General features: G+C 38.3%; 1 protein-coding gene and 2 pseudogenes across 3 annotated transcripts; 2 read left to right on the top strand and 1 right to left on the bottom strand.

Moving 5' to 3' along the window:
• Positions 1 to 125,808: 125,808 nt before the first annotated feature.
• Positions 125,809 to 287,532, top strand: RNF217 (ring finger protein 217). 3 transcript variants are annotated; one of them, XM_037843188.1, is made up of 7 exons: positions 125,809 to 126,822; positions 224,710 to 224,943; positions 241,106 to 241,270; positions 270,654 to 270,855; positions 276,734 to 276,805; positions 278,251 to 278,310; positions 284,199 to 287,532. In XM_037843188.1, the coding sequence occupies exons 1-7, from the start codon at positions 125,950 to 125,952 to the stop codon at positions 284,228 to 284,230; spliced, it is 1,638 nt and encodes a 545-aa protein (XP_037699116.1). In that variant the 5' UTR covers positions 125,809 to 125,949; the 3' UTR covers positions 284,231 to 287,532. The 3 variants fall into 3 exon arrangements, with proteins under 3 accessions (XP_037699116.1, XP_037699117.1, XP_037699119.1); XM_037843189.1 differs by lacking the exon at positions 284,199 to 287,532 and having other exon boundaries at positions 278,251 to 283,971; XM_037843191.1 differs by lacking the exons at positions 276,734 to 276,805; positions 278,251 to 278,310.
• LOC119539534 lies at positions 231,960 to 234,008 on the top strand (annotated as a pseudogene).
• Positions 256,957 to 258,562, bottom strand: LOC119539536 (annotated as a pseudogene).
• Positions 287,533 to 288,358: the final 826 nt, after the last annotated feature.

Here is a 288,358-nt window from a genome sequence, read left to right as displayed (position 1 = left end):
ATAATATTTTGGTGTTATAATGTATAGACTAATATATAATACTTTATTAATGTGATGTCTTGAACATAAGACTTTTCTGGTTCACTTTTCTGCAAATTTTTTTATTAGGTCATCAAAAATGTAGACTTTTAGCCACTTCATTTTTTTTCCCAAAAGTTTTTTTTTTAATTAAGATTTATTCACATACTATACAATCATCCAAAGTGTATAATCCATTGATCACATTACCATCATATAGTTGTTCATTCATCACCCCGATCTATTTTTTTAACGTTTTCCTTGTACCGGAAAAAGTGAAAGTAAGAATAAAAATTTAGGAGTAAAAACAGAACACCCAAATTGTCCCCCCCACCCTATTTTTCCTTTAGTTTTTGTTTTGTTTTGTTTTGTTTTGTTTTGCTCCCGTTTTTCTACTCATCCGTCCATACACTGGATAAAGGGGAGTGTGATCCACATGGCTTTCACAATCACACTGTCACCCCTTGTAAGTTCCATTGTTATTTGTCTTCGAGATTCAAGACTACTGGGTTATAGTTTGATAGTTTCAGGTACTTACTACTAGCTATTCCAATTCATTAAAACCTAAAAAGAGTTATCTATATTGTGCGTAAGAGTGCCCACCAGAGTGACCTCTCGGCTCCTTTTGGAATCTCTCAGCCACTGAAACTTTATTTCATTTCATTTCACATCCCCTTTTTGGTCAAGATGTTCTCCATCCCACGATTCTGGGTCTAGATTCCTCCCCAGTAGTCATATTCCATGTTGCCAGGGAGATTTACATAGTCACTTCATGTTTGATCAATATAATTGAAAGCCACGTAAGTCACTCTTGGCAAATGCATCACAATTAAATTTGTATAATATTTCATTTTGAGAAGAAAATCTTTCTGTTGATTCTACTGTTATTGGAGCATTTATGAGCACTGTATAGGCTGTGACAACATTGAGATATATTTCAGATAAATTATTTTGAAATATAAATTTTAGTATACCTAGAGCTGATGGTTCTGGCAAAACAATTTTTCTAAAAATATTTAACTCTTTTGAAAAATCAGTTTTGTGTAAGTCCCAATTTAACTTTAAATGAAAACTTATACAGTGGCATTTTAATGTCTTCTCTGACATTTCCTGTAACTTGCATAGGTTGTATAAGAAGCTGAAAGTGGCTTCATAATTTGTATATAATTAAAACCTGTTTATGTATTCTATTGCTGTGACTTCAATTACAAGGGGAAATGATTTTTAAATTGTCTTCCTCTGATAATTTGTTAATCTGATGCTTCATATGAAAATAGAGCTCTTCTCTGTCTAATGTTATTGCTGCACTCTTTTTTTATTGTGAACTTTAACATATTTACATAACATGGATAACTTTCAAAGTACAATTTCATAGTTAGGAAGCAAATTTTTAAAAATGTCATGTGTCACAGTTCCACAACTTCTATTACTGCACTCTAAGTTTTATTTCTATTTCTAAGCCTGCAGATATTTGTTTTGCAATGTTGCAGCAGCTTTCAAAAGCAGATTGTAAAGTTTTGAAGAATTTTAATAACTCTCTGATATGCTTTACTGAAATGTCCATGGGCATGCTTTTATTTTGTAATAATTTACTGACAAAGTTTGCCCCCTGAGTGCCAGCAGTTCCTGTCCCAATGCTCGGTCCTCACCCCACAGGGTGAATATTTGTACAGACAATGCAGAGATTAGGCTTTCTCCCAACAGGGTAGCTGGCTTCCCACGGACCCCAGCATTGCCCGAAAGACCCTCTCAAGTCCCCCGGGGTGCAGCCGCCACTGCAGCTACTTCTGCTACTGCTGCTGTCAAGGCCATCACCAATGTGGGCCCAGATCCTGCTCTTGCCGCCCACTTGGGCCTGCATCTCCCCAGACTGCCCTGAAGAGTTCTTGTGAGCCGTGCCCAGAGTCCTGTGCCTGTGTCAGCGGGCTCTGCTGCTGGACCACGACCGTGCATGTGCTGTCAACTTGATGCGCCTCCTTTGCCAACCACAAGTTTGTGCCCGTGCTGCTGCCAGGCACATCTCCTTTGCTCAGTGCATGCTCAAAGATAAAGTTATTAAGAATTTCATGAGGTGACAGCAGAGTATTAAAGCAAGGACCTCACTCTTCCAAGCACAGGTCTCATCTTTGCCAGGCACCTGCTCCAGTAGCCTCCCAAAGTTGTCGTCTTCTGATAACCACAAGACCCTTCCTCAGGATATATCTTCCAAAAAATCTTTACTGAAGGTCTGTAGATGATGTGAGGCAAATACAAAGGAGAGAATAGCTTAAGATGACTGCACAGAAACTTGGGGAAACTTGAATATGGGATGGATACTAGATGATTTTATGGAATGATTGTTCATTTTCTTAGGAGCTTTGATGGTATTATGGTTACATAGGAGGCTGGAAGTGGGTGGAGGTATAAAACTTACAAAAGACTTTTGGAGAAAAATAAGGTAAAATTCAGAAAAATGTTAATTATTGAATCTAAATAGAGATTATATATTAATTTATATACTACTCTTTCAGTTTTTCTGTATGATTGAATTTTTGTAATTAAAAGTTGGGAATTTCTATTCTCCCATTCATCCATAAAGAAAAAAAACTTACCAGTTATCAGATGACCCTGCTTGCTAAATAAACCAAGGGTAAAATATTCTTTCTACCTCTATCCCCATGTTACCCTTAGCCCCCTTTTGTTCCTGGAAATGGATGAAATTAGGACATATTGGAATTGTTAGTAATAAAAAATAGTCCTGGAATTGTTTTTTCTAAGAATGACAGAACAGTTTTGTTTCAAAAAATATAACTTCCTCTATGAACACCAAGGTTGGTGGGAGGTTTCAGACCTTCCAACAAACTGTATCAAATATCTGATTACATGTATAGTTAGATTTTTATTACAGTGCTACTAAGAGAGAGATTTTGTTTGGATAACTGAAATCCATTATAATGGGCACCAACCTTATATGGCTATAATTCAACTAAGCAACCTGGTAAAGCGAGTTCAAGAATAAAGTTCAAGAATAAGAGCAAGATTTATTTCTCATCTTCTCCAACTAAAATGCAGCTTCTACAGGAATTAAGGTTAGCAATAGACACTCAATGCATATAAAATAAGATGGATTTCTTGTTAAAATGAATTTAGAAACCGAAAATATACCTAGATACAGTGTATCGTGATCAAGACACTCTCTCTGTGTTCAAAGATTAATTTAGACTAATAATGACTATTTTACATAATTGAAGGATATTATATTTTCTTCCTTCATATTTCCCTTTGTGGGTATTTATTGGAATCACTAGTTTAGCAAAGTCCCTTTTACTCTTTCTTTTTTTTTCAATATTCTGCAACACAAGAAAATAGCTAACATTTATTAAGGAAATATCAAGTGCCATGCAATATTCTACTTGTCACAGCATCTAAGTGGAAAATCAAATTTCAAACCCACAGTCCTGAGATCTAATAAACAAAGGCTCTGGAGAGTAGTATGCAGATGTGACTAGCTATGTTTCCCTTTGACATCAAAGAAGACCTATCTTTCTGATTATAGGCAATTCTTATTCTCAGAGTCACAGAATGTATAGCTCTCACCCTATTCAAGATGCTTTCTTCCTTACACTCCTCTCCCACAACACATTCCATTCAGACATGGAGTGTTGTTTTTTGATATTGAAGGCTATTAAGCAGAAAGTAGATTTCAAGGGAAGACTGAGGAATTCTCCCTCCCTAAAGTCATCTCCTCTCTTAATTTGCCAGAGCTGCCATGGCAAATACCACACAATGTGTTGCTTTAAGCAACTAGCATTTATTGTCTCATGGTTTTGAAAGATAGAAGTCCAACATCAAGCTGTCTACAAACCATGCTTTCTTCCATACGTCTGTGGCATTCTGGCACTGGCTTGCCACAGTTCTTGGGGTTCCTTGGCTTGAATCTCTGTCTTTTTCACATTATTTCCTCCTGTAGCTTTCTCTGACTTCTGGTTTCTATGCCTTCTGGCTTCTCTTTATAAGGCCTCTAGTGATATGTATTAAGACCCACCTGATTTAGCTGGACCACACCTTTACTAATAATAACATCTTTAAAAGGCCCCATTTACAAATGGGTTCACACCTACAGGAACACAAATGGAGAATACGTCTTTTGTTGGGGCACATGATTCAATCTATCACACTTCCTCTGCCTGAAGCGGCTTAAATGTGGCACTATCATGAGCCTAGGACCTAATTCACCAACACTCTAGAAAAAGAAGCTGTAGGTAGAGCCAACTATCTCATCCCTAAACAGCAAGGCTCTGTGTTATTCTCCTTTCCACAAGGAAAATCTAATAGAAGGTATCCATGATTTTACCATCAGATAGCAATTTGCTATCTCATGTATTTTTCTGACATGGCAAGCTTAACTCCACCCTGGGATATAAACTGTGAAGACCTTATCAAGCCTTTCAAGCTCAAAAAGAAAGAGAGATCATGGTTTTAAAGGCTTCTGGAAAGTGAAAAATAAGATAAACATGTTATTATATGCTGCACAATATTCTACATCATCACAGCATCTAATTTCAAGTCCAGTCAGTCTACAAACAGTGAATGAAATGAGTAGTAAATGGCAGTCAATATTTACTGAGCTCTGACCTACTTAGCCAAGTCCTGTGATAAATCTGTAAACTAGTTACCACTGCTCAACTCTGTGAAGAAGGTTTTAGTATTATCATGCCCATGTTATAGTATGAAAATTGAGGGCTAGAGAAGTTAGAAAATTTGTCCAAGGTCACATAACCTGAAAATGATACCCTAGTCATCTATACCCAGAAACTATACCGACTATTCACTCACCCTTGGTGGATCCAAATGTCACTTCTCCGTGCAAGGGAAAATAAAAGCACAGTAAATCTTGGGCCCTTCTGAATGAAAACAATTCACTTGTAATATACTGTGCTTATAAATTCCTTTTTTCATAAGTCCCACTTGGGTTGTACTTGACATTTAAAATTGAATCTAACGAAGAAGTACTGAGCTGGAGTAGAAAGGAACCCGGAAGGGCAGTGAGCCCGGTGTGGTTAAGTGTTGCTGCCAGTGTCCTTCATTTTTCCAGGCAGGATTGAATATCATCTCAGAAAGTAAAAGTCTTCTGTTTACATTGGAAGGCCAGCAAAAACCTGAAACATTTCCTTAAGGTTTTCCACCCTTTGTGCCAAATGTAATAGTGCTTCATCATTCCTACCCTCATCAGATATCTATTGTCATTTTCTCTTTCTTAAATAATGTACATTGACAATTAAAAGACAGGCATCTGAGCAAAAGAAAGGCAATTTAATTTCCTCCAAAAATTTATCTGATGATTTTTCTTGCCTTATGTTCTGTCCATAAAAGTCATGTGTATTTTATATGTAGTATTAAATACTAGTTTTGTGATCACAAAGTTTCTTCAGTCCTGCTTTGGTGGACAATCTCTGTTCTTACTGAAGCAAATGGAGACACATAGAGCAGTTTGTATGACCCTTAAATTTTAATTCTAGATATAAATCTCTGTATTGGTTTCCTATTGCTGCTTTAACACAAATTTAGTGGTTAAAAAAAAATGAAAGGTTATTATTTTACAGCACTGGGGATCAGAAGTCCAAAATTGGTTTCATTGACTAAAATCAAGATATCATCAGGATTGAGCTCCTTCTGGAGGCTCTAGGGGAGCATCTCTTTCCCTGCCTTTTCCAGCTTCTGGAGGACTCATGGATTCTTTGACTTGTGACCCCTTGCTTCATCTTCAGGGCCAGCAGTGTAGCATCTTCAAGTCTTGCTCTGACTCTCTGACCTCTGCTTCCATCATCACATCTCCTCCAATTCTGACCCTCCAGCCTCCCCTTTTATAAAGACCCTTCTGATGACATTGAACATACCCAGATAATCCAGGATAATCTTCCCATCTCAAGATCCTTAAATTAATAACCCCCAAGTCCCTTTTGCACTGTAAGTGTAACACATTGACATCTTTGTGGAGGGCATTAGTGTCTCTTCCACAGGCACCTATGTCTCTACCTACATTACCAACTCATGCCCTGGGGTCAGACATTTATGCTGTGTCAACATTCCTAAAAGCTGATATATGATATCACGTAGGACATTAAAAATCTTAAAAGAGATCATAGAGTGACTTAAATTAGCATCAAATCCTCTGCTTTCAAGCAGTAAGATTTAGAATCCTAGAATTGTTGTGTGAGACAGATTCTTGAGGAAAAAAAAAGGAATTTATTTAGTGACATTCATATAACATAAAATTAACCATTTTATAGTAAAAAATTAAATGGGATTCATACATTCACAATGCTGTGCAAACACCACCTCTAATTCCAAACATCTCCATTACTTCAAAACAAAAACAAAAACGCTTACCCATTAAGCATTTTCTCCCCCTTCTTTCCTACATTCTCTTCCGCCCAGCAACCACCAACCTGCATTCTTGTCTCTATGGATTTACCTATTCTGATGTGTCATATAAATGGAATCATATGGTGTGACCTTCTGTGTCTGACTTCTTTCACTCAGCATAATGTCCTCAAGGTTCATCCATGTTGTAGCATGTATCAGAACTTCATTCCTTTTTACCAGTGAATATATTACATAGTATGGATAGACCACAATTTGTTTCTCTACTCATTCACTAAAAGACACTTAAGCTGTTTCCACCTTTTAGCCATTGTGAATCGTGCTTCTGTGAACATGAATGTACAAACATGTTTGAGTTCCTATTTTTAATTCTTTTGGGCATATACCTAAGAGTGGAATTGTGGGATCATGTAGTAATTCTATGTTTAACTTTTCAGGAGCCATCATTCTTTTAGCACAGGAGGGGGCTAGTCTTAGGCTGAAGGGCCTCAAGTAGACGAGCCACAGTGAGATGCTCAGGCCACTGCTGTTTCTACTGTGTCATGTTATTGATAATAATTTGTCAAATCCAAACTGTTTTTCATAAATCACCTGTGTAGACTAGATGTGACTAACAAATGAGAGAGAGAGAGAGAGAGAGAGAGAGAGAGAGAGAGAGAGAGAAAGAGAAAGAAACTCTATAGAATGGATTGGCTGCTATCTGTTTATGAAAGTTTTACAAGGGTTTTCTTTAATATGAATTGACCTATCCATTTGGATTCACATCAGCTTGGGAAGATATGGAATTGGCCATTTTTCACAGAAGTATAACATAAATTGACTAAGTGTTTATTAAATAAAAACAGTGCATGTACATATTAAAACACAAATACTACAGAGATTTCTAAAATGACAAAAATCCTCCCCATACATTCATTCTATTTCTTCTCAAATGTAATCACTATTAATCCTTTCTTGTGTGCTCTTCCAGAAAAGAACATTGATATATACAATAGCATATATACTTGATGTTCTTTGTGTGCTCTTTAAAACTGTGCAGAAAGGAAATATTGTGCATACTAAATGTTGCTTTTGTTCTCTTACTAATTTTTCTATGTCTATTTCATTATTTTAATAGATGCTAAGTACATTCCATTATGTACCATAATGGATTTAACTACTTCCCTATTGGTGAACATTAGGTCGATTTCAGGGTTGTTGGTTTTTTTTTTAATAAGTTTTTTTTTTAATTTATTATTTTAATTAATATTTAAAAAGGTAATATATGCACATGGTTTGAAATCAAAAGGATTGCTCTAACACCTAATTTCTCTTCTCAAATGGTTGAGAAAAGGCAACCATACTTTCACATCCCATGTGTATATTTCCTCAGCTGTCTGCATTTACAGAAGTTTGCAACCTTTTTTCATGCCTATATTATACCAATGTTCTGCACCTTATTTTTTATACTTAACAAAATATTTTGAAGATCTTTCCATAGCAGTCCTCAGAGTCTTCAATCAAATCTGTTCCAGCAAACCAATCCTAAACCAAGTAGAAGAAAAGAAATAACAAGGATTAAAGCAGAAATAAATGACATAGAGAATAAAAAAACAATAAAGAGGATAAATAACACCAAAACTTGGTTCTTTGAGAAGATCAACAAGATTAACATGCTCCTAGCTAGACTGACAAAATCAGAAAGAGAGAAGACCTATATAAACAAAATAATGAATGAGAAAGTTGACATTACTGCAGATCCCAAAGAAATCAAAAAAATTGTAAGAGGATACTATGAACAACTGTATGGCAACAAACTGGATAATGTAGAGGAAATGGACAATTTCCTGGAAATATATGAACAACCTAGACTGACCAGAGAAGAAACAGAAGACCTCAACCAACCAATCACAAGCAAAGAGATCCAATCAGTCATCAATAACTTCCCACAAATAAATGCCCAGGGCCAGATGGCTTCACAGGGGAATTCTACCAAACTTTCCAAAAACAACTGACACCAATCTTACTTAAACTCTTTCAAAACATTGAAGAAAATGGAATACTACCTAACTCATTTTATGAAGCTAACATCAATCTGATACCAAAACCAGACAAAGATGCTACAAAAAAGGAAAACTACAGGCCTATCTCCCTAATGAATATAGATGCAAAAATTCTCAACAAAATACCTGCAAATCAAATCCAAAGACACATTAAAAAATCATACACCATGACCAAGTGGGGTTCATTCCAGGCATGCAAGGATGGTTCAACATAAGAAAATCAATCAATGTATTACAACACATTAACAAATCAAAACAGAAAAATCAAATAATAATCTCAATAGATGCTGAAAAAGCATTCGACAATATCCAACATCCCTTTTTGATAAAAACACTTCAAAAGGTAGGAACTGAAGGAAATTTCCTCAATATGATAAACAGCATATATGAAAAACCCACAGCCAGCATAGTACTCAATGGTGAGAGACTGAAAGCCTTCCCTCTAAGATCAGGAACAAGACAAGGATGCCTGCTGTCATCACTGTTATTCAACATTGTGCTGGAAGTGCTAGCCAGGGCAATCCGGCAAGACAAAGAAATAAAAGGCATCCAAATTGGAAAGGAAGAAATAAAATTGTCATTGTTTGCAGATGATATGATCCTATATCTGGAAAATCCTGAGCAATCGATGATACAGCTACTAGAGCTAATAAAAAAATTTAGCAAAGTAGCGGGACACAAGATTAATGCACATAAGTCAGTAATGTTTCTATATGCTAGAAATGAACAAGCTGAAGAGACACAAGAAAAAGATACCATTTTCAATAGCAACTAAAAAAATCAAGTACCTAGGAATAAACTTAACCAAAGATATAAAAGACCCATACAAAGAAAACTACACAACTCTATTAAAAGAAATAGAAGGGGACCTTAAAAGATGGAAAAATATTCTATGTTCATGGATAGGAAGGCTAAATGTCATTAAGATCTCAATTCTACCCAAACTCCTCCACAGATTCAATGCAATCCCAATCAGAATTCCAACAACCTACTTTGCAGACTTGGAAAAGCTAGTAATCAAATTTATTTGGAAAGGGAAGATGCTTTGAATTGCTAAAGACACTCTAAAAAAGAAAAACAAAGTGGGAGGACTTACACTCCCTGACTTTGAAGTTTATTATAAAGCAACAGTTGTCAAAACAGCATGGTACTGGTACAAAGATAGACATATTGATCAATGGAATCAAATTGAGAATTCGGAGATAGACCCCCAGATCTATGGCCAACTGATCTTTGATAAGGCCCCCAAAGCCACTGAACTGGGACGTAACAGTCTTTTCAACAAGTGGGGCTGGGAGAGTTGGATATCCATATCCAAAAGAATGAATGAGAATCCCTACCTCACACCCTATACAAAAATTAACTCAAAGTGGATCAAAGATCTCAATATAAAAGACAGTACCATAAAACTCCTAGAAGATAATGTAGGAAAACATCTTCAAGACCTTGTATTAGGCAGCCACTTCCTAGATTTTACACCCAAAGCCACAAGCAACAAAAGAAAAAATAGATAAATGGGAACTCCTCACGCTTAGAAGTTTCTGTACCTCAAAGGAATCTGTCAAAAAGGTAAAGAGGCAGCCAACTCAATGGGAAAAAAATTTTTGGAAACCATGTATCTGACAAAAGACTGATATACTGCATATATAAAGAAATCCTACAACTCAATGACAATAGTACAGACAGCCCAATTATAAAATGGGCAAAAGATATGAAAAGACAGTTCTCTGAAGAGCAAATACAAATGGCCAAGAAACACATGAAAAAATGTTCAGCTTCACTAGCTATTAGAGAGAGGCAAACTAAGGCCACAATGAGATACAATCTCACACCAATTAGAATGGCTGCCATTAAACAAACAGGAAACTACAAATGCTGGAGAGGATGTGGAGAAATTGGAACTCTTATTCATTGTTGGTGGGACTGTATAATGGTTCAGCCACTCTGGAAGTCAATCTGGCAGTTTCTTAGAAAACTAGATATAGAGTTACCCTTCGATCCAGTGATTACACTTCTTGGTATATACCCGGAAGATCTGAAAGCAATGACACAAACAGATATCTGCACTCCAATGTTCATAGCAGCATTATTCACAATTTCCAAGAGATGGAAACAACCCAAATGTCCTTCAACAGATGAGTGGATAAATAAAATGTGGTATATACACACGATGGAATATTACGTGCAATAAGAAGGAACGATGTCATGAAACATATGACAACATGGATGAACCTTGAAGACATAATGCTGAGTGAAATAAGTCAGGCACAAAAAGAGAAATGTTATATGCTACCACTAATGTGAACATTGAAAAATGTAAAACACGTGGTTTATAATGTAGAATGTAAGGGAACCAGGGATAAAGAGCAATTAAGGAAGGAGGAATGATAACTCAGCAAGAAAAGATAAGCTATCGTGGGTAAATTTAACATTCTGGGAATGCCCAGGAAAGACTACAGTCTATTAATTTCTGATGAGTATAGTAGGAACAAGTTCACAGAAATGTTGCTATATTAGGTTACTTTCTTGGGATAGAGTAGGAACATGTTGGAAGCAAAGTAGTTATCTTAGGTTAGTTGTTTTTTTCTTACTCCCTTGTTATGGTTTGTTTGAAATTTTTTTTATTGTATGTTTTTTTAAGTTTTCTTTTTTTTATATATAGTTGATTAAAAAAAAGTTAATTAGAAAAAAAAAAAACAATGAAAAAAGTATGCAGAGCCCCCTTGAGGAGCTAGTGGAGAATGCAGGGGTACTGGGCTTCCCCACCTCGATAGTTGCTGATGTGCTCACAGACATAGGGGACAGGTGGTTTGATGGGTCGAGCCCTCTACCACAAGACTTGCCCCTGGGAAGACTGTTGCTGCAAAGAAGAGGCTAGGCCTCCCTATAATTGTGCCTAAGAGCCTCCTCCTGAATGCCTCTTTGTTGCTCAGATGTGGCTCTCTCTCTCTAACTAAGCCAACTTGGCAGGTGAAATCACTGCCCTCCCCCCTACATGGGATCAGACACCCAGGGGAGTGAACCTCCCTGGCAACATAGACTATGACTCCCGGGGAGAAATGTAGACTTGGCATCGTGGGATGGAAAACATCTTCTTGACCAAAAGGGGGATGTGAAAGGAAATGAAATAAGCTACAGTGGCAGAGAGATTCCAAAAGGAGCCAAGAGGTCACACTGGTGGGCACTCTTACGTACAATATAGAGACAACCCTTTTTAGGTTCTAGTGAATTGGAGTAGCTAGGAGTAAATACCTGAAACTATCAAACTACAACCCAGAACCCATGAATCTTGAAGATGATTGTATAAAAAAATTTAGCTTATGAGGGGTGACAATGTAATTGGGAAAGCCATATGGAGCCACAGTCCCCTTTGTCTAGTTTATGGATGGATGAGTAGAAAAATGGGGGAAGGAAAACAAACAAACAAAGGCCCCCAGTGTTCTTTTTTACTTTAATTGCTCTTTTTCACTTTAATTATTATTCTTGTTATTTTTGTGTGTGTGGTAATGAAGTTGTCAGGGATTGATTTTGGTGATGAATGCACAATTATGTAATGGTACTCTGAACAATCAAATATATGCTTTGTTTTGTATGACTGCATGGTATGTGAATATATCTCAATAAAATGAATTTAGAAAAAGAAAAAAAGAAGAAAAAAAATCTGTTCCACTTCCTTTGATTATTACCAGCTCTGGGAAAAACTGAGGCCTTCTTAAGAAGGATATTTTATTGGGAACTTGGGATTTTTATTTCCAAATTATGAGAAATGTACATTTTCCTATGATAGCTCAGATCTTATTAAAAAGAAGCCAAGATTTATTAATAAGAAAAGTCTATTCTGAACCTGTTTACCACCTGTCACCCATCAAGGGCCTAACAACTTTCACTGTTGAAGAACTCCTCCTGTATCTATGCTAAGTGTATTTTGCATCAATTTAAGCTTACTGATGATTACTTTGCATTCAGTGAAGATGGAGAATGATTGGTTATCAATTTTAAAATGTTAAACATTTTCTTAAAAATCTCTGCCATATGAGTTGTCACTAGTTTCTTAATATTTGAAAATTATCCTTAATTTTTAACATAACATGTCAGAGAGGAAAACATTTACAATCAGAAACAAGGCAGAGAAAACCATTTTGTTGGTTATTTCCAGAAAGGGTCACAGAGAGAAGGAATAAAATATTATTGACAGAGGCAGTATAAGTATACATTGTGATCAATGAAAGACAAAACTGTTCCTTCTTCATCAGTAACAGGAACTTGATAACCATAAGTCTCTGGAGGATACATACACATGCAAATTGCAATAAAGATTGCAGTTAAATACTGTGTTTGATTCCAAAAAGGATTTATGATATACTTTTTTTTCTAACTTTGGAAAAGGTTTAAGAGTGCAAATCTTATAAAGGCAAGCTTAAACATATGTAATTACTCATTTGTAAATTTATCTTTGTAAATAAATGCCCACTTAACAGAAGTAATTTTTGCTGGAATATTCTCCTATTATCCAGCAGGCATATCACTTAAAAATGCTCGTAAACCCATCCGTGTGCAATGGAAGAGATCTCAAGTCTTCCATCTGGGGATTATCAATGAATTTGAAACTATCTTACTGTTCACAGCAGTATAAATCTACTGGTATATGGATCGAGCATCTACTCTGTACTAAAAACTCTAACGGAATACAAAGTAGTCTTAGGACTATGACTTCTGCCTTCATGAACGTAAATAATTAATGATGCATGGTAAGTGTGCAGTGAATGCTACAGATATGAGTGCTGACCGAAAGCACTTATAACTAAAAACAAATGGTCTAAATTTTAATGATTCATTTTACATGACTGTTACTATGACTGTTTCTTGGTAAGGAAAATTAAAGTAATATTGATGATGATATGTAATTATAATATGAGAAAAAGTACAAATTATTCATATTCTCTTGATTGTTAAGTAGTAGAAAGAACAAAGCAGTCAAGGACAGAAAACATAAAACCCTTTTTGCCTTTCTATCCCATCTTGTTTCTCTCTCCTAAGCGCACTACACACACATAAGCACACACACACACAGAACGGCACAGACCAAAATAATTTTTTGGACAGGTGGGAATTGGCAATTGGACAGGTTTCCTATCTCAATTTATTGTCTTACTTTAAAAATAGTTGAAGAAGACAGAAATTCATGTTTTGGTTCTATACAAATCATGGCAGGAGGGTTGACCCAGACCTGAATGAACTAACTAGTCTTGGGTAATCAACCAAAGGGGGCTCAAAATTGAAAATAGAAAGAAATGTTCCCTATTTCAACTAAAAGGAAAAAATGTATTAGTTTTCATATTAGACATGCTTGAAAGATGAAATTCTGAGAAATCAAACTGCATGTTTTTCCTCAGGTAGTATAAGCCATAATTTCAATTTGGTGCTATTGCAATTATACTTGTATGGGAGCTAAGAGATCTACAGTTATAAATGGATCTTGATGAAAGTGTTTTTCACAGCCAAGTACAGTTTTATTCTCATTTGAATTACTTCAAACACCTCATCTCTAGCAGTTGTTACTGAACTATTTCCAAAGTAGCTCAGTCCAGAAGTCCAAGCCTCCCAGTCTAGATGACAAACATCATGATGTTCTGCCCATCACCTAACCCAATCCCAAATCCCATTCCCCCTCCACTTTCTTAAGCCTGTCCACTATGTTCTTTGGAATTCTGAAGTCTGGCATAAGCAAACTTTCCTACATTCTTAAACTCTTCTCTAAGTTACATCATGGCTATGAAATATTAGTGTGCATAAGAATCACACTTGTTATGCTTGTTAAATAGTGTCCTGGGCTCTATGAGCAGAGATTCTCATTCAATTTCCATATTTGTAAATAAGGAGTGAGTAACACAAAAAACATGGAGCCCATGAATTTTCATAGATGATGCTAATGCTACTTATCCAAGGTCCACATTTAAGAACCACTCCTCTATAAAAATCTCTGAAGGCTCATTTTCCCTGAAGACTTCTCATATGAAAGCTGTTTTTCAACCATACCTCACGTGCTTAGGACATACTGGTAGGTGGATCCTTTTTTCTCACAATTAACACTTCCATACCCTCCTTCATCCTTCTTCTTTCAAAAACCCTCACTCCTCTGAAGTGCACATCAAGTAGACCTTACCATCCACCACCCCTCCTTCTTGTTGCATCTGTGTATCTCCTAGTCTCTCCCTCATTTAATGTTAACTTCAGCATCTCTCTCCATTTCTACTCCATCCTCATTCTCGAAGATTTCAACATCCCTGTAGATGATCCATCCATCACCCCAGGTCTTCCAGGTTCCAGAGGCACCCAGGTTCTCTACTCTCACTGTCAAACTCATGCTCCAGCTGATTGCCTTGCAGAATCAACCAAGGTCTTTGTTTCAGATCCATTACAGTTCAACTTGTCCCTCTGCCCAATCCTGCTTGCTTCATTTCCCCACAGTGTTAATTCCCAGAGCTCTCTCCAGTGAACTTCCTGCCCTCAAATCTCTATCTCAGACTCTGCTTCCCAGGAAAACCATCCTGTGATGGTATCAGTAATTAAAACTATTGCTTCTCTGAAGTGCCATTTTGGTCAGTCCCCTCTCTGACTACAGCACTTTTCCTTCGGCTCTCTCACTCAGGTGTCCCCCCATACTTGTTTGCTCACTATATAAATCACCACTTTCTGACTCTTCCACCTCTTTATTGCCCTTCATTCTCTCCCTGTCTTCACTGCCTTTCTTAACCAGGTAAAACTCCTCTGAGGTGCAGAATTCCAACTTTTCTCTTGCAAATTGGTTTTGGCTTGCTTATTCTCTCATTCCCCATGGAAGCTGTTCCAGATGTATTGCACATGTCTCACATCTCCTACCTCACTACACCCTTCTCATTTACAGCAGATGATCTCATTTTTCTTCTTTTTCATTGAGGTATAGCTTATATAGTAAACTAAACAAACCTGAAGTTTACGGTTCAAAAGGTTTTTCCACTTGAATACACCTGTATCAGCCACCCAAATCAAGATGCACATTTCCAGGACCACAGCAAGTTCCAGGTTCCCCTATCTAGTTATCATGCTCCATCCTCATCCCCCCAAATAAACCACAACTCTGACCTCAATCACCATAAATTACTTTTGCCTGCTCCCAGCTTCAGCTATCCCCACTGGGGTTGGTTGAGGCCCTTGTGGACAGTACATCACAGCCCAACATTCCCCCCTGTCTAATTCTGCTTTCTTCCCTTCCCTTCTTTAGATGTCAATCACAAGAGCACTCATTACTCTCCAGCACTAATCTCAGTCTCAAAATCTGCTTCCCAGATTTTCCAAACTCAACATCGGAATTATCACAGTTGCCTTCTAACAGGTCTTCCTCCTTCTACCCTTTTCCCTTTTCCCCCTGGTACTCAACATATAGCCAAAGCAATTCTATTAAAACCTAAGCTTGGTCATGTCCCTTCTCTGGACAAAACTCTCCAGCGAATCCCCATCTCATTCAGAGGATAGCCAGAGTCTTAAGAACTCTGACCCTAAGACACTATGAGATTTGATCCTCAGGTGCTTCTCTGACCTCATCCTTTAATCCTCTGTTTTGTTCACTCTGTTCCAGCTGCACTGGCCTTTTGCTATTCCTTGAAATTTTGGGCATCTTTTCTCTGATTCTTGTTTTTTCTTCTGTCTTGAATGCTCTTCTCTTATATACCCACATAACTCACTCCCGAAATTTTTTGTGTCTTTACTCAAAACTCATCATCAAAATAAAAAGTTAAAAAAATAAGCTTTCCAGTGGCTTTTTCTCTAGCCGCCTTCAACGTTTCATATCCCCTAACTCTCTTGATATGTCTCATTAGCACCTATCATTAACATTCTATGATTCTACTTCTTTATCTTGTTTATCACTTATTCCCCAAATTAACTCCATTTGGGAGTCTTTGTCTGTCTTTTTTATTACTATTATCCCCAGAGCCTAGAAAAGTGCCTGGCATATCATTGGTGTGTGATTAAATATTTGTTAAATGAATGAGTACACCTTCTATCACATTAAATTATTCCTCTTGATTTAATTATGAAAGATATTAATCAAGAAAAATCATTTTGATGATGCATGTTCTAAAATCTTTATAGACCCTCAAGGAATAAGTAAGTGAATTTAATATAAAGTAATTTTTAAAATGGGCTGGATAGATACCAAATCAGAGAAACTGGTTAAAAATACAGTTTTGTGCACGTGAGAGGTAATAAGATATGGACCAAGATGTTGGCAATGATATTGGAACAGAAGGGGAAAATTGATTCACTGTGGGAGAGGATGATCCTGCTATGGAAGGAAGGCAGAGAACACTGTGCTTTCAAGTTTCAGTTACTAAGAAAATGACAGAATTAGAGTGCTCTTGAGTGGAACACAAGTTGTGTTTGTACATCACTGCAGGCATTCAAAAATGTAGAGCTGAAGCTAAGGGAAGACATATGGAAGAGATGAAAAGTAGAGTGTTGTTTACATAGGGGTTCAAGCTGAAATTGTGAAAAAAAAAAGGAGCACTCCCAAGAATCAGAAAAAAGATTTAGAAAAACATAAGAGCAGCCCTAGACCTTGTGATATACTCATACTTTTAGGAGGAAAGGAAAGGAGAAACGGCATAAAAACCACCCAAAAAGATGGTTGGAGGTGACAACACTGCAGTGTAAAAAAAAAAAAAAAGCTAAGAAATGTTTTAAGAAGATAGAGATGGTCAACAGAGATAAAAGCTTTAGATTAATAAAATAAAAAAGATGGTTGGATTTTTCAACTTGATGTTCCAAAGTCAATTCTGAAAGTATTAAATTGAGGTATATAAGAGGAAATAGTTCCTTTGACATATGTATTTTAATTTGGTGTCAACTTTCTTTGCATTGCATGTACAAGTAGACACTAATTAACACTGTAAAGGAAATGGCTTCATTATGCTATTGCTCCAATGGCTTTGCTATTAATACATGATCTGTTTTAGGGGAGATGATACATCTTTATTACTGGAATTTTGCAATAAGTCTAAGTAAAATCCATTGAATTATTTCATAGTTTACATCTTGATTCCATTACGAGAAATTAACCTTTATTCCAAACCAAACATGAGGAAAGAGAAACAAAAATGCTAACGTATCAGACCTCCTTCTCTTTCTTCTTTCTCTAGAGTAGTTACTGCTGTCCAATGAGTGGTATACGCTCCAAGAGAATGCTAACCTCTCAAACTCTTTGAAAAAGTGATAGCTCCAAAACAGGACCTTGAGTGGCTCTCTTATTCACTACTCACTCTTCATAAGAAAACTTTTTGGACTGTCCTTTCCACTCATCTGACCACCTGGCTACCAACAAGAGTTAGACCAGCATTAGCAATTTTTTTTAGTAACAGGCCGGAGAGTAAAGATTTTATATCAGCTACAGTGCCTCTTTTACAACAACTGGAGTCTGCCATTGTAGCATGAAAGCAGCCACAGACACTACGTAGATGCATGGGTGTGGCTGGGTTCCAATAATATTTTATTTACAAAAACAGGCAGCTGGCTGGATTTAGCCTCTAGGCTGTAGTATGCCATGTAAAACAAAAATATGCTGGAAGAGGGAACTAAGATCTTGTGATACTGACCATATATAGATAGAACTATGATTTCTGTCAAACACAGGAGAAAATACGAGAGGATGTAAATAAAGTGTCTATTTCTTTTGTGACACATATCCACATATACCTTGCATCATATATATGCAATAAATATGTGTATGTGCTATTTCCCCTCCTATTGGGCTCTTAACTTCCTGGTGAAATGGTCTCCCTTATTTTCTCCAAGAGTCTCTGCTTGTTGTGTATTTTATTTTAAATACAAGCATAAACTTAAGTCCAATATATATTGAGAGTTCCAATAAACAGGTAGAGAAAAGCAAATGCTGTGACCCTCAGATCAAACAATGTTCATGCATTCATGAATTTATTTCATACATATTTATGGATTGCCTATGATGTATAAGGAATTATGCTAGTTATTATAGGAATGCAAACATGTGCAAGATTTAGACCTTTTCATCCTGCCAGAGAAGTTAAGAACCCAACAGGGGAAATAACACATATACATAATATATATATTTTTATATAAAGCACATACACATAAATATATATATATATATATATATGATACAAAGTATACATAAAATATGTCACAGAATAAATAGATGCATTTTTCTTGATGAAGGGGAAATTACTTTTGGTTGGCTTGAGGAAGTGTGGAGGTTTAGGAGAGTCATCGTGCCCTTTCCATGAGGGAACACGTGAACCATGTTTTGTAGACCTGGACAATTGGAAATTAGAAAAGCAAAACAAAGGCAAAGGGCATAAAAAAAACAAAGAGAACATCACAAACAAAAGCACAGAAGTCAAAAAACATAGGCTTCATGTAATAAAAATGAATAATTACTTTTTATGAGAATGCAAGATGAAGAGATGAATATACATAAGGCCAGAGAGCTAAGTGGAAGCCAGACATTAGTGGGGCTTACAGGGGGTTGGAGCAGAGTGGATCCATATTTGTGGGGTCTAAAGCTTAGACAGTTTTTTGAGCTTATATAAGTAAAAGTATACAAAATTACAAATGCAAAATTACAAATAAAAAGAAATATGTATTTGGAACAATAAGTCACAATAAGGCCCAAATTTTTAAAAGCAGACGAATGTTACAAATATCATAAGATGGTAATGTTTGGGTTAAGTAACTCACCCACCTCTCCCCATTGACTGGATCGTATCTCCATATGACAAGGGAGATAACTCCTGATGAATAGCAGAATTTATCATGATATATTTCTTCTAGTAATACAGCTGATCAAAAATATATTTATTACCATGGATAATATATAAAAGTTTCTTTCTGCTTCACAAAACATTATTGACGATGTCAAGTAAACTTTTAAGATTACTGTCAAATATAGGAAATCCTTTAAACTGTGAGATTTCTGGGCATTTTAAATTATCCTGTACCTACTCCTTGGATTGATGACAAATCTGTCACTGATGTCCTCATGTATTACATAAGTTGTGTGTTACCTTTGTTGAAGGCTGTGTTTCCTGTCAAGAATTTAAATATTTTCTCAATGCATTCATATGGTTTATTACTCCTCATGAATCAGATTATCTAACAGTTAAATAACCTGTACATTAATTCTGTTTGCAATGAGGGGAGCAATCTCATATGATGAAGAAGTCTGAGGTATGGCAATACCTGTGGGCCAGGGGAATAATGCTTTCAATAATTCTAACTACAAATTATGTATTTTTTACAGTTCTGTGGTCTTCTTACCCCATATCAACATTGAACTCCACTACTAGCACTTACTTAATTTGTTTTAAATGTTTAAAAAGTATTAAAAAGAATGTTCCATCTTATAAGGTCATACAATTATTAGTATTTTCTCCTGATGAATAGCAGAATTTATCATGATATATTTTAGTGCCATCTAGTGTTTAAAAACAAGGAGATGTGAATTTCTCAATTAAGAGCTTCATAGAGAAAATAGAAAAGCAAACAATTTAGTTTTAATTATTGTTAACATATATTCTTTGGCTCTACATCCCAGTGACCCCGGCTAAAACTCTGTATTAAAAATTGATAACAAAATAATTGATTATAAGGCATATGAGTCTCTAGAAATTAAAATTCTTATGCAATAAGAGTAATTAAAGCATTCTCTCATTATTCTCACAGCAGACATCAATCTGAACCATTATCAGAAATGAGTTTTGAATAAAATACTCAATTAGGTAGAATTTTCCCCGTAGATTCTTAAGCCTAGAAGACACTGATTCAAATCAAGTTGAATTAAAGAGTATATGTTTATAAATAATGACTTTTATGATTAATTCTGTACCTCTGTTGAAGAGCAAAAAGTTTTATGTAACAAGATTTATTAGCATCACCATCAAAACCAGATGTTTAAGTTACACTTAATTTTAATAACATAGCCTGCTTGGTTTTAATATTTTTATCTGATGACAAACCATACTAGGTTAACAAAACAGGGGTTTATTTAAACTATTCTATATTGATGTGTGAAACATACCTCCAAAAAAATGAAATTCAATATGAGAAATAACAATGGGTAGACAACAGACCCGGTCTTTATCCTCCTTTTACTATCAGTTCATTGGCCATTTAAAAAAAAAGAGCTGTTTACAAGTTAAAAACTCATATTGCTCTTGTATTCAGAGGATTTAGACTGAAAAAAATGAAAACAAGCTACAAATTTTAAAACGCAGATTCATGATACAAATATCACAAGACACATAATATTATCATGTGTTTTTAGTGTTGGCTAATTTTTTTAAAACTCAGAGTAGCAAACTGTGTCCCCTTTGGCTCACCCAGGCATTTGTAAAGGATACACAATGACCCCAGGAGTGACTCCCGCTGCACATCAATGCTTCTGAGCACAACTGGATGCTCTCCTTCAGGTCTTAGAAGGCTCATCCACACAGCCATCTGCCACTCAGTTTGCTTCTCCTTGCAGGGACAGCCACCCCAGACAGGCCAGGCCAGGAGCCACAATACAGATATCAGAGGAGTAAATCTTATGGGAGCCATGGAACTACTGGGCATGTTCTTCAAGAAGCTAGGAGGCCAGGCTACAATATGCATGAACTTGAAGACATCATGTTAAGCAAAAAAAGCCAGGCACTAAAGGACAGATATTGCATGATTTCACTTAAATGGAACACCTAGAAGAAGCAAATTCACAGAGGCAGAAAGTAACTTACATGTTACTAGGGGCCAGAGGGAGGTTGTAAATGGGGAGTTTTTACTTAATGGGCACAGAGCTTCTGTTTGGATAAAGAAAAAGTTTTAGTCACAAATGGTGGTGGTGGAACAATATTAGGAATGTAACTGATATCAATGAATTGTACACGGATAGGTGGCTAAATGGGACATTTTGTGTTGTACATATGTTACCACAATAAAAATTAAGAAAAAGAAATGAACTGTCAGTCACCAGTCAACAGCTCAGCAGCACTGACCACCGGCATTCTCAGGGGAGGAGAGCAGGGGCACTGGCTGGAATTCCCTTGATTAAAATGAATGTTGTATAGCAACAGGAGGAGGAGGTGTTTGGTGGTGTATCTGTGTATGTTATGTGACAAGCAACACAGATTATCCTCTCTGACTAATGCACCAGTAGAGCACATTTTGCTGTGAATCCATCTCTGAACCACAAGCATCTATCTTATCTCTCACGCAGCTGTACCCTCTAAGTTCTCAATACGTACTCTGTGAGTGATTTCTCCCTGTAAAAAGAGCTAGTGCAAAAGAAGAAACATTTTCTATATCTAGAGAGGAAGCAATTTTTACCTCATTAGTTTCTGATTAATCCAGGTGCTGTAAAATTCCACCTGCTGATTAGAATTGCAGTTATAAAAACTCCCTAGAAATAATACTTGAATATTCATCTTTAACCCTAAAATTTATTCTGGTTCCAATAGTGAATGGTTGAATTTGAGCTGACAGCTTTTCCTCATAATCAGTTAGAATACTCGTCTTCAAGCTGAACATAGACACAGCACACAAACAAAAAAAAAAAGAATCATAAATCTGACCTGCTATTGTGTTTAGCTTGTAATTTTATCCTTTATACACTCCATTTAAAATTGCTTCAAATGTGATATAATTCTATTACATAACAAAAAAGGTTTATTGTTAGAACATGTTATAATTGCTTACTATATGCACATTTTTATTTTTTGAAAAGTAAATTCATAGGAAATTCACATATCAATCATATCTTTTATTTGTAAAAAAGAAAATTTATTTATTCTCTCCTCTTTCCCATATAGAAGCACAATAAAATTGTCTTCAACAGATGAAAATAAGTTATTTTAAAGAATCATCTAAGACGTCCCGATTGCAACTGCTTTCATTAATCCTTTTCAATGTTTCACAGTATTCTCTGTACAGAAATTCTTTCTAATAAATACTTATTCTGAATCTCCCATGGTACAGTGCCAGCCTATTTCCTGAAGTCCTGTGTTCATAGAAGATCAATATTAGTGCATCATTCCTTTTCATAACATGAAAAACAGTCTTTAAATTGCCTTTCTAGGGTAAATAATCATTGTTTCTTTCTTCCTAAGCCATCATTGCAAAATCTCTAAGGTAAAACAGTTTATTCATTCGTTTGTTCATTCATTTAGTATTGAAATCCTCTCTTAAATCCAAAGAAACATAAGACATTTTACAGATTTAAATGACAATTTTTCAAAATAAAGCCAAAAGGAAAGCAAAGATAGGCAAAATATTTCAATTTGATGTAAAAGAGTCATTATACAAGGAGGAGGAAGTGCCTTTAGATATGAGACAGTTAATCTATTATTGTGCAACTCAGGATAAGCCAAGTTTAATTTTTTATAGTTCTAAGATTCCCACAATGGTTCAAATCATCAACTGATCCAACAGAACTTAAAGTTAACCATACCCCCAGATTTTCAACAGTCTCTTGCCCTCACTACCTCGGCGGACCTCCAGAGAGCAGGTGATCACCGGGCAGGGCCACTGACACAGCCCATCTGGTAGTTAGTGCCTGGAGAGCACGAGGCCGCGGCGTCCAGCAGGGCCTTTTTGCTTAAGAGACCAAGAAGCATCGTGGGAAAAACTAACTCTGGAGAAACAGAGTGCAGGCCCACATGCTGCGGCCAAGCTCTGTGGGTCAGAGTCAGAAGGGCAGGAAGCAGTTCTCCCCACTTCAGTGAGGCACCGGGCACTGTGACATCAGATGGCATTTCCTGGACCGACTAAGCAACCACAGGGGATGAGCACAGCGGCCTGGGAGGTGAGTTAGCCCTGCCCATTTGTGGGGGTGAGCATGGAGGGGGAGAGGGGAGACAGCCGTGTCACGTGACGGCACCTCCCCCAAACTGTACCCCAAATCTGACCTTCCTCGGCACCTCTGCCTCCACCACCCTGGTCCAAGCCACTGTTTTCTCTTTCCTGGATCACCGTAGTAACCACCTAACTGGCTTCCCCGCTCCCTCACATGGTTCCTTCCAGAAAATTCCCCACAGAGCAGCTGAAGAGTTCAAGCTAAAGCATAAATTGGATCATGTCACTCCTCTGTCTAAAACTTTTCACTAGCTTCTTGTTACACCTAGGATAAAATCCATCTTCCTTCACTAGGGTGGCTGTTATTTTAAAACTAGAAAAACAAGGTGTGGAAGGAATATAGAGAATTTGAAACGCTCATGCGTTGCTGCTGGGAATGCGAAATGGTGGGTCACTATGTGTGATGGTTGGGTTCATGTGTCAACTTGGCTAGATGGCCCAGCTGTCTGGTCAAGCAGGCACTGGCCTGACGATTGCTATGAGGATATTTGAGGCTGGTTAATAAACCAATGGGCTGGTTCGTTGGATCATCAGTCAATTGCCTGCAGCTGACCGATGACTCATCAAGGGGCGTGCTTCCAAAATGAGAGAATGCAGTTGGCTGGATTTGGTCCGGGCGATCAGTTGGAGGCTTATAAGCCGGACGGTTAGAGACCTTCACTTCTTCTTCGGCTGCTCAGTGAAGCATTTCCTGGGGAGCTCGTGGAAGTTGCCTGTTCGTTTCCTGAGGAGTTCATCAAAGTTGTCGGTTTGTTTCCCAAGGAGTTCGTCGGACGTCTTCCTTGGAGTTGACAGTTTGTTGACGGCTCTGCCGAATTTGGACTCGTGTGTGCCCGCAGTTGCATGAGTCACTTTTACAATTTGATAATCAGAAACATCTCTCATTGATTCTGTTTCCAAGGAGAACCCTAACTAATACAACTTGGCACCGGAAGTGGTTCTTGAGAATCTTAAAATGGGCTTTTACAATTTGTTTTCTACTCCGATTAGATTCAGAGGCACTAATGACTATTTCCAATAATCAAGAGGGCACTGACAGTCCATGGCAGGAGTTGGCAAAGGAAATACACAAAATAGCACCATTTGATTCTCCTAATTGTACTCTAGTACGAAGTGAGGCTCTGGGTGACAGTGTTTTCGACACTTTCACGGAGTTTTGCAGTATTAAGAAGTATAATGATGTTGGCTGGCTGCTCTTAGATACTTTGGATACAGTTGTAAGAGAAAGGGATGAGCTAAAGGCTTCAAATTCAAAACTTGAACACCGTATGACAGATGTAAAGGGTTCCATCTGTGCCCTGAAAGAAAATCTTATTTCCTGCGCCCACAGACTGGAAGTTTCTGAAAATCAGACGCAGTCCCTCATTGTGTGAGTAGCACATTTACAACGTAAACTAAAATCTCAACCTCTCAGGGTGTCTGCTGTTAAAGTAAAGGCGTTGATTAGAAAAGAATGGGATCTGGAAACTTGGGATGAGGACATATGGATTGATAATAATGACAGTGAGGACATTGGAACCCTGGATTCTGCTGGGTCATTGTTAGATTTACCTGTAGAGGGCTGTCCTGGGGAAAGAGCTTCTCTGCCTAGTCTGCCCTGAGGAAGCAGCCCTCACTCCTTTGTCTGGAGAGATTAATCCTGTTTTAAGAGATGAAAATGCAACAGAATGTCCTGAGGTGAATGACTTGAGAGATAATTCTAACTCTTTTCATGACCCACCCCCACCACCAGTTTTTGCTTCAAGACCTATGAACTAGGCTCGAGTCCCAACAAGCCCCAAGGGTGAGGTACAAAGTGTGACCCATGAGGAGGTACACTATACTCCAAAATAACTGTATGAGTTTTCCAATTTATACAGACAGAAACCAGGGGAATATGTGTTGGAATGGATATTGAGAGTGTGGGATAATGGTGGAAGGAATATAAGGTTGGATCAGGCTGAATTTACTGATATGGGCCCACTAAGCAGAGATTCTGCATTCAATGTTGTAGCTCGGGTTAGAAAGGGTGTTAACAGTTTGTTTGGGTGGCTGGCTGAAACATGGATCAAAAGGTGGCCGGCATTACCAGAGGTTGAAATGCCAGAACTGCCCTGGTACAATGTGGAGGAGGGGATTCAAAGGCTTAGAGAGATTGGAATGTTAGAGTGGATTTATCACGGAAGACCTGCTCACACAGCCCTGGAATGTCCAGAGGACACACCTTTTATCAGGACTGTAAGGAATAAATTTGTGAGACTAGCTCCAACATCCCTGAAGAGCTCTGTAGTCGCCCTTCTCTGTAGGTCCGATATTACTGTAGGAACTGCTGTCACTGAACTGGAATCCTTAAACACAATGGGGATAATCAGGTCCCGAGTCAGCAGAAGCCAAGTGGCTGCAGTTAATCGCCACAGACAAGGTGGGCATGGCTACCATAACAGAAAACAGGCTCAAAGCAGCAATCAAAATAATATGGCTCGTAGAGACTTATGGCATTGGCTAGTGGATCATGGAGTACCAAGTAGAAAAATAGATGGGCAATCAACTAAATTCTTGTTTGAACTATATAAGCAGAAGAATTCTAGGTCACGTGAACAAAAGTCTCCCTTGAATTACAAAAACAGAGAGTCACGGCCCCTTAATCAATTTCCAGACTTGAGACAGTTTACAGATCCAGAGCCCCTTGAAGGCCAGGTACCCTTGGAGAAGGACCCTATTACACTGCCAAAAATTTATACTGTTAATCTTCCTCCCAGCCTTCCCCAGGGGGACCTACGGCCTTTTACCAGGGTGACTGTGCATTGGGGAAAAGGAAATGATCAGATATTTCATGGATTATTAGACACTGGGTCAGAAGTGACATTAATTCCCGGAGACCCAAAATGTCACTCTGGTCCACCAGTCAGAGTTGGGGCTTATGGAGGTCAGGTAATTGATGGAGTTTTAGCCCAGGTCCATCTCACAGTGGATCCAGTGGGTCTCCGGACCCATTCTGTGGTTATTTCCCCAGTGCCAGAATGCATAATTGGAATAGACATACTCAGAAACTGGCAGAATCCTCACATTGGTTCCCTGACTCCTGGAGTGAGGGCTATTATGATGGGAAAGGCCAAGTGGAAGCCACTAGAACTGCCCCTGCCTAGCAAAATAGTGAACCAAAAGCAATACCAGATTCCTGGAGGGATTGCAGAGATTAATGCCACTCTTAAGGACTTGAAGGATGTAGGGGTGGTGATTCCCACCACATCCCCATTCAACTCTCCTATTTGGCCTGTGCAGAAAACAGATGTGTCTTGGAGGATGACTGTGGATTATCGTAAGCTTAACCAGGTGGTGACTCCAATTGCAGCTGCTGTTCCACATGTGGTATCATTGCTTGAGCAAATCAACACATCCCCTGGCACCTGGTATGCAGCTATTGATCTGGCAAATGCTTTTTTTCTCAATTGCTGTCAGCAAGGACCACCAGAAACAGTTTGCATTCAGCTGGCAAGGCCAGCAGTTTACATTCACTGTGCTACCTCAGGGTTATATCAACTCTCCAGCCCTATGTCATAATATTGTCTGCAGGGATCTTGATCATTTCTCCCTCCCACAAGACATCACACTGGTCCATTATATTGATGATATCATGTTGATTGGACCTAGTGAGCAAGAAGTAGCAACTACTCTATATTTGTTGGTGAGGTATTTGCATGGCAGAGGATGGGAGATAAATCCAACAAAAATACAGGGGCCTTCCACCTCAGTAAAATTTCTAGGTGTCCAGTGGTGTGGGACCTGTAGAGATATTCCTTCCAAGGTGAAGGATAAGCTGCTGCATCTGGCCCCTCCTACAACCAAAAAAGAGGCACAACGCTTAGTTGGCCTCTCTTTGGGTTTTGGAGACAACCTATTCCTCATTTAGGTGTGCTACTCCGGCCCATTTACTGAGTGACTAGAAAAGCTTCTAGCTTTGAGTGGGGACTGGAGCAAGATGAGGCTCTGTGACAGGTCCAGGCTGCTGTGCAAGCTGCTCTGCCGCTTGGACCATATGATCCACCTGACTCAATGGTGCTGGAAGTGTCAGTGGCAAATAGAGATGCTGTTTGGAGCCTTTGGCAGGCTCCTATAGGAGAATCACAATGCAGGCCCTTAGGATTTTGGAGTAAAGCTTTACCATCTTCTGCAGATAATTACTCTCCATTTGAGAAACAGCTGTTGGCCTTTGGCCTGCTACTGGGCCTTAGTAGAGACAGAACGCTTAACCATGGGCCACCAAGTTACCATGAGACCTGAGTTACCTATCATGAGCTGGGTGTTATCTGACCCACCAAGCCATAAAATTGGGCGTGCACAGCAGCACTCCATCAGAAAATGGAAATGGTATATACGAGATAGAGCTCAAGCAGGTCCTGAAGGTACAAGTAAGTTACATGAGGAAGTGGCCCAAATGCCCATGGCCCCCACTCCTTCCACCTTACCTTCTCTTGCCCAGCCCACAGCTATGGCATCTTGGGGAGTTCCTTACAGTCAGTTGACTGAGGAAGAGAAGACTCGGGCCTGGTTTACAGATGGTTCTGCACGATATGCAGGCACCACCCGAAAGTGGTCAGCTGCAGCACTGCAGCCCCTTTCTGGGATATCCCTGAAGGACAGTGGTGAGGGGAAATCCTCCCAGTGGGCAGAACTTCAAGCAGTGCACCTGGTTGTTCACTTTGCTTGGAAGGAGAACTGGCCAGAGGTGCATCTGTATACTGATTCCTGGGCTGTTGCTAATGGTTTGGCTGGATGATCAGGGACTTGGAAGGAACATGATTGGAAGATTGGTGACAAAGAAGTCTGGGGAAGGGGTATGTGGATAGACCTTTCTGAGTGGGCAAACAACATGAAGATATTTTTGTCCCATGTGAATGCTCACCAGAGGGTGACTTCAGCAGAAGAAGGTTTTAATAACCAAGTGGTTATTAAAATGACCCGTTTGGTGGATACCAATCAGCCTCCTTCCCCAGCAACTCCTGTCATTGCCCAATGGGCTCATGAACAAAGTGGTCATGGTGGTAGGGATGGAGGTTATGCATGGGCTCAGCAACATGGACTTCCACTCACCAAGGCTGACCTGGCCACAGCCACTGCTGAGTGTCCAATCTGCCAGCAGCAGAGACCCACACTCAGTCCCCGATATGGCACCATTCCTCAGGGTGATCAGCCTGCTACCTGGTGGCAGGTTGATTACATCGGACCACTTCCATCATGGAAAGGGCAGCAATTTGTTCTTACTGGAATAGACACATACTCCAGATATGGGCTTGCCTTCCCTGCACGACATGCCTCTGCCAAAACTACGATACGTGGACTTACAGAATGCCTCATCCACCGTCATGGTATTCCACACAGCATTGCTTCGGACCAAGGAACCCACCTCACAGCAAATGATGTGAGGGGATGAGCACACGGTCATGGAATTCTGTGGTCTTACCATGTTCCCCATCATCCAGAAGCAGCTGGGTTGATAGAACGGTGGAATGGCCTATTGAAGACTCAATTACGGCGCCAACTAGGTGGCAATACCTTGCAGGGTTGGGGCAGTGTTCTCCAGGAGGCTGTGTATGCTCTGAATCAGCGTCCACTCTATGGTGCTGTTTCTCCCATAGCCAAGATTCATGGGTCCAGGAATCAAGGGGTGGAAACAGGAGTAGCACCACTCACTATCACTCCTAGTGATCCACTAGGGAAATTTTTGCTTCCTGTCCCTGCAAGTTTAAGCTCTGCTGGTCTACAGGTCTTGGTTCCAAAAGGAGGAGTGCTTCCACCAGGAAACACAACAATAATCCCATTGAACTGGAAGTTAAGACTGACACCTGGCCACTTTGGGCTTCTTATGCCTCTGAATCAACAGGCAAGGAAGGGGATTACTGTACTGGCTGGGGTGATTGATCCTGACTATCAAGGGGAAATAGCACTACAACTACACAATGGAAGTAAAGAAGAGTTTTCCTGGAATACAGGAGATCCCCTAGGGCGTCTCTTAATACTACCATGCCCCGTGATTCAAGTCAATGGAAAACTGCAACAACCCAATCCAGGCATGACTACCAATGGCCAAGAAACTTCAGGAATGAAGGTTTGGGTCACCCCACCAAGCAAAGAATCACGGCCAGCTGAAGTGCTTGCTGAGGGTAAAGGGAACATGGAATGGGTAGTGGAAGAAGGTCGTGATAAATATGAACTACGGCCACGTGACCAGTTACAGAAATGAGGACTACGATGACATGAATATTTCCTCCTCGTTTTGTTATGATTATGTTTGTATTTGTCTGTAAAGCAAATATTTTTGCTTTCTTCTTTATCTTATCCCCTTATCATATGGCATAAGCTGTAATGTTCATTTTGAAGGTATGGTTTTAGGTGATGTGTACAACTGCCAAGTTGACAAGGGGTGGACTGTGATGGTTGGGTACATGCATCAACTTGGCTAGATGGCCCAGCTGTCTGGTCAAGTGGGCACTGGCCTGACGATTGCTGTGAGGATATTTGAGGCTGGTTAATAAACCAATGGGCTGGTTCGTTAGATCATCAGTCAATTGACTGCAGCTGACTGATGACTCATCAAGGGGTGTGCTTCCACAATGAGAAAATGCAATTGGCTGGATTTGGTCCGGGTGATCAGTTGGAGGCTTATAAGCCGGACAGTTAGAGAACCTTCACTTCTTCTTCAGCTGCTCAGTGAAGCATTTCCTGGGGAGCTCGTCGAAGTTGCTGGTTTGTTTCCTGAGGAGTTCGTCAAAGTTGTCGGTTCGTTTCCCGAGGAGTTCGTCGGATGTCTTCCTTGGAGTTGACAGTTTGTTGACGGCTCTGCAGAATTTGGACTCGTGCGTGCCCGCAGTTGTGTGAGTCACTTTTACAATTTGATAATCAGAGACACCTCTCATTGATTCTGTTTCCAAGGAGAACCCTAACTAATACACTATGGAAAACAGTTTGTTTCTCAAAAATGCAAACAGAATTACCATGTGACCCAGCAATTCTGCTTCTGGGTATATACGCAAAATAATTGAGAACAGGGACTTGATGAGATCTTACTACACCAATGTTCCTAGCAGCATTATTCACAATAACCAGAAGATGGAAACAACCCAAGTGTCCATTGACAAATAAATCGATAAACAAAATATGGTATATACATACAATGGAATATCATTCAGCTGTAAAAAGGAGTGATGTTCCGATACATGCTACAACATGAATGAAACTTGAAGATATTATGCTGAGTGAAATAAGCCAGATACAAAAGGTCAAATATTGCATGACCCCACATATATGAAATACCTAGAATAATTAAATTCATAGAGACAAAAGTAAATTAGAGGTTACTGGGGCCTGGGGGTAGAGGGAAAGGGGAGCAATTGCTTATTGTATATAGTTTCTGTTTGGGGTGATGAAAAAGTTTTGGAAATAGTGATGATGGTTGCATAGCATTGTGAATGTATTTAGTACCACTGAACTGTACACTTAAAATGGTTAAAATGGGAAATATTATGTTATAGATATTTACCACAAAACTTTTTAAAAACTAATCTTCCTGACCATACTTTAAAAGGCCCCTGGATACACTTCCCACCTCATTTCCATCCATTTTCTCTCCAGTCATGCTGACTCCCATGATCTTTCTCAAATATGTCAAGAACATTACCACCTCAGGCTTTTACAGTTGAGGTGCCCTTTTCCTTAAATATTCTTCCTCCAGATATTTGCTTGCTGGCACCCACACTTCAATCAAATCTCCTGATTAAACATTACCTTCTCAAAGATGTCTGCCCTGACTACGCTGCAGAATGACTGTACTCACCACTGGCATGTAAGTTCCATGGGGACAGGGACTTCAGTATCCCCCATGCTTAGAATAATGCCTGGCACATAATGGTGCCCATTATATATATTTATTGGATAAAGGAATGATTGAATGGGGCGTTCCTCAAATGACAGAGAAACATTTGAAGACTGAGATTTCCAGTCCCTAAGTGGGGACTAAACTCTAGAAAAACTATTCAATAGGGTCTGGAGAAAGATATTGTGTTCCTAGCATTGCAAATTGACATTCGCAGTTGAATGTTTAAAAAGCACCTCAAATCCAAATCCACATTTCATCTCTCCCCCCAAAACCTGTGTTTCCTAGCTCAGCAAATGGTATCTCTTCTGTCTCCAAGTGGTCAAGCCAGAAACCTTGGAGTCATTCCTAAATGCTCCTTCTTACCTACTCCACAAAGCAAACCAATCACCAGTTCCTGATACTTTTATCTTCTGACCATTCTCAATTCTATTTATCTCCATCTCTCTCAAGACTTCCCAGGTCAAAGTTCCGAATATACCTGTCACCCTCACCTGTTAACATGTCATCCATCCATATCCACCTCTACACTCCTCTTTAACCAAAGTGATATCTTAAAATGAAAATGAGATGAATAATATTATCCCTGCCATACATACTCACTTCCACTTCAAATGCTTCAAGACTTCCCATTTCCTTTCTAATGAAGGCAAAATCCTTACATGTTCTACAAGGTCCTACATGTCCTGGCACTACCCACCTCACAATCCACTATCTTACCTCCCAGGCTGGTTTTCTGGGTTCAGCCTGTACAGCCTCTCACTTCCCTCACAGAAGGTGGATGGCCTGCTCTTTCCTTAGAATGTTCTTCTTCTTCATCCCAACACACTCCTTTCTGGCCTAGTTAATTGCTACTCAGTCTTCAGATAGATTGTCTTTTACAAAATTGGCCACAATATTTCCTGTCCTCTGTGAGCTTCTCCACAAACTTGCCTCTCTTTGACAAGGAAGTAGAGTCTGTTTTCTCTTCTCTTGAAGCTGGGCAGGTCTTTGTGACTGCTTAAATGCCTTTTCTTCCCTCCCAGTTTCTCCCTTTTGGCATGGAAATGTCTGTCCTTTGCCTGTCCCACCATTGCATTTTTGAAGCAGACAACTCATTTTCTAGGTTTCAGGTCCACAGATGGAGAGGAATTTTGCACCAGAATGGATCATATCCAGAATCTCATCCATACCTGAGTTAAATGATTTAGATGATGAGATTTGGGAATTTTTGAACTGATATTTAGATAAGAATTTGGACTTAGAATTGATCCTAGAATGGTTTAAGTCTTTGGGGGTGATGGGATGGGGTGAATGTATTTTTCATGTGGGATAGATATGGATTTGGGGGGCTAGCGGGTGGACTGTAGTAGGTTGAATGATGTCCCCAAAAGAGATGCATCCAAGTCCTAATTCCTAGTACCTGTGAATGCAACCAAAGGCCTGTGTCTTTGCAGATGTAATTAAATTAAGGATCTCAAGATGAAATCATCCTGGATTTAGGGTGGGCCCTAAATCCAAAGACTGTTTTCCTTATAAGAGAAAGGAGAAGGACATCTGAGACATGCAGCCACAGAGGAGAGACATGAAAGGAAAAGTCATGTGATGAAGGGGACAGAGATTGAAGTTCTGCTGCCACAAACCAAGGAACACCAAGGATGCAGAAGCCACCAGTAGCTCAAGAGAAACATGGGAAGGATTTGCCCTTGTTCAAGAGAAACATGGAAGGAACCAACCATTAGAGAACCTTTATTTCAGACTTCTGGTCTCCAAAATTGTGAGAAAATAAATGTCTTTTGTATTAAGTCACCAAATTAGTGGTAATTAGCATCCCTAGGAAACTAAAACAGCACCCGCTGATGTAGCTTCCACCTGTCTCTCTCTGTCAGGGTGGTCACTGTGCTATGTTGTGAGGATTACCGGGCTTCACAGAGAGGCCACATGTGGGTGCTCTGGCCAAGAGCCCCAGCTAAGGTCCCAGCCAACAGGCAAGTGGGGGGCTGAGTGCTTGGATGATTCCAGCTCCCAGCCACAAAATCACCCCCCAGGTCTTCAAATCATCCAGCTGAGGCCCCAGACATTGTGGAGCAGAAACAAAACATCCCTGCTATATAATGGCCCGCAGAATTCATGAGCGTAATAAATGGTTGTTTATGCCATAAAATCAGACCAATTTGTTACCCAGTAGTGGGTGACTGAACAAGAATTCACCCACAGTCCCATGCTGTGGGACGCTTCCTGTGGCTGGGACAGACCCTCTTACAGAGCTCTCCATACCTCTCCCTCAGAGAACAATTTTATGTTTACTTAGGTAAATATTCAGCATTAAATTCCTGAGTGTGGTTGTCTTTTTGCTCACTGATTTTCATGTATTCTTTAAATCAGACAAAATTAGAAATCAAAAAGTTGAGTTTTTATTATTTTAATGTGAGAGGCAATTTCACATTTTATTATTATTTTAATACCCAAGTCCTATGACTCTCCTTTGAGTGACTAGCTACCATTCATTTACTAATTTCCATAAGTTATCGAATTTGTAATATTCTCTTATCACACTGAGTGACTCTGAGTAAAATTTTTTAAATATAATTTAATATATTAATATATTTTAAACTTTTACTAACATATTTTATTGATATTTTAAATAAATTCAAGTATCTGCTAAAGGTTAAATGAAATCTTTAATGAGCTCTCCTTTCTTACTCATTGCCAAAATTTTGTTTCTATAATTGCTTTGATTGTGTTGGAAAATATCAGGTCTGATTATATTATTTCAGGCATCATGATCATTCATTTTGGCATTTCCTTATAACCTTTTTTAAGATATAATAGTAAAAAAATATGGACACAGAGTCAGAAATTCCTAGATTTAAGTCCTGTCTCAGCCACTCAACAGGCAAGGGATACAGAGAAAGAAAATTACCTTTTCAGAGGCACAGTACCTTCATAAGGAAAAAGTCTAGAAGTCATACGTGGAAGGACGAAGAGATACTCGGATGAATCCTTGAAATTGTAAACATAATTCTCCCTGCTCCCATTAAGCAATATTGACACTATTTCCTCATGATAATCGAGGTGGATTGCCCTTGTAATAGCACTCTTTTCTTTGTCTGCCAGACTCTTGGCATGAGAATTCCTAAATGATCAAGTGGCAGATTCAATGGAGCAGTTACTATATCCCTTATAGAAAGCACTGCCAACCCTCCAGTCCCCAGGAACCACGACCTCCAACTTAGTCAAGCCTGCAAGAATGGGAAGCTTGAGTCTGCAAGTGAGTCACACTAGGAGTGCTAGGGAGTGCATGTAAAATGAGGAATCCAGAAACAAACAGTACTTGGTTGATCTTGACACGTAAGAGTCCTAGAATTTTGTCTTGTCTTGAAAGGACCATATACAAGTCCCCTCCAAGGACCCTTATGGGGGCAATTAAGAACCTGGAAGGAAACAGTAGTCACTTTGAAGTTAGAAAAACTTAAGTGTGACTCTCATCTCCACCACTTCTTAGGGAGTGACCTTGGCAAGTGCTATAACTGTTTGAGACTTGGTTTCTATTTATTTGTAACATGGAAACAATGAAACCCACTTCACAGGGTTCTTATAAGAATAAAATGAGTTTGTGTATGTAAATATTTTTGCATAAACTATAAAGCTCTGTAAATTTTCAAAATATTTTCAGTATCATAAATAACAATAAATCCAGTTAAAGGAAATTCTTGACTTTCTCATAAGCTAACTTTCTCATAACATTCTAATATTATGTCTTGATCTTCCATAAATCATCTCTCATATGCCAAGTATGGACTTGATCATTTTCAGCTTCTTTTCTCATTATGTCCAACCTAGATTTCATGGTCCATAATTATACCTTCTAAGTAGCAAATGCCCTCTGCTCCCAGCATCTCTCCCTTACATTCCCATCTGGAACAATGTCTTTTTGCCTGATCCTAAGTGACTGAATGTACTGCAGAGAACACACAACTGAGGCTGATTGATTTCTAGGGACCCTAATACAGAGATCTCCTTAGGTCATTCAAGATGTGGCTCTGCCTAACTCTTCAAACCCATGTCATGTCCCTCTCTCCCTCACTCACTTTGGGGAAAAACTGATATTTTATGTCTTTCTTCATTAAACAAACACAGCACAGTGTCCTTTTATCATCAGCTGTCATTATCTGGCAGATGCATTTGACTTGGGAGGATGTTATCTTCTCTATGGTATTGTAGTTCAGCTGAGCACTTCACATGTATGTCAACCTATCACATGAGAAAACACTGCTGGTAAATATAGACTCTCAGCCCTAATGACTAACCATGATGAGGACATTCACAGATCGTTATCTTTGTCCCAAATGCAATTGCTATCTTCTCAATCACCTTCACAATGTTTTACAAAAACAAGCAGACACTACATTTAAAATTAAGCCTATTTCTAAGAAGTTTTCACCTTTTTCTCTCTTCATTTTTATTTTAAGGATAACTCTCTAAGTTTAGCTTTAACCTAAGGGCAGGGAATAAGGAATTTGGGGCAGGGGGGAAACAAGTGGAGTATTTCTTTCCCCATATCCCAAATAGACTTGGTCACACCCCCAGCTGCTGCAACCTATCAGTCCTTTTGAACCTGCTGGGGAAGAGGATGAACAAGGCAAAGGAAGAGGAAGAAAGAGTGGGGGAGAAAGAAATGCTCAGAGAGGGACAGAATAAGACTCCCCCCAAAAGAGTAGGGTTTCTCTTTCTGTCATTCCCTCTGATTTCAAGTGTGGCCCAAGAGTGGAAGTTATTTAAAAATAAATAAATAATGATAAGGAAGGAAGAGGGCAACAATGAAACAGTGACTCAGGGGCAGGAAGAGAGGAGGAGAAGGAAAGAGGTTGTTGGTCATTCCTTTGTGTCTGTATTAGTTTTCTACTGCTGCTGTAACAAATTACCACAAATTCATCTGCTAAAAACAACATGAGTTTATTTTCCCACAGTTCTATAGGTTAGAAGTCCTAAGGCTCAGCTGATTTTTCTGCTTTGGGTCACATAAGGCTGAAATCAAGTCAAGTTATCAGGAGGGCTGTGTTCCTTTCTAGAGGTGCTGGGGATGAACCAATTTCCAAATTCATTCAGATGTTTTATAGAATGCAGTTCAGTTGTAGGACTGAGGAACCCATTCCCTTACTGGCTGTTGGTCAGGGTTTTTCTGACCTTCTAGAGCTTGCCTTCATTCCCTGGCTTTCAGCAACAGTAAGATGAGTCCTTGACATGATTGGAATCTCTTGGACTTTCCCTTCTGCTAGGAAGGGCTCATGTGGTTACAGGACAATCTCCCTATTTTAGGGTCAGCTCGTTAGTAACCTTAATTACTTTCATAGGGTCCCTTCGCAGCAGCACCTGGATTAGTCTTTAGTTAAATAACCAAGGGATGGGAATCTTGCCATGCTGAGCGTTTTATGTACCTTATGGTCTTATCACAAAAATAATAAAACTGGAAGATGGTCACTGTTATCCCTGTAGTAACAACATTCTTTGTCTCCAGACAAGCCAACTATAGCTATGAGGCTATTTTAATAATCTATGATAGCATTTTATTTTTTTAAGTTATGCATAAAAAAAAAAAAACTTTTTAAAGGATATATCTGTTGCATAAACAAAGGACAAGTGTTACTGAGGTTATTTTTGTTCCTTTTAAGGAAAATTTCAACTTTCCTTCCCTCTATGCTCATTTCCATAGTATGGCCAAAAATCTTAGTGCTAAATCAGTGATCATGGCATTTCCATGGCAACACTCCAGGGCGCCTCCAGCATAAGGCTGCCTTCACTTAACTGCAGCATAAACAATTCACCTGATTATGGGCTATTAGGAGCCTAGACACAAGGAAAGGTGGGTAGAAAAAGAAAGGAAGGGTTTGGTTAATGCATATTGGAATACATTTTGGCAATCCCTAAAAAGCCAAGATGAGAAAGAAGACATTGATAAAATGATAAAGAACCCTTCCAATGGGATTTTTGCAAAATTTGGGCAGGTTCTCAGCTAGCTGAGTTTGTAGAAATGCTTCTGCAAGATTTCAGGATGCTTTTTCTCAAAAGAAAGTGCAGATTTTGAAATATTTCTCTCTCCTCTCTCCTTATCCACACACACACACATAAATCCTTTTCTCACCACGTAAGATAGAAAAGTGAGAAAGTTTATGATAGACTTGTGTTATGTATGTGTTATTTTAAGCCAAGGGAGAAAGGGAAGAAAGCGAGCGTGTAATTTGGAGTTTTATGTAAGGAGCAAGGCACAGAGAGAGAACAGCTTTTTAAAATCACCATGGAGCAAGTTGTTACACAGTGTGTCATGGGAACACAGGCTTAGGTCAACAGAAACTTCCAGCAAATGACTGCTTTATTACTTACACAGCACAAAGGGTCCAAAAGAGCAGGGGAAGAGAGCCCATCGTGGCCAGTCCCCTGAGAAAGCCGAACTGCTCAGGTCAGGGTCGGTGCCTGGCAGCTCTGCACGCCTCACTTCATGACAGAAAGGAGAGACCAGTTTGTGTTGCCCATGGGGGATATTTTTCCACTCCAGGGGGAGGAGCCCTGCCATTTGGTTTCTTGCCCTGATAAGCATCTAGGGCTGCTTGCTCCCAGTTTCTAAGTTTCAGGTCTGGCCAGACTGTTTCATTAGCCCTAACATGTCCACTGGGTTGTGGAATGGATAGACTGAACAATCAGGCCACAGTAAAAGAGGCGGCAAGGGGAAGACAAGGGCTGCAGATGGTCCCTGAGCGTGTGTCCGGGCTTCCCCAGCAATTGCCATTTGCAGTGTTTCTTTAAGCCACCACAAGGCCTGTGGCCCTGTCCTGAGGGGACCACGCCAATTGTCAGAGTAGACACACAGCCTTCACGCTGGAATTTGAGACTCTCCAGGCAGACTCCTCACTGAAAGATGTATCCTTGTCTAGGCTGTCAAATGCTGCCTAGATTTCTGTCTACAAGATCGATTTTAAAATTCAAACATTCCTGGGGGAAGAAATGTGTGAAGTCACATTAAAGTTAATGAGTTTCATCAAACATCTAGCTGTTCAGAGCCCACCACTATACTTAAGGAAAAGAGGGTGAAACTGCTTCTTTTATGCATACACCTCCTATATGCCCCCAAGGTGGCCTTTTTATGAGTTCTCTCCCCAAGAATGCTTTTTATGTGCATTTCAAATTTCCTCTTCAACCCCACCCTACTTTCTTTTGCCCAAACCCTCTCCCTTCCCCTCTCCCTCCACAGATGACCTAGTGTACACTTTTATGGGATGAACTGTGCCCCTACCCTCCAATTTTCTGTTGAAATCCTAATTCCTAGTACTGTAGAATGTGACCTGATTTGGAAATAAGGTCATTGTGGATGGAATTGGGTAAATTAAAATGAGGTCATACTGGAGTAGCAGAGGCTCTTAATTCGATGTGTCTGATGTCTTATACGAAGGGGAGAGGAGACGGACAGATCCAGAGGGAAGACGGCCCTGTGAAAGGAGGCAGAGCCTGAGTTATGCCACAAATCAAGGGACGCCAAAGACTGTCAGCCTCCGCCAGAAGCCAGGAGGGAGGCGTGAAACAGATTGCTCCCTGGAGCCTTCAGAGGGAGTGTGGCCCTGCCAACAACACTTTGATTTCAAACTTAGAGCCTCCAGAACTGCAAGACAATAAATTTCTGTTCTTGTAAGCCACCCATATTCTGGTACTTTATTATGGCAGCTATAGGAAATTAAAAGAACACACAGCACATTTCACCTGTGGACAGCTTTCCTGAGGAAGAATTTAAAGGATCATACATTTAATGTTCCCAACATTGAAAGTGTCAATACAGAGGACACTCTCCTCTCTGGCAATGACACCATTTTATGGGGAACTCATTAGTAAAATTATGATTCAACAAGGGTAACACTTTGAACTGACGGAGCATTATAGAAAGGGCAGAATATTAAACAAAGGCAATACAACTTTTCAATATCATCTGAGCCTTTTGATGCAACTTAGTAAAGCACTGTATAGTGATCAATCTGCAAGGCAACAACATGCAGCCATTAAAGAAGCTGTTAGCATTCATGACTAGTTGTATCAATAAGATCCATGTTTCATTTTGAAAATGGAATTTATATTTCATGTGGAATGTTTAATCACAGCTGCAACTTAACCTATAAATTCTGTAAGATAAGCAATAAGTCATTTACCTTAATGGGCAATGGAGAATCAAAAGGCCCTAAAGAAATTTTGAAGTTGTTGCTCACAGACACAACCTTGGCACAGTGAAAAGTGTCCTTTCTTGGCAATTTACAAACTAGTCACTTTGGGCAATTTGCTTAACTTCTCTGAGTCTCGATTTCCACATTACGTAAACATGGATAATTAGGGTGACACATGATATATTGTCCACATGGAGATAGCCTGAAGAGTGAAAGGGGTGCTATCAATATGTACACCTGCATAACAGAAGTAAACCAAGACTGTCCGGGATAAGCCAGAATGTGTGGTCACCCTATCAAGTTAACTAAAAATTAATTCCTGATGCCACACAATTGTTGAGACAATTAATAAAAACAGAAACAAAAAACACATCACAGGTAGCTAGGTAGCACTAGTCAAAGTCTACGTCCTTTTCTTTCTCCCTCCTCTAACCTTGAAAAGAAAAAGATGAGAATGTAATTGGTTAGTACTTAAAACCATGTAATGAAGAGATTATCTGACATCGAACCATATTTATAACTCACTCTATCTGCCCATTAAAATATTACAAATTAGAATCATTTAAATTATTTAAAAATTATATACTCTACAATCCACAAATTTAATCATAGCTTGTCTAGTAACTAGACAAATTAAATTGCAAAAGTGTCAATAATATAGCAGGCTGAATTTCTTCATGACGCTGGGGTGCAGTAAACATCATAATTATTTTTCTGACTCAGATTAAATTTGGCTCAGCCTTCACTCCACAGAGTGGGCGAGAAGTCCAACAGCTGCATTCTTTCGAGCGTCTCCTTTCTCCTTGTGGTTCTATGAGAAGCCAAAGGGAAGGCTCTGTAGTTGCCTTGCTGCCATGGCTACCACACATCCAAAATACCTGGTGGTCACCCAGTGCACTGGAGGACTCTGGTCCATCACTGTGGGCTACCCAAGGGCCTCTAACTTTCAGGCTGTCCACCAAGGCCAGTGAGGTGCATGTCCGGAGCCCACAGACAACATCACCTGCATTGCCACAGCCCCAGCCCTTGTGCCCAGTTCTTTTCTGGTCTATCTACCCAGTCTTCCCCTCCACTTTAGTGGAAGCCCCAATTTAAGTACTCTGGTGCCTTGACCAGTGATTCTCAAATTTTAATGTGCAGATGTATCACCTGGGTGGCCTTTTAAACATGCACATCACAGATTCTTACTCCCATCCTAACCCCCAGTGATTCTGAGAGTTCTGAACTTAGACAAACAGTTGCCTTGGCCCTGGGGCGAAGGTCTAGCTATTTCCCCTTGTGGATAGAAAAGGTGAAATATAGAGCATGATGGGGAAAAAATTATAAAGGCATCAATTAATTCATCAATTACCTATCATATTCCATTGGTTTTGGAATCATTCTTTTTCCCCCCTGAATTCTTATTCATTCATTCAATGAATGTTTTTCGATCATCTGATATGGGTTAGACACTCCTTTGTGTGCAAGGAACACACCAATGAACAAAAAAGGAAAAGCGCCTAAATAGCCAAAACAATTTTGAAAAAGAACAAAATTGGAGGCCTCACACTTTTCAATTTCAAAACTTACTACCAAGATATAGTCATCAAAACTGCGTGGAAGAGAACCTAATATGGCGGCTAGGGAAGACAGGGCAAAAAAAACACCTCCGTGAAAAATACTAGATAAAAACCAGAAAGTGACCCAGAACACCAGTTCCAGCATAGCACCAGCCAGACAAGGTCTGCTAAATCTACAGGGACAGTGCATTTGGTGAAACCAGGAGTCTGCATTCTGAAATGAGTGAGTGAGTCGGCTGAAATTCCCTCGGCCGCACTGCGGCATGGGGAAATGGTGGGTTGGCGTTTGGTGATGGGCTAGTTCTTTAAAAAAAAAAAAAAAAAAAAAGCCCAGGAGCAACTGCAGATACTACGGGGAGAGCCACGCAGTGAAGCACGGTGGGAGCAGGCTGGGCTAATGCCTCGGTGTCTGGAGTGGAGGATACCCCTTCCCACACCCACTGCTGATTGTCTCAGGGCCAGGGGAGCAAAGGGGAGCCAAAAGGAGAAAAAAATGCACCACTTGCAGCCATCTCCCCGGTGGGCTGGGGACACTCCTGTCCAGGGCCGGACCCACAGCCCAGAGCTGCACCAAGAAACCCAGTGTGATGGGGGGTCTTTCCCACAGCACCACGCACATGCCACAATTTTGGCCATGGACAGTGGCCTCTAATACACCCACGGCTGATTGTTCCTGAGCTGGGAGGGCGGAGCTGTGCAAAAAGGGGGAAGTTAACGCGTCCCATTCAACCATCTTAGAAGCGGGCTGGGAATGCCCGTGCATGGCCCAGCATCCCAGGGCTTCCCTGGAGGCCAGCGCACACTTGTGACATGGTGCAGCCTTCCCTCTGCAGAGGTCCTGGAAGAGCACAGCAGGGAAGGGGGACCCGCTCAGAAATCCCAGGGACCCTACACCAATGCCAAGGGCTTGTGGGTCAGCTGCAGAGACAATCTGTGGCAAGACTGAAATGAAGGCTTAGACTCTTGCAACAGCCTTAAATTTCTGGGAACACCTGGGAGGTTTGATTATTAAAGCCGCTCTCCCTCCCTAACTGGTCAGACACATGCCCCTCATTCAGGGCAGACAGCACCAACAACATACCCAAATTTAGTGCACCAATTGAACCCCACAAGAATCAGACCCCCACACACCACAAAGACAAAGCTAGGGAAAACTGACCTCAGGGGAATAGGTGATTCATGGATGCCATCTGCTGGTCTGTTAGAGAAAGTGTAAGCCACCAAGCTGCAGTTCTGTCAAATTAGAGATCAAGTAAAGCAAATGCCAAGAGGCCAAAAACAACAGAAAATCTTAAAGTATATGATAAAACCAGACCATATGGAGAACCCAAACCCAAACATCCAAATCAAAAGATCAGAAGACACACAGTACTTGGCGCAATTAATCAAAGAACTACAGACAGGCAACGGGAGAATGGCACAGGATATAAAGGACATAAAGAAGACCCTAGAAGAGCGTAAAGAAGAAATTGCAAGACTATATAAAAAAATAAATGATCTTATGGAAATTAAAGAAACTGCAGGCCAAATTAAAAAGACTCTGGATACTCATAATACAAGATTAGAGGAAGCTGAACAACAACTCAGCCTCCTCGAGGACCACAGAACAGGAAATGAAAGAACAAGAGAAAGAATCGGGAAAAAATCGAAAAAATCTAAATAGATCTCAGGGATATGACAGATAAAATAAAACGTTCAAATTTAAGACTCATTGGTGCCCCAGAAGAGGAAGAGAAGGGTAAAGGTCTAGAAAGAGTATTCAAAGAAATTGTTGGGGAAAACTTCCCAAACCTTCTACACAATATAAATACACAAAGCATAAATGCCCAGCAAACTCCAAATAGAATAAATCCAAATAAACCTACCCCAAGACAAATTCTGATCAGACTGTCAAATACTGAAGAAAAGGAGCAAGTTCTGAAAGCAGCAAGAGAAAAGCAATTCACCACACACAAAGGAAACAACATAAGACTAAGTAGTGACTACTCAGCGGCCACCATGGAGGCAAAAAGGCAGTGGCATGACATATTTAAAATGCTCAGAGAGAAAAATTTCCAACCAAGAATACTTTATCCAGCAAAACTCTCCTTCAAATTTGAGGGAGAGCTTAAATTTTTCACAGATAAACAAATGCTGAGAGATTTTGCTAATAAAAGACCTGCCCTACTTCAGATACTAAAGGGAGCCCTACCAACAGAGAAACAAAGAAAGGAGAAAGAGATATATAGAGAATTTTAACAGACATATATAGAACATTACATCCCAGGTCACCGGGACACACACTCTTCTCTAGTGATCACGGATCTTTCTCCAGAATGGACCGTATGCTGGGACATGAAAACAAGCCTCAACAAATTAAAAAAAAAAAATTGAATTTGTTCAAAGCACATTCTCTGACCACAGTGGAATACAAATAGAAGTCAATAACCATCAGAGACTTGGAGAATTCACAAACACCTGGAGGGTAAAAATGAGGAGGAGATGAAAACATTCCCGGATAATCAAAAGCTGAGGGACTTCATCACCAGTAGATCAGTCCTATAATAAATGCTAAAGGGAGTTGAGCAGGCTGAAAGGAAGGAACACTAAATAATTGACTGGAACTACATGAAGAAATAAAGATTTCCAGTAAAGATCAGATGATAAATATAAATACCAATACTACTGTATTTTTGATTTATAACTCCACTGTTTACTTCCTACAGGATCTAAAATACATAAACTGTAATGATAAATTAGTGGTTTTGGACTCAATGTAAAATATGTAATTTTTGACAAGAGCTACATAAAGGTGGGGGAATGGAGGAGTATAGGAACATAGTTTATGTGTCATATTGAAGTTAAGTTGGTATCAAAGAAAAACAAGATTGTTATAGATTTAAGATGTTAAATTTAAGCCCCAGGGTAAACACAAAGAAAGTATCAGAGAATATGACCATGGAGATGAAAAGTAGAGTATGGGTTATGAGATGTGGGGGAAGGGGCAATGGGGAGTTAAGAAATGAGTGTAGGGTTTCTGTTTGGGGTTCAGGGAAACTTCTAGAAATGAATGGTGGGAAGGTGATAGCATTGCAACATTCTAAATGTGATTAATCCGACTAATAGAATGCTAGGGAAGGGGTGGAATGGGAAGATTTAGGCTGTATATGTGTTTCCACAATTGAAAAAAAAAAAAAGGACCGTCTAAATAGATGACAATTAAATGCCAAGGATGATCCTGGATGGGATCTGAGGATGGAGGAGAGGAGGCTCAAAGGGACACAGATGGGACATAAGGGAAAAAAAAAAGGAAACACAGAATGTAAGCTTTGTATCAATGTTGAATTTCTTGAACTTCTTAGCTGTGCTTAATGGGATTGCATAAAAGAATGTTCCTGTCCATGGGAAAGGTATATGTGAATTATATTGTTTGTTCAAAGATATGTGCAGCTTGCTCTCATATGTTCAGAGGACAGAGCAATAGATGATGGATGATAGACAGGGAGGGAGGGAGGGAGGGAGAGAGGGAGGGAAAGAAAGAAATGGTGGTGTGACAGGATGTTAAAGGTGGTGGATCGGGGTATCGGGGAAGAGGGGTCAGGGTATGCTGGAGTTCTATGTACGGGGTTTGTACTGTTTTTGCAACTGTTCCTGTAAGTCTGAATTTATTTCAAAATAAAATTTATTAAATAAAAAAAAAAAAAGACCACAATCCAGAGGCTGCTTCAGCTTCTATAAAATGGAGATGATAGTTCCTACTCCATAAGATGGTTGTGGAGATGAAATGGAAAAAAAACCCTGCAAAACACAGTTTCTGCCAAAGGACAAATAGCATATGATTACACTTATATGAAATATTGAGACTAAGTAAATTTATAGCAGCAGAAAGCAGAATAGAGCTTACCAAGAACTGGTGGGGAAGAGGGAGTTACTGCTTAACGGGTACAGCGTTTCTGTTTGGGGTAGTGAAAAGGTTTTTGTATGGATGGTGGCAATGGTAGCACAACATTGTGAATGTAATTAATGCCACTGAACTGTACACTTAAAAGTGGTTAAAATGGGAAATTTTATGTTATGTATATGCTACCACAATAAAATTGAAATAAAAAGAACCACAGCGACTGAAAAAAAAAAAAAAAAAAACTGCATGCATGGCACTGGCATCAAGATAAACAAAGACCAATGGAATAGAATTAAGAGTCCAGAAATAAGCCACACATCTATGAAAAACTGATTTTTGACAAGGGTGCTAACACAATTCAATGGCAAAAAGATACTCTCTTCAATAATTGGTGCTGGGACAACTGAATACCCACATGCAAAAGAATTACATGGACCCCTATCTCACACCACATGTGAACATTAATTCAAAACGGATCAATGACTTAACTATAAGAGCTAAAACAAACTCTGGAAGATAGCATGGGAGAAAATCTTCATGACCTTGGATTCAGCAATGATTCTTAGATATGACATCACAAGCATAAGAAACGAAAGCAAAAATAGATAAATTAGACTTCATCCAAATTAAAAATTTTGTGCATCAAAGATCATTACCAAGTAAGTAAAAGACAGTGTAGAGTATGGGAGAAAATAGTTGCAAATCATGTATTGGATAAGGGTTTAATATACAGAATATACAAAAAACTCAAACAACTGCAAAATCAAAACAACCCAATTTTAAAAAGGTCAAAGAACTTGAATAAATAATTTTCCTAAGAAGATATATAAATGGTCAATAAGCACATGAAAAGATGTTCAACGTCATTAGTCATCAGGCAAATGCAGATCATATCCACAGTGAGATACCATTTCACACCTACCAGGATGGCTATTTAAAAACAGGAAATAAGTGTTGGTGAGTGTTCTAGTTTGCTAATGCTGCAGAATGCAAAACACCAGAGATGGATTGGCTTTTATAAAAAGGGGGTTTATTTGGCTACACAGTTACAGTCTTAAGGCCATAAAGTGTCCAAGGTAACACAACAGTAATCGGATACCTTCACTGGAGGATGGCCGATGGCGTCCGGAAAACCTCTGTTAGCTGGGAAGGCACATGGCTGGCGTCTGCTCCAAAGTTCTCGTTTCAAAACGGCTTTCTCCCAGGACATTCCTCTCTAGCAAGCTTGCTCCTCTTCAAAATGTCACTCATAGCTGCACTGAGTTCCTTCTCTTTGAGTCAGCTCATTTATATGGCTCCACTGATCGAGGCCCACCCTGAATGGGAGTATCTCATCAGAGTCATCACCCACAGCTGGGTGGGGCACATTCCAAGGAAACCCAAATTGGGAAGATGGGCAAAATATAGGGGATTTGATCAGGAGAGAGCCTCCTTCATGCTGGAATAAATTCCTGGAAATGTTCTGTATCTTGATCTGGGTTGTGGTTTCATGGTGTAAATGTACATAAAAATTTGAGCTCTATATTAGGAGCTTTTGCTTTGCCAAATAACTCTTGTTTTTATCTCCCTTTTATATTTGAAGAGCCTACTGCCATGAAGGAGAGGTGAGGGCACAAGTCAGATGTTCCTTAAACACAACTTTCAGCACGTCTCTCCCTTGCACATAAACGTTATACACTTACCCATTTAAATGTCCAAGCCCTATTGCTCTGCCAGCAAACCCCTCCCCTCCCCATTTACACAACCTAATTTCCACTTCCTCACTATCATTTGGCTACACCATCCACATCCCCATATTTTCACCATTGCTCCAATTGCATTTACCCTGTCCTCCATCTGTGTAAGCTCAAGGATGGAAAGCATCTTGTCTTTTTGCCTCCCATATGCCTAATATAAGTCAGAGCACATAAGAGTACTCAGTACATGCTTCCTAACTGAGTAATTGAACAAATGAGTCACAAACTCTTCTCTGTCTTACATCACTCATTACACATGTGTCTGGCATCAGGGTCTTCCTGACTCCAAATCCTGCATTCTGTATAACATGAAAAAAAGTAGAGACCAGTGTTGTGATTTGGGGCAAGTCACTTAACCACTTTACAGTTCAATTTCCTCATTAGTCAACCAGCAATCACTGAACTGATGAGAGGAGCTCTTTGAGGTGATGGCTGGGGAATACCTAGCACTGCCTGTGGCGTATCATAACTGCCTGATAATGTCAGTTTTCTTCCTTCCCTCTTATTCTTCTCTCATGATGCTCCCATTTCGTCTCTGTCAGTCAAGGTTTCCTGGCCCCTAGCCGAGAGAGACTTAGAGGTTCCTGGTACATGCAAATGACGCCTGGTCATCACAGATTGTAATATCAAGTAAACTAGTCACTCACTAACTATCAAAACCAGTGATTTACAGTCACATTTCAGAAATTTAATTACAAAAATACGGAGTTAAAAATTCTGACCCACGTCTCTGAATCCATTAGTAAAATCAGAGTTTCTCATTCCTACCAGTGGACAGAAGAGGGAGCTCTAACATTGGAATACAAACCCCAACCTTCTTAAAGCGAATCAAAGTCTCAAAATAAGCAAATTTCTGAACCAAAAATGCCTACATTATTTAACAAACCCAGAGAGACAACTAACATGCAACAAAAAAATTGGACTCTTCATGGATTTAAATATGGAATACTTTATCTTTTATTTCAAATTCAATGTAGACTTTGATTTTATTAATAGGCAATGCTTTCCTTCAATGCATTTTTATAAAAAAACATATCTACTCATGTATCTAATATATACAGGTATTTAAAAGGTTTCCCACTGGGTAATAATATGTCATTTTTAATGTTTTAAGTGTAGTCGGGATGGGGGAGAGCATTATTTTTCCCTATGTTAGTTTTGTCTCCTAGCCTAATTGCTAAAATTTAGGGGCACATTCCTAAGGCTTTACAAATGCCCAAGTTCTATGATTCTCAGCAGAATTAGTCTTTTACCCATTTACTCGTTTATGGTCAGACTAGACTTTCTCTTATTTTACTTAATGTCTATATTTAGCTATATTCATCCATGTATCTATAATTTCATCAGTTCAGACTTCATAACTTACACATCGGTAATTTGTCAAAGACCAACCAAAAACTATGAAAACCACAATTTCACAATATATTTGTAGTACAGGTACACAACAGAAGGGGCAGAAGAAAATTAGAGTGTTAACTGCTTAAGTCGATTAAAGTAGATCAAGCATCAAAAGTGGAAAAAATCATCTCTATTCAATTAATATTATGGCTTAATAAAGTTTTCTGCAGGAAAATCAATATGGGGTTTTAGAAGTTTGAATCTGGCTCTGATATTATCCATGAGGTTCCTGAAACTTGGAATTTTGCTTATCTCAACTCTGAAATGAGAAGAATAATTGCTATTCTATGAGGCTATCGAGCAGATTAAATGAGACAACATATGTGCAAATTCCTCACACACATACTTGGATCACAGCAGCTCAATAGAAATGGCTTTCTTTTTTTAAATTTTACACGATTTCTATCCTTAAAGTTTAACATCCATTACATGCAGGACCTTTATTAAACAGATATTGCCATATCAAATTATTCTCATACATAGAATTGACAGTTGATTGTATAATCATAGCACCAAGGCTATGTTAATTTCTAAAAAATGTAACACTTTTTTTTAAGCACTTACTACATGTCAGGCATTGTACTTCAGAAGCTGGAGTTAATTCAATTTCCATAATCCTTTGAGATAGGTCCTTTTACCGTCATCCTTTTACCTGTGAAGTTCTGGAGAGGCTACTTCTTTGGTTAAAAACTACACAGCTAGTCATTGACAGAGCAGATGTCTTTGATCACAAAAGCCAGAATTCGGAATCATTGTGCTGTACTCCCCAAGAATCCTCGGAAAGAGATTTGCTTAAACATTGTTTGCAGTAGAGTTTCTCCTCTAAAAATATTTTAACAAATTGGTAGGTAAATTGATTGTATATATGTGCTGTCTCAGTTTGCAGGACTGCTGTACCAGATACCACAGACTGGTTGGATGAAATAACAGGAATTTATTCTTTCATAGTTTTGTAAACTAGAATCAAACATCAAAATGTTGGCAGGTCATACTTTCTCCAAAGTCTATAGGGTTCTGGTGCTGGCTTGCCAGCAATCCAAAACTCAATCTCTGCCTCTGACACATGGCCATCCATTGCCTTCTGTCTCCTTCTCTTCCTCTTCTGTGTCCAAATTTCCTGATTCAGTTTGGCCTCATACTAAAATGAGCTTTGATGATCCTATTTAACAAATAAATTCACATTTTAGGACTGGGGGTTAGGACTTGAACATGTCTTTATAAAGGACGTGATTCAATCTATAACGTGTCAACTCCGCTACTTTGACTAACATAAATCTCTCAATTTCAAACCCTGTTATGTAACTCTTAACATTGGTCTTCATCTACTCCACCCTCAGCTTGAGATAGTTATATGCCAGACAGTCCTTCTGGCTTGAAGATCCAAATTTCTCTCTTCCACTTCAAGAAGCTTTCTGCCACATTTCCCCTACTGTCTTCCAAATTAGAGATCTCATACCCATCAACCTCTTCCCTCTCAATTCACACATCCCTTTCATATTAAAATCCTATAGATTCTACCAGTGTCTTGATTCTATCCTCTGTTTTCCACTCCATAATTTTCAGTCCTAGCATTTCTTACCTGTTCTTTCAGTTCCCATATCTGTATGTTTCTGCACTACATTCTGGCCAATTTTCTCATATCTCTCTTGTCATTACGAATTTTCTCTGAGTTATATCTAATATGCTCTTTCTTCTGCAGTTTTGGGTTTATTTTGCTCTTTTTTCAAGTTTCTTGAGGTAAAAACTTAGATTATGATTTGAGATCTTCCCTCACTTCTTGAATAAGCTTTTTAGTGCTATGAATTTCTCTCTCAGTACTGCTTTAGCTGCCTCCCATGTATTTTAATATGTTGTATTTTAATTTTCATACAATTCTGTGATTTTTTTGATTGTATGTTTCCTCTGAAATTTCATCTTTGACCTATGGATATTTAGAAGTGTGTTGTTTAATTTCTGAGTGTTTGGAGATTTTCCTGTTTTATTTCTGGTTTTGATTTCTAGTTTGATTCCACTATGATCAGAGAATACACTCTCTTTGGTTTCAATTGTTTTAAATTTGTTGAAATTTGTTTTGGGTCCAGGATATAGTCTATATTGTCTATCTTGGCTACTGTTCAATGGATGCTTAAAAATAAAGTTGTATTCTCCTGTCATTGGCAGAGTGCTCTACATATGTCAATTAGATCTGTGGGTTGCTTGTGGTATTCAGATCTTCTGTATCATTGGTGATTTTTTGTCTAGTACATTTATTGGTTGCTGGGTGGGGTGCTGAAATCCTCAACAATATTTGTGGCTTTATCAATTTCTCTTTTCAACTCTACCAATTTTTGCTTCATGATTTTTCTTTCTTCATGTATTTTGTTTGGTAGGTAGCATTTAGGCTTGTAATGTCTTCCTGGTGGATTGGTCCTTTTTATTATGTAATGTCCCTCCTTCTCTCTAGTAATTTTCTTTGTTCTGAAGTCTTTGCTCTGAAGCATATAGTTGGGGTTTGAGGGAACAGTTTTTTATGTTTATTTCATTGGCTTAAAATCTCCACACATTGTTGGTAATATTAATTAGGCTATCATAGGCATTTTGCATGCCTATTTTTGGTGGGTGACAGTTTTTCCACCAACAAAACTGTATAAAATACAAGCTTTCTCAACACATCTCCAGGCCAGTTGACAAAGATTTTATGGCATAGTTTGGGAAGTCTTTATTGCTTCTAGTTTTATACAAATAGTTAAATTTCAGATCTTTATATGCACATGCCTTCAAGTCTGGCTTCCCCTCTTCTTGCTGTTGATGGAGTCCCTGTCTACCACTACCCAGCCTAGATCTGGTTTGGATCTTCCTGTGTGTCTTTATGTATTTTTTCCCTCTCACCAATGGTTTCAAGCTTACTTATGTTTTAAGAAACATTGTTTTATTCAGATTTCTCTATGTTTGACCAGAGAGGGTTCATTCTGCGTTACTAAAATCCACCAGAATGACTGGAAGTCTTAGCCCTGGTCCTCACCTTGTCCATTGAAAAGCCATCCATTTGGATTTTGCCTCCAAACTATCCTCATTTTACTTTATCTGATTATTTAGCCAAAATGCTCATATGTAACACTACTGTGTGCCAAGCACCGTTCTAAACATAGGTTAATTCATTTAAACCTCACAACAATGCTATGAAGTATGCATTTTAAGTGGGGAAACTGAGGCAAAGAACCAAAGTAACTCACCCGAAAGTCATAAAACAGTAAATAACAGAGGCAGGATTTTAATCCAAGCAATTTGTCTCCAGAATCTACACTTTTAGCTACTATGCTACTATTCACACTACCTTCAGAGCTAATTTCTAAAATAGAAATCCAACTACAGAAAACAGAATCCATTTCTTTGGCTTAGCATACAAGTTCCTTTACAATCTATCTTCAACAAAACTTCTCCACTTCACCAACCACCACCCCTCACCACTCCTTGTTGCACCATGATCCAAGGTTCTGGCCAATCTGAACTTCACCATTTCATAAATATGCCATATCATAATTCTTTGCAAATCTATTTCCACTGCCTAAAATGTGTCTTTTGATTTCTTTGCCTGGCAAGCTCCTACTAAAATTCAAGTCTTAAGGCAAAATGCCCATTCTCTGAAAAGTCTTTCTGAACTATCCTTGATACAGTTAATCATTGTGTTCCTAACCACATTTCTCATTTCTTTTTATTGCACAGTTGTATTAAGGTTCATTAACTTAAGTGCTAAGACTGTTGCTGCTTGAGAACAAAACCAATGTGTTGTTTTTTTTTTTTTTGATTTTAGCATCTCTGTCACTTAGCCTATATATCAATACCATGCAATGCTAATAATTGCCAACTTTGACCCTAGCATTTATAAGATACAGGCATTTCAGTGTCTTTATATAGGGTCTCTTGAATACCAACAACTCTCCAAAAGGTAAATATTATCCCCATTTTATAGATAAGAAAACTGAGAGCCAAAAGAAGACACATTACACTCCAGCTGGAGAAGCAAAATAAAAATACACAAGGACTAATATACATATAAAAGGAATTTAGCGATAAAGAAAATTTTGGAATGCTCTAAGCATCCCTATTTAAAAAGAAAAATAATCAAATAACTCTTTTACTAAATGGAAATATTTGTAGCTATTGAAAAAGATGTTTTATGAAGCTTAATAATTTAATTCAACAATACTACTAACAGAGCACCAAGGATGTATAAGGAATTACAGCTGAAAGAAACCCAAAATGAAAAACAGTGATGCATGTTTGATGCATCATGTTTTCTGGATCTTGGGAGCAACATGCCAGAATGCTCACTGGGAAGACTCAAAGCTGAGCTGTCAGAATCAGTTGCTGTTCAGAAATGCCTTATGGACCATATCTGCTTCATTATGTATGAAACCCCTCTAATGCATGCAACATACATTTATGTTATTAAAGGGGAAGAAAATATAAACAACGGTGAATTTTGCTGAGCTTTTCTTACTTTTTCTTCAAAGAATAACAAAGTTCTCTTTTATCTAACGCTCCTCTGAAAGTCTCCAATTTATTCATTTGTTTATTCATTTAGTCACGCTCTCCTTCAATACATATTATATAGTCACGCCAGAGATAAAGCAGAGAACAACACAGACAATATGCTTGCTCATGTAAGATGCCCGTGTCCTCTTTCTAAGAGGTAAAATCCCAGATCTCCTGTAGTAGAAGTCCATACTATTAGGACTTAAGTTTCTCCAGCTTTTGCTTAAAGAAAATCCTTACCTGGCTAATCAAAGGATTCAACCAAATTCCAAAAGCATCAAAAAACATTTAGATTGAGGGCTAAGTCTGAATATGTGCCAAGATGTTTGTTTAATAGAAAAAGGAAGAATTATGGTCTTTAAAACCTTAAAGTCTGTGTTATAATCTTCAGGTGTCATGCTCACACTTCTAAAGTGACAACAACAGCAAACTTGAGGAAACAGCTGTAGAAACAGGGAATTGGATCAGAAGAATGAAAAGCCTGCCATCTATACAATGAAAAGAAAACTTGAATGTGAGTCACACTTGAATACCAATAACCACCATGGAGAAACGTGTATAATATAAAAGGCATGATTTTTCTGTCCCTAAACTACAATAATACTGCTTTGTTACTCCCTACACCTCCCCCCAAAACTGATATAGAGCTATTGATTTAAGCTGCTAATTTTTCATTGCCAGGTGGTAGTAAATGGCCCCCATCCTGCCCAAAGATAGAAAATGTTAAAGGTGGAACCTAAATGGTCAAAAGTTATTGGAGAATAGATGTGCCTCCAGATGACCGTTTATAGAACTGACTCACCGTGCATCTCTAATCATGCTGGGTAGTTTGCCTATTTATAACACGGGATAATAGAACTTGTCAGTAAGAACGTGTGAACCCTGAAGTAAAATTTAGTACATGGCACCTAGAGCTCAAAGAGCCATCATATTATTACCCAAATTGGAATTGACATTGTGACAGATTTCAAATACCAGAGTCCAGCAAAACAAGTGCAACAGTCTCTACATTCCAAGCAAACCTGAAAACACATTCAAAATACCAGTGCATCTGGTTTTCCTTATGGCGGCAGCTGCAGCTGCTCAAGTTGCTGTGGAATCCAAAGAGACAGCCCTCTCCTGGAGGGCAGTGTCACTGTCATTCAAGAAGAGATCACAGAGGCTATATCACTTCTGCCTTTGACATGCAGCTTGCAGACATCAGTGGGAGCCCAGACAGCATGTTGGGCAGGAGATTAGAAACCTGCAAAGCAAGAATGTCTTCTCCTATGCATGGAGGTCTAAACCCTCCCTGTTGGTACTGGACAAACCCCAGGATGAGAAAAAATGCATCAGAAATCTCCAGCCTCTTAGGTTTTAATCAAGAAGAGACAAGCAAATGCAGAAATATAAGCTTGGTTCTGATATATACAGATTAAACAAAAAGTGAGACTGTAATTTAAATGGCTCTGGGATCGGCAGGAGACAGTTAAGAAACCAAAAGCAAACTACGTTTTTTCCCTCCTTTCTCGGTGATTTTTTTTCTACACAGGATTTCCTGGTCATTTCATTAGAAACAGTGTAAATATGTTCCTTTTGACTTAGTGGCAAGAATCATTTCCTGTAGGTTTTTTCAAGGAAGAAGAAAGACCCTCAAACAGCCAAATATAGAGAAGTACGAATCGTCAGATGAAATTTGGTCAGGAATGTTTTTTCGAGAGGGATGAGCATTATTCTGTAATTCGTTCTAACCTCAATGCTTTTCTTTGGTTCAGTTTGGTTTTCTTGTTCTAATACACTAGTTGCAATTGTGAAATGCACTAGTATTTCCAACTGCAATCTTTGCTCAAAATAAATTTCACTTCTCAAAAGGGTTAGGTCTTGTATCAAGTCCAGAGTGATTTATTGTTAAAAACACTTCCTCTTCCTCTCTCGATTCTGATTCCCACCTTGTTTTTGTTTAGTGTGAAAGTAGGAAATCTTCAGTTGACACAGATGTGGGTGTTTAGCTTAAGAAAGGAAAATGTTCTAAACTTTATTTCCCACATCAGTGCAGAAAAAAAATAAACTCATAAAACTAGATAACTTGACTTCCTACTTAGAGGTTTCCCTCCTTCCTCTCTCTAGCTCTGGCTCTTGTTCTCACTCTCACTCTCTGTCTCTAACTTAGAACATTTACTGCTACCTCACTGCTATCCAAGTCCTTTGAGGGGTAGCCTGAAGGTCTCTGCCTTTTCTGCTGACTTCAACTGTTCTTGGCATTTCCCTATCTCCAAAATTCATTATAGTTGTTCATTGCTTCTTTAGCAAGTAGTCCCTCTGTGTGTGTGTGTGTGTGTGTGTGTGTGTGTGTGTGTGTGCGTGCACGCGCGTGTGTGTGTGCGCGCACGCGTGTGTGATTAACTGGAACTTCAGTATCTTAGAAAGCTGTTTTTCCAATTGGTGTACATGTAGATATGAATTGTCAAGGCATTTACTCTGCTGTCTTCCCTGATTTCAGATGAAAGAATAAGGATGAAAACAAGCTGACATTATATGGTGCTTAGAAATTACTAAAAGACAAATTATTTGAAGCATGTTCATTCTTGGCCAGGCTAGCTAAAGCAAGAAGCTAAAGGCTGGATACTCATTGTTTATACATGTTTGCTTGAGACAAAGGTTCCAACTGTATCACATATGGTGCAGTAACAGGGAGCTAAATTCATATAAAGCTCTTATCTTAGTACAGCATTCCCCAAAGCGTGTTTCATCAAACACTATACCCCTAGGCATATTATAACTGAGAGACAGAGTGAGAGAAAAAGAGAGAGATGTTCTGCAGTCAAGAAAATTTTAGAATACTCTGTACCTCTATATTTTTTGAAGATTCGGGATGCTCCAAAAGCATTAAAAATGCCAAGATAGCTAAGCATAGTGAAACCACCTTAATTCATTTTAGTCTGATGTTTTCCAAAAGAAAACATTTTAAAACATAATTCTTAGTAATGTTCTACATAGTCTGCACTCTTTAAGAATCACAAATGTGAATGGACCTAGGTGAATGGACCTTGAGGACAATATGTTGAGTGAAATAAGCCAGAAATGAAAAGACAAACATTATAATGCCTCACTAATATGGACTAACTATAATGTACAAACAGAATTGAATCTGAGAGCATGGGTTATCAGAGAAAGCCTTGTGGTAAAGGTTCCTTGATTGTAAGCTCTTACAGCAGTCACGTCTATTCATGAGTTATAATAGTTATCTCTAAATTCTAAGATTCTGAGCTGGTCGGTCCCTGTAACTTCGGGTGACACCTGAGACTCAGAGCCAGAGTTTGGCAGCTATGGATGTCAGCATTACCCCATACTGCAAATGTTAAAAAAGTTGAAAAAGAGATCAGGCGTCAATTAGACATATGAACAAAATGGACTCGATTAGAACTAAGGTAAACCAGACTAAAGGGAAAAGGATGATATTAACTGTGTTTTCAAGCCTTGGCCTCTGAGCAAGACCAAGGGAAGAGATGTTTATTTGGTGCAAAGTCTATACTTTCTGTTGCATGCTTGTATGGTCAGTTTATTCAAACACGATAATTGCATGGAACCTTGAATGGAGGGTGAGATCTGTTTGGTTTGTGCAGGTTGGTGTGAAGCCCCAGTGCAGCCCAGAGTGATTTGGGCAGAGAATGAAAGGTATTTACGAAGCCTCCTTGAAGGCCTGGGGAAAAACATGGAAACATTAAACTTCAACACCTGGGGAATTCTTGATATTCTTCCCAAGTATTGGAGACTACCATTGTAGTTGGCCAAGTCCTCAATCTTGGGGCTTGACCTTACGAGGCTTGTTACTGCAAAGGAGAGGCTAAGTCTACTTATAATTGTGCCTAGGAGTCTCCCTCAGAGAACCTCTTTTGTTGCTCAGATGTGGCCTCTCTCTTTCTAAGCCCACTTGGTTGGTAAACTCACTGCTCTCCTCCATATGTGAGACATGACTCCCGGAAGTGTAAATCTCCCTGGCAAGGGACATGACTCCTGGGGATCAGCCTGGACCTGGCATCAAGGAACTGAGAAAGGCTTCCTGACCAAAAGGGGGAAGAAAAATTAGACAAATTAAACAAAGTTTCAGTGGCTGAGAGATCTCAAATGGAGTTGAGAGATCATTGTGAAGGTTATTCCAATGCATCATATAGATATCCCTTTTTAGTTTTTAGTGTACTAGAATAACTACAAGGAAATACCTAAAACTGTTGAACTGCAATCCAGTAGCCTTGATTCTTGAAGATGATTGTGCAACTATATAGCCTATACGGTGTGACTCTGTGATTGTGAGGGCCTTGTGGCTCACAGTTCCTTTCTTCAGTATGTGGACAGATGGGTAGAAAAAAGGGGGACAAGGAGTGAATGAATAATGGGGGGAAAATGAGTATGAGATGTTTTGGGTGTTCATTTTACTTTTATTTTTATTTTTAGCCTCATTCTTATTTTTTTGAATAATGAAAATGTTCAAAAAAATTGATTCTGGTGATGAACACACAACTATGTGATGATACTGTGAACAACTGATTGTACACTTTGGATGACTGTATGGTATGTGAATGTATCTCAATAAATTTGCATTTAAAAAAAGAATCACAAATGTAGAACATATCAAAACTGCCGAAATACAATGGGCATTAATTTTCAAGATTATAATTGTGTATATTTTTCCCATTTAGCCCACTGCCAGTAGCTATGGCATATTATGACACTTACCACCATTTTCAATTATGGTTGTAGGTTCAACTCAAGAGACTTTATTGTTTCTCCATACACGTTCTTTCCCTGTAGTAACTAAATGATTCCACTATCACAGTAGGTGTCTTCTTCACCTGGTTAAAGCCTGAGGTCTGTGCCTTATCATATCAGGGGACAGAGATAAATTTCCCTTTCAAGCCAAACTATTAAGTCAACTACATATAGACTATTTTAAACGGAAATACTAGAGAAAACTCCTCAGAGACATCTACATTCTACCTGGGTTACCACTCCTTAAACCAAATCTTTCGTCATAACTTAGCCCCTCTTTAGTTCACGCTATCCCTATCATCCAGCCGTATCTCTTTTAGGTGGGCACCTGGTTTATAAATTGAATGAAGTTTGATATTAAATATTTTGGGGTTGTCAGTCAACCACAAAGGTTATTAAGTTGAGTTGTTATAGCTTTATTCCTATAAGCTCAAAAACTAGCGGTTGAGAAATGCATGAGCAAATAATGACTGAACAGAATAAACATTGTAGTAGAGGTATATAGGAAGTTCCTGGAGAGTATAGTGGAAAGTTCTGGAAGGCTCACTGAGGTGGTGAAATTTGAGGTGGACCTTGAAGCATGAATAAGAGATTACTAGACAAGAAATAGGGGAGACACTTCAGGCAATGGGAATTGCATATTTGCATTCAGAGGCATAAAAAATGACTGGTTTGGGGGCTTTCTGTGTGGTTGAGATGGAGGGTATGTATTAAAATTGGCAGGAAATGAGACGGGAAAGGTAGGTTGGAGGCATCAGACGAGGACCTCCCTTTTCCAAGTTAGGAGATTTAGACATTTCCTGAGGACAGCAGGGACCATGGGAAACTTTTAAGCCTAGAAGTGATGGGATTAGGTGCTGCCCGTCTTCTTTAAACTGTTTGCTACACATAATCAAAAGTTTTCCCTTATTTTCTCTTTCTGGAAGCTTAAATCAGAGTTACTACCTCTGACTCTCTCTTATACTCTCTTGTGCCCACAGCAGTGATAGAAACAAAAAGAACAAATCACTATCCATGTCTCCAATCAGCAAGAACTGCCCTTGATTAAAGCTCTCAGATTGCTGCTCTGTTTTGTTTTTAAGCAAATGGACTTTTCTGAACAGTTATTTTCATGGGAGCTACTAGTAAGGTATAACTTCTTCTACATGTAGTTTCTCTTTATTATTCCTATCTGTTGCTAGCAGCAGGGGCCCGAACTCCTCATCTCCTTCAATGAACAAACAGCCTCAGAACAGAAAGATACAAAATCTACATGAGGTATAAGATGTGTCCAATAGATTTGAGTCAAATTATAAACCAATCTTGAGACACAGAAACACAGGCAGTAAAACACCTTTGAAAATTCTTTTTTTTTTTTGTTTTCCTGTTCTTTCCTGGTCAAGATTTAACTTTTAGGGAATTACATCATCCTAGGGCAGAATTTGACAGTGCACTGAAAAAACCTGACAGGTAGAATCTGGTTACTCTTGTAAGGAAACGTGACACAACCCCTAAATGCAGACTAGGGAATGTGGAAAGACCTAGAAGAGCCACAGAAGACCTAGCTAATAGTCCCCGCTTGTTGTCTGCTGCTTAGAGCAGTACCCAAAGGATCATCATCTTATCTCAGTTTCTTTATTATCTGTGGGTAAAATGAGAGTAGTAGTAGGGCTTCCTATACAGGATGCGTGTTGAGGCTTAAATGAATTAATAAGCTCAAGAAAAGCACTCTGTAAACAATAGAGTACTTTACCCATTTTTAGTTGCTCTTACTGAGTAATTGTAAACATATGCCTCGGCTCTTACAAACACTGGCTTATAGGACTATTCCCCTCTGATGTCACCCCATGAATCAGTGTGCACATCCTCCTTGCAATGTAAAGTCCCGATTCCAGAATTACTGATCAGTTCATCCCGCCTGAGTTGTAAGGCGATTAGTGTCCTCATATTCAAGCAGTATGAGAAAGGTTTTCAGTGATTCAGCTATAGATATAGGTCGTTCATTTTCTATTGATACAGCTATAGATATAGGTCGTTCATTTTCTATTGATATAGCTATGGATATAGGTCTATTCATTTTCTATTCTAGTCTCAAAGTTTTCTCCACCTGCCGTTCTCCGTGTTATTTTTTTGCCATAAGGTCTTACTGGCTTTCAGAACTGTTACTCTTCTGGACTCTTCTGCATGGCTGTCCCTTTCTCTTCCCTTTTCACACTTCTTTTCCTTCCCCTCACTGAGAAAAGTACTCCCAAACAAGAATTACTGGTTATTTTCCACCTTCCTTGAGAAAAACCATCTGTTTCAAGTCTTCAGCCATCGTTGTTGTTTTCTCTTAAGAATGATTTACCCACCAACCTGATGCCTGTCAAGCCCCACATTTCTTCCTGTTTTCTGATGCTGGCTCTGGGCATCTGACAGCCTCTCTAATGAAAAGAATGAGCCTTAAAGTCTCCATTTCCTCCCAAGGTTTCTTCTGTCTCACAAACAAGAGCCTTCTCAATTGCCCTAACTCTGTGTAACTGTCTCTCCACTCTCTTCAGTCTCCTAGAAACTTTTTTGCCTAACACATTTAATTGGCTGCTAGATCTTGCTGTGACTTCCTTTGGAATATCTCCGAGATCTGTGCCTTCCTCTTAAGGCAGCAGACAAATAACCGAATCAGATTTTCATCTTTGACTAAAATGTATCTCATTTTCCTCTCTGCCACTTTCTTCATCTTCAAAGTCTTCATTTAAAAAATACCAATTAAAATCACCTCTTCCATCCATTATTTGTTCACATTTTCACTCTGGACTTGGTTCTATATTAATTGTATTTGGTTTGAAGACCTTCCTTCAAAACATATTCAGATATCTCTCTTTCTTCTTTACACCACTTGCTGTTACAATCTCAATCTCTTTATACCCCATAACAAACTTGATTTGTAGTCTACAAATAGGACCAATGACTGTAATCCCAGATTTAAGATTAGCCTATACCAGACCTGTCCAATAAAACTTCCTGTCATGATGGAAATGTTCTATATCTGTGCTCTCCAATTTAATAGCTACTAAATACATGTGACTATTGGGGCACTTGAAATGTGGCTAGTGCATCTGAGGAACTGAATTTTTCATTTCACTTAATATAAATTTAGATTTAAATAGCCACATGTAGCTGGTGGCTACTTTACTGGACAATACAGTCTTTGCATAAGCCCAAGGCTATCAAATAATGCTATGATAGTTGAACACAGTCGGCACAATAAGATTTCAAGGACCTTAGGAAATATATGAGAACTGAAAAAAATATTATTCTTACAAAGATTTTTTAAAAATCAAAATTAAAATTAATAAATTTTTAAATATAAAGCAATATGTTGAAAAAATTATAAAAGTTATTTCAATAAAAATTCATGAAAATTGCATTGCATTTCTAAATAACTTGTTGGGTATATTTTTCCCCTTCACAAGAAATTTCCAGTGTACGTAATCATTGCCAAAATATCAAAACATTGTCAATTGTAAATTAAATGAGTTCCTCATGGCCAAATACTATCAAAAACAAAACTATAAAAGCCTCTGAAAATTTTTATAGCAAAAAATAATATCTGTTGTGGTATGGTACAGTTTTTACGTTTGATGTGATGTGCGGTAGGACCTCTAAAAGTAAGAGTGTCTGGTCTCTGCTCAAATGTAACCTACTAATCTACCCAACTAAAAGTAGGTTCAGACCATGCACCATTCACTATCATCCTCTAACCAAGGCCCACCATTACTATTTGCAGGCCAGGGCAAGAGACCCCTGCCCTAGCCCCATCTTCCTTCCTATTCCCATCTCATCTTGCAAAAAGAAAGACTTCATGCTCATACATACGGACAGCTCAGAACAGCCCCCTACTCCCAGGAAAGTGCACACCTGTGGCTCAATCTTTCCTCTAGAATCCAAACCCTGAGAGGAAGCTCTGAGAGTAGGCTTGCAGCTATGACAGCAGGGAATTTTGGGAATCCTGATTTGGGGTAAGCCCCGGGGACTCTGCCCTGTAGGCAGGGGTAGGCTGGAGGGCCAGAGTGAGGTATTTAAAGTATTGCCTGGGCTATACTGTCCTTACCTTTCTATATTTTTATCATAAAATTTAGCACAATCTGAAATTCTATTTTGTGTGCTTATCAACTTAAAAAAATTAATTCTACCACTGGACTAAAAGATGAATTTGCCTATTTTGATCCCTAGAATAATATAACAGAAGCTATATAAATATGTACTGAAAGAATAAATATTTTTCACAAGATTTTCCTATGAAATGAATAGCAATCATACTGCAAAGAAGTTAGGCTTTGGAATTGGATAAACTTAAATAGCATTTCCTTCCATCCACTTATTAGCCGTGATCTCAGTTGGTGGGTACAAAATTAAAACCTAGTCCAGTGGCATTTCTTTCATTTGCTCGCAATTTTGCTCTTTTTTTTTCCTACCTTAGTGATTTCTCTGTGTCAAACTCGGGGTTGCCAAAACAATTTAGCGTTGCCATTCTCAAAGTGTGGTCTCTGGACCCCTGGGGGGTCTCCAAAGCATTTTCAGGATATCCATGAGGTCAAAGCTGTGTCCATAATAATACCAAGATGTTATTTGCCTTTCCCACTGTGTTGATATTTGCACTGATGGTGCAAAAGCAATGGTGGGTAACACTGCAAGCTCTCAGCTACAGTCTAGGCACTAGCAGCAAACTGTACTGATAGACCTGATGTTCTTCACTACCATGCACTAACAGTTTTATACATATAAAATTATACGTGTATAAATATTTATATGTAAAATATATAAAAATTATATATATAAATTTCATTTAATAATGACCTGGATAAGATAGTATAAGTATTAATTTTTTTAATAAATCTCAACCTTAAGTTATTTATCTTCTCAATACTCTCTGTGACAAAATAGAAATACTGAAGTAAGATGTCTTGAGGGAAAGTTTTTGTTTAATTGAGTTATGAGCTGAACTAGGTACTTTTTAAATGGAACATCATTTTTCCTTGAGAGAATGCTAACAAATTATATTTATTCAGACAAGGGTGTCTGGCAGACAAGGGTGTTTTCTTGAAGATGAACAAAGTAAGCCTATATCATGGCTTCCCATAATAAAATTCAAGAATTCAAGCAAAATTGGAAATTTAGAAAACTTGTACCCACCAATGTGCGCTTGACAGCTTCCCATTTCTTAATGGCTTTTCTGATGGGATGGGTGGTGATAATAACAAATATGACTTTTTGATATTATATAATCAAGTGTGTAAACATTTGGAAAATCTGTGTAACTCAAGTGAACCTGTATTTTCCAAAAGGCCAATACCTGATGGCATAAAATCATGCATGTGTAAAAGATCTATTCAAAGTGCAAATAAGCCCTATGAATTTTAATAAAAACATACTAAAAGTTCATTGATACAGTTTCAGATTCCAAGCTGCAAGTAACCTTTAAGAAACTGTCACTCATTGAATCTTGGCATAGAATCAAAGAAGAGCCACAATTACCTTCAAAAGCCTATTAAAGTGTTCCTTCCCTTTCTAACTAAGGCCAGGTTTTCTTCATATAGTTCAATTAAAATAACATATCTTAGCAGACTGAATGCAGAAGCAGATATGAGAATCCACTGCCTTATAGTAAGCCACTATACTAGAATTTAGTATACACTAAATTTGTCTCTTTACACTAATTTGTGTGTGTGTTTTAAAGAAATTTTCCATAAAAAGCAAGTTATGTTAACTTGTGATGGGTTTGCTATTGTCATTTCTAGAAGAATTAAAAACCTATTTTTAAAAGTCATCCATTTTAACTTCCAATACGATAAATATCAACAGATAAAACCCACATAAATAAAAACTCTTTTATTTTATACAGAGTATACAGAGTTCCTGAGACCAAAATGTTTGAGAATCACTAATTTAGTGGATTGTGACTAGTTTTAAAAATGAAATCAAACATAAAAGACTGTGGTATTTTCATACTAAAATCATATTTTATAGTAGCTTTATGTTTTTATGTGATCATACATTAAACAGGTAAATATAGTTTCTTGAAACCTTTATTTCAATTATACAGAACAAATATATGTATGTGGGAACTAGGTCACAGAAAAATGTATTTTTTTTACTGTTGCAGTCAAAATTTAGGGAAAAAAAGAACATACTAGGTCATCTGCTCCTAAAGATCAGGGTTTGTGCTTTTTATATTTTTATAGGCCAAGCATCTTAACACAATGCCTGACATGTATACTGACTCAATAAATATAGAGACTCAATAAATATAGAATGAATCATTCCTTTCTTTCAGTTTCCACATCCTGTGCATTGGAAAACCCTGTTGGCTCTACCTTCAACTCATCCAGCATCTGACCACTTACTGCCAGGACTACCTGTATTATTTTAATGGTCTACTACCTGTTCACCCTTGATTCAACCTTTCCCCCATTGGCCATTCTCAAAACAGATGCTAGAATGATTCTGTTACCTACCTGTATTTAAAACTTTACCTATCTCTGATCTCAACTCATTATTCTTCCCCATTGTTCATTCCCCCACCAACTCCTGTCGTCTCTTTCTTGTTTCCTAGAACCCACAAGTCCATCACCAAGATTTAGATCTCATCCTCACAAATTCTCCATATGGATCAAAGAAAATCAATTACTGCTCCCTTCCATACTTGCCGTTTGCTACCTGCTTCCCTATATCACATTTTCCACCAGTAATCCCATATCCTTTCATGAGTTCCTCCATAATTCCCTTGAGTCCCACATGGCTGATTGCTCTCATGTTGTTAGTAGTGAGTAAATAGTAATGTGCATGCTTGTCACTGACCCACCTATATTAAATGCTAATGAGAACTTGGCAGACAGCAGTTGAGAAGGTAGCAGCCTTTGCATCTGGATAATGCCCAGAAATAAGCTCACAATATATACTGAAAGGGAAGCTTAATTGAGGTAACATGAAGTTCAGTTATAACCCAAATAACATTCTCTGCAACAAAAAGGAAATTTCTTCAACTGCACCAGTTTTAAAATAGTACAAAAGTTAGAGAACAGAAATGTAGAATGATAGAGGGAGCTGTGGCTCTGGTATGAAATGGCGCCAAGGAAAACCATGTGATTAGGACCACGAAAGTGCAGACTCCCCATCTTTCCCATCAGATGATCTAATTCTTAAAGCTCTTCTTATTTTAATGGAAACAAATACTTAATATAATTATACTTCCATATTCTCTGAACTTCTATGTATTCTTTGTAAAATGGGGATGGTAATTATTTTCCCTAAAATGAAATATGCCAGAAATTTCATTTCTATGATAATTGGAATCTGGTAAATAAAAAATAAAAGTAGTATTTCTAGAATATTTTTTATATTTTAAATATTTAAGATGAGTGTGATTTAAGATATCATAATATATTAACACCCCTTTTGGAAGAGTAATAAGAAAATCATAGAGAAGACTGATCTAAAATTGTTTCCCAGAAAGTAGCAAACAATTTTTTTTAAATACATGACTAACTAATGGTCCTATTCTAGCTCCAAAGTGATGAAAAATAACATCAGACTTCTGAAATATTTTTTCACATAATAATTTTAGTTTCTGAATATTCTTAGTGGCTTTGAGGAAGGGAAAATAATGCCAGAAGAGTATTTTCTTATTTATGAAAAAGAAAATGACCAATAGGAAAAAGCAAAAGAAAAAGTGAGGGACAGAAGAAAAACAACCCAAAAAACTATAATAATGTTAAGAAAAAAGTGTATGTATTAAGATGGTTAAAGATAAAAAGAAAGCAAGATCAAAAGAGAAATAAAACTGAGTGGCAACTTTTTCATACGAGTCCTCGTAGGAGTAGACTCTGATACCCCCTCAAATCTGGGACGTGGCCTTGCATCACATAAGTTAATTGTTTCAGTTCACTCAGGCTGCCCCCTTCTTCCCTTTTTCCCACCTTCCACCACTGGGGTGGTACAGAGTGTTTACAATCAACAGAGGGCACCGGACTGTGACTAGGATGGATCAATGTGTTCCCATGGCAACAGAGACATTAAGCCCAGGGTATAGGGATACCTGGCATTGTGGTATTATTACAGCAAAGTCCTCCAGCAACCCTTCTCAAGGCCCACACTCAATAAATCAAGTCAATCTGATTCTACAATCGAAATATATCTCTTCTCGACAAATGCAATAAAAAGACTTTCAGCTGGAGGTAAATGCATACATACTTTTCTCTATTCCTCCAATTAAGTGCAACTAAAAACCCTGGACAATATGTATAAAACAAAAATAAGAAGACTCTGAAAGGTGGAGAAAAGAAAGCAGACCAGTTAGGGAACTTGGGACCCAAGGAATGACAAGGTACTGAGATACCTTGGTTTACTTTTTGCTTCATATATCCCAGAATTGGGATTTTAAGAAACCTGTAACCTAGAAATGCCAACTGTGCCAGTTAGATGTATTATGTCCCCTAAAATGCCATTATCTTTGATGCAAACTTGTGTGGGCAGACATATTAGTGTTGATTAGATTTTGGAATCCTTTGGGTGTTTCCATGGAGATGTGATTCAATCAACTGTGGACAAGACCTTTGGTTGGATAATTTCCATGGAGGTGTTGCCCCACCCATTCAGGGTGGGTCTGAATTAAATTACTGGAGCACTATATAAGCTCAGACAGAAGGAGCAAGCTTGCTACAGCCAAGAGGGACACTTTGAAGAATGCACAGAAGCTGAGAGAGTAGCTGCAGATGAGAGACAGTTTGAAGATGGCTCTTGAAAGCACACTCTTCCTCCAGAGAAGCTAAGAGAGGACAAATACCCCAAGAGCAACTAAGAGTGACATTTTTGAGAATCTGCAGCCTAGAAATGAATATCCTTGGAGAAAGCCATTTTGAAACCAGAACTTTGGAGCAGACACCAACCACGTGCCTTCCCAGCTAGCAGAGGTTTTCCGGACACCATTGGCCATCCTCCAGTAAAGGTATACTTTGTTTATGGACACTTTATGGCCTTAAGACTATAACTTTGCAACCAAATAAACCCTCTTTTATAAAGCCAATCCACTTCTGGTGTTTTGCATGCTGGCAGCATTAGGAAACTAGAACACCAACAGACACAGGCAAAAAAAGAAAAAAAAAAATTGCCCCAACAAACTCTTGCTCCCACCAGTCAAAGAAATAGTCTGGAAAGACAGAACATGTAAGATAATCACTGTTCTATTTTAGCCCAACACTTCAGAAAAATGGTGATCCCACCCCCACACAGGCCAGCAAAGGCTGAGTTGGGAACCTAGACTTCAACCCTTTCCAGGTTTTAACCAAAAAACCCTAAGCCCTTTGCTGGGGTAGTGTCAGTGGAAACCTAAGGGAGAGTCAAGATTTTCAGCACAGCCCAGTGGTAATGAGGCCACCCCCATGCCCTTGATATCATTGGAGCAGTAATGAGGCATTCCTACCCCAGTCTGCAAGAGAGGTATTAGTAGAAGCCTATTAGGAGCCAGAACACCAACTCTGCCCAGCAGTGATGAGGAGTACCCACTGTGAGTATCAAGAGGGACTGAATAGGGAACCTGGACTTCTTCCTTGGTAATAGGGCAAGACCCTCTATCCCATCTGCTACCAAAGCAGTGTCAGAAAAAAAACAGCTCAAACATCAGTTTAAATAAGATCCAGAGTCTCATTACATACTACCTAATATGTCCAAAAATCACTCATCAAACCATGAACCAGGAAGATCTCAGATTGATTGAAAAAAAGCAATCAATAGAAGATAAACCTACATGACAGAGATGATGTTAGATTATTTGAAAAAGATGTTAAAGCAGTAACATTAAAAGTGCCCCAATAAGCAATTATCAACTTGCTTGAAACAAATAATTAAATAGAAAATTTCAACAAAGAAATAGAAAATGTAAAGAACCAAGTAGAAATTTTAGAACTGAAAAATAAAAAATATAAAAATAAAAAATTCAATGGATTGGTTCAACAGCAACAGAATGGAAGGACCAAGGAAAGAATCAGTGAACTTGAAGCTAGAACAACATAAATTATCCATTCTGAACAACAGAGAAAAAAAAATCCACTGAATACTATTTTAAGAGACTCAGGGACATGTGCACAATAAGATCTAACATTCACTTTATTTGAACCCCAGAGGAATAAAGAAAGAAAATGAGGCTAATAAAATACTCAAAGGAATATAATGGCTGAAAACTTTCCAAATTTGGCAAAAGACATAAACCTACTGATTCGAGAAATGGAATGACTCCCAGATAGGACAGAAAAAAAAAAAAAAAAAAAAGAAAAGAAAAGAAATCCACACCAAAGCACATCATAATTAAACTTTGAAACTAAAGGCAAATAAAAATTCTTGAAAGCAGTGAGAGACAAATGATACTTTAGTTGAAAAGGAAAAACTGTTTGAATGACAGCAGATTTCTCATCAATTGTAGAGACAAGAAGGAAGTGGCACAACATTTTTCAAGTGCAAAAAGGAAAGAACCATCAACTAAAAATCCTATACCCAGCAAAAATATTCTTCAGGGATGAAGGGGAAATCAAGACAATGGAAATCAATTCAAAAGAATTTTTCACCAGTGAAACTACCCTTTTGAAAATGGATTTTAAAATTCCTAAATAAAAAGGAAACAACAAGATAATGAATCTTGCAACATCATGAAGAAAGAAAGAACATTATAGGCAAAATACATAGGAAAATAGGGAGAGGGCAAGATGGGAACATAAAAAGGAGTGGAACTTAGTTAGTCCCCTGGAACAACTAATAAACAACCAGGAACAACTAGTAATAATCTGGAATAACTGCTGGGAGACAACCATGACTGTCCACACATCTTATACCAACCTGGATTGAGAGGAATGCCCAAGATCACAGCATAAAATCTATAAGTAAAAACTGCAGAACTGTGCTGGAAGCCCCTTCCACCCAGGGCAGGCTGAGCTGCAAAGCCTCACTGTGGTAAAAAGCAGCACTCCCTGAGCAAGCGAATATAGCTCAGTCCAGCTCTAACTGGGGTTTTAATTATTAAAATGTGGCCTGCTGAACCCAAATTACAAAGCACTAACAAGCAGACGGAGGCTTTTAGTGATGACTGACTTTAAAGAGCCAGAAGACTCCTCTGTCCTGGGAGGGGGAGCCCAGAAGACCAGGTGTTACCTTTGGCCAACAGGTGAAGCTGGGGGGCCATAGAGTGGCTCTGGAAGGGGACATTCTGTCCTTTTTTTTCTCTCTCAAACTAAGTGGCTCAGGGGAGAATGCCTTGGCCATTTTCAGTTCACAATGTTCTGACCCAGACAGGGGTGGAGATGGCAGAGTCAGAAAGACAAAGGAGCTATTTAAATGCTGATGATAACTCCCTAGGGGGTGTATCTTCCCTAAGAGGAAGGAGGTGGGGCTCAGCTCTACTACCCATCTTCCCTTCAGAACCAGACCCCAGAGCCTGGGGAAAAACAGCCAAAACAGAAACTAAAGAGGCCACACTTCCTTACACCGGTAGGGAGTGACAGGCTGACAGGTGCCACCTGCTGGGCAGGTTAGGAGACTTCATAGGAAACACTGTCCATGTCTAAGACACACCTGCAGGGAGACTTGAAACAGAATATAACACCACTCTGAGATCTGAACGTGTTCTGGTCTGGGAAAATCTGATTGGGGTAACCAAGGAAACCAGATGCCTAGACAACAGAAAACTAGAATCTACACTAGGTAAAACAAAGATATGTCCCAATCAAAGGAACAAACTTACACCTCAATCAAGATACGGCTGAGATATTGTTTCATTTTAATGAAACAATCTATTAAAGACTTTCAAAGAAATATGCTAAATCAAATTGAAAACCAAATCAATGAGTTCAGGGAAGATATGGCAAAAGAGATGCAGGCTATAAAGAAAACACTGGGCAAAATAAGGTAGATATTGAAAGTTTGAAAAAACAACTGGCAGAATCTATAGAAATGAAAGGCACACATAAGAGATGAAAAACACAACGGAGACATACAACAGCAGATCTCAAGAGGCAGAAGAAAACACATATAACTGGAGAACAAGACACCTGAAATCCTACACACAAAAGAACAGATAGGGAAAAGAATGGAAAAATATGAGCAATGTCTCAGGAAATTGAATGACAACACGAAGCACATGAATGTCCATGTCATGGGTGTCCCAGAAGGAGAAGAGAAAGGAAAAGGGGCAGAAGCAATAAAAGAGGAAATAATCAATGAAAATTTCCCATCTCTTATGAGAGACATAAAATTATAGATCCAAGAAATGCAGTGTACCCCAAACAGAATAGATCTGAATAGACCTATGCCAAGACACTTAGTAATCAAATGATCAAATGTCAAAGTCAAAGAGAGAATCCCGAAAGCAGCAAGGAGAAAAGTGATCCATCACATACGAAGGAAGCTTGATAGGACTATGTGTGGATTTCTCAGTAGAAACCATGGAAGCAAGAAGGAAATGGGGTGATATATTTAAGTTACTGAAAGAGAAAAACCAGCAACCAAGAATCCTATATCCAGCAAAACTGTCCTTCAAATATGAGGGAGAGCTCAAACTATTCTCTGACAAACAGACAATGAGACAGTTTGTGAACAAGATACCTGCTCTACAGGAAAAACTATAGGGAGCACTACAGACAGATAGAAAAAGACAGGAGTGAGAAGTTTGGAACACAATTTTGGGTGATGGTAGCATAGCAATGTAAGTACACTGAACAAAGATGACTGTGAGTATGGTTGAAAGAAGAAGGTTAGGAGCATGTGGGACACCAGAAGAAAAGAGGAAAGATAAAGACTGGGACTGTATAAGTCACTGAAACTTAAGAGTGCTCAAAAATTGTGATAAAATGTACAAATATGTTTTTACATGAGGGAGAACAAATGAATGTCAATCTTTCAAGGTGTTAAAAATAGGGTTGTGTTGGGGAAAAAATACAATCAATGCAAACTAGAGACTATAGTTAACAGAAACATTATATTATGCTTCCTTTAATGTTACAAAGGCAATATACCAAAGCTAAGTGGCTATAAGAGGGAAACATAAGGGAGGGGTATGGGACTCCTGGCATTGGTGATGTTGTCTGAGTCTTATTCTACTTTATTTAATTCTATCTTTCCTTTCATTACTTTTTAGCTGTCATGTTTTTTTTTCTTTCTTTTTATTCTTCTTTTGTCTCTCTACCTCCTTTGACTCTTCCTCCTTCTTTGTGAAAGAAATGGAGATGTCCTTATACAGATAGTGGTGATGGTGGTGAATACATAAATATGTAACTATACAGGGAACCATCGATTGTTTACTTAGGACAGAATGTATGGTGGTGAACAAAATGTCTTAAAAGAAAAAAAAAACAGGTGGATGAAAAAACCTTGAGGGCACTACATTGAGTAAAATAAGTCAGACACATAAGGATACATATTGCATGGTCTCACTGATATGAACTAATTATAATATACAAATTCATAGACATGAAATTATAAGTTACCAGGATGTAGAATGAGGGTAAAGAATTGGGAGCAGTAGCTTATTATGAGTAGAATGTTCAACTAGGTTGAACTTAAGTGTTTGGAAATGGACAGAGGTGATGGTACCACATTGTTGTGAGAATAACTAACAGTGCTGAATGGTGTGTAAATGTGGTGGAAAGGGGAAGCTTGGAGTCACGTATGTCACCAGAAGGAAAGTTGGAGGTTAAAAGATGGGAATGTATAAAACAGTGAATCTTGTGACTGGCAATGTCTGTGATTAACTGTACAAATATTAGAATTCTCTTTCATGAACTAGAACAAATGTATGATGTTATAATCAGAAGTTAATAGTAGAGGGGTATACAGGGAAAAACATATACCTATTGCAAACTATGTACTACAGTTAGTAATATTTTAACATCCTTTCACCAACAGTAACAAATGTACTATACCAAAACTATAAGTCAATAATGGAGGGGAGGGAGGTAGGGGTATGGGAGGATTTGAGTTTTCTTTATTTGTTTTTATTTTTATTTTTTCTGGAGTAATGAAAATGTTCTAAAAATTGAAAAACAAATTAATTGTGGTTATGGATGCACAACTGTATGATGGTACCATGGGCAATTGATTGTACACTTTGGATCTCTGGATAATTGTATGGTATGTGAACAATCTCAGTAAAATTAAATTTAAAAAAATATATAGGAAAATATAGTAGATTTTCCTTGAGTTTTTAAAATTAGTTTTGTTAAATTAAAAATAATAACATCAACTGTAATGGTTCTGAATGTATATAGAGAAATATTTAAGACAATTATATTACAGGTGGGGGAGCACAAAGGGACTTAAAGACATGTAAGTTTTCTATACCTCATTTGAACAGGCAAAATGATACCACCAGTAGATTGTGTTAACTTATGTGTGTATAACCACTAAAGCAACCACTAAAAGAGTTAGACGAGGAGGCCCATTCAAAATATACCATAGTATACCAAAATGAAATTCTAAAAAATATTCAAGTGACCACAGAAAGTCAGGAAAAACAAAACAGAGAAACAAACAAACAAAAAAAAAGCAAAGAAAGGAAACAGAAAACAAAAAATAAAATTACAGATGTAAATGTAAATGATCTAAATACACCAACTAAAATATAGAGATTGGCAAAATGAATTTAAAAACAAGACCCAACTACATGCTGTCTACAAAAATCTCACTTCAAATACAAGCCGGCTGAAAGTAAAAGCTTGGAAAAATATATATCATGCAAACATTAATTAAAAGAAAGCAGGAGTGGCTAAACATCAGATAAAGTAGACTTCAGAGAAGAGAAAACAAAACAAAGGAAACAACACTACTGGAGATTGAATCATGTCCCCCACAAAAGGTACGTTCAGGTCCCAACCCCCTGTCCCATGGGTGTGAACCCGTTACTAAGCAGGACCTTTGAAGATGTTATTAGTTAAGGTGTGCCCAAACAGAATAAGGGTAGCCCTGAATCCAGTATCGCTGAAATTCTTATACAAAAAGGATATTGAACACAGGAAGAGAAGCCACAGGGATCAGCCAGAAGCTAGAATTCAACAGAACCAAGAAGAGAAAGGAAAAGATGCCACCATGTGCATTGTCATATGACAGAAAAAGCAAGGACCAAGGATCACTGGCAGCCAGCCCCAGAATGTCACAGCCTTTGGGGAGAAAGAATCATCTTGATGATACCTAGATATGGGGCTTCTCCTAGCCTCAAAACTGTGAGCCAATAAATTCCCATTGTTTAAGCCAACCCACCGTATGGTATTTGTTTTAGCAACAAGGAAGAATGGCAACATTTGATGCAAGCTTCAGCCTTACAGGAACCAAAATCAATTTAGCTCTCTGTGGTATGCATTGCAATTAAACTCAATTAACAGAAGAGAGAAGTGAGCTGTGAAGTGCCCTTGGCCATAGAGCTACCAGTGATATGAGTATGGGTTGGAACTCAAAGGCTCCAAAGTGTTGGGGACAATTAAGGTAGCATATATAATATTCACCTTCAGCGATACCGGTAACATGCAACATGGCCGCCAGGGCTGATGCAAGAACAGCCTAAGCTATAATTAGCCTTCTTCTAGGAAGTAACAGTAGTTCCCGCCCAAGCAGTAGCTAGTTCGCGCCTAAACAGTAGCCGCCCATTGGCCATCCACCCCAGCAACAGCTACACCAATCCCAGACCCCCAGCAACAGCAACCGCCAATCCCCCTACATCTGCCTTCCACCCTAGCAACAGCAGCAGCCAATCCTAGATCGCCACCCGTCTTTACTAGCCACTCCCTCCACCCTTAGAGTATATATACACTGCCTCTTCAATAAAATTTTGCAGCTTGATCAGAAACCTGTCTTGCTGTCATTCCCCGTGTCTCTTGTCCCATACCATTCCTCCCTCACAGGACTCGGAGCCTCCGTTGAACGTCCCGCGGGCCGGGACACCAAAGCCTTAAAAATCTACTGCTTTAGGGGTTCTTTGAACCCTTTCTGAATCTTATTTTTCTACTGGTTGCTTACTGAATTGTCAGTATCTTGTTTTCCTGCCTAATAAGATTTGCACTACAAGTATCTTCTGTTAAAGTGTGCCAGTGGACCTATAGCGTCAGAGAGCAGCTGTGTTATCTCCTCAAGTCACGAAATCCCCTCTGCCTCATCATCTTGGTCTATAATATTCAGGAATTAGATTTGATTATCTTTGAGCTCAATGGTTCTGTTGTTGCTTTTCCATTGAGGAAAAAATTATAGAGGGTCACAGATGCTTCCAGAGTGTAATTGATTAAATTTCACTGGATCATTATTGTTCAACAACAAGGTCCAGAAAGATGCTAGTTACTGTTAAAATGAAGAGAAATATAGTTTCTTTACTTCTCATCAAATCTACTTTTGGACATTTAGGAAAATAAAGAATATAAGGCTGTAGCACAAAAATTAGTAAATATGGAAGTAAATGTGCTTAAAAGTAAGCATTTTATCATAGGCATACAATAAAATATTTTACTCATGAATGAATGGGAGCTTGTTCTCAAAGAGTTAGTTCTTGGTGTGGGAGATGTGTACAAAATAAGACACAAAGTAAAAGAGCAATAAAAGAAACATAGCTAAGCAGATTTTAAAGTCCTGAGAAATTATTTCCAATGAAGGTTAACAAGGAAGGGTTTCCTGAGGATGTGCAATTTGAACAAGCTTTAAAAATGGCTTTAAAAAGGGTCCATTTGTTGATTAAATGGGTCTTCTACCTTGCTATTATGCGCAATGATTTGATGTTTCTAACCTGCTGTACATTATTTTAAAAGTTGTGGTTATAAAAGTAAATGCAAATAGCTGTTTAGATACTATACTATAATTTATCTCAACATGCACTTTCCCAACTTTGAGGAAGAATTGCACAAATTTTGTCAACATGCTTTCAGAATTTATCATGAAAAAGTCTTGTTTGAATTAAGAATTTACTCTGTTTCAGATATAATAATATTTTACTAAATTGAAACGTTTCTAAAGATGTTGTCCAGATGGTGCCTACGATAAGGAAGAAGGTAGAAATATTGGTAATTGCTGGATTGCTCCTTGTGTTAATGGATTTGTGCTCCACAGTAGATAAACTGATGATGGGGTTCTCTGAAGAAACAATAGGGCTTCCAGGATATTCTGTAGAGTAAACTGGAAGCTTTTTATTTAAATGATATATTTAAAAGCAATATAAGAGGAAGATAGTGATCTAATTCAACCAAATAAATCCCAGGGGATATACACTCAGGTTTAGAAAGACAAATGGGTAGAGCAGTTTTTGCTGTGAAAATTAAAAGATTGTACCTTATACCCAGACAAGATTTCTTTAGTCCAGGAATCCAGAGGACTAGAGGAGAAAACTCAGTCCAGACTGGGGACCAAAAACATATGACCCCAGAGACCTTTGGCTTTTTCTCAACTGTCAGTGAATCGGCTCTTCCCTGTGGCTTCTCACAAAGAATAGCCATGTGACAGGGTGTCGAATGCTCCAGACAAGCATTCTCAATCAAAAGAAGCTAGAGTGATTATTTGGTGCTTTCACATAAGGACAGTGTTCCTGTTTGTTAATGCTGCCATTATGCAAAACACCAGAAATGGATTGGCTTTTACAAAGGGGTTTATTTGGTTACAAAGTTACAGTCTTAAGGCCATAAAGTGTCCAAGGTAAGGCATCAACAATTGGGTACGTTCACTGAAGGATGGTCAATGGCATCTGGAAAACCTCTGTAAGCTGGAGAGGCACATGGCTGGCGTCTTCTTCCTTTGCTCCCAGGTTGTGTTTGAAAATGGTGTTCTCCGAAATGTCAGTGTCAGCTTCCAATGTCCATCTTCAAAATGTGTCTCTTAGCTGCAGCAAGCTCCTTCTTTGTGAGCTCTTATATAGTGCTCCAGTAAACTAATCAAGGCCCACACTGAATGGGTGGGACCGCACCTCCATGGAAATTAATCAGAGTTATCACCTACAGTTGGGTGGGTCACATCTCCATGGAAACAACCTAATCCAAAGTTTCCAACCTAATCAACACTAATACATCTGCTCCTACAAGATTGCATCAAAGAACATGGCTTTTTCTGGGGGACATAATAAAACCAAACTGACACAGACAAGCTGCCTGAGATGTAAGAGGCTATAAGACCCTCATCATACCCCAGCATGGGCCTTCAGAATTTGATCCTTCAGAGTCCTTTCCACAGAAGGAAAGTTTAGCTCTGGAGTTGACTGGCTTTGGGTCATGCTTATATATTGTATTAGTCAGTTTCTCTAGGAAAATAGAACCGATAGGTTATATATGTACAAGAGATTTGTTATGAGGAATTGGGGGCTGGCAAATCTGAATTCTGTAGGGCAGGTCACAAGCAGGAGACTCTGATAAAGGTGATTCTGAAGTCTGTCAAGTGTGTCTTCCCCAGGGGAAGCTGGCTGACTGAAAGTAAGGCAGAAATCCTTTCTGATTCTGAAATCCTCAGCTCTGGCTTTTAATCCCTCCAACTGATTGGATAAGGAGACTCTTCACATTGCTGAAGACAATCTCCTTTGTTGATTATAGATACAATCAGTTGATTATAGATGCAGTTAACTGATTATAGATGCAAATCCAAAATACCCTGACAGTAACAATCAGGCCAGTGCTTGTTAGACCAAACTGGGCACCATAATCCAACCAAGCAGACATATGAAAATAAAAATGTCTTAAAAAAAACTTAACCAGATATTAGTTAAGCTCTACTCTGTGTGATGGTAGGGAAGAAAATAGATATGACAATGAGGCCATTGCCTTTAAGTTTCCTTCAGCCTCCAAAGGGAAATTTACATGACCACTCTCTGCAAAGCAGTTTAATGGGTATTAGAGTGTGATCATTCACTCAGTGATCAATGATAAGCACCTTTCCTGAGCCTTGACAGGTTGTAGGATATGGGTGCTGTAGATGAGTATACACCATCCACGTCCTCAGAGAGCTCGTGTAACTCTGGAGCCCTTGGAAAGAGTGAGATGCAACCAGAGAAGGAAGGAGAGTAAGGGTGTGAATAATAGCCAGCATTCATTGAGCCCTTTCCACTACTGCAGTCATTCTGTTAAATCCTAGGCTCTGTTGACTCGTTTAATCCCCAACAATTTTTTTTGAAGTAGGAATTAATATCCCCATTTTAAAGTTGAGGATGCTAAGGCTTAGAGAAATTAAGTAATTCCCTCACATAGATACATAATATTCAGTAGAAGTAATTCTGCTAAATATAATCCTGTTGTTTTTTTTTTTTTTTTTTTTTTTTTTGGTCAAAAAAATAGCATCTGCATGATAGAAGAAGTAAATGTATAGAAAAAGGCCACTGAGGACATGCTGTATATATGGTTTCTTAGGGACAGTGACTCTGGGAGAGGGAATAAAATGATCAATTTTACTCTATAATTATTATATATGGTTTACCTTTTTTTTTACAACTCAAGAATTATTTTGTAGTAAAAATGTTTTGCGAAAAAAGGAAAACAGTATTTTTTTTTTTTTTTTTTTTTTTTTTTTTGCCAAGGCCAGACCCTGTAATCTCTTACTCCAAATGTCCTACCTTCAAATACCATATCATTTTATGTCCCAACTCCAGTATAAAAGAGGTGGAAGAGAAATTTTCTCACTTCTCCTCTCTCCTTTCTTTTTAATGATTCATAAGAAAGAGTTGTTGAACCCTTGTTTGGCGGATTAAACACTATTTATTGAAAGTGTGAAATTGGAATGGTAAAAAGCTTTACTAATCATCTTGATTTGCTTGAACTCCCATTTTACCCAGGAAACTACAAAGAAGAAACAGGACAATCGAGGCAGGCAGACATGCCAAAAATCCCTTGCAGTGCTGATAGAGACCCCTGACCTTGCTGGAATAAAACGAGTCAAACTGGCACCAGCCTGTCTGCTAATCTTCACCGAATAGCCACAAACTTGCATAAACAATCCTGCTTGTGTGAATTGCTGATTAACAGACTATGATGCAAAGACACCTTGCTCCAGACAATTTATACCCCCCTTGCAGCTCATGTAGACCACCGTTCCCTGCAACTCATGTCTCCTTCACTCCTTTCCATCCCCCCACATTCTCCCTTTGTCATAAATAGCCATATAAGCTGCCTCCAAGAACCCAGTCCTTTTGAGCAGAGAACTTCTTTAGTACTGCTCTGCATGCATGTTCCTTTAGCTCAATAAACTTGGTTTTCAGAGTGTGTTTAATATGTTTTCAGTGTAACAAAAGGAAAGTCAGAAGTTCTCAGCCATGTTCCTTCTGAGCTCTCAGCAGCTGGGAACAGCAATCTCAGGATCTGCCTCATGAGAGACTCAGCGGGGAAATGGTGCTCAAGAGTCCACAGACAGAGTACATGCCTCACGCTTTTGTTCTTTTGGTTTTATTTCTATTCTCTTGACAGTTGGAAGCAAATAATCTATATTATTTTATACCACTTGAGTAGTAAAAAATACCTTGAATAGAAGAAAGCAATGTGGCAAGAATCTTTACATTTGCAGAATTATTTTCTCCATGCAAAAAGAGAGGACTATTTGAAGTACTGTATAACTCTGTAAATTGCAGATAACTGATAGCAATTCAAAATCCTGTCTATAAACAGACATGCATATAATTCCAACTTTCCTCCCCATTGTGCCTGTTTGAATGTATGATGTCCCCCAGAAAAAGACATATTCTTTGCTGCAATCTTGTGGGGCAGACATATTAGTAGAGATTAAGTTGGAACGTTTGGATTAGGTTGTTTCCATGGAAATGCACCCCACCCAACTATGGTTGATAACTCTGATTGGATAATTTCCATGGAGGTGTCGCCCTGCCCATTCAGTATGGGCCTTGATTAGTTTACTGGAGCACTATATAAGCTCAGACAGAAGGAGCAAGTTTGCTACAGCCAAGAGGGACACTTTGAAGAAAGCGTAGGAGCTGCAGATGAGAGACAGTTTAAAGACAGCTGTTGAAAGCAGACTCTTCTGGAGAAGCTAAGAGAGGACAAATGCCCCAAGAGCAACTGAAAATGACATTTGAAGAGGAACTATGGCCTAGAGAGGAACATCCTGGGAGAAAGTCATTTTGAAACCAGAACTTGGAGCAGATGCCAGCCACGTGCCTTCCCCGCTAACAGAGGTTTTCCAGACACCATTGGCCATCCTCCAGTGAAGGTACCCAATTGTTGATGTGTTACCTTGGACACTTTATGGCCTTAAGACTGTAACTGTGTGACCAAATAAGTCCCCTTTATAAAAGCCAATCCATTTCTGGTGTTTTGCATCCTGGCAGCATTAGCAAACTAGAACACCCATCATGAAAAAAAAAAAAGAGAGAGGGCTATTTCCCTTGGCTCATCTAAGCCAGCTTTAAAGTATCTTCCCTGAAAAAAAAAATCAAAAGATTGGGAAATGTGAAACAATTGGCCTGCAGCTGAAAAGAAAAATAAATACATGAATATTGAATTTGGGGAATCCATGCATCTGTTCTAACTATAAGGTCTTTCTTCTTCTGTATTTAGTTGTCAGAACAGGGTTTTTCACAGTTTGTACAAAAATCATATCAATGGAAAAAGCCAACTAAAGATTTCAGGGAATTGGAATGAGACCCCAAAGGAGGAATAATAATAGTTCTGAAATGGTAGAAATGTTAATGCATTAATAAAAGCAGAGCAAGAATGAGTGTCACCTAACTTCCCTTGAGTGTCCTTGCTCTGCTTAAGTAAAAACAAGACCAGATCTGTTTTCCTTTCCCTTGAGGTTGCCTTCCCTAATTAAGGGAGATAGTAATTGCACTTAGATTTCATCTAATTTAGCTTTAGGTAATTATGGTTCATTGTAGCAAGTACTAGTTACATTTATAGTGAGAAGTAAAAGGAAAAACCTTTCAAATGCAATTTATTAGACTTTGAAAACCTGTTACAGAATGGGCAGTCAAGATACATTTACTGGACAATCAAGTACTTTAGTGAGAATGTCAAATTTAACCTAAGAGATTCATGTCCTCAGCTCTCTTTAACCTATAACTCCAAACCCATTGCCTCCAGAATCCTCCTTTCTCTCCAGAATAGCACAGCCATGCTAATACTGCTCAACAATGTATACATATACTGCATGAAAATGATCTACATCGTCTGGAAAAAAAACTGTCCTCAAAACCTTATTTTTTTCCTGTGCTTATCGTCTTTCCATTTATATGTACATTTCATGAGGGCTCAAATCACCATCTCTATTTCTTTTGTTTCTTTTTGCAGTTCCTGTGCAAAGTTCACCTAGTGCTCTCCCTTCTCCTAGCTTCTCACTTGAATTCCCTTAACTGAGAGGACCTCACTGTCATCTCAAAACCCAACTGGGGATTCTTCCTTTGAGAAGTTCTTTCTGACCATTCTAAGGCCAGGTACTCAACTGGACCCTGTAGCATATTGTTTTGTTTTATTATTGATTGTTAATTTCTTATAAAAAAATATATTATCATCTGCTCTGTCATGTGTTATCACACATTGCCCGTGCATTCAAAAAATAATTATTAATTTTTATCCCAATCTTAGACTCTTGCCCCCTCCCTCAGGACTGTTTCCCCAGCACAATCTTATGCAACAGCAAATCTTTAACCATGATCTAAAGGCCATCAACTCCCAATAACTCCAACTTATACCTCTCAAGAGAGACCCAGGCACATATATCTAGCTTACTCAATTTCTCCACTTGAATATTTCATGAACACCTAAAAACTCAATCAGTCCAAATTGAAGTCATCAGTTCCCCTCATCCTAACCATCCACCTTGTTGTTGAAGCTAGAAACTTAAGAGTCAACCTTCATGCTACTTTCTCCCTCACCAACCATATCAAGAGATTGTAATGTCTTTCAGTCATCCATTTCATTCTTCACATCTCCCACTTCTTTTTCCTAGCTCATCAATATCTTTTAGCCAGACTACAATCACAGATTTCTAACAGTTCTCCCACGGAAATCTGTTTTCAGTACAAATAAGGATGAACGTCTTAATACGACTTACAAAACCTCAGATGATCAATTCCTGCCTGTTTCTCCAAACCCTTGTCTCTCTCCCCCTTGCTAACTTGGTCCAGCCACTTGGGACTTGTTTCATTTCCTCTAAAATGCCAAATACTTCCCATCTCAGTGTCTTACACATTAGGTATTTCCATTTCTGAAATGCTCTTCTTTCCCCCAGTCACCACACTGACTCCTTTATCAGTCAGTTTTTAGAGTAACCTTCTCTCAGACCACTGAATGCTTACTACCATTCCACGGCACCAATCACATTTGATATTACTCTGTCTATTTCCGTCCTCCTCACTAGGCAGGAAGCTCCATGGGGACAAGAGTGGCTCTATTGCTCACTACTACACAGGACATGGCAAAGTGTCTACATTGTTGAGTGAATTGTTTCTGGGTTTACCAACTATTTCATGATTTCACACTACCTCCTCTTCTCCATTTTTTTTAGCACATCAGTGTATTTACAAAATGCAACTAATAATAGTACCTGCCTCAGAGGATTGTTCTGATAATTCAATGAGTTAACCTATGTAAAGAGCTCAAACAATACCTGACATCGTAAGCACTATAAGTGTTAGCTAACATTATGCTATTTTTGTTTGTATTTTTAAAAATCACCACATAAAACAATAGCTATCATAAATATATTTGTCTAAACATTTTTATACAGTTAATTTATGCAGCATCCTCAAATTTTCGATCTGTAGACCAAATATTGACAGCATGTAGATTTTTTTACTAAGTTGTCTGTAAGTCCTGCTGTGTTAAATAAATCTTTGAGTCAGGAATGTAAACTCTAGGTGAACCATTAATAATAATAAACATTAATAATAAAAAATTCTTTGAGTGTTTTCTCTGTTATTTTTCAGATGTCTCTTACAATTCATATTACAAACTTTTAAATTTATTTTTAAATTTGATCTATTAAATTTACTCTTTAATATATTTAAATCATTGTGCTACCATGAAAAAGCATAATTTAGTAAATTCTGCTTCTGTTATATTCTGTTTAGCTTCCATTTTTAACATCATGTAACCTTTATAGAACAATGTATTAGGTCCCATCTGTTTGGGAAAAAAAATCTGGCTGTGATGTTGGGAATTGAAAATAAGATAATTATTATCTTTTCCTACCCCCACATGTCTAAAATTCATCAAAATCTTATCTCTTGTGTATAAAGGATCTAGCCACTTTTCAAAGATGTTAAATTAATACTTACAAAGTAGTCTTACCACGGCAGCTGGTTATAGAGCTAAATTATACATTCCCGAATAATAAAATAAAAGAAGAGTCCATAATTATACTGAACTTTAGATCCTTTCTGTGGGATTTCCTTTTACATAAAGTTACTTAAAAAATAGATCAATCTTTTGGCCCCCTAAGTATAAAACTTTGTTCGAAAAGGTGCAACATGGATCAATGTGAGACCAAGATATGCTCTATGGCAGGTAATGTTAACACAACAGCCTAAGGTCCCTTTTTGAAATACAGTGTTGAGTTCATGGCAATCTCCTTGTTGTCATGCCCCTGCTAAGGGAATCTTCCTGGCTAGCAGCCTCTTCTGTTAGAGGAGCCCCAGGCAACTATGTTTTTGCTATGTTTGGCCACCCTCGTCACACACCTTCAAATGACAATGTCCATCCTTATCTATACATTTTCTTTTACATGTTTTGGTCATCTAGACATAGTACAAGCCAATATAACACAAGCCAAATACAAGCCATTTGTCTTTTTGATTGAGTACACCATCCTAGAGACCTAACAAATGAAATGCACCCTCCATATGTATAAGGTTTTCAGCTCATCTTGTATATAAAGCAAGTTAATAGCATAAAGGATTTTATACAGGAACAGGGGAGAATAATTTTCCTTCCAGTTATAGTACAGTTTCCCAATTTCTTCTTGTTTGAGAGGAAAAATTTGTAGCGGTAAATAATATTAGTTTGTCCTTTTAATTTAGGTCTTTTTTTGTTTCATGAAATTAGTGCTTCCAACACTCAGTATTCAGGTTTAAAGATGGTTTCTTTTTGTAATACCAGAGGGAATTACTAACATAGAGCTCCCAAAGACAACATGGATACTTCTTATCACATTAAACTCCAACAATGCAGTATTTGGGGAAATGGTTTGGAATTGCTGTTGTGATGTGACTCCAGTATGACTCACTTGATAAGCAAGTTATGTTAAAGGACAAAATTAAGTGATTTTACTAAATGCAGTATCCTTTAACCTCTTAATTGTTTACAAAATTTAGGTCTTGAAGCAATAAAACTATAACCAAGAATATTTGGCAATTTTTCTCACCCTTCTACATAAAAAAACTACTTTCAAAGAAAAAAAAATAGCTGCATTATACCTACTTGTTTATCAGCTTTCAACCCAGGATCCTTCAGTTTTCTGTTAACAGCCAAGAGAAATGAAGATATTTCTCTGATCCCTATCGTCATACTTACAACAGAACTATTAGGGTCGAAAATCATACCTTAAAGGCCTGACTCACAGTCCTACATGTAGGGTCACTGAATCGGAGAGTCTGACTTGGTCTCGACCATCCCATCCCTTTCCTCATCTCCATCATTCTCTGTGAATTAAGGATCCTAGTGGTGGTCATCAGTTATCTTATCAATTTATATGCACCTGGCTGGACATTGCACACATGCCATGCAGAAAGACACTTCAGTGTCTGTCTTGACATGTTCACATTCTAATTCCCAGTCCAATGAATGTGAACTTAGTATCAAATAGAACCTTTGAAGATGTTATTAGTTAGATGAAGCCAAAGTGGATTAGAGTTGGCCCCAATCCAGTATGATGGGTGTCCTCAAAGGGCAGGAAATTTGGACACAGAGGGAAAAAGAGAGACAGAGAAAGAGATGGCCATGTGACGGAGGGATGGATGGGTAAACCAAACCAAGGAATGCCATGGATTGCCAGCCACACACCAGAAGACCAGGGAGAAACATGGAATGGACTCTCCCCTTCTTGGGAGACATAACCCTGCCAACACCTTGATTTAGGTCTTCTAGCATCCAAAAACAATAAATTTCTGTTATTTAAGCCAACTAGTCTGTGGCTAGATATTATAGCATCTCTGGCAAACTAAGACAGGGCACATCTATGTAACACACCTACATGTGCATTTAAATCCATTGGTTGCATAATTCCATTTAAAAGCAACAGAATTGAGACCTTTTAAACAAAAAAACCCAGCAGTAAATGTTGTAAAAGCAAAATATATAGGTCACACAAATAGTTGTCTGTATTCTACAATGTAGAACATTCCTGGCAGTGCTGAGGTATAGTAAAGTTCACAATAGGGTTTCTTTTGAAAAATGTGTGGGCTGCTTCTTGCTATGCCCTCTTAATACACTGCAGAAGGTCAGAATTTAATTTGCCAGCCTTCCATTTCAGGGTAATTTGAAGCGTGCTTCTTAGAGTTCTCTCCTCCCCCAGTGTGATGAAATGTAGCCCATAGAGCATATTTCCACTGAGAAAGAGACATCTGTGGTTCTGCTATTACACAGGCGTCACCTCAGCATTCCTTTCTACCTACCAAAAGCTTTTTGAAAAAAGGGATTCATTTAATCTCCATCTTAATGCGATCCAATATGTTTTCACAAACGTGTGATTTTCTCAAATGTGGCATTCATAACAGTCTGCATAGGTTGATGTGGCATGGGTAAATCAAACAAGGAACCACACCATTTTGACAGTCTGACTTAACTGGACCATTTTAAAGCACCAGGAGCAGCGAAAGCAAACACAGACAAGCAGACGAAGGAATTTTTGTGCTGGTCCAATTGAACCACAAGTTTATTCATACAGACAAACTCAATCACCTGAAAAATTCACAATTTAATTACATTCCATGCTTTTAGGGATTTCACTATAGCTTTTAAAGACAAGAATTACTCTGTGCCTCACCATAAGAAATATTCGTGGTTAGCAGAGATGTGCCCGCCTGGTCTGGCTGCATTACTCCTACTCTTAATCACTCCATCAACTTCCAAAAACTTCCGAGAGCATGTTTAGGCTTGTACTAGGTATCATTGTTTGGTTAGTTCCATATGAAGCTTGTTTCATGGAAGTTCATTTGAGTCAGTCTAAGCTGTTGGTTTTCTATGTAAGTAAGCATCAAGAGGCAATGAGCAGTTGTGTTTCATGTAGAATAATCAGCTAATCATCTGTGGATTTAAACAGAAATTTGACTTGTAGACACTAGCTTTGATTAGATCTACTCAGTCAAAATGGTTTCACCTTATTTCATGCTGCCATCCTCGTGTTTCCAGGATTTAGTCTTCTGAAGATGTACTCCAGGTTCCTTGAAGATTCCAAAGGGATAACCAAGAAAACACTCACTCCAGATACCAGGTTGCAACTTCCCGCTAATTTAGAGATAAGAGAAATTCTCTTATATCTTACAGCCAGCTGTTAAGCTTCATGGTTCATATAAAGTGAGGAACTGGTTACTGAGAAATGAAAGGGTCTTTTTTTAAAATTCAATTTTATTGAGTTATATTCACATACCATACAATCAACCAAAGTGTACAATCAACTGCTCACAGTACCATCATGTAGTTGTGCATTCATCACCCCAATCTATTTTTTGAACATTTTCCTTATACCAGAAAAAGTGAAATAAGCATAAAAAATAAAAGTAAAGAATACCCAAAACACCCCCCCACCCTATTTTTTCATTTAGTTTTTTATCCCCATTATTCTACTCATCCATCCATACACTGGATAAAGGGAGTGTGATCCATAAGGCTTTCACAATCACACTGTTACCTCTAGTTAGCTACATTGCTATACAATTGTCTTCATAAGTTGAGGCTGCTGAGTTGCAATTTGATAGTTTAAGGTATTTACTTCTAGCTATTCCAATACATTAAAACGTAAAAAGGGTTATCTACAGAGTGCATAAGAATGTCCAATCAGCTAAACAGAATCTAAGTTAGAGTTCTAGAATAAGCTGAAATGAACACCAAAGTTTAGAGAACAAAGCCAAACAACAAGAAAACCCTAGGTAAAAGAGTGAAAACAAGCTCCAGAATAAACCAACCAAGAAAGTCAGATGCCTAGACAGCTTAAGATAATGGGCCATACTAGTAAACAAGAAAATATGGACCAGCCAAAGGAACAAACTAATAGTTCAACTGAGATACAAGAGTTGAAAGCAATTATTGCTATATCAATTCAATGAACTGAAGGAAGAACTAATTGGAGATGCTCAAACAAATCTAAATCAATTCAAAAATCAAGTCAATGAACTGAGGGAAGACACAGCAAAAGAGATGAAGGATATAAGGAGGACACTGGATGACCATTAGGAAGAATTCATAAACTTGAAAAAACAAATGACAGAACTTATGGGAATGAAGGGCATAATGGAGAAGATGAAAAAGGCAATGGAGGGATACAACAGTAGATTTGAACAGGCAGAAGAAAGGATCCGTGAATTGGAAGACCAGACATCTGAATTCACACACATGAAAGAACAGATGCTGAAAAAATGGAAAATACAAGCAGGATCTTAGGGAGCTGAGGATGTCATGAAGTGCACAAATATACATGTTATGGGTGTCCCAGAGGGAGAAGAGAGGGGAAAAGCAGAAAGAATAATTGAAGAAATACTCACTGAAAATTTCCCAACTCTTATGAAAGACAGAAAATTACAGATTCAAGAAGTACAGCATACCCCAAACAGAATAGATCCCAATAGATCTACTGCAAGACACTTACTGATCAGATTGTCCAATGTCAAAGACAAAGAATTCTGAAAGCAGCAAGAGAAAAGCAATCCATCACATACAAGGGAAGCTTGATGAGAATATGCAGATTTCTCCACAGAAACCATGGAGGCAAGAAAACAGTGATATGATATATTTAACGTACTGAAAGAGAAGAACTGCCAACCAAGAATTCTATATCTGGCAAAACTGTCCTTCAAAAATGAGGGAGAGATTAAAAGATTTTCAGACAAACAGATACTGAGAGAGTTTGTGAATAAGAGACTGGAGCTACAAGAAATAATAAAGGGAGTGCTACAGTCTGATAGCAAAAACAGGAGGTTTGGAGACGAGTGTAGAAATGAAGATTATCAGGAAGGGGAAAAGACGAGGGAGGAAAAAATAAGACATGACATATAAAATCCAAAAGACAAAATGGTAGAAGAAAGCACTGCCCTCAGAGTAATAACACTAAATGATAATGGATTAAACTTTCCAATAAAAAGAAACAGACTGGCAGAATGAATTAAAAAACAGGACCCATCTATATACTGTCTACAAGAAACTCACTTTAGACACAAGGACAAAAATAGACTAAAAGTGAAAGGTTGGAAAAAGATATTTCATGCAAACAGCAACCAGAACAAAGTGGGAGACAAAGATCAGACAAATTAACTTCAAAAGTAAAACAATTAAAAGAGACAAAGAAGGACACTACATATTAATAAAAGCATCAATTCATCAAGAAAACATAACAATCATAAATATTTATGCACAAAGCCAGAGTGCCCCAAAATTCATGAGGCAAACTACTGCGAACCCTGAAAGGAGAAGTAGATGACTCTACAATAATAGTTGGAGACCTCAAAACACCACTCTCATCAATAGATAGAACATCTGTGGGAACCCCAGGCACAGGGCATTCACCAAGGGCCTGGAAGATTGCATATAGCAGCTTGCATGACCTGGGTCAGTTATGGTTTGACATATTCTTCTTATAATATCAGATGCTAACTGTAATCTATCCCCGAAACTACCTCCTCCCTGAGACTCCCCGAGATACTGTTATCTCTATAACCCTCCCCTCCTCCCTGTTGATTACAATCAACCCCTCCCTACACTGCATGACCCCACTCCCTGCCTTATGCTCTCATACCCATTGGAATGTCGAGCCCTTATAACCAGCTTATTCACTTCCCCAAAGGGCGGACTATTTCCACGTTGTGCTCTGAACTGGCCGCCATTCAGAGCAGCTCCTGAATCCATTCAGAGAAGCTCCTGATTTTGGGGCAATGTGACTCAATTTTCCCACCCTGTAGGTAAGCCCTATAATAAAAGCTCATGTCTCAGAATGTGTCCAGCTTTCTTTAGTCCTTTGTCTACAAAAGCCCTCTTGGGCCGTGACAACATCTAGACAGAGGTTCAAAAGGAAACGGAGATGTTAATTTGTACAATAAATGAACTAAACTTGACAGACATTTATAGAACACTACACCCCACAAAAGGAGGGTACACATTTTCATCAAGTGCTCATGGAACGTTCTCTAGGATAGATCACACGCTGGGTCACAAAGCAAGCCTCAACAAATTTAAAAATATTGATATAAAAAAATACTTTCTCAGATCACAATGGAATGAAGTTGGAAATAAATAACAGGCAGAAGACTATAAAATTCACAAATACATGGAGACTAAACAACACACTCTTAGAAAACCAGTGTGCGAAGGAAGAAATTACAAAAGAAATTAGTAAATACTTCAAGGCAAATGACAATGAAAGCACAACATATCAAAACTTATGGGATGCAGCAAAGGTGGTGCTGAGAGGGAAATTTATTGCCCTAAATGCCTATATTAAAAGAGAAGAGAGAGCAAAAATTGAGGAATTAACTGTTCAGCTGGCGGAACTAGGGAAAGAACAGCAAACTAATCCCAAAGGAAACAGAAGGAAAGAAATAACAAAGATTAGCACAGAAATAAATGAAATTGAGAATAGGAAAACAATAGAGAGAATCAACAAAACCAGAAGTTGGTTCTTTGAGAAAATCAACAAAATTGATGGACCCCTAGCTAGGCTAACAGAAGAAAAAAAAAAGAGAGAGAGAGTGAGAGCAAGAGAGAGAGAGAGAGAGAGAGAGAGAGAGAGACAGAGCAGATGCTAATGTGCGCAATCAGAAATGGAAAAGGAAACATAACTACTGACACTGCAGAAATAAAGGACATAATGAGAAGATACTATGAGCAATTATATGCTAATAAACTAGACAACTTACACGTAAAGGACAACTTCCTAGAAACGCGTAAACAACCAACATTGACTCAAGAAGAAATAGATGACCGCAACAAACCAATCACAAGTAAAGAGATTGAGTCAGTCATCAGACACCTTCCAAAAAAGAAAAGCCCAGGACCAGATGGCCTCACGTGTGAATTCTACCAAGTATTCAAGAAAGAATTAGTATTAATCCTGCTCAAACTCTCTAAAAAAATTAAAAAAGAGGGAGAGCTACCCAACTCATTCTATGATGCCAACAACACCCTAATACCAAAATCAGACAAAGATAATACAAAAAAGGAAATTATAGACCAATCTCTTTTATGAATATAGACACAAAAATCCTCAACAAAACACTCGCAAATCAAATCCAGCAGCACATTAAAAGAATTATACACCATGACCAGGTGGGGTTTATTCCAGTTATGCAAGGCTGGTTCAACACAAGAAAATCAATAGTGTAATACACCACATCAATAAACCAAAGCAGAAGAACCAAGTGATCATTTTGATTGATGCAGAAAAGGCATTTGACAAAATTCAACATCCTTTCTTGATGAAAACACTTCTAAGGATAGGAATAGAAGGGAATTTTCTCAATATAATAAAGGCAATGTATGAAAAACCATCTAACATCGTACTCAATGGGGAGAGACTGAAAGCTTTCCCTCTAAGATTAGGAAAAAGACAGGGATGCCCACTGTCACCATTGTTATTCAACATTGTGCTGGAAGTTCTAGCTAGAGTAATTAGGTTAGGAAAAATAAATAAAAGGCATCCAAAGTGGAGAGGAAGAAGTAAAACTTTACTCTTTGCAGATGACATGATTCTTTATGTAGAAAATCCAGAAAAATAAATAGCATAGCTATTAGAACTAATCAGTGAATACAGCAAAGTGGCAGTCTACAAGATCAACATGCAAAAAACCTGTAGTGTTCTTATACACAAGTAATGTGCAACAAGAGGAGGAAATCAAGAAAAGAATTCCATTTACAATAGCAACCAAAGAGTCAAATATTTATGAATAAACTTAATTAATGCCACAAAAGACCTCTACAAAGAAAACTACAAGAAATTGCTAAAAGAAATCAAACAGGAGCTAAAAATTTGGAAGAACATACCGTGTTCATGGATTGGAAGACTAAATATAATTAAGATGTCAATTCTACCTAAACTGATTTAGAGATTCAATGCAATACCAATTAAAATCCCAACAACTAACTTTGCAGAAATAGAAAAACCAATAATCAAATTCATTTGGAAAGTCAAGGCACCCTGAATAGCCAAAATATCTTGAGAAAGAGGAACGAAGTGGGAGGTCTTGCACTATCTGATTTTGAAGCATATTACAAACCTACAGAGCTCAAAACAGCATGGTACTGGCGTAAGGATAGATATACTGACTAGTGGAATCAAACTGAGTGGCCAGAAATAGAACCTTTCATCTATGGACAACTGATCTTTGATAAGGCACTCAAACCAAAGCAACTGGGACAGAGCAGCCTCTTCAATAAATGGTGTTTGGAGAACTGGATATCCATTTCCAAAAGAATGAAAGAGGACCCCTATCTCACACCTTATACAAAAATTGACTCAAAATGGATGAAAGACCTAACCATTAGCACCAAGACCATAAGACTGTTAGAAGAAAATGTAGGGCAACTTCTTAAAGATCTTGTGATAGGAGGTGGCTTACTAGACTTTACACCCAAAGCACAAGCAACCAAAGAACAAGTAGACAAATGGGATCTCCTCAAAATTAAACACTTTTGTACATCAAAGGACTTTGCCAGAAAGGTAAAAAGGCAACCTATGCAATGGGAGACAATATTTGGAAACCACATATTAGATAAGAGTTTAATATCTGGAATATATATAAAGCGAACCTGCAACTCAACAACAGAAAGACAAACAACCCAATTAAAAAATGGGCAAAAGACATGGACACATACTTTTCTGAAGAGGAAATATAAACAGCTCAAAAACATATGCAAAAATGCTCAACTTCACTGGCTATTAGGGAAATGCAAATCAAAACCACAATGAGATATCATCTCACACCTACCAGAATGGCCATTATCCAAAAAACAGAAAATTACAAGTGTTGGAGTGAATGTGGAGAAAGAGGCACACTTATTCACTGTTGGTGGGAATGTAGAATGGTACAACCACCCTGGAAGACAGTGTGGCAGTTCCTCAGGAAGCTAAGAATAGATTTGCCATATGACCCAGTTATTCCATTGCCAGGTATATACTCAGAGCAACTGAAATTTAAGACACAAACAGACATTTGTAAACTGATGTTTATCGCGGCATTATTCATGATAGCCAAGAGATGGAAACAGCCCAAATGTCCATCAACAGAAGAGTGGATAAACAAACTGTGGTATATACAAATGATGGAATATTATGCAGCTGTAAGACAGAACAAAGACATGGAACACATAATAATGTGGATGAACCTTGAGGACTTCATGTTGAGTGAGGTTAGCCAGAAATAAAAGGACAAATACTGTATGTTCTCACTAATATGAACTAATATTAATAAGCACACTTTGAGAGTTAAAAGCTGATAGCACAGGCTACCAGGAGATAGATAGAGGGTAGAGATTGGGCGTTTGATGCCGAAGGACTACAGAATGTTCGGCAGGATTGATTGTATAGATCCAGAAATACATAGCATAAAACTGTGTGATGGCAGCACAATATTGTAACTACACTGAACAAAGATGTCCATGAGTAAAGCTGAAAGAGGTGGGCTAGGAGCATGAATGATACCTGAGGCAAAGATAGAAGGTAAAGACTGGGACTGTTTAACTTAGCAAAAATTGGAATGGTCAAGGATTGTGACTAAATGTACAAATATAAAACTGTTCTTGCATGTGGAAAATGTCGAACATGAATGAATATCAGCCATGCAGAGTGTTGGAAAGGGGTTGGTATTGGGGAAAAATATAATCAAAGCAAACTGGAGTCTATGGTCAATGGTAACACTGTAATATGCTTCCATTAAATGTAACAAAGGAAATACATCAAAGCTAAATGTGTATGAGAGGGGCATATAAGGGAGGGATATGGGATTCTTGCTAGTGGTGTTGTCTGACCCTACTAGTATATTGTATCGTATGATATTTTATTTTCTTTTTATTATCTTTTTTATTATTTGTTAAAAAAAAAACTTTTTTCATAGTAATCAATATGTTCAAGTGCTGACTGTGGTGATAAATGCACAACTGTATGATGATTTCATGAACAACTGATGGTACACTGTGGTAAATTATATGGTTTGTGAATATAGCTCTATAAAATTGTATGGAAAAATGTGAACAGGGATAAAAGTGCTGGAGAAAACATGGAGAGAAGGATGTATGCATTTACTGTCAGTTAGGAGGTGGAATGGTATAGCCTTTCTGGAGGACAGTGGGGTGGTTTCACACAAAGCTAAGTATGTGGGTGCCATAAGGTCCTGCAACCTCATTAGGGGGCATTTATTTGAAGGATCTGAGAGCAGGGACATGAATGGACATTTGCACACCGGTGTTTAAGGAGAGAGTATGCATGATTTGCAATGGGTGGAGGTGGCTTAGGAGTACATCAACTGAGGAACAGAATGGTGAACTGTTGTGTGTGCATGCAATGGAATATTGAGCAACTGCGAGAAGGAGTGAAGCTGTGAGACGTGCAACGAGGTGAATGGAACCTGTAAAAAGCATTTTGAGTGAACTATGCCAGAAGCAAAGGCAAACACTATAATGCCTCACCAATATGGACTAACAACAATGTGTAAACTCAGAACTGAATCTTAGAGCACAGCCTAACAGGGGAACGATTATTGTAATGGTCCCTAGATTGTAAGCTCTCACAGCAGTCAAATCTATTCCTGAATTGTAACGGCTATCTCCAGATTCTGAGATGCTGATCCCTTTCTATATAACCTGATTGGTTTCTAGAACATTGGGTATCTGTGTGACACCTGAAACTCAGAGCTAGAGCTCAGCAGATATGAATGTCAGTATTGGAACATATAGCAACTGTTAAAAAAGCTGAAAAAGAGTCCAGACTTCAACTAGAGATACGAATGAAGCGGATGTGGTTAGGACTAGGGCAAATTGGGCCAAAGGGTAAAGAACAATACTAACTGTGTTTTAAAACATCAAATTCCATGTGAGATCAAAGGAAAAGATGGTTAGTTGGCACAAGAGCTATATTTCCTAAACAATTTAACTCGTACAGTTTGTTCAAATACCATAATTACATGGAAATTTTAATAGGAAGTGAGACCCAGTAGGTTTGCATAGGTTAGTGTGAAATAGTGACACATCCCAAAGTAATTTGGGCAGAGAATAAAAATATACATATATGCAGGGCCCTCCTGAGGAGCGGGGGAAAATACAGAGCTGTTGGGCTTCCTCACCTGGATTGTTGACGATGTTCTCACAAACATTGAGGACTGACAGTTTGATGTGCCATATGACAAGCCCTCTCTCTATCATGGAACTTGCTCTTATGACACTCATTACTGCAAAGGAGAGGCTAAACCTGCTTATAATTGTGCCTAAGAGTCTCCCCCTGTGTTCTAGTTTGCTAATGCTGCTGGACTGTAAGACACCAGAAATGGATTGGTTTTTATAAAAGGGGGTTTATTTGGTTACAAAGTTAGTCTGAAGGCCATAAAGTGTCCAAGGTAACACATCAGCAATTGGGTACCTTCACTGGAGGGTGGCCAATGATGTCCGGAAAACCTCTCTTAGCTGGGAAGGCACGTGGCTGGCGTCTGTTCCAAGTTCTGGTTTCAAAATAGCTTTTTCCCAGGACGTTCCTTTCTAGGCTTCAGCTTCTCTCAAAATTGTCACTCTCAGTTGCTCTTGGAGTGTTTGTCCTCTCTTAGCTTCTCCAGAGCAAAACTCTGCTTTCAAAGGCCATCTCCAAAATGTCTCTGTAAGCTGAAGCTCCTCTCTCAGTTTCAGTGCATTCTTCAAAGTGTCCCTCTTGGCTGTAGCTCCTCTTCAAAATGTCACTCTCAGCTGCACTGAGTTCCTTCTGTTTGTCAGCTCATTTATATGGCTCCAATGATCAAGGCCCACCCTGAATGGGTGGGGCAATGCCTCCATGGAAATATCTCATCAGAGTTATCACTTACAGTTGGGTGAGGCGCATTTCCATGCAACCTAATCCAAACGTTCCAACTTAATCCCCACTAATGTCTGCCCCACAAGATTGCATCAAAGAATATGGCTTTTTCTGGGGGACATAATACATTCAAACCAGCGCACTCTGAGTAGCACTTTGTTGCTCAGATGTGGCCTTCTCTCTCTAGCTAAGCCAACTTGGCAGGTGAACTCACTGCCCTCCCCCTACTTGGGATCTGACTCCCAGGTGTGTAAATCTTCCTGGCAACATGGGATATGACTTACGGGGATGCATCTGGACCTGACACCATGGGATTGAGAACATCTTCTTGACCAAAAGGGGGATGCAAAATGAAACGAAACAAATTTCAGTGGTTGAGAGATTCCACATGGAGTCACTCTGGTGGGCACTCTTATGCACTATATAGATAACCCTTTTTAGGTTTTAGTGCAATGAAATAGCTATAAATAAATACCTGAAACTCTCAAACTACAACCCAGTAACCTTGACTCTTGAAGACGATTGTATAGCAATGCAGCTTACAAGGGGTCCTGAAACTCTCAAACTACAACCCAGTAACCTTGACTCTTGAAGACAATTGTATAGCAATGCAGCTTACAAGGGGTGACAGTGTGATTGTGAAAGCCTTGCGGATCGCAGTCCTTTATCCAGTGTATGGATGGATGAGTAGAAAAATGGAGAAAAAAAACTAAATGAAAAATAGGGTGGGGGGGTGATTTGGGTATTCTTTTTCACTTTTATTTTTTATTCTTTTTTTCACTTTTTCTGGTATAAGGAAAATGTTCAAAAAATAAATTCGAGTGATGAATGTACAACTATATGATGGTACTGTGAACAACTGATTGTACACTTTTGATGACTGTATGGTATGTGAATATATCTCAATAAAAATGAATTTAAAAAAAAAAACAAAAAGAGGAAAGGAAGGATTCTCCCTAGAGATTTCAGATTTTTAGCCACCAGCACTGTGTGCCAATAAATTTCTGTTGTTTTAAGCCAAAAACACTATCCACTTCTATTATTACATGATTCTATTATTCAAGCATGATAAATAATAGACTTAATATAGCAATTTTTCCCATAATAATTTTTTGTATCAATTAAGCAAATATTTATTAAGAGCTTACAATGTGCTCAGCTCTGCTTATCTTAGGCAATGCAATACCCGTTTTTAGCACTGTATGTAAAAATTCTGTTTCTACTCCTTGTAGCAGTAGACTATTGCAGTAAGAGTCATGATTCCCACATTAGCTCCACCACTTTGTATATTTGAGTGACACATATAAGAATGTATACATAGGTGTCACTTGCCCAGTTTGAAACCCCACCTCTCATTCCTTTCATTCATCTCAGGGCCTAAAGCCAGAAAGACCCAAGTTTGATTACTGTCCAAGATATTTAATACCTGTATATATTAAGAAAATTTTTTAAATGTCTACAAGCTTCAGTTTCCCCACCTAAAAAAGATGATAATCATAGTGTTTTCAGGTAATGTTATTATGAAGAATAAATGAGACAATGCTTGCAAATACTTACAATGTAGGGATCTCAGTAAATACTCAAGAAATCTTACTATTCTTATATCAGTGAAAGCATATATGTTCTCACAAAGGTATTAGTGTCTGCTCTTATGGAGGCTATATTTTCATGGGAGAGATAGATAATAGATAATGTTATTCTACATAGTGATAAGTGCTGGACAATGATATCAAAGTGATGAAGATTTGTGTTGGAAGGGTGTTTTAGATAGGGAAGCCTTCTCTGTAGGGGTGTGGTGGATTGAAAGGTGTAGTCCAATTTGAATATATTGTTGGTGTTGGTCCCATTCTGGTTGAGGTGGGCCCATTGTAAACAAGATGTCTTCAAGACATTACTTTAATCAAGGTATGGTCCATCTGAATCAGGTTGAGCTTTAATCTGGATTCATAGAGTCCTTTATAAACAGAGTGAAAGGCAAATAGAGAGAGGTGCCATGGGGAGCAGCCAGAAGCTGGAAGTCAATGGAATCTGGAAGAGAAAGGAGAAGATGCCACCATATGCATTGCCATGTGATGATAGGAAAGCAAAGGAATCCTAAAGGTTGCTGGCTAGCCAGAAGACACCAACCTGGGGAAAAAGCAAGCCTTCTAGTCCCTGAAACCATGAGCCAATAATTTCCTGTTGTTAAGCCAACTCATTGTATGGTATTTGTTTAACAGTCAAGAAACTAAAACAAGGGGTGACACCTGCTGAAGTCAGCCATGCTTACGTCTGGCGAAAGGGACAAAAGGCAGCAGGAAGAGGAAGTATAAAGGCCACAAGGAGGAAATGACCTTGAGCATCCATAGTGATACAGGAGGAGAAAGGGGCTGTTTAAGAGGAGACAGGCTTTTAGGCCATGGTAGAGACTTTTTTAAAAAGAACTTAGCTCTGCAAAACCCCTGTCTTGGTTTCCCAGCTGCTAGATACTTGCTAAACAAGCCCTTACAATGGTCTGGCTTAAGCAATGGAAATTCATTGGCTCACAATTTTGACGCTAAAAGAAGTCAAAATCTAGGTATTATTAAGGCGATGCTTTCTCCCCCACAGACTGTGGCATTGTGGGGCTGCCTGCCAGTGATCCTTGGTCCTTGGCTTTTTAGTCACATGGCAATGCACATAGCAATGTCCTGCCTTTTCTGCTCTAGGTTCTGTTGATTTACAGCTTCTTTCCCTGGCTTTCTCTCTCTGTCTGAATTTCATTCTGTTTATAAAGGACTCCAGCAATTGGAACTGAAGCCCAACCTGTTTCATTAGGGGTCACACCTGAACTGAAGTAACATCTTCAAGAAATCCTCTTTACAATAGGTCTACACCCACCTGAATGCAGACTAAGTGCATGTCCAAACTGGGGCAAACAATTCAATCCACCACAGCTATTGAACAACTTTGAGAAAGAGAGGAGCTTGATCTGATTTGTTTTTAATCTACTTGATTACAAAGAATAACTGTATGGTTTTGGTTTCCTTCTATTCTATGTTTCCTTTTCTATGTTTCCTGCACCTTTGTATGCCTTTTCCCAAGGACATATCCTCTTTTTGCGAAGACATCTGTTTGTGTCTCAAAACACCTTCAGAAGAAAATAAACTGATATATCTCACTGGGAAATAGTCTCAGCTTTAATGTCCTGGGGAGAAATGATTTTTTAAATTAGATATGCTACGTTGACATTTTAAAATGAAATTGATGATTTTAGTATGCCAGTAAAGCTTTTTTAAAATGAGCTTTCTCCATTTAATTATCAAAATTTAAAAGTTCACTCAGATGCTCATAAGAAAGTATTCATTGTAATGTTGTTGGAAGCTAATTACTACAATAGTACATGTAAAATTATATTTTTGCCAATCCAAATGCTGAAAATGTATAACAATTTTTAATACTATTGCTTAAAGAATTTATTTTTTTAATATATAATTTTTTAAAATCTGGTTTACTTAGCATTCTATCAGGAAACAAGAACTCAGTTCAACCATGCCTGCCTATGTGAGAGCAAGTGAATCCCTGACCAGCTTGGTTTTCTAATTTACAAAATGAGGGCATTAGATAGGAATGACGGGTATTTTCTATGAATGTTATATCTAAATAAGTTGTAAACATTCAGTTCTTTAGTATGCAGGTAAAATGTCATTTACTCATCTACTCACCTAGTGTTTACACTTAGTTTCTTAGTTTCCCAGCTGCTAAAACAAATACCCTACAATGGGTTGGTTTACATAATGAGAATTTATTGGCTCATTGTTTTAGGGTAAGCCCCAAATCAAGCCCTTAGCAAGGTGGTTTTCTCTCCCTCGGGTCTGTAATATTTGGGGGCTGACTGCTAGTGATTCTTGGTCCTTGGGTTTTCTGGCACAGCACACATGGTTGACGTTGTCTCCTTTCCCTTCAGCTTCTGGCTCTTCTTGTGGCTTTTTCTATTTCTGAATTTCATTCTGCTTATAAAAGTCTCCATTAAGTGGGGTTAAAGCCCAATCTGATTTAGTTAACTAAAAATAACATTTTCAAAATGTGCTGTTTACAATGAGGTCACACGCACAGGAATGGAATTAAGAATATGCACACAAACACACACACACACACACACCCAGGGTACATAATTCACCCTATCACAGACTGACTTTTCAGTGTGTCCCTAAACTTCATTCTTGGGGGTTTGTTGGGGTGTGTGTGTGTGTGTGTGTGTGTGTGTGTGTGTGTGTGTGTGTTTAATAGGGTTCTCATTCTTAGGGAGTACCTCTTAAGAAGTAGCTCCATGTAGAGTGAAAATTAATATTGAAAATTAATATTGAAAATTAATGTTATGTCTCTATTTGTCTTTATTACAGTCCCCTAAAAATAGCCCTTCTTGATTTTCCTTATTTATTGTTTGTAAATTCACAATGGGAATTTACTTCTTACATAAATCCTTGGGAAATGATGTAATGGTAATAATGTTACAGTTGCATAAACAATTTTTGCCTGAACTTAAAAATTTCTTTAAACTGTACTATAACCCAACCAAAGTGTTCCTTATTTCAAAACTCAAAGGGGCTTGTATTCTACAATTAAAACTTATTTTAACCACTCATATTGTAAGCACATATTGCACATTTAAATACTGTCTCTTGAAATCTTGTGCCTGGAAAACACTTACTGCTGAATTTCTCCTCCCGGAAATCTGGCCTTAATTTGCATTGAATTTCAATGACTTCCTTAAGAAAACACCTGGAGGTCCTCCAGTCTAATGGAAATATGGTTCTCCAGACACAATTCTGCAAAATGGTAAGCTCTTTGGCAGTTTTAGAAAGGTTGAAGGTTGGCCAGAGTCCAGACCGAGCTATGCACACTGTTATTCCCAGACAGCCAGCTAGCAAGGTACAATATGCCCTTGCTTGAGGGAAAGGATTAAAGTCCAGATACTTCTGAAAACTGGTATTTGTACCACAGAGAGTAGTTTCATTGTCATTCTGAATCATGCTCTGGACTCTGTAGGTTCCTAAACACTGAAGTTTTGGAGCTCAGCCAAGTCTCCTGGCCCCTAAATGGGCTCTCAACAAAGATACTCAAGCCATCAGGATTCTAGATGATGTGAAGAATGGAAGAGAAGGACCTATTCCAAACGATGCTTGGTTTCTCTGCCCCTGCTGACTTTTCGGAAAAGAAGAGACAACCATTTATCTTAAAGGAACGTAGATCCCACCAGCTCTTAATCTCCCTTTCACCTCTGTGATAAATCAACTACAAAAGCTGGAGTTAGTTTTGTTGTTGTTGTTATGTTGTTCTACAACAGGTGTCATATACGTTCTTCCTTCAACTACTGATGTCAGGTGGGAACCCTAAGAGAACTAGCATTGATTGAAATCTCTTTGAAAACTGGCAAATAATAGGTTCTTTGTCCCTTTCTTTCCCTTTCCAATTTACAGGACACAAAATGAAATATGTGAACACCAACTATTTGACTATATGCAAACAGAAGAGAATGTTGGAGGCCATACGTATGTTTATCAGCTTTTCTCAAGAAAAAATATTCACATTCTAAGGGCTCTTAAAAAAGTAAAAAATTTGCCCTGTTATTACTGATTTTTAGAACACCTCTAAACGTACACAAAATAAGACAAATATTACCTGCAAATTTCAACCATTACATAAGCTCTAAAACCAGTTTTTTATTATTTTATTTTTCAAAGAAAAGCAAATATTGGTAGCAGATTTGGAAAAAGAATTAAAATGTCTAACTCTGTTCAACGTCAACAAAAAGGGAGAAATGAAGCAATGCTTACTACATGTCTGGAAAATGTTAGACGATGCAGAACAATGGAATTTTAGATAGGAAATAAAAGCATACATTAGGAGAAAAGGAAATGGACATATAAGCAGATTAGATTCTTGAGAAGTATTTCTCAACCAAGGCACACTGTGTTCCACAGTGATGCTTAAAATGTCCTGGTAACTGCCAAGTGCTTTGCGGAGTACTGCGAAATTTTTTGTATGGTGAAAAAATCATTTCTATTGGAAATGAAACTATCTAGTGTCACCTAGGTTAGTGGGCTCGTAAGTGGGTTTGATAAAACAAGGTAGAACCCGCTCTGAGGAAAAGATAAAATGTATATTGTAATAGCCAACTGGCATAAAAGAAAAATCATGTATTTACAAGGATAGATAAGAATTTTGCTTTGTGAGTATATGACAGAGCAGTAAAGAATCTTTCTGGAACAAAGACAGTTTGGAAAAGCAATCAAATAAATGATGTGGTGCCTGTAGATGCTTTTCTACAGGCTCTTGTTACATGCAAGGGCTCTTGTTATATGCAAGAATGTTTTTATTGTCAATTTTGCTAATTTGTTTTGAGCCTTTTAATCATTTCAAATTAGTTGGTAACATTTTTATATTCAAACGGGTCCCCCAAATACAAAATTTGAGAACTAATGACTTAGAAGAGTGATTTTAATTTGGGGAGAGGAATGAGAACGTGTTATAATCAGCTAGGGAGGAAGGATTTTCAAACCTTATAAATCTCACCCCAGCCCAGTTTCTGAAACATTCCCCCAGGGGACTCAACCAGGGTCACCTTCCTCAGAATTCACATGAGCTGGAGCCAAAAATTTATTTTTATAAATCTGTTTTAAAAATTATTTCCAACATTGTGATCTATCTCGCTCTGATTACCTATCCGGCTTGCTATGATCTTTATGAACTATTTTAAATGAAATTGAAAGGATCTGTAGATTATGTGTCCTGGAGATCAAGTTATTCATAGGAAATAAGAGTGAGTTCATAAACCAAATTTTTTTCCTTATTATTCAAAGATAATTTAATTTTTTGAATATAACTTATAGCTTATCACTTTAAGGACTAACTTTAAATTTACTGAATTTGGTTAGTAACTCTTATTCACAGATTCATAGTATAATTAACAGAAAACTCCTTAGAATAAACTCCTTTTGGAAGCAGATAGATATTCTATGGGTCATGTGATGGAAGAAGTTTTATTTCAGCAATGCACGTCAGTATAAGGGTTTCTTTATAAATATGAAATTTTACCTGAAGGAAAAGAGAAATCTAATAAATGGCAAATTTGACCTATCCCTGTATCCATACAGATCATTTATATTTAGTTGCTAATTTTTATTATATTTTAGAACACTTTTAAATTATTAATATTGAGAAACTATCAAGTAATCTAAATGAAATTTTGACTAATGTTCAGTGCTTAATAAGGCTTCAACTAAAAAAAAAAACCCGACATATCAAGGGAGATGATAATAAAGATAGCAGCTTTTCTGAGAATTATAACTGATCCATTTTGGAAAATACAGTGACTTAGTCTTAATTTGTTCCGATATTCACTTGTATATTAGAATGAACAGCTGGCTAATTTAATAATTTCTGCTATAATTCATTTAGTTCTTGGTTCTCATTTTCTTCTTCATGTTCTTTGTCATGAAATACGATGGAAATTATTTAAATCTTAAGTTTAATACAACATAAAAAACTATTGCCTAAATGTTTCCTTCTTTATGAGACAAATAATTGTTTCTAGTATGTGATGCTTCCCATTTGATTGTCTCTCAATACATCAGATAATCATTTTATATTTCTCTAAAAATTTTCCAAAGAACACAACACTGGGCAAAGTCACTTAATCAAACTTTAGTATTCTAGCTCTAAAACTATACTCTCATTTTATTTGGCCATTTTAGTGGTGAACATAAAGTTAAGATGCCCCATCTATGAAAGCCAATTCCACTTCTTTGTTTAAGCAGTTACTCATTGACAATAATGGTTATCTCCTTTACTTTTTTTTAGGTCCCTGATGAAATTCTGGAAATTTTAACAAGACTAAATCCTTGCAGAATACAGTCCTGAGTGCTGGAAAACACACACAGAGTAAGTATAATACATCAAGCATGAGGACCATGAGATAAATAGAAACCGTGGCAACCAGATTAAGTGGCTTTACAGTGAAAGCAAACCAGTCAGATTTAGTAATGGAAGACTTTTGAAAACCATATCTTCTTAGAAAGTACCTATAAGGACTTTAGAGGTATTACCTACAGCTCCTGACCTGTAGCCTGGTATCTGATTTGTTGTCATCTAATGAAATCACGGATGCCTATAAGGAACTGTTGTTGAGTAAAATAAAATGTCATTGGTTATCATAACATTGCTCTGCTCATCTACAAGGCAAAATAATATATCTGTACAAGGCAGCAGGTTAATATTTTTAATGTACACAAATCAATATGTAGAAAAAATGGCCAAAGATTATGATTAGGCAATTCCTAGGAGAACTACGAATAACCAGTAAACATATGCTAAGATATTCAATGTCACTAGTAATTAAAGAATTGCAAGCTACTTGGGAGGTGGGGTGTAGTAAATTAAAAAGGCAGGATTTTTTCCTTGGCTTGTAGCACTAGATAGAAGGAAGAAATATTTCCCTATACCAGGTCACTTTACACAAGGAAATTCATTTTTCTCCTATCCTTGCAGGAATCAGAATCCCTTTTGGCTGTTTGTTTGCTTGTTTTAAATTTTATTGTGTAACATACATATAACATAAAATTTATCATTTTAACCATTTTTAAGTGTTCAATTCATGGTATTAATTATATTCACAATGTTGTGCTACATCACCACCATCCATTGCTAAAACTTTTTCATAACCCCAAAAAGAAAGTCCATACCTATTCAGCAATAACTTCCCATCCTCCCTGCTCTAGCCGCTGGTATCCTTTCATCTACTTTCTGCCTCTATAAATTAGTTTTTTCTAATTAGTTTATACCAGTGAGATCATACAATATTTGTCCTTGTGTGTCTGGAGTATTTCATTGAACATGATGTCGTTAAGGTTGTACCCTGTATCAGAACTTCATTCCTATTTATGGCTGAATAATATTCCATTGTATGTACATACCATATTTTTTTATCCATTCATCTGTTGATGGACATTTGGGTTCTTCCACTTTTTAGCTATTGTGAATAATGCTGCTATGAACATTGGAGTACAAGTATCTGTTTGTGTCCCTGTTTTCAATTCTTTTAAGCATATAACTAGAAGTGGAATTGCCAGATCATATGGTATGTTAGTTTGAAGGTGCTATGTGCTGCAGAAAAGGCCATGTTACTCAAATCTATTCCTGTGGGTACAGCTTTATTGTGGGTTGGACCTGTTGATGAGGATATTTCAATTGAGATGTGACCCACCCCACTCAAGGTAGGTCTTAATCCCCACACTGGAGTCCCTTATATGAGGAAAAAGGGACATGTTGAAAGAGCCCAGAGAGAATAGAGAAAATCCCTGGAGAAGGTAAGAGAAGACACAAAAGCTGAGAAGAAAGCCACTGAAGTTAGAAGCTGGAAGCAATGAAACGCAGGAGAGAAGGACCAGCAGACGCTGGCCATGTTTCTTCCCATGTGACAGAGGTGTCCTGGATGCCAGCAGCCTGATTTCAGAGTCCAAGTATCATCCTGTTGATGCCTTTATTTGGGACATTTTCATGTCCTAAGAACGGTAATTTTTAAGTTAGTAAGTCCCCATTGTAAAAGTCAACCCATTTCTGGTATATCGCATTCTGGCAGCTTTAGCAAATTAAAACATATGGTAAGTCTATGTTTAACTTTTTGAGGAACCGCCACCCTGTTTTTCACAGTGGCTCCACCATTTTATACTCCCACCAGCAATGTAAAAGGGTTCCAATTTGTATGCATCCTTGCCAATACTTCTCTGTTTTTAAAAAATAATAACCATTCTCATATGAAGTGCTATGTTATTGTGGTTTTGATTTGCATTTCCCCAATGAATAATGGTGTTGAATATCTTCCATGTGCTTATGGCCATTTGTATTTCTTCTTTGGAGAAAGATCTATTCAACCCCTTTGCTCATTTTTTTAATTAGGCTTTTTAAAATCTTTTTGTTGTTGAGTTGTAGGAGTTCTTTATATATTGTGCTTTTTAAACCTTTATGAGATATATGATTTGTAACCATTTTGTCAATTTCTGTAGACTTTTTGTTTTCTTGGTAATGTCCTGTTGGGGATTGAATCATGTCCCCCAAAAAAGATACTTTCAAATCCTAACCCCCAGCCCTATAGGTGTGAACCTATTTTCAAATAGGACCTTTGACAATGTTATTATTAAAGTGTGGACTAATTTGTGAATAGGAATTTCAAAAATCCTATTTAGATGAGGCCAAATTGAATTAGGTTGGGTCTTAATCCATATGGCTGAAGTACTTAGAAGCAAAGGAAATTGGATGTAGAAGTAGAAGCAAAAAGATAGTAGAATTCAGAAGTAGCAGTAACCAGAGAAGCAGACAGAAAGAGGAAGAGATGGAGTATTGCCAGAACATCATAGACTCCAGGAGAAAGCAAGCCCTGCCTATGCTTTCATGTTGGACTTCTAGCCTCCAAAACTCATGAGCCAATAAATTTCTGTTGTTTAAGCCAACCAATCTGTGGTATTTATCATAGCAGCCCCAGCAAACTAAGATGTGTACTTTGATGCACAAAAGTTTTTAATTTTGATGAAGTCTAACTTTTCTATTTTTTTCTTTTGTTGTTCATGCTTTTGTTATCATATCTGAAACTCCATTGCCATGAAGATTCTCCACTGTGGTTTCTTCAAAGGTTTTTACTGTTTTTGGCTCTTTTTTTTAGGTCCTTATTTCAGTTTGCTAAAGCTGCCAGAATGCAAAATACCAGAAATGGATTGGCTTTTACAATGGGGGTTGATTAGTTTACAAATTTACAGTTCCAAGGCTGTGAAAATGGCCCAATTAAGGCCAATAGGACAATAAATTCTCTGAAGCAAGGCTGATGGCATTTGGGGTTCCTCTGTCACATGGGAAAGCACATGGCCAGAGTCTGCTGGGCCTCTCCTGGGTTTAGCTTCTAGTTTCCGTGGCTTTCTCCAAAATGTCTCTGGGCTTCTGTTTTAGCTTCTTTCTCAGCTCCTGTTGTGTCCTTGCTTGTTTCTCCCAGGGCATTTCTCTCTAAGTGTCTAGGAGTCCTCTCTTAGCTTCTCTGGGGGCAAATTCTGGATTTCATTTCTTAGCTTCTCTCCTGGTTCTGGTTTCAATGGCTGTCTCCAAAATGTCTCTGGGCATTTTCTCTCTAGGCATCTCTGGGTTCTCACTTAGCTTCTCCGGGGCAAACACTGGGCTGCATCTCTTAGCTTAGCCTCTCCAAATGTCTTTCTGTCTGCATCTCCAAGCTTCTGGGTTGTTGGCTCTGATCTCTCTCTCCCTGAGCTCACTTAAGGACTCCGGTAAACTAATTAAGACCCACCTTGAGTAGGTGGGGTCACATCTCCATGGAAATAATCTAATCAGAAGGTCCCACCCATAACTGGGTGGGACAGAACTCCACAGAAACAACCTAATCAAAAGATCCCACCCACAAGGTTGGATTAAAAGAACATAGTTTTTTACAGATTACATAACAGATTCAAACTAGCACAATTGCTGATCCACTTCAAGTTAATTTTTGTATATGATGTGTGATTGGGCTCATCTTCATTTTTTTTGCATGTGTACATCCACAGTTTTCCCAGCACGATTTGTTGAAGAGACTCTTCTTTCCCCATTGAATATACTTGGCATCCTTGTTGAAAATCAATTGGTCATAGATTTCCTTTCTTTTGATTGTAAAATTTTGGTTGATGACAATAAATATAACTTAAGAATTAGTTATACATAACTCCTGATATAGGAGTTAAATATAACTCCTGATATAGGAGTTGGTGGGTGTTTTTTTGACATCTCCCTTTATTTTTGAGGGTTCTAGTTAATGTGTTGTACATTTTATTTATTTGCCAGTAAAGGAAGAAATGAAATGTATCTTAATGAATATAATTTAAAAATTAAGGAATGCTTAAGGAATTTAGAAATGTGAAAACTTCAAGAAAAATGATTGCTCAGTGGACTATAACTCTATCTAAATAAGAAAGTTAACAAGCTGACTCTTCCACTTAGTTAATTATTTTGTCATATTAAAACTTTCTTCTCCAAGGAATCACAGAATGTTAGATCTCAATGAAATATTAGAGATCACCCAGTCCAAGCCGTCATTCCTAAAACATGAGACCTGAAGCCATGTAAGCTAAATGACTTGCCCCAATTATATAACCAGTGCATGACCAATTTAGCACTAGATCGTAATGGTCTTTCTACTAAACCGTGATTGAGTGAATTGACTGATTAATTGCTGTGCCAGTTTGGATGTATTATGTCCCCCCAAACACCATGTTCTTCAATGCAATCTTTGAGGGCAGATGTATTAGTGTTGATTAGGTTAGAATATTTGGATTAAGTTGTTTCCATGAAGATGTGACCCACTCAACTGTAGGTGATAACTCTGATTGAATTATTTCCATGGAGGTGTGGCCCTGCCCACCCAGCATAGGTCTTGATTTAATCACTGGAGCCCTATAAAAGAACTGACAAGCAGAAGGAGCTGAGAGCAGCTGCAGCCAAGAGAGTCATTTTGGAGACGGCAATTCAAAGTAGACTTTTGCTAGTCCAGAGTTTGCCTAGGAGAAACTAAGAGAATACCCCCAGATGCCTAGAGGGAACCGTCCTGGAAGAAAGCAATTTTGAAACCAGAACCCCAGAGCAGACGCCAGCCATGTCCCTTCCCAGCTAACAGAGGTTTTCTAGATGCCAATGGCCTTTCTCCAGTGAAGGCACCCTATTGTTGATGCCTTATCTTGGACACTTTATGGCCTTAAGACTGTAACTTTGAAACCAAATAAACCCCCTTTATAAAAGCCAATCCATTTCTGGTGTTTTGCAAAACGGCAGCATTAGCAAACCACAAAGATTGCCTCTGAAAAGAGACACAATTCTATATATATTTTTTTTTTCACACTCATTCCAAGGGTCTAATGTCCCTGGAAAGCTTTGCTTTCCTCCCAGTCACCTTATCAAGGGTACCCCAAGATGCCTTGGTTAGATTTTCAGTGGACACATTCTTCCTCTCCTTTTCTTAAGGTGAGTGTGGAACTATGTTATCTACTATACCCTTTCTCCTTCTCTGGCGACTTTAAGTGTCCTCTCTAAGATCTCTTCAGCATTTTCCAACAATAGAATGACTTAGAAGGTGGAGCAGTAGAGAATTATAGCAAAAGAGAAGGTAGTAAAAGTACAAGGTTATCAAAAAAGGAAATGAATAAAGCACAGATAAATTCATAACATCCAGATACAATTACACTTGAAACCCATAAATTAAAGGCCATAGAAATACATTTTTGTGGATATTCATTCTGGAAAATCAGAGTAGACAACTATTCCATTAAATCACAATAATGCATTCAATATTTTGCTTGCTGAGGAAAGAAAGGAGGGATTCTTAATGCCAAGTATATAGCTAAACCCTCATGCTCTTCCAGAACATTTTGTAAGCATGTGCTGAGCCTTTCTTTAGTGAAACTCTTTCTTCTAGCCAAATCCTCTGCTATTAATCACTCCTGAAAAATTCTATCCTCCTTTTTATCCTACTTCCCTACTCTACCTTCTCTCCTCCATCAATTAGGGACTCTCATTTTTTAATTCTTACCTTTTCTATTTTACCTCCACAAAGTCCTTGGCCAGGGTTTTCCTCTCTTTTCCCTCCCCACTCAACTGTCCATAAGAGTTTTGCCCCATAACTTCACCCCTATGTAGATGAATCCAAATCTGAATTCCTGTTCCTAACTGTAGAGTAGTTACATATTTCCAGCTGTCTAGAGAGCATCTCTCCTTGCATGGACCACCATCACTCAGCACATTTTCACTACTGAGGAAACAGTAGTGCAGAATTACAAAGAAGACTAAGAAAAGAATCCTAACCTCGAATAAGTTGTGATTAGCAGGAGTTCACAGACAATGGACTAGCTGGGGAGCAGAGAATTAATTGAGTAGGGTGGTAGGTCATAAAATTTGAAAGGTATGTGAGGTTGTAGTCTGCAAACATCCCTAGGATTCCAAACACCTTTATAAACACCAACAGGTGATGGGAAGAAGCAGACTGTCTTCTGTCTTTAGTCATTTGTTAACTAAGTATTCCTGAGACTTACTATGTGTCATATATTTTCTAAACAGTGGAGTTTGTTGTAAAGCATTGAGGAAAGTACACAGGATCCTAGTTCTTATGAATTGTACCATCAAAGGGAAGATTCAATGAATACATAAGTAAATAAATAAAAAAGATAATTTCACTTGGCATTAAGCATTATGATCAAATAATTCTAGGTGTTGTGATACAGAATAACTGTTAAGGTTACATTTGGGCTGAGACCTGAATGTGGAGAAGGAAATAGCTGTCATAGATGGGGATGGGGAGAGTGCGTTCTCAGAAGAGGAAATAGAAAGTGCAAAAGCCCTGAGGTAGGAATAAGCTTGGAGAACTGGGGGAAGAGACTGTCAGTGGGTCTGGGAAGAAGAGAACATTATGAGATGAAGTTGAAGAAGTAGACAGAAGCCAGATCATCTGTCTTTGCCCACATAAGAGGTTGGACTTTTTATTCTAACTGTCCATGATAACAATAAACTGATAGCACTTCAATCAACAACATAAACACATCTACTGAATATGCCAATAGAAATGGGATAATCAGCAAAAGGCATGTATTTAAAAATTCAGTATCTGCCAATGTTTATCCTGTATTGTTTAAGATTCAGAGGCAATGCATCTAGGGAACATGAAATTGGTCACTGGAAAAATGTGTTTTGTAGACAAGGAATGTTTCAAGGAAGGCCAGGTTAAATATCTGCTCAAGCTCACTATTGTCCTTGCTATTATTCTATGGTCACAAAGCCATTTTTTGATTGAAACTTTAGGTAACTTGATCCTAGGAAGGGAGCTTCCCCAGGCAGGGACTTAAGCAGTTTGGTGCTTTAGTTAGGGACTCCTAGAATTTGGTCTCTGGACCAAATTTGTAAATCAATAAATTGGTAATTTGTTTTGCTTTTTTGCAACTCTACATTGAATCTTCTTAGCTATATTTCATCATGTTGAAGGCTGGTAAATCTGAGTGAATTAGAAAAGTTTACTCATTCATTCATCAACAAATATTTTTTGCATTCTTACTACACAACTGACCCTATATTAGGAATTGGTGCTAAAGGACATAGAAGTGATTGCCTTGCCTTCAAGGAGTTTATAGTTTGAGGGGAAGAGAGCTGAGAAAACAAATAATTATAGTACAGTGGAATAACTACTCAATTAGAGGTAAGCAGTGGGTCATCAACGTGAATCTCAATGTACTTTTCTGAACCAGGAGACACTGAACAGGACTTAGGTTGGGGGACTCAAATGTTGAGCTGGATTGGCTAGACTGAACTGAGTTTTTGAACCTGCAAAACAGAGAACCGATTCTTAAATGTGATCCCTAAAGACCCGGCCTACATAGAGCCTATTCTACAGGAAGACATCACCATTAATCAGACTTCCCCTTTAAGAGGTTACAACTTGTGGGGGATCTTTCGACCCAGGCTAAGGCTTTTAGAATTTAACCTTATTCTGACTTTATGATTAAGTCATTTGATTTTGTTAACATTAAAGGAAAAGAATCTAAAGGACAATCTGGTTATCTTTTCACTAAGTTCTCTAAGCTTTGTCCTATTAGCAAATGATCATGTATCACATGATAGTAAATATAATTTATGATCAAACAGCTAGCTTTCTGGTTTTTAATAATCTGGGTAAATGGAAGATCATTGTATCTAGTAATGTGGACCAAATAGGTAAAACGTATAATCAGAGGTCTACAGACTTTAAAGAAACCCAAACTCAGACCCTCTGCTTTTGATGTTCCCCATTAAAATCAATTCATTCACAATAATAATCCTTCAGCCAGTGAAGAGCTGTGATGAACCCTACATACATCAGGAAATTTGGTCTGAATCTCCCCTGTCCAGGACTTAAAAGGGCACTTTCTCGTGAAGAAAACACCTCCCAAGGATGACGTCAAATCAAACCAAGGAGGACATGAAAAATGAGGGGGCTCTTTGCTTAGTTAAATATACAACCATTCCAATGCATGAAACTTTTTTTCCCTGAAACTGAGACCATGGAACTATTGATAAGCAACAAAATGCAATGCAGTACAATTAAAATTTTTATCCAGAAGTATATTTTTGGAGAACGATAATGTATCTAAAATCACTAGCATCATAGTGAATGTTAGGCATTTAAAATATCTCACTGAACATGCTCCATGAGAAGGCTGTCCATCCTGTGATTGCTCAGATATGTGAGACGTATCAGGCCTATACTATCTGTTTAGTAATCATTCGTTGTCTTCCAGCTCAAGGGTCATTGTAAGATGGTTTCATTAGAGCTGGAAAAATTATTTTCAGAGTGGTCTTAAGGGTCTACACAGATGCAATTACAACAACACTTATTTTTTAAAAACACACTATAGTCCATGTTTTCATGTCTAAAATCCTATAGAAAGCCAAATGGAAGATATTTGCTACAGGACAATACTGCCTATCTCTAAATGCTTTTCAGGTGTTGTAAGCTTTCTTTTCCTTAAAAAGTCTATTTGTCCACATTTCTCCCAGAAGCTGCCTTCTCAAATTTTCACTCTGAGTTGAATCCAAACTTCTGTATAAAACAATTAGCCCCAGCTTATATTTTCCTCCCCTCCTTTCATAAGGGATTTGTTTTGTTTTTACCAAGGCATATGCTGATAATTTCAGAACAATGTCATTGGAATTAACTTTAAGATTCTATATATTAACTTGTAATTGATCCCCCTCCCTCAAGCCTATGTAGATGAATGGAGTATAAATAGACTTTCCAAAATGCCTTTAAGTAAGCATTTAAGTAAGAGTTTTAAAATAAGATGAACTTTGGTTATTCCCACAATATAATTCTTGGTTTCAATTTTTTCCAACATTTTATTATGAAAAAATTTCAAATATGCAGAAAAATTGAAGGAATTCTACAATGAACACTCCTGTATCCATCACCCAGATCCTACTGTTAACAATTTTCTATGCTTGTTTTATCACATATCTATTCATTTATCCAACCTTCCATCTATCTATTAATCCATCTCATGCTTTGGATACAATTCAAGATAGATTGCTGACATCTGTACACTTCTCTCAAATACTTGAGCATGTATATTTGTATTTCCATTTTTTACAGTGTTTTTCTTTTATTTCTGAGCTCTGACAAATGCATGTATCAGTGTTACACATACCCCTACCAAGACATAGAACATTATATCCCTTCAGAAAGTTTCCTCATATCCCTTCCCAACCAATCCCTTTACCCACTCCCCAGAGGCAACTATTCTGGTTTTCTTTACTCTATATTAAATTTACTTGTTGTAAACTTCATATAAATGGAATAATACAATAGGTATTCTTTTGTGCTAGGATTTTTTTGCTCAGCATAATATTTCAAAAATTTATCTATGGTGTGCTGGTTTGAATGTATTATATCCCCCCAAATGCCATTATCTTTGATGTAATCTTGTGTGGGCAGACCTATCAGTGTTAATTAGATTGTAATTCTTCTGAGGGTTTCTGTGGAGATGTGCCCTACCCAACTGTCGGTGATGACTCTGATTGGATAATTTCCATGGAGGTGTTGGCCCACCCATTCAGGGTGGGTCTGAATTAAATTACTGGAGCCATATAAATGAGCTGACAAACAGAAGGAACTCAGTGCAGCTGAGAGTGACATTTTGAAAAGGAGCTACAACCAAGAGGGACACTTCGAAGAATGCACAGAAGCTGAGAGAGTAGCTGCAGATGAGAGACAGTTTGAAGATGGCTGTTGAAAACAGACTTTTGCTCCAGAGAAGCTAAAGAGAGAACAAATGCCCCACGAGCAACTGAGAGTGACATTTTGAGGAACTGCCACCTAGAGAGAAACATCCTGGAAGAAAGCCATTTTGAACGCAAAACTTTGGAACTGGTGCCAGCCACGTGCCTTCCCAGCTAACAGAGGTTTTCTGGACACCATTGGCCATCCTCCAGTGAAGGCACCCAATTGCTGATGTGTTACCTTGGACACTTTATGGCCTTAAGACTGTGACTGTGTAACTAAAGAAACCCCTTTTATAAAAGCCAGTGCATCTCTGGTGTTTTGCATTCTGGCAGCATTAGCAAACTAGAACATATGGTAATGTGTGTATCAGTAGTTCATTCTTTTCATTGCTGAGTAGGATCCTACTGTATGAATACACCATAAGTTTTTATATGTTCTCCTATATGAACACCTAGGCTATATCTGGTTTTGGGTCATTATGAATAAATCTCTTATGATCACTTTTGTACTGGTCTTTTTGTTTCTCTTGCATAAAAAACTAGAGTTGGAATTACGGAGTCATAGGGTAGGAATATGTTAAGTTTTATAGGAAATTGTTAGACCTAATTAAAAGTAGTACCATTTTACATCACCAGCAGTCATACAGGAGAGTTCTACTTGTTCCACATTATCACCATTTGGTAATATTAGTCTTTTCAATTCTAGCCATTATGATGTCTGTGTAGTAGTATCCCCTTGAGGTTTAATTTGCATTTCACGGGTGACTAATGATGCATACACTTTTTTTGTGTGCTATAGAATTCTGGGTTGACAGTATTTTTTAAAAACACTTTAGAGATACTGTTCCACTGTCTTCTGGCCTCCATAGTTTGGGATAAGGAGTCAGTGATAATTTGAATCATTTTTCAGATGATTCATATGTAATATGTCATCTTTTCCTGTCCACTTAAACTTTTTCTCATATATTTGGTTTTCAGCAATTTTAACATAATGAACAGAGGTTTGCCTTTCTTGATATTTATCCTGCTTATGGTTTGCTGATATTCTTGATTACTAAATTGAGGGAAATTTTTGAAATTATTTCTTCGAATGAATTTTCACACCATATTCTCTCTCCTTATTTTTTGAAAATGTATTTTCCTTTACTTCAAATTAAATAAGTTTTAATGATTTATCTTGAAGTTTACTGACTCTTTCCTCTGTCATTTCCATTCTGCTATTATGTCCATACAGAGAATTTTTTATCTCAGATATTGTATCCTTAGCTAGAATTTTCATTTGGTTCTGTCTTATAGTTTCTATATTTTTGCATAGGTTTTTCTCTTTCTATTCATTATGAAAACATTTCCCTTTATGTTATGTACCATAATTATAACATCTGCTTTAAAGCCCTCATCAGGTAATTCTAATATTTGGGCTTTCTTATTGTTAGTCTATGTCTATTGTTTTTTCTTCTGAGAATGGTCTTATTTTCCTGGTTGCTCATGTTATTAAGTACTTTCAGATCATGTCCTAGGCATTGTGGTGACATCTTGTTGAGACTTTTGAATCTTCTATACCTCTAAAATTTTTATTCTTGTTTGTTTGTTTTAGAAAGAATTAACTTGGCTGGACTTAAACCACAAATTCTGCATTTTTGGAGCAGCTTACATCTAGTTTAATTATTGTTTCATTAGCTAGGCTTCTTGTAGTCTGCCCCATGCATATGTGTTTCAGGGTCAGTCAAAGATTTTGGTAGAGTTAATACATAGAATTTGTGTCTCTGCTCCCTCTTCATGGATTTCCCCCCCTCCCCTTCCAGCAGCTAAAGTTGCCCTAAACTCTGACCTGTGGTTCTTCAAACCTTTGAGTACTCTGTCAGGGTTTCTGCCACTTTATGGCACAAACCATGGCCTGTCCTCAGGTTAATGCCATATAAATAGGAGAATTATCATGTTCCACTTTCTTCTTTCAAGTATCAACCATCCTCTGTAATCTGCCTACTTTTTTCACTGTCTAGAGCTTTCAGGTACTTGTTTTGTTATTGCATTTGTTTTGTTTATTTTTGTTTTTTTATTCAGAATTTATAGCTGTTATATAAAGGGGGGGGCAGTTCATTAGGAGCTTACATGGCCATAGAAACATAACTTGGTTGTCAGTATTGACCTTTCTAATGAGTGTATTCAGGGACATATTATTTCATGTGATGTTAGGAATCATAGGAGACCTTGAGTAGCTGATATAAAAGACAATATTGGTATACATTGAGAATTAAATTAGATAAGGTATATAAAAATATTCCTAGAGTGCTTGGCACAAAGTAAGTGTCCAGTAAATTCTCATTCTTCATCTCCTTCCTTCTTCTTTTCAACATCCATAATTCTCATCCTTCTTATTATTGATTGCTCATACTCTCAAGCCACATTTAAATTCAGGGAGAGCAAAGGAAAGTAGCATTCACTCCCATTCTTTTCTGGAATTTTAAATTTTATTCCTGCCCTTCTAAAATGATGTAATTCTCTCACACTGTCATCATTTCCTCTCCCCTTGTCTTATTTATCCCTACTATTCAGTTACCTTCTTCCTACACAGCCTCGAAGAGATGGATAAGTAAGCAGGGCCAGCAGGTCTCAGGCATGGTTAGTGAGAAGAGAACAGTGATTTTCATTCCTTTCTAAAGGAAGGAAAGAAATATAGAAAAAAGTAAAAGAAAAAGAAAAAAAGAAGGAAAGAAAGAGAGAGAAAAGATTAAGAGATAGCAAGAGCAAGAGAAAGAAAGAGAGAAAGAAAAAGAAAGAAAGGAAGAAAGGAAGAGAAAATTTCTTGTTTGTTTTTTCCAAATATATTTCAAGTCAAAGCCTGCTAGTTCTCCACCTATATGTAGCTTTGCATCTGATTACACATATTTTAGTTAGGATTATAATACTAATCCAAGGATAGGGAAAATTAATCTGTAAAGTGACAGACAGTAAATTTTTTAGGCTTTGTGGGCAACATACTGTTGCACATTATTTTTTAATTTTTTATCAGCCACTTAAAAATGTAAAATCTATTTTGTACTGTGCTGTACAAAAAACAGGTCTTGAGCTGTAGTTTGCTGACTCCTGTAAACTAGACATTCCTACTGTATAGTGTTGTTGAAGCCTTGGATGAGATATTTCATGAGAAAACACATTGTAAACTGTGTTATAGATACATTCAATATTATTAATGGTAATAGTTACCCATTGTAATTGGAGGGTATGGACATAGGTCCGGTACATTTTGAGTGAGAGAATGATGTAGGAAAATTCTGGGTCTTGCCACTTGCCAGATTAATAAAATCAGAGATACTATTTTCCAAGTACTAGCCCTTGTACATGACGTGCATCTTCCACATACGTTGCTTACTTCACAATATTTTTCTAAGGCAAGCCTTAGCAAAAGAATCTGGTTGCTTTAGAATGAGAGGAAAATGGCATAAAATCAACCGTCTTAATCCAAAAGGCCATAATTTGACTTCTTTTCATAATTTGATGTTAGCATATAATTTTTCAGCAAACAATTGAATTTCTCTGTTAGTTCCTATTTTTAATTTTTATTACATATTCTTTCAAATGGGTATCATGAATTAAAAAAATGATCATATACTATGAGTCTTCACAGCTATATTTTAATAAATGCAAAAGAAGAATTATGACTAGGTTTTAAAATATTTTATTACTCATATTTTCTGGGGGAAACAAAGAAGGTAGTTTTCACAAGAGTCAAATTTTGTTTGGTTCAAGTTCATTGACAATTATTTATCACTGATAACATTAAAAATTAACCCAATTTTATTATGCCATTTTCCTACGAATTCATGATTATTTTTTAAAAATAATAATAGAATACTATTAGCATGCAGGGACAGAGAGGTCTTGCAGATCCATGACTTGCTATGACAATTAGAGGCCAGCAGATCATGTCTGTTTATGCCTGCAGACTTTTATCCACAGATAACATTTTGGAAAGACATACATCATATGGCCCAGCTTCCTGGGTGTAGGAATACCTGTGCTATAGAGCACTGTTGAGTTGTAATTTTTCAGTCTCTGTTATTTATGCCTAAAATGTCAAACAAATAATTACATAAGAATATTATGCGTCACAGAAAGAGCTGGATAATCCTGTTAAAGACAATGACTAATTTTCTAACTAAACTATTTGATGGAAAGAGGGAAGCACTGAGTCAACTGATGAGGCTTAATCAGACCGTTACATGAAGTTAAGGGAAAGAAAAAAAGCCCCAGAACTCTCAACCACAGCCCACAGACAAAACAGTATGAATAGACTCTGTTAATAGAATAACAGAATAAGAATCTGAAGCATAATCTTAACAATGTGTTTATTAGTCATAACCTACTTACATGTCTCACACAAATTGCTAAGATTTCTATGACTGACATGGGACTTTTAAAATGACATGGAAAATGGAAGAAACTACTTTTTAAAATGTAAAATGCAAAAAATAGTCTAAAGTGGGTTAGCAAATCTTCTTGCTTGTTTTGTAAAAGAGGCACAAAAACTGCTTGTATGAAGTCAGATTTACCTTAGAGGGAAAATAAAAAACTCTTTTGGGATCATATTTAATGCCTTCTCTGCCACCCCCGTCACCACATTAAATCTATCACCATAGCCCACAGATTCTATTTCTAATGGTGACTCACATTTAATAAACATTTATTGAGCACCTCCTATGTGCCAGGCACAGCTACATCCACTGGGGACCAAACAGCAAATAAAGAAAAAAAGAAAAATCCTGCTCTTATGAAGCTTAAAATCTAAGAGAGGGACAGGTAACAAATAAGTAAATAAATGTATAGAATATTGCTTGATAAATACTATGAAAAAAAATAAATGGAGAGTATAAATGGATAGAGAAGACTGGGGAAGGGGTGACGGGGTGTGGTGATACTTTTTCTAGGGTGCCTCTCTGACAAGTGGGCATTTTCAGCAGAGACCAGAGTAAGGAGAGGGGGAGCCATGCATATGACAGAGGGCAAGAGCAACCCAGAGACCCTGGGGTGGGAGCATGACTGGGACATTTGAGGAAGAGCAAGGGGTCAGTGAGGCTCTGTGGAGTGAGGAAGAGGGAGACCAGCAGATGCATGGGAAGGAGGAGAAATCATAAAAAGGAAGACTTTGGACATTACTCTGGTGTTTTAGTTTCCTAGACTGCTAATGCAAATACCATGCAATGATGGTTCAGCTTTAAACAATGGGAATTTATTTGCTTACTGTTTTGAGGCTAAGAGAAAGTCCAATTCAAGGCATCATCAAGGCAGTGCTTTCTTCCCGACAACTGGCGTTTTGGGACTGACGGCTGGCATCCTCAGTCCTTAACTTGCCACGTGGTAATATACATGGCATCCTCTTCTGGCCTCCCCTTCTCTTCTGGGTTTTGTTGGTTTCGGCTTCTGGTTGCTTCCTCTGTGACTTTTTCTCTCTGTGTCTGAATTTCAGTCCACTTATAAAGGGCTCCAGTAATAGGATCAAGATCCACCCTGACTGAGGTGGGCCACACCTTAATTGAAGTTTACCTCATCAAAAGGTCCTACTTACAATGGGTTCACACCCACAGGAATGGACCAAATTTAAGAACAAGTTTTTCTGGGAACTGGACATAGGTCCAGTATGTTTTGATGGAGAGAAATACAGCTTCCAACCACCACATTCTGGGATAGAGGAAACTCCTTCTCAGGAAGCATTCGTTACATAATGTAACAAAACGTTACATAAAGTGACAATAGGCTACTACCTCCATCTTCCTTCCTGTGTCTCCTTCCTCTGATGTATATTTTACCTTGCCACAATATCTACTCTTCTTAAACCCAGAATTGATTATTACTCTCTTGTTCAAATATTCCATTATTAAAAAAAAAAAAAAAAAAAAAAAACTGGTCAAATCATTGTCAAAGTAATCAAGTCCATACAGAAAATAGATGGTACAAACTGTTAATTTATGACAGTTTGGAAATGGAGTCAGTTACAAAAGTGTGGACAGAGTTTAGGGCTTGAATAAGAGATAGTGCAGTACCTTGGGATTAGCAAGAGCAGGGAGCCATTACCTCTTCTTGGCTGAATGGGGGAACTCTGAGAATCCAGAGGGTAGCATTTGTGGTTTCCAGCAGAGGTACACAGACACAGACAACATGCAGATGTTTGGCAGGTTGGGAGCTGGGAAAATAAACATCCTAACTCTCTGAGCACCTGATAGTGCCTTCCCTTGGTTGAACTCTATCAGAAGGCAAAGGGCAATGGAGGCCACTGATGCTTGCCCCTATGGGTCAGCCTCCAGGGGCACAGAGGGGAGACAAGAGGATGAAGTGTAACTAGAAGGGCAAATGAAACTATCCAGCACACAGCCCCTAAACAATTTTGGGTCAGCTTATCTTTCCTGCCTCATCTTCTGTCATTTCCCCAGAAGTTGCATCTGATCAGACACCCAGGACCACTAGCTGCCCTTCAAGGCACCATATATGTTCTGCCACCATGTGTCTCCTCATATCTATCCTCTACTAAATTACACTTAATTACCATCTGTAATAATCTAAATCATCTCCCGACCCTCCATGCAACTTTCTATGATATATCCAGGCAGAAATTACCTCTGCATTATGACTCTAAAATCCTGAGTCTATAGTTCTGTGATAGCATCCCCCAAATATGCCTGATATTATAATTAGGGATCCATCTCCTCTACTTAACTGCAAGACTCTTTAGAGCATAATTGGTTAAACTGAAAATGATAAATTTTCAAATCTGCTCATTTTACAGAAGTAGAAAATTAGGCCAAACCAGTGCAGGCAAACAATTAATAGCAAAATAGGACTAGGATACAGATTTATTTACCCCAGAATGGTACTTTTCCCATTATAGAATTATAGAAAAGAGCAGCATTCCCTCAAAACTCAAAAGAACAGCTTTAAAGTCTTATAAAGACAAGAAAACAAAAAAAAATAAATGAGTTAGGAATATGTGAATCAAAAGGTTTTTAAAGATATTTGCATATTGAGACTTTTTCCTAAGTATTTGAGAAAGTATTTAGAGCTTTATTGATGAAACAGTGTTTGAGAAACAGCTTGTGGTATTTATCATCTCCAAGGGCAGCTGTGTTCTCCCATTCCAACTTGGTAGCAGTGTGCTAAGAGATAAATAGATAAAATTATTTGCCATAATTTTAAAAGAAATGCAACTGAATGGCTTAAGCTGTCAGTTTAGAAATTTTCAGAATTGTTTAATCCTCTTGCTAAGTTTTATCAAGCAAAATGTTAAAGCCAATTGCAAAATAGCCAGTTATTTAGCTATATTGTTTAAGGAAATCAGTCTTCTTCTAGATAAGAACAAGATAATGCATTTTGTGTTGTTCTCTTTTTATATTAAACATGTTTTATTCTTTTATTAGTAGGTCTCATACTTTCTCAATGTTATCATTCTGCTTGGGAACACAAGGAAAACAAAAACCCCTAAAAGTTAATGAATTTCCATTTTTGTAGTGAGGTTCTGGAGGTCCCCAAGACCACCCTCAGATTTAATAATTGGATTGAAGGATTTATAGAATGTAGCAAAGCTGTTATACTCATGGTTATCGTTTATTATAGTGAAAGGATATAGATAAAAATCAGCAGTGGGGAAAAGCACATAGGGGAGGGTCCAGGAGAGAACACACATAGAGATTCCAGGTGTCCTCTCCCAGTGGATTTGTCGGACAGTGCTGGCTTATTTCTCCCAGCAACAAGGTATAACAATACACAATGATTATTGCCAACCAGGGAAGCTCACCTGAGCCTTGGCATCCAGAGATCTTCTTTGGAGTCCGTCATATAGACATGGCTGCTCATGTGACTGGCTTTAGTCTCCAGCCCCTCCAGAGATCAAACTGACATCACATAATCCGAGGTCCCCACTGTACATTACATCCTTAGCATAGACTGTCTTGTATGGTCCAAGTCCCTCAGGTAAAGCAAGACACTCTTGTCATTCCGGGCTTATAGGTTACCTCCCAGGAGGCTGGGTCAAGGGCCAAACCTTTTCTTTGGGCAACGTCAATCCTTTACTGCACAGGTATGCCTTATCAATTTGAAATACACATCTCTAGAGTTTAGAGTCTCTATCCTGTTGTTTCTGTCCTATACTTGAGGTTCCCAAACTTTTTTTTTATTCATGGTACCCTTGTGTCTCAGTAATTTCTCATGGTGCCCTTAAGGTCAAAAGAAATTCCCAATGGCAATTAGGTCCAAACAAATTAATGGAAATAGTTTGCATAGTGTCTGACAGGTGATGCTGTGATTCCCTCAAAATTTTAAATATCCCATGGTGTTCTTTGGGGCATCCTGGCACACACTTTGGGAATCACAGTTCCATACAATGCTTAAGTCATTACCAAAAACTATTCTCTCATTGTTTCTTTCTTTTAAAAATGTCTTGTTGAATACTAAATTCGTGCAGAATGATAGGAACTGGGCCTCTGTCTATATAGAAAACCCACTCAGGACAATTTGAAGTATTTCTTAGAGGAACTGTTAAAACTTCTTTGTTGTACAGAAAGTAAAAATGCTGTTACAACCTCGGTGTAACTGGTAGCCACAGGTGGTTAGGAATCACCAGTCACAGCTAGCCATGCTACAGCAAGTCTTACACAAAAACCTAACAACGCTTACAATTTTGTCGGGGTTAGGTCCCCAAGCTTGCTGGTAGATTTCCAAGAGGGACTAAACGGAGGAAGGCGGAATGTCTCAGGAACTATTCTTTGGCTCTTCGGGTGGGTGGGTCTCCTGGGGTTTGTATCACAGCTACCTTTTTTTTTTTTTTTAAACAGCTACCAAATCCAAAGGAGCAGTCCAACCAATACTGAACAGTTAAAGGAAAATTTGGGGAAAAGATTTTCCTCCTTTGAACAAATTAGTAAGCTGAATTTTCCAGAGCTTGACACAGGATATAGTAGGTATTCAGAAAATATTTCTTGAATTGAATTGCAGCAAAAAAGGAGGGCTTGCTTACCTTAATCTCTTAAGAATGCACATGCAAATAATCTCCATTGGCATCAAGCTTATTTCTCTGTTCATTGGGATGAAACTATTTTACTCTAAAAAAAAAAAAAAGTCATTTTCTCTCTTGTCCATTATAAAAGCAGTATAATATTTTAGAAATTTTAGGAAGTAGAAAAGGAAATCATAACCTTGTTACCCTTATACAATAACTCCTATAATTTTTGTCCAAATTTTGTCATATACAAGTCTACAAAGCCCTAAGCATACCGTACATGACATTTTTTCTGTCTTTTTTTTTCACTTAAGATAGTTTTGTAAGCATTTCTACATTATCCTAAACAAATCTTCTTTGGGATATCCTTTACATCTTCTCTAATTTGGAAGAGATTTACTTTTCCATCTTGCTAAGAAAATCTCTGCTTTTTTTCAGAACCGAAGGTGCTGTTTTGTGCAAGCAGGTCTTCAGCTCTGCTACCTTGATGCTCAATTGTTCTTTAGTTTGGAGAAAATGGTTGTTTTTACCATGAATTACCCAGCGACAATGATATCGAGGCTGGGCAAAAAGCGATTTATTTTGCTTTTACTTGCCGAACAAATAGAAAGCTGAGGCATTCCAGTCTCAGGCCAGAGCTGTAAATCTTTCTGACTCCTGCTGTAAATAATGCCTGTTAGGGGGAGACTGTGATTTGACACCTTCTTCTGGAAGGGAAGCTGAAGTACAGAGAAAACGTGCCTCTCTCTTCATGTCACTATGTTCTGGGGTTTTCCAGACTTGAAGCTAGGGCTGACACCTTTCTGGTAAGCCAAAGCCACAGTAGCGGAAACCCTGAGCATGCCTTTAAACTGCAGTGTCTCTGTCTCTCAGACTCTTTTAGTGGGGAGGGAACTTGTTCTCTCGGGCCAGGAGAGATCAGATTTTGCCTCATTAGGGGATGTCTTCTTGTCTTAATTCAAGAGGCTTCCACAGCTGTGCTGAGAGGTGGGATTTTCTTGGCACAGTCTTCTGGGAATTTGTTTGGGACTCTTACGCAAATTCACCTCTATTTTGGAAATGGGGGATTGGTGTATTAGTTAGGGTTCTCTAGGGAAACAATCAACAGGTGATATCTGTAAATATGAGATTTTATAAGTGCCTCACACAACTGTGGGGATGCACAAGTCCAAATCCTTCCAGGCAGGATGCACGAGTGCAAATTCCATAGGACAGGCAGCAACTCTAATGAAGGTCTTCCATGAACGCCCCAGGAGAGGCTGCCTGGCTGAAGAAATGAAGGTTCTCTCTCCTCTCCCTTAAAAGTCTTCAACTGATTGGATTAATCCAGTGATTGAATTCTCTCATTGTGGAAGACACTCCCTTTGTTGATGTACTCAGCCACAGATGCAATCAATTGACTGATGATTTAATAAACCAACCTTCTGGTTTATTAACCAGCCACAAATGTCCTTGCAGTAGTGGTTAGGCCAGTGCTTGCCTGACCGGCACCATCACCTGGCCAAGTTGACACATGAACCTAACCATCACAATTGCCATCATGGATTTAAGAGTATTATTAACCAAGCAAGTTTAGTTCTGGACTTATTAAGGCATTGTTGTCACTGGAAAAGGTAAAGAGGAACTTCAGAAAAGATGAGGAAGGGAAGCTGTCATTACCAAAAACCTCAGGAATAGAGAACCATAACATGTAAAATTAAGTTGTAAAAAATCCAGTGGGGGATCAGCAGTTAACAATATTTGATTTTGCCCTTTTTATTTAATAGAATGTGTCCATTAAGGGAAAAATGGGATGTTAGTATATTTTTAATTTTAAAAATTCTCCTGAGAATGATTAGGGAAGTAGACTATCATACCCTCATTACTGATGGGATTTTAAATTGGTGCTAAGTTTCTGTGAGAATGTCCCAAAGCCTTGAAAGTATATAGACCCTTTGATGCAACAATTAACATAACTATACTTAGTAATATAATTAGGAATGTACACAAAGGTTATGTTTTATCCTTATATAAATATATTAACATATATTAAATAAGTGTTATATATAATAATAAACCATATATGATCAATTCTTAATAAAATAGAATGGGTTAAGTAAAATATGACACATCTATAAGTAAAAATACTATAGAGTCACTAATCATTACGATGTACAGATGCATTAATAGCATGAAAAGATGCTCAGGATATATTATTAAGTGGAAAAAGTAGAAAATCAGAAATGCAAAAGATTACATACCATGTTAGGTATATTTTATACACATGCCTGCAAACACTGGACATCAAATATGCCAATATGTTAAAGTTGTTAAAGTGGTTTTTTGGGTAGTAGGTAATAATCAAAATTCTTTTCTCCTTTCCTCCTTCCCTTCCTCCTTTCCTTCCTTCCCTTTCTTCTTTTTCCCTCCCCCTCCTTCTTTGTGTTTTTTTCTATTTCCCAAGCTTTTGTGCTTTTAATACTTTTATAATTTCAAAAAATACAGAGTTTTATTTTATTTTTAAACTCATCTCATAAAAGTTCGCTATTTGGATTTTCCCAAGGGGATTTAGTTGGAAAAGGAAAGCGAAATACTTGTATTCTTCTCTTTTCCACTTGATGCTCTTTTCCTTCATGATTCCAAGCTCTTTTCTTCTGTGAGAGAAAAGGGAAGAAACTAGGAAAAGGAGGATCACAAGCCCACTGAGCCTTTCGGATGTAGGTGTAGAAAACCATTCCATTCTGTTCACTCCTCTTCAGAATTGAAGTTTGGGGAGAATTAAATGATTTATATCTCTTTTTACTTGTTTTGGTAGTTGAAGAACTAGCTGTTTGGTAGGCAAATACATCAAATCTTTGCATGGTATTTTAATCTTATGGATTTCTTCTCCACAACTGTTAAGAAGAAATTAGCTTTACCTTCAATATGTAAAGTTAAAATGATCAGCAGTTTTCCTGATACCTCATAACATCTTTCTAAAAGATTAATAAATCAAGGCTCTTTAGTTACCTAATTTCTGAATAAAAAAAAAATCTCAAAGGAACCAGTATTAAGTCACATTTAAAGGCCAGGAAAAGAAAGATGGTGATGGAAAAAATAATGTTCAGGAACCACCTGAAAGCAGTTGACTATGTCAATTCTCGAACTGACAAAGTTCCCTGATACTGAAGTCTGGGTTTTAGGGAAGGTGCACAATTCATTGCAGATTAAAAATGTTGAGAGTTGAAGCTGGTCATGGCAGAATATTGGTGATAGTGCTTATGTTGTACTAACATCCTAACAGAGCCTGAGATGGAGCAGATGCTCTGAGTGGTGGGTAGAGAAGTGGAATGTTTGCTCCATTAACTGCATTTGCAATCAATCCTTTTGAAAAAAAAATGTATCCTATCAGTTCAATTATCCTGGGTGCCTCATGCATTTCAGGTGAAAGTGATGGTCTGGCCACCATTTTAACTTTGTATTTTAACTCTCCTATCTATGATTGGTCTGAGATTGAAGGCAAGTGTGCTGGGCCCAGGGAATGCTGGGTCTGTCTGGAGGGTGGGGATGCAGCATGCAGGGCTCTGTTTTGACAAAAGTCAGAGGAAACCCATGGGGGCGTGTGTGTGTGTGTGTGTCACGGCCAGGAGAATGACTGCCATTTAAGCAGCAGAACTCTGGGCAGTATCCAGGAGTCCCAGCAGTGACTACTACTGGTTTAGTGTCAAGGAAAGGCACTGGCAGTGAGCTGGAAACCTGGTGGGATAAGGACCAAACTGGCAGACATTGTGAGTACACAAGTGCTGGGAACACAGGTGAGAAACGTATGTAGGTGTGTGTGTGTTTGTGTGTGTGTGTGTGTGTGTGTGTGTGTGTGTGTGTGGAGAGAGCCTCCATATCATGGGGGGAACTACAGGGACTTGAATTTCCTATAGACTCTGAGGGGATATACTATTTTTGTATCCTTTATTGCTATTCTGGTTTTCCTCTCAGAGTGTTGCCTTTATTTCAGTGTGTTGTCACCTAGAAGACATGGATTACTTTTATGTCCCTTTTAAAAGAGTAGGGGAGTAGACATCAGAAGGTACACACAAAAGGCACACAGACATGTGAACTTCTTCTCCTTGCCTTTAACAATAAACTCGAGGTATCATTTGAAAAAAACTAGCAGTTACCAAGAAATCATCTAACCAAGAGGAAAAAAATCCCTAAATAGCATTTAACCTTCCAAATAAGATTTCTCCATTCTTGGGTCAGATCAATAGAGTGGTATTTAAACTGATGGATTGGATTCAGTCCTTTAGGGTGCAACTGAGAATCGATACATGTGATGGATACGTTCTTTGGTGTTACACTGCTTTCTTAGTATTGCATGGCTAGTCACCTTTCTAGCATTTCCACCTGATTTGGAAAACATTTTAAAACAGCATAACAACTTCAAGATAAAAAAAAATCTGCACACTTCATAGCTCCTTCCTATTACATGAAAGTGTAAATTGAATTCCCTCCCAAGATGAAAAAACAAGGGCTAGCTTCCCAAAAATGTTTTCATTGGCTTTAGGGAACTAAAACACACCAGTGTCTGGGTGACTAATACTTCCTATAAAATAAAGATAGATCAACACATAATTAAGTTCTGGCACAAATATAATTGCTGTCTTGGAGACCGTTTTGAAAATGAATATGATTATATTAATGAAACTCCCTATTATTCCCACCAATGATCCAGTTTATTAACCAGGCCCACACCATCTTACCACCTATGCTATCCGTTTTGGAATATTTAAAGGGTTTTAAAAAGTTCCTTAGAGAACACTGAAGGGATTAATCTTAAATCAGTTCTTTAACAGCACTTGCCAGTTAGTGAAGTAGGTTGAAAGTGCTTTTTTGCATTCTTCACGGGTTTCAAAGGTCCTTCCTACCTACTAGGTAGAAAACGGGATTTGTACAGCATTTTGCACTAATAAGCCCCAGCACTATTTCTCTGAACTTCCATTTGGAAGACTGAAAATGGAATGGACTCCAGAGAAACAAGAGGAACAAAACGCAAGACGTCTCAGTAGCCAGGGTTTTCCAGTACCAGCTCCGAATGTTCCCTACTTTAGTAGGAAGTTCTACTCAGAGTCTAGCCTTGAAAGGGCAGCCCGCCTGTTCTCCAGGGTTTTGTCGATGCCCAGTGTGAACTCCTGGCGCTAGAGCGCTTCTTAGCGCTTAGCTCATCCACGCCGTAGTGCGAGTGTATGTGTGTGTGTGTGTGTTGTGTGCGCGCGCGGGGCCTGCGCGCGTGTGTACGTGTGGGGAGGTGTGCGCCAAGGGGGTGGGGAGCGGGCGGGCGAGGAGAGTCCTAGGTGAAGCGCCAGGGGAGGGAGGAGGCCTGCGCCGACCTCTCCCCCTGGGGCCGCGGCTCGCTCGCGCTCGGGCAGCACCCTGCGCCCCGGCGGCGCCACAGGCCCCTCGATCCTCGGACCACCGCCCTCCGGCCGCCCCTCCCGCGCGGCCCGCCTCCCCGACCAGCGATGGCGCGGGACTGACGGCCGCCGACCCCGGGACCCCTCCGCCCCGCCCGGGGCTCGCGGGGGCCACGGCGCCGCCGGGACTTGCATGCGGGGCGGGAGAACCCGGACCGAGCGGCCCTCGGCGCCCCCGAGGCGGTGCCGGGCCACCCCGGAGGACCAGGAGAAAGAGGCGGCGGCGGAGCGGGCCGGGCCGGACTCCCCGCGCGCCGCGGCCCCGCAGCACGGGCTCCCCAGAGGGAGCTCGGGGCGTCCCGGCCCCGGAGGAGGGACCCGGAAGCAGAAGCGGAGCCGCGAGTCGAGCCGAGCCGCTGCCCCCGCTGCCCGCTGGCGCCGGGTGGGGGTCCCGGCGCCTGGATGGGCAGCGGCGGCGCGGGCCGCGGGCGGCAATGGGCGAGGAGCAGAGCACGGTGAGCGGCGGCGGCGGCGGTGCCCCCCGGGAGACGAGCGGCCCCGCGGGCCACTCCGAACCCCCGCGGCCGTGGAGGGACAGCGCTGGGGCGCCCGGGCCGCGCCTCGCCTCGGCCGAGTCAGGCGGCGGCGGCGGAAGCGCCTTGGGCTGCACGGACACGAGCGCCCCGAAGCCCGCGAGGAACCGGGGGGCCCCGAGCTGGAGGAGGAGTTCAGAGCCGGGGCAGCCCGCGGGACTGGCGCTCATCGGGCCCCTCAATCCCCAGACTTTGCAACAGCAACTGGAGGAGGAGGACGAGGAGGAGGAAGCCGGGAACAGAAGAGAGGGCGGGCGTGAACAGCAAGAGGCGACCCCCGGCGTGGAGCCCGAGCCCGGGAGCCGCGCCGGGCCCAGCGATGGGCCGGTCCTGGACGTGCTGGGCCAGCGGCGCCCGGCCCCTGCCAAGAGACACGTCTTCTGCTCGGTGTACTGCGTGGAGAACGACCAGCCCGAGGTCCCCACGGTCGAGCCGCTGTCGCCGCCGGCTTCGCCCCCTCGGGCTCCGCCGCTGCCGAACCCTCTCGGCCCCCCCGCCTCCTTCCCTAGTCCCCGGCTGCCCCTCCCAGCGGACCCCCTGTCCCCCGATGGCGGCAGCATCGAGCTGGAGTTCTACCTGGCGCCAGAGCCATTCTCCGTGCCCAGCCTACTGGGAGCTCCACCCTACTCCGGCCTGGGCGGGGTAGGGGATCCCTATGCGCCTCTCATGGTGCTGATGTGCCGGGTGTGCCTGGAAGAAAAACCCATCAAGCCCTTGCCCTGCTGCAAGAAGGCCGTGTGCGAGGAGTGCCTCAAAGTCTACTTGAGCTCCCAGGTAATGTCACCCCCTCTGGACCCAGCCTCTGGCGAGGAAACTCGTGTCCGCAGGAAGAGGCGATGAGGCTCCCTTCCTGAGCACTCTACCAGTTTCTCATGTCGCAGTTCTTACTGTTGCTGTTGCAATATTATTATTTGTGTGTTTTGATCTCACTGGTTTACTCGACTGCAATTTAACTTCTGCTCCGAGCTGCAGGCTTTGGTTGGCAGCTGTGGAAGATACAGGTTTCTTTCTTTTACTAGAGTGCAAGCAAGCTCTTGCTCAAAGAGGAGGGCTATGCGTATGCTTCACAGGGACTAACAGTGGGCGCAATATGAATGTTTGTTAAGACAGTGAAGGGAAGGGTTGGAATCAGTATTTCAGGTCCATGGTACTTGAATTTATATATTCCAGCGCAGGGCAGATTGTTTTCTTTTTTAAAAACTTGATTTAATCCTTGGCTTGTGGCCTACTTTTCAGTTTTCTTTTTCCACAGTAAAGTTGAAATCCTTTTCTTCACTGAAGTTGTAAGCTAGCACAGTACTTTATTTCTTTGGGAGGGAAAGAAAACAGAATGAGCAAAACAAAGCAAAGCGAGACTAAGAGGCTTGACAAAACAGGCTCTGGTGCAGCTTTCTTCCTCAGTCCCTTATTTGAAAGTTTTGTTCTGTTTATTCCTTTTCTCTTTTCTTGGAAAGCTTAAGCGTGCAATAGACCAGTCTTCCTTCTCTGATATGAATGCATTCTTCTAGCAGTTTTCAATCTGTTATGTTTCTGCCAGTGTTTTGCACAATCGGTAATGCCCTTTGATCCCTTGTCTGATTGCCCTAAGCCTGTTCATCTTACAAAACCTTGTCTGTTGAGGTGCCAACTCTCAGCAAAGCCTTACCTCACCCTCCAGGCTGCCGCTTAGATACTTTCAAAATACTTCTGTTTATCTTGCATGCACTGAGGTTGCCCCTTACACGCCTGCTTGTCTTGCTGGTCTGGGTTGGACAGTATCTTATGGGCCCTGTGTCTGGAAGTTCATGTGGAGGCCCTTTCACACAGTAGGTGTTTAATACCATTGGCCCAAGTGAACCGAACAGGTGATTCTACGTTTTGTGGCTAATCCCTTCCTGCATCTAGGCTGAAAATGTGTACTGTGCCCAACTGAAAATGCAGAGAAACTTAAGAGTGGAATGTTACACAGACAGTAACGTGGCCAAGATACTTGATGTTATCCAAACGCCTGTAAGAGACTATGATGTCTCTTTCATGCTTTGTCCACAAACAGATCCTTAAAACTGGAGGAATGTCTGCTGCTCATGCTGGCAGGTTCTGTGACCTCACCATCAGACAGATATTTGTTGGTGTCATCCATGTGCAGAGCCCTGTGGTGGGATGCAGATATTAACAGCACATGTGTGCACAGGAACACGGTAGCATATGATGAGACGTATACAGTGTCCAGACGAGGTAGCACCTAGTGTCAAATGCTGGAATCAAGTGAGGTGGGCTTAGACCTTCAGGGCAGATAGCCATTGTGGTTTGGGATACTCTGCTTTACACCCTGCTCTCTTTAAGGCTTAAGGCGGGCTCTTTTCCCAAGGCACATATTTTCCTACTGTAAATTTGTTGAGGAAGTCAGTGTTCTGGCCTCTAGTGGAGAAGAGAAGGCATGGGGTGAGGATAGGTGGTACAATGTGTGACCACTGAAATCTCCTCTGAAGGTACATAGTATTTGAAGCTTGTCTGCAGTATTTATGTGTGTATGTGTGTGTATGTGTTCCTCACCTTCCTCCAAAGCATTTGATGGAACTTTCAGTAAAGCTGAGTCATGCATGCCAGGCGCGCTCTCCCCTTAGGACTTTCGCACGTGCTGTTCCCTCTGCTTGGAATATCGCCCTCACTGTTGCCTTCCTGGACCCCAGCTGCAGGTCTGCATTCATGCATGGTCCATGTGCATTTCCCCATCACCCATTTTAAAGTTGAGTCTTCCCTACCCCTGCTCCCCTCTGTCTCCTTTCCTGCTTCTTATTTTCTGCATAACACTAACATACTCTAACTTTCCTTAAGTAAGTTCCATGAAGACAGGTGTTTTCATGTGATTTGTTTACTGCTGTATCTTTAGCACCTAGCGCATTGTCTGGATGTAGCAGATGCTCAGTTAATATTTATTGACTTTATGCAAAGCCAAGCAACATAGAGAGGACAGGGTTGCCCCAGAAACCCAGGCTAGGAACTGGTGATCTGCTTGGGCACGAAATTCTACTCTGCGATCCTCAGTGTAGAAGACAGAAAACACAGGCTTAAAGCAGACAAACAAGAATACGTGTACTGAGTTTATTAAACTTAGAATTAAAGCAATTTTAGACAAATTTTTAGCTTGTACAATTAGAGTAGTGTAAGAACACTGCTTATTGTGGTAAAATTCTTACTTTTGTGGACAAAGAATCCATAAAAATGAATCCTTTGAAAGCAGGACATTTAATATCCACTTACATTTTCGTAAAGTTAAAAAAGCATTACTCATTTGCTCTATTTTAAGTTTATACACACATATACACATAAACGTGTAGATATATACGTCTTTCTCCCTTTATTAAGATATAGAAAACTTTGAGTTATTAAAAAGATTTATTCACATTGCAAGGGTAATTTTCATTAATAAAACGCATTGTCAGTTGCATAAAAGTAGAGGCTTATGGTTGTAATATTTCTGATCTGTTAATTCTGAGGTCCTTTCTGTGCATACAGTCTGTGTTCTCATGTCACTTACCTCTCTGTACCTCAGTTTGCTCATCAGTAAAACAATTTCGATGATTATCTGTAATAACCCACCATTTCTAAAGCAAAACCAAATTAAACTGCATGGTTGTTTTGCTGCCATATTGAACCAGATCAAAAGGGCACCGTGAGTACTTTCTTTATATTCTTACAAGGTTTCTTAACGTTTGACAGAAGCTAATCTGTCAAGCCTGAGCTTGAAGGACTCTTAAGACTTTCTAAAAAAAAAAATGATGTATTTGAAATAAAGTGTCATTAGTGAATTTTTTTCTTACCATTTTAAAATTTCAGTTTGTGCCAGATACTTGGTGCACTATTTAACATTGTTCAAGAAAATAAATCAGAGTCCCTATTAAACATTTATGAAAACTTTAAAAATACATATTAAATGTGAGCTGGAACATTGCCTGGTTAAACTAACGTTGTTCTAAAAGGAGGTGCTGAGTTCTTTGAAAGAAGATATGAGTGTGGATTTTTAGATAATAAGTCTGCTTCCATTAGTGATAATGTGTGGCAAGGCTAGTGGTTAGGTGTCGTCAGTGTTTCCTTACAGACATAGCAGATGAGGTGGTGAGGTAATATCTCCATACTGTGGTTGAAAATAAGCAGTTGTATTTTGAAAAACAATTCTTCTGTTATCACTGGGGGACCTAATCTTACTGGAATGGTTTTACAGTGTAATTTATACAAACCGTCCAGTTTCCATTTGCCATGGGGAAGGGTTGAAATGATGGGTACGAGTCCTTGGCACCACAGCAGGTGTTGACTCAGAGGCTAGAGAGTACCGGGACAGAGATCCTGGAAGTTACATTGGTTTGTGTAGCCTGGATACATAAATCCTTGGTGTATAAATTTTAGAAGTGCATTTCTCAGTGACCTACGTGTATGTGTATGTGTATGTACGTGGCTGCGACACCCAGTCCCGGGAAGTCCACAGTCCCTGCAGGTTACAGAGCCCTCCTGAGTATTGACATTAGCTGGTTTGGCCTTTGCCACATTTTCCTAGGAAGAAAGATGATCTGTTGCATTGTTTGTTTCACAGAATGATATTATGCTCATTTCAGAAATTCCCCACAGATATTTTCCCTTAAGGATTTTGGTTCTATGCAGAAAAATCTTATAAATATGAAGCATTAATATTCAGTAGTTTAGATAAAGATGGAGAGAATTGGGCATGCCAGAGGGCTTTCTAAAGGTAGCAGCTGTTGTGGCTTTCACCATTCTGCTTAAAAGTGCTCCGATTGGCCGATGCCTATGAGTTGGAATGTCTGCACCTGTCAAATGGGTATTAATAGAGACAAGCAGCACATTTCTTGTCCAGATTGTGAAGAAAACAGTTGCTAGATGGTAATGTCTGAAAATGACTGTCTACTGTAGTCACCCTAGAATCAGTGACCTAGGGGTGAAACCTTATGTGTCCTGTTATTAATCTCTGAGTCATCCAGACCTTCAAGGGTAAACGTGTAACAAATTTTTCCCCATTGAACCAACCTTAAGGCAATCTGACTTTTTAGAAATGATCACGTTCGATATGGAGTTGGAATGCAGTTGTCTTCACACAGGTGAGTTTATAGTTCCTGTCCTGTCAGGTATGCTTTTGGTAGTTTTGAAAATGTGAAGAATAATATGAAACTGAAGTCTGTTTTGAAGACACTCCACAAATTTGAAAAGTGAGAATTAATGCATATGTAGGCTAATTCTTTTATGTACTATATTTATACACACATATATGTAAATCTAGGTATGTCTATATGTGTGTGGGTATAATTTGGGGTGTGTGCGCATTAACATTTGCTTTCACTCCTTACTGACTTCACGCCCTAATTTTCCTCTTTAGTCTCTACTTCCTTTGTCTTTCATAATTTCTTTCTTTTTCTCTCCTTTTTTCTTTTTCTCTTTTCCTGGGCATCTAATTACTACTACCTTGTAGAATGGAAGTGTCATTTTAATTGCAATTTGATTTCTGCTGAGCAGTCGCCTATTGAGAGCTGAGTCCGGGATCAGAAGGACCTGGCCCAGGTGCCGTGTGGGTGTTTCCCTCCCTTTCCTTCCAGCTGTCAGGAGCTGAGGCTGTGGAAAGGAACACTGCGTCACGCCCACTGCCTAGAGGCGCTCCAGTGACATCATGAGTCCTGCTTAACAGATCTTTATAGAGGGGTAACTTTTTCCCCCCAAGAGTACAACTCGACTTTTATTCTTGAAGGATGTTCCTTACTCCTGGTATGGGAGACACAAAAAAGGAGAGCAGAGGCGCTTGGACTCCTAGCTGTTTATCAAGAGTTTTTGATGGGCAGTGTAGACAATGTAGACTACCTGGGTGGTAGTTCATTATAATTATTCATTTATTAGTGTATCATTTGTGTATTTAACAAACTTCTGTATGCCAAGCACTGTGAATGCCCTGGTGATAGCTATGAATGTCCTCATGGAGCTATCGTAGAGCCTTGTTAGTAATATTTCTTTTCCGGCTTTATCTGGTGATGTGAAATATGCTTTTCTTTAAGTTGCCAGATAGCCATAGGTCTCTTCCTCTTTTCTGCTTCCTCTCTGGGAGATGCCTCTGTGACAATAGACCTTTATAAAGCATATTGCAATTCCTCATATTATGTTTAATCCAGAGTAATAAGTCTGTGCATTGCTTCTTTTAAAATAATTTTTTAGTTGGACCTATATACAACACAAAATTTCCCATTTTAACCACTTATATGCGTACAATCCAGGGATATTAATTACAATCACAATATTGTGTTACCATTACCACTATGCATTATCAAAATTCTTTTATCACCCCAAACAGAAACTGTGTACCCTTTAAGCTTTAACTCCCCATTTCTCCTACCCCTCCACCCCTGGTAACCAGTAATCTCCTTTCTGTCTCTTATGAATTTGCTTATTCTAGCTATAATATGTAAGTGAAATCATACAATATTTTCCCTTTTATGTCTGGCTGTTTTACTCAACATGTCTTCAGGGTTTATCCATGTTATAGCATATATCAAAATTTTCATTCCTCTTTTTAGTAGAATAATATTCCATTGTATGTATGTACTATGTTTTGTTTGTTCCATTCATCTGTTGGTCCGTTAGGGTTACTTCCACCTTTTGGCTATTTTGAATCATGCTGCTATGAACATTGGTGAACAAATGTCTGTTTGAGTCCCTGCTTCCAATTCTTTGGGGTATATATCTAGGAGTAGAATTGATGGGTCATATGGTAATTCTATGTTTAAATTTCTGAGGACCTGCCTGATTTATTTTCTGTACCATTTTATATTCCCAGCAGCTGTGCATGAGTGTTTTACTTTTTCCACATCTTTGCCAATATTTATTTTGCATTTTTAAAAATAATAAGTGCCCTAGTGGGTGTGGAGTGGTATGTCATTGTGGTTTTGATTTGCATTTCCCAAATAGGTTGAACGTCTTTTCATGTGCTTATTAGAGACTGTCTATTCAAGTCCCTTGCCCATTTTGAGATTGGGTTTTGTCTTTTTTGTTGTGTTCTGGGGTTTCTTCATATATATATATATGTCTATATATATGATATTAAACCCTTATCAGAGACATTGTTTTTAAATATTTTCTCTGATTCTGTAGGTTGTCTTTTCACTTTCTTGATAATGTCCTTTGATGTTCAAAAGTTTTAAATTTTTTTTAAATTAAATTCAGTTTTATTGAGATATATTCACATATCATACAATCATCTATGGTGTACTATCAGCTGTTCACAGTACCATCATATAGTTAAGCATTCATCGCCCCAATCTATTTTTGAACATTTTCCTTACAACAGAAAGGATCGGAGTAAGAATAAAAGGTAAAAGTAAAAAAGAGCACCCAAATCATTCCCCCCATCCCACCCTATTTTTCATTTAATTTTTGTCCCCATTTTTCTATTCATCTATCCTTACACTGGATAAAGGGAGTGCGATCCACAAGGTTTTCACAATCACACACACATACCTTATAAGCTACATTGTTACACAGTCATCTTCAAGAGTCAAGGTTTGGAGTTTGATGGTTTCAGGTATTTACTTCTAGCTATTCCAATACATTAAAACCTAAAAAGTCTTATCTGTATAGTGTGTAACGATGTCCACCAGAGTGAACTCTTGACTCCATTTGAAATCTCTCAGCCACTGAAGCTTTATTTTGTTTCATTTCTCATCCCCTTTTTGGTCAAGAAGATGTTCTCAATCCCACAATGTCGGGAGTCATGTCCTGCATTGCCAGGGAGATTGACACCCCTGGGAGTCAGGTCCCATGTAGCGGGGAAAAAGTTTTAAATTTTAATGAAGTCCAGTTCATCTATTTTTTTCATTTGTTGCTTGTGCTTGTGGTGTCATTGTGATGTCATATTTAATAATCCATTGCCTAATACAAGGTCCTGAAGATTTTTTTCCCTATGTTTTCTTCTAAAAGTTTTATGATTTGAGCTCTTATATTTAGGTTATTAAGTATTTCTAGTTAATTTTTGTATATGATGTGAGATAGGGGTCCAATTTCATTCTTTTGAATATGGATATCCAGTTTTCCAGCACCATTTGTGTTGCTTATTTCTTAATCCATGTATTTCTTGGAGCTTTTAATTGTGGCAATAGAATATTAATAATAAATGTCTTGTTCTTAAAAAATATTCATTACCTTTACTTAAATGAATGAGTAATGTTTTCTAAGTTTGTTTTGGATTATTTCATGACAATATGGGGAGTCTTTAAGGTTTTAATACATTTAAAAATTCTTTATTTTGTTCAGATTCACCGTCAGAAGGGTTTTGTATTATAAACTGAATGAACCTTTTCAAATTAAGTTCTGCCTAAAAATAAGTCATCAGTGTCTACAGGAAAATAATTCCCAATATATGTCATTCTCTTTCAACTTTACCACTACTATTTACCCATCAATTCTGAGGTAACAATTTTTGAATTATTGTTTCCACAATTAGTAAGAACAATCATTTGTTGAGTATCTACTATGTTCTAAGCATTTTTACACACAGTTGATTATTTAATTTTAATTTATTTAATATTAAATACCTACTACATGTCATGTCCTATTGTAGGTGTTGAAGATTCAGGGAACTAAAATACATAAATCTGGCTGCTGGAGTTCATCTACTAAAAAGCAGAAGGTGGTGGGGGCGGGGAGAGAAGACTGGAGAAAAGGCAAATGATAAATTAAGTAAATTATTTAGTATATTAAGAGAGAACAAGGGCTGTGGAGAAAGAGAAACAAGGGAAGGGTAATAATAAATACTAGGAATGAGGTTTTATTTTTTTGGGGGGTTGTGTTGTCATGGAGGGTTCGTTTTACAAGGTGACTTTTGAACAGAGATCTTTCGTGATAGCAGTGAGGGAACAAACCATGAGGCTATATGGGGGGATTAGCAAGTTTAAAATTTTGGAGGCAGGGACATTGCTTAGGGTGTTCCAGAAAAGGCAAAGAGATCTGTGTGGCGAAAGTTTAGAGAATAAGGTGGGGATGGTAAGTGAATAACAACCAAGTTGGAACAGGAGGAGTGGTAAAAGCTGGTCACCTGGGGCTCTAAGTTCCATAAGGACTTTGAATTGCCTCTGAGTGAGGTGGGAAACAGAGTATAAGAAAGTATTGAACAGAGCAGTAGGAACCAGATATGATTTGACCTTTAGAAGAGATTACTGTGCCTTTTTGTGGTGAAAGTACTATATGAGTAAATAGTGGAAGTAAATAGATCAGTTTGCAGACTATGGCAATTATCCAGATTAGAGACAATATAGTTTAAACTAGAGTGATCAAGGCAAATATGATTTGAAGTGCTTGAATTTTGAATTACTGAAAGATATTGTGAATAATTTGAATATATTGTGAAGATAGAGTGACAGAATTTGCTGATGATTGCATGTGGGATGTGAGATCAAGAGTCAAGCATGACTCAGGTGTTAAGTTCATGTGTTACAAAAATGGTGTTGCTATTTAATATGAGAAATATTGTAGGAGTAGGTTTAGGGAGAATCAGGAGTGCGTGCTTAGTTTGAAATGCTGTTTAGATTTTCATGAAGGGACGTGGAGTAGGCAGTTGTAGTCTGGCATTCGGAAGAGAGATTGAGCAGAATATATAAAATAAGAGATTGTTGGCATATAAATGGTATTTAAAGCCACGAGACTGGATGCAGTCATCTGGGGACTGACAGTAGAGAGAGAAGCGGGGTTGAGAATTGAGTCTGGGTACACCAGTGTTTAGAAATAAGGAATCTGGCAGATAGGAAGGAACCAGAAAGGGTTCTGAAACGGAGTGGGCTAATTAGGGAAGAGTCTCTGCTCTCCTATTTATTTTCTTCTCCCTTCACCCTAGCTCTCTTTTCCAGCCAGTAGCCTTCCCTTGGATAATTTCTCTTATTCTTCAGATCTCAGCCTTCTTAATGCCTCCAGATCAAACAGTCCTGCTGCTCACACTCTCAGGATCTTCTTTACTCTGCAGTCATTGCACTTATTATCCCCTTTGGTAATTATAACTTTATGTGATGATTTGATGTTTGATCAATTATCTGCCTCTCCCCCAGTTCTTTGATCTGTTTTTACTCCTAGCACTAGTACAGAGCCCAGAACAGAGTAGGAACCCAATAGTTATTTGTTGAAAGAGTGACTGAATGATTAAAAATAAGTTAAGCTATGTTTAGTTTGGTAGAAAAAGTAAGGTAAATATATGAATCTGTGATTTTGATATCTTATTCCACAATGTATTTAGATTTTGAATGCAGTAGAATGCCCTGGCCTGAGACTTTATCCTGACATCTGACCTATCACTGGTTTCGTCTTTAATCTGAATACCTGTTCTGGTTACTATGCCTCCTGCTTAACAAATCCCTCCAGTACCTAGTAGCTTAAGACAACCATTTTATTTTGATAATGACATTGTAGGTCAGGAATTTGGAAAAGGTCAGCTGGTCAGCTCACGCTTGGGATTTCTCACGTGATTGTGGTCAGATGTCAGCTCTGACAACTTGGCTGGCGGCTGGTGCAGGCTGGGGGCTGATGGGTTGGGGGAGCTTAGCTGTGGCCGCTGACCTGAGTGCCCACATGTGGCCTTGCCGGCATGGCAGTCTCAGGGTAGTGAGATTTCTTGCGTAGAAGCTGACTTCCCCTAGAGCCAACATCTCATGGGAACCAGGTGGGAGCTTTATGATCTTTTCTTTCCTGGCTTTGGAAGTAGCTCAGCATCACTTCCACTGCATTTTACTGGGCAAAGCAGTCACAAACCTGTTCAGATTTAAGGGGATGGGCATAGACCCTTGCTTTTTTGTGTGTAAGTCATAAAGAATTTGGGCCATGTTTTAAAACTGCCATACTACTTTGGCCCCAAATCAGAAATGTAGTGAATTTCAGCCGTAGAACCTTTGAACCTGAATTTTAATCTGTTTTAAAAAAATATTTCATGTCTGGTCAGTCATTTAATTAAGCATATCTAACCTATGTCATTATACTGATGAATATACTTTGGTATTTTGTTTCTTTTTTGTTTTATCCATGAATAATGTAATAATAAGGATTCACTTAATTTTAAGCAAAGCTTACATGAAAGCTGTTCTCTTTTAAATTAAATATTTTAAATAATTCCATTGTAACTGAAATATCTCAAGGTCAGGGTTAGCTTCTAATCATTCTGATTATTAACACCACTTTAAAATTATTCTCTGTAATATAATCTTTTCATTATACCAGAATTTTAGCTTCACTGGTAGTTAAACGTATTTGAAAAACCTAGGAATATTTTTTCTGAATGAAGAGTTGGTATAACTTAATCTTTTGTAGTGCAGACATATTCTTTAATAAATAGTATTATACCTAATAATACCTCAAAATTAACCACTCTAGCAGGTTTAATTTGTTGACTTTCTGTTAGCTTTCAGTTGTTTACGGTATTCTAGTTTGTTTGGGAGATTTGTTATTTGGTTAGTCTTTTGGAATAGGTAACAATCTAAATTTCCAGGAGCATATGTATATATATATTGTACTCAGAAGTCTCTTCCTGGTTGAGGAGCTGTGTCCCCTGAAGCAGAGGGGATATATTGCCTTTGTGATATGCCTTTTTTTTTTTTTTTTCGTGGCTCAGGTAACTAGAAACTGAGCTTATTCTTTCATGTGAATACCTAATCCCTTTTTAAATCTTTCTAAGCTATTTGGCATAATAATATTCCCTACTTTAGGAGTCTGAGGCTAATTATAGACTACCTAGCAAATTACTTCCCTTTTTGTGGTGTCGATTCTTGCCTTATTTCCTCGCATGATTATTGGCCATGGTCTGTGTTCATGAAGCTCGCTAACACCAGGTTGTATGTGGCAAGTTACATCACCACAGCAAAAGTTGCTTAACAATTTAAAACAGCAGATAAAATAAAATAATTGCTTATAATATTTCACCAGTTTTTTGCTTTCTTTGATGGTTCCATTTTTTCCTAACGTTACGGTTTAATTTATTATCGGGTGGATAAGTAGAGCTGTTGGGTAAAGTCAGAAGTGACTTTGATATGGCCAGATGGTAGTGCACCCTTTTTATAGGAATTTCTAACCTCAGTGGGGAAGTGAATTTTTTTCCACAGTTCTGTAGAGAGTAGGGGGAAAATGGTAGGTGCAATCCCAAAAGTTCTCATTTTTTCCCCTACTTTTAACAGTTTTACCCTGAACTTCAGTGTTGTTTTTTACTCTCATATTTACTAGTTTTCCTTAAGATTGTTCAGGAAAGACACTCTTTGAAAATAACAGACTCAAACATAAAAACGGAATCGTTTTGTGTGACTTTATTAGTCGATGCTGCATAATTAAAATATATTTATATGTGTGTCACAAGAGGGCCTTGGTTTTAAAAAACTGAGTATATTCATTTCCAGTTAAGTTCATGTGTTTCATGTGTCTTTTGAACCAATGAAAAATAGATAACCCTTGAGTTTACCTTTTTTTGTTTGTTTTTAATATGGCACCATTGTGAGTCCTGAATTCACCCTTGTGATGAAGGGAGAGTTTAGAAAAAAATGCTTGGAAGGAAAACTCTGAAAAGGTAGTCATTTTTCTAATACTTTGCTTGTATTTTTGTTCACTTTTCAGGATTTGTGAAAAAGACTTTGCTCAATTGTGCCTTTTTCTTAAAAACTACTAGCTGATCTACAAATTTAAAAACTTGGAAACAAAATTTTCTAACCTGCTTAAAAAAAAATCATCCAAATATAGAGCTTCAGAGAGTTTTTAACCCATTTGTTAAAAAATTTAAAAATTCAGCACCTTCTCATTTGTTGCAATAATAACTGTTTGACATCACGGAAGATGTGAATCTACCAGCTGGATTTGAGCAACAATCTTTGCATAATTGGTGGATGAGACAAAAAATAAGTATTATGATTTAGTATGCAAAGGTAACAATGTACTTTTTCTGTTTGCATCTCTGTCTTCATGAGGCATCTTTTTCAGTTGAGACAGGACAGCATTACAACAAAGTATCAAAATAAATTGAGCCCTAGACCTTAGAAGCCTTTTACCACTAAATACTAAATAAAGACTTTCAAAAATAATGAAGCCAGTTCTAATGCATTGCTTTCACAATTATTAATAATTTTGTTAGTAGCGAATTGTTTAATAGCACTGAGTAGTAAAATAAAGATGCTAAAAAAAATCACTGGGATTTTTGGATTATTCTGTTCTAATTTCCTTTTGGCTTGTTATAAACAAGTTGGATTGGGCAAAACCCAGGGTTGGCTCAGGGTGCTGAGGAGGCCAAGGTCAGGCAGCCAGCCTCCTCACAGCCTGCTTACCAACATGCCCTCCATAAACTACCTTTCACCCTGCACAGTCGTATCATAAAGGGCCTGTCTCTGGTCGTAATACTGTAGCTGAGACAAGTTGGAAGAATTCCTGTTACTAATTTCATCACCACTTCTGGAAAAACAAATTAAAGCACATGTCAATAGATATTTAGTAAATTGCAGAGATTGTTACATAGCAGAATCTTTTCTTCTGCTGGCCAAGGCTTGCTTTCACTGTAGGCAAGCCATAGAAGATCTGTTCTCTAGTATTCTGTTGGTTTTAGGGAATCAAAACGGGGAGGGGTACTGTGATGGTTTGAAGTTGTATGGACTAGAAAACATGTTCTTAAACTTAATCTATTCTTGTGGATGGGAACCATTGTAAGTAGGACCTTTCGATGAGATTATTTCAGGGTGGCCCACCTCAGTCAGGATGGGTCTTAATCCTATTACTGTAGTCCTTTATAAGTGGAATGAAATTCAGACAGACAGAGAGAGAGCCAGAGGGAGTAGCCAGAATCTGAACATCAGCAGAACTGGAAGAGAAGGGAGCGACCTGGAGAGACCTGGAGATACCACCATGTGCCTTGCCATGTGACAAACCAAGGATCAAGGATTGACAGCAGCCAGCTCTAGAACACAGTCTTTGGGGAGAAAGCATTGCCTTGATTTGGACTTTTTCCTAACTTCACAACCATGAGCGAATAAATTTCCATTGTTTAAGCCGACCCCATTGCGTTGGTATTTGTTTGAACAGCCTAGGATACTAAAACAGGGACTCTAAGTGTTCATATTCTATTAAAAATATTTACCGAGCACAAAATATTTGCTTAGCACTATGCTAATCATCTCTGTGAGAAGAAGAGTTACTCTCTGTAACCCTATAGAGCAGTCCATGATCCATCTTCTTAGAAAGTGCAGGAATTCAGTAGATGAGAGGTAAGCTCTCCAGGAAAAGATTAGGTAGTGTCAATGTGTGATTCTGATTCCTGAAATAAGTGTTTCCATGAAGAGAAAGCTCTGTTAATGGGAGGCAGAAAAAGTTAGAACATGGCTATAGTCTCACAAGTGGCCGTTGAGCATGGGGAGGGTAGATGGGAGTTGTCTAGAGTGAGAAGGTGTGCGTACATGCTCAAAGACACATTTTGGGAAATGGAGGGAGACCAGGTGTGCAGGTGGCCAGCACTGGGGAGAAGGGCGCTGATGGGCAGGAGACAGTACAGGAAATTTGGGGGGAAATTTGGGGAGTGGTGCTGGAGGATGACCAAGAGTCAGAGAAGCCAGAGTCTGGGTGCAGAGTGGAGCCCCTGAGGCAGAGGTGCCAGGGGTGCGAAGCCCTGGGCTGGCGCAGGCACAGTGTGCTGGAAGATCTCTAAGGATGCGGGGCGACTGCGGAGGGGAAGAGGGTGCGTGGTCAGAGCCGTGCACCGAGGTGGATGGGGCCGGAACAGGTGGAGCTTGTTACCCCTGTACAGAATTGATACTTTATGCCAACCGTGATAGGAAGCCATTGGCCAGTTTTAATAGAGCTGTAAAATGATAATCACTGTTTTTAGAAGACCACTCTGGCTTATGTATGGAGAATGAACTGTGTTTGGCGAGTGGGGCGGCAAGAACAGATGTGGGGAGATGGAATAGGATGCGATTGCCCTCGTCCAGAGCAGAGGTGAGGGTGGTTTGGACTAGTTTAAAAGCAGCAGAGAAGGTTCTGTCTCAAATCCTATCACTTACTGGGGTTTTGCTTCTAAAAGGTGTTGCTGATGTGCCGCCTCTGGTGCAGCAGAATGTCAATCCGGCCCTCAGATCACTTTTCTGCTGAGAGGCCCAAAGTTGTACAACTCCGTGTACCAGCTGCCCTCCCTCTCTTTCAGGTAACATAGGATTAGCCTGTGTTCAGCTTGATTCCCTTTCTCATCACACCTGGCCGGGATGGGTGTGGGGGTGTGTGTGTGTGTGTGTGTGTGTGTGTGTGTGTGTGTGTGTGTGTGTGTGTGTGTGTGTTTTATTCTTTGGTTCCAGAGATGCCATACAAAAGTCACTTGCCTGAAAACTAGGTAAACATCTTTTAAAAAGGTATCCATATTGACAATGTGATTGGGAAAACCATATGGACCACACTCCCCTTTGTCCAGTGTATGGATGGGTGAGTAGAAAAATGGGGGCAAAAAAAAAAAAAAAGGTACCCAGTGTTCTTTTTCACTTTAATTTTTATTCTTATTACTTTTGTGTGTGTGGTAATGAAAATGTTCAAAAATTAATTTTGGTGATGAATGCACAACTATACAATGGTACTGTGAACAGTTGAATGTACACTTTGTATGACTGCATGGTGTGTGAATATATCTCAATAAAATTGAATGAAAAAAAAAGATATCCATAGTTGTTATTTTTACCAATTGTCAGAATCAGTTTATCAAAGAAGTTGAACTGTCCTCAGCAATTTGCTTTTTTTAGCCTTTCTCCAATTTGATGCTCAACAATTTGCCTTCATTATTGTTTGAAACAAATAGAAACTCCCACTTTCCCCTTCCCACGTACAAATTTCTTATTTACAAGTTTTTGGAAAGTTACTCCAATTTTTGGGTCATTCTACTTAGTTCTCGTCCTTATTTTTTTGAATGGTCTTTGGATAACTGTAATGTGCTTCCCCAGTTAATTCCTATTTAATTGCCCATGTTTGCCTTTTGCGTCTAGCACTTGTTTTTCTAAGTGTTCTCTTCTGGTCTCAGTTCAACTTCCTCTACCTTCAATGGGAAAGTGGGTGGAGGATCATGTCTTAACCATACAATGGCTGTTTTATTTTGATTGTGGTTGTCCTTTTCTTTGTTTTTAGTACAGATTATGGTTATAAGGTAATGCTGTTTAATGCAGGATTAGACCTGAAGTAACTTGTTTAACGAAGATTTGCTTTGTTGATTTTATGCTGAGTAACTCATCCCTCCCCCACTGCATAACACACTTTCATTTGTTTATTTCTTAGAGCCCTGAGTGTTTCCTCCATTATACTCTATTACTGAACATTAAACTACTAATATTTCAGTTGGAGGTAATAAAATGTCAATGTGATTTTTTTTGTAGTTTATGAGAAAACCTTTAAAATAGATCTTTTTGACAAAAACTTTGAACAACCAGCAAAAGCTGGTAGAAACACCTTTCCAAAGCTCAAGAAAATAGTTAAAGTAATAAGGCGAGTATCAAATCAAGAAACAGGCTGCTTAAAAGCAGTAGGATCTGCTGGTGCTTTCACCGCCCCTCCCCCACCCATGGAGCTGCCACGCCTCCAGTGCAGAACCCTGGTCCTGTTTCTGCAAGAAGCAGAGTAATCCCCGTGCACATACTGAGAGTAGGTATGTCTGGCCACGAGGAAACTGTTTTCTACGGTAGAGGAAACATCGGGAACCATGTAACTGGGAGAATTCCTAGGGCCAGAGGTGCACTTGGGCTTGGAGCTATTCTCCAAACTCATTGTGTGGATAAGCCCTGAAGGAGAGAGAGCACTAGCACAGGTCAATGTGCAAAGAGTGAAAAGGGGTTTTCCTTCTTTGTCTTCTTTTTTCTTTTTCTTTTTTTCTTTTTGTTAGTTCTTTGCAATCAAGGAAAGCGCTGTCATAATACTAGCTGGATATAAGCTTAAGGAACAGATGCCTTTGAGTCCAAATTCCAGTGATAACATTAAAATGTGAAAATGCCCAGGTTCAATAAAAGGTTACAAAACATACAGAGAAACAGGAAATGATGGCCCAGATAACAGAGGAGATTGAAGCAGTAGAAACCAACAGTGAGGAGGACTAGACCTAGGACATATCTTTTTAAAAAATGGCCCTAAATTTACTCAAGAGCCAAAGGAAAACATGGACAAAGAACTTAAAGGAAATCAGGAAAATGAAAGATGAATACAAAGAGAATTTCAATAGAGAAATGGAAATTATGAAAAGGAACCAAACAGAACTGAAGACCACAGTAACAGAAATTAAAAATTCACTAGAGGGGTTCAACAGAAATTGGAACAATCAGAAGAAATAATCATTGAACTTGAAAATAAGATTGAAATCATTCGTTTTGAGGAGCAGAAAGAAGAAAAGATGAAGAAAAGTGAACAGAGTCTAAGGAACCTCTGGGTTACAATCAAGCATACCAATATATGCATTGTGGCAGTCCCAGAAAGAGAAGAAAGAGAGAAGGAGGCAGAGAGAATATTCAGAGAAATAATGGCTGAACACTTCCTGAATTTAATGAAAGATGGAATATACACATCTGTGCCGCTTTGGATATATTATATCCCCCCCAGAAGCCATATTCTTTAATGCAATCTTGTGGGGGCAGGCAGATTAGTCTGTTGATCAGGATGGAAATGTTTGATTAAATTTTTCTATGGAGATGTGGACCCCATCCATTCAGGGTGGGTCTTAATTAAATCACTGGAGTTCTGTAAGAAGAGCTCACCATCAGAAGGAGCTCAGAGCAGCTAAGAGGGACAGTTTAGAGAGAAGCTAAGATGCTTGCTGACTCTTGGAGACTCTGGGAGATACAGACAGAAGGACATTGGGAGATGCTAAGCTAAGAAGATAGAGCCATTTTGAAACACAGCCCAAGAGCAAAGGACCAGCAGATGCCAGCCACGTGCCTTTCCAGCTGACAGTGGTGTTCTGGACGCCATTCGCCTTTCTTCAGTGAAGGTATCCTCTTGTCGATGCTTTAGTTTGGACACTTTCATGGCCTTAGGACTGTAAAATTGTAACCAAATAAACCCCCTTTATAAAAGCCAATCCATTTCTGGTATTTTGCATAACGGCAGAATTACCAAACCAGAACAACATCCAAGAGACTTAAACTCAAAACAGGATAAACCCAAATAGATTTACATCACACCATTTTGTAATCAAACCATCAATGCCAAAGATAAAGAGAGAATTCTGAAAGTTGCAAGGGAGAAGTAACTTGTCACGTACATGGGAGTCTAAGTAAAATTAAGTGCCGATTTCTCATGGGAAACCATGGAGGCAAGAAGGCAGTGGGACAACATATTTAAAGCGCTGAAAGCAAAAAATCACTAGCCAAGAATCCTAAATTCTGCAAAACTGTATTTCAGAAATGAGGGAGAGATTAAGATTAACAAGATAAACAAAAGTTGAGGGAGTTGTCACTGCTAGATCGGCCCTACAAGAGATGCTAAAGAGTTCTGCTGATTGGAAGTAAAGGACAAAAGACAAAAGGTCAAAGCCTTATGAAGAAATAAAGAGCTCTAGTAAGGGTAATTACAGGGTAAATATAAATGCCAGTACTATTTTACTTTTGTTTTTAACACCACTTTTTACTTCCTACAAGATCTAAAATGCAATTGCATGAAAAGTAATAAATCACTAGCTTTGGACTCATAATGTATATGCATGTAATCTGTGACAAGAACTACATAAAGGTGGGGGAGTGGGGGGTATAAGAATGTGGTTTATGTATACTATTGAAGTTAAGTTGGTATCAAAGCAAACAAGATTGTTAAAGATTTAGAATGTTAAATTTAATCCCTGTCATTAACTGCAAAGGAAATATCGAAGAATATGCAAGCTCATAGAGACAGAAAATAGAGTATGGGTTGCTAGGCGTGAGGGTGGGGGAATGGGGAGCTAATACACAGTGGGTGTAGGGTTTCTGTTTGGGGAGATGGATGGTGGTGAGGGTACTGCAATATTGTTAATGTGATTAATCTGATTGAAGGATATGCTTGGGTATGGTTAAAATGGGAAAATTTATGTTGTATAAATGTTTGCATGATTGAAAAAAAAAATAAAGCAACTAAAGAGACGATAACAATTAAATGCAATACATGATCCTGAATGGGATCTAACAAGGGAGAAGGCAAGTCTCAAAAGGATATTATTGGGGCATATGAAAAACCTGGAAAATGGACTATAAACTTTTTATCAATGTTAAATTTCTTAATGTTAATAATTGCATTTAAGGTGGTTACATAAGTGATTATCCTTGTTCTTAAGGAATGTGCATGGCAGTATTAAGTGTTAAGAACCATGAAGTGTACAGCCTACACTCAGTTGTTGAGAAAATAGATTGACACATGGATGGATGGATGGATAGAAAAGGAAGGAAGGAAGGGTAATTTCACGGAATGTTTAAATTGGTGGATCTAGGTATCTGGGAGGGAGAAGGAACAGATGTTGGAGTTTTCTGTATGGGGTTTGTATTCTTTTTGTAACTATCCTGTAAGTTTGAACATATCTCAAAATAAAATATTAACAAAAGATACGAACCATGTAAATTTGCTTCATGACAGGTTTTTCATTGTCTCTTCAAGACTAACCACTAGATAAAAGTAATTTAAGACCCATTAGTGTTTACTAAATTTTAATTATTTTCAAATTAGTGTGAGCAGTGTCTGTACACTGGCTAGTGTCTAGGAATATTTTAATGTGTTAAATGTTTATAAAAACGTTTGGAAAAGTTAAAGTAATTTAAAAATTGGACTTTATGTTTAGGACGTTCATTAAATTTGTAATATCTTGTTTTGAGTCTTTGTAAGGAACTTTATGTTTTTTTTATACTAATCTTCATGTTATAAATCAACTCCTTTCACAGTGAATTGAATGTATGTAAAAAAGTTCCTCTCTAACTGTGAATGGTATTTACTTTTTGAATCTTAACAATTTAACTTTTTTCCTCAGAAATACTTGTTTAATTGAAAAACTAAAGATATTTTGTAAGGTAATATAAGGATTTTTTTTTCAGTGTTCTCACATTACAGATACATTGATAATGCCTGTATCAAAAATGTGGTCATAGAAACCTCGTAACACGGGAAAATTTCACAGTCTAAACAGCATCCACAACCACCAAAAAAGTAATAAAAAGAAAGAGATGCATATAATTTAGAAGGGAAGAGAATAAATATCATTATTTTTAGAGGATATGATTAGCTACATAGAATATCCAAGAAATGAGAGAAAACCTATTAGAAATAATAAGAGAATTTTGTAGATTTGCCAAATATAGGAACAGTCCACAGAAGTCTTGGTGTCCTATTCATCAGCCAGAAACAATTTGAAAACGAAGTTACATTCAAACAGGTTCCTAGAAGTAAATATAAAAATGTGCAAGATCTTTAGAGAGAAAATAATCATTGAGGAAGATAAAACAAGACCTGAATTAATGGAGAGATATATACCATGTCCCTGAATGGTAAGATAAAATATCATAGAGATGTCACTGTACCTGAATTAATCTATAAATTAAATACAATCTCAACAGGGTTATTTTTTGTATGTGTTGAATAATAAAGGTCCAAGAGTAACACAGACCATTCTGAAAAATAAGCAAGGAGAGATTTGTCATATTAAATGTCAACATGTTATAAAATAAGTCAATTAAAGTGAAGTATTTTTATAAGTATAGACAAATAGATCAGTGAAATACAGAAAAGAGCTAAGAGTAAGACCCGGTCATCTATAGGGACTTGGGACATAATAGAGATTACACCATAAGTCAATGAGGATAGGATGGACATTTGAATAAATGACACAAGGATGACTGACTTCCCATATAAAAATTAAATCAGGTTCTTCATCTTAACATATATTGAAATAAACTCCAGATCCATTAAAAACCCATATGTGAAAAACAAATTTTAAGTCTAATAGAATGGATTTGCAGATGTTTATATAACCATGGTATCGGAAAAGATTTCTTAGGCAGGACCCGAGAAATAAAACTCTTAAAGAAAATGTTAAATTTTATTTCTTCAAAGTACAAATTTCTGGGGGGAATGATACTATAAAGTAAGACAAAGGACAATCCGTGTCCTTGGAAAATAGCTTTATAATATATCTAGGTTATAAAAGATCAATATCCAGAGTATATCAAGAACTCCCACAAATTAATAAGGAAAAGACAGACAGCCCAATAGAAAAATACAAAATTTAATGACATAGATGGCCAATGATCATATGGGAAAATGCTCATTAGAAAATGGATGAATTAATTCTGGTATATTCATAAAATGGAACATTTATCTGTACTGAAAATTAAATCTATATATTAATATATGCAATATTAAGTAAAAACCAAATTTCAAAGCAATGACTCTAAAGAAGATATAAAGCCACAATATGTTGTTCAGAGATATGTATGTAGTGTAGTTAAAAAAAAAACCAACATAAGCCAAATTTGTAAAAGTGTCTAAATATGGGGAGGAGCCAGGAATTGGACGTTTTATCTGTAATGGTCTCTTTTTTTATATTAAAAAATAGGAAGCAGAATGATAAAATGTTAACATTGGTTAATAATGGGTGTCATGTACATGTGTATTTTGTTACATTAATCTACTTTTGATATTGTTTAATTTTTGGAAAATAAGTATTTTGTTTTTTTAAGTTCATTTAATCACTCTGGGGTGCCTTTGTGAAATCAAGGGTGTTAATGCTACAATCTCCAAAATTTCTTTTAACCCTAATATTGTATAATCATTGTCCTCTTGCATTCCTGGTGGCAGATAATCTAGGTTTATTTCTGAGTGAGTTAGCATTTTTGGCCAGATAGCACAGTTCTGCAGAGTACAACGTAGCAAAGCACAATAGAGGTGGCTGAGTTTTAACTCAGCCTCTCTTGTCTGTTGCCAGTGTAACTAGTGTATTAAAACCTCTTATTTCTGTGAAAGTTATGGATCGTAGTCCATAGTTATTCATCAGTTTTTTTTTTCATTTTTTATTGTGAAATACATATACAGAAAGGTGATAACTTTCAAAGTACGATTTAACAAGCAGTTAGCAAATTTCAAAGAATGTTATGGGTTATAGTTCCACAGTCGCAGTTATTTCCTTCTAGCTATTTTAATACCCTAGAAATTAAAAAAATAAATTTATATAAAGACTCAGTGTTTGTAATCTTTGTTAAATCCTGTCTTTTCTGTTGCTACCCCTCACTCTTGTTTGATCACCTTCTCTTTTTTTCAGGGATATCTGGGCAGTGACCACCCTAACTTGTTCATATTGAAAAGGGGTGTGAACATTATGGGGAAGGGGGATGCATCTGCTTGATGTTCTTGAAGACACTGTTGGCCCTGGGTTTTGCGACTTACTGGTATAGGAACAATGTATAGGATTTAAGTTTCTGATAAATAAACTTAGTGAGTGGAAACTTTATAGACTCTGGGGACCTAGGTATTCTTTAGTATTTTTGGGGACTGGTGTTGATTAGGGCTTTGCTTACTGTGGCCATTTGGAATATCTGACTGCATAAGAGTAGCCTCCTGGATAGCTTCTCGACTCTATTTGAAATCTCTTAGTTTTTAGTGAAGATTGTGTTTGTTACTCTGCTCTGCCTTTGGTTTGTTCATTACCCTTTAAAATGCTTTCTCAATAGGTTACCAAGGTAGAAATGATCATTTCCATCAAAGGAGCATAATTCAAAGTACATTTCTCAGCTTTCTTTTCAAATATGAATGTGCATTTGTCTTCTCCATCAAGTTGGCATTATTCTCGATTCTCAACTATTTCTGTGCAAGGCTTCTTTTCTCCCTCCCCCAACCCACCCTCCATTGTCCTGAGCCTTTGCTTTAGTCTGTTTTGATTATTATATGTCCTATATCCATCCTAGAAATTGTGCCTAATCATTTCAAATAGATATTTTTTAAAGTACAGATTAACCAATTCCTCCATAAAGTACAAATTAAACCAATCCCTGAAACCAGTCTCCAAACCAACCTTCCCTTGCCTGCTCAAGACAATTTTCAAGCATTTATTTCCTCTTTCTCCTATATCAGGAGTTAGTAGGCATTTTCTGAAAAGGGCCAGATATTAAATATTTTAGGTTTTGCAGGGCAACAGGAAAAGATATTATTTAGGTATTTTTATTACCAGAGAGGAAACAAATTTCCTTGTATTGTTCGTGATGAAATTCAAAATGTAATATAATTGAATATTTTTTATTTGTAATACAAATCTATTAAAGAGAAAAAATAGGATTCTTTTTTTTTTGGGGGGGGTGACATTTTGCTTAATTTGACGTTAAAAGTTAGTGTTCCCTGTCATCTATATTGATTGCAAATGTTCGTCTATCAATGCCGATCTATATAGAGAGTTTACATATTTCATCTTTGAAAATGTCTTTTCACAGAGAATATGTATTGCCAGTTAACTATCAGTCCACTAGCACATAAGCATATTCAACATTTGGAAGTCCTTCATAGGATTTTTTATTTGTGTTTTAGAATGTCATCCCATTATAAATTAGTTAACTTCCAATTGAAGGTTAGGTGGAAGCTCCTCAATTGCAGAGTTAAATGGATTTTTAAAAACAGCTTTATTGAAATATAATCCAGATACTAAACAATTCACCTATTTAAAGCATACGATTCAGTGTTATTTAGTATATTCACAGGGTTTTACATAATCACCACTATGTAATTTTAGAATATGTTAATTCCCCCATTCCCATAAGTCACTTCTCATCCCCCTTCCCGCAGCCATAAGCAGCCACTAATCTACTTTCCATCTCTGTAGATTTGGCTATTCTGAACATTTGGTATAAATGGAATCATAAAATATGTGGTTTTTTGTGACTGACTTAATGGATTTGAAATACGGAAATCCAAACAAATGCTGTTGGAGTTGTTGTTTCAGCTCAGAAAATATACCTGCTGCAAATTTTTGTGGGAATAGAGATCTTGCTTCTGTTTCAACTTTTGAATGTATGAGTTTATAAAGAAGGTTGACATTACTTGTGACTGAATATTAGTTGTCAAAATGATTTTACCTCAGTATAACTTTTGTAAGTATGTAGTTTCTTGTGATTTTACGTTGAATCCATTAAAAAAAATTATAAAGTCTACAGCAAAGGCTAATTTTCAAAGCCATTAGTTGGTTGAAGGGGGTTCTGAATAAAAAAAAAATGTAATTTAAGTTTACCACTGCTAAACCCTCAAACTTTGTGTTGCAGAGCAAGTCAGGGTATTCAACTTCTATTTGTGGCAGAATTCACAGAACTAATGATAGTTAAGTCCATGAAAGTGAATGAAGTTTACGGGTGACACTAGTGGTTCAATAACACATGATATATTTGAGTATTTTCCACAAAGGACCTGCTGATGAATAATGCAATCAGTAGCCATAAACTTTGAACACTCTCAGTTTTCACTTGCTTTAAATCTGTTAAAGTTAACCTTTTTCTACTCCACAGATATTTTTATCGCCATCAGTTATAAAACATTTTAGCCGATTCCACTTCAGATTGTACTGAATTTAAGTTTTCTCAAATTCTTTAAAAATATCCTTCTCTGTAGCTATTCCATGAATACTGTTCATAGAGGCTAATTTTTCAGTCACTTCAAACTCAGCATTGACTCCCCAAATAAAGAACAGCAACTGAGCAGTATCTGTGAATCTGTTGACATATAAAGAGCAAAGGAAAATAACTTGAAATTATTTGCCTTGTTTTAAATTGACTACTGATGTTGCTTCCAATTTCTTCAACGCTTTTAAGTTGTTTTCGCCAAAAGGTGAATAGTCTTAAACAAGTTTATTTTCTCTGGATGCATTTCTTTGGCTGCTTCCATAAAAGATAATTTAATTAAGTCACCATCAATAAACAGATTTCTTTGGTTGCCTAGCATATGAGACATTTGAAAACTTACTTTGATTGTAGCCTTATTTTCGTTTTTATATTTTGGGAAGAAATTCTGCTGTAATGGATATTCTGTTCCAAATTTTCTAATTTTTCTGACCATTGCTTTCTGGTGAGTTGGGAATATTTTAATGAGTGCTTGCAGGTAATGTTGGCATATTTGTATTCTTGCATAAAACTATACTGTTATTGCATAATAAACACAATGCTTTGCCATCTAATTCGAGAACATTCCACTGTGCCTTCAAAGTGTGACAAAGCATTTTTCTTCTTTCCTGTTTTAACATAATAGGTATGCGTTGGTAATAAAAGTAAAATGAACTGTGATGGTATGGTGGTGCATGTGGCACTGGACATGCTTTCAAGTTATTACAGCGTCATTGTGATTCATAGTGCACCGGAGCAGCAGTGAGAACTTGAGAATGGCTCGTGTGATCTCTGTCACAGCCCTTGTGGCTTTAAAGTAGCCATAGACCATGTGTAAACAGTGAACATGGCTGTGTTCCAATAAAGATTTATTTGTGGTTACTGAAATTTGTATTTGATATAATTCTCTTGTCATGAAATATTACTCTTCTTTTTAACTATTTGTAAATGTAGAAATCACTCTTAATTCATGTGCTGTGGGCCATAGGTTGCTCATCCCTGTCCTGTATCATTAATTTTTCCCTTAATTGGATCTTTCTCATCAACATATAAACAAGCTGTTATTGCTGCCTTTTTAAAGGCAACAAAATAATGACAAACAAAAACCCTGGTATAGCCCCATTTTCCCTTGCAAGCGTACTGTTTTCTCGGCTCCACTAGAGTCCAGTTCTTTGCACAGGTTGTCTACATTTCCTGTCTCTCAGTTCCTTTCTGTCCACTGTTTCTTGAACCCACGTCAATCAAGCTCTGCCTCTATCTGCTGTAACTGGTTTTGTTAAGGTCACCATTGACTTTCATGTTTCTTAATCCTATGGTCACTTTTTGGTTCTCAAATTATTGGACTTGAGAGCAGCATTTGACACAATTAATCACTCCTTTCTCCTTGAAACGCTTTCTTCGCTAGGGTTCAGGGGCACCATGGTCCCTTGATTTTTCTTTCCTCCATGCTGTCTATTCCTTTTATGCTTCTTTGTTTATTCTTCCCTTCTGAGTTACTTCTTTCTGCCTTTTAACAGTTTGGCTGTCTTCTCTACTGCCCTGGTGATCTCATTCGATTTCTGGTAAATATTCACTGTGTGCCACTGTTTCTCTAATTTATATCTCCATCTCTGGCTGTTTCACTTAATTCCAGACTTGTTTATCCATCTGTATAATCCTTCTCCACTTGGATATGTAATAAAGCATCTCAAATTTACAATGCCCAAAGCTGAACTCTTTATGTTTCCCCCTAAGCCTGCTCCACCCATAGTTTTTTTTTCTCCATCTCAGTTGATGGCAATTCCATTTTTCCAATCGCTTAGAACAAAACCTTGGAATCAAGTTTGAATCTTCTTTCTCCCACACCACATTCCTATATTTTGTGCTCTATGGTTATTTCTGTCTTTAAAATACATCCAGAATCTAGCCACTTCTCACCACCTCCACTACTATCACTGTGAGCCAAGCCACCATGATGTCTCACCCGGAATCCAGCAATTTGATAGCCTGACTGCTCCCCTGCTTTGGCCCTTGCATCTTTATAGATGATCTCAAGAGGGAAGACAGAGCCTCATTTTTAAATGTAATATTTGACATGTCAGTTTTCTACGGTGACTACTCAGAACAAAGGCCAAAGTACTGACTGTGACTTACAAAGCCTGTGATCCTACAGCCCCTGGCTGCTTCCTTTTCTGACCTCTCTGACCCCATCTTCCATCCCTCTTATCGTTGCTTGCTCTGATCCAGCTTCCTGGGACTCTTTTCTGTTCCTCATTTGCATCAGGCCCTTGCTCATGATATAACTTGGCAGTAGCTCTTCCTCTCTCAGGTGCACTCCCCCCACCCCTGATATTTACATGGTTAATTCCCATCTTCAAGTCCTTGCTCAAATGTCAGCTTCTCCAGATGGCCTCGCAGCACCCTGTGTATTATGGTCACCAACTCCTACCCCCAGCACTCTTCATCCCTTCTGACTCTGCCCTATTTTTCCATGGCCTTATTATCTCCTAATAATGGTATATTTTATTTATTATATTTATTTTTATTGTCTTTCCCTGCTAGATTGTAAGCTGTGAGGATAAGGATTTTGGTCTGTCTTGTTCATTGATGAAGCCAAAGTGCTTTACACGTAGTAGGTATTCAGCAGATGTTTGTGTTAAATACAGTCCTGAAGATTAATTTTGTAAACCATTTTCCTATAATTGTAAACTTTTATAGCTGGAAGGGCTTGTATCGTATAAATGTTCCCTAGACCTGCACTAATAGCCGTATGGTGCTACTTTAATAGAAATTAAAATTTATTAAAATTTAAAATTCAGTTTCTCAGTCACACTAGCAACATTTTGAGTGTTTATATGAATAGTGGCTACTGTGTTTAACAGCGCAGATGTAGAACTTTTCCACCATCACAGAAAGTTTTGTTGGACAGCGGCACTGCTCCAGGCCCTCCGAGCCAGGTAGATTCCCCAAGGTCATACAGGTCATTAGTCCAGCATTAGGATTAAACCCAGCAGCCCCAAATGATTTATGGAAATTGTAGAGGACCACTTTTCATGCAAATGCCCGAGGGATCCTGTTAAAAGTGGTTTCCAATTCCGTAGATCTGGGATGGGGCCCAGGTTTCTGCATTTCTAATAAGCTCCAAAGTGATGCCGGTGCTGCTGATTTGCAGATTCACATTTTGAGTAGCAAGACTAGTGCACACTGCAAATGTTTAAGAAATCCTTTTGATAGTATTTAAGTGGGAAATTCTTTCATTAAATTATCACAGAAGCACACTTTTGTAATGAGAATAAAAATGCTTGCTAAATAAAACTTCTCGGTACCTTAAATGCTAGTTTCATGCACAGCTTTGTATATTAAAGCATATTATCTATTCTCAAATGAAAACTTCATACGTAATGTTTTAGCAGGAGAGAACAAGAAACTGAGAGGCTGTAGAAACATTTATTTTTAGAATGGCTTGAGATAGGATGCTTTGAGGTGTTTTACACTTCTGAAGGCATGTAGGTGTAAGGTAATGGCTACTCTGCTAATTCCTAGAGCAAAATTTTAGATTCTGTTAGTATGTTCTGGTTTATATAATGAAAGTTCAGAATATGGGGTCAGGGTGCCTTTCTTGCTGAAATTGCATTTTGTTGCTGTTGTTCAGAATGTGGCTTTGGTTTTGGAAGGTAGGAGATTGACTTTTGAATGATAAAATCACAATGAAGATTTTATTACATATCCTTGTGAAGAATAATCAGACTGGTATTATTCTTTGTTGTAATGTAATTTTAAAGTAATTGAAAATTTAATAGATTTATCCAGAAGCTGAGCCATCTTTTACTTAAAATTATTTCTGTTTCTTGGGTGATTTCATAGATATCAGAAAAAGACATTGGCATGAAGCCTCCTAAACTCTCCAATTTTATACAATAGTTGTCTATTTTATAGATTGAGAAACTAATATCTGGCCATGCTTATGCTAGGATTATTGACAAATTCAGAAAGCTTCATGGAGTAACGAACTTCAAAATGAAAAAGGTACATGATATCATAGGAACTTTTGCTCTGTACTGATCATCCAGTTGTTCCTAAAGCTGACTTAAGACCAGAAATGCTTGGGACACCTATTAAAAATAGATTCCTGGTCCCTATCCCAAGAAATTCTTAGTAATTCTGGGATGTGGCCTAGGAATCTGTATTTTAATAGGTGTTTTGGGTTTTCTGAATAAATGAGTCATAATAAATAGAGTGCTTAGAACAATAAGTAGTGAGCTCTAATAAATGTTAGCTCTTCTCCTTTCTTCCCCCTCCTTCCTATTGTTATTGATATTGTTACCAATAGCCCACCCATTGACCAGCATTTCGTTGGGTTTTCTTTTCCTTGATGAAGCAGTTGAGGAAATGTGAGAGAATAAAAGCATTCACTAATTGCATAAATATTCACTGAGTACTTTCTTGGTGCTGCGTGTGTTCACCTTTGAACCCCCAGGATCCGAACAATGCATGCAGCACCAAGAAAGTACTCAGTGAATATTTATTAGGAATTACAGCCTCTTCAGGTGGACATGGAAGTGAAATCACTTGTCTTGCAGTGCAGGAGGTGCAACATCGGGTGGGTGTGGGTGCTGGGCAGCACAGGGGGAGAGGTAGCTTGTTTGTCAAGAGAGCGCTTCGTAAGGGAACGTGAGGCCCCAGGTGAGACCTGGACTGCATAGGAGTTAGCCAGGAAGAAGGTGTGGAGTAATAGGCTGACCTGAGAGGAGCTCAGGCAGGGAGGTGGATGAGGTGAGCGGGAACCAGTCATGGAACTCCCTGTAGCCCTGGCTAGGAGCTTGGACCCTTATCTTGAAGGCAGTGGGAAGTCATTAAACAAAGTAAATATTTTTGTATTTTAGAAAACAGATCATTCTGGCTGGACTGTGGAGGAGAGATGGGAGACAGGGAGGGAGGGGGTCATGATGGGAGGAGGAGGAAAAAGCAAGGCTAGGTGACGAAGAAAGTTAATTTTGAAGTACTAGCCTATAGAAAAAAATGTATAAGGGGTGTGTGCATGGGTTATGCATGTATCTTTTATTAGAGAATTTCAAACACACACAAAAATGGAAGGAATAGTGCCATCTCCATATACCCGTCACCCAGCTACCACAGTTAGCAACTCATGGCCAATTTTGTTGTATCTCTATCTCCACTCACTCCCCTCACCCATTATTATTTCGAAGCACATTCTTGACCTGATTTTTTCTGCAAATATTTTAGTATATGTATTGAAAGTAAAGACTTTTTAACATAACCATCCCCCCAAAACTAACAGTAATTCCTTACTACCATCATATGTTTAGTCAGTCTTCAAATTTCCAATTGCCTCATAAATGCTGCAATTTAGAAACTAGTAAGCGAATTCGCCCAGGTTGCCCAGAATTTTGACTCCAGGTGTTGGGAGTTTTCTTTCCTGCACACCCAGCTGCCTTTGCTGTTGCATTTGGGAGAGATAGTTGGTTGTTAGCATGACCTTACTCTCGGCAGATAGCAAAAGTTTTTCAACCTACTTTTAAATGTACACTGAGAGGAATGTTTCCTGAGCCGCATGATGTTTTCTTCAATGCTACAGTAGGCAGTTGTAAGGTATTGTATTTCCAGTAGTGCTTTCATCTTTTTAGGAGTAAGAATTATGCTTAGAAAACTGTACACCTGTTACTTGACCCTGAATTTTGCAGCTCTGTGACTGGCTGTTGACAACTTCAGGGATTAGGAGCTCTCTGTCTGAAAGAGATATATAGTACAAGTATTTTTTGGTGATCCAGGAATGCTCAATATCATTTGTAAATCCAGCCTACTAGCATTGTGCAAAAGCTGGATGTTAAGTACTTAAATACATTTAAGAATATTTTATAATTCCATTAAGAAATAATTGAAACAAGATTTTTGATAGTTCTTGACTACTTGTAGCTCCTTAAATAGGAAGTTATCTGTGGTTTGTTGCTGTTTTCTTCCCATTCTTGAGTCATAGTGTTTTAAATGTCAATGTACTTTTATTGCCCTTCTGTAATCATACAAAGGAGTCCATATAAAATATGTTGGAGGTTTAAAAATCAATAATAAAATGAATGATTACATACCTATTACTATGCATAAGAAATAGAACAGTAACTGCCTTTGAAAGCCATGCTGGTGCCCACCGCAAAACACAGTCTGTGCTGTCCACCTCAGAGCTAATCAATACTCTGGATTTTATTGAATCATTTATTCCACCAGTAAGTATACGCATCCTTTAACAGTAGTGTTTGGTCTTGCCAGATTTGGCCTTGATATAAATGAATACATATTTTGTATATTCATGCTTTTTAATTCAAAGTTAAATTTCTGAGGTTCGTCCATATTGATATGTGTGACAGTGGTTTATTCATTTTCATTGTTCTTTTGTAGTTTGCTGTGTGAATGTACCCTGATTTACTTAGCCATTGTACTATTGAAAAACATTTAGATTGTTTCTATTTTGGTTGCTTTTATTGTTGTTTTGCTGTTTCCATTATACGTAACACACATGCACAGGAATTTCTCCAGGGTTTTTACCAGGGAAAGGTGCTGTTAACTCAGAAGAATGTGCATCTTAGCTTGGCTTGGTATTGTAAAATTGTTTTCCAGAGTGATTCTGCCAATTTACACTCCCTCTGGCAGCAATGAAAGTTGTCATTGCTGTATATCCTTAACAGTACTTAGTATATTATTCCTCAAGTGTTTTGTCAGTCTGGTGGATATAACAAGATGTCTCATGGTTTTATATATGCATTTCCTTCATTTATAATGAGGTTGAGTTCTTTTTTATGTTTATGGTTTATGTATTTTTTTTGAAGTGCTTTTTCATGTCTTTAACCCATTTTCCTGTTTGACTTTTTCTTAATGATTCATAGGAGTACTGTTTTTTATAACCAGAATACCAAGCCTTTGCTAGTTATATGAATTCCAAGTATCTTCTCCCAGTTTGTATTTTTCTTCTTCTATTCTTTTAGCTTGTTCTCTTTATGAAGAGTTTTAATTCTGTTTAATCCATTGCGATTTGAGTCCTGCCCCCACCCTTCTACTGATCTTGTTCCTTTGAAGGCAAGATCTGTAATCACAGGTGGATCCACGTTTTGTGGAATCTGCTCCATATACGTTTGTAGGCATGCTCTTCAAGACAAAGGATACTAAGTTATGAATACAAAATTAAATGCACAAGTAAATTGGGAAAAGAAATCACAACAAATTACAAATTTGAAAATCTGACTACTACAAACTTCACAAAATTTTAAAACATGTTTGTATAAACTGCCTTGTACTTAATATTACTTTTATCTAATTTTTAGTGCATATACTTTGATTACCTTTTTGCATGACAAAATTTTGTAATATAAGTTTTTAAACATTTTTTGTTGTGAAATGTAACATATATACAGAAAAGTGATAAATTTCAAAATACGGTTTAACAGGTAGTTATAGAGCAAATTTCATGTATGGGTTACAGTTCCACGAATTCAGGTATTTCCTTCTAGCTGTTCGAATACACTAGAAACTAAAAAGAAACATCTATATAATGAGTCAGTCATAATTATTTGTTAAATCTTAACTTCTCTGTTACATCTCCTCCCTCTCATTTGATCATTTTCTCAATCTTCAGGGATATTTGGACAATAACTTTTCTAACTTCTTCATGTTGAAAAGGGGTGTCAAGATTTTGGGTAGGGCAATGCAACTGCTTGATGTTCTGAGAAAGACTGCTCCCTCTAGGTTTCAGGGCTTATCTGGCATAGGAACAATTTGGAGATTTTAAGTTTCTGGAGAATAAACTTAAGTAAAATTTTATAGAGTCTTAGATAGAGCCTTGGGTTTTTCTTAGGGTTTCAGGAATATTGTTGGTTGGGGCTTGACATGCTGTGGCAGTTTGTAGTATCCAGCTGAAACTTGCATAAAAGTAACCTCCAGAATGACCTCTCGACTATTTGAAATCTCTTAGCCACTGACACCTTATTTTGTTACATTTCTTTTCCCACTTCTGGTCAAAAAGGCATTGTCAATCCCACAGTTCCAGGGCCAGGCTCATCCCTGGGAGTCATATCCCATGTTGCCAGGGAGACTTACATCCCTGAAAGTCATGTCCCTCGTAGGGAGGAGCGTAATGAGTTTATATGCAGCTTTTGTTTTAGAGGGAGAGAAGTCACTTCTGAACAACAAAAGAGGATTTCTTGGGGTGACTCTTAGGTGTGTTTATAAGTAGGCTTAGCTTCACCATTCTAGAAAAATAACACATACACATAGCCACACATACAAGAAAACCCCAAACACCCCCTTATCCTTATCCTACCCAATTATTTACCCCTAGTTCTGGTGTGGTACTAGTAAGGTATAGCTGTTAAATATAGTCCAACACATGCAATAGGTAAATTTTCCCCATATGCCACTCTATTATTAACTCTTTGTACAAGTGTCATACATTTGAAGTTCATGTAAGAACTTATTTATATTTGTAGTATTAATCGGTGAAATATGTGACTTTAGACAACCCCTTTCAATCATATTCCCCTTCAATAGGCACTATTACTTATAATCCCAATAACAAATTACTGTCACCTCTATCTATTCCCAAACATTACGATCAACCTTGTTAACAAATCTGTACATATTAGGAAACCATTCCCCCTTCTCTAGCTTCTGTCTAGCTCTAGGTCCCCTGTATTTTGCATTTTAAGACTTTGAGTTGTATTATAATTTTGAAAGAGGGAACAGAAAGATGACTGAGGTTTTCCTCTAGTAATTAATTGTAATGGGATTCTATTACTGATATTTGGGATGCATAAAACTCTGTACCTCCTCATAGAATAGTTATTTGTAGTACTCCTACAAATTTACATCCTACAAACACAGAAATGCTGATGAGTTCTATTTCAGTCATTTCTCTCAAAAAAGGGGGAAAATTATGATGTGTTTTTAACTGTTAAACTGACAGAAGAGCTCTCCTTTTTTGACTAGGCATAGGTAACAAAATCCTCCTGTTTAAAATGTTATGTGTCTGATGATTGGAAGGATTTTCTACAGATGAGTTTCCGGCTCCACCTTGTTTCTCTTTCACTGCTTGCATATTTCCCACTCTGGGCTCTGTAAGACATGTTCATACTGTGATCCAGTCCTTCTTCCTTAATATCATAACTCCTAGAGGGTCAGTACAGAGGGAGGTAAGATATTCCTGGAAGTCATTCCTACCCTAGGGCCCTAGCAATTATTTAACTATACTTGAAATGACTGTAAATCACAGAAGTATATCCCCAAAACTCAGATTAGGTATATTCCCGACTCAACTTCTCCTTAGGCTTATATGAAAAACGCTCGTTTGAGGCTGTAGTAATGACACCTGTCACAGTGATGGTGGGGAAGACAGTGGAAAGTGGTAGTGGTCTTAACCACCTGCAGTTAAAATACCTCATTTCTGCAAAACTGTGTGACAATGGGAACATTCTCCGTGGGCCATGGACAGAACCTGTGCACGTGAGAGACCCTGAGGCTTCATTTTCCTCGTTTCAGGGAGAAACCTCTCTCTTCCAGGATGCTGTTGCCCTGGCTTGCTTGCTTTCCTTTCTCTTCATATTTAGCTTTAGACCTTTTGTTATCATGAAGGCTTCTCTTGACCTATCTTCTCAATTAATGTATTACTTTGTGAAATGAACTCAGACTTTTATTTTTCCATCCTGTAAGTATCCATGTGACCATGTTGATTGCATTGCTTCAGCTGTCATTTTGTGGGGATGACTAAGAATTTTTATGTTTAGCCCTCATCTGTCTCCTAAACTCCAGAGTCCTTTTTCTGATGGCCAGCTAGGGACATCTCCCAATGGACACTTCTCTTCATGCACCTTAAATTGAGTATATCCAGAGGAAATTTTTTGTATATCCTCCAGAACATTCATCACTTCATCCTTTCTTGTTCTTTCCCAGTTATTGTCATCTCCATCCTCCCAGTCACTTAACTTCAAATCTTGGCCGTCTCTGACCATTCCATCATTTTCCCCAGTGTCACTTTCCCCATTTTCCATCCATTTTCCTAACATGGATTTAACTTTATGTGTCTCTTACATCTGCATTTTTTCCTCAGCTCTCTTTCCCTCATCTCAGACTGTCTAAGGGAGGTACAAATTGGTGAAGACTAGTGAAGAACATTAGTAGAAATTGTTCTTAAATGTGACTGGATTTGGAATAAGCTTACCTAGACCTTTACTTTGCTTCACATCCCCAAATTAAGAATTTCTTTGACTACCATTTTTCCGTACACATTATTTTTATATCAGTTATAGCCCTTATCAATTTAATAATAATAATTTATCAGCATCTCCTACAAAATAATAAGCTTCTAATGGGCAAGGATTCTATATTCCTGTTTTGGTCAACACTAATGCCTTACATATAATAAGTACTGAATAAATGCATGCGGAATTGACCCCTTCAGAAATAGTTTTTGCTGCCACTTTTTGTTTTCAACTGTAAGTGCATCTGTTTATACCTTTGTAATATAGTACAGAACCTGCAGTTGATTTATAGCAGTAGTACTCAACAGCAAACACAGCTTCAAGTCTCAAGGTGACTTAGAGCCTCTGATGAATGTACAAGAAAAACATACTGGGTATTAGGGTAAGGATCAGCATGGCCTGCTGGCTCTTGCTTGCTCCAGTTCTAAATCTCCTGGTTGATCCTGAGAATGGTTGTTCTTGGGATAGTTCTTTTAAATTTCCTCATGTGGGAATGCCAACCATTTTAGGCCACTCATGACCTTGGTGGCTAACCGCAGGTGCACAGGGATGTTGGCACTTGGAGCTGGCAGGGATTCCTTGCTTCCTTGGCTAACTTGCCCAGAGCCCTCTTCCCCACTTTCACGGGATACTTTCTGCCTCGTGGATGCCTGCAAGTGCATGTCTATTTCCATCTCTCCTGCTTCTTTGAGAAAAATGGCCAATAAAAATGGTCTGTATTTATCTTTTAATTTTTTTTTCAAGGTTTAAAATTGTAGTTCACATATTATAGAAAAAGCTGTGTAGCTTAGTTTCATGGACTGAAGTTCTGGCACAACCTAAAATGTACCTGCAGATGGGCCAGGTAACCGAACTGTGCCTCATTTTTCTTGTCTTGAAAATGAGATGAGCTTTACAGGGCTGCTCTCTGGATCAGATGGAATGGTGGAGACTGCTTTGAAAAGTGTGGAGGAGGATTTCTGAAAATTGAGACATATACAGGCTACCTTTAAAGGAAAACAGTTGTCATGGACTCCCTAGTATTTACTTACTGCTATAATATACACAAACATCCAGGTGTACTTTTCACATACTGTTATGCTTATACCTCTTATACAGTTATACAAGCTGTGTAACAAATTTAATAAAACAGATACAAACACATTGACATGACCGATAACTTATCTATAGATTAATAGGGCCAGTTAAATGTATTGAATACTTTTTTCTTTTTTTTTTTTTTTGCTGAGATTAAGTCAGTGCAGATGAGAATGGTATACTGATCATTCTACAATTGGTGAGCCTTAATTCTCTCAAGCCTTTTCTCCATTGATCTATGGAGAAACCTTGGTTTATGCAGTGGAGTCTCATCCTTTAATATTTACTTTCTACGTTTACATCTGTGTTCCTTTCCCTTTAGCCCTTGACAATTAGTAGTCCCAAACCCTGCCATATTGATCTTAAATCAGTTTTAAAAATTTATTTATTTAAGAATATGGAAACTAAAGATGTACTTTATTTAAATGGTGTCAGATATGAATAATCACTTGAAAAGAAGTTTTCTCTTTTAAGCTGGTTTAAAAAAAAAGTCTCTGCAAGTGCAGTAGTGGTTACTGTGTATTGAATCCCACTTTGAGAAACATTGACACAGGGTGGTACAAATGCAACTGGGGGAAGAGGTATCGAAGATGCCAGACTACAGTTATAATCTGTTCATTGTCATTTTTATAAGATTTTAAATGGTGTAAAGAAAACTTATTTTTTGGGAAACACAACTATTTTATCCTTCAATATTATTTTTCATAATTTCCTAAAGAAAATTTTGTCCTTTCGTTAATCAAGTATTCTAGGAAATCATGATGCCCTTCAGATTTGTATGCATATTGAAGAAATGGATGCTCTCGAATATATTTTATCTAAAGGTATTGACTGAGAGGTGAAAGTATCTACAGGCCTTCATTGTTTAAAGGAAACAGAAATAATTTAATAATCCAGTATGCTGGAAGGAAGTTTTCCATAGTCCAACTTGAATCATGATTTATAATCTGGCAGCATGTTTTATTAGTAGAAAAGGATAGTTTTGAATTGTTAAAAAGATTTCTTTAAAAATAGAATAAGCTTAAATCCTTAGGTTCAAAGAGTAGTATACATCTTAAGCTTTTTGGTTCTTACTTTTAACACCATCACATATTTCAAAATATGTATGAGAAATATCTCTCAATTGCACATAATTAAAGCATTCTAAAATGGCCTTGGAAAATAGTGTCTCAGATTTCCAAACATCAACTAAGAGATTACCTTTCACTTATTTATTTGGCATTTTGCAGAATATTAATTTTTAAATTGTCCTTTGATTTCCTTATTGATTAATATTTACCTATTGCTGACTTATGAGATTTTTGTCATAAGGAAAATAAAAGAAGGGAGAAGTATTCTGAGGAATAAAATTATATTAGGGAATGCTTAATTCAGTATTTTAAGTGAAGTTCTTTGTAGATTTCCTGGTAAACATAACTAGTATGCTTTTTCCTTGTATCCGTCTTTCTGTGTGTTTATTCTTCCTCTGCACTCGGCCCCAGCTACCATTTGTGTTTAGAGGCCTTGCTGTTGAGATCAGTGGTAAGTTGAATCTTGCTTTATGGTTTGTTGGCTTTAGTTTGAGCACTATAGGATGAAGGATCTAGTGAAGAGTGGGGCCCAGGGAGTCCCATATTAATGCAACCACTTATCAGTATCTTGTAAGTTGGCAGTTGAAGATGTAATAATATGTTTTGTTCAGACATAATTGAGTAAGATTCTTACTGATGATTCTATGTGTAGATCCTTTCAGTGTTAAAAAATAAAGTTAAAATTTAACTCAGTTGTTAAAATTTAGGGCATTGCTTATTAACCCAGCATTCATGCATTTGTCTTGGTTTTCCCCTTTATGTTTGCAGTTTTGGATGAAGTATAGGCTTTCCTCCTTGTGTGATTTGAATGCATTGTAATGGAATCCCCCATGCATCCCTGCCTGCATTTTGGATTATTTGTGCTGAAAAAGGGAAACAAAATGATTATTGTTTTTAATGCTGACTGGTGTGATCCAAAGCAATGATAAGTGAAAAAAATGCACAGCAGCTGAAGAACAAATGTTGCTTCCATCCATTATCCTTGACAGATGAGGGAGTGCTCTGAAGCAGACCTCTGGAGTTACTGTGTTTCCAACTAGGCAGGGTGCACCAAAATAACTTTTGCAGATATATTTTAAGTGCTGTTTTCTCAGCATGAAATAAGATCTTTAGTCACAGCAATTTATATTAACTCAAGACTCCTATTGGATAGCCGACATTTAGTTATTTTGCTATTGTTAGTGAGTAAAGTGCCAAAATGAATAATACTCCCCAAAGTGGTCTACTTTGATTATCCCAACTGGGACGTCTTTGTCTGGTTGTTTGCTTCTAAATGATGGGTCTTTCTGTCTGGTCTGTTGCAGTTTAGCGCGAGGAAGCTTGTTTGACTGCTGAGGAATTTTGCTGTCACTTTCCAGGCATGGGAACAATGCACTCATTCGTGGATTAAGTAAACCATGACCTCAAGCTTTCTAATCCTCCTCATCCGAGGCTTCTTGGTCTCCAACTGGCCCACGTCTCTTTGAATCACTGTCCCACTTTTGCTTCCATCTCAGTATCTTAATTCAGTATCTTCATGTCTCTTGGCCTCCGCTCATCTCCCCAGGGGACATACCGGAATGGCTTGTTTCTCCGTACTTTGTTTTGGTTTCGTTTCCTCTTCTCTTTCCAATCTGCACACCTTCCTTGACTTTCATCCCAAAGCATGTTATTTCTTTTGACCTTATTATCAGCTCTAACCACTGCCACCCTATTTTCCTTTATTTGCTTTCCATTATCTGCATAACTCTGGCCCCACAGTTTCCTGTTTGAAGTCCTGCTGAGCTCTCCCTCCTACTCCCTGCTTTCTGCCAGTATCCACAATGTGCTGGCTCTGAAACTTCATATCCCTTATTATAGTGATATTTTCCCCATTGCACTATTTTTTAACTAAGTATCTATGGAATCTATTTGGTTGCATCGTATATATTTGACGGAGAGAGTCTTGCCAACCCTATTAGTCAGATCCTATTAGAGGCTAGTACATGGTAATAATAGTCCTGGGTCCCCAGTCTCAAGCAGACACATAAATCAGAGCAGTCAGGATGGTATGGAGTGTGGAAACTTTGCTGTAAGTTGAAGAAAAATTGGTAAGATGTAGTTGTATATTAGGAAGATTGATTAATAATAGTGGTGACCAAAGATTGAATAGACCTACTTAAGAAGTAGTGATCTCCCTGCCATTCAGCATATTTATAAACTCTTGTTCAGACATGTAAACGTGGCTCAAAAATCAGATTATGTGGGTATAGTGTGTGAGAGTTTAATTTTCTTTTGGCGCTGAGATCCTTTGATTTCATGATGAGCACTGGTGTTTAGTCTGGAGCACATTGATTGGAGTGAAACTGAATTTTCCCACTTTTATCTTTTCACTCATATTTAAGTATTTTTCTCTATTTGCCACTGAAGTCTCCCTTTGGGCACTTTAATACATAGATTGGCAACTTAAGATTGATACTTTTTCACTTAATCTAAAACACATTGTTATATATGATAGTTTTATTTGCGTTCAGGTCCATAAGAGGCGGAATTGAGAGGCTGCTGTTTCTCTAACACATCATGGTGGTAAACAGCACTGACCCTGAGGTCAGACTGATATGGACTAAAATTCCAGCCCTGTTGTGCTCAGTAGCTTGTGAACCTTGGAAAAATTATCCTAAGTCTCAGGATTCCCCTGTTATAATGGGAATACAGCAGTGAGTACATATTGAATATTTAACAATTGCTAGAGAACAGCATTGTCGTCGTTGCTATCATTGTCATCATCATCATAGAAAAGTAGTCATAGCAAAAGAAAGGCAAACATTTGTTGAGTACCTGTTAGTATCTGTTAAGTGTCAGATCTTACACCATGTGATGTCACTTATGTCCTTCAATCCTCAAAAATCTCCTTGTGAAAACAGAATCTCCTGGTGAGGTGAGTGGATTTTGAAGAAGAAATTGAGATTCAGAGAAGTGAAGAAAGGCCTGAGCTCGGAACTCAGAACTAATTGATCCCTACATCTACGTTTAGGCTCGTTGCCCAGCAGCCAAGTGATGTTGAGCTCCAGAAAACTCTGCACTTGAAATATTTGTTTTTAAGTTACGCTTTGGATTCTGATCTTTTTGTTTTTTAATGGTGAGTTAAAATACTGTTCTTCTAAATTCAGCAATCAAATGAAGTTACATTTCTCAGGGTAGTTCTGAAAAAAAAAATCTAGTAGAAACGTTTTAGATAAATGTGTAATTAATTGATCCAAAACCAATTATTAAAAGAAACCAAGGCCTGCTCGATTGCATTCTTTCTCTTTTGAGTCGTCTTTATCTCCTTTCTGATATCGTTTAGTGGCGGCAACACCCGTGAAATTTTTATATTCCTTTAAGATGCTCAGAATGTCACAGGAACAAATACCCCCTCCATTGCAGTTTGGCTTACGGCCCACACCCGATCCTAACCCTGTTGCTGAAGCACGATTCTGTCGCACACATAGCGTAAGCAGGGCTGCAGGAACACAGACTGTGGCGGTGCCTTCCCTTCTCCTGCATCCTAGCCCTTTGCCTCTGTTAAGTGTCTTTCTTTACCTTGGCCCTTACCTCCTGTTGCTCTGTCTGCTTCCAGCCCGGCTGGTTTTCCTGTGGCTGATGAATCACATGGCAAGAAGGATGGGGGTGAGAGTTGAGAGAAGATAAGCAGAGCAGGGAAGGTCCTAGCCCTAAGGGGAATACAGGTCCAGCCAGGTCAGGATAACTAGAATGATTTTCTCGCCTGGCTAGTAAATTGTTGCCAGAGGCATGTCCTGAATCGTGTTAGCATCTTTGGAATAAAGAACAAGTTCCCAGTGAGGATCTGGATCTCAGTCTCTCTCTCTCTCTCTCTCTTTCTCTCTCTCTCTCTCACTCACTTTTTTTTTAAATCGTGGTAACATATATACAACATAGCCGTTCCCATTTAACCACCTTCAAGCACACAATTTAGTGGCATTAATTACATTCAAAACGATGTGCTGCCGTCACCACCATGTATTACCAAAACTTTTTCATCACCCCAAAAAGAAACTGTACTCATTAAGGATTAAGCAACATCCCTCCCCCACCCTAGTCCCTGGTAACCTCTAATCTACTTTCTGCCTCTGTGAATGTACTTATTCTAGATATTTCATATAAATGAAATCATCTTACATATCTGTACTTTCGTGTTTGGCTTCTTTCACCCAGCATAATGTTATCAAGGTTCATCTATGTTGTAGCTTGCCAGGTCTTCATTCATTTTTTATGGCTGAATAATATTCCATTATAGGTGTACACCACATTTTGTTTGTCCATTCATCTGTTGATAGACAGGTGGGTTGCTTCCACCTTTTGACTCTTGTGAATAAAATGCTGCTATGAACTTTAGTGTGCAAATATCTGTTTGAGTGCCTGCTTTCAGTACCTTGGGGTATATTCCAAGGAGCAGGATTGCCGAGTCATGTTGGTCTGAATCTCTTTTGAGGGTCTTCTGTTGTCTTTATTACAAGCCTTTTGTGGAAAAGGAGAGGTAAAAGTATAAATGCTTAAATATATAAATAAAGGGCCAGGACCAAATTGTGTGTGTCTTAGTTTCCCAGAGCTCCTAGGACAGATACACACAGTGGATTGGCCCAAACAACAAGAATTTATTGGCTCACAATTTTGGATACTAGAAGTCCCAAATGAAGGAGTTGGCAAGGCCGTGCATTCTTGAGGAGTCTATAGCATTCTGGTGATGGCTTGCTGCAGTCCTTGGGCTTCCCTGACTTGCATCTCTGCCTCTGCCCCATGGCAACATACTTGGTCTCCTCACATGACTTTCTATGACTTCTGATGTCCGTCTTCTGGCTTATTCTGGTGTCTGTTTTCTACTGACTGCATCCAAAATTTTTCTTTATAAGCCTCCAGTAATATGGATTAATATCCATATGGAGTCATTTTGGGTATATCTTAACTAATATCTTCAAAAGGTCCTATTTACAAATGGGTTCACACCCACAGGAACTTGGATTAAGACTAAGGACATAACTGTTGTTGGGGCCCATGATTCAATCTACCATATCATTTTAAAATGTTAATTCTGATTTGTTTTGTAGAATGTTAATCTCACTTTCTATAGTCTATAGTACACAGAGTATTTAGTATTTTTTTAGTAGTTGACAAGAGAAAAAAGAAAAACCAGTCATTTTCCAGAGGCCTGTGATTTATAGTTGCAATGGAAAGAACTGATTTTGCTAATTCAGTTTTCAACTTGCTTCTTGTGTTACTCAGGCCAAGTGTTTGAAGCTTCTTGACATTGAAATATCAACATATTGAGACATCAAAGGAGAAAAAATTCCATACAAAAATGTTGACTCGGCAATTTAAAGACAGATATGTCTTGCATAACATAAGGGTGCAAGGTGAAACTCCTTGATGATGAGAGAGCAGAAAAGAATTTCTTTTTTACGGGCAGTGGAATGATAAACTTGATCTCTGCAGAAAAATCTTTTGTGATAAAAGCAGATTTCTGGATTGAGTTTTAGTCACCAAGAGTAGTCATCACCTAAGCTTCCCATAATAGCTCTTCACAGATACCTTTGAAAATCTTTTGAAGGAATTTTTTAATAAATCCAAACCTTTGTAATCTTAAAGAAACAGTCAATCTTAATGTGGCATTACAGTAATCACAAGGCACAATTTTTAAGATGTAATGCTAGAAATTCATAGGCCATGTTATATTAAATGTGAACATACGTGATTATTTACCTTCTTGTTCTCTTAACTAAATACAGTAGAAAGCTTTCAACTATAGATTTTTAATTAATTAAATATGATTTTCTGTAGAACATAAAACATTACAGTATTATTAGAAGTTATGGGAAATTATTATTTACAGAAGGGAAATTAAGACTTGATTTATATCACATTTTCTAGGATTATTATCTAAAATTTAGGTAAAGATGATTTATACTGTGCCTTTGAGAGAGAGGTTAGAAAGGGCGTCTCCTTCTAAGGATCCAGCCAATGGGATATTAATTCATTAGGTTTTGATGCACTCTCTCAGACCTGGGAAAGTGCTATCAATGTCTGGACCATTTGTGGAAGTCCCTGCGAATGGCCAGAGGCCTGAGAAACCTTTCTAGGAGCTCTACTGTGGTGTCAACTACCTCTGACTGTGGAATGGAGCATGAAAGTAGAATATCCCTTTATGCTAAAGGTATTTATTTTGTAGTCAGTGAAGAGAAAAGGGGCCCTGAAATTTTCATTTGCGATTCCAGAATGTAAATTTATAGCTGTGGCACAAGTGTTGAGAAATTTCAAAATTATAAATTAGAAGTCTTTTCTAATGCAGGTGATTAGTAATTTCAGCTCGTAACTACAAGGCTACAGAAAAGATAAAATTATATAACCTCACTTCTGTAGCATAGTCACTAGTGTATTGTGTTTTACTTCTGGTGTTATTCAGTATATGTTATATAATTACAATTATTGCATAGAAATTTGCATCCTTCTTTTTTCACTTAGATTTATTTCATACGGTTTTTCCAGTTTGCTTCCTAGACTTTGTAACTAATTTTAATGAAGGTATACTATTCCAGTGAATGAATATACATTCACTTAATCTCCTGTCTGTGGACATTAAAATTATTTCTGGATCTCTCTCTCTCTCTCTCTCTCTGTCTCTCTCTCTCTATATATATATATATACTTATATATATATATATATATCTGGGTCATGTGTTGGACTTGTTCTGTTAGAATATGTGCAGCTATTGAACATATATAATACATACAATGTATACATGTATGTATAAATAAAATTCTAGATTATTTTCTGAGATCTAGCGTTCAATTCATTAATTTTGTCTTCAACTCTGTCTAGCCTATAAATCGACTTAGTTGAATTTATATTTCAAAAACTGTTTTTCATCTAGAATTTGTATCTATTTTTTCACCTATTTTTCATTCTTTCTCTTCTGACCTAATAGTTTCTATTCTTCCCTTTATTAACTTGAACATATTAAACCTACTTATCTTTTTAAAACTGCTTTATTGAGATATAATCCACATACCATACAATTCGTCCATTTAAAGGGTATGTTAAACACCTACTGAAAGTCCCTTTCAATTTATTCTGTTGTCTTCAGTGCTTGGGGTGCAAACATCTCTTGTTCCTGGTTAACTGATGCTTCTCACATGTTTGGTTCCTTTTCCTTAACCCTTTTTTACTTTGTTGGAGTTATATTTATCTTTGCCGGGTTGTCCGTAGGCACCCTTTGTGCTCCAGGTTGTAGGATGATACTTTCAGAGTTTAAGCATTAACCAGTCCCAGTTATGTCCAGTCTCTGCTCGGGGTTTGTGAATCAGAGGGATGGACAGCTTAAATCTGGACATCACAGCCATAAGCACAGCCCAGGTCTTCATTTCCAGATTCTCAGATTCACTGTCTTTCCGTCTTGCCTTTGGTGAGGTGTAATTTAGTCCTACAAGTGGAGCACCCCTGCCTGGCTATATGCATTTCACTCCATTGAAGATTTGCATGGGGAGACTCGTGAGGGTACCCTTTCCCTTCCTTTGCTTGCCCCCGGCCGTGGGCTCTATCTAGTCCTTGCCTTGGAGCTCCCACTTTTCTTCTAGGTCCTGGAGACTTACCTCGTTTCAAGCTAAATTAGGTAGTAAATCTTTTACTCAGTATTTCTGCATGTTTGCTTCAATTCACTGTTTTAAATGCAAGTCACCAAATTACTTTCCAAAATGTGTTATAATTTGCCGTGCAACGAGCAGTGCAGGAGAGTAGCAGTTTCTCCATAATGACCTTATTATTGAGTGCTATCATTTAAAATGTTTTTATTTTCCTAATTTAATGGTTGAAAATAATACCTTGTTATGTGTATTTTTGTATTATTTCACAAAGAACAAGGAAGTAAGTGGAAGGTGTTTCCCTGAGCAAGGATGTCAGAAATGTATGTATAGAGGATTTGTTCCTCAGCTTTGCACCATTTTTTCCTCTGCTTGTATTTATGAGTCTGTTGCTGGAACTTGAGTTGAGGTATAGGATAGGAGAACCAAGCTTTTATGTGACTAGTTCTCTTCTCGTCTACAACCCCAGCTAGTTCAAGAAAGGAGTGAAGAGAGGTTATGTAAATGAAGAGGGTAGATTTATTTGTGCTGCAGGAGACCTTCTGTAATTTCCTCAAAAACTCCTCCTAAGTGAGAAGACTCCTTCTCATACACGTGGTGCCTGGAAGTGTAGATTTTTCTCACTTGTCTTAAAAGCAGAAATGGTTCTCTTTTAGATAATGTCCTCTATTTCTGAGAAGAAAAAGGCAAAAAGAAATTGCCATAGAAAGGTTTATCTGTGTAATAATGCATCATGATACATGAGGACCTTGGTGCATAATAACTGGCTACTTGTACTATAATGAGTCATAGACTCTGTTTCATCTATTTATTTATTTGCTTACTTCTGTAGTGTCACTCCTTCTGAAAGAGCTAGATAAATGTCAGTCTTTGCTCTCCTAACAAGTATCAGAAATAAACTGCTGGACAAGCTGCATTCCATCCCCATGCACATTCATTGGGAGATATTTCTGCAAAAAATATTTATCTCCTCAATTATATTTCCTTTACCTTACCCATATTATATTATAGAATCTTTAAAATTGTTCATATTCTCATATTGCTCTAGTTATTTTAGAGTAGCTTCAGTAAACAGTTAATTGAATCATACTCCTCTCCCTCCACCTCCTCTTGCTGATGCCTGCAAAGACAGTTCAGCCTTCTGTTTTTGTTAAGTCTGAAGGTCAGGCAGGTTTTCACACCATCAGTAGGTTAGACTTTTGCAGAGAGAAAAGGAAAAAAGGACTGCAGTTGGCCTGCCACCCTCAGAATGTACATTATGTGTTACTCTCTGGACCCATCCCTTTCACATAATTTAAATCAGAAATATTTTCTTACTCTCCTTGAGTATTTGCTCTAAAGGAATGAATATGGTGTTAACTAGCAGATACAAACCTGTGTTGTGGCAATAGAAAGTATTTCCTCTTAAGATTTGAATTGCCAGGGCATAATTCATCATGTCTTATTGATTTTATTCTTGGTTTATTAGTGATAAAATATGTTCAGCTTGTTCAGTTGAATCTTCTCCTTGTAAGGTGCTAATTAAGTGTAATGTATGAACTGATTTGATGCAAGAAGTTATAATAAGACATGAAATATCTGCATTACTGTAATTCTCTTCTAAATGAGACATTCCTGAATTCCTGAGGTAACTCAATGAAGCATTGTATTTTGTAGATTCCAATGACTGGGCCATTTTGTTTGTTTGTTTTTTGATCCAAGCTATTTCACATTGAATCTATAGGTCATTTTGTCCAAAAATGTTTTAACTGAAGTTATTTTATTCAGTAAAAATAGTTTATTATGTTAAAAATTTGTATCTTTTGAAATTTTGGAAAACAAACAACTGCTTTTGTTTATGTGCTTACTGGCTCTTAGACCCAAGCTATTAATGCCTTAAGCAACTTGTATAGAAAGGGTACTTTTTCTTCTTGACTTCTAGCTACCCTCATATTTCACAGGTTAAACTAGGAACTCTGGGATTCAAATGCCTTTAGTGGTCTCCCTGGGGATGCCGTGGCTAGGTGCAGCAGAGCAGAAATCAAAGGAATGATCTAAGTCAGCCAGCTCATCTGCCATGGTCCCTACAATTCTGCTGCTGAGCTCACATTTCAATAATATATGCTTCCCTAAGGACAGGGGGTGAAATGCAGTTATAACCCTGGAAGGCTCATACACTAAGCCATTGGCATGCGAGACACATTAGCACAGATTTTTAAATCACTTTGGAAAGCAATAATTTTGCAGGCAGGATGGCAGTGGTATAAGGAACCAAGAATTCAAGAAATGATATGGAGAAAGGAAGGAAGCAGGATACCAAAGAAACATTTTTCTTTTTTTACAGTTTTGTCTAGGGCTGACTCCCCACAAATTTTGGTCTTTAAGGACAATAGAAAATTAAAGAATAGAGACAAATGCTCATGGCATGGGGCTCTCACCTTCAATGATACAGGTAATAACAATAACTTTTGTTTATTGAGTGTCTACCATGTATCAGACACCATTATCTGCAGTCATCTACACAATAGCATGACAGTTCAGGGATTTTTATATTCACTTAGAACATGAGGAACTGAAGGTTCAGAGGGATTGAAGAATCACTCTCCTCACCAGAATAAGGGTGGATTCCAGACCCAGCATCTTGGATTCCAGGGACCCCTGCTCTGTTCACCTCACCTCTTTCTTCTCAGTTCTGTGAACTGATTATTTTAGCCTTGATGACAATTTTCTTTACCTAATTACTCAAAACCACTTTGACAGTGTCCTAAAGCATCTGCCAACATCTTTCATTGACTCAGATCCAAAATCTTATATCAGAGAGTAAGGAAATTTTAGGTTCTGAAATAATTTGCCTTTAATTTAAAAAGTGATACTTAATAGGAATCAAGCATTATTTCCTTCGTGGCATTTTTTCATCTAGTTCTCTATTGGCTGTGGCATTTTGTTTTTCCTTTCCTTACTATTCCTCCTCTGTATCCATTTCCATCAGCTATGTTGTTTATAGAAGGTCTTCCTTGGTATCTTGTAGGATATTAACTGTCAGCCATAGTTTTGGGTTCTGAGTCCTTACCTTTTTCCCCTGTCTTCATAGGCGTTGCTGGGGGAGGTGATTTGGTATCTAGTCCTTCTAAAAAGAACACATACTTAAGAGGGAACAATAAGAAACTACAAAAATATAAAAAGGAAATGAGGCATTCCAGATGTTTCCAAATATTTAAAATGTAGCATATTTTAAAATTATCGTTCTCAGATAAATGAGGTAACAGCAATGAATACATTTTTAACATAGTGCATCATCTCTGCAGTGCATTTTTATATACCAATTGTATTAAAGCTCCATATACCTAGTATGAGTAGTGGTTCACAATTGTCTTTATTGTTTTGGGGCCTCTATTTAAAATATTTTCACAATGACTGTAATTTAACAGGATCCTCATTTTTAAAGGTAATATAATGTATAATTGGGGTGTTTTTACCTATTCCTCAAAGGCATTAGTTTTCTGTTTTAGAGAAATTTATTCAACTTCCATGAGTTTGTTTCTGTGTTTTCCCTTGGTGCTTCTTAGCATCATATGGCAGGAGACAGCCTGTGGGAATTAAAGTTACATTTTCCCTTTGTAATGCACTCTGTCATTAATATTTGAATAAATTAGATGTGATTATTTGGTTTAGTTTGATTGTTGGCTTTATTGGTAAATCTGTCTTCATCTTTGAATTTCTTATTCATACTCATTAAATTTTAATGACTATAGTCTACGTTCTTTTCAAAGCCCCATTTTACAACTAGAATTGAAGGTGTCCTGTCAGAGCTTCTAGTAAATTGTCTTTGAATAATACAGTTCTTGTCATAGGTAGTTTTTCAGATGTAGAATATTAAGTGTTTGCTGCTTGAAAGTGAGTGTTTCTACAAGATTTTTCTTAAAGTCCCATAAGAAAAAAAAGATTGTAAAATATATTTGAAATGTTTGACGTTTAATTTTCCTTTTTTCATTGATTCAGTGTGTATTTATGGAGCACCTACTATGCATCATAAAATACCCTTGGTTCTGGGGTTATGGCGTTTAACCAAAACAAGTCCCTGCTTTTTGGAGCTTATATTCTCATCGGAAGAAACAGAGAATAAACGAATATGCATATCAGGACATTGGTGATAATGGTTGCTATTGCTATTACTAGAGGGAAAAAAACCAAGGTAAGAAGGGTAAAGACAGGTAAGGTAGGTGCATCTGTGCACATCTGTGTGCTATTTTTGAGGGAGGGGTCATGGAAAGCTTCGTGAATAAGGGGATGTGCCGGTTTGAATGTATTGTGTCCCCCAAATGCCATTATCTTTGTGGTCTTGTGGGACAGACGTTTTGGTGCTGGTTAGATTTGCTTGGAATGTGCCCCACCCAGCTGTGGGTGGTGACTTCGGTGGGATACTCCTATGGAGGTGTGACCCCACCCATTCAGGGTGGGCCTTGATCAGTGGAGCCATATAAAACATGCTGACTTAAAGAGACTGAACGGAGTGCAGCTGTGAGTGACGTTTTGAAGAAGAGCAAGCTTGCTAGAGAGGAACGTCCTGGGAGAAAGCCATTTTGAAACCAGAACTTTGGAGCAGACACCAGCCACGTGCCTTCCCAGCTAACAGAGGTTTTCCGGACGCCGTTTGCCATCCTCCAGTGAAGGTACCTGATTACTGATGTGTTACCTTGGACACTTCATGGCCTTAAGACTGTAACTGTATAGCCAAATAAACCCCCTTTTTATAAAAGCCAGTCCATCTCTGGTGTTTTGCATTCTGCAGCATTAGCAAACTAGAACAGATTTTGGTACCAGAGAAGTGGGGTGCTTTTGCTGCTGAGCTTGCAAATACCAAACATGTTGGAACAGCTTTTTAAATGGATAATGGGGAGTTTCGGGAAGAGTTGTGAGAAGCTTGACAGAAAAGGCCAAAACTGCTTTAAAGAGACTGTTTATGGACATATGGACTCTAAAGATACTTCTGATGAGGCCTTGAACAGAGATGATCAATGTGTTGTTGCAAACTGGAAGAAAGGCGAACCTTGTTTTAAAGTGGCAGAGAATTTGGCAAAATTGAGTCCTGGTGTCAGATGGAAGGAAGAATTTAAAAGTGACAACCTGGAATACTTAGCTGAGGAGATCTCCAGACTACCTGTGGAGGATATACCCTGGCTTCTCTTTGCAGCTTATAGTAAAATGCGAGCAGAGAGAGATAAACTTAGAACTGAACTCTTGGGTTCAAAGAAACCAGAAGCTGATGGCTTGGAAAATTATGAGCTTCCAGGGGGTGGAATCCCAGAAGCTACAGCCCAATGTGAGGATGTAACCAAACATGGAACCCAGCCGCCATTTCAGTACAAGCCAAGATTGGAGATGGAATTATCCAGAAAGGATTTGTGGAAAGTCCTATTGTCTGATGGCTTTGACCCCTGTATGCTTCATGCAAAGCCAACAGAATTTTTGCGAGATCTTTATAGACAGAGCCATTGCCGGTCTGGACTGGAGGAGACAGACAAGGAAAAAATTAAAGGAAAAATCTCTTCAAAGACAGAGCCATGGAGGTTGAGGTCTGGAGTCAGGAAGTCTCGGGCTGGGAGAGCGGAGCAGCCCACATGCATGGAAAGGGTGAGTTTGCCCTGGAGGTCGAGGGCGGGCTTTCCACCTCGATGCTCTGGAAGAGTTTTGACACCTCAGGTCCCAAAGAGGTTGGAGCACATTCCCAGGGAATTGGGGAGAGCCTGGCTGCCACCACACTGTTCTGAAGGGGTTGAGCGTGTGCCCCGGAGATGGAAGGGAATCCGGGAGCTGCCCCGAGGTTTGAGGAGGGTGGGGCCGAGAAGGTGGTCTCCCCAACGTGTGGGTATGTTGGAGCACTCACCCAAGCATTTGGAGAGGAAAGGGCTGCCGAAAAGGCCCTTAGGAAGGGTTAGGCTCCCGCTCTCTCAAGCCCCAAGGATGCAACGTTGTTCTGTAAATGACTCTCAGACTTTGAAATCTAATGGAGTTTGTCCTGCAGGTTTTAGGAACTGTTTTGGTCCTGTTAACCCTGTTTTCCTTACTCTTTCTCCTTATGGCAATGGAAATGTTTATCCTGTGAATGTCCCTCCTTTGTATATTGGAAGCATATAACTTGTTCTAAGTCCACAGATCCAAAGCTAAAGGAAAGGTATGCCTTAGGACTGACCACACCTATATTTGATTTTGATGGGATCTTGTACTTAACTTTTGTTACTGAAATGATTTAAGTTTTTGTGATATTGTGATGAAATGAATGTATTTTGTATTTGGAAAGATAATGTCATTTTTGGGGTCCAGGGGGTGGAATGTGCCGGTTTGAATGTATTGTGTCCCCCAAATGCCATTATCTTTGTGGTCTTGTGGGACAGACGTTTTGGTGCTGGTTAGATTTGCTTGGAATGTGCCCCACCCAGCTGTGGGTGGTGACTTCGGTGGGATACTCCTATGGAGGTGTGACCCCACCCATTCAGGGTGGGCCTTGATCAGTGGAGCCATATAAAACATGCTGACTTAAAGAGACTGAACGGAGTGCAGCTGTGAGTGACGTTTTGAAGAAGAGCAAGCTTGCTAGAGAGGAACGTCCTGGGAGAAAGCCATTTTGAAACCAGAACTTTGGAGCAGACACCAGCCACGTGCCTTCCCAGCTAACAGAGGTTTTCCGGACGCCGTTTGCCATCCTCCAGTGAAGGTACCTGATTACTGATGTGTTACCTTGGACACTTCATGGCCTTAAGACTGTAACTGTATAGCCAAATAAACCCCCTTTTTATAAAAGCCAGTCCATCTCTGGTGTTTTGCATTCTGCAGCATTAGCAAACTAGAACAGATTTTGGTACCAGAGAAGTGGGGTGCTTTTGCTGCTGAGCTTGCAAATACCAAACATGTTGGAACAGCTTTTTAAATGGATAATGGGGAGTTTCGGGAAGAGTTGTGAGAAGCTTGACAGAAAAGGCCAAAACTGCTTTAAAGAGACTGTTTATGGACATATGGACTCTAAAGATACTTCTGATGAGGCCTTGAACAGAGATGATCAATGTGTTGTTGCAAACTGGAAGAAAGGCGAACCTTGTTTTAAAGTGGCAGAGAATTTGGCAAAATTGAGTCCTGGTGTCAGATGGAAGGAAGAATTTAAAAGTGACAACCTGGAATACTTAGCTGAGGAGATCTCCAGACTACCTGTGGAGGATATACCCTGGCTTCTCTTTGCAGCTTATAGTAAAATGCGAGCAGAGAGAGATAAACTTAGAACTGAACTCTTGGGTTCAAAGAAACCAGAAGCTGATGGCTTGGAAAATTATGAGCTTCCAGGGGGTGGAATCCCAGAAGCTACAGCCCAATGTGAGGATGTAACCAAACATGGAACCCAGCCGCCATTTCAGTACAAGCCAAGATTGGAGATGGAATTATCCAGAAAGGATTTGTGGAAAGTCCTATTGTCTGATGGCTTTGACCCCTGTATGCTTCATGCAAAGCCAACAGAATTTTTGCGAGATCTTTATAGACAGAGCCATTGCCGGTCTGGACTGGAGGAGACAGACAAGGAAAAAATTAAAGGAAAAATCTCTTCAAAGACAGAGCCATGGAGGTTGAGGTCTGGAGTCAGGAAGTCTCGGGCTGGGAGAGCGGAGCAGCCCACATGCATGGAAAGGGTGAGTTTGCCCTGGAGGTCGAGGGCGGGCTTTCCACCTCGATGCTCTGGAAGAGTTTTGACACCTCAGGTCCCAAAGAGGTTGGAGCACATTCCCAGGGAATTGGGGAGAGCCTGGCTGCCACCACACTGTTCTGAAGGGGTTGAGCGTGTGCCCCGGAGATGGAAGGGAATCCGGGAGCTGCCCCGAGGTTTGAGGAGGGTGGGGCCGAGAAGGTGGTCTCCCCAACGTGTGGGTATGTTGGAGCACTCACCCAAGCATTTGGAGAGGAAAGGGCTGCCGAAAAGGCCCTTAGGAAGGGTTAGGCTCCCGCTCTCTCAAGCCCCAAGGATGCAACGTTGTTCTGTAAATGACTCTCAGACTTTGAAATCTAATGGAGTTTGTCCTGCAGGTTTTAGGAACTGTTTTGGTCCTGTTAACCCTGTTTTCCTTACTCTTTCTCCTTATGGCAATGGAAATGTTTATCCTATGAATGTCCCTCCTTTGTATATTGGAAGCATATAACTTGTTCTAAGTCCACAGATCCAAAGCTAAAGGAAAGGTATGCCTTAGGACTGACCACACCTATATTTGATTTTGATGGGATCTTGTACTTAACTTTTGTTACTGAAATGATTTAAGTTTTTGTGATATTGTGATGAAATGAATGTATTTTGTATTTGGAAAGATAATGTCATTTTTGGGGTCCAGGGGGTGGAATGTGCCGGTTTGAATGTATTGTGTCCCCCAAATGCCATTATCTTTGTGGTCTTGTGGGACAGACGTTTTGGTGCTGGTTAGATTTGCTTGGAATGTGCCCCACCCAGCTGTGGGTGGTGACTTCGGTGGGATACTCCTATGGAGGTGTGACCCCACCCATTCAGGGTGGGCCTTGATCAGTGGAGCCATATAAAACATGCTGACTTAAAGAGACTGAACGGAGTGCAGCTGTGAGTGACGTTTTGAAGAAGAGCAAGCTTGCTAGAGAGGAACGTCCTGGGAGAAAGCCATTTTGAAACCAGAACTTTGGAGCAGACACCAGCCACGTGCCTTCCCAGCTAACAGAGGTTTTCCGGACGCCGTTTGCCATCCTCCAGTGAAGGTACCTGATTACTGATGTGTTACCTTGGACACTTCATGGCCTTAAGACTGTAACTGTATAGCCAAATAAACCCCCTTTTTATAAAAGCCAGTCCATCTCTGGTGTTTTGCATTCTGCAGCATTAGCAAACTAGAACAGATTTTGGTACCAGAGAAGTGGGGTGCTTTTGCTGCTGAGCTTGCAAATACCAAACATGTTGGAACAGCTTTTTAAATGGATAATGGGGAGTTTCGGGAAGAGTTGTGAGAAGCTTGACAGAAAAGGCCAAAACTGCTTTAAAGAGACTGTTTATGGACATATGGACTCTAAAGATACTTCTGATGAGGCCTTGAACAGAGATGATCAATGTGTTGTTGCAAACTGGAAGAAAGGCGAACCTTGTTTTAAAGTGGCAGAGAATTTGGCAAAATTGAGTCCTGGTGTCAGATGGAAGGAAGAATTTAAAAGTGACAACCTGGAATACTTAGCTGAGGAGATCTCCAGACTACCTGTGGAGGATATACCCTGGCTTCTCTTTGCAGCTTATAGTAAAATGCGAGCAGAGAGAGATAAACTTAGAACTGAACTCTTGGGTTCAAAGAAACCAGAAGCTGATGGCTTGGAAAATTATGAGCTTCCAGGGGGTGGAATCCCAGAAGCTACAGCCCAATGTGAGGATGTAACCAAACATGGAACCCAGCCGCCATTTCAGTACAAGCCAAGATTGGAGATGGAATTATCCAGAAAGGATTTGTGGAAAGTCCTATTGTCTGATGGCTTTGACCCCTGTATGCTTCATGCAAAGCCAACAGAATTTTTGCGAGATCTTTATAGACAGAGCCATTGCCGGTCTGGACTGGAGGAGACAGACAAGGAAAAAATTAAAGGAAAAATCTCTTCAAAGACAGAGCCATGGAGGTTGAGGTCTGGAGTCAGGAAGTCTCGGGCTGGGAGAGCGGAGCAGCCCACATGCATGGAAAGGGTGAGTTTGCCCTGGAGGTCGAGGGCGGGCTTTCCACCTCGATGCTCTGGAAGAGTTTTGACACCTCAGGTCCCAAAGAGGTTGGAGCACATTCCCAGGGAATTGGGGAGAGCCTGGCTGCCACCACACTGTTCTGAAGGGGTTGAGCGTGTGCCCCGGAGATGGAAGGGAATCCGGGAGCTGCCCCGAGGTTTGAGGAGGGTGGGGCCGAGAAGGTGGTCTCCCCAACGTGTGGGTATGTTGGAGCACTCACCCAAGCATTTGGAGAGGAAAGGGCTGCCGAAAAGGCCCTTAGGAAGGGTTAGGCTCCCGCTCTCTCAAGCCCCAAGGATGCAACGTTGTTCTGTAAATGACTCTCAGACTTTGAAATCTAATGGAGTTTGTCCTGCAGGTTTTAGGAACTGTTTTGGTCCTGTTAACCCTGTTTTCCTTACTCTTTCTCCTTATGGCAATGGAAATGTTTATCCTGTGAATGTCCCTCCTTTGTATATTGGAAGCATATAACTTGTTCTAAGTCCACAGATCCAAAGCTAAAGGAAAGGTATGCCTTAGGACTGACCACACCTATATTTGATTTTGATGGGATCTTGTACTTAACTTTTGTTACTGAAATGATTTAAGTTTTTGTGATATTGTGATGAAATGAATGTATTTTGTATTTGGAAAGATAATGTCATTTTTGGGGTCCAGGGGGTGGAATGTGCCGGTTTGAATGTATTGTGTCCCCCAAATGCCATTATCTTTGTGGTCTTGTGGGACAGACGTTTTGGTGCTGGTTAGATTTGCTTGGAATGTGCCCCACCCAGCTGTGGGTGGTGACTTCGGTGGGATACTCCTATGGAGGTGTGACCCCACCCATTCAGGGTGGGCCTTGATCAGTGGAGCCATATAAAACATGCTGACTTAAAGAGACTGAACGGAGTGCAGCTGTGAGTGACGTTTTGAAGAAGAGCAAGCTTGCTAGAGAGGAACGTCCTGGGAGAAAGCCATTTTGAAACCAGAACTTTGGAGCAGACACCAGCCACGTGCCTTCCCAGCTAACAGAGGTTTTCCGGACGCCGTTTGCCATCCTCCAGTGAAGGTACCTGATTACTGATGTGTTACCTTGGACACTTCATGGCCTTAAGACTGTAACTGTATAGCCAAATAAACCCCCTTTTTATAAAAGCCAGTCCATCTCTGGTGTTTTGCATTCTGCAGCATTAGCAAACTAGAACAGATTTTGGTACCAGAGAAGTGGGGTGCTTTTGCTGCTGAGCTTGCAAATACCAAACATGTTGGAACAGCTTTTTAAATGGATAATGGGGAGTTTCGGGAAGAGTTGTGAGAAGCTTGACAGAAAAGGCCAAAACTGCTTTAAAGAGACTGTTTATGGACATATGGACTCTAAAGATACTTCTGATGAGGCCTTGAACAGAGATGATCAATGTGTTGTTGCAAACTGGAAGAAAGGCGAACCTTGTTTTAAAGTGGCAGAGAATTTGGCAAAATTGAGTCCTGGTGTCAGATGGAAGGAAGAATTTAAAAGTGACAACCTGGAATACTTAGCTGAGGAGATCTCCAGACTACCTGTGGAGGATATACCCTGGCTTCTCTTTGCAGCTTATAGTAAAATGCGAGCAGAGAGAGATAAACTTAGAACTGAACTCTTGGGTTCAAAGAAACCAGAAGCTGATGGCTTGGAAAATTATGAGCTTCCAGGGGGTGGAATCCCAGAAGCTACAGCCCAATGTGAGGATGTAACCAAACATGGAACCCAGCCGCCATTTCAGTACAAGCCAAGATTGGAGATGGAATTATCCAGAAAGGATTTGTGGAAAGTCCTATTGTCTGATGGCTTTGACCCCTGTATGCTTCATGCAAAGCCAACAGAATTTTTGCGAGATCTTTATAGACAGAGCCATTGCCGGTCTGGACTGGAGGAGACAGACAAGGAAAAAATTAAAGGAAAAATCTCTTCAAAGACAGAGCCATGGAGGTTGAGGTCTGGAGTCAGGAAGTCTCGGGCTGGGAGAGCGGAGCAGCCCACATGCATGGAAAGGGTGAGTTTGCCCTGGAGGTCGAGGGCGGGCTTTCCACCTCGATGCTCTGGAAGAGTTTTGACACCTCAGGTCCCAAAGAGGTTGGAGCACATTCCCAGGGAATTGGGGAGAGCCTGGCTGCCACCACACTGTTCTGAAGGGGTTGAGCGTGTGCCCCGGAGATGGAAGGGAATCCGGGAGCTGCCCCGAGGTTTGAGGAGGGTGGGGCCGAGAAGGTGGTCTCCCCAACGTGTGGGTATGTTGGAGCACTCACCCAAGCATTTGGAGAGGAAAGGGCTGCCGAAAAGGCCCTTAGGAAGGGTTAGGCTCCCGCTCTCTCAAGCCCCAAGGATGCAACGTTGTTCTGTAAATGACTCTCAGACTTTGAAATCTAATGGAGTTTGTCCTGCAGGTTTTAGGAACTGTTTTGGTCCTGTTAACCCTGTTTTCCTTACTCTTTCTCCTTATGGCAATGGAAATGTTTATCCTATGAATGTCCCTCCTTTGTATATTGGAAGCATATAACTTGTTCTAAGTCCACAGATCCAAAGCTAAAGGAAAGGTATGCCTTAGGACTGACCACACCTATATTTGATTTTGATGGGATCTTGTACTTAACTTTTGTTACTGAAATGATTTAAGTTTTTGTGATATTGTGATGAAATGAATGTATTTTGTATTTGGAAAGATAATGTCATTTTGGGGTCCAGGGGGTGGAATGTGCCGGTTTGAATGTATTGTGTCCCCCAAATGCCATTATCTTTGTGGTCTTGTGGGACAGACGTTTTGGTGCTGGTTAGATTTGCTTGGAATGTGCCCCACCCAGCTGTGGGTGGTGACTTCGGTGGGATACTCCTATGGAGGTGTGACCCCACCCATTCAGGGTGGGCCTTGATCAGTGGAGCCATATAAAACATGCTGACTTAAAGAGACTGAACGGAGTGCAGCTGTGAGTGACGTTTTGAAGAAGAGCAAGCTTGCTAGAGAGGAACGTCCTGGGAGAAAGCCATTTTGAAACCAGAACTTTGGAGCAGACACCAGCCACGTGCCTTCCCAGCTAACAGAGGTTTTCCGGACGCCGTTTGCCATCCTCCAGTGAAGGTACCTGATTACTGATGTGTTACCTTGGACACTTCATGGCCTTAAGACTGTAACTGTATAGCCAAATAAACCCCCTTTTTATAAAAGCCAGTCCATCTCTGGTGTTTTGCATTCTGCAGCATTAGCAAACTAGAACAGATTTTGGTACCAGAGAAGTGGGGTGCTTTTGCTGCTGAGCTTGCAAATACCAAACATGTTGGAACAGCTTTTTAAATGGATAATGGGGAGTTTCGGGAAGAGTTGTGAGAAGCTTGACAGAAAAGGCCAAAACTGCTTTAAAGAGACTGTTTATGGACATATGGACTCTAAAGATACTTCTGATGAGGCCTTGAACAGAGATGATCAATGTGTTGTTGCAAACTGGAAGAAAGGCGAACCTTGTTTTAAAGTGGCAGAGAATTTGGCAAAATTGAGTCCTGGTGTCAGATGGAAGGAAGAATTTAAAAGTGACAACCTGGAATACTTAGCTGAGGAGATCTCCAGACTACCTGTGGAGGATATACCCTGGCTTCTCTTTGCAGCTTATAGTAAAATGCGAGCAGAGAGAGATAAACTTAGAACTGAACTCTTGGGTTCAAAGAAACCAGAAGCTGATGGCTTGGAAAATTATGAGCTTCCAGGGGGTGGAATCCCAGAAGCTACAGCCCAATGTGAGGATGTAACCAAACATGGAACCCAGCCGCCATTTCAGTACAAGCCAAGATTGGAGATGGAATTATCCAGAAAGGATTTGTGGAAAGTCCTATTGTCTGATGGCTTTGACCCCTGTATGCTTCATGCAAAGCCAACAGAATTTTTGCGAGATCTTTATAGACAGAGCCATTGCCGGTCTGGACTGGAGGAGACAGACAAGGAAAAAATTAAAGGAAAAATCTCTTCAAAGACAGAGCCATGGAGGTTGAGGTCTGGAGTCAGGAAGTCTCGGGCTGGGAGAGCGGAGCAGCCCACATGCATGGAAAGGGTGAGTTTGCCCTGGAGGTCGAGGGCGGGCTTTCCACCTCGATGCTCTGGAAGAGTTTTGACACCTCAGGTCCCAAAGAGGTTGGAGCACATTCCCAGGGAATTGGGGAGAGCCTGGCTGCCACCACACTGTTCTGAAGGGGTTGAGCGTGTGCCCCGGAGATGGAAGGGAATCCGGGAGCTGCCCCGAGGTTTGAGGAGGGTGGGGCCGAGAAGGTGGTCTCCCCAACGTGTGGGTATGTTGGAGCACTCACCCAAGCATTTGGAGAGGAAAGGGCTGCCGAAAAGGCCCTTAGGAAGGGTTAGGCTCCCGCTCTCTCAAGCCCCAAGGATGCAACGTTGTTCTGTAAATGACTCTCAGACTTTGAAATCTAATGGAGTTTGTCCTGCAGGTTTTAGGAACTGTTTTGGTCCTGTTAACCCTGTTTTCCTTACTCTTTCTCCTTATGGCAATGGAAATGTTTATCCTGTGAATGTCCCTCCTTTGTATATTGGAAGCATATAACTTGTTCTAAGTCCACAGATCCAAAGCTAAAGGAAAGGTATGCCTTAGGACTGACCACACCTATATTTGATTTTGATGGGATCTTGTACTTAACTTTTGTTACTGAAATGATTTAAGTTTTTGTGATATTGTGATGAAATGAATGTATTTTGTATTTGGAAAGATAATGTCATTTTTGGGGTCCAGGGGGTGGAATGTGCCGGTTTGAATGTATTGTGTCCCCCAAATGCCATTATCTTTGTGGTCTTGTGGGACAGACGTTTTGGTGCTGGTTAGATTTGCTTGGAATGTGCCCCACCCAGCTGTGGGTGGTGACTTCGGTGGGATACTCCTATGGAGGTGTGACCCCACCCATTCAGGGTGGGCCTTGATCAGTGGAGCCATATAAAACATGCTGACTTAAAGAGACTGAACGGAGTGCAGCTGTGAGTGACGTTTTGAAGAAGAGCAAGCTTGCTAGAGAGGAACGTCCTGGGAGAAAGCCATTTTGAAACCAGAACTTTGGAGCAGACACCAGCCACGTGCCTTCCCAGCTAACAGAGGTTTTCCGGACGCCGTTTGCCATCCTCCAGTGAAGGTACCTGATTACTGATGTGTTACCTTGGACACTTCATGGCCTTAAGACTGTAACTGTATAGCCAAATAAACCCCCTTTTTATAAAAGCCAGTCCATCTCTGGTGTTTTGCATTCTGCAGCATTAGCAAACTAGAACAGATTTTGGTACCAGAGAAGTGGGGTGCTTTTGCTGCTGAGCTTGCAAATACCAAACATGTTGGAACAGCTTTTTAAATGGATAATGGGGAGTTTCGGGAAGAGTTGTGAGAAGCTTGACAGAAAAGGCCAAAACTGCTTTAAAGAGACTGTTTATGGACATATGGACTCTAAAGATACTTCTGATGAGGCCTTGAACAGAGATGATCAATGTGTTGTTGCAAACTGGAAGAAAGGCGAACCTTGTTTTAAAGTGGCAGAGAATTTGGCAAAATTGAGTCCTGGTGTCAGATGGAAGGAAGAATTTAAAAGTGACAACCTGGAATACTTAGCTGAGGAGATCTCCAGACTACCTGTGGAGGATATACCCTGGCTTCTCTTTGCAGCTTATAGTAAAATGCGAGCAGAGAGAGATAAACTTAGAACTGAACTCTTGGGTTCAAAGAAACCAGAAGCTGATGGCTTGGAAAATTATGAGCTTCCAGGGGGTGGAATCCCAGAAGCTACAGCCCAATGTGAGGATGTAACCAAACATGGAACCCAGCCGCCATTTCAGTACAAGCCAAGATTGGAGATGGAATTATCCAGAAAGGATTTGTGGAAAGTCCTATTGTCTGATGGCTTTGACCCCTGTATGCTTCATGCAAAGCCAACAGAATTTTTGCGAGATCTTTATAGACAGAGCCATTGCCGGTCTGGACTGGAGGAGACAGACAAGGAAAAAATTAAAGGAAAAATCTCTTCAAAGACAGAGCCATGGAGGTTGAGGTCTGGAGTCAGGAAGTCTCGGGCTGGGAGAGCGGAGCAGCCCACATGCATGGAAAGGGTGAGTTTGCCCTGGAGGTCGAGGGCGGGCTTTCCACCTCGATGCTCTGGAAGAGTTTTGACACCTCAGGTCCCAAAGAGGTTGGAGCACATTCCCAGGGAATTGGGGAGAGCCTGGCTGCCACCACACTGTTCTGAAGGGGTTGAGCGTGTGCCCCGGAGATGGAAGGGAATCCGGGAGCTGCCCCGAGGTTTGAGGAGGGTGGGGCCGAGAAGGTGGTCTCCCCAACGTGTGGGTATGTTGGAGCACTCACCCAAGCATTTGGAGAGGAAAGGGCTGCCGAAAAGGCCCTTAGGAAGGGTTAGGCTCCCGCTCTCTCAAGCCCCAAGGATGCAACGTTGTTCTGTAAATGACTCTCAGACTTTGAAATCTAATGGAGTTTGTCCTGCAGGTTTTAGGAACTGTTTTGGTCCTGTTAACCCTGTTTTCCTTACTCTTTCTCCTTATGGCAATGGAAATGTTTATCCTATGAATGTCCCTCCTTTGTATATTGGAAGCATATAACTTGTTCTAAGTCCACAGATCCAAAGCTAAAGGAAAGGTATGCCTTAGGACTGACCACACCTATATTTGATTTTGATGGGATCTTGTACTTAACTTTTGTTACTGAAATGATTTAAGTTTTTGTGATATTGTGATGAAATGAATGTATTTTGTATTTGGAAAGATAATGTCATTTTTGGGGTCCAGGGGGTGGAATGTGCCGGTTTGAATGTATTGTGTCCCCCAAATGCCATTATCTTTGTGGTCTTGTGGGACAGACGTTTTGGTGCTGGTTAGATTTGCTTGGAATGTGCCCCACCCAGCTGTGGGTGGTGACTTCGGTGGGATACTCCTATGGAGGTGTGACCCCACCCATTCAGGGTGGGCCTTGATCAGTGGAGCCATATAAAACATGCTGACTTAAAGAGACTGAACGGAGTGCAGCTGTGAGTGACGTTTTGAAGAAGAGCAAGCTTGCTAGAGAGGAACGTCCTGGGAGAAAGCCATTTTGAAACCAGAACTTTGGAGCAGACACCAGCCACGTGCCTTCCCAGCTAACAGAGGTTTTCCGGACGCCGTTTGCCATCCTCCAGTGAAGGTACCTGATTACTGATGTGTTACCTTGGACACTTCATGGCCTTAAGACTGTAACTGTATAGCCAAATAAACCCCCTTTTTATAAAAGCCAGTCCATCTCTGGTGTTTTGCATTCTGCAGCATTAGCAAACTAGAACAGATTTTGGTACCAGAGAAGTGGGGTGCTTTTGCTGCTGAGCTTGCAAATACCAAACATGTTGGAACAGCTTTTTAAATGGATAATGGGGAGTTTCGGGAAGAGTTGTGAGAAGCTTGACAGAAAAGGCCAAAACTGCTTTAAAGAGACTGTTTATGGACATATGGACTCTAAAGATACTTCTGATGAGGCCTTGAACAGAGATGATCAATGTGTTGTTGCAAACTGGAAGAAAGGCGAACCTTGTTTTAAAGTGGCAGAGAATTTGGCAAAATTGAGTCCTGGTGTCAGATGGAAGGAAGAATTTAAAAGTGACAACCTGGAATACTTAGCTGAGGAGATCTCCAGACTACCTGTGGAGGATATACCCTGGCTTCTCTTTGCAGCTTATAGTAAAATGCGAGCAGAGAGAGATAAACTTAGAACTGAACTCTTGGGTTCAAAGAAACCAGAAGCTGATGGCTTGGAAAATTATGAGCTTCCAGGGGGTGGAATCCCAGAAGCTACAGCCCAATGTGAGGATGTAACCAAACATGGAACCCAGCCGCCATTTCAGTACAAGCCAAGATTGGAGATGGAATTATCCAGAAAGGATTTGTGGAAAGTCCTATTGTCTGATGGCTTTGACCCCTGTATGCTTCATGCAAAGCCAACAGAATTTTTGCGAGATCTTTATAGACAGAGCCATTGCCGGTCTGGACTGGAGGAGACAGACAAGGAAAAAATTAAAGGAAAAATCTCTTCAAAGACAGAGCCATGGAGGTTGAGGTCTGGAGTCAGGAAGTCTCGGGCTGGGAGAGCGGAGCAGCCCACATGCATGGAAAGGGTGAGTTTGCCCTGGAGGTCGAGGGCGGGCTTTCCACCTCGATGCTCTGGAAGAGTTTTGACACCTCAGGTCCCAAAGAGGTTGGAGCACATTCCCAGGGAATTGGGGAGAGCCTGGCTGCCACCACACTGTTCTGAAGGGGTTGAGCGTGTGCCCCGGAGATGGAAGGGAATCCGGGAGCTGCCCCGAGGTTTGAGGAGGGTGGGGCCGAGAAGGTGGTCTCCCCAACGTGTGGGTATGTTGGAGCACTCACCCAAGCATTTGGAGAGGAAAGGGCTGCCGAAAAGGCCCTTAGGAAGGGTTAGGCTCCCGCTCTCTCAAGCCCCAAGGATGCAACGTTGTTCTGTAAATGACTCTCAGACTTTGAAATCTAATGGAGTTTGTCCTGCAGGTTTTAGGAACTGTTTTGGTCCTGTTAACCCTGTTTTCCTTACTCTTTCTCCTTATGGCAATGGAAATGTTTATCCTATGAATGTCCCTCCTTTGTATATTGGAAGCATATAACTTGTTCTAAGTCCACAGATCCAAAGCTAAAGGAAAGGTATGCCTTAGGACTGACCACACCTATATTTGATTTTGATGGGATCTTGTACTTAACTTTTGTTACTGAAATGATTTAAGTTTTTGTGATATTGTGATGAAATGAATGTATTTTGTATTTGGAAAGATAATGTCATTTTTGGGGTCCAGGGGGTGGAATGTGCCGGTTTGAATGTATTGTGTCCCCCAAATGCCATTATCTTTGTGGTCTTGTGGGACAGACGTTTTGGTGCTGGTTAGATTTGCTTGGAATGTGCCCCACCCAGCTGTGGGTGGTGACTTCGGTGGGATACTCCTATGGAGGTGTGACCCCACCCATTCAGGGTGGGCCTTGATCAGTGGAGCCATATAAAACATGCTGACTTAAAGAGACTGAACGGAGTGCAGCTGTGAGTGACGTTTTGAAGAAGAGCAAGCTTGCTAGAGAGGAACGTCCTGGGAGAAAGCCATTTTGAAACCAGAACTTTGGAGCAGACACCAGCCACGTGCCTTCCCAGCTAACAGAGGTTTTCCGGACGCCGTTTGCCATCCTCCAGTGAAGGTACCTGATTACTGATGTGTTACCTTGGACACTTCATGGCCTTAAGACTGTAACTGTATAGCCAAATAAACCCCCTTTTTATAAAAGCCAGTCCATCTCTGGTGTTTTGCATTCTGCAGCATTAGCAAACTAGAACAGATTTTGGTACCAGAGAAGTGGGGTGCTTTTGCTGCTGAGCTTGCAAATACCAAACATGTTGGAACAGCTTTTTAAATGGATAATGGGGAGTTTCGGGAAGAGTTGTGAGAAGCTTGACAGAAAAGGCCAAAACTGCTTTAAAGAGACTGTTTATGGACATATGGACTCTAAAGATACTTCTGATGAGGCCTTGAACAGAGATGATCAATGTGTTGTTGCAAACTGGAAGAAAGGCGAACCTTGTTTTAAAGTGGCAGAGAATTTGGCAAAATTGAGTCCTGGTGTCAGATGGAAGGAAGAATTTAAAAGTGACAACCTGGAATACTTAGCTGAGGAGATCTCCAGACTACCTGTGGAGGATATACCCTGGCTTCTCTTTGCAGCTTATAGTAAAATGCGAGCAGAGAGAGATAAACTTAGAACTGAACTCTTGGGTTCAAAGAAACCAGAAGCTGATGGCTTGGAAAATTATGAGCTTCCAGGGGGTGGAATCCCAGAAGCTACAGCCCAATGTGAGGATGTAACCAAACATGGAACCCAGCCGCCATTTCAGTACAAGCCAAGATTGGAGATGGAATTATCCAGAAAGGATTTGTGGAAAGTCCTATTGTCTGATGGCTTTGACCCCTGTATGCTTCATGCAAAGCCAACAGAATTTTTGCGAGATCTTTATAGACAGAGCCATTGCCGGTCTGGACTGGAGGAGACAGACAAGGAAAAAATTAAAGGAAAAATCTCTTCAAAGACAGAGCCATGGAGGTTGAGGTCTGGAGTCAGGAAGTCTCGGGCTGGGAGAGCGGAGCAGCCCACATGCATGGAAAGGGTGAGTTTGCCCTGGAGGTCGAGGGCGGGCTTTCCACCTCGATGCTCTGGAAGAGTTTTGACACCTCAGGTCCCAAAGAGGTTGGAGCACATTCCCAGGGAATTGGGGAGAGCCTGGCTGCCACCACACTGTTCTGAAGGGGTTGAGCGTGTGCCCCGGAGATGGAAGGGAATCCGGGAGCTGCCCCGAGGTTTGAGGAGGGTGGGGCCGAGAAGGTGGTCTCCCCAACGTGTGGGTATGTTGGAGCACTCACCCAAGCATTTGGAGAGGAAAGGGCTGCCGAAAAGGCCCTTAGGAAGGGTTAGGCTCCCGCTCTCTCAAGCCCCAAGGATGCAACGTTGTTCTGTAAATGACTCTCAGACTTTGAAATCTAATGGAGTTTGTCCTGCAGGTTTTAGGAACTGTTTTGGTCCTGTTAACCCTGTTTTCCTTACTCTTTCTCCTTATGGCAATGGAAATGTTTATCCTATGAATGTCCCTCCTTTGTATATTGGAAGCATATAACTTGTTCTAAGTCCACAGATCCAAAGCTAAAGGAAAGGTATGCCTTAGGACTGACCACACCTATATTTGATTTTGATGGGATCTTGTACTTAACTTTTGTTACTGAAATGATTTAAGTTTTTGTGATATTGTGATGAAATGAATGTATTTTGTATTTGGAAAGATAATGTCATTTTTGGGGTCCAGGGGGTGGAATGTGCCGGTTTGAATGTATTGTGTCCCCCAAATGCCATTATCTTTGTGGTCTTGTGGGACAGACTTTTGGTGCTGGTTAGATTTGCTTGGAATGTGCCCCACCCAGCTGTGGGTGGTGACTTTGGTGGGATACTCCCATGGAGGTGTGACCCCACCCATTCAGGGTGGGCCTTGATCAGTGGAGCCATATAAAACATGCTGACTTAAAGAGACTGAACGGAGTGCAGCTGTGAGTGACGTTTTGAAGAAGAGCAAGCTTGCTAGAGAGGAACGTCCTGGGAGAAAGCCATTTTGAAACCAGAACTTTGGAGCAGACACCAGCCACGTGCCTTCCCAGCTAACAGAGGTTTTCCGGACGCCGTTTGCCATCCTCCAGTGAAGGTACCTGATTACTGATGTGTTACCTTGGACACTTTATGGCCTTAAGACTGTAACTGTGTAGCCAAATAAACCCCCTTTTTATAAAAGCCAATCCATCTCTGGTGTTTTGCATTCTGCAGCATTAGCAAACTAAGACAGGGGATAATTCAGAAGATGAAATGAGGAAATAAGCCAAGGGAACTTCGAGCCCTGCCGAGAGGGGCCAGCAGATAGAAAAGGGCTGAGGTCAGAGTATGCTTGGGCTAACCAAGTCTGAAATCTGTGGTTACTTTTTAATGCAGCTTTATTCATTGTACAGTATTTATTCATATATGATACCTAATTTATATTAAATAGCGTAAAAGGAAAGTGTGAATTCCAAGAGAATGGGTACAGCAGGAATACCCATGTATATTCATTGTATTTGAATTATTCCACGTCATCTCACTAAGTGGCAAAGAGAAAGAGCACAAGATATTTAGTCTAGCATTTATAGGTCCGAATTCCCAGTTAGTCATTATTCACCTACTGGATAACATTTATAAGGTAACATATAACATATATGACCTATAACAGCACCAGTAAGTAAAAGCAATTATTATTTATCATTATAAGAAAATTAATTTGTGAAGTGAGTTCATATAAATCATAGAAATATAATGCTCTCCATGCTACATATGCAAGTTTAAGTAAGTTAGTCCATCTTATTTACAAAAAGAATGTTAAAGTTTCTACTGGTTTCCTTTTTAGTCGCTAAATAGGAACTGTCTCTGAACTAAACTCAGGGCAAATGTGTTACACAACTCAAAGGGCACTGTTTACCTGGACAGTCCCAGGTAACACCATCATATTGTAATCCCTGGAGTTGTGTGCCAGTGGGCAATTGGAAACTCCTCTGTGCCTTCATCAAAATACCACCTTACAGTATGTAGGAATATAGTTTTGAGTAATAATGATATTATAATGTCTAACAGCTATTGAATTTGTACTGCATGCCAGGCTCTACTCTAAATGCCCTGCCTTGGATTAGTTCACTAAATCCTTGGAACAACCTTATGAGGTAGGCATCGATGAGGAAACTGAGATGCAGAGAGAAAAATCAAATTATAATTGGCCTAAAGCTCTGCTTTCCCCCCTGTTTAATATTATGACTAAATTATTTGCTACAGTTATTTATTGAACAGGATGCATGGGCTTTACAAGCAGGAAATAGGTGCAAATCTTTCTCCATGCTGATTACAACATCTAACTGTAGGCCAAATAATCAACCTCCAGAGGTAACTGAACCATTTAGCCAATTACAGACAGAAACAGTTCAAAAGCAAACACACCAAAACCAACCTTCTTGGGCTGGTTAGATACTTGGCACTCTGGTGGATGGTAAAAAAGACTTCCATCCCTCTCATAACTCATTTATTTACCTGGGGTACCATTTGTTTCTTAAATTAAGAATTAATACTATTTCAGGTCAAGGTCACCTCTTACGTATTTTATAGTGTACTGTTAATGAGAACTCCGTCATGTGCTTGTTTGAACAACTCCGAGGCTGCTTCCTTGTACATTTTGGCCCTGCTTGCAATAAGGTCACCTCTGCACTGAGATGGAGTGTCCTGCAACCACAGAAATATACCAGTCACATGTTTTTATTTTTACAGAAATCCACCAGCATTGCTATTTAAATACCTAGTGTCTGAAGCATACAGACTTTTATCTAACAATACTTGGCAGTTACAACGGTTTTCTTGATATCAGTGCTTATGGTATCTAGTTTATATTAGGATGCCAACTAAGATTGTTGATATTCCAGAAGAGGATGCAGAGGGACAAGTTAACTATCCCGTTTGAAGTTTATCATCAGAAAGCTACAAACCTGATATTGCATTGCTTTACATCCCTGAAAAAAAATGCCTTCATAGAATTATAGTGTTGATTTAAAAAATAATCATATGTTAGATATGTCAGCCATCTTTAAGAAGTTCATCCTTTCAAAGACAGCAAATTTATAAAGGGTTTCCCAGAAAAATAATCACAAATGCAAAAACAAATGCAAGGATATTCATCACTACATCATATAAGAGGCAACATGGAAATTTCTAAATGTCAACTGATAGTTTGGTTAAATAAATAATAGGATATCCATATGTGTGCCACTTCAAAGTATTTTAGAAGGGAGAAATGATTATGATATAATAAAAATGCAAATTAGAATAGTGTATGTATTATCCATATTTTATGTAAATTTTATATTTACATATATAAACTCAAAGATAGTTATAAATAATATACTATGTAGTTATATTTTCTGCATTTTCCAATTTTTCATATGAATTGAAAAGAAACAGTAATATAAAAAAGACATGGCTATGTGAAAACATCTTTTGCAAACTGCTTTCACGACATTGCCTTTCTTGGCATTCAGTATGCTTCATATGAAGAGTTACACAAATTTTCTTAGAATTCCATGTTGAAAAAAAGTTTTTCTCTCCCAGTGAAGTGATATGCTTTTCTTTATTGGACAAAACTGTTTACCACATTGTGTTTCCACTTTGTCTTTGCACTGGGAAACACAGAGCTGCATTTCGGGATGAATTGGAGTTGTCCTGAGCAAGGTTTTCTAATGAACAATATCAGCTCCTTCATTGACTGGAAGGCGTTCTTTACTCTTAGTTTGTAGCTTTATTGTATTTGTTTCTTTTATAAGTTGCTTCAAGGTTGTTTTGTGGATTTATAAATTACGTATATAAAGCAAGGGTATAAATGCATATAAGTACAAGAATCACCTATCCTGGGGTAAAAAAGATTTCTGGACCGTTAAGGTTATTATGGAAACTGTGCACCTTTCTGTCCACTTGGTACTAGGATTATGTGTTTTATAGTCCTTTAAACTTAATCCTATGATTAAAATAGGGATTAAATTCCTTCCTTCATTACACATTTAGGTGCCACTGACTTTTTTGGAAGTTATTATATCTTCACTGAGTGTATATTTTTACAATGTAGGCATCAATCACTTTAATCCTTTTATTCAAATTGTGTTCAGTGGTAATTTTGGCACAAGCATAGTACAATAAATGAATTAACCCAGTGCTGAAAGGTTAAAATAAAAGATATAGAGTTACAAAGCCAGTGATATAGGGAAGCATTTATTCACTGTACAAAAGAGGTTACCACATATTTCTTTTAATCAGATTATTTGGCACATTTAAAATATTTTTGGTCAACACAACCTTCTAATAGTCAGTTGAATTAGAGTTGTTTTACATGAAACAAATAGCCATTTCTAACACTGGCTATTCAAGAGTTTGTGATACAGTGTGCTGGTTTGGAGCTGTATGTACCCCAGAAAAGGCCATGTTCTTTTAATCCATCCCTGTGGGTTCAGACCTATTGTAGATAGGACCTTTTGGTTCAATTGAGAGCCATTCAATTATTATTCCCTTTATTGGGATCCTTTATGAGAGGATAAAGGACAGAAAAAAGCCAGAGAGATCAGAGAGAGACAAACACCCACAGAATTCAAAAGAGCACTGAAGTTAGAAACTGAGAGCAGTGAAACCTGGGAGAGAAGCACCAGCAGACACCAGCCATGTGCCTTCCCATGTGACAGAGGTGTCCCAGATGCCAGCAGCCTTTCTTCAGAGAAGGTTTCCTCTTGTTGATGCCTTAATTTGGACATTTTCATGGCCTTAGAATTGTAAAATTGTAAGCTAATAAATCCACTTTGTCAAAGCCAGCCCATTTCTGGTATATTGCATTTCGCCAGCTTTAGCAGCTTTAGCAAATCGAAACATATGGTAACATGGAAGTATTTAAGAACAGCTTATATTCTTTATAAGCTGGAAAGAGGGCTCCTTTCTTTGGCATTAGCATTGATGTAACTTACAGGACAGCTAAAAAATAATATAAACCCCATACAGAAAGAACTTCAAAATACCACTACCCCACCACCCCCACTCAGCTCCAACAATTTTAGCCTTTTTCCACATTTGCTGTCTGTCTTCCTCCATTCCACTCTCCTTCCCTCCCTCCCTCCCTCCTTCCCTTCCTTTCTCTTTATTTTTTTTCCATTTATCTATCAGTCCTTAGGTTCTGAACACCTAAGTGTAGGTTGTACTCCTTAGGCTGTAAGAACATTTATTACTGCCATGTACATTTCCGAAGAACACAGATACTTACTTATATGGCCACTGTAAGTATAGTTATTAAATTTAAGACATTTTAACATTGATAGAAAAATTAAAGTCTGTATTCCAATGTTTTCATATGTCCCAAGAATGTCCTTTTGAGCCTTTTCTACTCCCTTATTAGATCCCATCCAGGATCATGTACTGCATTCAATTGTCATTGTCTTTTTAGTTGCCCTCCTCTCTCCTCCCCTCCCCAGGAAAATATATACAGCATAAACTTTCCCATCTCAGTCTCTCCCAAGCATACCATTCAGTTATATTAATCACACTCACAATGTTGCGGTACCCTCACCACCTTCCATTACTAAAACTTCCCCATCTCCCCAAACAGAAACCCTGTATACATTATGCATTGACTCTCTCCCTGTCCCATGCCCCTGGCAACCTGTATTCGAATTTCTGTCTCTATGAGCTGCATATTCTCTGATATTTTCTCTGTAGTTACTGTGGAGCATAAATTTAACATCCTAATTCTATAACAATCATATTTACTTTGGTACCAACTTCAGTAGTATACACAAATTACGTCCCCCCACCTTTATATAGTTGTCACAAATTGCATGTTTATACATTGAGTCTAAAACCATTGCTTTATCAGTTCTCTTTATGCATTTGCCTTTTAGATCATGTAGGAAGTAAAAATGGGGTTACAAACCAAAAATACAACAGTACTGGCATTCAAATTTACCCATGTTGTTACCCTCACCAGAGAAATTTGTTTCTTAATGCACCCTTGATCTGTTGTCTATTGTCCTTTCTTTTCAACCTGCAGAACTCTTTTGGATATCTTTTGTGAGGCCGGTCCAGTGGTGGTGAGCTCCCTTAGTCTTTGTTTATCTGGGAATATCTTAATCTCTCCCTCATTTTTGAAAGACAGTTTTGCCAGATAAAGAAATTCTTGGTTGGCAATTTTTTGCTATCACCATTTTAAATATGATATCTACTGCCTTCTCACCTCTGTGGTTTCTGATGAGAAATTGACAATCTTATTGAGGCTTCCTTGTACATGACATGTTACTTCTCTCTTGCAGCTTTCAGAACTCTTTCCTTGTAATTTGCATTTCATAGTTTGATCAGTATATGACAGGCTGTATTTTTCTTCTAGTTTATCTTGTTTGGTGTCCTCTGGGCTTCTTGGATGTGCGTATTCACGTATTTTGCTATGTTTGGAAAGTTTCCTGTCATTATTTCTTTGACTATTCCTTTTGCCTCTTTTTCTCTTGCTTTTCCTTCTGGTCCACCTGTAATGCATTTATGGGTATAATATGGAGTCCCAGAGGTGCTTATGGTATTTCCACTTTTTATAATTATTTTTTCTTTCTGCTCCTCAACCTGACTCATTTTAATTGTCTTGTCTTTGAGTTGGCTGGCACTTTCTTCTTCCAGCCCAAGCTGCTCTTGAAACCCTCTTGGGAATTTTTCATTTCAATTATTGTGGTCTTCAACTCCAGTAGTTCTGGTTTGTTCCTTTTTAGAATTTCCGTCTTCTTATTCAGATTCTAATATTGTCCATTCATTGTTTTCCTGTTATCTTTTAGTTCTTCCTCTGTATTTCCCTTCTTCTCCTTGAGCATATCAAAGATCATTTTTTGAAATTTTTTGTCCAATATATACAGTCTGGTCTTCTTCATTGATGTTTTCTGGATTTTTGTCCTCTTGCTTTGGATAGGCCGTCATTTCCTGTTTCGTTGTTTGTCTTGTAATCTTTTGTTGCACACTGTAAATTTTAATATTCTAAAATATTATCTCTGGGATTTATTCCTTGAGATGTCTGTTCCCTGAGTATGTAACCAGCTGGTGATATGACAAATATTTTCTTGAGTGTCAGGAGCTAACAAAACTAAGCAAACCTAATCAAATATGTATGTGTGTGTGTGTGTGTGTGTGTGTGTGTGTGTGTGTGTGTGTGTGTGTGTACTGGTTTGGATATGTTACGTCCCCCAGAAAAAGCCATGTTCTTTGATGCAATCTTGTGGGGGCAGACGTATTAGTGGGGATTAAGTTGGAACGTTTGGTTTAGGTTGTTTCCATGGAAATGCGCCCCACCCAACTGTGGGTGATAACTCTGATTGGATAGTTTTCCATGGAGGTGTGGTGCCACCCATTCAGCATGGGCCATGATTACTTTACTAGAGCACTATATAAGCTCAGACAGAAGGAGCAAGCTTGCTGCAGCCAAGAGGGAGACTTTGAAGAATGCACAGAAACTGAGAGAGTAGCTGCAGATGAGAGACAGTTTGAAGATGGCTGTTGAAAGCAGACTCTTGCTCCAAAAAAGCTAAGAGAAGACAAACACCCCAAGAGCAACTGAGAGTGACATTTTTGAGGAACTGCAGCCTAGAGAGGAACGTCCTTGGAGAAAGCCATTTTGAAACCAGAACTTTGGAGCAGATGCCAGCCACATGGCTTCCCAGCTAACAGAGGTTTTCCGGACACCATTGGCCATCCTCCAGTGAAGGTACCTGATTGTTGATGACTTACCCTGGACACTTTATGGCCTTAAGACTATAACTTTGTAACCAAGTAAACCCCCTTTTATAAAAGCCAATCCATTTCTGGTGTTTTGCATTCCAGCAGCATTAGCAAACTAGAACAATATGTATATATATGTGTGTGTGTGTGTGTATATATATATATATATATATATATATATATATATATATATATATATATATATATATATAGGATGCTGGGGTGTTGGATATGCCTGGAGGGAGGTAGATGACATGGTGGAATGTGACCTATGACATCTTTTGAAATTTGCTCTATGGCTGCTCGTTGAATTGTGCTTTGAAAGTCTTCACCTTTCTATGTGTACCTTGTGTTGATAATGGGGAAAGAACTGAAACTTTGGAACTGTAACCCATAACAGTTTTTGGAATTATCTGTGTAACTGCTTGTTGAGCTGTACATCGAAGGCTGACACCTTTCTGTATATATGATATGTTTTACAGTGAATGAAATAGCTGAAGTTATGGAACTGTGACCCATGATATTCTTTAAAATTTCTCTCTAACTGCTTGTTGAATCATACTTTGAAAGTCATCACTGTTAAGTGTATGTTAAAGTTCACAATGAAAAATGCCTTTAAAGAAAAACACCACCTTTCACTGTCTTTGCAAATTGGCTTTGCATTGGCCGGTGCTCTCCCTCAGCATTCAGCCCTCCTATCAGGCAGATCAGCCCAAGGTGAATACAAAGTGCAGGGTCCTCCCTGTCTTTTCTGGATCTGTGTCTTGTCCTGGGCTTCTGCTTGCTAGTGGCCTTAGGTGGTCCCCTGTTTACAGGAGTTTGAATGCCCCCTCTACTTCCCAGGGAGAAGATTCCCCCCTCTTGGGAGGAGGGATGGTCTCCCACTGCAGCAGGACCTAAAGCAGGTAAACCTTTTCTGCAGGCTTCCTTCCTTAATTGTGTCTTACACTGCTTTCATTGTCTCAAGCTGCTTTTGCCTAGAGGACAAATTCAGGGAACGGGTGGGTAGTGGTGTATGTGGGAGAGGAGTTTCCCAGGTCAGTCTTTCCCAGTGGGAACAGTGTCAGAGACACACAAAGAAAATGCCATCTGGGTTCCAGACTGCCCTGAGGAGAGTCTGAGGGACAGGCCAGAAAGGGCTCCAGGAACTTCTTGTACAGTTCCTTAAAGCTGTGCTATCCTGGCTCAGCCCCTGTCGCTCCAGTGCAGCCCTTGAACTGTCCTCCACAGCTCCAAGGAAGCATACTGTCTAAATGAGCATGTCAAACTGATTGCATAAAAACACGGAATAATTGAGGCAACTTTTAAACAGTGCTCTTCTCTATACTACTGGGATATATCCTGAGTACAGAAAGAAATGCATATACATCTTTATGTCGTTAGTTTGTTGTTGCTAGTGATATTGGTATAATTATGAAATTCTGGTATATGTATTGAAAGGTAAATCAAGTAGATATGTTAATATTGTAGGAAAACAGCTTTCTCATTGGGAGGGAAGAAATAAAAATATGGAATCAAAAGGTGAGGAAGAACCCTTTTGGTGTTGGATTAGAATTGGCGGTAACAGTAATAAATCATGATTTAAAATAAAGGGAACTCTATATATGCATACGCATATGTCTGTGTATATATATACATGTACTTAATAGCTCTGACCACTAAAAACCTAGAGGCAATGATACCCCAGTAGAAATAAGCACATCTAAAGCTCAGATTTTGGCTTCTAAACACCATTCCCTACTAAAAGAAATAGTGCTCTTTGGAGACTAATGCATACCTGTGAAAAGGACAGAGGAGCTGACAGAAAGAGGCCCTCACTGGCCAAATTTGGGACAATTAGAATGCTAATGGATTGTGGTACAACAAATAAAAAAAGGAAATCTTGAGTCTATAGTGATACCAAAAAAAAAAAAAAAATAGTAGAGTGAAAAATGCTTTAATAAATGTGGAAGGAATAACAGCACTAAAAAAACTCACCACTTTGCAAACCCCCAAATCTGAATCTGGAAAGGATCATCGATGGGTGATAAAACCGTGGGATTCTAGAGAGCAAGATCCAGTCCTGTGGTCAAATACCAGTGACAGATTACATAATCATTACAAATGGAAAAAATAACTTTAAATTAGACAGATCTGGCAAACTTGCCCATAAACAAGTGATGAAAGTTATCTTCACCAATAATGGGACACACTGAAAGTATGTGCTTTGTGATCTGACAAAATGGGAAGTATACAACATCACCAAAAATATTTAGCTGATTATGGGAAAATAATCAACAAATCCAGATTTCTATGAAACAACTGGCCTGAATTTCTCAAAATGTTAATGACTTAAATTATTATTTTTTAAAAGTTGGAATATTAAAGCAGATGAAAGGGAAATGACAGACAAATGGACTCTGTGGTCCTTGATTGGTTCCTGAATAATTTTTTTTATCATTTTTTTATTGTCAAATATATATACTTAGAAGTGATAACTTTCCCAGTGCAATTTAACAAGTAGTTAAGAGAGCAAATTTCAAAAAATATTATAGGTATAGTTCCACAGTTTCAGTTATTTCCTTATTATGAAATATATATACGAAAAGGTAATATCTTTCAAAGTATGATTTAACTAGCAGATATATAGGAGATTTCCAAAGTGTTAAAAGTTACAGTACCATAGTTTCAGTTATTTCCTTATTGTGAAAAAGGTATAGCTTTCAAATTGCAATTTAAGAAGTAACTGTAGTAAATGGTGTAAACAGTTCCACCATTTCAATTCTTTCCTTCTAGCTATTCCAGTACCCAAGCAACTAAGAAAAAGAAAATTACATAAAGATTCATTATTTATAATCCTTTGTTAAATGTCATCTTGTCTGTTGCTACCCCTTCCTCTAGTTTAATTTACTTTTCTGATCTTCAGGGATGTCTAGGCAGTGACCACCCTAACCTGTTCATGTTGAAAAGGGGTGTCAACTTTATGAGCCATAAAATGAGCCATAAAGAATATTTTGGGGACAGTTGTTGAAATATGAATATGGAATGTACATTAGTTAGAAATAGTTTATCCATGTTAAGGGTTCTGATGAGATAATTATATTGTGATTAAGTGAGAGAATGCCCCTGTTGTCTTAAATGGTTAAGCAAAAAAAAAAAAAAGTGTGTAAGAGAGAGACAGAAAGAAGCAAATGTGACAAAATATTAACAATTAGTGAATCTAGGTGAAGGGAACATGATCATTCCGTGTGTTATTATTTTGACTTTTCTAGAGTTTCATAATGTTTCAAAATAGGAAGCTGGAAAAAAGTAACTTCGGGGACATATCCTTTTTTTTTTTTAAGAAAGTGCTTTAGTGAATTATTTGTATATGACAGGGTCTTAGTGAAGATTTTTTACTTTCAGAAAGAAGGCAGTCAGCATGTTTCCTAAAATATGGGACAGATCTTCATTAAATATTTTGAAAATATATAATCAAAAAATAGTGGGACCTTAAAATGACACATTTTCTAGGTTGCCACTTCAAGCATAACCTCTGTTTACATCCCTCTCTTTTCCTTTAAAAATTACCTGTCATCATCTGTATTAAAAAAATGAGAAATTCTCTGCTAAAATAATACACTTTAAATTAATAAAATATTGCTGTTTTGCTTATCAAATTAAAGTCACACTCTGCCTCGGATCTCAGTCATCTTTCGGGAGCACAGCACAGCAAACTGAGGTAAGGCACAGGACCTGCTAGGAAGACGTTCCACCTGCCTCCCAGGCAAAGTCCTGCTCCCTCTTTTTTGTTACTCTTCATGTGCAGCACTGCTGGTGTGCGTTTCCCCTGCCATGCTTCCCACAATCAGCAGGACTTTAGACACAGCTCTTTGCATAAGGATCATCATGATAAACAGCTACTGCTGCAGTTAAGAGACACCTGGCTTGGGGGTCAGACTTCTGCTGAGGCTTTGCTTATTCTATTCCAATTTACTTCAGCAAACACATACCAAGTGTTTACTGTATGCAGGGCACTGTTTTGGTGCCAGAATAAATCAAGATGGATAAAATGTGAAAGGTGCCTATGAAACGGATAAAATCCAAGGAAGCAGGGCTTCAGACAGTCAAATCAATATCTGATATTAAAAAGGAGAGAATGAGAAATGATTTAAGAGGCAGGCAAACAAAATGCTGGGAGCATTTGGTGTCCAGAAGTTCCCCTGTCTTTTGGTGCCTTCATGCAGGTCTTTCTCAAAATGGAGGCTTGGAGGCCAGTCATCCAGATGGTTTGGAATGGTTTCAGACCATGATTCATGGATGCGAGATCTGGCTGTATTTCTTTCTAATTACCCTGCTCTCTGATGTTAATTATTGTAGCTAGGCTGCCAAGTAAACATCTGTTCAGGGTTGGGTTATGGATAAAGGCTTGCTGCTTTGGCTTGTCTTATTGGAAACTGTTCTTCACATGGAATATTATATAATTTCCATAAATACTGCATTGTATGTTTGGAATATCAAACTCTTGCAGATCAGCACATGGCTAGAAAAAGGAAAACAACAAATAAGGGCACACACATCAAAATAATAATATTGCCATTTTTGCGTATCAAATTAAAGGCAAAAGTTTTGGAGGTTTTGTGTTGGTTTTGTTTGCTAGTTTTTTCATGGTAGTACTCATCAGAGCAAGGTATGATAAAGTGATTATTGCCATGGAGTATAAATATATATGGCTTTGAAAAAGCAGTTGGCAATATGCATCCAGTCTTATATATGTATATATCATCACCACGTTATTTAAAATAATATATCACTACATAATTTATAATAGCATTAAGTTGGAAACTGAACTTCATGTGGAGGTTAACTGTGGCTCCTCTAATCTGTGAAATATGTTCAGTGATCAGAAATGATGATTACAGACAAATAACATGGAAAATGTCCGTGTTATGTGTAAAGACAAGAGACCAAATTGAATTTAACATACATGTAGAATAAATATAGCATATTCTTAAAGGAAATACATGAAAATGTTAATGCTGGTTGTGTTTGGATGGTGAGACTAAGCCTGATGTTTCCCCTTTTTTCTGTTTTCCAAATTTTCTTTATAAAAGTCATTTATTAGCTGCACAAGTGCAGGTGCCCTTGCTTTCCCTGCATGACTGAAAAATTGATTAGGAAGACCAGATTTTGTACTTCCCCAGGTCTATTGCCAAACTCTTTCCGACACCTGAGATCTGTTTTCCCTGTGGTTCCAGCAAGTGAGGCCAAAGCCAGAACTATTTGATATGATATAGAGGGAAAAAATTAAAAAGAAACAATGTTTCTATTCTCCCTTAGAATTACAGAATTACTCAACAGTTAGGTAAAATCTATATACCGTATGGATCCAGAGATTTTGGTCACCCAGTGTGCCAGTTTAAAGCTGTTATGGACCCCAGAAGAGCCATGATCTTTTAATCCAGTCTTGTTGGGTGGAAACTTTTGATTGAATGTTTCCATGGAGATGTGACCCACCCAGCTGTGGGTGAGACCTTTGATTAGATAATTTCCATGGAGGTATGACCCCATCCATCCAGTGATCAGTTCACTGTAGTACTTTAAGAGAACTCAAGGAGAGAAGGAGCTCAGAGAAGCTGGGAGAGATATTTTGGAGAGAAGCTAAAATATGTAATCCAGAATTTGCCCCTGGGAAGAGCTAAGAGCTGACACAGACCCAGACATTTGGAGATGCTAAGCTGAGAGATGAAACCCAGAGTTTGCCCCGGAGAAGCTGAGAGGACCCCCAGATGCTTAGAGAGACACCCTGGGAGAACAATCACAGAGGCACAGAGGCTGAGAGAGAGAAGCTAAGAGAGACAGAAGCCCAGAGACATTTCAGAGAAAGCCATTTTGAAACCAGAATCTAGGAGCAAAGGACCAGCAGACACTAGCCACGTGCCTTCCCAGTTGACAGAGGTGTTCTGGACACCACTGGCCTTTCTTCAGTGAAGGTATCTTCTTGTTGATGCCTTAGTGTGGACACTTCTATGGCCTTAGAACTGTAAATTTGTAACCTAATAAATCCCCTTTATAAAAGCCAGTCCATTTCTGGTATTTTGCATAACACCAGCCTTAGCAAACTGGAATACCCAGTAACAGTTTTGGTAACTTGTGCATTCAAAAATAAATAAAAATCAATATTCTTTAATCTGAGCAGTCTAGGAACAAACTCCACTTTGGGGGAGTTTGTCTAAGAAGGATAGGATGGGCAGACCAGTAGAGAGGGGACGGAAGTGTTTTCCTCCCTACACCACCCCCTTTTCTTCTTTCAGTTAGCAAGTTCATTGGGTGTGACAGCTGAGCCCGTAGCCAGCCAGGTGTGTGGACATTTCCCTTAAGGAAAGTAGGATGTCCAGCCTGTATGAGACCTCTGCCCTGGTACTCATAACTGATCATTTTTATCTTTTCAGAGCTAGTGATCAAGATCAGTTTTGCTATTGCCTACCCCTTAAAATTTGCTTTCATCAGTTTAAACAAATGTATCACAGCAGTGCAAAGTGGTAATAATAGGATAAATTCCTGTTGTATTTTATGTATGCTTGTTATGTAAACTTCTCGATTAAAATATATATATAAATAGTCCAGGAGAGTATAATAATTATAGATCCAAGGCTGCATTATATACTAGACCCCAAAAAATCACATTCCCTCCCATTTAATTAATTCTGCTTGGATTAGTGACCTGGTGCTATCCATTATCCACTGTGCTTCTGCTGCCTGCTTGGTCCTTAGCCTTCTGTGGCTGGAGACCTTTTGCCTGATCATTCCTTACATCACTAGCTGTATATATTGAGGCAGGTATCACAACAAAAGAGATAATCTTAATCTGCATGCCTGTGGGTGTGAATTAATTTCTAAATAGGACACTTTGAAGGTGTATTATCAGTTACAAATGAGTATGGACTCATTTGTGAATAGGATCTTCTGAGATCTTATTTAGGTGTGGCCAAACTGAAAAAATGTGGGCCTTAATCTGTATTACTGGAGGCCTTATAGAGAGAAACCAGAACCAGAGCAGGCCCCGGAAGAAGCAAGAGCAGACAGAGAGAGAGAGAGAGAGATGGCCCTGGGACCGGAGGCAGAGATCCAAGCAGAGGAACCCCAAGGATTGCAGCAAGACGTCACCAGAGTGCTACAGGCTTTAGGGAAGCATTGCTTTACCAGTACCTTGATTTTGGACTTCTAGGCTCTGAAACCATGATCCAGTAAATTCCTGTTGTTACACTAACCAGTGTGTGCTATTTGTTTTAGCAGCTCTGTCAAGCCAAGACACTAGCTCTGTTACAGGTTTTTGAATTTCAACAAATGTTTATTAGTACTTACTCTGTGCCAGGTTGAGCAAGGTACTAGAGGTGCAGGAATAAAAAGGCACAGTTCCTTCCCTCAAAGTAGTTATGGGATACTGGGGGGAAACAAGCAATTGCTCTATAGTGGGATAAATAAAATGACATGAATAAGCACATGCTGCTACAGGAGTGCTTATTATCAAGGATCCCTGATTGCAGCTTCATGGAATTAGGAAGTTTCCAAAAGATTTAACATCAAAGCTGAGACCTGAGGGATTTAGGCAAGAAAAGAGTATGTCAGAAGGCATAGCATGTGTAAGAGCCCAGAGGCAAGACAGAGTGTGAGTGGGGCTTAGCCTGTGATAGGGTAATGGCAATAGGGAGGCCAGAGAAGGGATCACATCATGAATCTGGTCTTTATTTCACATACTAAGGAGTTTGGACTTTATCCTCAGCAGAAGGGAGTGATTCAAAAATTTCAATTAGTAGAGTGTCATGATCAGATTTGTGTTTTAGAAATACTCCAGACCCTGAACTAACTTTGTGGCAGTGGAAATCAAAATAGGTCAGTGGTTCTTTGAAGTGTTAATAAGGTAGAATCTAAAAGATTTGTTGCCTGAATGGGTGTGGGAGAGATAAAGCAGCAGAAAGGTCAAAAGAGGACAATGCTTTATTTTCTGGTTTCTTTTACTGTTTACTATGATCAGGAATATGGGGAAAAGTGGGCTACCAGGGAGTGATGGGGAAGTGATGAGTTCAGTTTTAGGCAGTTTGGTTTGAGGTATTTTACTGGAGACATCATGTGGGACATTGCATTTAGGCACCAGAAGCTCAGTGTAGAATCTGGGCTGGAGGTTTACAGGAGGAAGCCTTCAGCATGAAAGCTGAGTTGAAACCATGAGGTTGGAGGAATAACACTCAGATGAGAACAATTAGTTATAAATAGAACCCCAGAGACACAGGAGACTTTAAGGGATAAGCATAGGAAGAATCCACAAAGGGAACAAAAGGAAGTATGCAATAAGGAAGAAAACAAAGAGAATGCAATGTCCTAGGGATCAAGATAGAAGCAGAAGTCTACAGTGTCAGATGCTGCAGAGGAGGCAAGATAAGGATTCAAACAGGCATTGGGCAACCAGAAAGTCATTGGTAATTTTGTAGACAGAGACTTAAAGTGGAGGGAGTGAGACTGATTACAGTGGTTTTTAAAATGTGGACATGGAGACAAGAACTTTAAATAATCTTTTAATTAGCTTGGCTGAAAATGGAAGGAGAATAAGGGAATAGAGACTAAGGTGACATGGTGTCCCAATGGGTTTTTGTCTTGTGTTGCTTTTATGATGGGAGAAACTTGAGCATGTTTATATGCTTGAGTGTCCGAAGTTACCAGAAAGAAGTCAGAGCCCAGAAATGGCAGGTGGAAATAGTCTCCTTGGAGCGCTTGAGAAATTCTGTTTTCCACCAAGAGAGGATGGAAGAGAATGCACATCCCTTATGAATGGAGACCGGAAAGTTGAAGACCTTCTCACCTGACTGCACTGGATTTCACTCTGTCAAGTAGGAGGCAAGGTTGTTCATGTGTGTGTGGGTCAGTTGAAAGGGAAAGTTGGGGGTGAGGCCTTCATGAGTAAAGAAGGGGTGCTCTAGGGTGGCCCAGAGAAGAAATGCTGCTTAATGATGACAGTCTAGATGGACCGGGAGACCATCTGCTTGTCTATGGGACTGAGCCTGGAGGAGGGACATGAAAGTTGACCACTTATGCTTAGAATATCACATTCAGAAAGGCATTAATTGCTTTTGATGAAGCATTTAAGAAGACTCAGGTGGCACTGGTAATGCGATGTTACTATACAAGTGAATAATTTGGCTGAGTTTGGGTAGGCATCTACGTTGAAATAGTGGCTGTGTGTCCAGGCTCTGGCAATGACTAGGTTCAGATTAAAGCTTCAGTACTAGGTTTTTTGGGTCACCTTAGACAAACTGTTTAGTTTTCTGTGCTTTGGGATCCTACTAGGGTCTTGATCAGAAATGAATAATAGATAAAAGGTGCATAAAAGAGTGTATGGCAGATAGTAAATATTCAATAAATGTTAGCTGCTGCTATCATCGTCTTAGTTCACCAGAGCTGCTATGACAAATACCACACAGTGGGTTGACTTAAACAATAAGCATTTATTGTCCTGTGGATTTGAAGGTTAGAAGTCTAACATCAAGGTCTCAGCAGCCCATGCTTCTTCCCCCAAGTCTGTGGCATTCTGTGAACTCAGATCTTCTGTCACATGGTGGTGTCCTTGGTCTCCTCCTGAGGTTTTCTTTGACTTCTGGCTTCTGTGTCTTCTGGCTTTTCCTGTTTTATGGTTTCTACCTCTAACTGCATCTGAATTTCTTCTCTTTATAAGGCTTGCAGTAATAGAGATTAAGGTCCACCCTGATTCAGTTTGGCCACACCTAAGTAGTATCTCGGAAGACTCTCTTCACACGAGTCCACACTTTAACTAATACATCTTCAAAGGGTCTTCTTTACAAATAGGTTCACACCCACAGGAACGCGGATTACGACTGAGACCATGTCTCTTGTTTGGGTTCAGTCTATCACTGTCATCATCGCCATCACTGAGTTGTTCACTGTGGCAGCAGGAGAAGCTTCTGGAAGGTTAAGAATTCAAGTCTTTATTATAAACCATGGAGGGTGCAAACACATCATCCCCTACTCACATTTACATGGCACAGAGAATGACAAAACACAGTGTTTTGAGGTGATTAAACTAAGAGAAGAAACAATCCAAGTTAGACATTTATCAAGCCACAGTCTTTTTAATAGGGAAGGTTCTGTGTTTAATTCCTAGACTCTCCAGGAGTTGCACCTCTTGCCTAGGTGACCTGTGACTCCATGGAAGACAGGATGGGTCATGGAAGACAGGATAGGTGTGTGAATGATGTAGTTACCCAAATATATCACCCTATTGGGTGAAAAAAAATGAAAATAAATAATAAAAATAAAATTAAGTAAACAAAAATATAAATGAATAAAAAAATAAAAGAACCATGATGTACCAAGAGTACAACAGCACCATTTTCACATTAAAGTGTTATAGTGCCTGGGACATAGCAACATTTAGTAAATGAATTTGTTGAATTAACTTAGTGTTATTTTTCTAATTCTTAATAGACCTTATAGTTTATTTGTCTTAATGTCCCTCTTTTGGTCTGGCAGTCCTTCAGATATATGATGAAATTTAGGGATCTCTGTCCCCAAACAATGCACAGGTGAACAACACACAAAAGAAAGCATTCAATTTCAGGATCCAGCCCAGGTTAGGATCCCAAACACACACACACACACACACACACACACACACACACACACACACACAGTAGTTCCAAAAGGATTCAGATTCTAGGAAGTGTAGTATAGAGAGAGCGGTAAGGGCAAGAAGTAAGAATAATGCAAAATTGTATTATATAAAAATACTCAAATTATGTAGTTATTTTCCCTTTACTCCTGTACTTATGTTTGACTTACAAAAGACAGATATTAAGAGTTTTTAAAAAACAACTTGATTTTCAGTTTTACTTACAATTATTTGCTCTTCTAAAATATTGTGATCTTCCGCTATTTATTATTCACAGTTTTCTGATGCCGTTTCTATCTTTCTGTCTTCCTGGATACTTTATCTTAGCTAGATTTCTTAAGTAAACAGTTATTTCAATCAAAAACGTGTTTCACCCATCTGAAGTCTAAAACATGAATAATATTTACCTTGTTGCCCAATAACAAAAGCAAGGGGTTTTAATTGTATTTGCAATCTCCTAAAGCAATTAGCAAGCTCAGTTAAAATAGATCAGAGTTTTTAAAAATGTATTTGTAGTAAATCAAGATGTTTAACATGGTGAGTATTTAAATCCTTTTTCTATCAGCTCACCAACCTTTTGAGTAAGAATTTACAGTGTATTCATTTACCATGTATTTTTTTTAACATCTGTCTATCCCAGTCACATTTAAAAATAGATTTCTGTGGTCCTAGAATAAGATTTCTCCTGACTTTTAAAGATATTAAAATCCAAACAGCAAAAGATAGGTCAGGGTTTGTGTGTGTGTGTATATATATATATGTATATACTGTTCTTTCATATGCAAATACACGTTAACTTTGTTTGGTTACTCTATACCAAACAGTATTTTATATCTGAAAATAATGAGTAGCAGCATGGAAGGGAAGGATTTTTTTTCTTTATTGAATCTAAAAACTCCTGGTTATGAACAGACTATTCCTAGAACTGGGTGGATGGTGCACAAAGATACTTTGTTTTGGCATGAAAAGGCTCTGTTGAAATTGCTGTTTTTAAATTAAAGAACTGTACTAACTTGGTTTAAAGTCTAGGAAACTGTTAATGCTTGCCAAAACTGAAAGACCAAAACTTATAGGATGAAAAAGTAGTTGAACGGTTATGAATAAAAATATAGAACATATATTTTTTAAAAGTGTCAAACTTGGGTTACCTCCAAGTTTATAAGTATGATTGTAGAGAGTAATTTTGTTTCATTTGTTTCTTTTTCAAAAGTCACTAATTCCAAAGCTTACAATTTGATCAGCACTAAAAAGCAAAAGAGTTTGGATTAAGTTTTTGACATAAGCTCCATAAAAGGAATTAGCAATGACGACAACACTCTGTGGGGTCCTATTCCTGCAGAGTTTAGCTTACTTGGGACAGAGTTTCCTTTTCCACTGTACACCAGAGAAGGTGAGGAAAAAGCCTAGAACTCATTAGCACCATTGTGTGGGACACAAGTTTAGATTATTAAATATATTCAAAAAGAAACTCAAATAATGTTCATAACTCAGTTTTGATGATTAGAATCCTATAGCCATAATTCAAAGTATTCTGTCTTGTTTTCAAGACCAATGTAAATAGTTGCCCAGTGGTTCTGCTATGCATTTTGGATCTAATTATCAACTATAATTCAGCAAACACGTATGGAAAAAAATATTGTACCATCAAAATTTTAACATAATAGAATTTTAAATAATTTAAAAATATCCACAACCTGAAAAATAAATTTTTATTAGTTCCTTCTTCTTCCCTCTCAGATCATCTGTTTGTCATATATACTTTTAAATAATTATCAATATATTATTTAAATACAATTTTATTATATTTTCTCTTCTAACATTACCAGATATATCTTTTTTCTATTATTTTTAATATTTTGTCTATTTAAGGACATAAGACATACCCAGATCTACTCATTCTTTATGGTTTAACTGAATGCCTCTGCTTCCATGAAGAGTGAAAAACAGGTCTCCTTTGTGTTTCTCTGCCTGGACTGTGGTTATTTATGCCCATGTCTGTCTCCCCTGGAAAACTGGAAACTACTTGACAGTAGCAGTATTTTTCATTTTTAAATCTCCCCTCCCCCACGCTGTGGCTAGTAGAGTGCCTTGCCTATGGTAGGTACCAAATAAATATTCTTGGTATTGCATTGAACTAATCCATAGAATCATTTATAGCAAAGTGGTTTAATAAAAAGATTTTACACACTGCTTACTCTATTCATAATAAAATAAAATTGAAAATAACAAGCACAAAGTGGAGGGAGGAAGACGATGGCAGTATAGAGAGGAGTGGAAGTTAGTTAGTCTCCCTGGAACAACTAATAAACAACCAGAAACAATAGTAAATAATCTGGAATAACTGCTGGGGGACAACCATGACTGTCCACGCATACACCAACCTGGATTGGGAGGAATGCCTGAGATCACAGCATAAAATCTGTAAGTAAAATCTGTGGACCCAAGCTGGGAGCCTCCTCCCTCCATGGGCACCCGAACTGCGAAACCTCGCTGTAGTAGAAAGCAGCGCTCTCTGAACAAGCGAATATACCTCAGTCCAGCTTCAACTGGGGTTTTAATTAACAAATGTGGACTGCTCAATATAAGCTACAAATCCCCAACAAGCAGACACAGGCTTTTAGTGATGACTGACCTTAAAGAGACAGAAGACTTCTCTGTCTCAAGAGGGGGAGCCCAGAGGACCAGGTGCTATCTCTGGCTGACAGGTGAAAATGGGGGGAGGGGGAGGGCGATGGACGTTCCCTGAAAGGGGGCTTTCTGTTCCTTTTTCTCTCTCTCAACTCAAACAGCTCAGTGGAGAAAGCCTTAGCCATTTTCATTTTGCAGCTCTCTGACCAAGATGGGTGGAGATAGCAGAATCAGAGAGACAAAGAGCCTATTTAAATGCAGATGGTAACTCCTTAGGGGGTGTATCTTCCCTAAGAGGAAGGAGGTGGCTCCCAGCTCTACTACCAGCCTTCCATTCAGAACTAGACCCCAGAGCCTGGGGTAAAACAGCCACGGATTACACCTCCTTAGACCAGTCAGGAACAGCAGGCTGACAGGCACCACCTGCTGGACAGGTTAGGAAAAGCATAGTGGCCTGAGGCCTCACAGGGTGTGTCAGGCTTCTAAGACACACCCTCAGGGAAAACTGATACTGAATATTGCCTCCTTCTGAGACCTGAGACCCTTCTGGTCTGGGAAAACCTGACTGGGGTAACCAAGGAAACCAGATGCCTAGACAACAGAAAACTACAACCTACACTAAGAAAAATGAAGTTATGGCCCAGTCAGAGGAACAAACTTACACTTCAACTGAGATACATCAATTTAAACAACTAATAATCAATTGAAAAAGTTTAGGGGAGATATGGCAAAAGAGATGAAGCATATAATTAAAACACTGGGCATACTTAAGGTAGAAATCGAAAGTTCGAAAAAACAACTGGCAAAATTTATGGAAATGAAAAGCACAGCACAAGACATGAAAGACATACAACATCAGATCTCAAGAGGCAGAAGAAAACACTCAGAAACTGGAGAACAAGGCACCTGAAAGCCTACACACAAAAGAACAGATAGAGAAAAGAATGGAAAAATATGAGCAACATCTCTGGGAACTGAATGACAACAAGAAACACATGAATGTACGTGTCATGGGTGTCCCAAAAGAAGAGAAGGGAAAAGGGGCAGAAGGAATAATAAAGGAAATAATCAGTAAAAATTTCCCATCTCTTATGAAAGACATAAAATTACAGATCCAATAAGTGCAGCATACCCCAAACAAAGGTACAAATATTAGAAATTTTGGAAATTAGATTAACGGTGCAAGTATTAGAAATTAGTTTACGGTATAAAAATTAGAAATTAGATTAATGGTACAAATGTTAGAACTCTCTCTCATGAACTAGAACAAATGTATGACACTATAACTAGAAGTTAATAATAGAGGGGCATATAGGGAAAAAATATACCTATTGCAAACTATATACTACAGTTAGTAGTAGTATAACATTCTTTCATTAACAGTAACAAATATACTATGCCAATACTATGAGTAGTAATGGAGGTGGGGTGATTAGGGGTATGGGAGGATTTGAGTTGCCTTTTTTTGTCTTTATTTCTTTTCTGGAGTAGTGAAAATGTGCTAAAAATTGAAAAAAAATTAATTGTGATGAATGCATAGCTGTATGGTGGTACCATGGACAATTGATTGTGCACTTCGGATCTTTGGATAATTTCATGGTATGTGAACAATCTCAAAAAAAAAAAAATAATAAAGAGTAACCAAAAATTTTAACCATGTAGACATTAAGAAACAGTTAAATAGGAAGTGAAAACAGATTACAAACTGCCTAGAAAATAATGAAGAGGGAACATTTCATTCCAAAATTTGGGGGACATAGCTAAAACTCTTTATTATTAAAGAATAAAAGCAGAAAACAAAGAAACTAAGAATTCATCTTAAAAAATTAGTAAAAGAATAAATGAGCCTAATGAAAGCAGGTAGAGGAATACGCTAAAGATAAAAAGCAAAAGAAAAGTGAAATGAGTAATGTAAGGGACAAGCAACTCTATAAACTGGTTATTTTAAAAAATATAATAAACGTAGGAAATTGATGCTTTCCTAGGCATTATAAATTACCAAATTTAACCCTAGAAGTGGAAAACATGAGTGAACTAATTACCATAGGAGAGATGACCAAAAACAGACAATCAAAACAGATGAGTTCACAACTGAATTTTATCCACTTTCGAAGAACAAATAATTCCGTTGTTACCGAACCTATTCTAGGCTAAACAAAAATATGGAAACTCTATAATTCATTTTATATGTAGTGCCAAAACTGGATAAAGATAGGTGGGTTGGGGTGAATATGAACGGACCAACAGAAGTTATCCTCATCCTCATCCAAGATAACTGCATCTCTATTAACTCAATCAACTTAGATTCCTTTTTGATATTTTTCAAAAATAAATTAATACATGCCTGTTATAACAAATGAGACAAGTCAATATAAAGGTGTTTTGGCCGGCAGACTCTGGGTGGCCCCTGTAATCTCTACCTCCTCCTGTCCATGCCCCTGTGGGATCCCCTTGAGTGTGGGGGAAAAGAGACTTATGACTTGCTTCTAAACAACAGAATACAGAACAGGTGATGGGATGTGCATGAATAGACTACATACATGTGACGATGTCACATAAGACTGTAAGGTCTGTTCTCCTGAGAGATTCTCTCTCCCTCTTGCTGGCTTTGAAGAAGCCACTCTGGGGGCCACCCAGAGTCTGCCGGCCACAACACCTTTATATTGACTTGTCTCATTTGTTATTAACAGGCATGTATTAATTTATTTTTGAAAAATATCAAAAAGGAATCTAAGTTGATTGAGTGAATAGAGATGTAGTATCTTGGATGAGGATGAGGATAATCTGGTTTTCCCTGGTGGCTGGCTTCGGTTTCTGGGTGTCACATTTTTACCAACCAACAGAGCCAGGAAGAAGGAAAAACTTAAAACAGTATGTGAAAAATAGTTTTTAAAAAAAGGGGAGGATGTTTATCTTGAAGAAAAGAGAGAAGATACACGATCTGTGACCAAGAAGAATAAGTAAACACATGTTGTATGACCCAAGAGAGAATTAAAACACTTTGTTCTGTGCAGGGAGCAAATTTGGGGAGCTACACTTCTGGGCCAACATGCAAAGTAGCAATAATTTTCCCTGAATCTCTTAGTTTAAAGGTAAAGTTTGATAATTTACTTGCCTACTCATAAATACTTATAAAATCACCTTATATTTGAAAAGTGTTGTTTCTCATTTTACTTTTCAAAGAGTAGCCAAGAAAATTTACTGACTTGTGGAGGAGAGTTAGGACAGTGTTAGGAGAGCAGCAGAGAGGACCAAGACTGTTTTACCTGGACATTGAGAAATTCATTTGCTTTGTCATCTTCAGTCCTGTATGCTTTCAGAAAACCATTCTCTCTGCAAAGAAAGGGAAAAAAAAATCTCAAACTTTAAAGTCTGTCATAGATTTATTTATCCTCAGATTAATGTTGTTATTGCATTAAATCCACCTTTTTGTTTTTAAAAAAAAAAAGTTCTCCATAATCAAACTACCAATGGTTTTATTTTTTGTTTGCTTTTGGCATTTTTAGGGTAGAATGATTTAAGTGTGCTTTGAAGGCCAAGGGAAAGAAGTCAACAGAGATGGAAAGATTAAAGCTATACAAGATTTTTTTGTGTATTCCATAAATTTTTAAAACTTAAAGTTGTTAAACAAGTAACTGAAATTTTCACTTGTCCACTATTATTCAAATTGAAGAGGTGGGTAAAGTATATTTTTAAGACTTCTCTCCCCTCATTACAGCAATGATAATTATCACCCTGTGCATTATGGGTTGAATTGTTCCCCACCACCACCACCACCAAATATATATATGTATTGAAGTTCTAATCCTCTGTACCTCAAAATATAACTTTATTGAGAAATAAGGTCAGTATAGATAGAATTAGGCAACTTAAAATGAGGTCATACAGGAGTAGAATTGGCCCTAATCCAGTGTGATTGGTGTCTTTTTAAGAAGGGGAAGAGGAGACACAGATAGTGGGAAGGAGAGGAGGCAGCCATGTGACGATGGAGGCAAGATTGAGTTATGCCACAACCCAACGACAACCACTGCCGGAGGCCAGGAGAGAAGCATGGGACGGAGGCTCCCTACACACTTCAGAGGGAGCATGCTGCCACCAAGATTTCAGACTTCAGTTTCTGGAATTGTTAGACAATATTTTTCTCTTGTTTTAAGCCACTCCATTTGTGGTGCTTTGTTTCGGCAGCCCTATGAGTTTTAAGTATTAAAGTTTCCCTCTCCCTTTAGAGTAGTGCTAGTTAGCACCCTGTAGTACTGGCTCGTCCAAAAATAGTTCCCATGCCATTTCATGTCTACTACTGTAAACTATATTTCCACAACTATGTGTCTGTATTTCCACTCCTAGTTAAACTTACAAGAAAATGTGGTACTTCTGATGTGAAGATGTATAAATTATTTTTATTATACCCCTCAGTATTCAGCCCTCCTTATTGGAGTATGATATATTTCATGTAATTAATATTCCTTTGAATATATGCTTTTAGAGGGAGAATACTGAATTGTGAGAATACTGAATTATGAATTACTGTAGAATTCAAAGTGTTCTCAAAAAAGTAATAAACGTAAAAGTTTTTAACTTCCAAAATTAATTTCATGAAATATTGCTTTCTAAATATCAAAGAAGACAAATATTAGCAAGCTTTTATTGAGTATTACCTGTCTACCAGCTATTGTTCTAAGTGTTTTACATGAATTAACTTGTACAATCCTTTAAACAATGCAATTTAGTTGGTATATTCCCATCCTGAAGATCACGAAGATATTCTAATTCATTATGTTTAAAAAGCTGTTTCGTTCCACCTTTCTTGTTTATAGCTGCAATCCACCTGGTTTGAAGTAGGAGTCAAGACTGATTATTTTTTAGTGGATATTGAATCGACCCAGCAACAACTGTCAATAAGACCATCCTCCCATTGCTTTTTAGTGCCGGTACATCTCGTTTCCGAATGTAAGCTGTTCTGTTCTAGACTCTATTTTGTTTCATTGTTCTGTTATCTATCTTTTTGCCAGTGTCAGACTATTGTAATTACTGTAGCTTTACAATTAGTCTTAATATCTGGTAGAACAAGCCCTACGACTTTGTTCTTCTAGATCAAGAGTGTCAAGACTCTTCTTTCCCTTTGCATATCCATATGTATTTTAGAATCAGCTTGTAATTTCCAACCCACCTCCCCCTCAAGAAAAAAAAGAAAAAAGAAAACTTCTGGCAATTTTATTGAATTTGCCTTAAATCTATGGATCAATTTAGACTGAATTTACATCTTTATTGTAATGGGTCTTCCAATTCCACACCATAGTATGTCCTTCCACGTACATTTTCTAAGAACAAGGATATCCACCTTAAGTACAGTTGTCAAGTTCAAAAAATGTAACATTGATATAAAGCTTACAGTCTATACGCCAATATTTTCATTTGTCCCAATAGGGTCCTTTTGGGCATTTTCTCTTGCATTATTAAATCCAATCCAGGATCAAGTGTTGCCTTTAGTTGTTATTGTCTCTTTAATCTCTCATTTAAAAAATAATTGTCAAATATAGACAACATGAACTTTCCCATCTCAGCACTCCCAAGTGTACAGTTCAGAGGGATTAATCACATGCACAGTGTTGTGCTACACTCATCATCTGTTAGATTTGGTTTTAAATTTACCAGCATACTATTTATTTTCTGCTTGTTCAACTTGTTCTACATGCTCCCTTTGCTCTCTTTTCTTCTTGCCTTTGGGTTAAATACTTTTTATTATCCCATTTTCAACCTCTGTAATCTGATTGATATACACTCTTTTGGTAGTCTTCTAGTAGTTAACCTAGAGATTACAACATGCAGCCTTGACTTACTAAAGCCTTTAATATAAGTTACTATTTTAACTACTTTTAGTGCAATTCAAAGACTTTAGAACAGTATACACCCAACTGGCCTTTTGTGTAATTGTGCATTAGATAGATAGATAGATAGATAGATAGATAGATAGATAGATAGATAGAGATAGAGATAATGAAACCCCATTAATGTTTTATATCATTAATATTTAACTTTATTCACATACTCTTTTCATTGCTCTTTTTTCCTTCTGACATCAGTGAGCTGCCATCTAGGATTGTTTTCTTTCCATCTTAAGAACGCCTTTTATTATTTCTTTTGGTGTATGTCTATTGGTGATACATTATCTTTTGTCTATTTATGTGAAACTGTTATTACTTCACCTTCATTTTGAAGAATAATTTTGCTAAATATGTAATTCTAGGTTGGGAGCTATATGTATTCTTTCATAATTTAAAGAATAACATTTTATTGTCTTTTGCAGTCCACTGTTTATGTTGAGAAGTCATTTGCTCTCTTGAAAGGAATATGTCTTTTTCATCTAGTTCCTTGTAAGATGAACTCTATCTACGTGTTTGGTTTTCGGTTGATGTGCATAAGTGTGGTTTTCTTTGTACTTACCTTGCTTGTGGTCCAGACAGCTTCTGGAATTTGGGGCTGGATGTTTTCATCGGTTTTTAAATGTAAAGGCATCAGGCACAGCGTTCTGTAGTAGCTGTTGAGTAAATAAAAAAGCAGATGTAGCAGTAGAGTAGGCACCTTCCCGTAGTCACTTATGAGTAAATTTCAGGGGGATCCGTGAACTTGACAGTGACTCTGCAGTGTGGTGGTCCATGAAGCGATTAACATACAGAAAGTGCTTTACAACAGTGCTTGGCATGCAGTAGGTGTGATTTTGTGATTATTGTTATTGCTTTTGTTTTGGTCTTCTATGCCAGTTTAACATGTTCCATTTTTCAGGACAAAGCGTATCCAATATCCCTTGTTACTGAGTGAATCAAAGGCCAAGGTACCCTGTAAACTGTCATGACTCACACTCAACACCAAGATCAGAGTCATAAACCATGATGGGATAAATTGAGTTTTGAGGCCTAAGGTATATACTTTCTCTGTCCTTTGCTTTTGAGGATTTAATTAATGTGCCACTTTTCGAGAGTTCCTCTTTGCCTGAGTCATTAAATTACCTTTGAATTCAGTTCTCCCTGGTGGCAAATTAGCCATCTAGCTTGAGCGTTAAGTGGATAATAATGTCTCTTACTGATGCCCTTGGAGATTGTTTTAGAGTCAAGTAATTTTATCTTACAAGAATGGACATGTTTTTGTTCAGTGGAATTAGGGAGCATATTTTTCAGTAATATAAATAAAGGTGTTAGCAGCAAACACCACAGAAATTTAAAATACTTTTGTTTTAGATATGTAACCTTTATTTTATTTAGAAGTACACATAAGCATATAAACCGAAATTAGATGCTACCTTGCTATTAAAGGATTGTTCTTATTTGGGGAAATATGATATTGAATCTCATATTTTTTAAAACTACTTGAAAATAATATAGGAGGACAGTATGGGTCAGGGCACAGAAGAAACAAGATTTTTTACAAGTTGATAATTGTTGAAGCTGGAGAATGGGTATATAGGAGTTCATAATACCCATCTTCTAACATTTGTGTATGTTTAGAATAACATATAATGAAAAAATTTTTGAAGTGTTATCTTGGGTAAATATTGCATGGATTAGTACCATCAAATCTCAAGTTACTAGAAGAAGCTATCAATGTTAATTTAATTTCTGTATTCTAGTAATCCCCTAGGCAGGGTCCATGGCTTAATTTACTTTATCTCCTGGGCCTTTTATATTGCCTGTCATACTGCAGCAGCTCGGTATGATTTTCAAATGAATGGATGATCTTTAATTTTGAAACTGTAACCTTTATTTTATTTGAAACTTCTCAGTAAAAATTACTCAACAGTCATCAGATAATTCAAGCCAAAACCCTAGAGCCATACTTGATTCTTCCCTTTACTTCATCTCCCATATCTAGTCAGTCATCAAGACCATTGGTTCCACTTTCAAAGTACCCCCCATATCTGGCCACCTCTCGCTACTTAATTCAGTCCTCTGTCATCTCCTGCCTAGATGGCTGCAACAGCCACCTTCCACTGGTGGGGAGAGCAGTTGCAATCCAGAATGCCACTGTTCTCCCTACCTCCACTTTTGTCCCTCTTCTGTCCATGCACCAGGAACAGCATGGATGACTTTTTTGGTAATGTAAATCAGGGCATGTCACATCTCTTAAAACCAGTTGATAATTCCTTTTGAATTTACAATATAATCCAAGCATCTTACCATAGCCTCTAAGGCCCTGTGTGATCTGGCTCCTGCCTTCCTCTCCAGCTTCACCTCATAGTGGTCTCTCACTTAGTATATGTTCTGGTCACTTGATTCTGTTCTTTGAACCCAGACACACCAAGCAACTGCTGCTCCAGGTTCCTTTGTCTTTGCTTCCTTTGCCTGCTCTTTTTTCCCCAAGTTCTTTGCGTGACAAGACTCTCAGTTCTCAGCTCAAGTGGTCACTTCCTCAGAGAGACTTTTGCTGATGTGTAGTTCCTTCATAATATTGATTACTCTGTGCCTTCTTTATTTACTTGCTTACTTGTTTATCATCCATTTCCTTAGACAGAAGCCCTGTGTTCCTCTCTCCAGATTCCATCCCAGTGCCTAACCCACAAAAACCACATTCCATTGAAATTTAAGATGCGATCAATTCCAAGATACACTATTATTTTATGTGCCACTAAAAAAGTAAGAGCACTGCAAATTAAACTGTGGCACAGTGCTAAAAGGCTATTGATTATAAGACCATCTCGGCCTTGAGATATTAAAATGTTTTTTTTAAAAGGGTGCATCCTTTGTTACTGCAAAAGAGAGGCTAAACCTGCTTATAATTGTGCCTAAGAGTCTACCCCTGAGTGCCTCTTTGTTGCTCAGGTGTGGCCCTCTCTCTCTAACTAAGCCACCTTGGCAGGTGCTCTCACTGCCCTCCCCCCTTCGTGGGACCTGACTCCTAGGGGGGTAAATCTCCCTGGCAACGCAGGATATGATTCCTGGGGATGAATCTGGACCCGGCATCATGGGATTGAGAACATCTTCTTGACCAAAAGGGGGATGCGAAATGAAATAAAGTTTCAGGGGCTGAGAGTAGTGTCAAGAGGTCACTCTGGTGGACATTCTTACACACTATATAGCTAACACTTTTTAAGTTTTAATGTATTAGAATAGCTGGAAGTAAATACCTGAAACTACCAAACTCCAGCCCAGTAGCCTTGGCTCTTGAAGATGATTGTAAAACAATGTAGATTACAAGGGGTGACAGTGTGCTTGTGAAAAACTTGTGGATCGCACTCCGTTTATCCAGTGTATGGATGGATGAGTAGAACAATGGGGACAAAAACTAAATGAAAAATAGGGTGGGATGGAGGGGATGATTTGGGTGTTCTTTTTCATTTTTATTTTTTATTCTTATTCTGATTCTTTCTGGTATAAGGAAAATATTCAAAAATAGATTGGGGTGCATTGATGGTACTGTGAACAGTGTTGTACACCGTGGATGATTGTATGGTATGTGAATATATCTCAATAAAACTGAATTTTAAAAAAAGGGAGTGCATCCTTGAGATGATGAAATATATATTTTATTGAATAAATAAATGATCTGCTTTGCTTAATCATAATTACTTATTGTGATCTTTATGATCTTTTGAGGAAATTATTCTGAAAAAGATATACATAGATAGGCCAAGAGATTGCCTAGACCATGAGTAACAATACATTAAGAAAAAGGGGAAGTTGTTAGAATGAAGAAGTATGAATATTGAAAGAATGATTATTTCAAAGTGCCAATTACTGGCCCACCACCAAAGATTCAGATTTTACGGACGGCCCAGGAAACTTGAATTCTTAACAAACACTTCATGAGGCTCTTAGTTGCCATGGAAGTCAATTGTGGGCGAGGAGATGAGCAGGACCCACAGAAAGGGCAGCAAGCTCGAGCCAAGAGCCACCCTTGGGCACCGGGGCTGTCAGCCCTGCACTGGGAGAACTGACCCCATGGTTTTGTGAAGAGTGCCAGCCTATTGCCCAGATGTGTAGGCACATGTGGGAGAAGCCACCCTGTGGAAGGATCCTTAGCCTCAGTTTTGCAGCACCATTTGTTCACCAAGTTTTACTGGACTTTTCTGATGGGGGTGTGGCCAGAGACTGGAAGCTTGGGAGGCAGGGTAGCCTTTTGAAAGAGGTCTGGAATGGGGCCTGGAATTGCCTTGAGGTTTGGGGAAGAATTGGGGCATGATTGCCCTGCTGCCTCCCCCACCTCTCCTGGAATCCTCCAGCCATCTTATCTGCACTCAATTGGCACTTGGAGACCTCAGCTAGAGGTCCCATTTGTCACTGTCAAGAAATGACCCAAATCCCTTGGGTGATTGACTGCTGAGTCACCTGCCGAGCCTTGGGGAGCTCTGTAAATTGTGCAGTAGAATAGAGGAGGCTGTGGGCAGGCATTGCAGGGGGAAGAGGCTACCACACAGCTTCTCCACCCCTGTCACAGAAGCTGTGCAAGCCTGTACCCAGAACACCAAAGCCTCTTAAACCAGAAAAATGGGTCCTTATCCCCACCTTGCAAAGCCAGCATTAATGCCCCATCACAAGCACGGCTTGATCAGAGCCATAATTTACCCAGATCCCTGAGTGGGCTTTCTCAGACCAGTGAGTATATTCTAGAAGGTGCCCCAGAGCAAGAGTGAGGCCCTGATCGAGCTCAGCTCATTTTGGTTGGTGGGGCTTCCTCTGACCCTGAATTGTTAGCATTAGGACTGACACTCTCCCATTACCAAAAAGTTGCTAATGCTTTCAAATCATTGACCTCTGCCTCCGTCGCCTCCAATGGAAAGCTGATATGAACTTCATTAGAGCCCACACTATTTGAAAAATGTTATTTTATGCAAAAAACTGTTTTTAGTGAATGGGGCTCTGGCCCTGAGGAGTGCTTTGCAATGCATTGAAGGAACTGCTGCTGTGCAATTGTTGGATAATTTTGCAGTAAAGACCTGATCTTTAAAGAAAAAAAAAAAAATCAGGCTCTTAACCACTCAAATACATTGCATGTCATAAACAAGAGCCACTCGGGAGAGCCCAGGAGCTCCTTTTATGTGAAATGAAAAGAAATTATCATTCACACACTGAAAACCAAATGTTTTTCTATATTCACAGTTAAAAAGGGTCCAGTCTCCTAAAATGGCTTCATTATCTGCCCTCATATGCTGGCCCCAGTTCATCTGTATGCCTCAGTTCTCTGTACTCATATTTTGTGGTCCAGTGTTAATGCCCATATTTCAGTCCCTCTAAGACTGAACGCAGCCAGGATGCATATATCTTAAATACCTTAGGGGAGTATACCAGATGATCCAACTGGGGTGTGAGGAAAGTATGGGTCTCTCTGTTCTTACCTCTAGGACTTTGCCAACATTCCATCTTCTGTTTGCTTGGAACATCTTCACCCTTATTTGGCCAAGTCCTACTAAACTTAAGATCTCAGTTAATACCTCACTTCTTCCAGGAGGCTCTTCTGAATCTCCCAGGTCTGAGGTGACTGAGCCTCACCATGTTCTCTCCTGACACCCTGTACTTAACCTGTCGGGAGGGCTCACCACATTGTACATGATTGCCTCTTTACTGATCGGTGTCTCCACTACGATGAACTCACTCCTGAAACTTCATTGATAACCCAGTACCTGGCTTAGCATCAGGCTTGATGAATGTCAGTTGACCATACATTTATTAATATACTGCATTATTATATTACAGCTGGTGTTGAGAATAGCTTAAAAATCTTCTGAGAACTTTGCTTAAAATAATGTATTATAAAAACATAATTTGAGCTACAGTAATAACTGTAACAAGTGTAAAATAAATTCTGATTGTAACATTAGGCAACTCAGCAAAAACAGTAGATAAATTTGTTAAAACAAGTATTTGAAAAACCTCTTTGAACCATGTTTTGTACAATAGTAGCATAAGATTTTGTAACAATTTATACTTTGCACAGGTAGATACTAAGGGAGATTTATCTAAAGCCAGATGCTTTGAGTTCATTACCTATTTAGCTCATGTCCTTTACTGCTGTTAAACATCTCATTCCCATGTTACTCTTAAGCCCATGGCTTCTTAACTACCTCTCCTCAGGTTTCTCCCAGCTAAATAGCAAAGTTAGGAGACAAGTTACTATTAGTTTAGTTTATTCATTTTGTTGCTCTTTGCAGTGATGCTTTTCTTTTCCCAGCTGAAGTAGCTTTTTTCCTCTCTTGACAGACATCACAGCATGCTTTCTCATTAACGTGGAAGTGTTTTGACTTCTCAGAATGTCAGATTCAGCCAAGTGAAAAAGAAATGGTTTGGGCATTGCTTGCCATTTGGAGTTTTCAGTGCTTCTCTCTGTTAGAACAGGGTGGATGAATAAAGATTGTGATGCCATGAATATAAAGAGTTACTGCTCACTACTTCTAGAAAACATTCTAGGCCCCCGGTTTTTTTCAAAGTATTTTATTTTCTTCTTCATCTTTGAAAATTTAGTTGTGCCCAAACTTTGAGCTGTAATCTTTCACTATAATCTTTAATGCTAGTTATTTCTGGAATCCCATTCCAAATGTGAAAGGTAGCATTCTGGTATAGCCTTTTCCTGCTCTAGCTCAGTGGTCCTTCAAAGATATTCATTTTATAAATTACCCCGGTAGTAGAAAGATCCCATGATAAAGGATTTTTTATTTACAACCTTGTGGTTGGTGTAACTTCCTTACTTCTGATGAATCTGATGATGCAAGAACCACTATATGTACTTGACATAGAAGAGCCAAGGAAAAGTTATTTTTGGCACTGTTGATTTTTCAAACTATGGGATGCTTTACGTATATAATTTACAAAATCTCACTTTTGTCCTTTTAAAGTAGTAAAATGTGTCCTCAGTTTAGTGCAGAGGTAGGCTCCATATAGTAAGGTAGAAAAAATCTAAAAAATCTAAAACATCTTTACATTCTAACAGTTCCTATTGGCTAGGTTGTCTGAATGTTGTCTTGCCCTGCAGTTTCCAAAAGGATGTGATGATAATTTGCTTCTCTGGGTGAGTCTGTTTGCAAATATAGTGATCAGAGAAGGTTTAAACCCTCTGTAAATCATTTTTAAAACACTATATAGTGATTAATTATTATGGTACCAAAATGGTTACCATTTGTTTTATGTTATATTTGAAAAATGACCAGATAGTCCTTTACTGTAATCATGAAATAAGTAGTACTGTGTATAATACTTATCTAAAGAAACAATAAGCATTGACCTTTTTATTCCTCTATCTGCTCTCTCACACAGGTGCAACTTGGCCAAATAGAAATCAAATGCCCTATCACAGAGTGTTTTGAATTCCTGGAAGAAACAACTGTTGTCTATAACTTAACACATGAAGACTCCATCAAATATAAGTACTTCTTGGAACTTGGCCGTATCGATTCCAGCACCAAGCCATGTCCTCAGTGCAAGCACTTTACAACCTTCAAGAAAAAAGGACATATTCCCACCCCTTCCAGATCAGAAAGCAAATACAAAGTAAGCATGTTCACCAGAGTTGTGGGTTAGTTGTCACATGATGAGAGCAGCCAAATTAGGCCAACTTATGGTGGGCATTAAGTGGGCTTCCTTCCCGTATCGGAGCCTAAGGTGAGTATAGTTTGGCTATGATTCTGAAAACTTATGGTTTGGGGAGGCCGATGATAAGAGAACGTGCTTTAAGATTTAATTAAAGTGTTGTTTTCATTGACTTTAACCATGTTGAAAACTCATCTAGTAACACAATACTAAGTCTAACCATTAGACTAATAGTCATTTAAAATACTAAAGCTTTTATTTTTTACTGTAAGCTTGACTGTTTTCAGTAGTCCCAATATAAGTCTATTCTAGCTCTGTCTATAAGTAGCCAAAGTAGTATAAAACATTATTCATTTATTTATTTAGCAAATATAGAATGCCAGTATATGCTAGGCAGTGTGTAAAGGTTGTGGGATAGAGAGACAAATGTGGCATAGTCTCTGCTCTGAAAAAGTCTTCTCTTACTGAAGGTGACAGAAGCATGTTCTAAAATGACTGTTCGATGTGATTAGTCAGAAAAAAAAAACAAAAGCAACACATAAAGGGAAACAGGGAACAGTGAAGGAGGGATAGGTGCTACGGTGTCAGGAACAGCTTCCTAGAGAAAGTGCAGTTCTCCAGGCAGAGGCAGAGTGAAGAGCATTTCACAGCGAGGATGAGTGTGTGCGGGCCCACAGGCTGAGATCATGGGGTGTTGGAAACAAGTACTTCACTCAGCTAGTGGCAGACAGCAGGGCAGAGGCAGCTGGTCAGGTAAATAAGAGCAGGTCTTGATGAGTCTTTTATGCTGTGCTCTCCAACTTATGGTGGGCATTAAGTGGGCTTCCTTTGTACTTGGCTGTGTTGATTCCAGCACTGTAGAATTTAATTCTGTGGACATCAGAGAAAGATCATTCTGGCAGCATTGATAGAGGATTTCATTGGAGAGCAAGATGGGAAACAAGAAAAACAGGGCAACAACCGTGAGAAATCACTGACTCACAGCCCTGGCTGTACAGTAGAATCACCTGGAGGCTTTTAAGAAACACTTGTGTGTCAACCTCTGCCCCAAAGCAATCGTCTTGGGTGAGGATTCTCAGCATTTGCAAATATTTGAGTCTTCCAAGTAACTCTAATAAGCAGCACAGTTGAGAACCTTTGCAATATAAATGAAGCTAGAAACTGTGAGGCTGTGGCAGTAGTGTTCATCCTTGTCATTACAGCAAAATGGCAGGATGAAGTGGTTTCAAAGCCTGTGTGAAGTCATCTCCATTTAAGGTAAGTTTTTGCCCATGTCTGGGTCTTGGGATCAGTGGTCACAACATTATTCATCCTGTAGCTTTGAGGGGACGGGGGTTGATAACTCATTTCCTCCATTGTTGCAATGATGAGCTAGAGCATTTGAAGCTTACTAGAGACTCTTAGTAATTGGTCTGTGAAACTGCTTGAATCTTATAGTTCATTCTTCTGTTTACTGTTTTTGTGCAGGCTAGTCTCTTTAAGACCTGTCAGGAAAAGCTCTTTTTTTATGTAAAAAGTGTCCTTTTTGAGGTGACAAAATTGTGATTTTGAATGCTGAGTTAATGTCAATAGAACAATTTTATTTGACTCATTCTTAGATTATTTTAAGTTATTTTTATTCCAATGAATATGTTAATTGATATCAGAGAATTAGTAGTTTTAGGAAGGACTTATTGTTTTTACAGGAAAGTGTTTATCCCATAACATAGGATATTTGACTTTTTTTCTGGATTATGTTTGGGATTGTATGCATATATATAAATTCAGACTGCACTATTTTAGATTTTGTGGTAATTAAAACATGTTATCATAATTGAATCAAAGTGGACATAGTTAAGTAATTTTAAAATGTGTAATTGTGAAATGATGAGGGAGGATTTTCAAGCTGCAATTATAGTAACAGTAAAATGTTACAGGTCCCATTTCATTCAGCATCACCAATACCATGTTGAAATGAGCATAATTTATTACGCACATATATTGAGAGAAATTTGGAAAAAAATTGATAAATATAGGATCCTATATTTGTATAATTTTGTATGCACCACAGGTTTTCTGATACATTTTCCTATGGTCAGGCTTCCTGTGGTGTCTTACCACTTGGTTGTAGCTAAGAAGAGAATTAGGGGGTAAATGGATCAAGATCACAAATCTAGTAAACAATTATTTACTTTTGAAGAGCAATGGGAGAAGGAATTTTGTTTGGGAGAGTGGACAAACTCAATACAAAATAAATATTGTTGTTGATGAAGCAGGTAAAATCTTTGGGGGTTGGCAACAAATGGAAATCTCAATGTAAAGTAACACTGCTGAACCACTTTCAAGAAAAATAAAGCTACTGCAGAACTTGGAGTTGACCATGTTTGCTACTCCTCCTTACTCTTACAGAAGGGAAGATCTATAACAGAAGAGGTAATCTCCCTGTTCCATATTGTACAAAGTTCTAGGAATGATTCCAACAATCCTAAAGCAACGCTTTTTACTATTAATATAACAATTTATATAGCATTTTTCATTAATGAATTCCAGTCTCTATGTCATCATTTCCCTGATTTACGTGCCCATACTTGTCTGGATATTATGGGTAAGGAGAGCACTGATAAGGATATTCCAGCAAACTTGATCTTATATTCATGGTTGTAGGTGTGTAGCACCCTAAGCTGAGACTAGTATCTTCACTCTTTGTGGTGAATAAAGGGGCTTTTTTCATTTTGTCATACTTTATTTTTAAATGCTGTTTCCCCAGTAACAGAAACCACTTGTGAACTGGCATAGTTTTCTCCTAACTTTAAGAGTAGTGAATTCAAGTACTGGAATGCTATTAAATTGAGTTACATGGTGACAAAGATGGGAGAAAAGAGGTTGCTGCTAATGTCTAACATGTCTGAGCAATTTGTCATCTCTTTAAAATATTGTTTATAACACATAGTGAGTTTTCTATCCATTGTTAAGCCCTAGTAATGCACATTTCAGTATTCTTTTAGAGTCATTGCATTACAATGTCTTAATCCAATTTGTCACTCTTTGAGCTTTTATTATGGCTGGCAATCCAGAAGCACCTTATATAACAGATTAAAATTGCTTATAAATATCATAGTTATTTTATAGCAAGAAACACTTTTGGGTATTTCTTACATGAAATTTGAGATCTAAATCATCCCATTTTGTGGTTTGATTTGCACTGGTTTTTATAAAGATCTCTTATTCGATCTTTTGTTCTCAGCAGATGTAGAAAGAGTAAACACAGTAATATTAACGGGCAGTAACAAGAACTCTTAGGCCCGGTTTGTTCTTCCAGACCCTCACTCAACAACTCCTCTCTGGCAAAAGGTTGAGTTAATAGAGTTTTTCATTATGTTGTGAAAGTTGTCAACTCTTACTCAAATAGAGCAAATGCATTCCTGAGTTGAGAAATTCCATTGAGACAGCCTTGCCTTTGGTCAGACCAGACTTTCTCATTCATAATATTTTTGTCTCACTGTCTCTGAAGTTCTTCTCACAGTGCTCTTTACATATCTACAAAGTTGATGTCAATTTCTAATTCGAAGTCTAATTTCTAACCTTACCAGTTCCTATAATTTATTAACGCAGTGCCAACAGCATGCCAGTACAGGCAATAAGTTAGTAGTGGGAAGTTCAGAAATGTTGACGTGGTGGCTCTAATGGAAGTCATATGGTACCCGGAGAGAGAAGCATCAACAGCACCCCAAAGTGCTCTCAGATCTGGAATTTTCTGATGTATTCTTATGATTATTTGCTTAAAGTCCCTTGCCCACTGGTCTTTAGGAAGCTAGATACACACTTGCTTCATTCACTGCTGACAGCCTGTATGAAGCTCTGTGTCTAGTGGGGTGTGCATTCAAAATATATGTGAAGAAATGTAATAAATGGGCCAATGCATAACTAATGATGTATACTGTAACAGATGTAGGCAGGAAATGCTGAGAGCATAGGCAAAGAAAGGGCAAGAGAGACTGGGAAGATTTCATAGAAGAGAAAACACGTTAAACTCAGCCTTGAAATGATGATTTTACCAACTTGGAAAAGGTGGGTCAGAGCACTGGCTTCAAACTGGATTTAAACTGTCAGCCTGCCACATAGTAGCTATGTATAGTTTCCACCTCTTTAACTGTGGGTAGAAATAGCACCCATGTCATAAAAGTGTAGTGAGGATGAACAGGATCACATAAAGTGATTAGTACTGTGTCTAACACATACCAAGTGCTCAGCACACATTAGAATGTATATTGTGGTTGTTATTGCTATAGGACAAGGGCTGCAGAATGACCAACTCTGGATTATAGGAGATGGGGTGGGGGAGTCAAATAGAAGAGAGGAGGAATGAAAGATTGGGTGACTGGGTGGTGGGAGTAAAGGAGGGAGGGAATTGACTGTGCCTTGAGGAGGAGGAGCAGATTTGGGGAGTGGGAATCTAATTCATTTTGAAATATGTCAGTAATGTTGAACTTGAAAGATCTTTGGGACATCAAGGAGATGTCTAAGAAACATGGATCTTATGCTCAGAAGGGGTCTGATGGAAGTCATCAGTGTTGCTGGGAGTGGGGATGGTCACTGAATTCACAGAATTGAAGAAGTGCTTTAGGAGGTAGGGGAAGTGATTGCTGTTCCTCATGGTAGAGGGAAGAGGGTGGTGAAGGAGTCAATGTTGTTATTTTACTCCTGGGGGTTTTGCTGAGGTAGGTCCTAGTCTAGGTTTCACTTAATCCAAGAGCAGAACCGAGAAATGCTCCCGTTTTTGGGTGAGGGTTGAAGAGCATGCCTGCCAACACAGGGAATGGGTTAGAGGTAATTCTCTTGATGGCTTCCTCTTGGAAAAACGACTTAACAGTCCCCACTCTTCTTCCCACAATGTTAGTCCGAGCCTTGATAATTTACAGGAGGGTGCTTTGACTCCTCCCAAGGTGAAACAAAAAAGTCACTAATATGTCCTGGGGTAACTCTGCATTCTTACCTCATATCTTTAGCATTCTTTTTTCTCTCCTATAATTATAAACCTTCTGGGTAGAAATCATATTTTATAAAACTGCACAAATATATTATTCCTTCCTGTGGTCAAAGAACTTAAAGAGCTTTCAGGATACAATCATACAGGGAGTTTGTTCCTAATTGGTGAACTTTAAAAGTGCTTAAGTTTTTCTTCTGGCAGAGAGGGTTAGAAAGTTTTTTTTCCATGGATAAAAATGTTTTAAGCTTTCCATTGTAATGGTACTTAATATGCTTTTCTGCTATTACTTTCTTTCCCTGACACCGTCACTTTAAGTTGACAGAGTTTACAAATTGAGAATCAGCCCAGCAAGGTCAATTTAGCTTATGACATAAACTGATGTCTCTCAGGATTAATGCATCATTGATGTCAGCAGCCGATAGAAAACAAGTGTCTTTTCTTAAATGATTGTTGCTGGCATAGATTTATGAGGGAGATAAAGATGAAGTCATCTACCCTGGCTTAAAAAAAACAGTTTAAACAAAGGTTGTGTTATATACATTACCCTTGAAAAAATGTCTAACCCTCAGCTATGACGCAGGCTACTAAATTTTATTAGAGTGCATTTCCCCCTCTAGTTACTAATGAGGTACTTTGCTAAAATTGTTCTTTGTTTGCTTTCTTGATGCATGAATTGGCTATAATATTTTATAGTCTTTATTTGTGCTTGAACTTTTAACAGGGCAGCCAAATATTGGAATTCATCTGATATTTTAGCATGCATCTGACCTTAAAAAATCTGTAATGATTGTAATAAGCATGGCTCACAGCTACCATAAATTAGCCTGCGGTGGGATGGAGAACCACCTGGTTTTGTTGGTTGATTGTTTCTTTGTTTGGTTTTTTAACTTCATCACATCATCCCTTGGGTCTTTAGCACAAAGGCAAGTGAGGAGTTACCTCTCTGTGGACCTGCCATGTAGTGGCGACAAGGCTGATGCTCATTATACAATGGGATGGAAGAGGAGTTAACACTGTGCATTGCTCACCTCCCACACTGTGTGCCCGCCTTCAGAGCTTGAGGGAACCTAATGCAGTTTTCCCCACAGCCTCCTATTCTGTTTACAATATGCCTATCTGGTGGCCAGGTTCTAAATGGACACTCCCATTGCTAAGGAACTCGCTACTTAACTATCAAGTAGCTCTAATTTAAAAGAATTCTTTGTTATCTTAAGTCAAGATCTAGCTCTCTCCTGCTTTCACCTATTGGACACAGAAAATAGTCTCACTTTCTCTGGTACACTGTGTAATTAAATGGCCCTCCTGCTATTTTATGTGGTATCTCTTACTAGGTGCTAGCTTTAGTGTGTTGTGTACAGAACAGGTTGTTCAGTTCAAAATAGGATAAAGCCACAAAGTTCTGGCTAGGGAGTTGGAGCTACTCAAATCAGAGCAGAATCCATCAGTACCCTTGTTATTCATCTATGAAGAGGTAAATCCTCAGACAGGAAATAGACTCAGACAGATGCTACTCTGGGCCTGGCTTTTTAGGTTGAGAGGAAGAGTAGAAATGCTTAAGGGTGTTCTCAGGGGTAAGGATCTGTTCGAAATGGTGATTCTCACGTTAGGGAAACAGTACTCTGTATTAGTTAAGGTTCTCTAGGGTAACAGAACCAACAGGAGATATCTATAAATACGAGATTTTATAAAAGTATCTCACACAACTGTGGGGATGCATAAGTCCAAATTCCATATGGCAGGATGCACAAGTCTAAATTCTGTAGGGCAGAATGCGTAAGTCCAAATTCCATAGGGCAGGCAGCAGGCTGGCAACTCTGATGAAGGTCTTTGATGAACTCCCCAGGAGAGGCTGGTTGGCTGAAGAAGTGAAGGTTCTGCATCTTCTGCCTTAAAAGTCTTCAACTGGAGAGCGGAGTTGCGGGTTCTTAGATCCAGAGCATGAGCAGTGGTCTGCACGACCGGACAGCTGGGGCAGATATAAAGATCTGGAAGTAGTTTTTCCTGTCCAAAGATGGAAAACAGTACCACTACCGTCTCGGGAGGAGCTGGAAGAGCTACAGGAAGCTTTCAATAAAATAGATATAAACAGCAGTGGGTATGTCAGTGACTATGAACTTCAGGACCTGTTTAAGAAGCAAGCCTTCCTATGCCTGGCTACAAAGTGTGCGAGAATGTGGAGAAAATTCTAGCAGTTGCTGACAACAACAAAGATGGCAAAATCAGCTTTGAAGAGTTTGTGTTACTAATGCAGGAGTTAAAAAGCAAGGACATCAGCAAAACATTCCGCAAAATAATTAACAAGAGGGAAGGGATTACCACTATTGGATGAACTTCAGCCATTTCCAGTGAGGGTACACAGCATTCTTATTCAGAGGAAGAAAAAGTGGCTTTTGTTAACTGGATAAACAAAGCCCTAGAGAATGACCCTGACTGTAAGCATCTCATACCCATGAATCCCAATGACGGCAGTATTTTCAAATCACTTGCAGATGGCATCCTTCTTTGCAAAATGATCAACTTATCAGAACCAGATACAATTGATGAAAGAGCCATCAATAAGAAAAAGCTCACCCCTTTCACTATTTCCCAAAATTTAAACCTAGCCCTGAATTCTGCCTCTGCCATTGGTTGCACAGTGGTCAACATTGGCACACAGGATCTCAAAGAAGGAAAACCTCACTTGGTCTTGGGACTTCTGTGGCAGATCATCAAAGTTGGTCTTTTTGCTGATATTGAGATTTCCAGGAATGAAGCTCTGATTACATTGCTGAGAGAAGGTGAGGAACTAGAGGAGCTAATGAAGCTTTCTCCCGAGGAATTACTGCTGCGATGGGTGAACTACCATCTGACCAATGCAGGATGGCGTATTGTCAATAACTTCAGCCAAGACATTAAGGATTCAAGAGCCTATTTTCATCTGCTTAATCAGATTGCCCCTAAGGGTGACAGGGATGATGGACCTGCCATTGTCATTGACCTTTCAGGATTTAATGAGCAAAATGACCTGAAGCCTGCTGCATTCATGCTTCAAGAAGCAGATAAATTGGGCTGTAAACGGTTTGTTACTCCTGCAGATGTGGTTTCAGGCAATCCTAAACTCAATTTAGCTTTTGTAGCTAATCTCTTTAACACATATCCATGCTTACGTAAACCTGATAATAATGACATCAATATGAATTTATTGGAAGGAGAGAGCAAGGAAGAGAGGACATTTCAGAATTGGATGAATTCCTTTGGGGTCAACCCATACATTAATCATTTGTACAGTGACCTTGCAGATGCTTTAGTGATCTTTCAGCTCTTTGAAATGATCTGAGTGCCAGTCAACTGGAGTCATGTCAGCAAACCTCCTTATCCTGCTCTTGGAGGGAACATGAAGAAGATTGAAAACTGTAACTGTGCAGTGGAACTTGGGAAGAATGAGGCTAAATTCTCTTTGGTTGGCATTGCTGGACAGGATCTAAATGAAGGGAATTCAACACTCACACTGGCATTGGTATGGCAGCTGATGAGACAGTACACATTGAATGTGCTATCAGATCTTGGAGAGGGAGAAAAAGTGAATGATAAAGTTATTATTAAATGGGTCAATAGTACAAACAAAAATATTTCTATTTCCAGCTTCAAGGACAAATCTATTAGTACTAGCCTACCTGTTTTAGATTTAACAGATGCCATTGCACCAAATGCAGTACGTCAAGAAATGGTCAAAAGAGAAGACCTTTCGGATGAGGACAAGCTGAACAATGCTAAATATGCCATTTTAGTTGCTCGAAAGATCGGTGCCCGGATATATGCACTACCCGATGACCTGGTAGAAGTGAAACCAAAGATGGTTATGACGGTGTTTCCATGTTTAATGGTAAAAGGACTGAACAGAATAAAATAATGAAACATTTAATATAATTTTCTGCCACATTAAACACGTTGGATGCCTCACAGTTTACAGAATTCTGAAATGTGGGTGTAAAACCCAAGATAATTTGTATGCTCAAAAATATGTATTCATTAATTTAGTATCTTGTTCATATTAGAATTTGTCAATCTTTTGGGTAACAATTAATTTACCAAATGATACTGATAACAGAATATGTTCATTATCAAGCTAATGTTTCATGATTATTTTCTTTTCCTGAAAGTCTCATTAAAGCAAGACTAATTCATTCTTTTTCATGGTTCAAAAAAGATCAATACAAAATGTTTTTGCAAGTCCTGCTGTGAAATATTTTGATTTTTTCTGTGTGTTAATTTTGATTGTAAATTCAAAATCATAATCCAGTTCAATGCTTTTCTTTCTCCAAACATGCAAAATGGTTTTAACATTTGTTTTTTTCTGTAAATTTCTGTATTGTTAAAATTTTAAAGTTCTGAGTACTATTCATTAATATTAAAATTTTTTATATATTAAAAATAACTCTTGAATAAATCCCAAAGTTCATTCTTGTTTAAATAGCAGGAACCTTTTACTTAAAATTTAAGTTTAATTGCACTGATATTCTACATATGCTAGTTTGATAATATAGCATGCAGCATATATATGTTGGTGGGTTATTCGATAAGTGTGTATTTGTGTTTATCGTACCAGGTTTTTCTTAAATGGTCTGTATAACTGGTTAATCAGCCAACCATCAAACATTTATTGTGCCCTCACTAAATGCGTAATACCTTTCAGTTTGTGAATGTCAGGTACATGAAGATTTCTTTTAGAAATATTCATTTTGAATGTTTGTATAGTTATCTATCAATTGACTCCTTCCAAATATTTGTAGCACCGCTTGGGTCTATAGTAAAGCCCTACGTAATTTAGAATACACCTACTGAATATCTTTACTAAGCTAATATTCAACATAGAGTATTTTCATGTTTTTTCCACAGCCTCCTTCAAACTGGTGTTTGGTTAATGCCTTTGTTACTTGGGAATAGCTAAAGCTTTAGACCTATTTTTGTCTGAATTTTTAGCAGAAGACCTATTAGAATGTGGAAATCTACTTCCTCGTGTTCCACTGTTAGTGCCGGTGAGCACTAACAGTAGAACTTGTATCTCACAAATGCCGTCACTTGTATCTCAGTGTGAATGAGTTATCTAAATCCCCTGTCTATGATTGATTAAAACACACATGTTGATAAGAATAAGACTGCCTATGTGTTTAGAATAGAATTTTTTAAACGAAATCGTCTCAACAGATAAGGTTTTGAAATATATTCTTCTACAAAAGGAAAAAAAAAGTCTTCAACTGATTGGATTAAATCCAGCTGATTGAATTCTCTCATTGTGGAAAACTTGCCCTTCATTGATGTAATCAGCCACAGATGCAGTCAATTGACTGATAACTTAATAAACCAGTCTTCTGGTTTATTAACCAGCCACAAATGTCCTTGCAGTAACAGGCCAGTGCTTGCTTGATCAGACACCTGGGCACCCTCACCTGGCCAAGATGACGCATGAACCTAACCATCACAGACATGACCTCCAGGCCCAAGTTCTGATATGCTGCTCTAGAGGAGTATACCTGCTAGTTGAAATAAAAGCTAGTATTGAGAGAAATGTCTTGTGTAATAATGAATGTCTTACATATGTACAAGGAGCCTGGAAACCAGTATTGAAGAAGGTCTGTATATATATATATATATATATATATATATATATATATATATATATATATGCCCTTATATGTCAGTATGTCAGTGCATACTGACAGAAGGTGTTACTTTCTGTCATTTTTATCTCCAAACTTTAGGATAAGTTAGCTTCCAGCTTAGTTTCAACCATGCTATGAAAAATTCGGGGACGGGGCCCTTGGCCACCTTTGGGCTGTGTTGAAGTGAGCAGCGCCTCGTGAAGCCCGTGTGTGGCACCCCCCACTTAGGGAGGGATCTCACCCCATCACATGTTCCTTCCCACTGACATGCACCCATCTTTCAAGGCCACATTCTCTCTGAACACTTCCATCCAGTGCTCCTTGAAACACTTGTCCGAGCTTCGACTCTAACAGTTATTACATGATTTTATAGTTTATTAGGTTTGTTTCTGTCGGTTTCCAGTAGCTTATAAATTCCTTAGAGACAAATTTTCATTTTTTTTTTGTTTGCCTAAAATCAGTACAGTCAATACCTGCTACTTAGAAGGTGCCCAATAAATATTTGTTGAATGGGCAAATTAATTGATGAATGTTTCATTATTGAATGTCTGTCTTAACCTGAAGTTCTATGAAGCAAATCCTCATCGAAACATTGAGTTAGCTCTTCTATTTGCAGTGCTACATTGAGGCATGGTTGTCTAATATCTTAAATTTAAAAGCAACGATTTTGTAATTATTTTGTAAAGATGATGTTTATAGGGGTGTATGGAATTTAGGCAAGAAATTAATTATCTAGAGTGCTTTTTGGTTTTGGGCTCTTTTTATTTTGTAGAATATTTCTTCATTTGGCATGATGAACTGTCAAGAGAAAATATTTTCTTAGGGCAAGTGGCTTCATTTAATTTGTTATTTTAGTTTCCATATAGCCCAGATTTCTGGAAAAACTTTAAAAACTTAAAGGTTAAAATACAATATAATTTTTTAAATCTTTCATGGAGTCAGTGACAAGTAATCAAGAGTTCTAACTCTGATTACTTTATTCTTGAAACACTTGCAACCCTGCCTTTTGTAGAAGAGTTTGCAGGTTAATAGTGATCCTCATTAAAATGTCATACCCTTTTTAGGTTCTAAAGAATTGGGGTAGCTGGTGGTGGATACCTGAAACTATCAAACTACAATCCAGAACCCATGCATCTCGAAGACAATTGTATAAAAATGTAGCTTATGAGGGGTGACAATGGGATTGGGAAAGCCATAAGGACCACACTCCCCTTTGTCTAGTTTATGGATGGATGAGTAGAAAAATAGGGGAAGGAAACAAACAAACAAACAGACAAAGGTACCCAGTGTTCTTTTTTACTTCAATTGCTCTTTTTCACTTTAATTATTATTATTGTTATTTTTGTGTGTGTGCTAATGAAGGTGTCAGGGATTGATTTAGGTGATGAATGTCCAACTATGTAATGGTACTGTGAACAATCAAATGTACGATTAGTTTTGTATGACTGCGTGCTATGTGAATATATCTCAATAAAATGAAGATTAAAAAAAAAAAAATTTAAAGGCACCAGGATGACATTTATAGTACTGATACTGCAAGAGGTGAAATTTTTCTGGTGGGATCATAAATCCTTTGAAAGGGTTAATTTGTTTTTGTTTTTTGTTTATTTGTTTTTGTTAAAAAAAAAAAAGCAGAATAAGTAAAAAAAGCATCCTAAAGAGGAAAAAAAAAATGTCATGTAGATAAAATTTTTATTAAACATCATCTGGTAATCTAAGAAATAGTGATACCATCTCAGCCACTGGTTATAGATGAGATATGTTGGGCTTTTCTTTGGATTCATTTAATGTTAACCATTATGTGGTACCTGCTGTTTGCAAAGTAATTTGCTTTACAGATAATTTCCTGAACACCTACCATGTGCCAGAAGTTCTATGTTATTCAACTCGGAGACCACGAGGATGAATGAGATACAGCCTTTGCCTCAGTGAGCTTGCTGGCTGTTGGGGAGAGTAGGCATCTACATGGTTCCGTGTGAAAGGTACCGAATCTGCTTGCAAAATTCAAGGAAAGGCATCTCAAAGCAAGCAGCATTTGATCTGGGTCAGATTGCAGTAGACAGATCATGTTAATTCATCCCTTTCCAATTGTAGCAAGCAGAGTGGGGATCTCTCTTGGGCTACCTCAGTGAGTAAGGTTTACTGGAAGGCTCCACGGGAAGTGGACTAGCATGAAAGCAGTCTCAGTGGCTGCCCAGGCAGGACTCCTGGAGAGCAGAGCATGAGCTCTGTAGCATGAGAGCCCCTCTGACATCTCCCCAGAAGTGAATGTCCATTGTTCCCTTCTCCAGTGTTCTGCCACTGAGGTCACTCAGCTTCATAGCAAAGGCAGAGTGTATGTGTGCTCTCTCCTCAAGAGAGCAGAGCTGTCGTGGCTCATCTCCAGTTAACACTGAGCACCGCTGCCGCACAGAGCTCAGGCCAGTCTCCCGCTGGCTGCTTGCCAACCGGTGGATACATGTTTTTGGTGCAGGGGCTCATCCCTGGCCAAGTGAGTTGTGGCCACAGAGATGGGGTCACATGGTATAGACCTGAGCTGCTCTACATGAATATGATAAGAATCACCTGGGGATCTTGTGAAAATGCAGAGTCTGATTCCATAGGTCTTTGGTGGGATCTGAATTCTGTTTCCAACAAGCTCCCAGGAGATGCTGATGTTGCTGGTCCCCGAACATTCTCAGAGTAGCAGGAATGGAGCGTGGGGGCCTCTATGTAAATATAATTACTCAGAAGGCAGGCACTCCATGTGGTGGGCCTGAGGTTGTGAGATGATGTGTCATTTGGAGGAATAACTATGAATAAGGGAGTGGAGGAAGATGCAGTGTTGATGTCTATGTGTGTTTTACTATAAGGCCAGTTTTGAATATGGTTAAGTTCATAATGCACGAGGCATCTTTAGACCAAAAGTCAGAATCAGACAGTTCAAGTGCAGTCTCTAAATACCAGGTTTGTCAGGGTGGATTGGGGGGGGGGTGTGGTTATTAGTCTTTTTACTTCTTTAATCGAAACCAAAGCAATCTTTATTTTGATGTGTGTAGTGAGAGAGAGTAGGTAGTTGGCAATGAGCTTAAATTGCTCTTCTTCACTTGCATACTTGCTGGGTAACTCCTTTCTCAATTTGTCCCTGAGTCTGTGCTATTGGTGAGGAGTGGCGATAGGGTCGGCAGTAGAACTTGTTTATTTAGAGAAGTGGGGAGCCAGAGTTTCTGCTATGGACACCAAGTGTTAGACTCTTTGTTATTCTGTCAGTGCTTACTTAGGAGAATCACACGTTCTAGTTGCCTTTGTTAGAGATTATAGATGTGATAGTTTAGCACTTGGTCATGAAGATCCTTGAACTGTTATAATGGCTGACATATAATCCCTGTCTCAGAGCACCTTTACATTCATTTTTCTGTTCATTTCATAAACATAATCTAAGGCCAACTGATTAAAAACCAAAGAGGTCACTTTTTTTAAAATTCAATGATTCTAGAATCCTTTGATTTAGAATTATGAATAATGTCTAATAGAAGAGAACTAAATTAAATATTTAGGTCCTTGTGACATAATGGCAGATGTATGTGAGAAAGGAATGTCTTTCTGATTTCTTCCCATTTTTGTTTATGACATTCAAAAGGAAAGCCCCATATAATATTTATACTTTTCTTCATTGTTCAAGGACATAAGGGAATAAACAACCATAGTATATTGTTTATTATCGGGAGCTCACTCACTTCAATTCATTCTTCTTAGTTTAAAAACTATTCATTTTATTGTTAGTGATCAGAAAAGACAAGCAATAATATTGCAAACAATTAATTAGAAACATACATTTCTTTTTTTTTTTTTTTCGTTTTCTTTTCCCTTTTTTTTGAAACCAAGGAATCTCAATTTGAGTAAAATCTTAAAGGATTTTCAGAGTTCACCTTACATTGGCAATCATGTAGAATTTTGACTTACTGAATAGCTTAACCACATGACCTCCTTTGACTTCTACATTTTCAGTTTTCAGTCATCAAAGAACGAATGCTGTTTCCAGTGACAAAGTATTTTGGGCATAGTGAAAAGAATGCTGGCCTTGGAGCCAGGCAGACTTAGGTTTAAATCCCTTTTTTTTAAGGTTCTTGCTCAGTGCCCTTGGGCAAGCTCTGATCTTTAGTTTCATGGTCTGTAAACTTGTGATGTTCATACCTACTTTGCAGCATTATTTTGTGGCTAAAATAAATAATGCTTCTAATGTTAATGTGCAGATATTGCCACATAACAGAATTATAATAAATAAGTAAACAAGTAATCTTATTAAAAAATACTATTTTGTTTTGGCATAAGGTTAAAAGCAAAAGTATTTTTCTACTTCATATTTATAGGAAGAACATTATATATCCTTGGCATAAGTGAAAACTACAGGTTTTTGGAGTTATAATTAAAGAGGTATGATTGTAATTGCCACACAGTTCATCTATACACTGGAGCCAACATTGCCAAAAAAAAAAAAAAAAAAATAGTGGTTTTCCGTAAGAATAAGTAGAGATATCTAAGTATTCTTCAAAATGTATTCAGTTTAGTAAATTCACTCATGGCACAGTGAAGTAATGTGCAGGGCACAGAGAATAGTCAGTTATCAATGCCCTTCATAAGGAAACATTTTGTTAATTCATTTTAATGAAGCTGTGTTGGGAAAATTAAATTATGCACATAAGTTTTTAGAGAATGGAACTGGAAATGCTGTGTGAGAATGTGATACTCCACTGTCATTCAAAATAAAGGAAATCATTAGGTAAAGTACCTTTCATTCAGGGACCAAATGGAAGGGCAATATTTTCAATGAACATACACATGTACTCTCTCTCTCATGCCTCTACATAGTGAAAATGCCCAGGCCTGTTTCTGGAGGTTTCCTAGGTACAGGCCACAGGACCACCATAATGACATGTTTCTAAGAATAGAAACATTTGCTTTGCTTTCTTTTTGTAATTAATCTCCCTTAGATTGATAGCAAACTAGGGGTATGCGTTATTTTCGGTGCTGCTTCATAGCAAATGCTGGTATAACAGTTTTGTTTGCTGGTATATTTCTCATTTGATGTAATACCTATGAGGCCTTGACTTTATAAAAGTAAATCAAACCATTGTTAAGTGAAGCAATGAAAATGCCTGGGAAATCAGTTCAAGGGAATGATGAGTTAAAGGACACCTGGATGAATGGATTTGGAGCATGACAAGCCATCGGATTTTACCCTGTTCTTCAATTTGTTATTTTTATAAGGCTGGATTTATTTCCAGAATACCCCAAATGTTCATTTTAGTTCCAGTATGGTCTTCAGACAGCCAAATTATCCTTTCCTAAACAATTCTTTCCTTCTTTAGTAATAGAATATTCATATCTTATTGTAGTTTTCGCCCCCTTTATGGATGGGAAGGCATTTAAATGTGGGCAAATAACCTTTTAGCTAATTTCCCCAAACACCACCTTTCTTATCCTTTCAGACAGTTTTAGAATATCTAGTTGTTACTTAATTTTACTTTTCCTTACACAGATCCAGTGCCCCATGTGCCAATTCGTCTGGTGTTTTAAGTGCCACTCTCCTTGGCATGAAGGTGTTAACTGCAAGGAGTACAGAAAAGGAGACAAATTGTTGCGTCACTGGGCCAGTGAAATTGAGCACGGGCAGAGGAATGCCCAGAAGTGTCCAAAATGCAAGGTGAGGTAACCTTTAGGAAGAAAGGAGAAACGTGTATATTTGCTTATCACTGAACAATTATATTTACAATATTGAAGTGAATTATGTACCTTACTTTCGAATGCATGTATAGGAGGAAGAGAATATTTGCTGTATTTCTTTTTAGAGAAAAATAATAATATTCCATAGCTAAACTGAAGATTTTACATATAAGCAATGTATTTTTTATTTGCAATACATATCAGACTTTAAGGAGGCCACATAAATGTTGACTTAAAACATCAAAATCCATATTTTCCGTTTAAAATGAAGATGTGGATACAGATAAAGCCTAGTATGAAAAGGATTTAAAAGTATTTCTAGCTTGCAACATGTGCTATAATCAGTTCTCAGTTATGCAGGGTCTTAATCCTTGCAATGCCTTGCTTTTCTTTCCCTCCTGCCATTGCTTATCACTTTAGGGTTACATTAAATTAAGCTGATCATTTTGATTTTTGTAAATTTTGGTGAGGTAGAAGCTAATAGCTAAAATCTAGACTTAGGAATTTTATGAAATCCCATCTTTCATTTTTTCTTGATAATCATACAACTAATCAAGAGTTAGCAGGCATCTGATTTGAGATCTAGATGTTGAAAAGTCAGCCATGCAAACAGCAGCCAGAGAAGAGTTTCATATAAAGAGGTCAGCAAGTAAAATCTAGTCAGAAACCTCTAAATTTGATGCTTATGGGACAGAGAGCTGTTGAACTTTGAGTTTTTTAAAAGCTCATTTTAGAAAATTTTATGTGTGTAAATATATATATCTGCGCTCTACCACTCGTGGTTTCCATTTTTTGCCAAATTTGCTTTTGCCAAATTGGGCCTAATTTTCTTTTAGGAATAATTCTGTATTCCCTTTCTGAAGACATAGCACTAGATAAGTGCTGTTTGAAGTATCAGGAAGTAAAAAGTAATGATGGTGAGTCCAAAAGAATTTGAAATAGTAAAAGTATGTTCTGAATGAGCATAAATGTAGCATCCAGATTCATTATTCCCAGTTCACATACCAGTTTGTGCATATAGTAAGTAAAAACTATTTCCTGAAATGACGTGTTGCCTTCTTAGCAGTTGGAAGCAATTTTAAAAAATAATTTGGATGACCTGGCTCTTAAAAAAGGTGTCTGAAAGATACTCAGCTAAGGCATTCCTCATTTTCCCTGCAGTAGGCAGATTCATCCACAGTTACCCTCTTTATTTTAGAGTTGCTTCAGATCACTGCACCAGTTTCTCCTTACACTTATTTTTTGTCCTATTGAAGAACAATTAGAAAATGAGGCACTTTTGCCTTTCAGTTAATTCAAAACTACTGCTCAGTTTCAAGCCAAATAAAAGCCACTAAAAATGTGTGAGTGCTAAGTCACTGTACTAGATACTTTGTTCATAAGTACACTTCATACCTCTTTGGGAAGCTGTAAAAACCATTATCAGTTAGCCTTGGCATAAGACCCACTACTAAATGAACAATAGTACAGCATTATACACTGGGGAAATTCTAAATGAATTGAGGCATTACATGAAAAGATATGTTTATTACTGCAATCCCTTAATCTAGCCTTAAATGGACTCCAATATATAGAAGGAAAAAAACAGCCATTCATAAAGCATTTACTGAATGCACAGTTTTAACAAACATTAAGAGAACGGATACTTGCTGATTCCCTTTACAAGTTATAGCAAAAAGGTTGGAGGTTGAAAAGGGACTGTATTTTAAAGAATTGAAAGGAAAGGCACCATGATTTGATTACTTGTTAACAGAGACCTTACTTTCTAGTGGAATTCAGGTTCCATATAATCTGTGTCAATTTGAGTCATATTTTGGGGCTTGTTTTGGGTACAGATGATCTGTCTTCTTTTTCTTTTAAGCATATGACTTTGAAGCTTTGCATTTTCTTTATTGTGATTTTTTTATTCAATCTTAAGGGTATATTTCCCCAATGAAACATTTCTATTCTTATAGTTGAAGTATACAAGGAAATATTAGTTAATGAATTAATATTTGTGATTGTTTTTTCATAAAAAATCCTTTAAATTATATAAATATTTAAAAGGGAGATATTAAGAGTTTGTGAAAAAGAAGAAAAGAAAAATTTTACACGTAATGCCTCAATGCTAACCAATTATCATATATTTTCATATGAATATTTTCACTAATAATCAAATGTGTTTAAAATTCTGTTGTAACCAAAGTGTATTTATATTTCTCTACCCTACCTGGGTATATTTTATTTGCTTAGACTTTTTCATACTTGTAATAATTACTTTGATTTTTAAATGAATGCTTTGTTTGTAAAAGTCATGTAAGATATGATAGAAATTTGAGAAAGAGAGGGGGTAAAATGTCACCCAGAATCCTGGCATTCCAATATTATGTTGATATTATTAACATTTTATATTTCTCTTTGGTCTTTCCCCTATTCAAATGACTTTTTAAAATATATTTTAAATGTAAAATACAGATAATTTGATAGCCTTTATTTTTGTACCTACATCTCAAACATTTCTAGTGATACTTAATAGTTTACATAACCTTTCTTTTATTGACTTTGTTGTATTTGTTTAAATATCCTTCTGTATTGGCCACCAAAGCTGGCATAGTTTGGGTTTGGGATTTTTAAAAAATATTTATATATATAAAAATTATAAGTAATTTTTGGTGGTACTCTGGATATATCTCTTTTCCATATTTTGGACTTCTGAAAGTGTATATTTCTAAAGTTAGAATCACTGGGTTAAAGGGTATCAGTGTTTTTAGCATTTGGCACATGTTGCCAATTTGCTTTCTAAAAAGACAAACTATTGCTACTTCCACTGAAAGAAATTTGAGAACCTGTTTCCTTATGAGCATTTGTTATTAGCGTTTTTAGTATTTTTAAGTGCTAATTTAATGGTTTAAAAATACTTTGTTCTATTTTACATTTCCTTGTTTGCTTGTAGACTAAATATAAATACATGTATTTTTGAGTTTGTAGTGTCCCTTTCTTAAAGTTTCGTTCATATCCTTTGCCCATTTATGCGGTCCAGATTAGGGCATAGTCTTTATTATCAAACTATATGAGCTCTTTTATTTGAAAATATTAACCCCTTTCCTGGCATATTTTCTACACATATTTCCCCAATCTTGTAATTTTTTCTTTTTATCTCAGTGATAGGTATTTTTACTTAATTGGTTTCATATATATACATAGTTTTAATTGTTAAAAAAATTACCTAATTTATCATTCTCTTCCTTTTTAGATACAAACACAGACACACACGCACATTCTCTAGATAGGTAGATGGATGGGTAGGTAGATATCTTTTATAATTATTTTGCTTCTAAGCTTGAAAAGTCATCTGTTATCCAGATTTTGATTAGATCTATTAACTATTTGGTTTTTGAATATTTAACTCTTTAATCCACCCATAATTTATTTTTGTGTCTGCTATGCATTAGGTGCCTATATTTTTTTCCAAATTGAAAAGTTAACCCAATTGTATTTATTAAATAATCCTCTCCTACCCACTGATCTGTGATTTCTCTCTAAACATATATTAGATTATAATATATGTCTCTTTTCTCAGCTCTCTAATCTTGCTGTTGATTTTTAAAGAAAATCTGTGCTTATACTAGTACATGTTAAATAGTTATGCCTTTGTAAAATTTATCCATCCAAACAAGGTTTGGTAACCTGTTAATTCATTATTTGAATTAGTGTTCTAAATGAAACAAGTTTTTCTTTCTTTCATTTGCTTACAAATATTACTTCTCCCTTAATGAGTTTTTGCCTTTTTCTTCAAGTGAAAGGACCAGCTTAATACTTGGTATTGTGTTGGGAAGAGATTTGACTTGTGCTGGTAAATCTAAATTATTTATAATTAAATTTTGGTAGATCACTAGAACCATTATTAAAAGTTTTTGCCTCCCGTATCTGACCAAGATACTTACTCATAAGTGATTTTTTTATACTGTGGTAATAAATAGTGCAAACATTTCTGGAAGTTATTGATTATAGATCATTTTAATGAAAATTTAATAGCAGTGTAGTAAGATCAACTTAACCATTTTTACTTGAAACTCATCACATCTTAATGCATGGAATTCCTCAGTCACTTATGTAACATCATTTTTTTAATCTGAAAAATGTTTTCTAGTTTATATATTCTTAACCTGAAGAAAATATATACTATTTTTGAAATGTCTTCCTCATGCTTAGGTTTCACAAAATCAAATCTAGTTAGTGTTAATTTTAAGTTCAAATTAAATTTAAAACAAGTAGGGGGATTTAAATTTTGCTGGAGGTGTTAGAATATTTGTTCAGTTATATGTAAAAATTCATTTTGAGACTATTCTGTATAGTGCAGATTAGATACTAAAGTCAATAAGAAATAGAATTACTGCATCAAAGAAAATGAAAAGTAAAATGCAAACCTAAAATAAACAGGATTATATAAAACATACAAGTAAACACAGTTGTAAAGCCATTCCATGTGTATATGTACTGTTTAGATTTAGATTGTTATTTTTATTTTGTGAAAACAGAGTCAAATAGTGCTTTTTAAAAAATTTGCATTTTCATTTGAAAGCTCAAAAAAAATCATAAACTATTCTAAAGTGCACACACATTATAGTTCTTTAAATAGTAGAGTAATATACTGTTTAACTAAACTGTAAAGGCAAGAAACAGAATAATCAATATTTTATCTTTCTTGTTTGCCAAAAGTGGCTACCACGTGTAGCTTTATTGTTCAACACATACTTTTTAAAAAGTGTGTTCTTTTTTTAAAGGAAATTCTTAATAAATACTTTATTGATAAATGTGTGTCAGGTGGTAGCATAAACCTCAGCTGGATGTTTCTAAAAGCCTTAATAATTTTAGATTTTAGAAGAATTAGAATCATTGTCTAATATTGTGTTAAGCATTGTTAAATATAAAAACTTATGAAGGCTTCAAGAATGTGGGTGAGAACTTTATAAGAATGGCTGATGATCCAGTCTTCTGTGTCTTCCTCAAGAGGTTTAATGTTAGCCAATTTGTGTTACTTACCTTACAGTTAACCAGGTCTTGATTTTTTGCCGTATCATGTTTTTCCTTTGTGTAGTTTTGAATTGTTAAAACCCCATTTCTCCAAGGGCCAAATTTGTGACCTCTTAGTATATTTTTCAACACGTTCTTTCAAAACAGAGGTGGACACACCTTCAGGGCTTTCAGCCGATAATTTGAGGCAGCTACTTTAAAGCAAGCAAGAAGTTAAAGTTAACAGATCTTAATTATCTAAAGGAAGCAGTATATAAAGGGAGATTTATTTATTTAAAAAAACTTCTGAAGCAAGTATTGCAATGTGTTAACATTATTAAATGTGGGAGATGAGTACATGTGTGACTGTTATATTATTTTCTATACTTTCAAAATGTTTGAAATAGTTCATGATTAAAAATAAATAAAATCTAACAAGAGAACAGAAGGACTGTAGCGTCGGTAGCTTTCTGGAGCTGCTTAGCTGACAGAAAAACAGCTCGATTTGCCTTCATTACCTTTAAGGATATGGCTGTTAAATTTATTGATAACCCATTCTTTTTCCTTCAGGTAAATGGTTAAATATTTTTCAGAATACTGGGCTTACTAAAGCTGAGGTACGGTTAATATTTCTTAAAATGGTTAACTTGCTTTTTCTTGAGATTAAAAGGGAATTCCTCCGATATTCCTTCCCCTCCAAATTTACCTTCTTCCTCATTGTCAGATAAGAGAAATGTTAATATAAATATTGTGTAATGTGGTACAAACTAGATTGTCAACAGCTGACTACCTTGATTTTTCTTATATCAATAACAATGTTTCTATTTAGGACATTTTTCAGATGTTGAGTGCATAAAATTGATTAGGAAATTATGCCTTTTCTTAGGCTAATATATAAGTAATGTGATTTATAAATTAATGGCTAATTAAGTACATTTATTTTATTCCAGGGTCAAGGCAGTCTCTATTTCTAGGTGAAATAGAGAATTTTCTTTCTTTTTTTAAAGACCTGCCAAGATGCAGTAGGGTAGTGCTGAATTCTGATATGCCATCTTTATTTTATTCATGAAAGTGCCTTTCTACAGTGCTCTGCCTCTCTCAGAGGCGTTAACACAGTAATAATAGCATCTAACATATACCAATTTATGGTACGTATCAGTCTCCATTGTAGTTATTATACATTATTATCTCCTTAAATCCTTAGATGTGATAATAAGATGCTGAGTTCCGATGTGCCATCAGATCTTATTTACTGGGTGGCTTTTGATAAAACTTTTAAGATATTATCATATTAGTAATAAAATAACAGACTCAGAAGTATGTAAGTAATATTTGTTAACTCATTTAAATCTCAAGGAAAGTTGGAAGGAAGAACTAATTATCGCCATTTCAAGATGTAGAAACAGTTTCAAAGAGGTTAACTGGACCAAAATCAAAGCAGAGGAATGTGAATTACAATCATCTGTAATTTATTATGACCTTGGAATTAAAGAAATTCACTTGTCATGATATTTTCTTTCAGATATTTTATTGTCCTAGGTCCTGTAATAGGATGTTAGGGGTTAAAAGTGTCTGGATTCAGGGAAACTGATTAATTTGTCTGTTCTCCCATAAAATTAGCACAAAAACCAAGTCTCTGGGTTCTTCTGTCTGAGCCCTTTTATATAACCTGAGGCTGCTGATGTTGGATCTTTTGGATGGGTACCCTGCACTTCTCCAGCACTCCACCCACCAACATGAAAAAACATTCAGAGGCTGATGACTGCTTTCAGATAGTGTCCTTTCAGAAAATAAGATAGCTTCCCCTTGTCCACTGAGTACCTATTTTTAACTCCACAATCCTTGAACTCACTACAATTGGAACAGTGGTTATCACTGCCGCTTTTTTCTTGGCTTCCCAATCTCTAGACCTTAGCTATGCAAATTGCATGATCGATGGCAGATGATTTCTAGGATGTAAACTGTATCACCTCCAATGTCCCAGTTTTATGACAGATAATTTTAATGCCAGTTTTCTTTCATGAAATTAAATTTATAGATAATGTAAATACTTATGCACATTTCATAAAATGATATATTGTCCTAACTATAATATGAAATGGAAATAAGTAGTAATATTGTAATGAAATAACATATATTTCGACGTGTAAATGCTCAGGTGCCATGAGAGTAGAAGACATGAAGTAATCAGATTTTTGTATCTATTTACAATGCATAAATTTAGATCTAAGAAAAATGCTGATTTAAGAATCCTTTAGGTGAAGTTTGAAAATTACCAATACCTGTTCTTTATATCTGACATTTTAAAATGAAGACAAAATAAGTGTATGTGTACGTATGCAGGTGTGTTTGTATATACATATATTATTTTTATTCCTAGTTACATTACCAGGAAATTCAATGTATGTTAAAGTCATGCAAAAATATTTTGGACCTGTATATAAAATAGTTAGGTTTTAAGTGCAGTCAGTGTTTCCTCAATTTACATAGTAGTTACATAACTAGAAAAATCATTAAATATTAAAACCATGCAAAACTTATTTTGTGTTTATATGTAAAATGGAGTAAGAGTCTGTATTTGTTTCTTAGGGCTATCATAACAAATTACCACAAACTGAGTGGCTTAAAACCACAGAAATTTATTCTCTCACAGTTCTGGGAGCTTAAAGTCCAGACTCAAGGTATTGGCAGGGTTCTGAGAGAACCTGCTCCATGCCGCTGTCCTGGCTTCTGGTGGGTGCCAGCAATCGTTGGCATTCCTTGGCTTGTAGACTCCAGTGTACATCACTCTTATCTCTCTCTGCCTTCATGTGGTATTCTCTTCTCTGTGTATCTGTGTTTCTGTGTCCAAATTTTCCTCTTCTTATAAGGATACCAGTCATATTGGGTCTAGGGTCCACCCTCATGCAGAATGGCCTTGTCTTAACTTGATTACAACTGCAAAGAACCTGTTGCTAAATAAGGTCCCATTCACAGATTTCAGGTAGACATGAGTTTTGGAGAGATACCATGTAATATAGGTTCTAAGTTCAGATATTCATGTAAACAGATTTCCATCTACATGAATGGCCAGTGCATTGAAAAACTATGTGGGCACAGCCCAATTCTCTGCTGTACAGAGCTATTCCAGGCATTGTAGGACATCCATAAATGCCAACATTAGCCACCTTTGTGACAACCAAACATTTCCTGACCAAAAAAAGAAAATTCCGAAGCACCTCCAAGAAGGTGAGAAGTGATGAGGACTTCTGCAAATGTGAAGTCCAGGGAGTTGCATAGACAGGGAGTGTTTGAGTAAAAAAACTACCCATTTTCCATGTGGATATTGAGGGGCGCAGTTTTGCTAAAAGGATCTAAGGCTTTCTTAGATATTACACTATCTTCATTTTCATTTCACTCCAAGTTTTAAGACCTGCCTTCTCTTTCCACAGAAACTCTATTTAGAAATGCAAAACAAGGCAATGGGTTTTGCTGATGGTAGCAAGCTGCAGGCAGATCATAAAGGTTTGGGGAGCTATGGGAAAGGGTGTACATCCAACACTGCTTGACATCTTCCCTTGGCTCTGATAGACTTTCCAACTCATTGTATTCCACTTCCCCCAAAATGGCTCTTCTCAGAGCTTCTGCATCTCAGTTAATGTCAACTTCATTCTCCCAGCTGCTCAGGCCAAGAAACTTGTTTCATCTAAGACTCTTTCTCTTACATTCTGCATCTAGTCAATCATTAAAATTTTGTGGATCGTACCATTAAAATACATTCAGAAGCTAACTACTACTCGCCACCCTCACTGTCACCAGTCTGATACAAACCACCATCATCTGTGTCAATCCAGGATTTTTGCAGTAACTGATTGGTTTCTTATGCTTCGCACTGTTCTTAACCCAGTACCCAGAATGAGGCTGCTAAACATATAAGGCATATTACATCACTTTTCTGCTCAGAACTCTTCAGGGCATCTCACTCAGAGCCAAAGTTAGTCCTTGTAACAACCCGTCACACTCTGGACACGCTCCACCCTATTACTCCTCCAACCTCATCTTCTACTAACTTCACCTGGCTCCAGCCACTCTTTGCTAATTTTTGAAAACATCAGGCATGCTCCTGTCTCAGGGTCTCTGTACTTCCCTTTCCCATTTTTCTAGAATGTTCTTTCCCCAGGTATCTGCATGACCAGCTCTCTTGCTTCCTTCATGTCTTGGTAAAATTCAGCTTGTCAGTGAGACTGTTTGGCCACCTTGTCTATCATTTCAAACCACCCTCTCCTACTCAATAGGTAATATCCCCCTTCTTTGCTTTATTTTCTCTACAGCACCATCTTACTTATCACTGTCTAAAATAATGGCTCTCTTTTGCTGCCACAGCAGCAGGGCTTTTGATCTATCTTGTTCCTTGAGGAACCTCTAGCATGTAGAACAGTGCTGGGCATAGAGTAGCATGAAGCAGGTAATGTTGAATGAATGAATGCCATTTTTCTTTCCTCCTTATACAGACGTTTAATGAGAATCTATTATGTGCTCTCTAAGATATGCACCTTTTTCTTATGGAACTCACAAAAAGGAGAGACACAATCATTACACTGACAATGAGAAAACTGTTGCACGTCACAAGGGCTCTGAACAAAGTATTAGAAGAGGATCCATGTGAAAGAATAGGTCATTCATCTTGGGGAATCCAGGGAGAGCTGGGCTGTTGATAATGATTGGATGGCTTACAGCATGAGGAAACGTATTCTGAAGAGGGAGTATTACAGTTAAAAGTGCAAGAGCACGAGCCAGGAAAAGCGTGGTGTATGCGGAAGCCACAAGTACTTTGCGGTTCCCTTAGTGCAAGGTTCACGGAAGGAAGTGGTGAAAGGTGGGACTACAGAAGCAGACAAGAGCTTGGGCTTTGCATACATGCAGTGTTAGGAAATTTGGGTTTTATCCTCAAGACTGTGGTGACCATTGAAAGGTTGTGAACAGGAAAGTGGTGTTGTTGAATTTATAGTTTAGGTTGGTTGCTGTTGACACATGGAAGTAGTTACAGAAGTCTAGAAGGAAATAATGACGGTATGAACTAGGCTAGTTGCCATCAGGCTGAAGAAGAGGAGAAGGATTAGATAAATATCTTGAGGCTAAAAATTGTCCTTCATGATTCATTGGCTGTGGGAAGTAAGGAAGAGGATAACCCTCAGATATTAAGCTTGGGTGTCTAGGTGGATGATGGTGTCATAAACTGAGATGAAATAATAGAGATGGACCTATTTTTATTTTTTTGTTGTTGAGGTAGAGGTTCATGGAATGATGGTGAATTCAGTTTTGCTTATTTGGCTTTGAAATGGCTATGAGGACTTCAGTGTATATGACCAGCAAACATTGGCTACATGTGTTTGAGGCTCAGTAGCCAGACCCATGGTGGAGAAAGAGAAGTGAGATCCAGTGGAGCAAAGTTGAAACCATTTAAGTGTAAAAGAGGTCACACAAAAAGCATGTGCAAAGTGGTGAGCGTGGGATGGAATTAAGGGCTGGGTGAAGAAATAGGAATGCAAGAGAGGTGTGAGGAGAACCTGGAAAAAAAAATGTCAGTGAAGCAAGAGTATGTCAAAGATTGAGAAGGAGATAGCAATCAACTGATTAAATGACACCAGGAGATACAGTGAGACAAGTATTTAAAACTTTCTCATTGGAGTTAGCGGTTAGGGGGTCATGGATAATACTCATTTGTTCTTTCAGTAAAATACCTATGAATATATGCTATGTGCCAGGATCTGGGCAAGGTTCTCCAAAGAAATGAGAAAGATGCCTGTGATCTGGGTCCTCAATGGTCTTATGGAGTGGGAGGGCAGTGGGGGAAGGGCTATGGATAAAGAGAAATGCTGTGACAGGGATAGAACAGGGTGCTTTTCAATGCATGGCCTCAGTGCCATGAATATACTGTGCTTGGAATGCTCTCACTGCCTCTATAATCCCCTTCACTGGTTCTGCTACTCATCCTCCATTTCTCAGATCAAATGTCCTTTCCTTAAGGAAGCTTCTTTGACCCTCAGACCACATCAAGCTCTTCTATTAAGTATCCTCTTCCTATCTTGCACTTTGTCTCCATAGCATTTCTCATAAATTTTTAGTTTCTATTTCTTTGTACAGTTTATTCATGTCTGTCCACACCCTAGACTATGAGCTCCTTAAAGGCAGGAGCCATGTCATGTTTGATCAAGGAAGAAGTAAACATTTGATGAATGAATGAATGTTTCCTGGAGAAAGACAGCTGACTTGAAGGTTTCAGTAGCATGGCATTGCAGTCAGCTGAGGAGGAATTGAGAGGTGATTGAAAAGAGCAGTGAGATTAGTCTTTTAAGAAGTTTGGGAAAAAGGGAAGGAGTCTGTGGGCTTTAGTTAATAATAATAATAGTAATGTATTAGTATTGACCTACTGCAAGAGGTTTATAAAGGGGCAGTGGGTAGTGAGATGGGGAGTAGGGAGTTATATGGAACCCTCTGTGCTTTCTGCAAACCTAAAACTGCTCTAAAAAATATTCTATTAAAAATAAAAGAGGAAGGAGTGAGGTAATGATTGGCCAGAGGTCATGGGAATTAAGGGAAGTATTTATTAAGCTGGGAGATGCCTGAGCCAGTTGGCAGGCAAGAGACAATCACAGAAGGAAAGTGTGAAGATGAATGTGCGGGCAAGGGATGGATGGTAAAGAAGAAGGAAGAAAATTTGGGAATCATCTGTACTACAGCTGTACCCTGGGAATAACAATTGGACAGTACTCTACAATCTTCCTCAGGGAATTTCTGCCATCAGAAATCAGGCATAAATCTTAACTTGGAACATAGACAAAATTCCCTATAGCCAAGAAACCCAGTGATGGGAGGACAGTTGGTTCTCAGAATGTTGGCTTTAAAAAGCTAACAACAAAGCAGAAGATGCGAGATAATTTCAAATTCAACATCTTATTTGTTTTGCAGCATATTATACCATAACGGAGGCAACCACTTTTGGTTCATTTGGATTTTTACTTCTGGTAATTACCTCTAAATAATATGCTTTTATAACTACTCCTTGAAATTGTTGACTCCCTGAAATAACAGATGAGGATTCATGTCACCTATTTCTCTCCTTCTCCTTCCAATTTTTGACACTCTTTTCTTCGTTGGATTCTCCTGTACTTCTAAATCATCTTCTTAAACCTCTAGTCTATATTCTAATAATTTTAGACAGTAAATGAGGACATTAGCCCTCCTACAATTCCTTCTACTTTTCTGTCGCCTGTTTTCTGTAAATTAAAGCTTTATTTTAATATAATCAGATGTAATAAAAATTGCTTTCTATTTTAATCATGTTGAATACTTCTGTTTTTTTCTAAAGGATGCTATTCAAATTTAAAAGCCAATTTGGTTTCTACATAATTAAGAACATATAATTATGGAACTAGGATTACATTTCCTTTTCTATGAGATCATGACTTCTAGGAAAAATTCCCTTAGCATCCTTACTATCAGTTACTTAAACATGCCATATTTTGGTAAGCCAAGTATTTTTAACGTAGTTGTTTTATATGCTTTTTGTTTTATTTTGTTTTTTTTTTTTCCTGAAAGTTCTCCTTGTTTTTCTCTTTTCCTTATTAATAAAAGAAATATCCATTTTCTTTATCATGTTATTTAATATCTAGCTCCTTGAGAATTTTATTACTTGGTGTATACTCCATGGTTATTTTTTGAACATGTTCTTAAACCAGCAGACTTCTTATTTCACAATGCACTGATTGATTTCTAACTTTTTTCTGGGATTTCTTACATGATTTTTTGTATGTAGTAACATTCCCTTTCTTGAGTTTTACGTTCATTGAATGAAATATTTCCTTAAGTCATGGTTCCAGAAGAAATACAGAGGAGTCTTGGCACCCCTGGAAATGTTTTATTTTTGCCCTTACACGTGATTTATTTTGTAGTGGGAGAAGAATTCTAGGCTCATAATATTTTTTGAAAGATCTTTGGAGGCTTTAGCTATATGTTTGTTCTTCTTAAATCCCTATGTTACAAAGAATTTGGGGATAGCGAGCCAAGGAAAGAACTGAACATTACTCATGGGATTTTCTAAAGCTTTCCTCATAATTGTTGCTTCTAATTAATTCTTCTAGATATCAAAAGTCATGGAGGCAAATACATATAAAAATACTTTCAGAAATAAATAAGGATTTAATATTCTACCTAGAGTAAAATATTTATTGACAGTAATAAAAATTAGTTACTTTAGTTACCATTTCCTGCTTAAAGATAAAGTAAACTTTCATTTCTTGGTGAAAGTGGAGATAAATACTATGGACAGATGTGTGCTGGTTTAATTATAACATGCATTGGATGGTTAGCAGTTCAATGATTGCTATTCTATTTCTGACTAAATGAAACCTGTATAAAAGATAGAAAGCTGAATTCCAGCTCTGTTTTTAGGTAGTCTGTGGGCTTTATGTTGAACTAAATGAAAACAACTTAGGGCAGGTACCATTATGTTTATGTATATGGCTTATATAATTATTCCCTTAATTACACATCTTGATCTGTCCTATGAAGATCATAGACACAAGTATAGCCAGTTGCGTTATTTTTGTCTGCTATGATGTCAAACTCTTATTAAAGAAATACTTGTCACATCCTGAATATTTGGCTTCACAGCTTAATGTATAAAGAGGTAAAAGCAACATTTGATGTATTAAAGTTGCACTCAAGTTATCGCCATCCTTATTTATTTTAGAGGGGGAGGATAAACCCTGTGAGTAATACCAGATCAAATGACATTTGTGGTTTGAGTGCTGTGTTCAGCATTTTATATTTATGTTAAAAGACAAAGGGACCAGAATTTTCAGTCTTCATTATTGAAATGAAACAAATATGGCACATAAAGACTTTCGAACCCTGTGAAGCAGTATTACAAGCAAATATTAAATGTGTGAAAGTTATTTGTGAAATCTTGAGGCAAACTAGCTGTCATTGACAAGTTTAATTAGAACAACTGTCCTGTAGGAAAAACTTGCCACACCATTTTAAAATAAGGACAAAGGCGAATTGGCCCAAGAAAAGCTGCAGCATAGACTCAGCAATGCATCGTGTGGGGCAAGCGTGCTTGTTTGTCTGACTAGCACAAAGATTACAGTTGGCTGGCAAAGGATATGATGACTGAACTTCTGGCTTTACATTTAAGGTTTTTTTTTTTTTTCCTTCTTAAACACCAAACATACTTTATTAGCACAGAAAAACAGCCATAACAAGGCACAGCAAGCAGAAACATACATTAGCAGTCAAAGGGTTAGTGTTGCGTACAAATACAGCTTTTCTTTTTTGTGGCATTGGTTAAGAGCCATAAGCGATATAAAATAACGTTCTGTAGCAACAGGTAAGGAAACTAAGGAGCACTCACCAGTGATACAGAGCCCATTAACAAAAAGACACAAGAATGGAGTCGACTACTTTAGTGCAAAATGTCAAGGACAGAACTGTAAGTTCAGTTCAATACTAAGAAGCAAACACTAGAATTCGGTATTGTTTCCAAAAAAGAGCTCACTCAAATAGTATTGCATGCTATTCTAAGTGACAAAAAGGTGCTAAGTTATTTACAGATACAATGGTTGTACAGTATCTTTAAATCTGTAGTTTAGTTTCAGACTTTCCATTAAAATTAACTGCACTGAAATTCTACAAATTTTACTTCAGCAAGTCATCTACTAGAGTTTACAACAGTGATAAATACTACCATCCAAATTATTAATTACACTTTAACAATCTCCACATCAGCAACCACTGTAGTTATTATTATCTGACTTGTTTAGGCATTATCTGACCGCATTTTCTTCATGGTTCATGAACTCATCATGGGCTTGGGAAAAGATCCAACTTTAATCAATCAACTATTAGACTGCTTCTGTCAAGTTAAAAAAAAATCACACCCAGGACTTTTGTTGCAGGAACTATTCCAAATGCCTGTTTTAAGTTAAAAGCACTCATTTAAAAAAAAAAAAAATTATACTTAGGGCCTTTAAACAAATTTCTACTACTAACTTTGTAAATCTGAAATTTAAAGAACTACTATTTAGAAAACCTGGTTTACTTAACAGTACCTTTTGCAGGAGAAAATGACATTGACTATAAACTATATCAACATTTAAGGGAACTGCACTATGCCCTTGTGGCCAGAAAATTGCATTTCTTCTAAAAGGAAGGCAGTCTTTATTTTTTGAACTTCCAAAGCTTGAGTTATAATAACTACAAATATCACTACTTTGGGAAGAGCCAAAAGTAATAATATAATTCTTAGAAAAAATAATAATTTCAAACAGTCACACTGTTGAAATACTCATCCAATATTAATAATTTGTTTGTCAGTAAGAAATAGAATTCTTCATAGCAAATGCCCCAGAATTGCTTCACTCAGTTACCACAGCCATTAAAAACCAAACCTTTAGCTAAATTGGCAAAATGTTTTCGCAAGCCTTAGTGAACACCTGTAGCTCTATCCTCTGTTGTTTCAATAGGCAGCAGGTTTATCTGAGTAAGTAATAGCAGATCGCACCTGACAGATACTAACACTAAGCTTACATACTGTACTGAAAAAACTAACACTGATGTATGTGCTTGCCATAGGTGTACTGTCTGATGCACATAAAAACAGATCTAGTTTAGGCGCTTTGGGGACAGGCGAGTTTACTTTGCCTTGACTGGTTTTCTTTCTAACCAGCGAACCCTGACTTTTTGTTTATAGTGATACTCTTTTAAAAAATCCTGTAATATTGATGGTAAAGGGAGCCCATCAGTTCCATCACATGTAGTGCATCTGCAGATTACTGCATGGCAGATATATTGCATGCTAAAACGAAAAGTCCTATTTAGTGATATAGTAAGCAATGGTTCAAAAAACATGCAAGAACTGGGATCTTTTTAATGTACCAAAAGTCCTGTTACAGTGGAGGAATGAAGTACACATGGGTCATGGGCATCAAAACTAAAGTTGTGATTCCACTGTTCAATTCGGGCATGCAGGGATCTGTTGTAGCGATGGAAGCTCACAGAGAAAAGATAGTCCTGTTGCGCAGAGTCCCTGAGCAAAAACGTGCCTTCAAGTTTCCCTTCAAGAAGGGCTTCTGCTTCATAACGGTCCATCACTTCCCAGTAATAGGGATTACCTGTAATCTGAAGCAAATCAGGCACAAGGCAATGTATGTAATCAATCTGTGTATGGACTTTCCAAGCTCCCTGTCTGCTAATGTGGGTATGGCTGTCTCCAGATACCTGGCGTTGCTTCTGCTTATGTGACTGAAAACACAGGGTAGTTGTGTCCTCTTCAGAGTCACAATTAGCTTGTGGAATTGCAGAATTGTCCACATTTATTTCAGTCATTCCAGGAGCTAACTTTGGTCCAAGTTTATATAATGGATTAACCTGTGCAGTAGCTTCAAATATATGTATTTGTGCATTGAGAGGGGGATAACCCCCTTCTTCAATACTAAGCCGTCTTCTGTCTCTAAGTCTATCTTCTTCATCTTCTGTAGAAACTAAAGATGGATCAAATGTATCAAAAAATGTTGAATGTGGGCTCACAGGAGCTATATGCTGCTTTATCAAATGCCATTTTTGGTCTAAATCTGGGCCAGCAGGAAAAGGGCATTTCTCAAGCATTAATTCAGAAAGATGTATTTTTCTTTTATTAGAAAACAGGGGTTTTGACTGCTTGTTGTAAGTTCTCATGGGAAAACACAACCCAATAGTATCCTACAACCTTTGTCTCAGAGAGCGACTTCCTACGGTTCTGGTGGAAACGCTATCCATGTCGTGTACAGAGCTTATGCTGTATCGCCTTTCTCTCCTTTGAAGTCCACTTCGAGTTCTACCAAACTTTTTATCAGTATCCAGTGAACTCTGTGTCTTTGTAGAACAGGAGTGTTTTTTCTTCCCACCCCAGGGAGCATGTCAAGAGTAGGAGTTTCTTCATGCAAGTCTTGTTCCTGGGATTACACATGAATCATTGTCCTTTTCAATACTTATTTCCACAATCTGAGGGATTTCTGTGGCACAGTTTTGGTTTCTCCTTGAATTCTTGGAAGGGGTTACTCCCAGTTGTAAGGCAACATTTTCTCTTAGGGGGCTGCTTTGCTGCTGAGGAGTTGAGTCTCCTATACAGATGTTCTTTTCCTTGACAGACACATCTGTTGGAGTTCATGTCCACATCTTCACTACAGCTTCCTCCCTCATGACTGAAGAGATTCTGACACCTGTATTTGAAGTTATTCCACATTTTCCCCACTTTATCCATTGATTGTAGTATCTCTGATTTAACTTTAGCTTAGCAAGGAAGGAGAGGCAGGTAGGGCTTCTTCTGGAAGGGACTCACTCAGGACTTCTGCACCTTGGGACAGCAGGCTCATTGCTTGAACTCAAAACCGGCTTCTCACAACCATGTCAGAGAAAGGAAAGGATGCTGACACCCAGAAGGAGGAGCTGGCTGCTCTCCTTGCCTCCTCCAGAGGACAAACACTTATTCAAGGGCCTCACTGTCCTAGGCCCAGCTGCATTGGCACCTCACAGTCCCACGGACACCCTGTGATACATCAGCTGTCTGGCTTAGCTTCACTCTGGTTCTGAGGCCTCAGTAAATCTGTTGGTCACAGTGTACGGGACGGCCTCATCCAGGGCACCTGTGGCCAGGCAGGATGGGCCCAGATGGCGCAGTCACCGAGAGGGCAAATGCGCCCACCTGCCCCGGCCAGTCCACTCTGACTGCCCAAGCGAGCGCAGTCCTGTTTCCTCTGGACAGAGCCCAGGGACCCCAGCTCCACCGGATGCCCCCACCAGGACCCCACCGGCCCCCACCCACTTCCCCAGCTGCCTCCACCTTTAAGTTTATAATAAGAGGCTGCTTGGTCCAATAAAGAGACATATATGAAAATCCTTTCTCTATTCCTTGGGGCTATCACTTCAGCAGATTACTTTTCTGAGCTCTGGTTATGAATAAGAATGCCAGTCTTCTGCTGCCCTCATGACACTTAAGTGTGCTGATCTATGTACAATGTTTGACACATAGTAGGCCCGGAACAAATGTTAGTCCTTTACAGGTCACCTGTGATACCGATGTTAACAGAAAATGTGATAAGCTTTATTATCTCCATTTAAAATCAAATACAATATAGTCTAAAGGTTGAATGTATGAGGAACTTCCAGGGAATATGGTGGAGTAGGGAGCTGCAACATACTCCTCCTCCAAAAGCAGCTAGTGGACAGGCAGAAACGATCTGAAACAGTGGTTCTCTGGGGCTCCAGAGGGCAGGGAAGCACCATACAACATCCAGGGAAGAGCAGGTTAGAAGGACTGAGAAACTGCAGCAAAAAAGCTGTGAGTGAATTGCACCACAGCACTGGCTGGTGCACATCAGCCAAAGTCGAAGCAAGCAGCCTAAGTATGAACTGTGACTGGCTGCTGCAGACAGAGAGGTATGCAGAGGCCTTCTTGCCTGGAACGAGAGGGCAAGGCCGAGGGCCAACCATGGCTTCTGGTCAGCGAGTTTGGAATGCAAGGTCCCAGCTCTGAATTGTGGTTCTACCCTGCCTGGGACATGATTTACCCCGGACATTGTTTCAACACTGCCCCAGCCAGGGGTGGAGCCTGGGGAGGTTGAAAAAAACACACCTTCCTTAAGGCTGCTGGGAATAGTTTGCTGAAGATTGCCATCTGCTTGCTGGCAAGCCAGGAAAGTACAGCTTTGGGATGCCAACAGTGGTTTTTTGGAGCCTTTTGTGGACCCCTGACCCTGTTTTGATCAGTAAAACATGGGCAATTCTAAAGCTCTAGAATAAGCTGAGCCAAGTATCAAAGATAAGCCTCAACCCAAAACAAATCAACAGTAAAACTCAAGGCAAAAGCAACTGACCATCAGACTAGCCTCATCAAGATAGACATCAGCAAAACGGGAAGATATGGTAAAGTCAAAGAAACAAGTTAAAAAGTTGGAGGAGACACAGAATTTGGAACAACTGATCAAAGATGCTCAAAGAAATCTTCTAAACCAACACAAAGAGGTGAAGTAAAATGTGGCTAAAGAGAGAAAGAATAGTAAGAAGACACTTGGTGCTTGTAAAGAAGAATTTGAAAGCATTCAAAGAAAAATATTTATGGAAATAGAAAGTAGAAAAGATTAAAAATACACTGGAGGTGTACAGTGGAGGATTTGAGCAGCAGAAGAAAGGATCAGCAAACTAGAAGACAGGTCATCTGAAATTCTACAGTCATAAAAGTAGACAGAAAAGAACAGATAAAAGTGAGCAGGGACTCAGGGAATCAGAGGACAGCAGAAAGTGCACAAACTTACATGTCATGGGTGTCCCAGAAGTAGAAGAGAAGGGAAAAGGGGAAGAAAGAATATTTGAGGAAATAGACTTTATAGAAAAAAACAGTTCCATATTCTGTGTTTTGTCTTTTGACTATTCTATAGGGAACACCAGTGAAATGGAGGCAGATGATACATACCTTCATTTCCTGTATGCATCTCTTTCAAAAAACTTATTTTTGTAAACAGTTTACTATTCACAAAACATTGAACAGACACAAGCCTAGAGGTGGGATTGAAAAGCGTACTTTTGTGAATGTATTAAAAACATGTCTATTGCTGATTTTACATGTAATGTTGAAAAGTAGGAAAAATGTGATTTCCCCTATTTACAAGAAAATAGGGCATTTCAAAGAGCTAAATTTCAATTAAAATTTGTATACTTATTTTTTAAACTTATTTTTAAACAGAAACCTTAAAATCTATTATTCTTAGCATAAACTTTTTTTTAGAAATAGAGCAGAAAGAAAAAAAAAAGAAAGAATATTTGAGGAAATAATGGCCAAAAATTTCTCTCCTCTTCTGAAAGACTTAAATATACATGTCCAAGAACTAAAACATACTCCAAACAGAATAAATTCTAATAGACCTACTCCAAGACACATACTTATCAGAATGTCAGATGCCAAAGATAAAGAGCAAATTCTGAAAGTGGCAAGAGAAAAGTGATTTACCACATACAAGGGATGCTCAATAAAACTAAGTTCAGATTTTTCATTAGAAAACATGGAGGCAAGAAGGCAGAGGTATGATATATTTAAGAAACTGAAAAACTGCCAGCCAAGAGTTCTTTATCCAAAAAAACTGTCCGTCAAAAATGGAGAGTTTGAAATAATCATAGATAAACAGAATTTGTCAACCAGAGACCTGCCCTACAAGAAATACCAAAGAGCTCGAAGGAGAGTATAGAAATGAAGATTATTGGTAAGGGTAAAAAGAGAGACAGAGATAACTTGACATATAAAAGCTAAGGGATAAAGTGGTTGAAGTACTATTTTGTACAGTATTATTGTACTGCCCTTACAATAATAACATTAAATATTAATGTATTAAACTCACAAATAAAAAGACATAGATTGGCAGATGAGATTAAAAAAGATATGATCCATCTATATGCTACAAGAGACTCACCTTTGACAGAAGGACACAAATAGGTTGAAAGTGAAAGGTTGGAAAAAGATATTCCACGCAAACAGTAATGAAAAAAGAGCTGGAGTAGCTATACTAATATCAGAAAAAAAGGAGTTTAATATAAAATTGTTATATGAGAGAGACACTGAATATTAAGAAGGGCAATTCACCAAGAAGAAATAACAATCATAAATATTTATGCATCTAACCAGGATGCCCCAAATGGATGAGACAAACACTGACAAAACTGAAGGGAGAAATAAGCATCTCTACAATAATAGTTGGAGACCTCAATACACCACACACATAAATAGATAGAACATGTAGACAGAGAATCAATAAGGAAACAGAGAACTTGAATGTTATTATAAATGAAGTAGATCTAACAGACATATAAGAACATTTCACCCAAAAGAGCAGGATATACATTCTTCTTAAGGGTTCATGGACCATTCTCAAGGATAGACCACATGTTGGGTCACAAAACAACTCTCAATAAATTTTAAAAGATAGAAATTATGCAAAGAACAACTTCTGACCATAATTGAATGAAACTGGAAACCAACAACAGGCCAAGAACTGGAAAACTCACAAATATGTGGAGGTTAAACATCACATTCCTACACAATCAGAGGGTTAAAAAAAAAATTCAAGACAAATCAATAAATATCTGGAGTTGAATGAAGATGAGAACATAAAGTATCAAGACTTATGAGATGCAGTGATGGCAGTGCTCAGAGGGAAATTTGTAGGCCTAAATGCCTACATTAAAAAAGAAGAAAGAGCTAAAATCAAAGACCTGACTGTACGCTTGAAGGAACTAGAAAAGAAACGGCAAACTAATCCCAAAGCAAGCAGAAAGAAAGAAATAGCAAAGATTAGAGCAGAAAGAAATGAAATTAAGAATAAAAAAAAAAATAGAGACAATCAGCAAAACAAAAAATCAGTTCTTTGAGAAGATCAATAAAATTGAGAAACACTTAGCTAGACTGACAAGGAAAAAAAGAAGATGCAAAGAAACAAAATCTGAAATGAGAAGGGGACCTCACTACTTACCCCACGGAAATACAAAGGACCATAAGAGGATACTATGAAAAACTGTATGCCAGCAAATTAGAAAACTTAGATGAAATGGACAAATTCCTAGAAATACATGAACAGCATACACTGACTCTAGAAGAAATTGAAGACCCCAACAGACCAATTACAAGTAAAGTGATTGAATCAGTCATCAAAAACCCCCAAACAGAAAAGCCTAAGACCAGATGCTTTTACTGGTGAGTTCTACCAATCATTCTACGAAGAATTAATACCAGTCCTGCTCAAATGCTTCCAAAACTTTGAAGAGGAGGGAACACTACCTAACTCATTCTGTGAAGTGAATATTGCCCTAATACCAAAGCCAGATAAAGATGCTAAAAGAAAATTACAGTTCAGTATCTCTAGTGAATAATGATGCAAAAATACTCAACAAAATACTTGCATATTGGATCCAACACATCAAAAGAATTACACTCCATTATCAAGTATGTTTTATCTCAGGCATGCAAGGATGGTTCAACTCTAGAAAAACAATTAATATAATACACCATGTTAATAAATCAAAGGGGAAAAAGCGCATGATCATTCCCCTTGGTGCAGAAAAGGTGTTTGACAAGGTCCAGCATCATTTCTTGAAAAAAAAAAAAAAAAACTTTGAAAAACAGGAATAGAAGGAAGCTACTTCAGCATGGTTAAGGGCATATATGAAAAACTGACAGCTAACATAGTTGTTATGGTTTGCTAATGCTGCCGTTATACTAAATAGCAGAAATGGATTGGCTTTTATAAAGGGGATTTATTAGGTTACAAATTTACTGTAAAAGCGTCCATACTAAGGCATCAGCAAGAGGATACGTTCATTGAAGAATGGCCGATGGCATCCAGAACAGTTCTGTCAGCTGAGAAGACACGTTTCTGGCATCTACTGGTCCTTTGCTCCCAGGTTCTGGTTTAGAAATGGTTTTCTCCAAAATGTCCCCAGGGCTTTTTGTCTCAGCTTTTCTCAGCTCTCTGCTTGGTTCTCTTTGGGGTTTTTCTCTCTGAGTCTCTGAGGATCCTCTCTTAGCTTCTCTGGGGCAAACTCTGGGCTTCATTGCTTAGCATAGCATCTCCAAACATCCTTCTGTCTGCATCTCCAAGTGTCAGCATCTGTGTTGGCTTTTGAGCTCTCTTAAGTAGTCCAGTGAATAATCAGTACCCACCCTGAATGGGCAGGGTCCACAACTCCATGGAAATAATTCAATCAGAGTTCTTACCCATTGTTGAGTGGGTCATATCTTCATGGAAATATTTACTCAAAAGGTTCCACCCTAACAAAGACTAATAAGTCTGCCTCCACAAGATTTTATTAAAGAACATGGCTTTTGTGGGGGACATAATAGATTCAAACTGGCACAGTAGTACTCAGTGGTGAAAGACTGAAAGCTTTTCCTCTAAGATCTGGAACAAGACAAGGATGCCCCCTGTCACCACTGTTACTCAACATTGTGCTAGAAGTTCTAGCAAGAGCAGTTAGGTAAGAAAAATAAATAAAAGGCATCCAAATTGGAAAGAAAGAAGTAAAACTTCCACTATTTGCAGATAACATGATCCAGTATATAGAAAGTCCTGGAAAACCTACAGCTAAGATACTAGAATCAATAAACAAGTTCAGCAAAGTGGTAGGATACAAGATCAACATGCAGAAATCACTAGTCTTTCTGTACACTAGCAATGAGTAATCTAAGGAGGAAATCAAGAAAAAAAATCCATTTACAATAGCAGCTAAAAGAATCAAATATCTAGGAATAAATTTAATCAAGTATATAAAAGACCTGAATACAGAAATCTACAAAACATTGCTTAAAGAAACCATAGAAGACCTAAATAAATGGAAGGACAGTCCATGTTCATGGATTGGAAGACTAAATATAGTTAAGTTGTTAATTCTACCCAGATTGATTTACAGATTCAATGCAATCCCAATCAAAATTCCAGCAGCCTACTTTGCAGAATTGTAAAAGCCAATTATAAAATTATTTAGAAGGGTATGGGACCCCAAATAGCCAAAAATGCCTTGAAAAACAAGAATGAGGTTGGAGGACTCACTTCCTGACTTTAAAGCATATTACAAAGCTACAGTGGTCAAAACAACATTGTACTGGCATAAAGACAGGTATACTGACCAATGGAATTGAATTGAGAGTTCAGAAATATACCCTAACATCTATGGCCAATTGATATTTGACAAGGCTGCCATGTCCACCCAACTAGGACAGAGTAATCTCTTTAACAAATGGAGCTGGGAGAACTGGATATCCATGTTCAAAAGAATGAAAGAGGACCCCTACCTCACACCTTATGCAAAAATTAATTCAAAGACCTAAATATAAGAACCAGGACTGTAAAACTCCTAGAAGAAAATGTAGGAAGCATCTTCAAGATCTTGTGGTAGACAATGGTTTCTTAAACTTTACACCCAAAGCACAGGCAATGAAATAAAAAGTAGATAAATGGGACCTCTCAAAATTAAAGATGGCTGCTGTTCAAAGAACTTTGTCAAGCAAGTGAAAAGGCAGCTGTTCTAGTTTGCTAATGCTGCTGGAATGCAAAACACCAGAAATGTATTGGCTTTTATAAAAGGGGGTTTATTTGGTTACACAGTTACAGTCTTAAGGCCATAAAGTGTCCAAGGTAATGCATCAACAATTGGGTACCTTCACTGGAGGATGGCCGATGGCGTCTGGAAAACCTCAGCTGGGAAGGCACATGGCCAGCATCTGTTCCAAGTTCTGGTTTCAAAATGGCTTTCTTCCAGGATGCTCCTCTGTAGGCTTCAGCTCCTCAAAAATGTCACTCTTAGTCACTCTTAGGGCTTTTGTCCTCTCTTAGCTTTTCCAGAGCAAAAATCTGCTTTCAAAGGCCATCTCCAAAATGTCTCTGTAGGCTGCAGCTCCTCTCTCAGTTCCAGTGCATTCTTCAAAGTGTCCCTCTTGGCTGTAGAAGCTTGCTCCTTCTGTCTGATCTTTTACAGTGCTCCAGTAATTTAATTCAGACCCACCCAATGGGTGAGCCAAACACCTCCATGGAAATTATCCAATCAGAGTCATCACCCACAGTTGGGTGGGGTGCATCTCCACAGAAACACTCAAAGAATTACAGTCTAATCAACACTGATAACGACTGCCCACACAAGATTACATCAAAGATAATGGCTTTTGGGGGACATAATACATTCAAACCAGCACAGCAGCCTACACAGTGGGAGAAAATATCCAATAAGTGTTCAATATCCAGAATATATAAAGAAATCCCATAACCCAATAAAAAGGGAACATCCCAATTAAAAAATAGGAAAAAGACCTGAATAGACATTTTTCCAAAGAGGAAATACAAATGGCCAAAGAGCATGTGAAAAGATGCCCAACCTTACCAGCTATTAGGGAAATGCAAATCAAAACCACAGTGAGATACGATTCCACATCTACTTGAATGGCTACTATTGAAAAAACAGAAAGCAACAAGTATTAGAGAGGATATGGAGAAAGAGGAACATCATTCATTGCTGGTGGGAATGTAAAATGGTGCAGCAGCTGTGGAAGACAGTTTGGCTAGTTCCTCAAGAAGTTAAGTGTAAAATTGCCATATGATCCCACAATCCTGCTACTAGGTATACACTCAGAACTGAAAGCAAGTCCCTGCTTTGCACACTGATGTTCATAGCAGCATTATTCACAGTTGCCAAAAGATGGAAGCTACCCAAGTGTCCATCAACTGATGAATGAATAAACAAAGTGTGGTATTACATATGATGAAATGATATTCAGCAATAAGAAAGAATGAAGTTCTGATGCACACGACAACATGGATGAACCTGGAGGGCATTATATTGAGTGAAATAAGCCAGACACGAAAGGACAAATATTGTATGACCTCACTAATATGAACTGTGTACAATAAGCAAACTCATAAAATTAGAATCTAGAATATTGGTTACCAGGAGATAGACTGGGAATAGAGAATAGGGAACTGATGCTTAATTTGGGTAGAATTTCTACCTAGGTTGATTGTGAATGTTCGGAAAAGGATAGATGTGATGGTAGCACATTACAGTGAGTATGATTAACAACTCTGAATTATGTTTGTGAATGTGGATGAAAGGGGTAGTTTTAGGTTACTAGAAGGAAAGCTAGAGGATAAACCATGGGTCTGTAACATAATGAACCGTGTAGTGTATGATGTCTGTGGTGAATAGTACAAATGTAAGAATGTTCATTCATGAACATGTCACTAGTACAATGTGTTAATGATAGAGTGGTGTTTGGGCAAAAATACACCTAATGCAAACTGTGGACAATAGTTAACAGTAATATTTTAGTATTCTTTAAATATAAATAAATCTTTAGAGGCAGAATTAGGTTAATGGTTATATAGGGCTGGAGAAGGATAGATGAATTGAGAGGTGACTGCTAAAGGATCCGGGGTTTACTTTTTGGAGTAATGAAAATGCTCTAAAATTGATTGTGGCGATGAATGCACAACTCTGTGATTATTCTGATAGCCATTGATTCTTTACCTTGGATGGATTGTATGGTATGTAAATAAAAGTTGAATGTATGATAAAGTAACCTTGGTTTTAGCTGCACAATAGTTGTCTTCCTATATTTCCTCCGAGTGCTCAAGGGCTTTAAAGAAGCATCAGGAGTGGTTCACAGGTCCTGTAGTGCCCTTGGTCTGTGTTATTCCTTGAAGCCATCAGCTCTGCTAAATAGATATGGCCTCAGGAATCATGGAGAAACAGGCGACAGAGGGGAAGTGCTGGATGAGGAGCAGATTTTTCTGGAAGCTAACAAGCTTATGCTTCAGACACCCTCGCCTGCACAGGTCCCTTCTTAGGCCCTGTGTCTTGCGTTTGTAATTCTTTTCCTTAAAAGAGGGCTCCTAAAATCTGAAATTAAATAACATTCAAGTCTATAAAACCTGAATCCACTCCAACTGGACTGCCATGTAAAAGACACAAAGTCAATAAAATAAAAAAATATATCAAAAAAGAATATGGTGACCTATAGCAGGAAAGGTATGATTTGCTTCTACTGACCAAAAATGATTTGTCAGTAACCACTGCCCGCAGACACTCATATGCCCCTGTCCGTGAGCTAGTCCTTGCCTGTATAGAGGGTTCTCCTCTTCAGCCTAGCATCAGCCTAAGAAATGCCTACATGGACAAGTGAGGGAGAAGGGACCACTGGCATTCGAGGAGATTGCAGCGATGTGATGTTACCCATGCATTCAGTTTCTCACATTTTTAGGCAGTTAAGTTGAAGAGGTAGGTGAGAATTAACATCATGATGATCTCAATCCGTATGTGCCATGCGGTAGGGTGAGCACTTTACATATATTATCACATTTTAATTCTCATCTGACAGATGTGGTAGGTAATATTATTTAAACTGAGACTCAGGAGAGATGAAGTAACTTCTTTTTATGCAGCTAGTGAATCAGAATTCAAACACAGGGCAACTCGAGTCGCAGCCCCTGCTCTTTCGACATTGCTGTGGGGCTGAGGCTGACCTGCCAAGGATCAAGCAGCCCCTGGGAGGGAATGGACATTTTACCTATAGTTCACCTACTGATTTTGAATACCTAACACCCTGCCAGTCACTTGTAAAATCATGTAGCTTAAACTTGCCTTTCATGTATTGCTCAAATGAAATTTTTGCCATTACGTGATTACTATCTGTGGTTATTTTAAAAGCAGTCTCATAAGTCCTTTATAAAGTCATATGGTTCCTATTAAATTGCACTGTAACTTTTTGGTCACTTAATCACTAAAACTGAAATACTGCATATGACTTGGAGTTAACTTCAAAATTTTATTCTCAAAACATACAGAATATGGTTGTATTTTGAAATGGAGAATCTCTTCTTCTCTCAGCCTTTTAATTTCCCTTTCACATTAAGGCACATTCCTTTTTCCTGGATGATTTAATCCCATCTCCATAATCACTGACCAAGTTTTTAAAAAGGCAGTTATACCTCCTCTACTGCAGAAGCTCGGGGAACTTCACTCTGTCAGGGGAAGGAGAGCATAATTCCAGACGAAATATGTAAAGTTGTTGACTGTGGCCATAGCTTACCTGAAAAGAGACAAGCAACCCCTGGCAGGTTTAACTGACTCATAATTGTGAAGTTCCCAATGGCATTAGAAGTTCACTGACACACTAGTCCCAAAGCAGAGTCACGGCTGGAAGTTTACAGTAGTCAAAATGGTGCTGGAAACACTTCACATAAAATTTCTAAGAAAGCACTTATATCTACAAGGAAAGTGTGCTGGTTTGCATATATTATGTCCCCCAGAAAAAGCCATATTCTTTGAAGCAATCTTGTGGGGGCAGACATATTAGTGTTGATTAGATTGGAACCTGCTGATTAGGTTGTTTCCGTGGAGATGTGAGCCACCCAACTGTAGGTGATGACTCTGATTAGATAATTTCCATGGAGGTGTGGCCCCACCCATTCAGCATGGGCCTTGCTTAGTTCACTGGAGCCCTACAAAGCTCAGACAGAAGGAGGTCACTGCTAGCTGCGGCTGAGAGACACATTTTGAAGAAGACCTTTGGAAGCTGACACTGACATTTTGGAGAACACCATTTTGAAACACAACCTGGGAGCAAGCAGATGCCAGCCACATGCCTCCCCAGCTAACAGAGGTTTTTGGATGCCATTTGCCATCCTTCAGTGAAGGTACCCTGTGTTGATGCCTTACCTTGGACACTTTATGGCCTTAAGACTGTAACTTTGTATCCAAATAAACCCCCTTTATAAAAGCCAATCCATCTCTGGTATTTTGCATTCCAGCAGCATTAGCAAACCAGGACAGAAAGGATGAGTAAGGTGTGACTTGAATGTCATAAGTGCTTGCTCCATGCTGAAAGGGGAGACTGTTTATAGGTGACCTGGTTTAATATGCTGTGTTAATTACATGAGAGAGATGGACAGTGTGTCCAAATGATTTTTGATGAAATCATTTTTAAGTTCTCTTTAGTGGTTACTCACCTGACAAAGTGTGTACATACTTGAGTGAATTTATTTTCAGTGCCCATGAGGATTCTGAATTTAGGATCCAATTCTGTCTCAAAGAGGAATGTCCTGATTATGACGTGGTCCCAGGGCTTGAGGCAGAGACTGCCCATTGGGTATATGGTGGACTACCCAAGCACAGAATCCTTGTTATTTTATGGATGAAGCTGTGTTCCATATAGCCTGATGGTAGCAACAGAGGAAGGTGCTTAGTTGTGTAGATGGCCTTGTGCAAACAGCCCTATAAACATATTTACAGATGGTATTAGCATAGGAAACTAAAATGGTACATCTGCTATTGTTCCTTTCTGCCAAGGGATATTTCTGTTCCTCATTATTTATTCACAAAAAGTTTTACATAACCCCTTCTCTAAAGAATACATTTTATCTCTTATTCCTCCCAAATCACCTTATTCTTACTGATTGTAGTACAATCAAAATATACTTTCACAGGGAACATTTTAAATTGCTCCCTAAACACTGAGTTACATATATGTCTGTAAAGATGAGTGAATTTTCTTTTGGATTTGTTTGCTTCTATATCGGTCAATAAAAGCCAACAGCTTGTGTACCTAAAAGGTTATTAAGTACCTAAAATATTTGCACACATAAAAGTATTTGGTACAAATACAGACTTGAATGGTGTGATTGTAAGCAAATTGACAGCCTTGGGAATGCTATGTAAGGATTTTATTTGGTGAAACTTAACTATTTTTCCATAAAACTTGCCAAATTTTACTTTTAAAAATGGGTAATAATCTCTGCTTCTCTTTCCCTCTCGTGCTAATGCAGATTCATATCCAGAGGACAGAAGGATGTGATCATATGACCTGTTCACAATGTAACACTAATTTTTGTTACCGATGTGGGGAGAGATACCGCCAGCTCCGATTCTTTGGAGACCACACCTCAAACCTCAGTATATTTGGCTGCAAATATCGCTACCTCCCAGAGAGACCTCATTTAAGGAGATTAGTGCGAGGGTCGGTCTGTGGTGAGTATCTGACCTGACTTCATGGGAGTTCTCCCTGGATGTGAGGAGTGAGGGCAGAACGGAGAAGCGGCACGGCTGTGGGAACCCCCCACCTGCCGTGCACCAGGCATCCCGAAGGGCCTCCACCCCAAGAGAGGAGGATGACAGTCTCCCTCCCTTTGAGATCAAAATGAAAAATAAGTTTGTTAGCAGAACACTACTTACACGAGTAAGCAGATTTTGTTCTCTGAAAAACAAACTACTAGTTACACTGTAAACAACTGAAGTCATTAGGCTTTTAAATGTCAAAGTCCTATTGTAAGCCATTTGTTGGGAAGGACACTGTCACGTTTATTTTCATGTGGACAGTACCTAACAGAGTATCCCACCCATGTCGTCCATGTCTTCCTAATTCACAGAGGGTGTGCAGTACAATGCAGCAAGAGACGTGACTGAGAAAGGCAAAAGGAACGTGTGTTTCAGAGTCCCTGTAATAGAGTTCCATTGTTCTATATAATTGATAGGCCACTGTATTTATTTTTCTATTATATTGATAGTTAATAGATTCACAAATGCCCTTATTGCATACAAACATGAGTTTAAATATCCAAGTGTAAATGTATTTATGAATTGACTCTTTCACCTGCTGCTGCTTCTTCAGCAACACACAACCTCACTGCCCCCCACCCAAAAACGTGCACACAACTATGCAAAAATGAATACAGCTGTCCCCTTGTAATCAGATTGCCCTGGCCTAATGCCACCACCCATGGATGATACGGTGCTCTTCTGACCTAGTACTTTTCTTCCAGGAGCTCCCTATTCCTCTGGAGCACACCCACTGTGAGATTTTCTTCCCCTCTCTTTTTCATCACACAGAGCTTCATAATTTCTTTCTCTGGCCATCTTTCTCTTGTGTGTGCCACACCTTTTAACATCTTCCTTATTTCCCTCTCCGCTTACTCCTGCCTAGTGACTTCATGAAAATCTTTTTGTCTCGCTCTGTAGCCCTCCCCGGGTTCATTACTGCTATAAGCCCTCCTGCCCCTGGCCCACCCCCACACAGAATCGTGTCATGGCCGATCCACCCAAAGCTGGTGGTACTGATATACTCCTAACAGGTCAGAGACAGGGCATGTATGTTCTAGTTTCCTTGGCCACTCAAGCAAATACCATGAAATGGGTTGGCTTAAGCAATGGGGATATATTCACTCATGGTTTGAGGCTGGGCAAAGGTCCAAATCAAGGCATCACCAAGGCAAGGCTTTCTTCCCAAAGACTGGCTGCTGGGTATCCTTGACTCCTCCCTCACCTGGCAAGGCACACGATGGCGTCTTCTGGCTTCACCCTTTTCTTTGTGGTTCCGTTGGTTTCAGCTTCTTGATTTCATGTCTTCCTCTCTGTCTGAATTTCTCTCTCTTATAAAGGACTCCAGAAATAAGACTGAGAACTATCCTGATCAAGGTGGGCCTCACCTTAACGGAAATAACCTCATCAAAAGGCCTCTACTTAGCAATGGGTTTATACCCACAGGAACAAATTAAATTTAAGAACCTGTTTATCTGGGGTACATACAGCTCCAAACCACCACAATTTGTTTTGTTTTATTTTGTTTTTAGTTGTTTTTTTAAATTTTTTTATTGTGAACTTCAACATAAATACATAACTGTGATAACTTTCAAAGTATGGTTACACATTAGAGAGCCAATTTCAAAAACTTTCATGAGTCACAGTTCCACAACTTCAGCCATTTCTATTATTATAAAAAATAACATACAGAAAGGTGTCAACTCTTGATGTACAGCTCAACAAGCAGTTATATAGGTAATTTCAAAAATTGCTTTGACTTACAGTTCCACACTCTCAGTCCCTTCTCTATTATGCAATACAAGGTATGTACAGAAAGGTAAAGACCTTCAAGGCAGCTGTAGAGCAAATCCCAAAAGATGTAATAGGCTACAGTTCCACCATATCATTTGCCTCCTTTCAGCAATTCCAACACCCTAGCATCCGAAAAACTATATAATTATATAAAGCTTCAGTATTCATAGACCTTTGTTAAATCCTATCTTGTCTGTTACTATCCCTTCCTCTCACTTCATGTCCTTCCCATCTTCAGGGATGTCTAGGCAGTGAGCACCCTAACTTGTTCATGTTGAAAGGGGTATCAACAGTATGGGGAAGGGGCTGCATCTGATTGTTGTTCTTATAGAGGCTGTTACCTCTGGGTTTTAGGACATGTCTGGCATAGGAACACTCTTGTGGATTTTCTGAAAAATAAAACTTAGCAAGTGAATCTTTTATAGAATCTCAGGTAGGGACCTAGGTATTTGGGGACTACTTTTGGTAAGGGCATGGCATACTGTGGCCATTTGTAGCTGGAGCTTACATAAGAGGGTGGCAGCACCCTCTTCACCAGTGTTATACCTTATAAGTATATAATGCAACTTTAAAGTCAGCTTTCTGGTGTTGTTTTTCCTATCTTCCACTTCATGTACATGACATATGTATGTATGTGCATGTGCGCACCTACAACCAGGTCAGGAAAAACCTGGCAAAGCAGTGAGCATCCGGCTTTAAGATAAGATTTCCCTCCCACACCTACTTCCCACCTGCAGCACAACTGCCACTGATTGCCATGATAGCCTCTCGACTCTATTTGGGATCTCTCAGCCACTGTGACCTCAGCTTGTTACCTTTCTTTTTTCCCCCTTTTGGTCAAGTGGGTATTTTCAATCCTTCACTGCCAGGGTCAGGCTTACTCCTGGGAGTCAAGTACCATGTCACCAGGGAGATTCATTCCCCTGGGAGTCATGTCCCTTGGCCAGGGTGGGGGTAGGGGGGTTAATGAATTTATTCGCTGAGTTAGGCTTAGAGAGAGAAAGGCCACATCTGAGCAACAAAAGAGGTTCCCTGGAGGTGCCTCTTAGGCATAATTATAGGAGGGCTCAGCCTCCCATTTACAACCCTAAATTTCACAAGAGCACCCCTCAAGCTGAGGGCTTGATATATTAAGTAGTGGGTTCCTAAATTCATTTAATGTATACTCTATCCCAAGATAAATGGTCAGTTTCTTACATTAGCTTCACTTTGTTGTACAGTCATCATCACTCTCAACTTTAAACAATTATCATAATGTAATAGATCCCAGAGTTCTTACCAGCTGCTAATTATTCATCCCTAGTATTAGTGTAGAGTTGGTAAGATATTCCTATTAAATATAGCCTTTAATACATAACGGGTAGTTTTTCCATACTACTCTGTTGTTAACCCTCTTCACCAGTGTTATAAGTATATAATGCAACTTTAAAGTCAGCTTTCTGGTGTTGTTTTTCCTATCTTCCACTCCATGTACATGACATATGTATGTATGTGCATGTGCGCACCTACAACCAGGTCAGGAAAAACCTGGCAAAGCAGCAAGCATCCGGCTTTAAGATGATTTCCCTCCCACACCTACTTCCCACCTGCAGCACAACTGCCACTGATCGCTGCTGCCCTCTAGCTCCAGCTGGAGTGGCCCCTTCTCTCCCTCCTCGCAAAAGTCAGGAAAAGGGTAACCTGTAGCTCACAAAATTGCTTACTCCCTGCCAAATAAGAGAGAAGATGGACTATAGCCAAGCTCTCCTTCATCTTTATACTTGATGTAATCAGCTTGCTTCCTCCACTTTGGGTGGCAGCTTCCGGACACCCCTGGACTGAGGCATACAAACAGCCTGCATTTCTCAGAGTTGAGGTTGGGAAACATGGTCTTCATTCCACATGACCAGGGTCCAGTTACAGAGCAGGGTCTCTGCTGCTAGAGAATCAGGGAGCACAGAGATTGGCGGGCTTTTAGCAGCCCCTGACATGGGGGCATCACCCCTGTGGGGAGTAGGCAGTTTATTCAATGAATGGTATTGGGAATAAAAGTGGCTGAGAAAAAAATTTACATTATCATATTATAACATATAAAAATTCAAAGTGTTAAATTAAACCATATAATACTAAGGAAAATATATATTTAAGCGACTTCTAAATAGCAAATAATTTCTATGCACAAAAGCAAGGGGAAAAAATCCTCTCCAAAGTACCCAGTTTTTAAAAGGAGACAAAAAAGCCTGGAACCAGGATTGAAGAAATACAGATAGTCAATAAACATGTGAAAATATTCAGTTTTAATAGTCAAAGACCTGTAAATTAAATAAAATGGTCATTTTTGGACTTGATTAACAAGTATTTTGTGAAGTTACTGCTGGACTTTCACACTCTGAATGAATTAGAAATTTTGTACAATTGTTTTGCAAAGACTTTTGACAATAATGTGAAGGATATTTTTAAAATGTGATGTATCTAGATATGCTTACAATTGCTTATGTGCAATTATAATTGAAAATAGTAAAAAAAATGAAGCAAACCCATTAAGTATAAGAATATTTAGTTGGGTGTGATATATACATATGATAGAATATTATTTCAATGATATTTTAAAAGAATTATTAATGACCTAGAAATAAAGAGTACGCTAAACCCCTCAGGAGAGTTTCAAAAGTAGAGTTAAACATGTTTTGAACTTTGATTGCATCATTGGAATAAGTTTATCACTTCCCAAAGGGAGAGAACACATCTGCTCCTTGAGTTCTGTGATGTTTAGAAGAGGAAAAAGTCAGTGATGTTACTGTCAGTAATGTGTTGTTTCCAGAATGAAAGTATATTGGTAATGATTGGTAAAGGAAATATGAATGAACAGATTGAGCTCTGTGGATAGGAAAACAACAGATTCTTTTAAAATATGAGAGCCAATATAGTCTAAACTCAAGCATAGCTTTAAGAGGGTAATATAATTGTTCAATGAAATTTAGTATTGCTTAATTGGATTCTGTCATTGGTAAAAAAGATAAATACATGGTCAGTCATTGTGTTAATTTAGTAATGAATCTTGTACGTTAGATATCAAAAATTATATTTTATACTCTCTGGTCATGTAATTCCGAAGAGCCACTTCCAGAGAATAAAATATTTATTTATTTTTAAAATCTTCCAACAAGTGGCTGCACAATAGTTCTATTTTTTTTTATGCAATTAGTTATTCTAAATTAATGTCCTTAATTTGTAGAATGTTATCGCTGGTTCACTCTTAAACAACTCTGTGATTCTACAGCAGACCCTCTGTTCCTCATTGCTTGTTGGGATTCCGATAATTCTAAGCTCTGTTTACATATGACTAGAGTTTTATTATCATCACTGTTCAACTATTTATTTGGGAAAACACACTGACGGATGCCTCTTGGCTTTCTTGCCAGTGTTTTGCCGTCTCATTTTACAAGTGCTTCCCTTTAAAATGTGTTAAAATGATTCACTTGAATAACTGTCAACATACTGTAAATTTACTGGTAGTGTTTTCTCCAACTACAATATTGAAACGTCCTATTTGTAGTTCATTCTATTAGAGATTATATCATTCGTTTCCCTTTGACCCAAGAAGTAAGTAAACTGCTTTTTCAAATGTGGCCTTAGGCAGAAGCCTTCTGTAGCTTGCCATTTTGTGAGCTAACTAGTATTTTCACCTGCCAATTCAGAATGTCTCTCTCCTTTCCTGATCTTTTCGCATCTTAGAATGGAAGAGATCTAAAGGAAGAGCACAAAGAGTAGTGATCCTTGTGGATTAAGTTAGCCATTCACTTGAATTTTCTTGCTTATAAAGGATAAATCATTTATGAGAATGGTTGACTGGTGTGCTGAATTTGCATAGATGTCTTCTGGTTCTCTTCCTGATATATTTCCTTAGGGAAATATAGCCTTAATGGTATTCAGACTTCTTAAAAAAAATAATGTGCACTGTGGTATTTAAAAAGCATTCCTGAAATTGTTGAATAAATTAGTTTTGAGACTCTAAATGGTTTTGCCTTTTGTTTTCCAGCTGGAAAATTACTCGTTGCACCTCTAATCCTGGTTTTGGGATTAGCTCTAGGGGCCATAGCTGTTGTAATCGGTAAGAAACACTTAACGTATCTGAGATTAGAATTCTCTGAGAGCCATATAGAGAATGTGAATGAAATGTAATGGTGTGAATCAGTTATTAAGTGACTATGATTTCTGTTCCATGCTTGCCTTAAAGTAATGAACCTGGGCCTATTGAGAGGAAGATTGCATTTTAGATAAGCAATCAGCTAATGATTTTTAAATTCAGAAGAGCTTGTTCCGTATAGAATGTATTGTGTTTCTGGTCTAGAAACAGTTTTGTTTGTGCACCTTATAAAGTATTATTGACGACCCCCTTTAAATACCAAGGTGAATGCAACTGGTTCTTTAGTGAAAGAATTTGATGGACTAGAACCTAGATTTCCCAATTCTAAGCGCATCTAGGAGCGTGAGAGGAAAGAGGCTCTGGGGTACCCTTAGGTGTTCAGTTTGGTCTTGTAGAAGAGAGCCTACGTAAGGAAGATACCTTTGATGTATACGTGAATGTATTTCTGTGAGTGCTGACAGATATAAAAATGTATCAATCATTTGTATAGTTTTAGTCATCCAAGTATATTAAAATATGTATTTTAAAGCAGTGATTCTCCGGCTCTAACATGCGTCAGAATAACTGATAGGCATGTTACAATACAGACTGCTGTTCTCACCCCCAGGGTTTCTGATTCAGTAGGTGTGTTGTGAGGTCCATGGATTTGTGTTTCTCAAAACTTCCCAGGGAATGCTGGTGTCACTGGTCCAGGGACCAGAGTTTGAAAACCATTCCTTTAAATAATTTTACATTGAATGTTATAGATAAAGGCTTCTTTGATGATTGCTCCAAATAGTAGATGGAATTTTTTTTTTTTTTTTGCGCTAAATTAAATGATTTTTTCATATGTAAACTTCTATTTAGCAAATGTATATGCAGGACAGAGAATTTTAGAGGAACTGACATTTAAGATCTTGTGATTCAGGACTTTATGAGGTAAATAATAGTATTATCCACATTTTACAGTTGAGGAAATTAAATCTTTCTGGGAGCAAATAAATGGTAAAACTGTAAATTGAACCTGATGTTTGACTCCAACTGCCCATGTTCATAACTAAAATGCTATACTGCTTAAAACAAAAGTATAAATATCTTAGTGTGTAAATATGACTGTGGTTAATAAAGAAGACTTAGCCCTAAGGCTTGATATTTTGATAGAAAGCATTACTGCATATTCAGACTTGTATCACTGGAGTGGTTAAAGGGTGAGAGTTTGGGAGAAAGCTGAAGGGAAATAATTAATAAATAATGAAATCTTGTAGAAGTAAATAAATTTCATGGTGTGTAACTCTTTTCAGTTTCATGTAATGCTAAATAATGATTATTTGTAAACAGTTGGCAAAAACTCAAATCAGAATTCAAAATATATAAACCTCAATGCCTCTCCTCCTAATTATCTTACATCTTTTTTTTTCTTTGATCCCTAGGTTTATTTGTATTTCCTATCTATTGCCTTTGTAAAAAACAGAGAAAACGATCACGGACAGGTATGCACTGGTAAAAGGCAGACAGATGATTTCATCTGAATTTTGGGTAGGAGCTCTACAGAATGGTACACCCATCTGTGAGTCACTTCTTGAAAAACACGGAGCGGAACCTTCTGCTGTCTCATCGCTCCATGGTTCTCTGCAGGCTGCAATGCCTCTAGCTATGGTGCACTCCCGTCATGCATCCTGCCCCTTTCCCTATATGGATTGCTGCTTTTCCAAATGGTCACTTTCATAGACATGAGACTGAGCATCTGTATCTTAGCTCTGACTTCTTCATGGTTCTTTGAAGAACATGTTTTAATGAAGAACCAGTTATCCTCCAAATTGTTCTGAGCACGCCTCTCCTGAGCATTGCTTGGACTGTGTGTGAACCCTGAGCCTCCCTCCATGCCATCTGGTGAGACGTGGTAGGAGTAGCTGGAGGCCCACCTGTGCGAATAAGCAAGACCATTTTCAGAAGACGAAGGCTCAACCTATGCACCTATTTTCATCTATGGCCCAGGCAGTACAATTCATTCATTCTTCAGAGACTATAATTGCTAAAAATCTCAATGCCCCAAAGGGAACTGATGAAACTAAATGAATAAGAATCATGAGTTATTGAAGTATCTGTGTAGTGGTATATGTTGTGTGTGTGTATATATACATATATTTACACTATATTATATATATAGTGTTAAAACTAGACCCAGTAACCTTGTACTTGTCTAGTTCCTTGCCGCTACACTATTTTTCCACATTTTCCTAGAGCTGTTTAATGATCGTTGTTCCTTTGTGGGCGTAGTTTGATAATATACTGAATTAAAGTCAATATAGACACCAGGCTATTTCATTCAATGTTAATTCTCTCTATTTCTTGCTCTCTTTTTTTGTCATATGTACACACAGAAACTTGTGCAATGTTACCCCAAGGGTAATCAAACTATGTAAACTGACAAAACTGATAGGCTGCTTTTAGGAAATTCTCAATCTTCTCACATTTCTTATATTTTGACCTTCGTGCTTCACTGTATAAATAAATCCTTCAGGCAGGGTTAGTCAGTCCAAAGAACAACTTTATTAAAAGGAGAATGGCTTAAGTTTTAACATATCTCTAATCTGCTAAATTTTTTTTATCAAAATATAATTACAAATAATTCTGCTTTGTATCAAGGTTTTATATTATTTAATATCTCACCTTCTCCCTCCTTTTCTCTCTTTCTCCCTCTTTTTTATTTGTTGCCGAGGTTTTCATAAAGACAAATATGACTTTTGAAGGATTTTTTTGTGTTTATTGCTCAATTGCATAATAATCTGTTATGGAGCGATAATTTGAAAACAAAATTTTTTATGTTGATGAGTATATCTAAAATACAAATTGCTTTTAGAGAAGCAAACAAACAAAAAAAACAAATGTAGGAAATATTTTCAGGAAGGTTTCAAAGCTGAGAAGTCTTTAAAAATAAGAAAAGTTCAAGTAGTTAAACTATGGTTTGTTTTCATCATGAAAATTCATCATCAGAAAGGAAGACCCCTAAGAAGCCTGAAGTTTCCAGTTATCTCCTAACCCTTAAAATTAGCCATCTGCCATAGATGTCACATCTATATGTCAGCAACATTGTCTGACTTGAAATGGGTTATGCTATAAAACATGCATTAACATGGATAGCTTGTCTTTATTGGACTTCAGAAAATGAGAACATTTGCCATTTTTGTTTGATCTAAAAAGTCCATGGTAGAGGTGTTTACTTCCATGATTAACAAGGCAGCATGCTTCCGCATTCTTTCTGAATAACACTCAAAATAGCTAAACCACAGCTCTGGACTAGTTGTCTAATTCCAGGTGGAAGAGAGCATGCCATATATGGTTCAGGAATAGCATGTTTTTGAAGTGTAGCATGATGTAAGAAAAAGTGAGGCTCTAGTTTTCATGAATTTATCTTAGCATTCCTCCATTCATCCATCCACCCATCCACCCATTCATGCAACAAATATTTGAGTGCCTGCTCTAGGTGCTCTGGTATTAAGAGCGGAAGAGGGAAACTTTGTAGCTTAAATCCATGAATTACTGTCATAAAAGTGCTTAATTTTTGTGAATATGTCTGTCCTGGACTTAGGCCTTAGTTTTGTGATATATGAATATGATCAATTCTATATCTAGTGAATATGTGTATATATGTTATGCATATATATGTACAGAAAATATTTCCATAGCTGCATATGAAAACATATGCTACATACATATATACCATCTGGTTGAATAATATGCTTTTTGGTCTTAGATAATCTATTTTCTTAGGTTATTGTGTTTGTTGTCTTTGGCCTACTCAGGGATTTTTATTCCTTTCTTTAAATAACTTATCTTTTGGAAATATTTTTATATTATTTAAAACTTTTCCAATATTCCAATTACAAAGCCAGGTCTGTTTATCAAGCAGTAAAAGTTATTCCATCAATGTTTGAAAATAGTGTGCATTATCTTGCACAGGATTTTCATTTTTCTATTGCATAGATTTTTTAAAAATTAATATATACATTTTTCTCTTTAAAAGTTGACAGATAGTAGGCCTTTCCCTGCTGGTGGATTAATATAATTATTGGTGAATTTTTTGCTTAAAATAATCATTGGTGAATTTTTTACTGAGTTTCATCAAGATCTTAAAAGAGGGACAAAAAACATAAAAGATTATTTCTACGTTAGTGCCAACATTGAAGGTAAAACTATAATAGTAACTTTAGACAAAGAAGCATGCATGTAAAATATCTTTCTATCCTAGGCTTGCTATTTTTAATATGTTTTTATTCTAAATTTGATATATACTGCTTTTAAAAAACAAAACCATACAGTAGTATAAAATACACGTTCCTCTGCTTGCCCCACCCCTTGTTTGCTAGGGGTAACCACTGTCTATGGTTTCATATGTGTCTTTCCATATCAAGACCCTTTCTACAAATCTGTTAGTATGTGTGTGGTTATGTGTGTATCAGTTTTATACAAATGGAATAATATTCTTATTGTCCTGTGACTATTTATCATTTTATTGTATGTATCATATATCAATGGACACTTTTCCATAAGAGTTTAAATAGATTTACCTCATTCTTTCGTACATTACTGCATATTCCATTGTGGAATTATATGTCCTTTATTGAATGGACATTGAGATTGTTTTCACTTGTCTTATTACAAACAAAGTAACAGTGATGATCCCTTTAGATATTCTTTTCACCCTCATGTGAACATTTCCATAGGTTCTTAAATTTGGTTTCTGCTAGATATTAGTAACAAATGTAATGTTTTTCAGTGAATGAGATCATAGAAATAATGTATTTGAGATCTTTCTTTGGAGGAAAAAGAAAAGATTCTATAGGAGTGCTTAATTTTTAAAGAAAAGCATCTTCTGCAAGATAATTTCCTCTGCTTATTTAGCCAAATAAATACTTTGCCAAAAATTATAAAATAAAATTAATTTTTTTTCCAATAGAAATAAAAGGTGATGTCTATAAGAAGATGTGAGAAATATACATTGACTTAGGGATGGTCTAGTTTTAAAACTTGAGGGATTTAAATGAAACAGCCAAGCCAAGTTGATTGATGTTTTTCTATTTTTTAAACACTATCCATGTTCATGCATGTTGCTTCACAAAGGAACTTAATTATGCCCATGTGAAAAGGAGGAAGTACTATGTTGGCAGTCTTGAATACCCACAATTATCCATAGAAAAATAAATTGGACCGTAAATAAGGTTTGGTAGTTTGTTGGCTATTTATAAAATATGGAATGATCTGAAATCTTCATTTTGCAAAGACTCCCTACAGTTCCCTCGGAACTTCTGAATGGGCAGTTAAGAAGAGGAGAGAGGTCAGACCTTTGAGTACAAGCAACATCGTATTGCCAACACCTTGATTTGATTTCCTGATAGGTGCTATGGTATCAGAACAGTAGATCACACAGGAAAACAATCAGAGGTAATTAAACACCAGTCGGGTTACAACATGATATCTTTAATTATAGGTTCTCTGCTGTGGTGTCAGGATTCAGTGGCACCTGTCATGAAATTCTCGGCCTTATGCCACTCACCATCTCTTGAGTCCTAAGGACTGAGTGGATCTGTATCTTTCCCGCCACCCAAATTTATGACCCATCGCTCCCCTACTCTGGTAGACCAAAAATACCTACAAACTGCTGTAATCTTCCCAGCCCCTTGGTGCCCTCCCCAGCCTCATCTGTCTCCATCCCTCTGCTACTCTAACTAGCTCCTCCTCACTTAAAAGAGGGCAAGAGACCAATCAGAGGGAGTGAAAAGCTCACTCTGGCGTGTGCAAAGCCTCAGTGTCCATTCCTGGCCATGGTCCAATTAGAGTACATCAACCCAGACATGCATCCAGCATCTCCCTTGTTAAACAAATAGTTTTGTCTTACATTAGACATAGATGCTGTCTGTTAAATTTATAATTATGAAAAATGTTAGTGGCCTCAATAACACTCATTGGTATGCTCTGTTAAGTACAAAGATAAGAAAATTCACACCGAAAGCCATATTTCGATGTTTAACTTTATAAGCAAGCTGCACGTATGCCTTTATGTGACTCTTCACATTGGATTGTGTGCTTATACTTGCATATTTGTGGCTGAGATCTAAAGTAACTTTTCCTGTGTTCAGCTGTGTTGTTTTAAGATCTGTTATAAATGTAGCCTTAAAAGTCAATGATGCACTTTAAAATATTTGTGCCATTTAAGTGACTTAATGGCAAGGTTAAGGCAACCAATATACGTGTATATATATATTTCAATGGAGAAAATAGAATAATAGTGTTAGCAAATATGGGTCACCTCTTTATATTTGGGGGTAAATCAGAAACATACCTGAGAAATGTAGCAGAATTTCTGAAAATTATAATAATCCTGGAAAATTGTATCAAGAGCTCAGAGTAAATAATAATTAACAAGTTTTACTTAGTCTAGTGGGAATGTTTGACTAAAATATAAAGTTAATTTCTGCTGAAAACAGCATTTTTCTGTTTCATGAAATCTATAAAGGAAGTTTCCCTTACTAGAAACATGAAAAATCAAAACTGCCACCATTAGCTAGTTTTTGAGCACATTTTGTTTTCTCAAGTCATTATAATTTAATTACAACAATTTTCTCTTTCTGTGAATAAGTTCCAAAATATATAATTTTTATACCCAAAATTATTACTTTGATGAAACAGAAAAAATTACAGAAGCACTAGAGTATAGTCTGAGTAAAATTACAGACACCTCAAATTTGGGGAGCATTCAACATTACTTTGGATGCAAACCAATGACCCATACCTTTCAGGAATCCCTTTCAATGGAATACCTTGGGACTCTGGTTTGGAGGACCAGACTGTCCTAATTCAAAGCCAACTATCATGTGGGGCGTCTATTGTCTGTTACTGTCATGAGGCCAGAACTTCAGTTGACTTTATCCAAATCCATGTAACAGAGTCACATTAGAGAGAGGCTGTTAGAATTGTCTATTTGGAGAATATATCATGTACCTTCTAGATCCCCATACATATTGCCGATTTTAGTAACATGTAAGTATGTGTATTACAACTTGACTCTTTTGAAGAAGTAGACATTCTTGCTAAAGAAGTGACTTCAAGAATAATAATATGAATTTAAAAGGCAATAAATTATTTAAACACACGAAACATTGCCACTGCCTTTTGTTTTCTAAAAGAAGTTTCATTAGATGTACTTAACTCTGCATTACTTAGATTAATACAGATGTAATAGCATAGAAAACACTTTTGGGTTTTCAGTTCTATGACACATTTTTGCCACTCTGTCCTATTGTTAATATGAAATGACTCTCTTCCCTGACTTGTGACGTGATACCCACAACTTCAACACCAAATTCCTGCTTTCTCTTAGATTTCCTGGTTGCCTTGGTTTTTGCCTCCTGAGTCCCCTTCCCATCTCGGCCAAGTGTGGGATGAATTCTGTCTCACCATTATCTCTGCTGACTCTAATGAAATAAAATTTGAATACTGAAAGGACTCCGTAATTTATCTCTGAGAGTGAGTATGATTGACCTTGGCTTATTTTACTTGAAATCAAAATGTATCAGGAGAACCTTGAATGTTTCTCCCTCTTCCTTGATCGGAGTTGGAGAACCTGCCCAGCAGTCTTCTAAGAATTAAGTCAAATGAATGTGAAGATGTCATTTGGATCAAAGGGACCTAATAATACTCTAAAACCAGGTTTCAGACATGGCTTTGTAAATATCATTAAGGTCAATATTGCATTTGCATATTAGTTGGACCGAAAGCACGTGTGGACATTTGTCCATCCTGACCTCAGGTCATTCAAGAATCATCCGGAGTAGTCAATTGTATCGTTATGGGCTTTGCTTCAGTAAAAAGCCCTACAGCTTGGATTTGGGGCTGGATTTATATAATGTAGCATTGTATATAAGATTCAACCACGGATTCACACTCTGAACGTTATTAGACATTTTGATAATCTAAAGTAGATCACATTGAATGTAACTATTAACCTATTCTAGAGAAACCATTTGTCATTTGGAAATGTTTAACTTTTTCATTGACATGATTTAGATATAAGGCACACTCAAACTAGTAAGCAAAAGATATATTTAGTATAGGTTTAGTACATGAATTAGTACATGACACAGAAAAGTTCGAAGGAGAGTCAAACTTAGGTGGTAAAGGGCCCCAGAAATTGCTGAAATAATGTCATTTCAGATTTGTCCTTGTGGCTGGCAAGTTGTGCTTTTGGTCTTTCATTCCCTGCAAATTTGTGATGTGTTTACTTCATGCCCGAGTTGGGTAAATAGTCTCAATAGTAAGATTTTAAGCCAAATCTGAAAAATAGCATTTTTTCCTTAACGTATTATTTCTATATCCAAATATAGTTTTATTGTTCAAGGAAATACACATCTAAACATTTGATATAAATATCTAAATTTCTTTTGTAATCTTTGGAAAATCAGCATGCTTTATGTTCTCTTATAAAGAAACTGCTAGAAAAAGGTATGATTTCGAATCAGTCAACTGCAAACCTTTTTTCTTACCAACTTATAAAACCCAATTATTTATAAAGTTCCGTATGACACCTCTTCAATAGCTTACTTTTGAGATTTGATCATTTTTGTCATAATGAAAATACTGTATGATACTGAAAAAATTAGAGTAGCCTTGTATTTCATGTGAAACCTAGAACAATAATTGGTTTTATGTTACTATTTACCTTAACAAGGACAATCTGTCACAGATTTTTAATATGAAATTGACAATCTTGTTGCCTATGAAAGTAATTATTAACATGTAATAAAGTGTAGATTCTGAGCTATCACAGAAAATATTTCTGTGTAGAAGGAACACAAAACTGGCATTATTACTACAATATGTTAACACATTATTAAGAAGCCACAACGGTTAGTTGTTTTGTTTATATTTTAAACAAAATTGATTATAAGACATTTTCATGAAACAAATATATTTATATTTATGGATACCTATTGCAAACGGGGATAATTAAGTTATTCGCATTCTCTCCCTTTTTTTTTTTTTTACAAAGAACGTAAAATGCCAAAAAGGTAAACATTTGGCTGTTTAATCTGCCATTGCTGTATATTCAGAAATTACCATTTCTAAGGAATAATTGTAACTTCCTATTTGAATTATCAGAATATATGCCACTTTAATTATATTCTCATGAAAAATAGCAAACAAGGGGACATTTCATGTTTTAAAAATGAATGACTTTCCCAAGCAGTTTGTATCAGACCTTGTTTATCGTTTCATTATATGGCCTATTTATGGTTTTCTGTAAAATTGGTAGCCATTTTTGAAATAATTCTTCATAGTATTTATCATGTTTAAAATGAACCTGGTTGAAAAGAGTTCTATTTTCTTTGCTTTCTTCAGTGATACTGGAAGAATTTTATGTCATTTTATTTTTTAACTTTTTCTGCATTTCACTGGTCATGCTATTAATGTGGGTGTTCCTAAAACTATATAGAAGAAACCATTTTGAATGTATTCTAAGAGGCAGATAGAAATGAAATAAGAAAATAGACAATATTCTTGTGTAGAATTCCCTGGAAGGAAAATGGGAAGAGAAAACCCTCTGTGAGATGAAAATGTTGGAAAATAAGGAATATTTAAGACTTTAATTTCTTAGCTTGTTAGAGTAATAAATGTCTTACATCCAAGTGATAATTTCATGCTTTTTTCAGTGAATTGTACTTTTAGGATAGTATATAATTTCCCCACCATTTAAGTGTTTATACATTAATTACTGAAAAGAAAGGAGAAAATGTTGAATAAAAGCAGGAAAACTGGGTGTATTCCCATTTTCCAATAGCATTAATGCCCCTTTAACCTTCCATATGGTGCTTTGTGATGAGACTATATAACATTTATGTATGTTATTAGTGCCTTATTTTTTTCACTTGACTTTATTTCTTATCTAAAGAGCCATATATTTTTTGTGAGTGTTCTTTGGTCCCTCTATTTAAAGTGCTAATGAAACAGTGTATCTTTAGAGATATATATATAGGCTGTATTCCTGCTGTAATCCACTGTAGTCTCTAGAATGGTAGGTTAACTGATGATTTTTATCTTAAACACATTGTTCATTTTTAAGATAATGTGTTTTTTAAAAGGATATTAAACACCAGAAATTGAAGCCATGAAAATTGAAATATAGTTATAAACCACAAAAAGGATGCCAATTATCAAAGTTTAAAATGGGAGTTGAAATGGCTATCAGTCTTTATCCAGTTAGGACAAAGTAGGACAAAATTACTTTACTGAAAGCATTAAAAGTAAAAGTAACTATATGGTACTTTAGATATTTGACCCATTCCCTACAATTTGTCTTTAGCAATATATTATCAGTAACACACTTCCACAGAGATGCTAGAGATGTTTGCTATTTATGTGTTATCCAGTCACAGTGGGCTTTATCAAACACTTCAAGCCATTTGTACTTTTTGTATTATTTCACTCTTCTGGGTCAGTGCCTTTTGTTTTAGCTTTATACAAAATGCTGGTTTTGTTGTATTCTTTATGTATCATAATATATAATTCAGCTTTTCTTGATGAATGTATGATAAATAATTAAATCATATGTATGCTTAGAGAAGACAAAGACACGGGTGGTATATGCAAATATATGTAAATACTTGACAAAAAAAAAAAGTAAAGAATCCTTCAGCCAACAGATGAGTCCTGCTGGACAGGACCTGGAAAGAAACAGACTTTTTAAAGCAGTGAAATTTAAAAATCTATTACCTCAAGAATTTTCAGTGGATGTGTGTCAGTACTACTCTTTCTTAGTATATACAATCTCACTTGCTGCTGGCAGTAAAAGCAACCCAAGTGTCAGATCACACAAATTTTAGTGGCAAGTCTTTCAAAAGATGGATCCCAAGTGATAATTTGGAAGCTTGATTTTGGACTTTCGTAATGTCCCTGTGTCCTTTTGTTGTGGTTGGGTTTTTGTTTTTTTTTAATTACTGGTTTTGATTGGTTGCTTTGAAATGGAAGGGTGGTCTTAATTATGAGAACAGATCTCATGGAAAAATATAAAGGCACTCACTCAGATGAAAAACTGTAACGGGAATCAAATTATTTTGATTGTCACTATATGTTTTATTGTATGGATTAACTATGGAGTGCTCTTTACTCACATGATGTGTTCAATACATCATGCAATGTCATCTAGCAATGCCTAATAAAAGTCTTAAAAAGAGAAGACTACTGCTTTTTTTTCCCCCCATTACCTTCGGAATTTAAAGAAATTATAAGGTAACATTTGACAATAACAAAACCCCATGTACATCAGTAAAATTTGGAAGGAATTATTGGAGTCATTTCTGTACTCGATTCTAGGAATGAAAAGAAACTCATGGGTGTGCTTTTTGGAAGATGGAATGTCTTGGGTTGCTGTGGCATGTTTTTGGGGAAAGAGCACAGAATAGTGCACGGGGCATGAGAGAAAAGCTGGGCAAATCCTGTGGAAGGAGGAGGTCAGCTTACTGTGGTGATAACTCTCTAGACAAA

This window comes from Choloepus didactylus, chromosome 7, assembly GCF_015220235.1.
Source record: "Choloepus didactylus isolate mChoDid1 chromosome 7, mChoDid1.pri, whole genome shotgun sequence".
NCBI lineage: Eukaryota > Metazoa > Chordata > Mammalia > Pilosa > Megalonychidae > Choloepus > Choloepus didactylus.
This window is presented reverse-complemented; position numbering and strand designations above follow the sequence as displayed.

Bases quoted from the DNA above. Each gene is read 5' to 3' on its own strand.
- RNF217 (XM_037843188.1), top strand. From the start codon at position 125,950: ATGGGCGAGGAGCAGAGCACGGTGAGCGGCGGCGGCGGCGGTGCCCCC. The intron at 270,856-276,733 runs GTGAGTATCTGA...TTTGTTTTCCAG, and splicing joins AGTGCGAGGGTCGGTCTGTG to CTGGAAAATTACTCGTTGCA. The intron at 278,311-284,198 runs GTATGCACTGGT...GCTTTCTCTTAG, and splicing joins GAGAAAACGATCACGGACAG to ATTTCCTGGTTGCCTTGGTT.